This window comes from Durio zibethinus, chromosome 5, assembly GCF_047325235.1.
Source record: "Durio zibethinus cultivar Kanyao isolate XHJ-2024 chromosome 5, ASM4732523v1, whole genome shotgun sequence".
Lineage (NCBI taxonomy): Eukaryota > Viridiplantae > Streptophyta > Magnoliopsida > Malvales > Malvaceae > Durio > Durio zibethinus.
This window is the reverse complement of record NC_143166.1, coordinates 33,911,336-34,128,172: the sequence shown is the minus strand read 5'-3', so window position 1 is coordinate 34,128,172 and position 216,837 is coordinate 33,911,336. Positions and strand designations below refer to the sequence as shown.

General features: G+C 33.1%; 32 protein-coding genes, 1 non-coding gene and 10 pseudogenes across 79 annotated transcripts; 23 read left to right on the top strand and 20 right to left on the bottom strand.

Moving 5' to 3' along the window:
• Positions 1-489: 489 nt before the first annotated feature.
• On the bottom strand, positions 490-3,879 carry LOC111282914 (squalene monooxygenase SE1-like). Its single transcript, XM_022871204.2, has 8 exons — positions 3,524-3,879; positions 3,242-3,353; positions 2,983-3,157; positions 2,381-2,549; positions 1,979-2,197; positions 1,559-1,837; positions 960-1,241; positions 490-864 (listed from the first exon to the last, which is right to left on the bottom strand). Exons 1-8 carry the CDS (start codon positions 3,764-3,766, stop codon positions 751-753), a joined length of 1,593 nt encoding a protein of 530 aa, XP_022726939.2. The 5' UTR covers positions 3,767-3,879; the 3' UTR covers positions 490-750.
• Positions 3,880-17,169: 13,290 nt separating this feature from the next.
• Positions 17,170-21,013, top strand: LOC111281966 (uncharacterized; annotated as a pseudogene). The gene is made up of 10 exons (XR_016342419.1): positions 17,170-17,513; positions 17,671-17,735; positions 17,823-17,884; positions 17,977-18,990; positions 19,085-19,163; positions 19,260-19,382; positions 19,467-19,588; positions 19,671-19,766; positions 19,895-20,106; positions 20,204-21,013. The product of XR_016342419.1 is annotated as an uncharacterized LOC111281966 (transcript).
• Positions 21,014-21,054: 41 nt separating this feature from the next.
• On the bottom strand, positions 21,055-25,722 carry LOC111281970 (proline iminopeptidase-like). The gene is made up of 11 exons (XM_022869818.2): positions 25,466-25,722; positions 25,142-25,344; positions 24,953-25,051; positions 24,763-24,873; positions 24,598-24,660; positions 24,373-24,466; positions 23,918-24,015; positions 22,702-22,803; positions 22,475-22,588; positions 21,990-22,064; positions 21,055-21,496 (listed from the first exon to the last, which is right to left on the bottom strand). The coding sequence occupies exons 2-11, from the start codon at positions 25,274-25,276 to the stop codon at positions 21,392-21,394; spliced, it is 996 nt and encodes a 331-aa protein (XP_022725553.2). The 5' UTR covers positions 25,277-25,344; positions 25,466-25,722; the 3' UTR covers positions 21,055-21,391.
• A 665-nt stretch (positions 25,723-26,387) lies between these two features.
• Positions 26,388-30,114, bottom strand: LOC111281964 (receptor-like protein kinase 7). Its single transcript, XM_022869814.2, has 2 exons — positions 27,310-30,114; positions 26,388-27,143 (listed from the first exon to the last, which is right to left on the bottom strand). Exons 1-2 carry the CDS (start codon positions 29,921-29,923, stop codon positions 26,749-26,751), a joined length of 3,009 nt encoding a protein of 1,002 aa, XP_022725549.2. The 5' UTR covers positions 29,924-30,114; the 3' UTR covers positions 26,388-26,748.
• A 2,084-nt stretch (positions 30,115-32,198) lies between these two features.
• LOC111281967 (serine--tRNA ligase, cytoplasmic-like) lies at positions 32,199-35,807 on the top strand. Its single transcript, XM_022869816.2, has 9 exons — positions 32,199-32,434; positions 32,533-32,603; positions 32,681-32,842; positions 33,361-33,466; positions 33,761-33,954; positions 34,252-34,355; positions 34,440-34,623; positions 35,017-35,196; positions 35,452-35,807. The coding sequence occupies exons 1-9, from the start codon at positions 32,302-32,304 to the stop codon at positions 35,659-35,661; spliced, it is 1,344 nt and encodes a 447-aa protein (XP_022725551.2). The 5' UTR covers positions 32,199-32,301; the 3' UTR covers positions 35,662-35,807.
• An 873-nt stretch (positions 35,808-36,680) lies between these two features.
• Positions 36,681-39,466, top strand: LOC111281719 (malate dehydrogenase, glyoxysomal-like; annotated as a pseudogene). Its single transcript, XR_016342418.1, has 9 exons — positions 36,681-37,061; positions 37,157-37,372; positions 37,529-37,843; positions 38,050-38,137; positions 38,196-38,308; positions 38,769-38,804; positions 38,876-38,980; positions 39,072-39,166; positions 39,268-39,466. The product of XR_016342418.1 is annotated as a malate dehydrogenase, glyoxysomal-like (transcript).
• Positions 39,467-39,591: 125 nt separating this feature from the next.
• LOC111281968 (protein TUNICAMYCIN INDUCED 1-like) lies at positions 39,592-41,574 on the bottom strand (annotated as a pseudogene). The gene is made up of 3 exons (XR_016342416.1): positions 41,322-41,574; positions 40,905-41,255; positions 39,592-40,594 (listed from the first exon to the last, which is right to left on the bottom strand). The product of XR_016342416.1 is annotated as a protein TUNICAMYCIN INDUCED 1-like (transcript).
• A 77-nt stretch (positions 41,575-41,651) lies between these two features.
• Positions 41,652-42,837, top strand: LOC111281971 (L-galactose dehydrogenase-like). Its single transcript, XM_089761340.1, has 3 exons — positions 41,652-41,765; positions 41,870-42,214; positions 42,330-42,837. Exons 1-2 carry the CDS (start codon positions 41,657-41,659, stop codon positions 42,205-42,207), a joined length of 447 nt encoding a protein of 148 aa, XP_089617466.1. The 5' UTR covers positions 41,652-41,656; the 3' UTR covers positions 42,208-42,214; positions 42,330-42,837.
• Positions 42,838-42,974: 137 nt separating this feature from the next.
• Positions 42,975-45,441, bottom strand: LOC111282857 (eugenol synthase 1-like; annotated as a pseudogene). The gene is made up of 6 exons (XR_016342417.1): positions 45,304-45,441; positions 44,278-44,534; positions 44,013-44,147; positions 43,682-43,910; positions 43,384-43,453; positions 42,975-43,279 (listed from the first exon to the last, which is right to left on the bottom strand). The product of XR_016342417.1 is annotated as a eugenol synthase 1-like (transcript).
• On the bottom strand, positions 45,318-54,028 carry LOC111282856 (putative sphingolipid transporter spinster homolog 2). Of its 6 annotated transcripts, none has more exons than XM_089761336.1 (18): positions 53,890-54,028; positions 53,606-53,730; positions 51,976-52,107; positions 51,379-51,480; positions 50,762-50,866; positions 50,579-50,654; positions 49,703-49,777; positions 49,401-49,503; positions 49,258-49,323; positions 48,654-48,723; positions 48,428-48,499; positions 48,146-48,243; positions 47,755-47,831; positions 47,457-47,570; positions 47,173-47,292; positions 46,502-46,630; positions 45,745-45,823; positions 45,318-45,617 (listed from the first exon to the last, which is right to left on the bottom strand). In XM_089761336.1, exons 2-18 carry the CDS (start codon positions 53,635-53,637, stop codon positions 45,481-45,483), a joined length of 1,587 nt encoding a protein of 528 aa, XP_089617462.1. In that variant the 5' UTR covers positions 53,638-53,730; positions 53,890-54,028; the 3' UTR covers positions 45,318-45,480. The 6 variants fall into 6 exon arrangements, with proteins under 6 accessions (XP_089617462.1, XP_089617460.1, XP_089617461.1 ...); XM_089761334.1 differs by lacking the exon at positions 53,890-54,028 and adding an exon at positions 52,861-53,360 and having other exon boundaries at positions 53,606-53,708; XM_089761335.1 differs by lacking the exon at positions 53,890-54,028 and adding an exon at positions 52,861-53,360 and having other exon boundaries at positions 48,654-48,717; positions 53,606-53,707.
• LOC111282855 (K(+) efflux antiporter 3, chloroplastic-like) lies at positions 53,773-63,118 on the bottom strand. 9 transcript variants are annotated; one of them, XM_022871116.2, is made up of 19 exons: positions 62,938-63,118; positions 61,788-62,177; positions 61,377-61,478; positions 60,860-60,940; positions 59,915-60,016; positions 59,288-59,365; positions 58,794-58,862; positions 58,567-58,617; positions 57,752-57,865; positions 57,549-57,650; positions 57,327-57,461; positions 56,777-56,958; positions 56,550-56,682; positions 56,234-56,305; positions 56,049-56,150; positions 55,572-55,733; positions 55,221-55,310; positions 54,962-55,126; positions 53,773-54,429 (listed from the first exon to the last, which is right to left on the bottom strand). In XM_022871116.2, the coding sequence occupies exons 1-19, from the start codon at positions 62,971-62,973 to the stop codon at positions 54,067-54,069; spliced, it is 2,529 nt and encodes an 842-aa protein (XP_022726851.2). In that variant the 5' UTR covers positions 62,974-63,118; the 3' UTR covers positions 53,773-54,066. The 9 variants fall into 9 exon arrangements, with proteins under 9 accessions (XP_022726851.2, XP_022726853.2, XP_022726852.2 ...); XM_022871118.2 differs by lacking the exon at positions 55,572-55,733; XM_022871117.2 differs by lacking the exon at positions 59,915-60,016.
• A 928-nt stretch (positions 63,119-64,046) lies between these two features.
• LOC111282910 (BURP domain-containing protein BNM2A-like) lies at positions 64,047-65,891 on the bottom strand. The gene is made up of 2 exons (XM_089761525.1): positions 65,087-65,891; positions 64,047-64,964 (listed from the first exon to the last, which is right to left on the bottom strand). The coding sequence occupies exons 1-2, from the start codon at positions 65,141-65,143 to the stop codon at positions 64,173-64,175; spliced, it is 849 nt and encodes a 282-aa protein (XP_089617651.1). The 5' UTR covers positions 65,144-65,891; the 3' UTR covers positions 64,047-64,172.
• A 2,792-nt stretch (positions 65,892-68,683) lies between these two features.
• On the top strand, positions 68,684-69,489 carry LOC149518946 (uncharacterized; annotated as a pseudogene). Its single transcript, XR_016342497.1, has 2 exons — positions 68,684-68,898; positions 69,074-69,489. The product of XR_016342497.1 is annotated as an uncharacterized LOC149518946 (transcript).
• A 3,547-nt stretch (positions 69,490-73,036) lies between these two features.
• LOC111281952 (phosphatidylinositol 4-phosphate 5-kinase 7-like) lies at positions 73,037-80,761 on the top strand. 7 transcript variants are annotated; one of them, XR_016342415.1, is made up of 11 exons: positions 73,037-73,438; positions 73,933-74,079; positions 74,162-75,238; positions 75,473-75,640; positions 75,830-75,995; positions 76,690-76,800; positions 76,874-77,061; positions 78,100-78,254; positions 78,988-79,184; positions 79,729-80,011; positions 80,418-80,761. XR_016342415.1 is itself a non-coding variant. In XM_022869792.2 (11 exons), the coding sequence occupies exons 2-10, from the start codon at positions 73,985-73,987 to the stop codon at positions 80,000-80,002; spliced, it is 2,424 nt and encodes an 807-aa protein (XP_022725527.1). In that variant the 5' UTR covers positions 73,040-73,438; positions 73,933-73,984; the 3' UTR covers positions 80,003-80,011; positions 80,446-80,761. The 7 variants fall into 7 exon arrangements, 6 of the variants coding, with proteins under 6 accessions (XP_022725527.1, XP_022725525.1, XP_089617454.1 ...); XM_022869792.2 differs by having other exon boundaries at positions 73,040-73,438; positions 78,995-79,184; positions 80,446-80,761; XM_022869790.2 differs by having other exon boundaries at positions 73,040-73,438; positions 78,995-79,184.
• Positions 80,762-87,910: 7,149 nt separating this feature from the next.
• Positions 87,911-92,013, bottom strand: LOC111281888 (uncharacterized). 7 transcript variants are annotated; one of them, XM_022869672.2, is made up of 5 exons: positions 91,754-92,013; positions 90,475-91,513; positions 90,136-90,354; positions 88,748-88,967; positions 87,911-88,306 (listed from the first exon to the last, which is right to left on the bottom strand). In XM_022869672.2, the coding sequence occupies exons 2-5, from the start codon at positions 90,477-90,479 to the stop codon at positions 88,040-88,042; spliced, it is 711 nt and encodes a 236-aa protein (XP_022725407.2). In that variant the 5' UTR covers positions 90,480-91,513; positions 91,754-92,013; the 3' UTR covers positions 87,911-88,039. The 7 variants fall into 7 exon arrangements, with proteins under 7 accessions (XP_022725407.2, XP_022725405.2, XP_022725406.2 ...); XM_022869670.2 differs by having other exon boundaries at positions 91,296-91,513; XM_022869671.2 differs by having other exon boundaries at positions 91,296-91,513; positions 91,837-92,013.
• Positions 92,014-92,194: 181 nt separating this feature from the next.
• On the top strand, positions 92,195-94,463 carry LOC111282219 (transmembrane emp24 domain-containing protein p24delta3-like). The gene is made up of 4 exons (XM_022870228.2): positions 92,195-92,463; positions 93,179-93,391; positions 93,947-94,023; positions 94,122-94,463. Exons 1-4 carry the CDS (start codon positions 92,236-92,238, stop codon positions 94,264-94,266), a joined length of 663 nt encoding a protein of 220 aa, XP_022725963.2. The 5' UTR covers positions 92,195-92,235; the 3' UTR covers positions 94,267-94,463.
• A 1,079-nt stretch (positions 94,464-95,542) lies between these two features.
• Positions 95,543-98,721, top strand: LOC111282218 (uncharacterized; annotated as a pseudogene). The gene is made up of 4 exons (XR_016342413.1): positions 95,543-95,941; positions 96,937-97,046; positions 97,134-97,505; positions 98,049-98,721. The product of XR_016342413.1 is annotated as an uncharacterized LOC111282218 (transcript).
• A 1,351-nt stretch (positions 98,722-100,072) lies between these two features.
• Positions 100,073-102,197, bottom strand: LOC111281718 (RHOMBOID-like protein 10, chloroplastic; annotated as a pseudogene). The gene is made up of 5 exons (XR_016342414.1): positions 101,624-102,197; positions 101,175-101,513; positions 100,918-101,016; positions 100,637-100,678; positions 100,073-100,357 (listed from the first exon to the last, which is right to left on the bottom strand). The product of XR_016342414.1 is annotated as an RHOMBOID-like protein 10, chloroplastic (transcript).
• Positions 102,198-102,346: 149 nt separating this feature from the next.
• LOC111283159 (E3 ubiquitin-protein ligase RING1-like) lies at positions 102,347-104,272 on the bottom strand. Its single transcript, XM_089761323.1, has 2 exons — positions 103,074-104,272; positions 102,347-102,941 (listed from the first exon to the last, which is right to left on the bottom strand). The coding sequence occupies exons 1-2, from the start codon at positions 104,251-104,253 to the stop codon at positions 102,907-102,909; spliced, it is 1,215 nt and encodes a 404-aa protein (XP_089617449.1). The 5' UTR covers positions 104,254-104,272; the 3' UTR covers positions 102,347-102,906.
• A 4,782-nt stretch (positions 104,273-109,054) lies between these two features.
• LOC111283063 (uncharacterized) lies at positions 109,055-110,386 on the top strand. The gene has a single exon (XM_022871452.2). It carries the CDS (start codon positions 109,336-109,338, stop codon positions 110,182-110,184), a length of 849 nt encoding a protein of 282 aa, XP_022727187.2. The 5' UTR covers positions 109,055-109,335; the 3' UTR covers positions 110,185-110,386.
• Positions 110,387-112,918: 2,532 nt separating this feature from the next.
• LOC111282757 (pathogenesis-related thaumatin-like protein 3.5) lies at positions 112,919-114,527 on the top strand. The gene is made up of 3 exons (XM_022870993.2): positions 112,919-113,045; positions 113,410-114,076; positions 114,185-114,527. The coding sequence occupies exons 1-3, from the start codon at positions 112,985-112,987 to the stop codon at positions 114,321-114,323; spliced, it is 867 nt and encodes a 288-aa protein (XP_022726728.2). The 5' UTR covers positions 112,919-112,984; the 3' UTR covers positions 114,324-114,527.
• A 987-nt stretch (positions 114,528-115,514) lies between these two features.
• Positions 115,515-118,006, top strand: LOC111282759 (putative plastid-lipid-associated protein 4, chloroplastic). Of its 2 annotated transcripts, none has more exons than XM_022870995.2 (6): positions 115,515-115,971; positions 116,079-116,192; positions 116,362-116,460; positions 116,937-117,011; positions 117,445-117,512; positions 117,618-118,006. In XM_022870995.2, the coding sequence occupies exons 1-6, from the start codon at positions 115,648-115,650 to the stop codon at positions 117,679-117,681; spliced, it is 744 nt and encodes a 247-aa protein (XP_022726730.2). In that variant the 5' UTR covers positions 115,515-115,647; the 3' UTR covers positions 117,682-118,006. The 2 variants fall into 2 exon arrangements, with proteins under 2 accessions (XP_022726730.2, XP_022726729.2); XM_022870994.2 differs by having other exon boundaries at positions 115,561-115,971; positions 117,644-118,006.
• Positions 118,007-118,458: 452 nt separating this feature from the next.
• LOC111282760 (uncharacterized) lies at positions 118,459-122,600 on the top strand. The gene is made up of 7 exons (XM_022870996.2): positions 118,459-119,100; positions 120,070-120,213; positions 120,576-120,648; positions 120,992-121,097; positions 121,175-121,271; positions 122,007-122,102; positions 122,184-122,600. The coding sequence occupies exons 1-7, from the start codon at positions 118,474-118,476 to the stop codon at positions 122,337-122,339; spliced, it is 1,299 nt and encodes a 432-aa protein (XP_022726731.2). The 5' UTR covers positions 118,459-118,473; the 3' UTR covers positions 122,340-122,600.
• A 775-nt stretch (positions 122,601-123,375) lies between these two features.
• LOC111282325 (uncharacterized) lies at positions 123,376-126,857 on the top strand. Its single transcript, XM_022870361.2, has 5 exons — positions 123,376-123,735; positions 124,479-125,415; positions 125,551-125,646; positions 125,837-125,973; positions 126,269-126,857. The coding sequence occupies exons 1-5, from the start codon at positions 123,485-123,487 to the stop codon at positions 126,435-126,437; spliced, it is 1,590 nt and encodes a 529-aa protein (XP_022726096.1). The 5' UTR covers positions 123,376-123,484; the 3' UTR covers positions 126,438-126,857.
• An 832-nt stretch (positions 126,858-127,689) lies between these two features.
• On the top strand, positions 127,690-131,518 carry LOC111282578 (partner of Y14 and mago-like). Its single transcript, XM_022870719.2, has 4 exons — positions 127,690-128,113; positions 128,637-128,753; positions 129,585-129,830; positions 131,054-131,518. Exons 1-4 carry the CDS (start codon positions 127,922-127,924, stop codon positions 131,195-131,197), a joined length of 699 nt encoding a protein of 232 aa, XP_022726454.2. The 5' UTR covers positions 127,690-127,921; the 3' UTR covers positions 131,198-131,518.
• Positions 131,519-131,942: 424 nt separating this feature from the next.
• LOC111282579 (uncharacterized) lies at positions 131,943-133,841 on the bottom strand. Its single transcript, XM_022870720.2, has 8 exons — positions 133,723-133,841; positions 133,449-133,614; positions 133,270-133,360; positions 133,117-133,175; positions 132,955-133,015; positions 132,751-132,841; positions 132,581-132,657; positions 131,943-132,385 (listed from the first exon to the last, which is right to left on the bottom strand). The coding sequence occupies exons 1-8, from the start codon at positions 133,748-133,750 to the stop codon at positions 132,269-132,271; spliced, it is 690 nt and encodes a 229-aa protein (XP_022726455.1). The 5' UTR covers positions 133,751-133,841; the 3' UTR covers positions 131,943-132,268.
• A 1,170-nt stretch (positions 133,842-135,011) lies between these two features.
• On the top strand, positions 135,012-138,510 carry LOC111281946 (uncharacterized). Of its 9 annotated transcripts, none has more exons than XM_022869770.2 (3): positions 135,012-135,169; positions 135,583-135,647; positions 137,105-138,510. In XM_022869770.2, exon 3 carries the CDS (start codon positions 137,112-137,114, stop codon positions 138,174-138,176), a length of 1,065 nt encoding a protein of 354 aa, XP_022725505.1. In that variant the 5' UTR covers positions 135,012-135,169; positions 135,583-135,647; positions 137,105-137,111; the 3' UTR covers positions 138,177-138,510. The 9 variants fall into 9 exon arrangements, with proteins under 9 accessions (XP_022725505.1, XP_022725506.1, XP_022725512.1 ...); XM_022869771.2 differs by having other exon boundaries at positions 137,099-138,510; XM_022869777.2 differs by having other exon boundaries at positions 135,012-135,446; positions 137,099-138,510.
• Positions 138,511-139,268: 758 nt separating this feature from the next.
• LOC111282018 (uncharacterized) lies at positions 139,269-144,646 on the top strand. The gene is made up of 5 exons (XM_022869893.2): positions 139,269-140,389; positions 140,801-141,567; positions 141,655-141,747; positions 143,276-144,046; positions 144,168-144,646. Exons 1-5 carry the CDS (start codon positions 140,284-140,286, stop codon positions 144,315-144,317), a joined length of 1,887 nt encoding a protein of 628 aa, XP_022725628.2. The 5' UTR covers positions 139,269-140,283; the 3' UTR covers positions 144,318-144,646.
• A 3,416-nt stretch (positions 144,647-148,062) lies between these two features.
• LOC111281716 (putative WRKY transcription factor 9) lies at positions 148,063-150,107 on the top strand. Its single transcript, XM_022869363.2, has 5 exons — positions 148,063-148,342; positions 148,530-148,667; positions 148,770-149,129; positions 149,226-149,339; positions 149,442-150,107. Exons 1-5 carry the CDS (start codon positions 148,106-148,108, stop codon positions 150,093-150,095), a joined length of 1,503 nt encoding a protein of 500 aa, XP_022725098.2. The 5' UTR covers positions 148,063-148,105; the 3' UTR covers positions 150,096-150,107.
• A 1,052-nt stretch (positions 150,108-151,159) lies between these two features.
• LOC111281715 (uncharacterized) lies at positions 151,160-154,748 on the top strand. The gene is made up of 10 exons (XM_089761321.1): positions 151,160-151,276; positions 151,386-151,496; positions 151,603-151,668; positions 151,780-151,941; positions 152,040-152,153; positions 152,675-152,746; positions 153,001-153,084; positions 153,193-153,293; positions 153,635-153,719; positions 154,270-154,748. The coding sequence occupies exons 5-10, from the start codon at positions 152,124-152,126 to the stop codon at positions 154,654-154,656; spliced, it is 759 nt and encodes a 252-aa protein (XP_089617447.1). The 5' UTR covers positions 151,160-151,276; positions 151,386-151,496; positions 151,603-151,668; positions 151,780-151,941; positions 152,040-152,123; the 3' UTR covers positions 154,657-154,748.
• LOC149518945 (small nucleolar RNA snoR135) lies at positions 153,906-154,055 on the top strand. Its single transcript, XR_016342532.1, has one exon. It is a non-coding gene; the product is annotated as a small nucleolar RNA snoR135 (small nucleolar RNA).
• Positions 154,749-156,371: 1,623 nt separating the features above from the next.
• Positions 156,372-158,937, top strand: LOC111282189 (uncharacterized). The gene is made up of 2 exons (XM_022870180.2): positions 156,372-157,256; positions 158,390-158,937. The coding sequence occupies exons 1-2, from the start codon at positions 156,594-156,596 to the stop codon at positions 158,474-158,476; spliced, it is 750 nt and encodes a 249-aa protein (XP_022725915.2). The 5' UTR covers positions 156,372-156,593; the 3' UTR covers positions 158,477-158,937.
• Positions 158,938-160,138: 1,201 nt separating this feature from the next.
• On the top strand, positions 160,139-163,069 carry LOC111282245 (uncharacterized). The gene is made up of 8 exons (XM_022870253.2): positions 160,139-160,228; positions 160,345-160,471; positions 160,614-160,694; positions 160,910-160,998; positions 161,097-161,171; positions 161,302-161,366; positions 162,030-162,230; positions 162,714-163,069. The coding sequence occupies exons 2-8, from the start codon at positions 160,349-160,351 to the stop codon at positions 162,791-162,793; spliced, it is 714 nt and encodes a 237-aa protein (XP_022725988.2). The 5' UTR covers positions 160,139-160,228; positions 160,345-160,348; the 3' UTR covers positions 162,794-163,069.
• Positions 163,070-163,224: 155 nt separating this feature from the next.
• Positions 163,225-174,082, bottom strand: LOC111281714 (putative helicase MAGATAMA 3; annotated as a pseudogene). Its single transcript, XR_016342008.1, has 22 exons — positions 173,990-174,082; positions 173,601-173,771; positions 170,585-170,677; positions 170,341-170,490; positions 170,133-170,197; positions 169,711-169,846; positions 169,491-169,635; positions 169,263-169,406; positions 168,641-168,751; positions 168,284-168,473; positions 168,077-168,154; positions 167,384-167,485; positions 167,215-167,307; positions 166,806-166,859; positions 165,969-166,027; positions 165,800-165,884; positions 165,039-165,404; positions 164,439-164,561; positions 164,275-164,361; positions 163,939-164,169; positions 163,611-163,694; positions 163,225-163,492 (listed from the first exon to the last, which is right to left on the bottom strand). The product of XR_016342008.1 is annotated as a putative helicase MAGATAMA 3 (transcript).
• On the top strand, positions 174,007-176,643 carry LOC111281886 (G-box-binding factor 4-like). 2 transcript variants are annotated; one of them, XM_022869667.2, is made up of 5 exons: positions 174,007-174,931; positions 175,109-175,180; positions 175,618-175,647; positions 176,175-176,251; positions 176,394-176,643. In XM_022869667.2, the coding sequence occupies exons 1-5, from the start codon at positions 174,251-174,253 to the stop codon at positions 176,434-176,436; spliced, it is 903 nt and encodes a 300-aa protein (XP_022725402.1). In that variant the 5' UTR covers positions 174,007-174,250; the 3' UTR covers positions 176,437-176,643. The 2 variants fall into 2 exon arrangements, with proteins under 2 accessions (XP_022725402.1, XP_022725403.1); XM_022869668.2 differs by having other exon boundaries at positions 174,011-174,931; positions 176,175-176,643.
• A 443-nt stretch (positions 176,644-177,086) lies between these two features.
• On the bottom strand, positions 177,087-179,188 carry LOC111281887 (tubby-like F-box protein 14). 3 transcript variants are annotated; one of them, XR_016342412.1, is made up of 3 exons: positions 178,791-179,188; positions 178,190-178,322; positions 177,087-177,871 (listed from the first exon to the last, which is right to left on the bottom strand). XR_016342412.1 is itself a non-coding variant. In XM_089761319.1 (3 exons), exons 1-3 carry the CDS (start codon positions 178,691-178,693, stop codon positions 177,637-177,639), a joined length of 537 nt encoding a protein of 178 aa, XP_089617445.1. In that variant the 5' UTR covers positions 178,694-179,134; the 3' UTR covers positions 177,489-177,636. The 3 variants fall into 3 exon arrangements, 2 of the variants coding, with proteins under 2 accessions (XP_089617446.1, XP_089617445.1); XM_089761319.1 differs by having other exon boundaries at positions 177,489-177,871; positions 178,525-179,134; XM_089761320.1 differs by lacking the exon at positions 178,791-179,188 and having other exon boundaries at positions 178,190-178,345.
• A 1,508-nt stretch (positions 179,189-180,696) lies between these two features.
• Positions 180,697-183,282, bottom strand: LOC111281885 (WAT1-related protein At1g68170-like). Its single transcript, XM_022869665.2, has 7 exons — positions 182,863-183,282; positions 182,458-182,517; positions 182,276-182,392; positions 181,939-182,185; positions 181,700-181,858; positions 181,461-181,612; positions 180,697-181,344 (listed from the first exon to the last, which is right to left on the bottom strand). The coding sequence occupies exons 1-7, from the start codon at positions 183,033-183,035 to the stop codon at positions 181,119-181,121; spliced, it is 1,134 nt and encodes a 377-aa protein (XP_022725400.1). The 5' UTR covers positions 183,036-183,282; the 3' UTR covers positions 180,697-181,118.
• Positions 183,283-184,930: 1,648 nt separating this feature from the next.
• On the bottom strand, positions 184,931-185,757 carry LOC111282923 (uncharacterized). Its single transcript, XM_022871222.2, has 2 exons — positions 185,296-185,757; positions 184,931-185,199 (listed from the first exon to the last, which is right to left on the bottom strand). Exons 1-2 carry the CDS (start codon positions 185,494-185,496, stop codon positions 185,035-185,037), a joined length of 366 nt encoding a protein of 121 aa, XP_022726957.2. The 5' UTR covers positions 185,497-185,757; the 3' UTR covers positions 184,931-185,034.
• Positions 185,758-207,682: 21,925 nt separating this feature from the next.
• LOC149518944 (uncharacterized) lies at positions 207,683-208,508 on the bottom strand. Its single transcript, XM_089761315.1, has 2 exons — positions 208,095-208,508; positions 207,683-207,994 (listed from the first exon to the last, which is right to left on the bottom strand). The coding sequence occupies exons 1-2, from the start codon at positions 208,290-208,292 to the stop codon at positions 207,848-207,850; spliced, it is 345 nt and encodes a 114-aa protein (XP_089617441.1). The 5' UTR covers positions 208,293-208,508; the 3' UTR covers positions 207,683-207,847.
• A 711-nt stretch (positions 208,509-209,219) lies between these two features.
• Positions 209,220-211,091, top strand: LOC111281713 (2-(3-amino-3-carboxypropyl)histidine synthase subunit 1 pseudogene; annotated as a pseudogene).
• Positions 210,038-212,543, bottom strand: LOC111282215 (actin-100-like; annotated as a pseudogene). Its single transcript, XR_016342411.1, has 3 exons — positions 212,353-212,543; positions 211,539-212,147; positions 210,038-211,433 (listed from the first exon to the last, which is right to left on the bottom strand). The product of XR_016342411.1 is annotated as an actin-100-like (transcript).
• A 332-nt stretch (positions 212,544-212,875) lies between these two features.
• LOC149518943 (WAT1-related protein At1g25270-like) lies at positions 212,876-213,839 on the bottom strand. The gene is made up of 3 exons (XM_089760422.1): positions 213,709-213,839; positions 213,289-213,343; positions 212,876-213,016 (listed from the first exon to the last, which is right to left on the bottom strand). The coding sequence occupies exons 1-3, from the start codon at positions 213,837-213,839 to the stop codon at positions 212,876-212,878; spliced, it is 327 nt and encodes a 108-aa protein (XP_089616548.1).
• A 1,928-nt stretch (positions 213,840-215,767) lies between these two features.
• Positions 215,768-216,533, bottom strand: LOC149518942 (uncharacterized). Its single transcript, XM_089761524.1, has 2 exons — positions 216,213-216,533; positions 215,768-216,114 (listed from the first exon to the last, which is right to left on the bottom strand). The coding sequence occupies exons 1-2, from the start codon at positions 216,408-216,410 to the stop codon at positions 215,980-215,982; spliced, it is 333 nt and encodes a 110-aa protein (XP_089617650.1). The 5' UTR covers positions 216,411-216,533; the 3' UTR covers positions 215,768-215,979.
• Positions 216,534-216,837: the final 304 nt, after the last annotated feature.

Here is a 216,837-nt window from a genome sequence, read left to right as displayed (position 1 = left end):
GTGATTAAATTTAAAATGTGGATATAAATTATTTAAGTTTGAATTTTTATAGTTTATTTTGTAAATTTAAAAAATTTTTAAAAAATAAAAGAAATTTATAAACCTTCTCGTGGGTTGTAAAGTTGGAATAGCCTCTCTTACCAAAAAAACAAAAAAATTGTGGCAATTAAAAAGACAGACGAATGTCCTTCATTACTACCCCTATCTTATCAATTTTTCTTCTTTTGTCTTTTTTCTAGTCTAGTTTGTCTAAGCCAAGCCATGACTCCTATTGGGCATCTAAAGAGAGGGCTACTAATTTGGACCCAATTGTTGATGGTCTTGCTTTTCACGTCACTGTCCCAAAATGGTTAAGTATTTCTGTTTACTTTGTCATTAGGCAAAGTCTAGCCCAAAACCTTTATTCGGCTTAAGTTTTTGTCAGAGCTCAGGAATCTTTGCCCAAAAGTCCAAACATACCCCAAAGCCAACCCATTCTAGGGAAATGTCTGACGACAAATTCAAGATCATTCTTGTAAACTTAAAGCCCATTTTTCGATCCTGTGTGGGGGCAACTTGCATGTTACATACATATATATATGTCTGATATGTCAAGTCGACATTTATTTCAGTTTGTACAAATTTACTATTATAGGACAGGACAGGGAAAAGAAGAGCTAATATTATTTAGCAGCAATTTTCTTCCATTGCTAGCCTGTGAACTTCCCGGCAGGTATCCCTTTCTCACCACAAAACATTTTTCCTGTATCCTTATTCTTTATTCTGGACAGGAGAAGCTCTGTAATACGCTGGCATAGTTAGGGGAAAAAACATTGGCCTTACCCCTTCGGACTTTATAAGGGGGAAAAGGATGCCTGATGCAACCTGAAAAACAAAGAAAAGGTGACAGTCTAGCAAGGATCAATGGTTGGTTGGGCAAAAAGATATACTAACAATCAGTGTTTCATGGAGACACAAACCCAAATGAATCTAGCCCCGGTCCACATGCGTTTGGGTGAAGGAAATGGAAGCAACAAGCGGCCAACACCATATATTGATATGGCAAGGAAGTGAAGCAGTAAGCTTAATGGACGGGAATTCAGACCAGAGAGTAGAGCCATCAGTCCATTTGAAAATCTGCCTCCAAGGCTTAAATAGCCTAAGCATGCTTGGCGCATTCCATCAATTTCCGGATCAGACGAGGAATTGCTAATCACCCTGTGCATAACGTGAGCCAATATATTTATCGTGGATGCCATTGGCTGTAGCAAAACGGAAGATTTCATCAAGTTAGGAGGAAAATTTCTACAGTTTTTTATGCAAGAAAACCAAGTAATTTGCATACACCAATTCTCAATTTTGCATATTTTTACAGTTTTACTTATTGGATATATAATATTTCCAATCAACAATGGCAAAAATATGTAATCCAATGATAATAATAGTAATAAACAAGGAAAAATGCTGGTGTAAGCTTGTGGGTGCTTTCCCAGCATCTTGCAAGCATTGTATCAGAAACTTTTCTGGTTTCTTTGGATTTAGAACTAAAACTTAATGTTTAAAGCTGTTTTCAGCTTACCTTCCTGAGGATAAAAAAGGTCTCAAGATACTTGCAAAGGGCAGATGAATCAGATAGATCATGCAGGGGTCTTAGAAGATCCCTTAGCACAACAACATCAGACAGGGCAACAGTCATTCCCCCACCAGTAAAAGAATGCCGCATATTGAATGCATCACCCATCAAAAGTGCACCAGGAGTTGGGTGTGGAGCTGCAGCCATGACTCTATTCGGCATGGTTCTTATGTTATTCCCCTTATCTATTGCAGAGATAAAGGCAGCGTACAATTCCTGAGGAATCTGAAATATTGCCTAATGTACTTAGTCCCCAAAATCAATCAAGTTCATTCATGAATGGCTTACAACAGGTTAGCAAAAGCCATATGAGAAATCCTTAGTTTTTGACCTAAAAAAGAAACAGTTTTCAATGTATATATATACCTGCGGAGCCACCACAGTTTTCAAATAATGGGCCATTTCACCATTGCAAACGGAAGGTAGTTTTTGGCTTGGTACATCTACCAGGCAACGAACTTCAGTGCTACTAATACTATAAAACAGTACAACTGAAGGATTCACCACTATATAATGACCATAATTTGCATATGGAAGATCACAGTTCTCCATTATAAAACCAACACTATGAGAGGGGATATCAACCTGCAATAATTTTTTGTAACTAATTAAAAGCTCATCTTTAAATTAATTAAGCAATGTTACAATCAGAACCAGAGAATACGTTAGCATATAACCTGACAAATTTTGTAGAAGTTTGATCAAGAAATATATTAGTACATTGTTTGATATCATTTGACAAGATTTGGTGAGCATATTATTTTTCACCTTAGGGTTGAAAAGAGAGCGTCGCAAATTTGAGAAACAACCATCGCATACAATTGTGAGAGGAGCAAATGCTGTGAGCTGTTGACCACTCTTAGTTTTGTAGTGTACTCCTTTGATAGTGCCATTTTCTTCGAGCAGAGATGTTACTGTCCCCTGTTCTAGGCTAACGCTGCACGATTATTAAAACGGATAGGAACTGAATATTATTGTACATGAAATTTTGGAAAATGAATTAGGTTCCATCACTTATTGCATCTTAAATTTGAAGTTGCTTTGCAAGTTTTTGGCTACTGAAATGCTAATTAATGTTTACCTTAAAGCAATCATAATTATCTTTTTTCTAAACATACCATTACTTGCTCAGCTCAACGTGTTAATGCTTCATTTGGATGATCAATGAAAAAAAAATTTAGATTCAATTTTAAAATGATACGATGGTAATCGATCATTCAAATAAAACATAACAAGTAAAAGAAAAAATGCAAAATGGTCAAAGCAGCAGGTAAGAATGTGAAGAAAGGAAAGGAAGGGAAACAGTCAAAGTCATTTTAATCCTCTACTATGGTATTTGATAATTTGAAGAAATAGAGAAAGAAGTATACTTGGGAAGAGATGCAGCTTTGTTCCGCATCTTTTGTACAAAACGTCCATTATGAAAGCTTCTTCCACTCACATCTGAGTCAAAAATTTTCAAAGGATAAGGCAACTTTACATACTTTCCATCCTTGTACATGACAAAACCAAATAGCCGCTGAGCATCAATCTTATCCGCACAATCTGCAATGATAAAGATCAACGGTAACAATTGTAGCCAAGGGAAAAGCATCTTTTTTTTTCCATTACTTTGTTGCTTATACATACCTTGAAGACCCAACTCAATCAACTTGAGGTAGCCACCTGGAATTAAAGCTTCACCAACAATTCTGTTGGGCTCGTTTAAGTCTCTTTCAACCACCTGCACTCGACGTCCGTCCTGCAATGCAAACCAAAATATTTTAGTCGATACTCAAGATTCAAGCTTTTAGGTCAAATCGCTTTCTTTATTATTTATACATGATTAAGAAATTAAGCTTATATATATATATATATATATAAAGAAGCATGATGAAGAAATTAAAGAGAAAACAATGCAAAGATACGGACTTTTCCAAGAGTATAAGCAAGAGCAGAACCAGCAACTCCAGCACCAACTATGATAACGTCTGTAGTACTCCCATTCCCAACAACCTTGGCATTTCCTGTTTTGTTTGTACATTTTGGAAAGTGCATAGATAAAGAAGTTCTTGCCTTGTTGAATCCTTTTACTAGAGTGAAAATATAATTGTACAAGAAAAGCAACACAAGTAGAAAGGCAATCAGTCCTCCAACTATGCACTGGCAAGCCATTGAGTAAACAACAATTTGCAAAATATGAAGAGGAATGTAGAGGAAAGCAATTAAATCGATATTTACACCTTTGTTCACAGGGTAGAAGTTCTGTTTGATGTTTTTTCGAAGTTAATTCGTATAAAAAATTTTATTTGTATCCAATTAAATCTTTATTTGGATGAAAAATTAACATCATTAATTTTTTTTATTAATTACGATAAAATTTTATATAATATCAATAAAATAAATAAAAATTTATTACCTGATGCAATTAAATATGCAAAAATTAAATAAAATAAAGTTTTATTCACTTTTTTAATTTTCTTTATCCCTCTTTAGGATCTTTTTAAGAATTCAATTTATTATAATTTAAAAATTGATTAATTAAAATTTATTAGTGACTAGATTTTGTTCATTTAAAGATTTAATTGAATCAAAATAAAAAATAAAAAATTTAATTGATTATAATAAAATATTAAAAATTTAAATGATTATTAAATTGTTGTTAAAAAGTATTTGCATCTTTTAATTTTTTTTCAAAGGATTGCACCTTTACTTTAAGAATTGGTGTCCACAAATTCTTAAAATATTATGAACAATAAATATATGTATACGGGTAATAATTATGTGACATGAAAAATAAAAAATAAAATTTTCATTATTTTAAACTACATTTTGATGAAATCATAACTTTCAATTCTAAATAAGATATTGTAAACACATTACTAAAAAAAAAAAAAAATGAATGATACACAAGGGCAAAAGAAACGTCGGTGCAATTAAACAAAATCTAAGAAGAAACACATGTTAATATCGCATGTTTTACATTTTCTTCTATGGTCGTACAAAGGACCAATCAGTGATGCATATAATTAAATTGTCTTCAAAGCGTGGACAACTCACATCGAAAGTGACAACTCACATCGAAAGTGACAAATTTTTTTTTTTTGGGAAAAGAAAGAAAGGAAAATGATAAAAAGAAAAGAAACGAAACATAGAAGGGAAGAAGGAAAAGAGAATAGAGTTGATGTCGATTGTTTTGTGATAGTAGGGTGATAATTAAATTTGGTGATTTGTGTATTTATATTATGTAAGATATTAAAATTTATGTATTTATGTTGTATTTTATAAAAAAATTAAGTGTTATAATTTAAATTCACACAAAAATAAAAAATATAATTTTTTTAATTTGTTAAATATATATATAATTATTATTATAATTTTAAATCATATTATTTTTGTGTTTTATTTTTGTATATTGTTATTATATTATGTTTTAAGTTATTCGATCTAGATGTGACGACAAAGAGAGCAACAAAGAAAGTTAAAAAGAGAAAAATGATTAGAAGAAATTGTAAATGATAATTTTCTTGAAAATTAGTGGGTGAATAAAAAAGTAAAAATTTTATCAAAAAACCTGATAGAAAATAAAAGATAGACATAAAAAGATATATAACATAAAAAAAATCAAAATCATTTTTTAAAAATATGATTTATTATGAATGTTTGTGTAGATACTTTATTTCATCTCGAATTATCCTCGAATCACAAGTTAGTTTAAATTTGGTTTTGGACTTAACCTTTTTGGAGTTGACTTTATCATTTGAGTATTAGACTTATATTATATTTTGGATTCAATGCAAATCCATTTGTTTTATTGTTTTACTTATTTATTTTTACTCTTATCATTATTCTAAAAATAAATAAAAATGAATAAAAATGGATAAATTAAGTGATAACTTTTTGTGTTTGAAATTTAGAGTATTGGATTAAAATTTTGAAATTCTAGTGTTTTTGAACTCAAAATTCAGATTATAAGAGATAAGATGTTCAGTGTTTTTTAAATTAAAATCCTATCTTCATCATGTTAATTAAATGGTTGTTCAGAATACTAAAGGAAAAAAAGGAGAATGGAAAAATACAAAGAAAAATACAAAACAAAACCCAGAGAAATTATAGTAAAAAAATATAGAGAAAATCCCAACAATTACTAGTAACTCCATCACCATTTTTGTTCTTTTTTTCACCATATCGCCACCGTTATCACAAGCATCACACTAGTCCTTAATCTATCTCAGCACCATTAAATAGTTCATCTTTAGCCATAACCACTAAGCCATCCATCGTGCATAGTTGTCATTTTTAGTCACAACCTTTAACAATTATAATCCACAACCCACATTCTTCAACAATCAAACAGAAAAAAAATCTAGTAGAAAACACAGGGAAAAAGAAAGCCACTAACAAAAAATCTATCACCACTAAACTACCTAATCCTACGAATCACTAAACTGTCTAATTCTACCACCACTGAAGTTATTGTGATCGGTAGCCCAATCACTCGCTACCAAAAATCAATCACCTAAGACCCAAAACTCAAAATACCCAAAACTTAATAGACAATCGACTATCAATCTAAGATTAGTCATAATAAGCAGCAAAGAAGGCAGTAGTGGTCATGACTCATGTCAGTGGAACGACGATAATCAAAAAGTAAGATTTTAGGTGCAGGATTCTATTATGACTCACATTGGCATAACGATTATAATCAAAGAGTAGGGTTGTAAGTGCAGGATTCTTGACTGAAATTTTAAGGTTGAAGAAAAAAAAATCAAAAAACAAAAAGAAAGGTGGTAGTGGTGACCTACGACGGTGACAGTATAGGTGATGTGTCAAAATATAGAAAAATTCATCGATCTTTTTAAAGCTTGAGTCTCTTAGTTAATTTTGTAGAAAGAAAGACATAAAAAGGAAATTGTGGAAGAAAATAAATAAGAAAACCTTGAAGGGTTAATGTTTTCTCAAACGTAGCATTTTGGATTATCAAAAAAAGATGGAGTCGCTAGTTGTTCCAATTTTATGCCAAATTGAGCCAAATTTCTAATTAAACCGAGTCGATCCATTCTTTTATTTTTTTTCTATTATTTTGCTCATTTATTTAATATCTATATATTTTTGAATGAATTTTCTTCAAAAATAAAGATAATTTCAAAAATAAAGAAAAGACAAATTATTAAAAACAAAAAATAACTTCAATAATAAAAAAAGTTTTAAGAAAAAGTTGAAAATATCAATTTTTTTTAGAAAATAATTTTTTAAAAAAATGTATTTAACAAGAAATATTTTTAAGAAAAAGTTGAAAGTATTAATTTTTCTTAAATAAAAAAAATAAAAATAAGGTTTTAAGGAAAAGTTATGAGTATCAATTTTTCTTAAATAAAAATCCTCCCAATTTTAAAAAATGTATTTAGGAAAAAAGTTGAAAATATCAATTTTTCCTCAAATAAAGGCATTAATTTAAAAAAATAAAATAAGGAAAGAAATCTTAGAAAAAAGTTAAACTATTAATTTTTTCTTAAATTTTTTTTAAATGTTAAATAATCCAACGATGGAGTGTCTACAAGAGAAACAATAGTTTTCTTGTATACTCTTGAAGCGAGAGAATTTTCTTAATTTTTTGTCAAAAATATTGGATTAAATTAAGAATAATTTTTAATAATTAATTATCTGGTAAGATTTTTAAAGCTTAATGGATAATATGAAATCAAATTGGTACTATCATTCGATAGGCGTTGTGAGGGTGCTATAACCTTCTTCACACGTAACCATATTTTCGAATCTAGTTCTGATTTCGTAGACATTGAATCTACCTTTTAAAGATACCTAAGTTAAACTTAAAATTTTTCTTTAAAATGGAACAGATTCAGTTAGATGACCAATTACACATAAATAAAAAAGATTAGTTATGACTTTTTAAATCAATGCTAGTGATAGGTCTACGGATCTAAAAGTTATGATAGTTTGACGACTCCATTTGGGATACGTTGAGAGTCAGACCAGCAAATAAATTTATGTTATCCAAAAGCCTAATAAAATTAATTTTTTTTAGATTTTTATTTATTTATTTTGCTTATTATATCATTTATATGCATGTGTATAACATAAACTCTATACCTGAGCTCCGTCTCTTTAGAAAAGAGTAAAGTACCTATGTTTTTGTGAGGTTTTAATGCCTCCACAGTGATTAACAAAATACTCATGCTCAAATTAAACCCTTTCTACTTGTAGCTTATCGGGCGAAGATCGAGATACCTCACAAGTCTGTGATGAATAAGGATGTGAGAAACAATTTTGGTACCTTTAGATTATCAACCTTAAACGACATATAGTGATCATAAAGAACCTAACCTGTAGCTAGAGCCTTACCTTTCTCTTTGTAGAAAAAATCCAACTGTTAACTTACATTTTTGCAATGATTGATTTTCCTTGTGTGAAAATTAATTGTTTGTACATATAATGTTACATGAACTATCATTTTGAAGTGTATAATAAAATGTATGTTAGTTAAATTTTTTCTTTCATATTTTTTTTTAGCAAGATAGCATTAGGCTATATATATATTTTTGCATTCATTTTACATGTGTGGACTTGAAATCTTGGTGGTTCTATATTAAGATGATTTTTATTATCCTTCCTTCATGGCATGAGCATGTAGTAATGCAAGTATCTTAATTGGTGATGATCAAAGTTTCAAGGATAGCTCGATCATCAAAAACTCTCATTCAATCTACCCGTTATTCATACAATACTCGATCACAAACAAGGTAAATGAAACAAGAATAAAATAGTCGTATAGATAAGATTGAAAAAGCTCAAGAAGAGTTAAAAAGTAAGTTGGCAAAAATGATGGAGATGTTAAAGAGGTTAGACAAAGTCAAGGTAATAGAAGAAACCACCAATTTAAATGAGAAACAAGATATTGTGGATCTTCTACACCTTTCTGGGTTTGACCCAAATCAAGGCCAATCCTCTAAAGATGCACAAGCCCTACAAATGTCATTTTTTGGGATATATGTTTACACATATCTTGAAGTGCCATTTCATAACTACACTAACCCTATAGTTGAGGCAAAAGCATACGATCCATTTAAAGTTTTTTTATTTTAATGACCTTAAAGAGAATGAAAGGTTGAAGATAAACACTTTTAAGGTGATGGAGGATTCGAGCACACAATAAATGAACCTTTTAGAAGAAAGAGTGTGAGCTATCGAAATAATGGATTATTTTGGCTCTATAAATGTAGCTGAACTCTATTTAGTCCTGGATGTGATCATTCCTCCAAAATTTAAAGTCATTGAGCTTGAAAAATATGATGAAACAAGATGCTTGATAACTCATGTTACCATGTGTTATCATAAAATGGTTGTCCATGATCAAAATGAAAAGCTATTGATGTATATATTCCAAGATAGCCTTATTGGTTCAGTTGTGAGGTGGTACGTCAAGTTAAACAGAGCTCACATATATTCTTTGGATAGGTTGGTAAATGTGTTCATTACTTGATGCTGACACATTATAGACTTAGCTACAAATCATCTATATTTACAAAGTATGAAAAAAAAAATTTTTGAAAGCTTTAAGGAATATGCACAAAAAGTGAAGAGATATAGCTACTCAAGTTCAACCACCTCTTACTAAAAAAGAAATAACTATTTTATTTGCAAATACTTTGAAATCTCCATATATGAAAAAATGATTAAGAATGCCATTAAGAGTTTTATCGATATGGTGATTTTTAAAAAAATGATAGAAAACACTGTTAAAAGTGGCAAGCTTGAAGAATGAGAGACCTCTAGTACAAAGAATGGTAGGATGTCTAAAAGAAAAGAAAGTAAAACTCAAGTTGTGAGTTTTGAAGGATAATAGTTTAAAAGTTATGCCCCATATCTATAGCTAGTATATCCTACCTATTATCTAACCATTAATCATGCATAGTCTCTTACCATCATGTTTCACAACTAGCTTACCGACCAATTGTTTAAATACCCATATATGGGTTTAGTCATATCACTACACTAGTTTTAAGGTTTAACAACCAAACAAATGATTTAAAGAGACCTTGGAACAACTAAAAAAGAGCCTACATTGATCCTATCCCCATGACTTATACTGAGTTATTCTCAAAACTGATCAAGAATGACTTAATATCTTCAGTTATTCTAAAATCATGAAAGCTAACCTATCTCAAATAGTATGATGCTAATGCTATATGTGATTACTATAATAGAAATGTAGGTTATTCTATAAAAACTTGCCATACTTTCAAGTACAAAGTGCAAAGTTTAATTTGAAAAGGCTTGGTAAACTTTGACAAATTAGAAAAATCAAATGTCAATAAAATCCCTTCACCTGATCACACGAAGGCATAATTTTGAGAAGGATAAGAATGTTTAAGTTGGTTGAAAGTTGCTTGTCATTTTAGGATTTCTTTTACAATAATGCTAGATTTTTTATGTAATAAAATTTCATTTTTATCATTTTAATAAAAGACAAGTTGATGCATTTCATTACAATTTCTCTATCATCCAAACCATTATTCTATGCTTTGTTATTTTCTATATCCTTTTATTCCTATTCTCAAATGTCAAATGATGAATGTTTAGACAGTGATAAACAATAATTATGGGATTGAATTTTAAAAATTCATTCATATTGATCTGTGGAGACTATTTAAGCAAAATAAGTAATCTGTGAATAGATATCATTCATTGAAAAATGAACATGCCTTAGAAACATCTATCAGTCTATCTTTATTCAAAACATGGTCTTCAAACAAAGCATTCATATTTAAGATAAAAAAAAATGATCATCTTTCTTTTACCATTCATAAAAATAAAATCTTCCATTGCTACCCCTTTTAGGCCTGTTATAATTTTTTTTAAGAACTCCAACCAATGATCACTCTTTACATTAAGGGCAAATTTTGAGAAGAAACCTACTTGAAAAGAAAAAAAAGCAATAAATCATAAAAGGTCTTAAAGATGGAAAATGACAAAAAAAAAAGAACCCTTTATCCAAAAAAAAAATGAATCCCACAAATGACCTTAGGCAAAATAATAAAAATACTTCTATAAGGAATATGATAAAATGAAAAGAAAAAAAAATGTGAAAATGATGTGGAATGGGGCAAAGTGCCAAGTTGTTTATATGATGAGAAATGATTCTTTAGTTTAAACCCTTTAAACATATGTTTTGAGCCTATTTTATCATTTTTTTTGTGACCCCTCACTATAGCTTACATTACAACCTTTAAAAGTTTATTTTGATCGAATATAAATGCACGAATTGAATGATCATATATTAAGTTAAGGCATACTTGTAACGGAGCGATGGAATCATGATCTATTCTCGTGTTTTAGAGGTTAGTGTGTGGGAGATATCAATAATGAATGAAGTGAAAAAAATGAAAAATAAAAAAAGTGAGAAAATGTGAAAAAAAATAAAAAAATAAAAAATAAAAAGAATACTTAAATTGAAAACCCAAAAAGGTAATTTGGGTAGAAAAATATTTGAATTGAAAGCGAGAAAAATAGTTAAATATATGAAAGATCAATGTCATATGAAGATCCTCCAAAACTGAGGCAAAATTTAATGAGCTTAAAATAATTTTGAAAGTTAATGGAATGAGTTTTTGAAAAAGAATCCTGGATTAATATTAAAAATTACTGAATATTCATTGTTTCGACATTGTTATACTATTCAAATCTTTATCCTAGTTATATTATTTGAATTTGTTCCTTTACCTATTTGTTTTTGTATCAGGCTTATTTTTGTATTGATTATCTTTTTTCTCAAATCACCTTGTTCTCTTTCACTTTTTCATCCCTAGAGTAAATCGAAAAAATATATGATTGTATTGTATTGTCATGAATTGAAATAATAATAAATGAATGACAATATCTATGAAAGATTCATGCATTCATTTGATAAGAAATTTAGGATAATAAGGGTAAAAAAAAATGAAAAAGATGAAAAGAGCCTAAGAAAATGATTTGAAAAGGCAAATGTGGTATCTAAGTGATGAATATGGTGATGGATCAACCAATATAATATATAAGTTGTGACCAAATATCGAAAATAACATGGATCAGTTGATGAAATTAGTGAATTGATTTTGAAATTATTAGTGCTGAGAAATTAAAAAGGAAATGTGAGCTGGTAGAATTTTAAGAATCTTATTACCACAATCAATTAGAATTTCATGGTATTGATTCTAATAACATCTTCATTACATTGTTGTTTGAATAATACATGTACATAATTCTATTAATGTTTGAATCTTTGTTTTGATGATTGAATTTGCATCATGGTTTGGATATGCATTTGCATCATGCAATGAACATTTGAATCATAGTTTAGAGTATGGCATCTACATTATTGTGAGAATTTGAGTTGTTACATTTGCATCATTGAAAAAACATTTGCATCATTATCATACAAAATTTTGACTTTGGTAGGAGAATTTTGAACTTTTGAATCCTCGAATGAAGAAAAATTTTTCATGATGAGATTTTTTTTTACATGGAAAACATTCCAAATTTTAAAGTTGTGAAGCCTTTTGAAGAAGCATTTTCAATATTAAGGATGATTTGTAAGACCTCAAAGCATAATTTCTAAGAATTTTCAAACGAGAATCTTTGAATTTTAAATGAGAATTAAAAATTTTTTTTCTATGAGTCCTCAAAGTTTTTGAATTAGAATCTTTAAAATTTTGGATGAAACCCTAAACTTTTTTAAGGAGAACCTTTGAAATATTGAATGTAAAACACTAAAGTTTTTTGAATGAGAATCTTTAAAATTTTGGTTGTGAATCCCTAGACGTTTTTCAAATGCAAATCTTTGAATTTTGTGAATCTTCAATTCTTGTGAATCAAAAAATTTTACAAATATAAGTTTTTACGAATATTTAATTCTTGCAAAATTTTAAGTTTTTGCAAATTTTAATTCTAGTGAATTTTCAAAATCTTGCATATTTTAAATTTTTGTGAATCTAAAAAATTTTGAAAATCTAAAGTCTTACGAACCTGAAATTTTTATGAATCTAAAAGGATAAAAATCTGAAAATTTTGAGAATCTGAAAATCATGCGAACCTTTGAAATATTGCAAACCTTCTATTATTGCGAATCTGAGTTTTTGCGAATGTTTAAGTTTCACAAAACTTAAATTCTTGCGAATCTGAAAATTCTTGCAAAGTTGAAAATTTTATAAATTTGAAATTTTTGTGAATCTTTAATTCTTGTGAATCTTCAATTATTACAAATCTGTGTTCTTGCGAATATGAAATTTTTGTGAATCTTTGAATTGTGAACATTTGAATTTTAAATTTGTGATTTTTTAAACTCAAATTGTGAATCTTTGAGTTTCAACTTGTATTGTGAATTTTCGATTATAAAATTTTTGAACGCTTCAAATCATGAACCTTTAAAGTTTCAAAATTTCATAATTGTTGGAAGTCAGAGTTGGACATTTTTTATGTCTATATTTTTACATAATTTTTGTTTCATAGAAAATATGTAAAAAAGGGTAGTTATAGACACCTTATTTCATATCAAATTATTATTGAATCTTGAGTTAGTTTAAATTGAACTTTGGACTTTACCTTTTTGGATTTGGCTTTATCATTTGAGTATTAGATTCAAATTATATTTTGGACTCAATGCAAGTCCATTTGGTTTATTGTTTTACTTGTTTATTTTTACTTTTATCATTATTCTGAAAATAAATAAAAAAGAATAAAAAGGGATAAATCAAGTGATAACGTTATTTGTTTGAAATTTGGAGTATTGGATTAAATTTTTGAAATCTAATGTTTTTGAACTCAAAATTCAGAGTATAGGAGATAACATGTTTAATTTTTTTATTTTTTTTGAATTGAAATCCTATCTTCATCATATTATTTAAACGGTTGTTTAGAATACCGAAAGGAAAAAAAATGAAAAAATACATAGAAAATACAAAAAAAAAACCTAAAGAAATTATAGTAAAAAAATACAAAGAAAATCTCAACAATTACTAGTAGCTCTATCACCATTTTCATTCTTTTTCCACCATACTGCCATCATTATCACAAGCATCACATGAGTTTTTAATCTATCACAGCACCGCTAAATAGTTCATCTTTAGCCACAGCAACTAAGCTTTCCACCATGCATGGTTCTCATTCCCAGTCACAACCTTTAATAGTCACAATCTACAACCCACATTCTCTAACAATCAAACAGAAAAAAAATTACAAAAAAGAATCTAGCAAAAAACATAAGGAAAAAGAAAGCCACTGGCTAAAAATCCATCATTACCAAACTATCTAATCCTACGACCTACCAAACTACCTAATCTTACAACCACTGAAGTTGTCATGATCGATAGCCTAATCACCCACTACCAAAAATAATTAGCTAAGACCCAAAACTCGGAATATTCGAAACTTAATAGACAACCCACCATCAACCTAAGATCAGTCATAATAAGTAGCAAAAAAGGTAATGGTGGTCGTAACTCTTATGATGGAGCGATGGTGATAAAAAAGTAGGGTTTCAGATGCAAGATTTTGTTGTGACTCATATTGGCAGAACGACGACAATGAAAGAGTAAGATTTCAAGTGCAAATTCTTGACTGAAATTTTGAGGTTAAAAAAAAAAAAGCAAAAAATAAAAAAGAGGATGGTAGTGGCAACCTACGACGGTGACAATATCGGTGATGTGCCAAAATCTCGAAAAATCTATCAATCTTTTTAAAGCTTGAGTCTTTTGGTTAATTTGTCGAAAGAAAGAGATAAAAAGTAAATTGTCGAAGAAAATAAATAAAAAAAGCTTTAAGGGTTAATGTTTTCCCAAACGCAACATTTTGGATTACCAGAAAAAGATAAAGTCACCAGTTGTTCTAATCTTGCCCCAAGTTGAGCCGAATTTTTAATTAAATTGAGTCGATCCATTCTTTTGGGTATTTTTTTCTTTCTATTATTTTGCTCATTTATTTAATATCTATATATTTTTGAATGAATTTTCTTTAAGAATAAACATAATTTCAAAAATAAAGAAAAGTTAAATTATTAAAAACAAAAAATAACTTCAATAATAAAAAAACAATGGTTTTAAGAAAAAGTTGAAAAGTATCAATTTTTCTTAGAAAATAAATTTTTTTCTTTTTTCAAAAAATGTATTTAGTAAGAAACGTTTTTAAGGAAAAGTTAAAAGTATTAATTTTTCTTAGAAAATAATTTTTTTTTTCAAAAATGTATTTACCAAGAAATATTTTTAAGAAAAAGTTGAAAGTATCAATTTTTTTTGGAAAATAATTTTTTTTCAAAAAATATTTTTAACAAGATGCGTTTTTAAAGAAAAGTTAAAAATATCAATTTTCTTAAATAAAAAAATAGGGTTTTAAAGAAAAGTTGTAAGTATTAATTTTTTTTAAAATAAAAATCCTCTTAATTTTAAAAATTGTATTTGAAGAAAAAGTTGAAAGTATAAATTTTTCCTTAAATAAAGGCATTAAATTTTTTTTTTAAAAAAAGGAAAGAAATCTTAAGAAAAAATTAAAGTATTAATTTTTTTGTAAAATTTTTTTAAATATTAAATAATCTGACGATGGAGTCTTTAAAAAAAAAACAATATTTTTCTTATATACTCTTGAGGTGAGAGAATTTTTTTATTTTTTTACCAAAAATATTGGAGTAAATTAAGAATAATTTTCAATAATTAATGATCTGGTAAGATTTTTAAGGCGTAATGAATAACATAAATTAAACTGGTACCATCATTTGATGGACGTTATAGGTGTACTATAACTTTTTTCAAATTTAACCATACTTCTGGATCTAATTCTAGTTTGTAGATATTGAATCTATTTTTTAAAGATACTTAAGTCAAACTTATGATTTTTTTAAAAAATGAAACAGATTCAATTAGATACCCAATCGTACCTAAATAAAAAAATTGGTGATGACTCTATAAGTTAATGTCTAGCGATAGATCCACGAATCTAAACATTATGAAAGTCCAAACAACTATATAAATCCAACAAATATTTTTCTTGAAAAAATTATTTCTTATTTTTATTTATTTTGGATTGGGATCATGTCGTTAATAATTTTTTATTTATAATAAAATATTTAATAGAATATCTAAATTTTAAAAATCTATAATATATAATTTGAACTATAAATCATTAATTAATATAGTATTTAAAAATTTTTTTTATTAATCACATGTTATCATCTAGAACTAACCACCTTAGAGGAAGACCATATTAATTAACAAATTTATAATTTAGATATTACATTAAAACTTTTTAAAATTTAAATATTATATTGAATAATTTACTATAATTCAAGGACTAAGATGATATTAATTCTTTTTGATTAGTTGATGATTTTTTAACAGGAAAAGGAATTCCAAATAGATCACATTTAATGCTATACACATCCTAAATTCAAAATTTATTTTTCTATTTTTACTAAATATATCCTACTCTTCACTTCTATTTTTCATTCTTATCCTTTTTTTTTTCTTTTTTTTCTTCACTTTCTAAACTTGAGTTTCTTAAAAATGAATATCTGAAAAGTTTTGAGTTTTCTTAAAAATGGATATTCGAGAAAATATAAGGCTTCTCAGATCTCTATATCCGATAAGCTTAAAGTTCTTGGTTTTTTTGACAAGACCAATCAGTCAATAGGGATCTCTAATCTTTCGACAACTAAGCATTATTCATTCAATAATGTTTATAACATTTTTGTAATTCTGATAGATGTGCATCTGAGAAGAATTGCAAATGTGAAAAGGCATTTGTGTAAATTGGCTGCTGCACCATATGTAATGGAGGTGACTACCTCATTGCATATGGTGTAATAGCCACTTGCACCGCTTTTCACAATTAGTGATTTTTTTCAAATGCATATTTGTTAAAATTGATAAAATGTTTCAAATGTTATTCATCAGATAGTATCTGATCGAAAAATTAAAGGTTTCTACTATCATATTTACACATCCCATACGTTAGAGTTTGAACACCCTACGCTAACAATGTCAACAACAAATTAACAAATTCAACAATATCCAATCTTTCGACCACCAATCCTTATTGTCGAATTTGCTAATTTATTGACATTATTTTTCAATGATCTAAAGATTAAAGATCTCGATTATCTTGTTATCAAGAGTTTATAATTAAATATATATTTTAAAAAAGTTTATGTATTTTTGGAATCAAATTTTTGAGAGTTATATTGTGTTCTTAGAATTTTTGAAAAAGTAACATAAGTTTCGAAAATAGATTTTTGAGATGTGTGTTTTATTCTTAATAATTTATTTTTGAGAATGATATTATTTTTTTTAAAATGAATTTTTAAAAATATAATATAATACTTAAAAATATATTTTTAAGAAATACGAATTGATTTTTGGGTGCATAAACTATTAAGTGTATTTTGGTTATTTGTTAAAAGTTAAAATTGACATTTGGTATATAGATATTTTTAAAAGAAAATTTTGAGGGTGTGTAAAAAAATTTTGAAGATGTATTTAGAAGGAAACTGTTGCTGTCTCAATTTTTCAGTACAAATTTACCAACAAACCCTTCTGATACAAACTGTATTACCATCAATATCATGTCTCTAACGGCTACTTATAGAACCTCCAACAAATTTAAAACAATCGGCTCAGGGTACGGCTTCCAAGAACATCTACTGCTCTCACCCTTTGACTCTCTACCGGCTAGTTTCCTTCACCAGGCCCCTCTCCTTCCTCTCCCAGATCTACGACGACGACGACAAAAATGGACGAAATTCAGATCAACGGCGCCGGAGAAGAAGTAATCGGCGATGACTTCTACGAGAAGATTGAGGCTCCTAAGTTCGTGGAACTCACCGCACCCGATCGCTGCCGCACTGAGAGTGATGACCGTTACTGGTTCTGCCTCCGTGTCGGTGAGTTTCCTTGTTCTTCTTTTGACTTGTTTTACTTCAGTTTAATGTTTAACTGAATTAAGCTTCAAATTTGTGTTTTGGTTTTTGTTAATTTTGGTAAATCAAACAAATGTTCATTGAGTTATGTCCCAATGTTTTGGTTTTTCTTGTTCCTCAGGATGTGATCAAAACCATGATGAAGAAATGGACTCTGAAGCCATTTATAAAAATTTTGTTCTTCGGGTTAGTTTCAGAATTTTCCCTTTTTTTCCTTCCATTTTCTCATAATCTTATAAGTGATTGATCAACTGAAACACTTGAATCTTTCAGGTTATGGCAGCTAGGAGTCCAAGTGTTCGACTTCGACAAGCTCTTTCCAGAAAAGATTCAAGGTATGTATATGAAAATGTTCTTGTTTCTTTTCTTATTTTAGCAGGACAGATTGCATTGACATTACATTTTTGTTTGTAATTGTTTATATTAGTTCAAATTTGCAATGCCCAAGAACCGTTCCTGCTAAATCTTCAAAATCTAGAGTGTCAAGATTGGCTATGATTTCATCCATTTCTCAGAAGATGGGTGAAGTCAAAGTGAAAGTTAGATGTGTTCCTAAGCAGAGTGCAACTACCCCAAATGTGAAGGCAGCAAAGCAACCATCTATTAAGGCCTTGACTACTCCAAGGAACAAAAAGGGCCTCTCAAATCCAGGTGCTTTTCGAAGTGTTAGGAACCCGAAACCGACTACAATTGAGGTACCAAAGAATAGAGTAGTGGCAAAGGCTCTGGTATTTCACTCTCCAAAGAAGGCAGTGATGTTGAAGAAGTCTGTAGAATTGAGTAGTTCGTTAAGAAAGATATGTGCAGGGATGAAGAAGCGTGAGATCACTGAGAAGAATACATTGGGGTGTAATAAACCTTTAGATGCTTCAAGGAAACAGTTAAGAGGGAGAGAGGTTAAAAGCCGGGTATATGATTCATTGCATTCTCATAATCAGAAGAAGCCGGAAGCTAAATCTTTAACATGTTTGAAGAAAAAGAAGGGAAAAGACTTGCAGTTGTCCAAGGGCTCTATGTGTCATAAACCGAATGAAAAGGACTCAACTGATATGGAGATTGAGGCAAAATCAAAGGATGGATCTTTGGAAGTTTGCTCTACATCAGGTATTTCTAAGAATCCTTCAGAGAGCTCAGAGCAAGCAATAGACGAGAAAGTCAGATTTTCAACTGATGCCTCAAGGAATAACGTGGCCTCCATTTCCAACTCTGAAGGGATTAATTCTGGAGACGATGATGATGTTCCCAAATCCCAAAATGGTGGGCACAATGAAATTAATGAAAGGATCAGCCATGAAGAGAACATTTCTGAGGATAAGGAAATCCCCGAAGCCACGGAGAGTGACGACAAAGAAAATGCTTTGGCATCTCACATTAAAGCAAGTGAAAGCAAAGTCATGGAAATTGACGAGGAGGAAAATGCATCAGCTTCTGATGAAAACAGGTATGTAATAGATGACATGTTTTTTTATACTTTTGTTTATTATTGACAAAATTATTCTCATTTGCCATTGAATTTGCATGACAATTAATTGCAGAAAATTGAATTGTACCACGGTCAAGGTGGTGAAAAATGATGTTCTTGGGAAGCATGAGGCTTCTAAAGGCATTAAAAAGGTATCTTATTCATAGGAATCGTATTCTTTGTTTAATATCTGTGTCTTGATCGTTTGCCACCATGTCATTTTCTGACATCTGTTCATGATGATGCAGGTTACTAAAGTAATGAGTAACACATTGAAAGAAAACCCCACATCTACAATCAATGGTACTCAAGGGATGAAGTACAGAAAACCTAAGCTCACATATCCCAAGCCCTTTCGGCTTAGAACTGATGTATGCAAATTGTTTATTGAGTAGATAATATTATTAAAGGTAGAAAATTTTTCCATGTTATCTGATTATCTACTGGCTGTTTAGGAAAGAGGCATTTTAAAGGAAGAAACTTGGAGAAGAAGCATCTTCAAGCACCATTGAAAGAAACAACAACTTTTCCAGGATTCCAAGATGGAAACTCAAGAAGAAAAAGTCAGAATGTACAAGTAAGTGCTTTGAGGTTAGGCCTGTTATATACCATGGAATAAATAAAGCCCTGGACTAATGGTTTTCTTTCCCTGATTACAGAGAAAAGAAAAGTGCCTTGGACAAACTGAAACGGTTTGTTGTACACATGAAGGCAGTGACAATGAATCAGATACAAGAAAACTGAAGGATCTACCGGTAAGTTAACATGCTAAGAACTGGGGAAAGAAAAAAGGAAGGAAAGAGAAAGTCCTGTTTGCTTTCCATTGCCGTTATAGAAATATAGGGATTTTGTTGAAATGATCCTATGATACCATACTTTGTAGAAAACTATCAAATCCTGTCGCTCGAGGATTTCAAGAGGAACTATGGAAAGAAAGCTTTCTACCGCTCCACAGAAACGTGCTGTTCCTATGCATCAGAAAACCAAATTTCCATCACTGCTGGAAAAAGGCCAAGACAAGGCAGCTCAAAAATCCGAGGGCACATTGGAGAAGACAAAATTATCATCCATCAAGCAACTAGCAACACCAGGAGGGTAAGTAATTAGAAAATATCCTTTCATTTATCAATGAAACTTTGTATATGTTCTGTAAAGGATGGAAATTTGTGTAACAAATACCCAATTCTTGCAGGGTGGCATCAAGTGGGACGAAATTGGTTTCTCTCATGAAACCTGGTCAACTTGGTGTAATGAAGGAAATGTCACCTACAATGTCCAGATCGAAACAACCATCATATCCTAACGAGAGTGAAACTTCCTTAGCGACGAAAGCTTCTGCTTCTAATGCTTCAAGGAAGAAGGCATACAACCATTCCAAAGGAGCCACACTTTCATAGCATTCATGTGCCAAAAAGCTAGCACAAGGAGTTACTATAGTGCACGTGTATCATAGTCACCTTGGTCACAAGCCAACCACTTTGTTTTTGTCGAATTAGATTTGCTTACTGGCATTTTTTAGCAGGTGTGTTTTCATCTATATTATTATGATCTTAAGGGAATTTTAAGTTCCTTTTAAGTATTTGTTTGTAAGCTGTAAAATTTGTGATACAAGAATGATCTGTATTAATTCATTTACAAGATATAAATATTTGTTACTGTTCCTTGTTCTGTCGACTAGTTTTCTTAATCTCAAGTTTCAAATGTCTTTTCTAGGCAGTCAAAAGTTTCATATAATGTAATCGCCTGTTTAGGAGCTAATATCAGAAGGAAACAAATGGAGATTTGAAGGAGCTTCTTGACTACATTACTCATCATTTGAAATCAGATAGTCCAACATCTTACCGAACATCCCTCATCATAGTACTAGATCTGAAATTCAAAAAAAAAAAAAAATGGCAGTGCATGACAGTTGTAGTTGCTTCCTTTAGTTCAATTCGTTCTGTAAAAATAATTTCTCAAAATTTCTACTCACTCTAGCCACAGAAAAAACCTGACCCGAGTGCATTATGGAAGGATCCTATATAGAAGTGAATCCTGACAGTATCAACATGAAAATTGCAAATCCATTTCATCAAATTTCTGTATACCAATTTCCATCTTCAAGAGTATACATCCATCTGATTTATTGCTCTCTTGTGTCATACATTTCTTTTTTAAAAGCAAAAATAGTTAATATATAAAACAAAGTTTAAGGAAACAGCCAACACAAATGAAAGACCTCAACAGATGAAGCACATATACTGAAAGTTTTACTATTAAATAGTATTCTGTTCAACGCTCTTCAAATGACTCTCAAACTACTTCTCTTTATGAGGCATTTCGACATGTATGCCTTTGCAACTTAGGAATGTAAGTCCGGCACTCATGCTGGCTCTAGTTTTCAAGGTTCATTCTTCTTGGCGAGGTTTTTCAGCTTCTCATTTGCAGCCACAAGTTCAGCAGAAATTCCTGGTTCGTTAGCTGAATGCCCAGCATTTGAAACAACCTGACCAGAACAATAAAATGATTTGTCCATTACGCATAACAATGGAGAATAGAGATACCCTAATTAAGAGATTAAGTTATTTAGGAGTAATCTTTATAATTTTCCAGCCTATTTTAGATTATTTAGGTTATTTAATATTAATTAGTATTTTACTTCTTTTCTACATAATAGGATTTTAGGGTTATAACTGGTACTTTATGTTTTATTAGGGTTTAGGTTTAGTTATAAATACCTAAGTTGCATTAGTTTCTAGAAGCTTTGATGAATGATATTATTGATATTTTCTGGATATTTGAGTTTGGATTACTTGTCCTACATCAAATAGTCTCCAAAGTTGGGTGATTGCATGCAAAATGCAGACTGAACAAGAAACACTAAAAACAACAAATATATGAGATTATAGCCTGTTGCAAGCAGGAATCCAGTGCAAGCTTTGATTCCTTCTGGCAAACATGTAAAATCACATCTTCAAGAGCAATACTGTAGTTCTTACCTTAAAATCTGCCTCTGGAAATGCTTTATGGAGATCCCAAGCTGACATCATGGGGCAGCAAACATCATATCTTCCCTGTTCAAGTGGTTCGAGGGTATCATAATAGGATCATAAAGCTTTCAAAACAATTCCTCAAGCTACACATTCACAAATTTTTAGAATGCAATAAAAGAAATTTCGGTCTTATTCACGTCAAATATGTCACATAGCAGCAAAAATTTAAGGGTAAAATAGCAGCATGGGACCCCTTTTGGTATTATCAGGAAGCAGTTAGGGTTCTTAATTTTCTGCCACAATGTTACTACTTAAAGAATTTTTGCTTACGTGTACAATACAACAAAGTGAGATGCAATTGTCACTTCCAAGTAAACTATTTCAGCACACAGAATCGAAATTGATCTGTTGGTAACAATGCTGAGTTAAAGTGTCTTACTAACAAGCATAAACGTTGTCTGCAATGTTTGGATGGTAAAGGTTATACATACCTGTACAATTGTAGTGTTAATATGCCTTATTTTGTCAACATTGTCCAACAAGAACGAATCTGAAGGAAAGAACCCTTTATTCACAAAGTAATGGTTCTCAATCCTTGCAAAAGCCTAACAGAACGATGAAGAGAAAAATGCATCAAATTTGCAGCAAAACCTTACCATCTTGTTTACAGTATTGCATAATTTTCAGCTCTATGTCAAATCTTGGGAATTCAACTTACCAGTGAAAAATTATCATCATCCCCTTTCTTGATGTTTTCTTCATTTGGTAGAAGATAAGCAGTCATCATTTCCCATTTGGTCCATGCCCTAGCAGCTGCATACTGAGAGGTTAACCAGAGAGTTAACAAAAAACATTTAACCATTGTTGACATAACAAACACTGCAAGCTCACAAGTATTAAGTAATCTCTACTAAGAATCCAACCTTGCTTAGAGAATTATATAATTTCCAACATGAAGTAGCAAATTTCTTTGAATGATGCTTTCCAGCATTAATCTTCCTCAAAATAATGTGAACAGTAAAATCACAGAGACAAAAAGAAAAGGAGCAAAGATCCTTTTGTCTTAAGTTATCTATCTTGTTTTTTGTCATCATCAATGACAAAGATCCTTATATTTACTGGCGGGGATAAAGCTCATATATATCTTCTTCAAAATCTATGCAAGTTTAAATATATAAAGATCCAATTGGTTCTCAACTGAAGAACCAAAATTCTAAAAGTTCATATATTTTCTCTATATATTGCGAATGGAGTTCTACAAAAACTCTCATTTTCCCTTCTCTTTTATTTGGACAAGTTTTCTAAATCTAACCTAAGACAAGACCTCTAGCCATAACAGCAACTGCTGGATCAATAAGGTAAACCTATACAAGGATTAGACCTCTTGCCACAATAGGACTTTATGGAACTGTAAGGGGTATGTATAATTACAAATATGGAATAGATATTAAGGACAGTGTACCTTGAAAGAAAATTTTGAGTAAGATGTAAGAACAAATATCAAGATTGTCATACAGTGCGTGAATGAATCAATCTAAGAATATCATGACATATTTGACTCCAACAAAATAAGTTAAAATGCTGCATTAGCCTAAACATTTAAAGAAGGAACATCATCAAACTACCTAAAAATTACAAGCAAAACAAAGTTGAGAATCTTGATAGAAAAAAAGAATACAGAAAATAGATATAGTTTCCACACAAGACACAGTCACCAATTATATATAGATTTGACTTGACCAACCAAGTGCAAGACATGTCTCATTCAATTAGCAGGACCTGCTGTCTCTTTTATAATATTGGGCATGATTTCTGATATTCACTCTTGACATTTTAAAGCAAGCAGCATCAGAAAAAAGATTATAACTGGTTCAATAATTAAGAAGGGTACAGGAAGGAAAGCAATGTATCCAAAACCAGATGACTTCTCTTACTTGTGTTTCCAAATCATCAGAATTCAGTCTCTTGTGGTAAGCAGTAACAAAACTCTCCCTCTCATTTTCTGGAATAAGATCCCTAAACAGCTCCCAAGCTGCATATTTAGAAGAAATGCATAACCATACAGTGATTATCTTTGCATGTTTTAATCAGCATTCCTAAGGAAAAATTTAAAACAAAATAGTCTCAAGACAATGCACAAATCATTGAGTAGCTCCTAAGCAGTTTGAATTTTTTTGGTTTTTCTAAACAGTTTGAATTACTTCTTTGTACATTGGTTTACTTTCACTGCCTCCGTATCTAACTTGAAATTCATAAAAATGTTGCAAATCAAACTTCTTTCCATGTATCTTGAAATTAAAAGATCATGGAAAAAATAACAACTTATCTTACAACACTAGAAAAACTGTCCTTTGCAATTAGACTAGCAAAGAATGCACATGGAACATACCATCAGGGTAAATAGCAGCAGCACCACCTTCATAAAACCAATCAATCTCTTTCTTCCGTAAAAGGAATATCCCTCTTACGACCAAGCCAGTAACCTTACAATAAAGGAGAGAGACACTATCAATTTAATCTAAAGGATAGGAATTAAAAGAACTGCTGGTTACAAGATTGCATTTATCAAGAGTTCTAACCAACAAAATAACAACCAATTAAGCAGGTTATGCACCTTGTCAGGATGTGATTCACTATAAGCAACAGCAAGGGTACTTCCCCATGAGCCACCAAAGACCTGAATAATCAGCAAATAGGAAAAAAACAATGTAGTTAACGCACCAAGAACTCCTAACCCAAAGGTGACATTGATTAAGCAATGAAAACCACGTATCAATACCTGCCATTCTGGAATTTCCAAGTGTTCTCTTAACTTTTCAATGTCATCAATTAGATCCCATGTAGTGTTCTCTTCCAAGCAAGCATGGGGAGTACTCTTTCCTGCACCACGCTACAACAGGACATATACTTATCAGAGGTTAAAAAAAAAAGCACTGTTAAGAATTTAACATAAAGGCACAAAAACTCACCTGATCAAATAAAATGATCCTATAAAATTGAGGATCAAAGAATCTTCGATTACTTGGCGATGTTCCTCCTCCAGGTCCCCCATGAAGAAACACAACTGGCTATAAAATATGAACAGAATTGATAATGAAACCAAGGAAAAAGTGTCGCACATCATTCCTAATTGATGGATAAAGGCAATGGATACTCACATAGCCATTTGGGTTTCCCGATTGCTCCCAGTAGATTGTATGAACATCAGAAACCTTGAGAAAGCCTGTGCTATATGGCTCTATATCTGGATAAAGATTCCTGTTAAGTTCTTGAATTTCCTTCCCTGACTCCATTATATCACTTAACTGAGTCTCAGTCTTATAACCAACCCTTTGCACCCACAAAGTTAACTTCCTTTTCCCTGCAGAGTGTCAAAGCAAACAAATTTCAGCCAATCCATATCTACAAATAAATAAAAAATAGAACTTGAAAATCTTCAGTAAAGATTTAAAAAAAAAAAAAAAAAGGCATGATGGAAGCACCTGAGAAAGTGAAATTGTTGGAAACTGAAGGGAGGGACCGAGGAAAGTGGGGAAGGGAAGAAGGAATTGTAGGAAGTGAAGAGTGTGTCTGATTTTGAGGCAAATTTATAACCTAACCTCAGTCTTACTTTATGGAAGTTGTCACATGAGTTCGATGCTTAGCCTAACCGATAAGGATTGCATTGGGGCATCGAATTAGAATCCTAGCTTTCACCCAAAAAAAAAAAAAAGAATTAGATTCCTAGCCAAATAAAATTAACCTACTTGGAATTGTCTTTTCCTGATTTATATATTTGGTTTACTTTAAAATTATCGTGTTGAGATTGTGATGATCCAATAATAAAAAGACAAGCCAAGGACTTGAGCTGGTCCGATAGTTTGATTTATCTGTAGTTTTTTCCTTTAATGTAGCAAAGATGGATTACATTTAAAGGTAAAAGGGAAATTTTGAATTGCTCAAGTTGTGTGCTATCCCTTGTGAATGTACAAGGAACCCTTCAACACTCCAACTGACATTTTGATTCAAAGAACATGAGAGGTATGTTCATTATTCATGACTGAGTTTCGGAGTTTCAAGCCAGTCTAAGGCAACATGTGACCAACTTCACGAGCTTTGGTCCCCCTCCATTACTTACTCTTTTGATGTCCAATGCTTTTGGACCAAACCTTAATATATTTATCTGTGCCCTTTCTTATTGGCAATTTTGTTGGCCTGTCATACAAACATTCAATGTTCAAAGTTCAGTCACCAGAAAATATAACTTCCAACATTCTTGCATTGAATTAAGTTTGAGAGAAATATCAACTTATATGGTAAAAGGCTAACATTTCTCATCTGATATTCTTTAGGAATCGATTGCCCTCATTTGTGTTAATGATCAACCAGGCTTCATTTTTACACCAGCTGGAATAGTTTTAAAAATAGAAAATTAGGAGATTCTTAGGCATTAGGCCTGGGGAATCCAGACTAAAATTATCACTAATAGCATTTAGTCCCAGAGGATAGCAATTGTTTTTTACATCTGCCGCTGAACAGAAAGAAAACTGGTGCAACTATAATACAAAGGAAGAAACGACACCTGCATAATTATATTTATCATCTGCTATTGCTAGCTAGAGATCTGCTGCAGCTACAGTTGAAAGTTACTTTGCTCTCTTTTATGAGCTAAGAAAAAAAAATCTTCCTGGTTCTTAGTGCTTGCTTAGTGTTTCAAATTCCTTCCTTTTATTAAACTCCATGGAAGATCAGTCTTTGATCATTACTGGATGATGAAGTCAATGGCTTAGATTAACTTGCCTCTGTTCTTCCATTCCCCAGTTGGGCTACTTTCACCTTTTTTATGAACAATAATATCAGTAAGCGTACAAGGTTCAGCCTCCTCCAGCATTTGAACCACCGTTCTCATATTAGGTCTGAGAGCTGGAATCTTTGCTGTGCATTGAACTGCAATTCGCAACACCTTGATGGCATCTTGCTTTAATGCCTCTGAGATGTTCAAGTCCACCACCTCAACCAAATTTTCTTTGTTCTTCACGTTACTATAGATCCAGAACACTATGTCCTTGTTCTCTCCAAATTCTGGCTCTACTGGCCTTTTTCCTGTGATCAACTCCATCAAGACAACTCCGAAGCTGTAAACATCACTCTTCTCATTTATCTTGCAGGTGTATGCGTACTCTGCCACCAAAATAAAAATAAAAACAATCAAATTTTTGCTGCAATTCAAACTAGATCATAAAACTCTCCAATGCAACTTATGCTTATTGTAGTGTTGGGTAGTAGGCACTTGAATTAACCAACATAAATCAATAACACTGAAGAAACAAAAGAATAAGAAACTTACCAGGAGCCATGTAGCCATGAGTTCCAGCTATAGCATGAGTCCAATCCCCTCCGCCACCATTCTGCATAATCTTTGCAAGTCCAAAATCAGCAATCCTTGGCTTCCACTCTTCATCTAACAAAATATTGCTTGACTTCACATCGCGGTGTATAACAGGTCTCTCACATCCATGATGCAAATGCTCTAAGCCTCTGGCAGCCCCTAATGCAATGGTATATCTCACCTCCCAATTCATCTCCATCTTGTGACATGAGTGCAGCCTGTCCCACAAGCTCCCATTAGGTAGGTACTCATAAACCAGCAGATTGCAATCCTCACTTGTGATGCTACAGTAAAGCTTCACTACATTCACATGCCTAATGGCACTCAATGCAGCCACCTCAGCGTCATATTCTAGTGACCGGAAGTTCCTTTTTGTTAACATAGCTGCACTGCTCTGGTAGCTCTTACAGTTGCCAGAATCTGAGGTCCAAATATGCTTCACAGCCAGTTCTTTGCCATCTTCCAATTCAACTTTATAGACATTTCCAGATCGCCCTCTACCTATCAAATTCTCTGATTTGATGGCATCGATGATATCCTTTTCAGTGAAACTTAGCATGTGATATGATTTCATGTCCCACGAATCCCGCTTCAATGAATGGTCAAGATTACTCTGTCTTACCCTCACAAACAGGTAACATCCTAGTGATAAAAGCAGGGCTAATGTTCCAGCTAGGAAGCAGGATAAAAATGTTCGAAGATGACTAGATGTACCAGGATTTGATGAACATGGCTGAAAGTCCTCAAGATTTGAGCTACATAGGTCCGGATTCCCCTTAAAACTATCTTTGAATACCTGAATAGATAAATATTTGGGTATGGGACCAACCAACCGGTTGTTGGACAAGTCTAGAAGGCTTAATCTTAAAGATGACAAAGTTGCTGGAATTTCACCGGAGAGTTTGTTTTCAGATAAATTCAAGGAGTTCAGGCTACGTAAATATCCAATACTATCAGGGATTTCCCCAGAAAGTGAGTTACCAGCAAGGTTTACATCATTCAGAGAAACACAAAAGCCTAATGAATCCGGTATAGTACCTGAAAACATATTACCATCCAAATAAAGGCTGCCTAGGCTTTTTAATTCTCCAATGGTTGCCGGAATTTGGCCAGAAAATTTATTTGAAGTAAGCTGAATTGAGACTAAAGAAGAAGCTTGAGAGATTGAAGTGGGCAGTTCACCTGAAAATTGATTATTGGCCAAGAATAGTTGTGCAAGAGACTTAGCATTACCAATATCACCTGTCACTGGTCCTTCAAATTGATTCTTGCTAAGATCAATTATGGAGAGGTTTGGCAAACTCCAGATACCAGCAGGGACAGTACCAGAGAGCAAATTGTTATTTACTCGTAAACGAACCAGGGACTTGCAGTTTCCGTAGCTTTCTGGGAGAGTGCCAGTGAAGTTGTTCTGTAGCAGAAGAAGTTTAACCATTTTGCCATTCTTGCACATGTTTGGTGGTATTGGACCTGTCAAAAAATTCTCCGAAACATCTATGAAAACGAGATCTGACCACGAGCCAATTTTGGGGGGAAGCTGACCGGTAAGCTTGTTCCTGTAAAGTGATAATTCTTCAAGGTTCTTGAATTCACCAAACTCCTCAGGAATCTCACCTGAGAAATGGTTTTCAAGAAGCTGCAAAGAAACAAGATTTTTCAAGGATCGCAACTCTGATAGGTCCCCTTCAAGCGTATTCATTGACGCATCAAAGTTCACAAGACTTGTCAGATTTCCAAATCCAACAGGAAATTTTCCTGACAATGAATTATTGTAAAGCTCGAGCTGCCAAAGTTGGTTGAGTTTGACTATTCCTGCTGGGATTGGACCTGACAATCTGTTATCAGAGAGTTCAAGATTTTGTAGCTGAGTGAGGTTCTGAATTCCCTCAGGAATCTGTCCTGTGATGCTGCAATTTGTGAGATAAAGCCAATACAACTTCTCAAGGTTTGGGACCTCCAGAGGAAATGGACTTGAAGCAAAGGGATTGTCACCAAGGCTTAAGAAATTCAATTTTGTGAGATTTTCCAGTGATTTCCATGGAAAAAGTCCGGAAAATCCGCTACCGTTCAAATTCAAGAACTTCAATCCACTTAAAGAAGACAAGTCTGGCACTTCTCCAGAAAAAGCATTCTGTCCCAAATCCAGGTACTGCAGGCGTGAACATTTCTTCAGGTCATCAGTAATCTTGCCATGCAAAGAATTGTTTCCAAGATCAATCTTCTCCAATGATTGTAGCTCGCAGATGGAATCAAAAGGAAGATAACCAACCAACTGCTGTTGAGGAAGATTGATTTCCGTGACGAATCCATTCGAATTGCAAACAACTCCGCTGAAGTTACATGCGGATTTTCCCTGTGTCCATGAACTGAAAATATTAGTATTTGACCCTTCTAGAGCGGACTTGAAGTTTAGCAATATCTGCAGCTCGTCAGACTCTGCACAAGAAATCAGGATGAATAAAAGAAAAAGGAGAAACATTGGAGGAGGCCATCGCCGGACAGACATGGCAGCAGTGAAGGCTAATTGAGGCTGCAGGTTGAGTTTTTGAGTAAGAGAGGTGTGGAAATGCATTAGACTATTGCATATAACACGAGGGCAGCTTTAGGGGTTCGAAAATTTGAGCTCAGTTCACATGTAGAACACGCAAAATTGTTATATCTACTGCCAGTGTTCCTTTTTGTTTTCAACGTTTTGCGAGATTTTCACCAGTTTTGGTAGGAGAAAACTGGGTTTAATCTCAGGATTAAAAATAATAATCATCATATTCAGTTCTTGGTCAACGTTTCATGCATGCTCAACGAATATTTTAAGGGGACCGCCAGATCGGGGCCATGATCCACTGTCTTGCGTGTAGTGGCCAGTCCATTTCCATCTACAGTTGATCTTTTTACACCTGTATCTTTGTTTTCTTTCAGGGCCTCAGCGAAAGGGTATTAACAAATGGCAAACGAGGAGAATTTGTAATGATCTGACAAAATGATGGTCGGCAAATGTGAACCTGATCTGATTGCATCAGAGTTGCAAACCATTTATTGTAACGACAAAGATTGACTTATCACAGTAATGCTCAGAATCTCATTGAAAGTATATTAGTATTTTTGTCAAGTACTGCCGTGCAGGTTCAAAATTGACATACTTTCTTCTCTCATTATGGTGATTTTTTTTTCTCCTTTGTCTACATCATTTCCAGTCAAAAAGATAGGGCTTTGTACACTAGCTATATTTTGAGAATCAAAAGTCTCAGATTCTTAAGCTTAAAGTCATGGAAATGTTATGTCATGTAAGGAGAGTGGAAATCCAATGGCCGCCGCATTTGACTGAGGTCTCTATGGCCTCCATGTGGAGGAAAGCCGGTGACAAAACGCGCACAATTCCTCCCTTTGATTAAGACATTTTCCAAATTTATATCTTCGGACGTAAGGTAAAAAAAAAAAAAAACTAGATCTTTGTACATAAGGTAAAAAAACAAAATTTATATTGGGTAGATTGTAGATGTATAAATTTTATATGATATTAATAAATTAAATACTGATAATTTATTAATAAATAAATATTGATTTTTAAAATAAATATATAAAATTTATTTTGTTTAAAAAAATTTATTCATTAATAATATATTATTATTTGATTTATTTCATTAATAAAAAATATCATTTAATTCATTAATAATATATAAAATATATACGATAATTTATTAAATATAAATAAAAAAATAATTTGACATGGTAATTTTTGTTTTTTTTATCAAATTAAATTAAATTTAAGTATTAAATATATATTAAATTCAAATTAAATTTTGAATAAAAATAAAAAATTATTCAAATTAAATTATATATTTTTATTAATTTTTATATATTTTAAAAATTTTATTAAAATAATATATAAAAATTTAAATTTAAAAATCAATAAATTAAACCAAACTTATAAAATTCTATACATTAGATCAATTTTAAAAAATTTATTCAAATTTAAATCAAATTTTAAAAATTTATATATTATTTTAAAAATTAAATTAAATATAATTCGGACAAAAAGTTCCCAAAGACCGAAAAAAATAATAATCTGACCCAAGAAAAATATACAGGTAAGTTCTTGGACTAGTTTGTTGAAGCAACGTATTGCTAACTGGTTTTGTCGAGTTCTTGAGTCCATTGCTGACTCACACTCTCGATTTTTTTCTCTTTTTGTATGGATGATTAAATCATTGTCCCATCTAATAACCCCAACCTAGAATGGGAGAAACTCAAATCCTACGTGTTTTTTCATGATTTTTTTTATTAAAAAAATTTTTAATAGATAAATTATTTATTTTTTTATATCATAATAAAATATTTTATATTCTATAATTTAAAATAAAATAATTATTCAAATTGACCCTACAAAAAATGGTGAGTTGAATTCAAATTCAAAATTTTTATGTAAAAAAAAAGATTATTACAAATTATATCAATCACTTATTAATTTTCATAAATATTTTACTTAAGTAATATGATTGAATTTTTAATATATCAAAAAATAAAAATATTATAATATTTTTTATTTATTTTATTAATTATTTTAATTGTATCCTAATAAGTTAAAAAAACATTTTTTTTACTTTGAAGAATGAAATTTAAAAAGTACTATCTATAACATATAAAATTATTTTCTTTAAATTAAATTTAAATTTAAATTTAAAGCAACAGAGAGGCCCAATGGTTAAGGCCCGTACTGATATCTGGGACGAAGCCCAATTATGAGGCTTCCTTTTTGAATATTTGACCCAAGAATCTCAAACCGGCAAAGCCCATTAGCTGTGGGCCCAAAAGAACTGTATATCCGGGGTAGGAATAACGCAACCTGGAAAACAAGCAGTCCCGGAATCTAGGGTTTTCGGGTTTTTTTTAAGGTTGTCCGGTGAGAGTAGCTTGTAACTTGACTTGTTCGCTGGGAGATGATAAGAGGAAAACATGTTGGACATCAACTTGTTCAGGGAAGAAAAGGGTCACGACCCTGAGAAAATTCGTGAATCCCAAAGGCGTCGTTTCGCCAACATTGAAGATGTCGACGTCATCATCGACCTTGACAAAGTCTATCGTCAACGTAGTTACCCACAACACCTCCTTTGATTTTTCACGTTTCGATTTGCTTCTTCTTTTCCTTTATTCTTTTTTTTTTCTAATAATAAATTTCTGGTACAGTGTTATATGAACTTGAAAACCTGCGAAAAGAGTTCAACAAGATTAACAAACAAGTCGCTCAACTTAAAATTGTGAGTCTCTCTCTCTGTTTTGCTTTTCTATTAGTGCTGGCATTTTTTTGAAACTACATTTTTTTGGTGTGGAAAAGGCTAAGCAAGATGCATCAGAGACGATTGCAAAGACAGAGGAGGTTAAACAGGGAATAGCCGAGAAAGAAACTGAGGTTAAGGATGCTTGGGCTGTTCTGATATCTAAATTGGAGAAAATTGGGAACCTTGTGCATGATACGGTTCCCATCAGTGACGATGAGGTGAGCTACCCTGCAAATTGTATTCATTTCCTTGGTTTTTAGTTTATTTTATTTTTTATTGTGAATGCCTTAGAGTCCCTCATTCCGCTGGGTGGAATTCGACAATGGGTTTGAGTCAATGTTTGGAAAACTTCCTTTTTTCGATCTTTCAGGTTAGGAACTATGGTCCTAGTTGAACCGGTGAGACCAAATTCATACCGGTGTTATACAACATAGAATTTTTGAGCTTAGATACCATATGATTGGGTATCATATGATCAACAGTGGTTTGAATATATATACAGCGAATTTTTTTTTTACACTTTTTACTATAAGATAATGTCTATAAATCTCATGATAGGTACCCAAAGATTCATAGTGAACTTCGTTTTTTTTTTTTATTTATTATTGTGAATGCTTTAGAGTCAGTTAAGAGAGGAGCTTCAGTGCGGTGGAGAACCGTTCTCCCTGCACTGGACCCCCTCAAACTGAGCAAAGTCTTAATTAGAGTAATGACTTAGCTGACCAAAATGATGCAGGCAAATAATGAAGTGAGTAGAACATGGGGTGAGAAGCGATTGGAGCCTAAGCTAAAAAACCATGTTGAGCTTGTTGAGCTTCTTGGGATTGCAGATACAAAAAAGGGTAATTACATTTTTCAGGGTTAACACTCTATGTCATATGTAAAGTGGATACATTGCTTATTGGTTTTTAAGATGTGTAAATTCTCTACTTAAGCTAATGTGGATCCATTTTTGATAAACAGTAGGAAAATCTTTAGGAGTTAAGAAAACAAGACATGAGTTTATAGAACCCTTGGCTGTACTTCTCATGATGGATTTTTATGTTGTTTTATGAATGAATTGAGCTAGCAAATTGGCTTGGTTTTTTTTCACTGTTAAATCATTTTAACTGATTTTCCCCCATCTTGTACTATAGGTGCTGATGTAGCAGGAGGTAGAGGTTTCTACCTAAAAGGAGATGGGGTGCGTCTGAACCAAGCTTTGATCAATTTTGGGCTTGATTTTTTGGAGAAAAGGGGTTATACAGCATTGCAAACACCTTTTTTCATGAGAAAAGATGTTATGGCCAAGTGTGCCCAATTGGCTCAATTTGATGAGGAACTTTACAAGGTAACATTTGGAAATTGCTTTGGAGATCTCTTCTTTCAATATTCTGAGACGGTCTTGATATCTTTACAAGTTCAAATTTTGAACTATTTTACAAAATGTGATGATTTAATTCTTGATTTGGCTTTACTTCCTAGCAAGGAAGTATTCCTCTTATATATTAGGAAAAGGAAACAAAAGAAAATGGTTGTTGTTCTTTATGGTTAGGAATGTTTCTTTCATTAGGTAACATATTCCTTTCACCAATATATATATATTGTATGGTAGGAAAGCATGACTGTTATAGTTGATGTTGAATAGGTGACTGGCGAGGGTGATGACAAATATCTTATTGCAACAGCTGAACAGCCACTCTGTGCTTACCACTTGGATGATTCGATCCATCCTTCAGAGCTACCTCTAAGGTACTAATCATGAAAAAGAAACAATGACTATTTCTTCTAAAGAATTTATTTGTTGCTTTTTGTTTATGAAACTATTTTTTCCAGATATGCTGGATATTCATCTTGCTTCCGCAAAGAAGCTGGTTCACATGGCCGTGATACTCTTGGAATTTTCCGGGTTCATCAATTTGAGAAAGTGGAGCAGTTCTGCATCACCAGCCCAAATGGCAATGATTCTTGGGACATGCATGAGGAAATGATTAAAAACTCTGAGGATTTTTATCAGATGGTATAACTTTTTATGAATTTACTGAACATGAATAATTTCCTGTTTTTTCTCAAAATTTCATTTGTACCTATTATTAGAACTCTTTGGATGTTTTTATCTGGACCAATGAACCCAGTCAGGCTAGCTTCATATCTATTTCACATGTCAGATGGGGAGTTATCAGTTGATAATCTTTCCATTTTCCTTGTGAAAGAAAAATACTTTTTGATAAAAAAAGGTGGAGTCTTTTCCTTTGAACTTAAATAGTAAAAGTTGGCTATGCATACTAAGTCTTTCTCTTTTTATAAAGTATAGAAAATATAGTACTATTTTATGGTTAAAATTTATTTATTTTCTTTTAAGTTTTGAGGCTGAAGAACCTTTACATGGATTTGTGTAAATCCTGTTTTGCAGCTAAAGCTTCCTTACCAAGTTGTGGTGATTGTTTCTGGTGCTCTTAATGATGCTGCTGCCAAGAAGTATGACTTAGAAGCGTGGTTTCCAGCATCTCAGACTTACAGAGAGTTGGTATCCTGCTCAAATTGTACAGATTATCAATCAAGGAGATTAGAAATTAGATATGGGCAGAAAAAGGTGGGTTCTGTTGGCTTGTCTTTTTATATATGAGGAAAATTTTAGACCACAATACCAGCAGAGGAGTGAAATTTTGTAGCAGATATAAATGGATTCATACTCTTTTTTTTTTTCCCTTTAATAAGAGTACAAATCAGTTTAGCATTAATTTGAACTGCTTTTATAGCTTATTCTATATCTTCTAAAGTCTTGAGTTTACTGGTTAAAACTTTAGTTCATACTTTGTGATTATTCTCCTTTGTTATTCACTTGCAGAACAATGAGCAGACAAAACAGTATGTTCACCTGTTGAACTCCACTCTCACAGCAACAGAAAGGACCATGTGCTGCATCCTTGAGAATTACCAGAAGGAAGATGGTGTTGAAATACCAGAAGTTTTACAGCCGTACATGGGTGGGAAGGCCTTCCTGCCATTCAAGGCCAAACCTGCTGCTGAAGCTAAAGGGAAGAAATCAAAGGCCTAGTTTTATACGTCTTACTAAACCTTTACTTTAGTTACCATTTAAGGAACAAGTGTTCAGTTTGGCCGAAAACTAATTTCGTTACTCTGAAATTGTTGTCTACAGCTTTGTATCACGATACCAATATACCATTCAATTGTTTTGTAGTATTTTGCAAAAGAAAATCCAGCCCTGGTACTGTGATGCATGCTACATGACGTGGTACTGTGATGCATGTTACATGACGTTTGAAGCCGTTGAAAATTTTACAAATTTCTCAATCTGTAACCAATTGCCATAAATTTGGTTAGTTACAATGTCCCATTTCGAACAAGGAGGATGCCCTTTGAGGATTTGCATCACCATTTTTAGTTTGCCCTCACTTGAATGTTTTCTCTCTGATGTACAATAAAGGACGAATTTAGTTGCTGATAAATTTCTGAGTTTAAACATCATTATTATTTGTCCACAATCCATGCTTTTTCTTCCTTCTCTTTCCCTTGTATGGGAAAGTGTGATTAGACTATGAGCAGCTGGTGATGAAATATAATATATGATGATATCACTGTAACAAGTAATAACGTTCAAATTAAAAGTGAAATTGATTGAATTTAAGTTAAGGTCGAACTTGAATTTGATTTAAAATTTAAATTTGATCAAATTTTATTTTTTTAATTTAAATTTAAATAAAAATTGAATTATTTAAATTCGTTAGATTAAATTCGATTAACATATAAAATTAAATTAAATTTTTATATTCAATAAAAATTTGATTATTTATGTTCAAATTCGAATTCGAGATATTTTATTAATTAATATAATAAAAATATATTTAAATATAAAAATTTGATTAAATTTACGAGCTACTCGAATTTGATATAAAAATGTTCGAATTCGATTTAATCGATGAATTGAACTATTCAAATTCGAATTCGACTCGATAATAATCGAATTAAATTTAAATTTAATTTAAATTAAACTCAAATAACTTATGAATACTAATATATCATTTACGTATTTAATTCAAACGTTATAAATTTTTTTTTTTTAGAGACATCTCAAAGTTTTTTATCACCCGGAAAATAAACCGAACCAAATGTACTGCGGTTGTGAAGCAGGAGTTTTTAGGCCCACATTTCTTTTGCGAGCGGAGGTAGGATAAGAACTTGAAAAACTAGTTTCCACAAGCAAAATTTCCAAGAAAATATATCAGCATTTATGTCCACGTCACCTTTATCTCTTCCCTTGGTTTTTTTGTTTAAATCCGTTGATGCTTTGCACGAAGAACCGTAATATTAGCCCGCCGCCCTACCTACCTTTTAACCGGCACTATCTCTCAGAAGAGAAAGGAAATGGAGTTTAGTTCGGAGGCTAACCAGCGCATTGCCAGGATCTGAGCCCACCTTCAGCCTCCAAATCCCCAGGTTCTCTTCTATGTTGTCTCCTTACAGGTACAATTTTCAATGAGTAACGTAGCTGTTCTTGTTGTTTAATGTATTGTGTGGATTGCATATGACAGATGGTGGAAAGTTCTGTTTTAAGGCGAGCTGATTGTAGAGCAAAAGGAGGGGCTCCAGGATTCAAAGTTGCTATCTTAGGTGCAGCTGGAGGAATTGGCCAGCCTCTTGCCATGTTAATGAAAATGAATCCACTTGTCTCGGTTCTTCATCTTTATGATGTTGTGAACTCCCCTGGTGTCACAGCTGATCTAAGTCACATGGACACTGGTGCAGTGGTAATATTTCTTCTCCTGTTGTTCAACACCAGTTTTCTAGGATATGATAGGCTATATTTTCTTTGAATGATGAGGGAATTATTATGTTGATTCAGAAACATTTAGGTATGTAAAAATTGATAATCATTAAAGTTAAAACTGCTTTTTGGGTTCTAGGTACGTGGTTTCCTGGGGCAGCGGCAGCTTGAGAATGCTTTAACAGGTATGAACGTCGTGATCATACCTGCTGGTGTTCCAAGGAAACCTGGAATGACAAGGGATGATCTTTTTAAAATCAATGCTGGAATTGTCAGGACACTTTGTGAAGGAGTTGCAAAGTGCTGCCCAAATGCAATAGTTAATCTAATCTGCAACCCAGCCAATTCTACAGTTCCAATTGCAGCAGAGGTTTTTAAGAAGGCTGGTACTTATGATCCAAAGCAACTTTTGGGAGTTACAACTCTTAATGTTGTGAGAGCAAACACTTTTGTGGTATGTACGACCATATAATTTAATGATTATGGGAGAATCAATGTTTTTATTCACCGTTTTATTTGCATTCCTCATTTTCTTCTCCAGCTCAAACCATATTATGTTATTACTGGCTCATAGAGCACCAAGAAATCACATAGCAACATTGCTGCATTTCTAGTTTCCACTTCTTACAGAACCATTTTTTTTTTTATGTTTTCGTATAGGCGGAAGTCCCGGGACTTAATCCTAGAGAAGTTAATGTCCCAGTTGTTGGAGGTCATGCAGGAGTGACAATTTTGCCTCTCGTCACAGGTTTTTCAAGAATACCTATAAATTTCACTTGTTTTCAATTCTGATAATCTATCATCAGTTGAATTTACTTGATGTCAATCTTTGCAGGTTAAACCTCCATGCAACATCACCCCTGAAGAAACTGAATACCTTACAAATCGTATTCAAAATGGTGGGACAGAAGTTGTTGAGGTATAAATATATAGTAGAAGTTAGAACATCCTTAAATTAGACATTTCCTAATCCTGTCTCCCATCCCATGTCCCCCTCTCCCCCTCTTTTCCTTTATAGTTTCTGAGGAAGAGAAAAAAATGTCATCAAGTTCAAACTTCAGTCTAACTCCTTGCTGTCATACCTGAATACTTCACTCATCTAGTATTTAGATTTTCGTGGGCCTATCTATATTTTTAAGTTGTCTCAGTATCACAACCCAGCCATTGATATAAGAAAGATGGCATGGAACCCTATTTTGGAAGCTATAGTTAAACTGGATTAAGTCATGAAGAAACTTGCTTTAATTTTTTTTACTTTTCCCATGGGTGAATGAATTAATGAAGACACATATTGATTTTACCGCTTTTATTTTTAAGTATGTTTCGTAATCCGAATTGACAGATTCAAAAATTAAAGTTTCTTCTTTTGACTTATGCAGGCAAAAGCTGGAGCTGGATCTGCTACACTATCAATGGTTGGCCATTCTATCCTCACATCAATGTGTACCATAATTTTAAGGGATAAATTCAAGCAACTAAAGGGAAGTCTTTACTTGTACTGGCATATGCAGCAGTCAAGTTCGCAGATGCATGCCTACGACGCTTGAGAGGAGATTCAGGAATCGTGGAAGTTGCCTTTGTAGCCTCCCAGGTACCCTCTTTAAACGTTTATTTCATGCCAAAACATCATCTTGGTTTTGCATTTTCACTTTCTTTGTAATCAAGAATACTCTCAATCACAGGTTACAGAACTCCCTTTCTTTGCAACCAGGGTATGACTTGGTCGTACTGGAGCTGAGGAAATCTATCAACCGAAGCCTCTAATCGAGTATGAGAGCTATATATTGAATTATATTTTATGTTAGATATATAATCACTTTTACTATTCTTAGTACAGATAGCAGATTGCTTAACTAATTCCTGTTTGATGTTTAACAAGGTTGGTTTGGAGAAAGCAAAGAAAGAGTTAGAAGGAAGCATTCACAAGGGTATTGCCTTTATCAAGAAATGAATGGGTGATAAGCGGGTCTTTATGATATAAGCTGCTTAAATCTGTTACAGCCTTATAGGGCTTTGTATATGTTTTGGTACTTGGATGAATCTGTTAGTAATATTTAACAACACGACTGCTCCATCAATTGAGATCGGCTAAACAATGATATATTCATTTTCTGGTTAATCTAGAAGTCAAATGAGAAGCTAGCATATGATATCATCCTTTAGACTACTTGTACCACAAATTATCCCAGAAACCATCCAAAATTTTGAACTACTTGAGAGAATTATATATTCAATGAGCCGATGGGTAGTGACAAAGCCACAAATTTATATTTACAGCTCTTCTTACTCATCAGATATTCCAAGAAAAAACAAGGACAATTGATAAACCTCAACTTTACAGTTTCTTTAACTAGACAAAATCTTAATCCATTTCCCTCTTCAACAATTTACAAGGTGAAGGGATTGGAAGGAGGGTGAACAACAGGAGATGTTGACATGGTTATGTTTACCGTCAGCACATTTGGTGCCATTGTATCCTCCACAACAACAGGGTTAACCTGCACCACTCTCTCTGGTATAACTTTATCGCCATCAACCTTAGCCAGTACCTCAAAATGCATTCTTATTGTCTCAGGCTTTGTCTTCCACTCAGGAAAACCCTCGAAATCAAACCCATCTCCTTCTTTCAACTTCTTTTCAATCCCGAAACCAATCTTCACAAATGTCTGGGCTGACACATCAGCCTTCAGTAACTTAAAGTAACCTTTCCTGTTTGCCTTTGGACCCAGCACAGATGATAGCAGTGTCTCAAAACCAAGCAAATTGGCATTCGAACCATTGATGGAAGCAAGAGGCCACATCGGGCAAAATGATTTGGGGTTAGAACTGTAGCAGCTTCTTCCCGTAGATCAATAGTGGAAAGGGCATCCATGGCTGTAGTTTTAGAAATGGAGGATAGTTCCACAAGGCCAGGTGCAAGTCGCTTAAGCTTCAACTTGTTATTTGAAGATGCCGACGATGGAACAGTAAGGGAAGTTGGGCCAACAATGCGGAGGGAGAGGATTGGAGCATCTTGACTGCGAGAAGCATGACGAAGATGCTCAGCCAGGGCCATAAGGCCAGATGCAAATCCATTATGAGTTCGGTTGAGAGGTAATGGAAGATCAATTGGGTGGCGCAGGCTAACTGATCTCGCACCCTTAACAGTTACCACAGCACCATCTGCTAAAATTACCTTTTTCAAGACACCAGCATCCACATTGTGCTGCAGAATTGAACCAACAGCAAGATTAATGAATAGACTTCAAAAAATTACAGAAAAGACGTCACATCTAAACGAGAAACAACCCAAAAAGGAGAACATCTAAATTCCCAAGGCAAAAGCCAAAAAAACTACACTTTTTTAACTATTTGATTGATTTTTACACCTTAGAAAATCCTAAAAAGTTCTTTCTTTTTCCAAAATTTCAACTTATTTATGAAGACTAGGATTGTAAATTACTAAATTCCCATGATCAAAACCTCAAAGAACCAACCTTTTGTTATAAAAATAAAGGGAAAAAAATAAGACTCACCGGCAAGGAGATGCGCATATCCTTGGCGTCTTGAATCCAGAGCTCCATGGGTCCAGCCAGCTGAAAAGGGGCCAAAACGGGTAACCCATTATCCGATGCACTGTTCTGCTCCACCAACCCATTTTGGTCTCCGGGTCTAGCTGGCTCTTTCACCCTAAAAATGGGCAAATCAACGTACTCCCATCGATTTACATCCTCCAAAAGCTTAAAAGAAATCGCCTTGTTATCGATTTCAACGTCGAATTCATATGCCACTGAATGGCCTACAAGGGCATCCCTCAGATCGAACCCTGAAATTTTAAAATCATCGGCTTGGAATCCCAATCCCTTCACAATTGCCTCTTTCAAATCCTAAAAGAAACCCATCAAATGAAAATCTAAATAAAAAAATCGCAAAAAAGAAAAAGACAAGCTTACGGAGATGGCTTTAGGATAGGGGGTGAAAACCAAGGCGTTAGAAGAGGATAGAATCGTAAATAAAAGGAAAATCAATGGCACGGTAAAAGATGAAGATTTGGCAACCATCGTCGCCATCCGTCCACCGACGACGACACCGTAGAGAGAATCGAATTGCGGGGCAAACTTAAAAGATTCTGATTTCTCTTTTTGGATAAATTCAGTATTATATATCTTAAACAAAATTATTTAAGTGGGGTTAATTATAGGAGGTTTCTGGATGAGTGGTGGAGGATCTAGGGAAGGTGACGTGGCGTTAAAGAAACAATCAGAAGAGAGGAAGTAATCCGAAACACATGCGGCATTTGTTTCTATATAGCGTCTTCGGTCCCGTCTCCAAAACGACGCCGTTGCCTCCGTCCACAAAGCCTTCCGCCTCGGCATCAACTTCTTCGACACCTACCCGTAATTCTTAATATCTTAACTTTAACAAATTGGGTTTTTAAAAGTTCCTTTTTTAAAAATTTTTTATGATTTTTTTTTTTTATAAATTTGAAGTTATTATGCAGGGACATTGTCAGAGAAGATGCTTGGTAAGGGATACCGTGAAGGTTTTGATTTCAGTGCTGTGGATGAGACAATTCCAGCTCTTCAGGAACTGACGGAAGCAGTGAAGATTCGTTTCATTGGTATTACAGGATTGCCATTGGAAACTTTTACTTATGGGCTTGATAGGGTTCCACCAGGGACAATTGATGTGATTTTGTCATATTGCTATTATAGCATTAATGATTCATCATTGGAGGATTTATTGCCTTACTTGAAGAACGAAGGTCAGTGCATCTCCACTTGCTATGGGGCTTCTTATTCAGCTTGGTCCACCGGAGGGGCATCCAGCATCACCTGAACTCAAGGTGAGACTTTTAGGCCTCAGATAAGATAGAGCGTTTGTACTCCTGCAAAATGCAAAGCCATTTATGCAACCTGGTTGGTCTTGTTAAGACTCCATCTTAGGCTCTTTGCTCTTAGACCCAGATCTTCCTCGGATCAGAAGACTGCACAGTGCAACCCACTTCAGTGCAGAGACCTTCACCTCCAAGGGTGGTGATGGTGGAGGAGGAAGAGCTGGTGAAGTTGTTTTACCCTGATGGGAATGGATCAACATTGCTCTGTAGGCGCCATAATCAGAGATGAACGCTAATAAATTGGGAACCAAATGGGTATTTGATAAATCGATAGTCAGCTCAGCTGTTTTGTTCATATACATGGAGAGCGGCAAGACGTTAGCTTAGGAGGAAGGTAAACAATCTGCAGGGCTTCAGTCGGTTTTGTCGGAATTTGAACATATATCACATGGGTTGCTCTACTTTTGACTGTATCCAATCATGACCAATGAGCGTAAGTCAAGCTTATGGCAATAGGTAATTCGATTTATTATTGGTTCCCATGGACGCCATTGTTTTTATGATACTGTTCTTTCCAACCTAGACGTAATAATCAAAATTTCAGTTTTCCATCAGCTCATTTTCCTTTGCAGCTGCTCACTTTTTCTTGCCTCCTTTTCTGGATAAATGAAATCTCAATTATGCCAAAAAAAAAAAAAAAACAAAGGGTACTTTTAATTCGCGTAGCCATTGGAATCATAACCATGCATGGGAAAATGTTACAAAGGAGTAGTAAAAGACGCTTCATTCAACTGTGATGGAGATTGGGAATTATTATCACTAGAACATATATATATATATATATATATGTTTGAGAAGTAGCTGGCGAGCTGAAAATGATATAAAGTCTCATTCAAAGTGCAGCAAGAGCAGGCTTGGGTGGATCAACCAGAAAAATGTCGAGAAGTTGATCAATGGTGGTGTACTTATGATCCGGATATAGACTGGAAGCTTCAAGGTCATTCTCCCCAAGCTTATAGTTGAGAAGACCACCCTTTGCAAATATGCTGTGAAGGATCGACGCTCGTACATTATCTGGAAATGGTAAGGATGCATTTATAAAAAAATTTTTGATTAATGACAGGCATCAAATATCAATGAAGTAAGCCAAGCAAGGAAGCAAAAGCTTTTAAACTTACTCTCTGACAGTTTCACAAGTTCTTCCTCTGATACATGAGTCTTCCTGAAACTCCTCCCTGTTTTCGTCTCCTACAAAGAAATCAACTCAATCTGGGACAAAATATTTTTTAGCATTCGATAAATTACGACTCGGTTGCATGTTCTTGGGTCATTTGCCACTTTGATTGTGTATTCTGCAATATCTTCTTCATAATTGAACGGTATTGAACGTGACAACAAAAATCAATTTAAAACTCATGTACATGGACTGTAATAATTTAAAGCAATCAAAGATTCAAATGAATGTTAATTATGTACCCTTGGCTTCACCGGATCCATAGACAATTATATCATCATGTTCTTCATGTGGACGAAACAAGTAATTCAGAAAGTACGCAGCAAAACAATTTGCAGATGCGTTAAGTGTAAGGGATCCCAGCTACTTCCACTGTCCTTCCAATATTTCGCTTTGTGTCTAAACAAGCTTCAAAGGTGGCAGAAAATTCATTCTGTCCTCTTCAACCCCGAAATCCGATGGAAGGAACCTCTATATACATAGCAAATGCATAAAACTAACCGCATCAGTTTCTTCATTCTTTTATGAACGGGAACACAAATATTTTATTAAAACGACAATGTTTTCACTTGCCTTTATGTTACCAGCAACTTTAATGGCTTCAATTATATGAATCTGATCAGGAACCTGGGGGAATGGTAGCAATGAGATGACCACATCTACTTGACGAAGTATTGCCACAATCTTATCATGTTCGTCCAACTCTCCCTGTTTCGTACATCAACATTAGCTATTACTAATTTGTATCAAGGAGGATTTATCTACTTACACGCTTACGGGTACGCACACATACATATATATAATAGTTTGATTGTGATCATATACGATTAATTAATACCTGGACGATGGTAGTGCCGATACAGTCAAACTCTTTGAGCAAGTTTATATTGTCTGGATTGGATTGTGGAGTGATAGGGCGGGCGTAAACGAAAGTTTTATGTCCTAACTTGAAGCTTGCCTTGACCATATATTTTCCTATGTAACTGGTTCCTCCAAATATGAGGATTTTACTTGCTTCAGCACCAGCACTGGCTTCCATATCCATTCCTACCTCTTCTCTTGCCTGTATCGCACCCTCTTGCTTGGTGATACATGCTGTGCACAACCATTGCTATATTTATAGTGTTTTCAATAAGACTCGTAGAAAATGTAGGTTTTTTTAAAATGGAAGATAAAAAAAAGAAAAATCTCATTCAAGCCTTGGGGGCAGTGGGTGATTCTGTACTGTGTGGCCCATAATTTAGGTCACGAGTGGCACTGGCAGGCAAAGCGAAAGCAGGCAGTTAGGCAGGCTGAAGTCCAAAGATTTGTCACTCCGACCTCTTTCATCGTACTATCGTTGGAGGGCTGTCTTGTTGTTTTAGACACGAGGGGAAATTTGGATATTGGGATGCCAAACCCAAAGTCAACATTAAGTTAACCTCTTTCCTCTGTTACGTACCGACTGGACCCAAAGCTGAAGAACCATGTGAAAAAAATGCAACAATCTTGTTCTGTTTCCAAGCGTCCCACACCAACAGGAAGGCCAGGCCTAGACTCTTTGATTGCAGCATCCCACTCAAATTAGTCTCTATTCGACTTGTCCTTGGATTGATCTTATTGACCCACTATCGTAATTTTTGTGGTGTTAAAAACTTGTAGAAACAAGAAAACTTATCGTTTATCTATTCGTTCTAACCGTGGGCTTCGACCTAATGGTTCGAACCAAGCCCAAGGGCAAAGGGTTTGGCTAACCTAACATGACTCCATGAGCAACATTCAATGCCATCAGGTTCAGCCCACCTAAGGGCTTCCTGCCTTGATCCAAATACAAACTGCCACCAAAAAAAGAAAAGGAAAGAGAAAGGATTGACCATAAACCAACCTGGCAATGAAGAATGATGCACAATATAATCGTTTAAAACTTGTGATTTCAAGGAATAAAAGTATAATTATAGCATTTATAAAATGCTAAACTCTTTTGTTAACCTGCAAAAATATCAAACCATTCAACTCTATCTACATAAGATATAGTAAAGAACTATAAATGAGAAGTGGGGACTCAGGGTTGATCAGGAGAAGAGTTTCTTGTTTCTGCAACTTTGGGTTCAAGCAAGGGTGTCGTATTTGATATGTCAACTTCAGTGACTTCTCCTTCTTTACCTTCATTGAATCTATCCACACTATGCAGAAATATTCCTGCCATTGCCATATGGTACTTATTCAGCCATGCAATTGTTTGTTTCTGTAAGAAGAATTAAAAAAAAAAAAAAAAGAGAAAAAAACACAGCACACACAACACATGAGAAATGGGAAGTGACGATACCTATAAACCATATCCCAGCTGTTGGAAACAGAATTGATGTTAGAATAAGAGCAGTTTCTCTCCAATTATTTATACGGTCCTGCAAAATCTCCCTCAAGTTAAGTCTTCAATATCAAAAGCTAAACAAGTATGTAAAATCATAGTAGCAGCAAAGAACTGGGGTCTACACAAATTCCAGAATTTATAGAAAAGAAAAAGACAGTAGCAAATAATGTGTTATCTGTTATTTGTTGTAGAAAAAGAGAAACCAAATAATTTTGTTAAGATAAAAAGCACCTGGTCATTAATTAAACATGCAAGACCTTTCAATTGCAGGTCTTAACTTTTTCACTTTTTAAACAATTTTAAAATGGGCTTCTATGATGCATCATGAATGTGAAGTAGCTATAAACCATAGAAGTCATTTTTCAGTTAATTCTTTTCTTGTAGTCTTTGGATGGTAGACAGGAGGATCTATTTGGAAATTCCTAAGGCAAGAAAAAGTTTTAGTATTTGCCTTTTTCAACCTTGTCCTTGTTTTTTGAAAAAAAATATTTATAAATTTGACGATGTATTTAACCTCATCCAATGCTTCGAAAGTTTGGTTTAAATTTTCATAATTAGTTTATTACTGCCTAAACTTCCTAGCTCTTCCATTGACCAACCAAACGTTTTTGAGTGCCAAGAAAGTTGTACAGGAAGAAACACAAAAGTGCTTATCTGACAGTATTCTGTGGTATAAATTAATTGCAGATGCAGAATTTGTTGACAGACAAACCTGAAGGAACCCCACAAGTGGTGAAGAAGGCGCATCACCAAATATGTGAATTGAAATAGTAGAGATAGCCATAGATAATGGCCTCAAACTTGGCTTAACACAATGGAGGAATATGTAATTTGCAGGACCCTGAAAAGGAAAAGCTTAGGAACTTCATATTGTGGAAGTAGTCCTTAGTTCTGGCTCCCTAACATGCCATTTTATGGTAATAACATAAGTGGCAAAACTGTTTAATTTCTCTGTAAACAAGATTTTTTCAGTTACTTTGCAAGTGGGATACACCAGAAAGTCCATATATCTTCCATAATCATTAACTTTATGTGAGTAAAAATCTCAGTTAACTAGTACCAAGCACAAAAACTAAAACTAGATAAAATGAAGACAAGAAAAAAAACGTAGTACACCGTCAACTGTATGATCTGGCCTCTGTCACCCTAGGTGGCTCACATAGGGAGCGCCGGGTATAACCTCAGTTAAGCAGTTTCTATCTCTCAAATCAAGACCTCAACTTGGTAGACAGAAATTGAATCTACCGGGAGCACCAACTAAACTATTGGCTGGATAACTGTCTACCTACTAATGCATTGAATTTCAGTTCATCCAAATGAGAAAGTAATACTGCAATAGCTAATAATTAGTGAGGGTTCTATTTTGCTACAGAAAGGAGATACCTGAGTCGCCAAGATCAGTAATTCACCAATTGAGAAAAGCGCTAGGAAAGCATACATGCTCTTAAAACAGAAGGCAGTGAAACAAAAAATTGCCCCAACAAATGTTGTTACTGAGAGAAGCTGCAAAAAGAGTCCAAGGAATTTGGTGATGCAGAGCAAGTGTGTTAGCGGCATCAGGGCAAAAGCATATAATGTATTACTATACATGCTTGAAGCAATTGATATATAAACGTATCAAGAAAATTCATCTTAGAGCATTTCCTTTAAAATGAAAGAGCACCTACCTTGAAAGCATTGGAGACTGTGGAAGTCATGCAATCCAGAACGTAGCCTCCTGCTAGAGTGCCCAATATTCCAGAGATGATAGTCATTCCTCCAGATATCATGTCTGCATCACTCTGCAAGAAGACCCTAACTTGCATAAAATATTACTAGGTTATTTTATTCATTTATTTTTTTTATGCTGCTTCATCTCTTTAGCAATTTCTTTGTCCAAAAGGACACAAATCTTAAACAATAAAGTATATTTTAGACATTAATTTTTAAGTAGACACTACGGTCATATTGACTCTTAAAGCTTACCGTATTATAAATATTGTAAACAGCCTTCGGCCACCAATAAGAGTAAGCACCCAAAACAAAGTTATATGCACAATAACCTGAAAATGGCTCCTTTCAAGTCAGCTTAAAAATGAGTATTGTCAAAACATGATACAACACACAATTTACACGTCCCAAAATAAAGTTCATCAAGGAATAAGTAATTTAACTAGTAAAATTTAACTAGTAAGACACCTCATTGAAAAGTAATTTAACTAGTAAGACACCGCATTGAACTTGAGAAAACAGCAATTTCATAAAAAATTATGAGAACAACAAATTTAACATAGAAATTCTCCATAATTGTTTTTCAGAGATACATTAGCATAACAGAAACTGATCTGTATCTGTGAAGCAGGGTAAAAGAACATACCTAAAAGATTGACAACATAGACCTTATCAACCAAAAGTACTTCTATGTCTTCAATAAATCTTGAAAACTGGCTTAAATTAATTGATGCACATTGCATTCTGGCCAGAAAAAATTTCAAACAAGATGTGAAAATTATTCAGATACATTTTCAAATGGAAAACTCTGCGATAGACTTCATATATGAATAAGATGTGCTGATAATCATAGTATTAGCAGGGGAAAGAACAGAAGAAAAGAATGCTATGCATGCAGAAAAAGATATAATGAAGCAGATATATTAACCCAAGGAAGCTCGAGCTGTTTATAGTTTGCGTAAAGTTCTGTTCTCGCTGTGGATCCTGAATGTGTACTAGCCTATAAAGAGTTTGAAATACAGCATAAAGTTATGTTTGTCCAGTTTCTGATGTGTAATAAGAAGTTTCTACAATACAACAAGTAGCATAAAGGCCTCTAAAGTTAAGCAGTTGTATAGAACATATATTATGAACTTCAAGAAAATGTCTCTCACTTGGAAAACACATGGCTGGATTCTTCCTCCATGGATCTTGCACTAACTTTAACATTTAAGGCCTCTGTATCTTCATCAAGCATCAAAACCGTTACGTACATACAACAACTAAGAGAACTTACACAGAAGAAACTAAGTCGGGGGGCAGATAATGCAATGAGGTTTCATGTAATAATTAACTTCTGAAAATAGAAGCAGAGGATAACTCATCCAACTATATTGCACCAAAGATGAATTATTTGGGCAACAATTTAACTTTGAACCTAATTCATGTTAGATTGATTACAGTGCACACAAGTTAGGGTAAGCAAAATATTAATGCCTCAATCAAATTTATAAACTTCAATAAAAATCCTATTTCCTTCGAGAGGGGGAGGTGGGTACAAGGGGAAACATTAATTCTCAAGGATATCTTTGACAAAGCATTAAATTTTAATAAGTGGATAGTTCAAGACCAGCTAAAGTAATTGGAATATAAAATCAAAGTATTCTAAAGTAATTTATCTGTGAGAAATCATGATATGTTCTTCCCTGGTCAATAAAGCAACAGAGTTTCAAGTAAGGAAATGCAAATTGTGCAGTGGATATGTCAACTATGCAGCACCTTCAACTTCTGGTACAGCTGTGTCTATGGAGATCAATGCTTTTTTAGACTCAGCAGGAGCAAAACCTGTATCAAGGAATCATCAGAAAGTAACTGGAAAAGTCTAGAGGACCAATCCATGTTGCTAGGTCTGCAATATGCACCTTTCAACTGCGAAGGCTTCATAATAAAACCCAGAATAGCAAATGGAAGCATCACAATGGCTTCCACCCAGAATGCAAAACGCCAATTTAAATGGGTGCCGGCCTGTTAGGAAGGAAAATTACTTTAGCTAGTTATCTCAGATTAATGTATGGGCAGAGCATAGAGCATCATAAAATATGGACAGTACCAAAACTTGGCATACTTGAAATAAGGATGGTTCTTTTATTCCTAAACTAGGAAGGAATTAAGAAGATAATTTTAACAAATACATATAAAAGAGCTAGGAAAAAAAAAAACTTACCAGTCCACCATAAACACATCCAAGTGCATATCCGACTGGCATACACATGTAAAATATTGCTAGCCATGCTGCTTTCTGACACAAAGGCAGGAAAAGAATACGATTCAAGGGGATGACATAAACAAAAAGGTTTCTGGTTGAAGGTGATATAAACACAATGGGCATGTTGCATGTAACTCCCAAACTCAATAGTCAATAGCAAGATGACTGTGATCTATACGTATGACAAAATAATAAGATTGAACCCTGAAACTAACTTTTTATAATGGGTCATACCAAAACAATGAACTTAATTTCATGTTTTGACATTAAAAGCTTGAAGCCTAAACATCCTTCTTTTACGTTTTTCAATCATACCAATTTGTGGAGAAGGCCCAAATTCCTTAACTTTTGGGATAAAATAAGTATCCCTTTGGCCACATTTAGATCTTCATTCAAATAAAGCAGACTATCTTAATACACATCAACTTTGGGATACATTAAATAAAGGAAATTCTTCTATAGATCAGTTATCAACATTGCAAGTGCAGTAGCCCAAACTTTAAAGAAATTGGTTTGAAACAAATGAAAATAGTGAACAACCCCAATGAGGTAATGAACTTAATATGAAAATTCTAAGAGCTTTAATACATAAGCATCAGCTGAAAGTATCGAGAATTTTGTGACAATGAGATGAAAATAAAAAGACAACATATGCACACATACATATAATTGAAATGGAACATATCTCAAAACCAGTTTATAGGGCACGTGTGTCCCCCACTTGCCTCTATATTTTATACCAGAAACCTTTTGGCTTTTGTATTAGTACATCAGGCACCAAAGTTCAGACAAGCTTAATATCCCTACAGTTATCAGAGATTAAGGAAAAACAACCTGACCAACAGGTGCATTGTCATCAATGAAAGGAGCTGCAAGACTGATAAATGAAGCTTCACCAACACCAACTAGCCTAGAAAGAATAATATTAGAACAGTGATATTATTACTTATTATCTTAGTGCTAAAATAATCAAAGATTAAAATATAAATGAAGAAAGAAAGGAAATAAGTAACTCACATGCGACAGATTGTGATGGACCAGAAATTGAATGAAAAACCACAACCAATCATAGCCAAAGTACATACTGACGATCCAACTCCAATAAGTCTAAAAGGATTAACACTGCAAAACTTTTATAAATACATAAGGACTCACATAAAAGACAAACTTACATCTGAAGCTTTTCTTAATTATAATCTTAAGTAGCTTATATGGAAAATTGTGGCTCATTGAACACAAACGCAATATTCATCTTGATCATACGAGATCAGGCTACAAGAATATGAGCACAAAACAATTAAACATACCCCAGAAGCAACATTTATCTGACACATGCATGTGCACATGCATGCACAATTAGTTCTGTTGAGTAATTGGGAAACAAAGTAATTAATTCCAGCTTTTACCCAGAAATATTTAAGTAATTCTCATAGGGCACAAACACATATACATATTGAAAAGACATTATATCAAGAATGAGGCTTCTATTCGACATAAAAGCTATACATGAAAAGTATAGCCCAACCAAATGGTTGAAACTTAAATATAGATGATACTTTCAAGTAAATGTTTGGCCCATACTTCGACAATTAACATATATATTTTTATTTAATGAATTGACTGAAAGTTCTTACCTCTCTGCTAATGATGCAAATATGGGAGAAGTCACAAGAAGTCCAACCAAAAATGCAGATGACATAACTCCATCTTCGAAATTGGTCAAGTTAAATTCACCTCTATACAGAACAATGAACTCAAAATAAGCCCCAGAGTTTAGAGGTCCAGAAAAAGTAACTATCAAGTTATTTATGGCTCAATCAAGCAGTTAGAAGTTCAAGGATGTTTAGGTTCTAAAAAAAGTTAATTATGTCAAAGGTGGTGCGTCAAACAATGGATAATAAGCTATCAAACATATATGAGTTGGGTATTGTAGGTCTTTTCCATCAATAAATATCTACATTGAACCAACATAAATTCAGTCTTGCAGTATAATGTTCAAAAAAAGATAAGAAACAAAGCCAAATACTATAAATTCCTCAATTTTCCTTTGTCAGAAACTAATCTCTCGAAAGACACCCATGTCTCCCAACTTAGGGAGATATGAAACAAATTGATGAGATACAAACAGGTAGTTACAACCGTTGTCCTGTCCATCAATGGAATCTAATAAGGAACAATATCCACCATCAAATGCCTCAGCAGCAAGAAAAAAAATGAGGGTCTCCTCTTACTGTATTCCACTACCAGAAGTGCAAGTACCACTCAATGTGTAAGTTCCAAGACTCCCATTGACACCATTGCTTGCTATTACTCCTCGATCCACATAAGTTAACAAGTTGATAACACAAAAGATAACCAACAACCTGCAAAAATGAACCATAATGTCCAAAGCACCACTATAATTTTCATGCATCACTTGCAAAATCTGCAAATTCTTAGGTGTTACTGCCAATCAATCCTAACTTTTGCCTAAATAAATTTAATCTACAACCCAAAACAACGTTACATAACTATTAAAGAAGCTCAATATCACTCAACTTGGGTGCTCAACCTTACCAACATGACATATTACAATTTCACTAGTCTTTGGACAAGCAAAAAAGAGCATTCCTTCCTTCCCCACTCGTAACAAAAATTGTATATTTGCATGAAGTTATCTCCTAAACATGTGAAAACATTAAACATATGTCTTAAAAGTGAACACCTTAACCATTAAAAGAAAAAAAGCCATAAATTGCAGAACGTGGTTACTCAGGTAGGGGATTTGAGCTAAAATCTGGACCTTCAAACAAATCCCAGAAAACCCAATTGACAAAAAGAAAATGGAAAAAAAAAAATCGCAATTTCTTTCCCCAAGAAAAAATTATAAGAAAAGAAATTCATCTAAGTGTTGGGGAGATAAACCAAATTTTAAGCCCACGAGAGCACACCAAAAAGTAGCCATACATGTTGGATTTTTGGATTTTCATGTATAAATATATAACCTTTACATCCTATTTTTATCCCATATTTTAGGTGAAGCTCTTCCAACAACTACAAGTTTCATTTACCAAATTAATCTTCGACATTCAAAAAGCTTATGAATACAAGGGTGTTCTTTTTTAAAAAGAAGATACCATTTGGGTGTGAACCAGGAAGGCTCTGGAACTGGTAATAAGACTGATTTCCTCGCCATATCTCTGGTTCTGCAGAAGAAGCTTTTGGTTCCCCGTGTTGTTGTTGTTGTTGTTGACGTTGTTGTTTCATTAACTTATTATATCCACGTACTCCGCTATTGATGTTTTGGTTTCAAGTGAACGGATTTCTGAGTTCTAACTTGGCTTTTGCATGGTAGTTAATAACAAAACGAAGGACCACGCTGTTTTTTTGGGATAAGAATCTTGCGACTATTGGTTACTTCGCTTTCAGTTGGCTTTTCTTCAACGTTAGATTGATAGTCAAGTGGTCAGTGAGGACGACCGACAGGCCTCTCTAAACTGTTTGGGCCTTTATAAAACAAAAGAGAATGACCCCTGGATCAGTTCGTTAAGGCATTTCGCGAGTTTAAGCCTCACCGGAGTAATTTCTGTTTCTTCAACACAGTCTACATCTTACTCGTTATGGTATGTTATGGTGTCTGGCACGATGTTATAACGTGTCAGATTGGCTCAATACGAGTTATAGCTTGATAAAAAAGATACAACGAAATGCAAATGGAAAATTTGTTAAACTAATAATTAAAATTCATAATTACTTTTTTATTTTACAATTTATAATTCTCTTTTGTTTTCATCTTTCTTATCAAGCAAAGCCTAAAAATTGGATACAGTGCGGTCTAACGAAATGGGCCACTATTGGACTGGAAAACAAATGGTTAATTACCATTTTGAATACTGATGAGAGCTAACGATCATAGTGACTAATTGCTTGCCTGCAGTCACTTCATTGCCTTAAAAACTAGCTTTTAGTAAATCATGGTACCAAGATGGATTGAAAAATAGCTCTTCCTGTCCTCCAAAATGAAGATCAGCATGAAGAATGCAAAAGAATAAAAAGAATCATTACGGCTTTGCATTATATTCAATAAAATGTATACGGTGATGTGGTTTTGACAAACAGAAACCTAGTATGAAACATTTAGCAACCAAAAGGATTAGGAAGATAACCTCAAATGAAGCTTGATCGTTTCTGGCCTAAGATCAGCAATAGTTTCAACAAAAGTACCTTGTTACTCAGCAATAATGTTTATGAGCATCTGACACCTTCAAATATGGAAGATCTGGCCAATGCTTTGATGGAGAAGAAACTGTAGACGAGAAAGAAACTTCAAAGCTTTGATGCTTCTAATGTTCCTCAGTAGTGGTTAATGTATTTCTCTCTTCCTCACCATCTGTTGGTTTCATTGGAAAGCCATTATCTGTATCTAGTTCACAATATAATACACCTCGGGACTCTGGATTCTCAGACTGATGATGTATACTGTCGCGCTTTCCTTGATCTACTTCCTGTTGAGGATGGGAGACTAGAGTTCTATCTGACAGGTTTTTTCTTGATGATTCATCTTTAGATGTGGTTGACAATTTGTTTGTCTGATCTATACCCCCTTGAATCCTGGAGACTTGAGCTCCATCTGTTTGGCTTTCCCTTGGTAAATTGTCTTCAGATGAGGTCGATGATATTGATGCTTCAGCCTTGGCCATTCTTGCCTAATCAAGCAAAGGTGTTAAGGTAAAATCAATTACTAAGCATGGTAATTCATGGTGTTCAAGTATAGAACAGTTGCTAAATAATGCATAAAGAAAATGTAGGTTTGCAACCTAGGAGTATTGGCATCAAAAGTATAAGAAAAATACCAAAAACAAAGTGAATTTTTTAAGACAAAATATATAGATTCATAAAAGTAGCACTTTGCCCATCTTTGTATTTTTTTTCCATCATTTAATGTTAAAATTCTAAAAAAATGGTCAACCAAAAGTTGGGACTTGGAAGGCAAATGGAAGCTATACAATTTTCTTTCACAGTTTTACAGTATGTACTGCAAGCTCTCAAGTGCTAACCAAGTGAAGTCTTATACTATTTGACCTGCCACATTCTCCCTGAAAGGTCATTTAACAATCAGGTTATCCAAAAAATCCAGGACTCTTAAGAGGTTTAACTTGCAGAAGCTTACATATCATACCATACCATGAAAGTTTGAATCACATTGGTAGATTCCATATAATATATACATCCACATACCTGCAGTGGCTTCATAATGTCAAATTCCTGATCGTCAGTTTTGCTGAGTTCTTCTTCTTGAGCTTGCAACTCCATGGAATCTCGAAAAAGCTGACGGAGAAATGTCACGTCATCAGACATGACACCAAATCCTTTCAAAAGCTTGGATCCAAGTTGTAAACTTGTCTGCATGAATAAATAGGATATCCATAGTCAGGGAGTTGAAGCATGATTGTTGAACCTTGTAATAACAAAATGCAATGTAAAAATTTGTCAATACCTCCGTATTCTCCAAGATAGCATCTGTTGCTCCGGCTTTCTTTAAATCTAAGAGATGTTTGAGGTCTTGAGCCCTTGCATAGATTGGGACCTTCTCAATCGCATGTTTTAGCAGAAAATTAGCAGTCCAGCCAGGAAAAAAAGTTTATCTTTTTTGAAACAAGAAAACTAGAAAAATAGAGAAAAAACAAAAAAAAGAAAAACTAATAGCAACTAATAGTTTTCTAGTCCCCTTAATAGCAATTTTCTTATGCTAACTCTATCACTTTATCATCAAAACTTGATTTTGTGTCTTATTTACATACAACAAATTAAAGCCACCCGGACTAGGAGAGAAAGAGAGAGGCATTACTGCAGGGAACGCAAGCCGAAGCCTTTGAGCAGCTTCAATTGTCCTCTTCTTTCCTCTGTACATAATCATGACAGCTTTAGGAGAAGAGATACCAGCAGATTGCAGAACAGCTGGACGTGACCCATCCCCATAGAGAATTGGGAAACCAAGTTTTCTAGATGCCTGCAAATGCAGTAACAAATATTTCCAATACTATCACTTGCAATTTCCTAGAAATATTATAACTTTAAAACACTAAAAGACTATTTTACAGCAAGAAACTTATTCTGATAACTTAAGATCCATTTTACGATACTTCATTTTAGTTAAGTCTTGAAAGGCCACAGTCCAACTTCTGAACCATAAACTGCAAATGAAATGAGTGTTACCTTGAACGGCCAAGACATGCACATATGTAATTGGAATCAAAGTAAGATCTTAAACATTCATCAAAATTATATATGCACACAAATATCTTATACAAAATAGATTGGATACCTTCACCACAGAAGGATTGAGGTCAAAAGCAACATAATGCAATCCCATAATGTCACCATCTCCTCCAGAAGCGAGTGGGGTTGACAAAAAATTAGCAAGTACCTGCAAGTAAAAGCATTAGAAGACTAGAATACAGTTGCAGCCAAGCCATAATTATTGATGTTAGCATATCATAATTGATGTACCTGGCCCATTTGCCCAAAGCCAATGATAACAACAGGTTCGCTTGCATCAAAGTTCACTGTCTCAGCATCTTTCTGTGAAAAACTCTTCTTTAATTTCACACAGATAAAATCATTTTCAAAAGCAAGATGTTGAATACAAAATTGTCCTGCTACCAGAACTAGCTAGTCACATAAAAATAATAAACTAAAATACTAAAAAGAAGAAAATATTGGGTAATGAAAACTTAATCCAACCACATTATTGCAGCTCAATGTGGTTGCTTTCAAACATTTACCATATCGAGACCAAAAAGAAATACTACTAGTATTAACATACATCTGTTTCAAATTTGTCATCAATGAAATTGGTGGCCCTTCTTCCAACTTCATTAAGCAGTGGGGTTAATGCCATTGACAGTACCACAACAATAATAAGCAGCTTATTAAGCTCAAGCGGTAGCACTCCTAGCCTGCTCGAGGATGGAAGAAAACATTATAAGCATAAAGTAAACAAGAATGCTTACTTAGAGACTAGTTACACCATTGATTTAAGCCATGACTAACCTGTTAGCTAGAGAAAAAACTACAAAGGCAAACTCGCCTCCTTGCGATAGAAGAAATCCTACTCTTACACTTTCCTGCAAGGTTAGTCCCACACGAGGACCTATTGCTGTAATGATCAATGTCTTGATGACAATCAAACCAGCCAAGAGTGCAAGCACATTTGGCCACTCTCGGTAAAGAAGCTGCAAAAGAAACCAATATAACTTGCATTATATCAAATACTGGGAAGCATTGTTACTGGTTGCATTACTTATGATGATGGCTACATTTTACACACTTCTAGAGAACATAGATTCATGTCATCAAACCTTTCTAGAGAACATAGATGCTTAATTCCTTTTTCAGCCAATTCAGGACCGAAATTTCAATAGTGCTTATTACACGCACAAAAAAAGTAAAACCTTAGGATAAAGGATACAAACACAGAAATATCACAAAATTGACACAATTTTCAGTTTTTTAAGCAACAGGTATTTTACTTGCTAATATTCAAATGCACAAAGACCAATCATACAAGAAAACAGAGGGTAATCAAGGACAATTACTATACCTGCATGTCAATCGAAGTTCCAGTAGTCACAAAAAATAAACCAAGAAGTAAGCCTCTAAATGGCCGTATATCAGCTTCAATCTGTGTCCGGAAATTTGTTTCTGCCAATAATGCTCCAGCCAGAAATGCTCCAAGCTAGACAATGAAATTAAACTTAGTTATTACATGGCCTGAAATTTATCAATCTTAAATGTTATCTGCTATTGAGAATACATATCAAACCGTATCACTGAAGCCCAACTGTTGGGTAAGAAGGGAAGTCCCTGCAACTGTTAGCAAGCAGAGAGCAACAAAGGCCTCTGAGCTCCTTGTTTCAGCAACAACCTGAAAGTTTAAGAAACCTAAGTTAGCGACAGCAAATCAAATGTATTGGAGTCTTTTTTTTTTCCTTTTTTTTCTATCTTTAATAATAAAACTCAACACACCTCAAAAACTCGCCTAAGAATGTATTTTCCTCCAAGAGAAAGCAGACCAAGCCCACCTAGTGCCTTCAAACTCTCTTGAGCTAGCATTGGCCAAATACTTTCCTCTATTGGATTCTGCAAAATTTAAAAAAGAGATTAAAAATGGTTGAAGAATGACAGTACAACCCAGATATATCTGATAAGCACATACAGTATATCATAATCCATATGAGACAAGAAAAATAAGTGTGAAAAGGGAGAGGACCGACCATTACGAAAGTGGCAAGGTTTCTCCTATTGAAACATTATTCTAAAAGTGAGATGACTGGACTCCTTCCTCATCTAAGTATGTCATAATATTTGTATAAGAGGTCTTCATAATCTTAATTTCTTAAGTAAATGAACAAGAGATGAGAAGTAGGTACTCAACTAAATGCTTGTAATCTAAAAATGATGCCACTCAGATAAATTAAACAAACAAATAGAAGTTGGGAACACATGGAAGTAGCAATTACACAACATGGTAAAAGATGCGCACAGCGATTGAATATTATTCTCAGAACATACAATTTTGATAGGGTAGCAAAAAAAACACATTAATATACTTTAATATTGAAAAAAAGAAGAAGAAACAAGCAGCAGCTGTTAGGAAAAGGGAAGGATACAAAGAATATTATAGGTTGCTCTCCATTCAGAGAGACAAATGAAGAGTTCATACCTCACTAACTGAAGACGAGAAGAAAAAAGATTAAGACAAAATGGATTTCTTGTATTTAAAATGCATATTCTAAAATTAATCCACAAAGCAGGGAGAGAAGAGAGAGACTCCTCTATACCTGGCTCTCGAGCACTGGAAGTATGACTAAGAGAGGGACAACGGCTATGTCCTGCAAATATCAAGCATTAGGGCCCAAAAAGGTTATTGATATCATAGTTGTGATGTCTACTTCACAATGAACCTAGAAAAATCCACAAATGGAAGTAATAGCAAATCTAGTAACTCCCTTGGTATGTCAAATTAACTAGAATAAAAAAGACAAGCAAGTCGAGTTTAAATAAGAACCTGTAAAAGAAGTATCCCCAGAGTTGCAGAGCCAAATCTTGTTGGCAGCTCACCCTTCTCTGCAAGAAGCTATATCTTATACTTGTAAGCTTTACAATGCTATACCAGGAAGGTACATCTCATATTTCAAAGAACAGGAAACACTTGGCATGTAAAAGCACCATAAAGCAAAGAACTTTACCTCTTTTGTTTTGTAATAGGTATGAATTTGTTATGCAAAAAACTTGTTACAAAGAAAAAGTAGCAAATCCAGATTTCCATTATAAAGAGGAGAAAGGGAAGAAAAAGAATACAAATAAGAGATACAAATGAGAGAGTCCTCTTTTTCAAAACAAATATTCACTTGAAAAGCCAAAATCTTGAAACTACCAAATCTACAAGTAGAGAGCACATCGCGAGTTTAGCCTGACTGCCAGGATGTGTACCTACCTACTCAATGTGACAACGGCAGCAAAATGAAACAACCATTCTGAGGATATCTATCATTAGAATACCTGTAGAACAAAAGCTGAAGAAGATAGTGATAATGCAGCACCAATCACTATGGCTTCATCAATGCTTCTGATATTAACCTACAATTGTACCAAAAAGAAGAATCATGATAAAAAGGTTTAAACAAAAATGTTGATAATTCAGTCAGATGGCTTTCAATAGGTAAAATGTTGTTAGAAACATCCAAATTACAGACAATTACTAATTCTGAATTATTTAATGAAATCAAGCTATCAATTTCTCAACCAAAAAAAAAATAGAGAAGAAAAAAAAGGAAGGGCTATCAAACATCAAATTCCTAATTCCTAATGAAACTGAAACCAGAATCCAAGCCTATCTCTTCATCATTTGTTCACCAAATTCTTAACTCATAATTTAGTGTTGAATCTTCTAAATATTAAAGTGAGAAATCATCCCAAATGTACTCAAATTTGAGTCAAATTCATGGATACGGAATAAAACATATATGCAGGTTGATTGCAATAAGTAGCACTAGAGGTTTGCACTATGACAAACACATTGAAACACCAACCCAAATAAGTAGCAGGAACGATTAAAGCATTAAAGAAAGAAATGCAGGGTGAACAAATACAAGAATGTTTGAAGATGTTTGGATAAAGTGTTCTCACCAGGTCAGGCCTAGAGTGAAATAGGAACTCTAGAATTCTGGTTCCAATAGCCCCATTAGGTGGAAGTTCAAATGCCGAGAAAGCAAGGGTGGACAAGAAAACCTTAAAAATAGCAAGAGGAAAAAGACAATATCAATCACCTAGCATTCAAAGGGGGAAAAATTCTTCCATAACCAACTCATATAACAAATATAAGCTATACAGATGAAATTATAAGTGAAGAGACAATAAAAAGGGAAGCTAAACAAGTTAAAGATGCCAAAGTCAACGGATCCTTTGACTTTCTTGACAATGGTTTATGAACTTCCTGACCTTGTCTTACACTATGTTTATCATGGCATAGTGGAATAGAAAGAGTACAACGTTCTTCGCTATAAGTTTAGAGTAACTGAATTATTAAATCACCAAGCCAGTCAAAATGGGCTCAGAACTGAGCACATCTTACTGATAAACCCTAAAATATAGTCAAACTAAATGAGTAGTGATGGAATAGTAACTCGAAGGAACTTGTTAGAAGCATCTACAAATAATGGGAAAATGAAAATAGAAATAGAGACTCTACCACATAAAGCAGATGGCTCCTCTAAGTGTTATTGCCTAAGAGGTAAAACCTCACCCATATTAGTTCGGTGATGTACTTCACTTTTTCCATTTTCACTTGAAAGTAGACAATAGAATTTCCCACTCATGATCCTAGCTAACCACCATAGCGAGGAAATAGTGAAATCTAGTCAAATGTAGACATAGTATTAAACTCAAAGAAAATTTCCCAGAGCAATCCAGCAATTCTATATCATGCATGTTTCAACAACTTAACACATTTCAGTCTAGTTTTCAATATAATATTACCCAGTAGTTTTACAAATATACGAGTGATAAGACATACAAAAATTTCAACCCCAACACACAACCGGATTAAAATAACAAATCCCATTAACATCATACCTGAGTCAATCCCATGCCAAAGGCAAATTTTGCAAGAGCTTTTAGGCGTGCAAGTGAAAGTTCTAAACCCATTTCAAACAGCTGAAAAGGAACAGATATTAGCCCAAATGACTATGCATAATTTTTAAAAGGTATTCTACATGAAATTTGCAGCATAAAATATAACCAAATGTTGCCTTCTCAAACTATCCTTCTTTATTTAAAGAGTTAAAAATAACTAACTAACAGAAAACATCTATAGAAAATGCCAAGAAGATTGCTATAAATCTAAGAAATATGACCAGATATCTCATACTATTTATCTAAGTGCACATGAGCAGGATAGTTAAAAGGAAAGCTGTAAGCAACAGCTGATCGAAAGATGCATGATTAGCAACCAATACATTTAAGTCAAATGACAGACTAGCTGTCTTTGCTAATCCTTAATGTCAATAATTACCTTCTTTCTTATAACACTGATGGGATCTAAACAGGAAAAAAAAAAGTGGCATCTTACCTAATTGAGAAATTAGCTTACCAGAAAAAGTATCCCCCATTCAGACAGGATTTTGACATCTGTAAGATTTCTAATCAATGCAAATTGATTCAGTACAACCCCAGCAAAGAAGAAGCCAAGTATCTGGAAGCAATTAGCATTATTTTTTTGTTACTATTAGGGATGGAAGACTATCAATCAATAAGAATAGCATCCATAGTTTCTTCCACATTGTATAAATATTTCAAGATTCCTCAAGTAACTAACAAAAATCTGCTTTTCAAGTATGCCTGCCCTGGTTTGTAGAGATAATACTTACAAGCCTATGTACAGATCTTCATATGTATAGATGAGTGATAACCTCTAATTAAAATGCAGTGCCAGTAAATGAAAACGCAATGAAAAAAAAAAGTAATTTATGAGAATTATGCTACTTGAATTGTTTATCCTTACAGGGCTTGCTCTAATGATCTTGAATACAGGAACAACCATGACAGTCACAGCCAAGAATGTCAAAGTATCCAATCCTAAGTCATTGATGACATCAACAGCACTAGCAACATCAACTGCTGCATAAATCCGTGACGTTCCCCAGTGAACCAGTCTCTTGTTGGACAAATGGACTCCTCTCTTATTAGATGGTGGTGAATGTAGAAAAGGTGTGCCACCAAATGTGTTCTTTAAAACAAGAGTACAATTATTCATTCTGACTTTTACTAATAGTGGTCGAGAATAGAAGAGCATGTTATTGACATATGGCAAATTGGAAGAATGCCCAGAAAACCATGATATAGCTTGACCGTAAGCACCACCCAAGCTCTTTTTTTTAACAAAATCACAACCCTGCAAGATAACAAACAAATCGACTAGATAGCGATTAAACCATTTAATAACGTAAACCTTTAAACAAACTCAATGTTCATCATTCGTGGGATCAAACGTTTTAGGAATTTTTAGCCAATTCAGTCCTCAACAATGGTTGGTGGGATGAACCACATGAACAATCAAATACTTCAGACAGTTTATCCCAAAAGAAAAAATTTTAGAAAAATGAAAGTTATATGCCAATCAAATCCTCAATAATATCAGGACAAACCATAACCATGATACAATACTCACTAATTAGAAGCCACTATACTCAAATATTTTCAATTAGAGTGTATCTAGAATAAGTTCTCACAAATTTGGTGGTGGAAACTGGAAAGTGATGTTGTTTCCCAACAACTAAAACCACTTTGGGGAAAAGAATTAGAACAGACCAATTTAATATTTCCTTGAAATATCAATGGAATATGGGGAAGCCAAGTCAAATTAAAAGGGTTTTTAACTATCATAATCTGTAAAATATCCAGAACTTGCTTCTCTTTTCCATTATTGTGGCCTCTGAAATTCAACAAAGATATTTGCCAAAAGGTTCAAAGTAAGAGCACAACATACATGTAAAACACAAAGACAGTTCAAACCCTTTCTTCCTTTGTTAGTAAAGAAAGAAACCCAAGGATGTAAAATCTGGAAAAAAAATTTAAAAAAGAACAACCATTGCTTTGCACTTTTGTAGTCCAAGAAAACACAAAGAAAATGTCAACGTTTAAAGATTGCATACCTTGGAACTATGGCAACGAGATATTGACTCCAACATAGTGTTGAAAGGCTTAAAGACTCAAGACCAAGAAACCAACTGAAACAGATAAGTTAAAAGGCATTTTCCTGGTACTTTGATGAACCCTAAATCTTTAAAGGAAAAGGAGATATAATCTTGGGTTTTTTTTTTTTTTTGCTTTCCCTCTACTACGTTTCTTGTGGGTATTTTAAGGGCTAAAGCAGAGGAGGGGAAGCGACCACGACATTATAGAGCCTGTAAGACTTCTTGGAAAGAATTGAGACACATCCAGGCAAGGCAAGAAGTTATGTGGCTTGAGGATTAAGGTCGGTTTAAGACAAACACAGGGCAAGGCAACGGTAAGTACACGTGGCAGTTGCTGATAATATCGGAATATAACTGCATGATTATCGGGGAAAAAAAACGCGACGTAGGTATGGCCTAGATTTTGTGAAACTGAAAAAGATATGGTTAGATTTTTATTATTTAAAAAAAAAAAAAACAAATGTAAATATTTCACAATGAAAGATTTTGATAATGTGACTGTGTCTGACAATAACTAAAACAGAAAAGATATTTTCAATTAAACTGGGAGTTTTTTACAATTTACAAGTACTTTTGCAATCTTAAACTTACAATCTAAGTGTCTTATAAAAACCCAACATTCTCTTCAACCAGGAAACCAGAAATTTTCACTTCACCTTCAGTTCAGTGCGTTGGACATTTTCGGCCTAATCACACTTGATATCCATCATCAGATTGGGCTTGATTATCCAGGCCTAGGTTTGGTCTCACTTAGTCACTTTTTGTTTTTATGATTCAATTTGTCTCATTTTGAATCTTCATCTAGTAGAGGGCAGAGGCTGATTCGCGGCCCCTCGGGCCTTTTTTCTTTTATGGCTGTAAAGCAAATGAGGTTATATTTGCTTGTCTAATGCCTTCATGTTTTGATGATTGAATGAAGTTATTGGCAATAGACCTCAGGATTGAGTTAGTTCATTCATGTTTCTAGTATGCCACATGTTGTAATAACTCTAGACAGAACCTTTGATTTATATTCTTAAAGCAATTTAGTGAAATACTGTAACAATGAATGTAAAGAAAGAAACATAGAATCACACTAAACATAAAGCCAAATCATAACAAGTATCAAACAACATTCATATCAGATGACTCTACATGATGGTCCATTTGACTTTTGCTGCATACAAGCAATATTCATAACTAGGCAAGTACATTCAAGCAGGCAAAGGCACCCACACTAGGTTATCTGGAGGGAAGAAATGGCACACTGGGGAGGATCCGGGCTTGATTTTTAGCAAACGAAAAGATACATGATCAGGGTCCCATTGAGAGGTATCCATGTGGCAAGCAGCTGAAGCTTGCACTCTGTCTCCGTTCTCAGCACCTAGAGAAACCTGAAATAGCCTGGTTTCAGTACTCTTCTGGCTATGGCAGTAGAATACTGCATAAGGATATGGCAAAGTATGACATGCAATAATTCTACGAGTAGGGATCTGTTTAGGCACGCCCAAAATGGTATAGTTTTGTAGAAAGACAGTTGGCTTTTTGAGAAAGGTAGTGGTTAAAACTCTAAGGTGGGCATCCAAGCCAAAGACAGAACAAGCAAAGTCAAGCATTGATTCCAGGGAAGTGGCACAAAACCTTATCTCACCTTTAGGGGGTTCAAGTTCACATTGCCTAAGCGTATATTCCATGGCTTTGGCTTGGCGAGAGTCTTTAGAGAATGAGAAGAACTCAATAAGTTGTGTGAGTTGTGTTGATGAGAAAGGAATAGAATTGGCTTCCTCTCTAGAGAGTAGATGAGGAAAGGCCGAAAGGTCTTTACTGGGAAGGTAGATGACCATTGTTTTGCCAACCTTAAAGTCATCAATCTTGAAGAAAATATTTTGTGAAGGGTCCATGTGGCCATCCATGGTACCTGAAGGTTGCTGCAAATAATTTGTGCTCACACCTTCTCCCATATGTTGTCTGTTAGTTATCTCCCGAGCATTACTCGCTTGTGCACACTGTAATTAAAATTGATAAAAGAAAATGTTTCAAAGCTGAAACTAAAAGAGAAGTGAGAATTTGCAGTAGAAAAGAATTCTAACGAGTATAATTAATCAAGCAAGCTTATGTTGATTCTTACCATCAAAGCAAGAAAAACTGAAAGGGAAATGCACCAAGAAGCAAAATCAGAACCCATGTCTCTGCTATGGAACTCTATTTTTTTTTTTTTTTTCTTTTGCTTCTGAATTAAAGAAACAGACAGTACTCAACTAAATTAATTGAAGACTTTGGCTACGAAGATAGTATTTTAATGCAATGAATTATATATTGTGAAATAATGTAGTAGTAACCAATATAAAATGTCCCATAGTAGCATCCTAGAAATCAAGTTTGAGAAATTAATAAACTGTTAGGCAACTGGTTTGGCTGATAGACTAGAGCCCGTTTCAATGGACAGGTGAGGCGTTATTGTCGGTTTTGGTCAAATTGTTATGTCATCCGGCTTTTTTTGGCGTAATTGGCTCTATGCTGGACCTATCACAGAGCAGAGAAAGGTCAAAGGCGCCGGAGTTGTGACTCTAAGATATACTCCGACATTCAAGTCAGCTATGTATTCATGGTGCAGAGGATAAGAGCAATAACACCCTGGTCACATGCTTATTAAATTATAATAAACTCAATCATGTTCCTTGACTCATTTCATCTTGGCAAGAATCACAATTAATAGTAAATAAACAAGACAAAGAATATAGCATAGATTTTCCAGAAGAAGGGTGGATTGTGAACTGAAAAAGGAAAAAGAGAGAAACAATGACGTTTGTAGTGGTAGTGGGATAGAAATTCTGCAGAAGAGTTGACTATGACCCTTAGTTGACTCTCAGATACTCAATGAATATATGCATGTTTCAAAGAGATTGCAGTATCATATAGCACTGAAATCTTGTTGATTTCTTCATTGCAATCAGTTGCCAAGGAGGCATATGTAGCTATCATGAAATATCCAACTAGCAGACCAGAAGGATAAATTTTTCTTTGATCTTTAACAATACAATAATTCTCCACGAGCATCACAATTTCATAAGTTTCTACCCTCTTTGCATTTGTCCTATTCCGTCCCACATAAGAAAATTGCTGCCGTTTTGTTTTATACAGCTGCAAATTCCAATTGTTTATGATGAACTAATTACTTATTCTATATTCTTTGTCTTGCCTTTATTGGTTTTTTCTTTCTCATGACTCTTAACGGAAGAATATAGCAAACTTCGAGAAATCGTTTCACTAATTGTCAACAAAGTTGAAACATATCTATTCAGACAGAGATTACATAATTACAAAATGCTTCCTACCTCCACCAGGTACCTAAACCTTGCAACTATTCGTTGAACCTTAGCACATAGTTTTGAACATTGCATAATATATCATCATGAATATAACGTGGTGAATGGACCTTTTCTTTCTTTGCCTACTGTTGATCAATGTGAATGATTGACCTTTTAAGGAACAAATTTTTTTATAAAGGAAGATGTAACCTGAGAATATAAAAAGGATTGCGAGTATTAAAGACTGAAGTCCTAAATCTGCTGAATGTATGACTGCATGAACCAATTAAGCTAACCTCCGGGTTAATTCTTTAGTTAATTCTTTCCTTGATAGTGAAGTAATGGAAAAAAGAAAATTGTTGCTTTAACTGTTAAGAACTAACTTGCTGTATCTCCTTCCATGAAGATGATCAAGGGTATCAGGTTCAAAGTTTAGGCACTAAATAAAAATGGGTTATTTTCCATCAATTAATCAAAATAGAAAGAAAGAAAGAAAGAAAGAAAATATGAAATTGATATGCTACAACTAAGCTTACATGTTTGATATGAAAATGAAGTTGACTATGGCATATCAGGCCAAAGGACTGATCATGTGCTCTGCCAAACACAGCATAAGAGCCCATATTAAAAATGTAAGATTAGACCAAAACTACATGAGAAAAAGAAAGATTCTATGCATGAACCAAATAGAAACAAAAAAGTACAACTAGACAATTTCTTTGATAAGCACAAAACAGACAATTGTATTAAGTTGACTTTAGGCCTGGAAAGAGCCAACCTATAGTTGTTGTGGGGGTCTCCAAGTCTATCTAACCTCTTTCATTTTTGTCCATTTTCAATCTTTTCCTCACAGTCTCAGCCACTTCTCACTGCACTCAACTTTATTGTTTAGTCTTTGTTGTTAGTCAGCTGATAATCAACAATAGTATCATGCAAAAGTATATGAATATATATATTTATGTATATAGGCCCGTATTCAAGATTAAAATGATAAAAAAAATCACTAATAAAGGTATGCATATCTTTGAATTTCAACACTGTCGTATTATCTCTTACCAAACTAATGAATATATATAACGTAAGGGTAGGCTGTGTTTGACATATTGATTGGTATTAATGAATAAAAGTTGTTTTTTCTTAATTTTATGAGGAATTAATTTTGCAATCAAACATTTCTTTTATAATGAAAGGTCAACTTCCAACAGAAAATTTTTTAGGTTTGAACTTTTTCATGGTATGTAAGCATAACTCAGTATTGCATCAACCCAAAATGATTTCTTCTCACTCTCCCCAAACCTTGTTTTTAAACTTTTTTTTTTTTTGAAGGTTATTGCACTGGAACCTGTAGATCATTAACTGGCATTATTGTGTTAAATTAATCTTCAATTCTTCATGTTTTTGCTCTTTTTCCTTGTTTAATCTTTTTCAGCTAAGTATCTTCCTTTGAGAATCAACTCAAGACTAAATGGTGCTGACTTTGTTCTACAGATTGATCAATATATGCTGTGCTGTTCTCTTGTCTTTCTCACAACAAACAACAGATAATGATGAAGATGACTTAAGCTGTAGCTAGATAATGTGTGCGTGATAAGGACCTTACACCAACTGTTCATCGGAAACCAAACCTGAGCATTGGCCATAAGATGTTGAAGGAATGATAAATTTCTTTAAGTCATAGCCATTTATTAAGTCAACGAAACACTAAAAGATATTTGCGCTCCTTAATAACTTCCCTAAATTAGTGTTTGGTACATCACCACTCTAAATGTAGCACCAGAAAGAAAGTGATTGAAGCATGATAGGATAATGTTCCACTGAGAAAACCATTTCTAATTAAATTCTATCCTGCCATAAAGTGAGCAAGCTTGTTTGTTGTTATGGCATATATTCAGTACTTGCAAGTAGTACAGACTACAGATTACACAATTGGTGACAAATGAGACACTAATTCTAATATTAGTTTTTTTCTGCCTTCTGATAATGGTGGGGGAGATTTACTAAAAAAAATTAGTAGGATTGAGGAAAAGAGAGTTTTGAATCTCATCAGTCTGTCTGTGTTTCATATCTCCAAAAAGTTATAGTACATAAAGGCTAAGCATTCTATAAACAAATCTCCATGATAATATTGTTTAAAAAAATTTTCAACTATGCTGCCATTAAAACGTGTGGGAATATTGCCTACCACCAAAAGTGACTGAAAGTGGAAAACATTTGATTATCTCCTCCTAATGAGGTCAAAGCTGATTCAATCTCATGGTTTTTTGTCATCCCAAGCACCAGTGCTGAAGTCATGAAAATGTTGCCAAATTGGACTCTGAAACTTGAGGCTACATAGTATCTAAAGACCCTTATCAAAGAAGGAACACGGACACTACAGATGATAGCAAATAATATTATATTATGCAGAACTTAATTTAAGTCAAGCACACTATTTTTTTATTTGTTTATTCAATAAAACAGCGAAGTCAAATATAATAATCACTTTCTTGTCCTTTGCAAATGGCCTATAAATGGTTGATCAGTCTTGAGCAGCCTAGAATAGACAAAATAGCAATACCTAACTGTGTTTCAACAGGCTACCAAAGACATGAAGACTTTCTTTGCCTTCTTCATTTTCTGCTTTCTTCTACTGGTAAGCATTATTTCACATGTAATCTTAGAGCATCAAATCTAGTGAAAACCAGTTTCTGTATGGTTATATTCAATCAAAGTTTCAAGAAAAATCAATAATTCATCAGTTAAACTCAATCTTAATCAATTTTCATTTAATTATATGCTTATACACATTGCTTTTTTTTCTTGGATAGTTTGCCAACCTCAGCCATGCAAGAAAAGAACCAGGGGACTATTGGAAAAGTGTAATGAAGGATCAACCCATGCCAGAAGCAATCAAAGGCCTTGTACATCAAGATCCAGCTTCAGCTTTGGATTCTGAGAAGAAAATGAAGCACTTTGTCAAGGATTTCGACAGCAGCCATAGCTTTATAATATACCACAGCAATCCATAGTACAAAGAAGAGGATAAGCCTTATGTTAAGCACTTGAAGGATCAGAAACAACATAAATCTTATAAGAAAAACTAGACAGCAAGCTTGAATTAATGGAGGTTTTCATATTTGTATGATGTATGCAGCTAGTACTGTTATTGGTTGTGATTAGTATTTACAAAGTCAGAATCAGCTCTGCTGTTGGGATTAAACTTTATTAGTTAATCATTTTTCAATCTTGGTCTTGAGCTCTTTTGATTGTTAAAGAGAATTTGCATAAAGGGAAGCTGCAGCAACCAAGGCTACATGGTGAGATTAATTCTTATGAGATTAAAAATGATGAAATTAAAATTATTTATTATAACGATGAAATTAAAATTAATGATAAAAATATATGTTTGGATACATACACAGCGATAACGATGAAATGAATTTTAACGACAAAAAATAAACATCAAAGACATTAGTTTAAATTTTATATATAATAAAATTTTAAATTATTTAACTTATAAAAATTCATAAATAATAAAAAAAATTTTAAAATATTTTTATGATAAATAATAATTTTGTTAATAAAATAAACAATAAAAAATAAAAAAGTAACAATAATATATTAAATAGTATTTTTATTATATTAAATTAGAATTATTTTATAAATTTTTTTAAAAAATTAAAATAAAAAAGAAAGAGAATAAAACAAATTAAAAGGATAAAAAGGTAAAAAAAAAAAAAAAAATCAATTGTGCGTTTCTTTGCTGGACCTAAAACTTTCAGTAAAAAAAAATTAATTTTCGTGTATCAGATTATACACCCAAACAGATGTTCGGTGCATTAAGCACGGTTTTTCAAAGCAAACGCAATCCCTTAAGGGGTATGTTTGAATCCAAATGCAGCCTAAGTAAAACTTGCTGCTTAATTCTATATAAAGCTAATTCAAGCAAATTAATCCAGTTTTTGTTAAACAAATGCAATTGCTTGGGACATTCATATGAATACTTGAACATAATTAGGTGAAGATTTTTTCACATTTCATCCTCCCAACTATAGGCTTTAGCTCATTTTTTTTTTAAATAATTACTCCTTTTTCTAATAGTAATATATTTTTTGGGATAATAATCAAATAAGTTCTTAGACTTTACTCAAAAATGAATTTTTATTTTATCATAATTAAAATCTTGACAATATAAAATATTTAATTTTTTGTTAAAATTTTTTTGATTGGATGATTTAATTTGTAAAAAAGTATTTACTTAAATTTATTTGAAAAAGTTAAATGATAAATATTTAAGGAAATTATATTTTAAAAATTTTATCAATTAGATGTCATTCATTCATTTTTAATGGATATAATTACAATAAAAAAGTTTATAACCTTAATTTCATTAAATAAAAGATGAAAAACTTATTTGCATTTTTAGTAAAATCTAAGGGTTTATTCGGATATTAAACCTTTTTTTTTATTACTTCATATTTTTGCTTCCAATCCAAATATTGACTTACCAATATCATAATTCTTTTTTTTTTTTTTTGTTATATCATTAAAGCAAAACCCTAATATAAGTAAAAAGAAAGAGATTAAGTTTAGTTCGAAATCAGACTTTTAATGTTTCTTTAAACATTTTTAATTATTAAACTAAAGGTTTATAGATAAAATGATATCATATTCAAAAATTAAAAAAAAATTAATTGATAAATTACATTTTTAAACCACCCTTTCAAAAAAAAATAAAAATTATTCATATTCGAAGATAAAATCAAAGTCTGAGAATAGAAACCCGCGCTAATAAATTATAATAAAATAAAATAAAATAAATCCTTCTTAAAGACTGGATCAAGACGTTAGAAACCTGCGTCCATAATTAGTTATGAAATTTTGGGCTAAATAGGCCTTCCATTATACAATAATAAAATCCAATAAAATTGGGCCACATCTGAAGCTACTTAAAATATAAATCTAATAATTTAAAATATGTTTTGATGATATAAAAAATATCATATTTAAAATTTTAATAATTATTATTTATGAATTTAATAAAATAAAAAAATATATTTTATATTTTTTTATTGAAATAAATTTAATATATTTTTTTTATATAAAATATAATATAAATACATGAATTTTAATATTTATAAACTAGTGAGAAATTGGGGGGATTAAAACATTGAATTTCCAAATAATCCCCAAAAGTATTCACAATTAGAAGAAGAAAGAGAGAAGCAAAACCAGATAGTGATAATGGAGATTCAGGAAACACTTTCTACAGCTGGAGGTCGTCGGAGTTAGGCTAAAGGGAGATAAACGGCATCGATGGCTCTTTATTATTTAAAGTGAGAATATCATAAATAATTTTTAAATTATTTTAAAATTTTTAATGTAATATTTGAATTTTAAAAATTTTTGATATGATATTTAAATTATAAATTTATAATTAATATAATATTTATTCTTAATGTGATTGATTTTAAATAATGATACATAATAGATAAATAATTTTTTAAATATTATATTAATTAATATATTAATATTCAAATATTACATTATATATTTTATTATAATTTAAAAATCATTCGATCTATCAACATTTCTTTAAAAACTTTATGAAAAAAATCCAAATTATTCAAAAAAAATATGATTACGAAAAAAAAAAAAAGAAAGCACATGCACCACATGATTGGAATATACGAAATAACTATAAAACGAAAAAAATTATGATCTTAAATAGTACCTAGGCAGGCTAGATGTATGTTGTTGACTCCATAGTTTGATATGAATAACTTGTAGAATATATTCACAAATTCAGCAAATAAAGCAACTTTCTTTTATATATAAATATTTGAGTGAGTAAAATGAAGAAATTATTCGCATGCTTTTAGAATGTGCTTCCCAATACATAAATTATATTACATCTTATTCTAACCTCCCATCCTAACGTTATTGATTTAATGCATAAATCATTAAAAAAAATGATGTAATTTTGAGTAAAATTAATTGTTTTAAGTTTTTTTTATTCATCACATTTTTAATTGTTTTTCTTAATTCATTGTTTCATTAGATTGGCGAGATGGGGATTTCAATTTGGTCATATACATTTGGATTTAAATATAAATACTTAGCTTTGTTTAAAAAAAAAATGAAAGGGTTTAAATTCACTTCTTTGCTCAAATAGTGATATCAGATTAAAAAAATCAAATTAAAATGAATTTTTATTTGTTTCAGTTTTGATTCGATTTTATAAAATATATATTTAAAATTAATTTTTTATTAAATTTATATTTAATTTTGATTAAAAATAAATTTATAAGATTTTATCATATCTTCGAATATATTTAATATTTTTATATCTAAGTGATAAAAAATTTATTAAAGAATTTTAAAAAATAATTTTATATAAATTTATTAGTATCAACATATATAAATTTATTTGATAGATAAAAAAATAATGTATCGGATGAACTTAAAAACCTCGTTAAAAAAATAGCAATCTGAGCTGTTATTTGTGCAAAGAAGAAAAAACAACCACTGCCTCTTTCTCCGCAGTTTATGCCTTCCGTGGCGAACTCACTTTAAAGGGTGTCCGAAAAGATCATCTACAACTCAGGTACACCCTTTTTCACTTCCCTTACAAAACAATCACCGACACATATCACATGGGACCCACTTGATCATCTGGGTTCAAATTAGAAGACAAACTTAGACTTCAGTTAAGAATAAACCAAGGGAACCCAATAAGTTGTCCTAAACGACACGTGGCTAATTAAGTTCCCTTTGTCCGCGTAACTTATCAGTTTACAACACAGAAGAACAAAAAAAAGAAAACAAAAAAGCTTTGAAAAGAACTCTGATGATTCCCACACTCTGAATTTATAAGCATTTGTAAATGAAAAAGAGATGCCCATAATTTAAAAAATAAATAAATAAATAAAGAGAATAAAGTTTGGAATAGAGAGAGAGAGAGAGAGGTGAAATGTCAATTCAAGAAGAGTTTTTAGGGCATAGTCGGCTGCTGGAAAATTTTGACGAGAATCATTCAAGTTCTTTTTTTTTTTTTTTCCCTTTATTTTTTATGGTGTATAAATTATAGGGTTATTGTTATTCTTATTTTCATTTTTTTTTGTTGGAGTTAGAATCAAACTGAACTGTTCAGTTCAGAAGGAGAAGGAGCTGAGTTTAATAATCTATCCTAGGTGAGTTTATTATTATTATTAATATTATTATTCTTTGCTTAAATTAAATTTCAGTTATGTAATAGCAAAATTTGAGTTTCAGTAATGAATTTCTTAGGCTGTGGCAAAAGAGAAATAGTGGAAGAAGAGGCAATGATCATAGGTTTTATTTGAAATAGAACAGTATTGATTGAATACTCAGTCGTGATAAAAATTTGAGTGTGAATCTTTTTTTTTTTGGCTTATTTTTATTTCAATTCGTGATTATTAATTCGGGAGTTTCTGCCTAAACTTTATGATTTTGATAACTGGTTGGTTATGTTCTTAACTGCTATTTGAAAATAGAGCATGGAAGATGAGTGATAGAAGCTGCAAACAAGTAAAAGTTTCCTATTTTTGTGTTATCATGGAGAAAGTGGGCGAAAAAGAAAAGTTACTGCTTTACTTGCCATTGCTTATCATTATGGAATAAGACTGTTACGACTTTAACTGAGGTAAATGAGCTGCATTTTCAGATTCAAAATTTAAAAGTAAGGTGCCAAGAGAATTTCCTATCCGAGTGCTTGAATGACTCGCTTAAAGACTCTATTCGATGAGGATTCTGAAACCAAAGCTGAACAGCTGGGTCCTGTATCAGGCATCAATGTAGAGAATGTTGAAAGGTATATTATATACTCCTAAGCACCACCTCTCATGTATCGGATTATGTTTTTTTATGGTTACAGTAAATTTCTGTTCTTGCAGGCTTACTGAGAAGGCCTTCTCGAATGGAGATTTCTATGTTGGTGGTTTTAAGGAAATTCTTCCCAACGGCAAGGGAAAGTATACATGGTCAGATGGAACAGTATACGAGGGTGATTGGGAAGCAGGGAAAATGACAGGCAAAGGACTGTTACTTTGGCCGTCAGGAGCAAAATATTATGGTGATATCTCAGGGGGTTATCTTCATGGTTCTGGCACGTTTACAGCATCTGATGGATCCATTTACGAAGGGCAATGGAGGATGAATATACAGCATGGATTTGGAAGAAAGAAGTATTCCAATTCAGATGTTTATGAAGGCGATTGGAAGGAAGGAGTACATGAAGGTAATGGTAGATATTTTTGGAATAATGGAAACAAATATGCTGGGAATTGGAAATATGGGAAAATGCATGGTAGAGGTGTTATGGAATGGGTAAATGGTGATCAATACGATGGCTGTTGGTTTAATGGCTTCAGACATGGCTATGGAATTTATCAGTACGCAGATGGGGGATATTATTCTGGAACATGGACCAGGGGCCTTAAGGATGGAAAAGGAATATTCTATCCTGCTGTAAGCAAGTGTCCTTTAAAGAAGAGTTGTATCTATGTGGGATATGATAATGGTCATAAAAGTGTGTTATCTCAATGTTCGTCGTTAAATTTGGAGGAATGCATGGACAAGAAACCAAGTGTTAAACGTAGCCTCTCTGAGATAATATCAGTAAATGGAGTTTTAAGAAGTTCACGTCGAATGTCGCACAAGACCGCTGAAAATTCTAGACTTTCTGATTCTAGTACAGAATTCATAATACGCAATAATTCCTCAGGCACATTCTCCCTTGATTCTGATGCTGGTCAAAGCGAGATGCAAGAAAACACCGCTGTAGTTTACGAGAGGGAATACATGCAAGGAGTTATGATTAAAGAGAGAATAAGAGATTACACTGAATTATCACTGCAAGCTGAAGGGCAAACAAAATGTCATGCCAAAGAAACAAAAAAGAGTACATGTATTGGCATTATCAAAAGCAAAAACAGCTATCATTTGATGCTTGATTTGCAACTTGGTATAAGGTAAACTGATTGAGATTAAATTTTCTTCCTTTTCTGACGTAGTCCTAACTCATCAACTCAGCTTAATGGGATATTAATCTACTTTTACCTATATTGGGGCTTGCCTTCACCAAATTTCTTTCTGCATGTCTTTTACTTAATCTTTTGTGAGAGTTATTTTTCTTATATATATATATATATATATTATCTTTGGCTTTATTACATGTTATAAAATGCTTGATTTGAAGTTCACAGGTATACTGTCGGCAAGATAACACCAGTGCCTAAGCGAGAGGTTCGAACGGCTGATTTTGGAGATCGAGCTAGAATTACTATGTTCTTCCCTAAAAGGGGTTCACAGTTTACCCCTTCACACAAATCTATTGATTTCTACTGGATGGATTATTGTCCTATGGTTTTCAGGTATTAAAATCTTATGCACATAGTTCTAGTTAGACTTTGAACAAGGATTGTCACCATGGCTTTGATGATTGAATCTTATTGTTGGAGATATGTCTTAGGAGCAATCTGAATTGTCTAGATTCTAGTCATCTGCAAAAAGAATGGAATTATGATCTTATAATTTTTGCATATTTGTTGTGCTCTGTTAAGGAATCTGAGGGAGATGTTCAAGCTAGATGCAGCAGAGTACATGATGTCCATTTGTGGTGATGATGGTCTGACACAGATTTCTTCTCCAGGGAAAAGTGGCAGTATCTTCTATCTATCTCTTGACGATAAGTTTGTGATTAAGACATTGAAAAGATCTGAACTGAAGGTTTGAACCTATATAGCTTTTCATGCATATTATCTACTCATTGTTATATTTATGTTTTCAATTTTCAAGCATGTTTTATCCAATTATCTATCAATTAAAACAGTGATGGCGAAGGAAACTTTAGCAGTTTTCTGATTTCAAACAGGATCTACCATTTTTTATGACTAAAGCTTAAAAATTAAAACCATTATCCTTTTCACTTTTATTCTTTTGTATTTGGATTATGTAATTTGTGTTTGCTCATGATTATAATCATGAGATGACTGCATTAAAGAGTTTACTACTCTTAGGTTGGACACTGTCTCAGTCATAAACTTAGTTCCAATATAATTTCCTGAGCTTGGACTAGGACATTATTTTTTCCCTAAACTTGCAAAACTCAACTCAGTTCTGATATTTAAGAAAACTGTAAGAAGGTTTTTTTTTTGGGGCAAAACTAATGAACTTTTAATGCACTCTTTCAATACACACAAACAGCTGCACTTGGTCATATTTGCTCAGTACCCATATTTCATTGTGTAATTTGCTTCAGATTTAGTTCATTCGTGAATTTATTAATTTAACCTTGCTTTTTGAAATATTAATGTGTATATATCGGAAGATTTCAAGACAACTTTTCTCACTGTATTTCTATGCCCTTAGACAATGATGTATGTCCTTTATGTTACATAAGTAATTTTCTTCTTTTGTGTAGGTTTTACTTAAGATGCTGCCCAAATACTACAATCATGTAAAAGAGCATGAAAATACTCTCATAACAAAATTTTTTGGGCTCCACCGGATAACTTTACCAGGCCGAAGAAAGGTATCTGTTAATCCATTTGGCTTAGCTTATATGCAACAATGTGCCTGGCTTATGATTAGTGTTCTGCTTCTAGGTGCGCTTTGTGGTTATGGGGAATATGTTTTGCACAGAACTTCAAATTCATCGTCGTTATGATCTAAAGGGATCAACACATGGAAGATGCACAGATAAGAATAAAATTAAAGAAAATACTACGTTGAAGGATTGTGATCTGTCATATGAATTTCATATGGACAAATCATTGCGGAAATTCCTTTTTCAGTAAGTTCCTCATCTTCATCATCAATAACATCACTTCTGCATCTGTACTATAATTTTTCTCATAATTGGAAAAAAAACAAACAAGCTTTAAGAGAAGGATGTTATGGGCCTGCCATTGCCCAATCTAGTAAACTCGTATGCTAATTTGTCCCTAATTGCAAGGCTGAAAGCTAACAGTAGGTGGCTGCGGTTCGGCATGTATTTTCACATGCAGTGCTTCGTGCATGTATCAGTGTTATCTATATTTGAAAATAAATTCAAATCAATGTTTAACTTTTGGGCTGGATTTATTTCCTTCTCTGTTGGTTATATAAAAGTTAAAACATAAAGCTAGCTGTTGGAATCTGTCTTATTTAGTATAGCTTGTGGCATCTAAATCATCGTGCTTGTACACTCATCTTGTCCTGTGAAGTGAAGTGGTGGACAAAAATGGTCCTAGTTGCGATCAGAAACCTGCAGTTGGCCTCTCCATAGTTAAATGAATCACTTTTTGACACTTTATTTTTGCACATTTGATGAGTATAAGCTTCCACATGGCATTATTCCTTAAAACCCATGGGTGAAGTGCCTTGTTCCAATTTGAGGATGCAGCTGGAGTTAGCAGTCAAACCTTCTGACTGCATGTGGTTACTCAAGGTCACCATTTCACATAGCCCTGATAACTTATTAATGGTGGAACTCATGTTTTAGATTAAATGGAAACGGAAGTATAATTTTCTTTCTCATGTTTTATATGCAAGAACTTTGTTGTGGCTGTCCTCTTATCCTCAATGTTCTGCCTTACTTTTGGAATCTATTGATGTTTAGATTATAGGAGAAGTTGATTGTTTTGCTGTAAACTTTTTCCCCCCTTTCTTCCTCTGATCTGAGGTATTAAGCACTTGAATTGGTGCTTTTTAGCATGTTTTACTTACCAAAAACCAAAAACCAAAAACCTATTATCTGTACCTGAAAGCATATGGATGTCATAACTATAATTCTGTGTCTGTTTTATTACTAACAATCAGTGTTTTTTTTTTTTTTTTGTTTGTATTACAGCCAAATTGCCATGGACTGCGAATTCTTGAAATCTCAACAGATAATTGATTACAGCCTTCTACTGGGTTTACATTTTAGAGCTCCTGAGCAACTAAACGGCCTCCTAGAATCTCCCATCATGATGCCCAATATTGAGAGCTCACCTGCTGGCCAAGGTAGGTGTCTCTTTCTGGTTTGACCATTTTATGTTATTAATCTGTTTGTATGTAATTTATATGATGCTTGGTTTATGTGATGGATTGCAAACGGTGGGAAGAAAGTACTTTCACCATAAGAGTAAAATAACTTGGGAGTGGGAATAGAATGAAATGTCGCAGTCTGGTCATGAGACAGAGTAGTCCTGGTCCTTTTTCCTAGATTTGGCCCCTAAGCACTTGAACTAAGCCCAGGTGTACCCTAGAGGAAAATCTACACAATATTTGAGTTCCACTCTCTCAGATGCTTTTGATTATTATTGGCAATTGATGTGGTTCTGATTAAGCCATCTGTTAGTGCACTAACACGTTGGTGTGGATGACTTTGAAAATGAGATACTATAATGGTCACATTATTTGTATTTATTTTGAGCTTCTTTGTCATGACCAAACCGTAGCACAAGGATATGCAGTTGCATGTGATATACAAACTGAGGATTGGTATAGTTGTTGAAGAGTGACCTGGAGCTAATCCAAGAGAGAGAAAGAAGACATGATGATACAAGAATGTGATCTCCCTTTTGGACTCTTGGAATAACCTTTTTTTTTTTTAACTTGCAACTGAGTTGTGAGGTCATGTTTAGTTGGCGTGAATGTCCGATAAAACATTTTACTTGAACTTTCATCTTTCTTTTCTGTGGCTACTTTCTGATCATGGTTTCCTTTGTTTTTATATTATAAATTTATTGAATAGTATGCAGCTTATGTCCTGCTTTCACTAGGTCTGACCACAGAAGGAGAAGTGTTATTTCCTTCAAAAGGCTTGCTGCTGCTGGCCCATGAACCCAGCTCTGTTAACACTGAACCAGGTCCTCACATCAGAGGAAGAGCGTTAAGAGCTTTCTCTCTGGGTGATAAGGAAGTTGATGTTTTGGTGCCCGGTACTGGCAGGTAGTTGCTTTCATTCTCATTCTTTCTGCACATAGGGTTGAAATTTTGTTTCCAATGTTATACAAAACTAATTGGCCTAATGCTTGTTCAATGGCCTGATATTTTTATAAGCTTGCATGTTGCTGGACTGAGTTGTGTTGGTATCACTGATAGAACATATTATCTTAAGGACTAAGAATTTTGGTTAATTGCTACAAATGAAATGGACCTTCAACCATTAAGAAAGCTGTATAGCCTTATTGTATGGTTTGTCTAGAAGGGTTTCGTATTTGTTTTTTAAACAGAAGATCTGGAAATGTCGAAATCTGTTTCATCTTCCATTTTGTTCTCAATTCAAGTCTTCTTCTCTATGAGTCAATAGCTCAGTTAATATCTGCTGATATGCTTTGCCGTGTTCTCAACCATGCCATCACACCCGATCTCATAGTTTGTTGCTTGCAATTCCCACCATTATTCTTTGCTACACTTACATCAAATATTTCTGAATTTGGAGATTTTTCATTGCAAAGCTATTGTTGAGTCATTTTATTCACTTTTTACTCAGGTTACGGGTGCAATTAGGAGTAAACATGCCAGCACAGGCTAAACCCAAGCTTTCCCGGGCTGAGGCTGATTCAGCTGATTTTGAACATCTTGAGGTGGTTCTCTTTATGGGAATAATTGATATTTTACAGGAATACAATGCAAAGAAAAAGGCCGAGCATGCATGCAAATCAGTGAAATTTGACCCCTTGTCAATATCAGTCATTGAACCCGAGCTGTATGCTAAACGTTTCACCAATTTCTTGCAACAAACGGTTTTCCCCGATCAACCATGAATGAAAACGGTAAACTTTTACCATTTCTTCATATTTTCATTTTGATCCCTTCTTTTGTACTTTTTGTCTCACTTTGACACAATTCTTTTTACAGTCACTTATTGTAAAGTGACCACACTATCTGTACCTGTTGTACTGGTTGGATAGTGATATTGACAAATCTAATAGGTGCAATAAAGTTTTTTTCTGATATACCTGTGGTTAATGTTGTCTTGTATAGTTCAAGTGCATCTATAAAAGTTAATCTGAAATTTATTTAATTATTGTCTCTGATGCTTTGGTAACTTTCCATTATATGCAACCTACCTTGATTGGCATTCCTGAATCCTGATTGCATGCACTGTGCTTGACTATGTTACATCTTGAAAAATATCCAGCATCTCGTAACAGGGGCAGGATTCTAAAACTTTTGCAGCAACCATTAATCTTCTAAGGCATGACAGGCTCCTAGGCGGTTGGCAAGAGCTCAAGCTCACTCTTCATGTATCCCTGCAGCTCGCCCACCTCCTAGCAAGGGTGAGAGAATCATCTGAGCCAAGTTTCTGAAATGCTTCTTGCCATTGCAGGTGGCACTGATATTTTGAGAGTACTGAGCAATGCCACTGACTGCAGATAACTTATTTTTTCCTATATCCAAATTAGGGGTTAATATGAATTTATATACTTGTAAGTTATTCAAACTCCGCTTGGGAATACGAGTAATACGTGCAAATTCGAAACTACTGATACATAATAAACATGTATTGAAGTTCTATTTAACACTTTAATTAAAATAAATATGACACTTATTTAACCAAAAAAAAAAAAAAAAGAGATAGGAAAAAAGAAAAGAAACTTGAAGGACTGTCTCTTTCTCTCTCCCACCTGGATTTCATCTGTTAACCAGAAGCAGTGTCAGAATCAAACAAGCTGGTAGCCTGTACGGAATTCTAGCACTTACTAGCATTTGACAATACCCTGATTTATATTTGATCAAACATTGATTCCTGATCAATAAATTTAATAGCAATTGTAATAAATGTTTTCCATTGCTGATCAGTGATCAAGATTGCTTGTTGCGTGAAATAAGAAACAAAATTTCTGAGAATTCACTTGTCACTCGCTAACATAGGAGCTAGTGCATTAACAGGACAAATGCTTACATGCCTTGATTCTCACATAAAAAAAATTCTGACCCCTTTTTACCTGTGTTCTTTACTGCAAAATAATACTAACATTGACTTTTTCTGTTTATGGATTTATCAAGAACAAATGTCAAATATCGATATGTCTTCGACCCAAATATATTTGAACTTTTCACAAGTTTTTTATTCGTTTTGGATAATGTCCCCTTTAATCCCCATGATTTAATAAAATTTTTAAAGTGATATGCATATTAAAAATTTAATATGATAGTTGACTTTCTGTTCCGTCAATTAACATATGCCTCCATCACGAGTTAATTCTGTTTACAAAATTAGCCGATGTATCAAAAGACCAATCAACATGTGAAATAAATTTTCATATCATCCTTTAATTCAATATATATTATTGTGTAATAACAAGGGCAACAAGGATGTTGTGAGGAAAGAACCGTTTAACTTCATAAAAGGTGTGCCTATTGCAATTATGTACCAAAAGTATATCATGTAATGTAATCCTTTGGGAACTCTTGCTTCTCAAAAATTTTTTTCATACTAAAATTATCAGGATTTGAACCTCATCATTAGAATTAAAAGTGTAATACTTTATCAATAATTACACGACAGATAACTTTTTTTTTCTATCAAAAGTTAATTTCCCAAGGGAGATAACTGGTTGAAGTTTATCGTCTTTGATAATGTGAGCGTGATCCAAGTTCATAAAAAGAAGAATTTTGTGTGATTCACAAGTTTCCTTTCTATTTCCATGATCTCTTTCCTGTAACTTGAGAACAAGTAAAACCCCTCTCTAGACCTGTTTCTATCTTTCCACATCTTTGCACTGATCTCGTGCCTTGATCAACACTAGCTTTGTGTAATTGAGCCAGATTATCTATATATATATATATATATATATGTATGCATGCATGCATGCATATATGTATGTATGTATACTTACATGCATTATGATCTGTTGACTCAAACAAAGCTTTATACAATGAATCACTGACCCAATGTTTCTTGACTGCTTCATGGAAAAATGGGCATGATGATCTGTCGACTCAAACTTTTGGAAATTGCCATGTAGCATCTTGAATTTAAAATTGTTCTCTAATCTCCTCTCTTCTTTTAAACATGATGAATGCCAATAGGAGTAATGTTGTTCCATCTCATTTCCCAACTATTCAACCCTCAAGCCAGAATACATACATATGCATATACATATATACATACATATATATATATACATGTGTGTGTTTCTATCTTACAAGCAAAATATATAATGACTTGAGTATGCATTCCTATACTAAAGAATTAAATTCATCAGTTTCATTTCCTGCTTAGATATTGTGATCAATCTGCAAGGTATTAGTCGCCTACACATTATATGAGATTAGAAGTGTTATAATCTCTCCACATTTTTTCATATTTTTCATTGTGTAACACTTAGTTTATATCGACTGATGACCGCTCTAATATTATTTGTGAAGATTCACACCCAACGTGCGAGATATTGTCTATTTTAACTCAAATATTTCATAATTTTGTTTCACAAAAGACATCTCGTAAGTTTGAGTTTAGATCTCTACATATATATCATTCATTATCCACATATTCTTTTAATGTGAGATTGAGAGTATGACAAATATACTTTCAGTTACATTCTATAAAGGAAAAAGAGGCCAAAAAAAAATATTGAAGGTTTATTAATTAGAATATCAGATAAAAAAAAAAAGAAAAATATATATTTTATGATCTAATGTATATAAAACCTAGACCCAATATCACATACATTTTATTTCACTTTCATGAGTTCAATGCAATTTCACCAGATTTCAGCCTTCAGCCTTGATAAAAAGAAAGCAAATTGAAGATATAAACACATATCTGGTCATGGTTATAAACATGTATATTATATATGTATGTAACAAAAATAGTTTACATACACAAACATGCATGCATACATACATGTGAGGTTAAGTTTTGGACAAATGTGTGTGCTACGGGCAATTTGTGGGTAGATGATGTTCAAAATTTCTATAATTAAGCGTTAAAACCATGGATTTGTGTGTGGGAGAGAGAATCCATCAGAAAAATGAAAAACAGACATGGTCAACGCAAAAAGAGGCAGCAAAAATAAATCAATGGCATCTTCTGATCTTTGTTTTGTTGGCATTTTCGACAGATGGGTCAAAAGGATTCCATGCAAAAACTCAGAGCTCAGAGAAGAAGAGAAGCTCAAAACTCAAGAGAGAGAAAAGTATTCACTACCAAATTTACCAAAAACATTGCCTGAAACTGAACATCATCTCATGACTTGGACAGAAACAGATCAGAGGAAGTGTTTGGTTGACGGGAATGAAGCCTGGTCCGAGATCATATAGGGCTATGTATCCAGAAACCTTCCTGAAAAGTAAATCCAAGAAAAATTCATGGAAATATAAAGATCAACCTAGATGACCTCGAGCCAAACAACATTCCCATCAACTGTTTCCCCTTTCATTTTCTCTTCATTGGATGTAACTTTTCAACCTCTCAAAAGCATACGAGGTAGAGCTGTAAAATGACAATGTTTGAGGGGAATGAAGCCTGGTACGATCCCTTCACTTTGATCACTTCAAAGTTCAAAGCCCCTGCATCGAGCCAGCCAGCATTCCTCTCAAAGACAAACCATTTCCATTAATTTTCTTGCTTAAAAAAAACCCAAAAGACTTCTTCAATATTCAACAACCCCAGATAGAAAATTTGAGAGAAAATGAGGAAAACATGAAAGAAAAAAAAAAAGCCAAAAAAACAGAAGCCTATTTTTCACCTTGGAAAAACCCTAGCCTACTTGGATTTATAGAGAGAAAGATTAACATCTGATCTCCTTTGATGATGACATCTCTCAAACACTTAAAAATAAGCACACAATTTTCATATTGCGCGTATCTCCACGCTCTCCTCAAGGTGTGACATTGTGACAAGAGCAGTTGAAAACATAAAACATTTAATTAGGATCTTGATGTTGTCTCGAAAAAAAACAAACAAAAATAATTTACTTTTATGTTCTCTGTCACAGGCTGTTTGGAGCATTAAGATTCTTAAAATATAGCACTGCTCCTTCCAATGTAAAATTATCACATGATTAGTTTCCACTTAAATCAATCTTCTTTACAAAAAAAAAGCTCAAATTTGTAACCATGGCCAGCTTGATTTTTCATGATTTTATATTACAACTTTTATTATATATTTATTTTAAAAGAAGGAGAGATTCGAATCTTGCATTTAGAAAAAAAAAAAATCATAAATCAATGAGTTAATCGCTCCATATCTTTCACCATAGTAATTGATATATTTTCATGATATTACTTATTATAAGAAAATTCTTTCATATATTATATAGTTGTTGAAGATTGTTGGGCAAATGGACAAAGTGATTATTCAATCGTTAAAAAGAGAAAATTTTACTGGAAAACTAAAATTTAATGGTGTGTCAAATGGAAAAACATTCCCCACAAAGCAAATGGAAAACCAATCACAAAAACTCTAAACCCTAGTGTGGTATATATGAAAGAAACAGAAGAATAGTCAGACTATCATATATATTTTTTATATTATTCTTTTCACTATAAATTTGTAAAAATTTTTAGAATTATATTAATGTCCAACATATTAATGTTGGAATTATATTGCAAGCTAGGGTTTCAATTAAAGCAGTAACCCTGTAAGTATATTTCTGTTCAACATATTAATGTTCCCCCACAATTTTTTTCTTGTATAGGAAAGTCGTTTTGGGAATAAAAAATGAGTATAAGTATTATGTTTAAATTCGATACCAATTTATCTATATTTTTTTAAATATCATCTTAACCATAGTTCTAAACATTGATTAACATTTCACACCTTACATTGTATTGGTATTAATTAGGAATGTAAATGACACATCAATACTTATAAGTTATTCAAATTTTATTAAGATAAAATTCAAATTCGACTCGATCATTGTCGAATTAAGTTTAAGCTCGAGCTATTCAATTTATCAAATGAGTAGAATTTGAGCTTTTTAATGTCTAACTCAAATAATTTGTTAATTTAATCGAATTTTTATATTTTAACATATATTTTTATTATTTTAATTAAAAATTAATATTTTACTTATATATATATATATTTAAATTCAAATATAAATAATTAACTTCAAATTGAACATGCAAATTAAGTTTTTTTTATTTAATAATTAAATTTAATCGAACGAATTTAAATAATTTAATTTTTATTTTAAATTAAATTTAAATTTAAAATTAAATCTAACTCAAACTAAATTTTAAATGAAAATTTAAATTTTTTATTACATTAATTTGATTCGATTGATTACATCTATGATATTAACCATGCAAATTTGTTTTGAAAGAGCAGTCCAATGCAATTGATTTCCGTTGCTTCATCATTACCTTATTATTGGACTTTCAAAAAAGAAAAGTACTTTCTATTAGTCCCATGAGATGGTGTTTTTCTATTCATTTCTCCCTGGCTGTGGCTGGCTCCTCAAAGTTGACACTGAGAGACGTGAGCAATGGAAGAGAGAAAGAAACAGCCCGAGTAACGAGGAACCGAATTTAATCGCCGACGTCGACGCTTCAAAAGAGCTTTGTCAATTGTGTGGGAAAGTGGGAAGAGATGGACCGTTGGGATGCGCCCACGTCGTAGAACAACTCTTTCGTATTAACTGCACCCCACGTACAGTCAATTTTTTTAATTATTTTTTTCTTTGTGTGTGGGCCACCACCATGGACGAGACAAGACCACGTTAAGCTTATATTTGGGACACGTGGTGTCCCAACATTCGCTGTCTCCTCATCGCGGGCCCTACCGCCTTTGCTGGAGCAATTATGCGTTAATGATGACAGATGTGAGAGAAAAATAAGATGTGTCAGTCAGATTTGACAGTGTCACCAGCTGGTCAGACGAGTGCCCTATGCTACATTGTATGCGTTTGAATCACTGAGTTGACTCAACCTGTCATGGAATGCTACAGAGCTAGAATTCTATATGCAGATTTCCCGCCTATTTCTATCTGGATGATTTCAGTACTCGTCCTTCATTTCCCATCTCAATGTCTGTCCATTTACAGTTGGGTTTCTGTCTCTTTTGTTTATTCCAATCTATCTCTATATTTTTTTTTTCTGAAATGAATTTATAATAGAAGAAATATGGTGTCGGAAATAAAATTTTTAAACATTCAAATCAATAAAATAAAGAAAAAAATATATAATGGAGAGAGTAAATGAGGCAGAGTGAAAAGTTCAGAATTGAGATATTTCGTTGTCTCAATTTTATTTTTATAGTTAATCGATGCTAACATGATCAATTAATTTATTTAATATTATAGTTAAGTATTAGATTAATTGAAGTGATAATCACCTTAACGGTTAACGATCGATATTGATTTGATGATTAAAATATTGATCGAATGATTAGAATATAATAATTTTAAATTTTTTATTTCATTTGTCTCTTGATTAAATATTTTAAAATAAGTGAATTTTAACATTTAATTTAAATAATTAGTTTTTTATTAAAAAAAAAACTTTATGCAATGGAATATCAATATTTTATGTATTTTAAAATGTTCAAACCCTAAGTTAAACACAAGCAGAAAGCAAAGAAATGAAACTACTCATTCCGATTCAAACAGTAAAAATGATAGATTCTTCCAGTTCCCGAGTCACTCTCACTCCATAGTAATATCCAATTCTGATTCACTGTTCAACTCAGAAGACATGCCAATAAAAAGGTAGTTTGGACCTTTAACAGGTCTTTTGTATTTAAAAATAAGGCCTCAACTTTGAAAATTTCTTCTAGAAAATGCAATCTGGGCTTTGTGGTAATTTTGCCTAAATTGAATCGAGCTTAAGCTCAATTAGGCCACATGCTCAAGCACTTCTAGAAATATTGCTTATTTACATTTTCCATAGGGTAAGTTTGGCTTTTCCAAGTAATGCCACAAAGAGGGGATTGGAAGAGAGGAAGGAAGGTGGAGAGAGAGAGAAAAAAAAAAGATTTTAAAAATATATTTTTTATTTTTATTTCTTGAATAATTAAAATTTATTTTTAATTTTTTAAAAATTATTACTTGTGATAACCGTGTCCATTCATGTAAACAATTTGAGACCATTTTTATGCAAGACGTAACAGTTATTATGACATGTGTCATCATTGGATTGGTCATCATTTTTAACTAAAGGTGCGGATCATTGCACTATAATACAAGCATCACTATATAAATTTTAAAAATTTAGATATCACATTAAACTTTTTTTATAATAACGATCTTATTCCTTTCAAAAATTATATAGATATTATGTCATTAAATATTAAAAAAATTAGCCAAGCTATCCAATTAACGGGCCATGTGACCCTCAATTGAGAGATTTGTGATTAGGATTTAATTCTTTTATATTTGTAATTATCAAATTTTAATTTTAATTATTAAAATTAAAATTTTAATATTTTATAAATAAATTAAATAACTCTTGACAATTAAAACTCAATTTTTATAATACTTCTAATATTGCAAGTATTATTATTATTATTATCATCATGGACTCATCCTCTGCAAAGCAAGCATGGTTGATCTGTGTGACATATACATGGGCTCGAGGGGCCACTGGACCCAAGCTTCGATGGGTTTGGACTCATTAAGTTAAAACAGTCAAGAGCTTCACTCTTGTCGAGCGGTGTAACATTTGCAGACTGCGACCCAATCCCCAGCCATGCTACAGCCTACAAGTTACAAACCCGAGAGTGGCAGCAAAGGCGAGCAAGCGGGATAGATTTCAACTTCAAAACTGGACAGACAAATACAGGATCCTCAAATTACAAAAGGAAGTTCCGCACAAATAATGTAACAACTTAGAACAACTTTTCCAGCCAGTCATTTTGAGCCGAACGCAAAGGACAGCTTTGGTCGCAATTTGTTCTTTCCCAATAATTTCATCTGATTTAAACGTTCTTCCTCCTCCTGCTGCTTCTTCCTCTTCATGGCCTCTTCCTTTTGTCTTTGAAGCTCCTCTAGTTCCCGATAACGTTCCTCCTCTCTCCGCTGCTGTTCTAGTGCTTCCCTTCTCTGAGCTTCTTCCACCCGCTTTCGGTTCTCTTCAAGCATCTTTTCCAACTCTTCTTTCTCTTTTCGAGCTTTCTCCTGTATGATAAAATCAGTCAAGGTTGATTATAAAATGGCAGGAAACAAGCAGAATGCTGGCTAAATCATCTTGTCACAACTATAAGCTAGAGAGAGAGAGGTTCAACACATCATCAAATATATTAAAAATTATGAGGAAAATTATATATCGATAAAGACCCACAGTTTCTGCTACAACCAGAATTCTATGGGACAACTGATGGTTTCTTGATCAGACAACTTCAGTAAAACATGATAATTCCGTTAGGTACAGAGGAAAAGTTGGAAGACCAGGTTATTCTTTAGACTAGAGCTTCATCCCATCTGGCACAGTTTTTGCAGTTCACACCATAATGTATCAAATATTAAATATGGACATGCATTCCGCATTGCAGAAGAAAGGATAATTGAAACAAACACCAACGGACAAGTATTCACATGACTTTTGTCTTAGATATTTACCTCCTTTTGCCTAGCCTCAAGAAGAGCAGCTTCCTTCTCTTTTTCAAGTTGAGCTGCAACTTCATCATTAAGTCTTCTCCGTCCCTCCTCTAACCGCTTCTGAATTTCCTGCTTGATTTCTTCAGAGTTCAATCTCTCTTCAACTTCTTTCTGAATTGCTTCTTCCACTCTCTTAGCAGTCTCTTCTTCTATCAGTTTCAGTTCTGCTTCTTGTTGACGCCTGGAAAAGAAAAGAAATGTCAAGCAGGAAAATGACACTGATGCATTTGGGGAAATATGCTATAACCTTCAATTACAGATGTCTTTCCAAACTAGACAACAGTACATAAAAGCAGTTGACAGGTCATGTTCCTTGTTCCTTTTTCTTTCTTTGTCCCACCATCTTTCTCAATGCACTATGTAGCTATAATAAATGGGCAAACTAACCTTCATGACGACAAAGGCACTAAAATATGCTATGCTTTTAAGGCATACCTCTAACCGAACCTGATCCAAACAAGGAGTTTCAAAACTGGTGAACAGAAGATAAATGTGCATCCAATCAGATCATCAAATATAATAAGTTGAATGAATTATAGCAGTATCTTCCTTCAGAAAATCCTGTGGAGAAGAATGTCAAGTAACTTGTCGCAATTTTATAACTAATCACTGCAATACTTCAAACCTTGCACCAAAATACATATTTTGACAAGAAGAGTTTATTTCTTTTTATAGACATCATCATATTTTCATGGATGGTGAATAATAATGGTTCAACTCAAAACATTGTCAGAATGGCTCTCACCATAAACAACAAAACTAACAGAGTTAAGAAGCTTGGTCGCTGCAGACATTTATCTTTTTGTGTTCTACAATGGTAAGATCATAAATAATCTCTCTCCCTCACTCTGGTTTTTTTCTTTGTATACTTCAGTGGATGCAAAATTGCATGTGCTGTTCAAAAGAGCCCATTAACTCAGCTTGGTAAAATGCAACAAAATAAAGAAGGGAGGTAAGGAAATGGGGATTTGTGTGCATGCTACTGAATGCTCTTTGCTCTTCAAGACTAAAATTAAAGCCTGGAAAAAAGTTTTGATTTTCGCAAGACCTGACAACCCAAATGGGATCCTGGCTTTCATGTCTCCCATATGATTTGTGGTTATATCATCCCAATAAACCAAATATCATATTGTTATGACAAAAACTATCCAATAATATATCAGCTTCCACTAAATCGAAACCGTCATTACTCCAAAGCTCAATGTGATTGTGACCCAAATATCAATAGAATCAATAAACTTGGAAAATGTAACAAAAATTAAGAAGTAGACTGGATACAATTCAAGAAGATCTAAAACAAGAGTGAAAAATTAAAATAGCCTGAATAAAGATGACAATATTTGATATACCTTTTCCTCTCCCCTTCTTCTTTTTTCAATTTCTCACTAGCATTTTTGCGCTCTATTGACCCAAGACTTGGGCTAGATGATTTATGAATAGGAGACAATGAAATACTCCTACTTCTTTGCCTCTTATAACGATTTGGAGTTGGAGAACGACTTTTACGACGTCTTGCAGATGGAGAACGACTTTTGCGACGGCATGGACTAATAGAACGACTCTTCCTTCTGTACAGCAACACACATTATTGAGCAACAGCTACAGTCTTTGGCATCATTAGCTACAGAAACTAAGAATGATGACAACTCACCATCTAGCAGAATAAATATAAAAGCATATACAGTTACCTCATACATTGTTAAGATAAACATTGAGCTCCATCATTTATGACACGAAGAAGATAATGCACATTCAAGCAACGAAAGGAACCCATCGGCACCCATCACCTGCTCACTTCCCATCTCAAGTGATGGGAAGAAACTGTATCTTTAAGGTTCTAATGAAGAGCATGCTTCCTATCACTCTCATAGAATTCTCTATATTTCGCTCCAAAATGAATTTAGCATATTTCCATTTTTCCAAGCAAAAGGAAAGTTCCTCACATGTCAGATGCCCACTGAGATGCCGATAATTTCATAGAAGATGTCGAGCAATACACCATCAAACTTTATTGGAATAATTCAGCAACACTTTCTTTATCAGAAAGTGCTCAAGGAAGTCAGGCAGTGATGCCATCTGAATAGAAAACTATCACACCCATACCAAACATAGACAACCAAAAGGTTTAACTGCAATGTAAAAGTGAAACTGAAAGCAATGGTCTACAAAATGCCAACACCACACCCTCAGCTGCAGCAGCACCTTCAATTCGGCACATTCAACTAATCTAATTCCCAATCCTTACCAGATTCTTGGCTAGGATCCGGTTCTAAAGAGGGAATCATAATTGTAAACGGAAAGCAAACTACAGTGTTTCCAGTAAAGTCAAAGGAGCAGCAAATGATATACAAATAAGTATAGGCTGCATACAAAACTTGAAGAATTTGTATTTCCATTCCGCAAGACAAATTCCAGAGTTTCCAACCTTTCTGACAATATTCCTTAGTCCTTATAGTATCTTGTATGTTAACAAAATTAACATAAATAGCATGAATATAAACGGGATCACCTGCTATAAGAATAAGATGAATAAGGTGACCGGCTTCTGTCCCTTCGGCTCTTCCTTCCATACCTATACCCTACAGGAGATGGCGAATGTCTACGCCTATAGGAAGGCGAGCGAGATCGTGATATTGACAAGTCTCGAGGCATCTGCTATCAGTCAATCACCTCAACGTTATGAAATATCCGATTTCGCAAATCAGAATGAATAATCAAACGTTTCTCCTGCAAAATTAAAATATTTATTGCTAAGTCAATACATTAAATTATAAGGAATTAAAAATAAAAACTTGGATTAATCCCTAACCAAATTGACCTGAAAATTCAATATTGCTGAGTTGAAAAATAAAAATATTAGCTTAATAAATGAGATTTTGTTTCGAGATTCCTTTTCTAGTTAAACAAACAAAAGGAAAGCAGATAAATTTAATCCAATAGAAGAAACCCTAGAGCAGGCGCACTCACGAACGAATATCAAAGATCTGAAGAATTAGCGCTTCACATGAAATTGACATTCAATAGAAAAAGAAAAACCCTAAAACATATACCAAATCAGAACCGAACCCTAAATCGGAGAAATTAGAGAAAAATCGTGACACGCAAAGTCAAAAAGAGAGAGAATTTGACGATTAATACTATTATATTAATTAGGGAAATTAAGGGAATAAAAATTTCATACCAGAAATTTGGTTGAATTTGATTGCATCAACAAAATATATTTCTTCGCCTCTGGTTTACGAGAAAATAACTAATTATATTTTCTTTTTAGTTTTTTTTTTTAATTTATATTTTATTTTAAAAGAGAAATTCTATTAGGACACGTCAAGATGTTGACGTGGGAAGATCTTAGTGGAGGAATGCCAAAGTGATAAATATTGACAATGAAAATTTCACATTTATAAACTTATGGATATGATGAAACAAGACAGAAAGTTTTGTAGAGAGATATGGCGGGGAATGCTGACGTGCGCAGGACGGTGATGTTCCCATCCTTCTTGTTCGTGACATTACTATGGGCTTTGAGTAATGCTCCGGTGGGTGACGCCATATGGTTGAATCTTCCCTCCACGGGCACCAAGTGCGTCTCCGAGGAGATCCAGAACAACGTCGTCGTTTTGGCTGACTATGTTGTCGTTCCCGAGGATCACGGCCACATCCCTGCCATTTCCGTCAAGGTTCAATTCCGCTTTTGCCCTTGTCTTCTTTCAAATTTCCCCTTTAGATCTGTTAGTGCGTGATCATTTGTAAATTTGAATGAAATAAGGGTGCAAGGTTTGACTTTTATGTTCATGTTTTGGAATCAGATAGATTTGTCATTGTTGTGATTTAAATAGCTTGTTTTCAGTGTAGATGTAGAATTATTTTGTTTAAGGGGAAATAATTGACTTTTTTTTAGATAAAATTCGAGGATAAATAGGTTGCTTGGTTCTTAGGACAAGGTATGTCGTATTCAATAATTTAAGAATGTGTCATACCAGATAACCTAAGAACAATGGTTGCAGGTCATTCCAATCTTCCAAATGATCCCAACAAGAGATCATTGGCTGGATTCAAACTGCATCGCGCAATTCTTATCAATTGAGCCAACCTTTGGTTGGTATAATTGACCATTTTAGCTGTAGTATTTTTAGGTATAAGCTGAAGCATTAGCAAATTATGGAAAAAAAGAGACGTAGTTATAGATTAAAATTTCAAAGAAAAAAAATGGAGTTGGGACCCAATGGAGTTTATTTGGAACTGTTGAATTGATCTCTCTAAGTTAATATATTTGTAAAATAACCATAAGATATTGGAAGAATGGAAATTTAAGGATGAAAATGCAAAGGTAATGAAACCGACATTGAAATTATCCCTATATTTTCTTCTAACTTCTAACTCAGTTTTGTATAGGTGACATCCCCTTATGGAAACAATCTTCATCACATGGAGAATGTGACGCATGGTCAATTTGCATTCACAACTCAGGAGGCTGGCAATTACCTAGCATGTTTCTGGTCGGAGAGCCATACTCAAGGAGGTGGAGAAGCTAGTGTCAACATTGACTGGAAAACTGGTATTGCAGCTAAAGATTGGGAGTCAGTGGCCAGAAAAGAAAAAATTGAGGTAAGCATATTTTAATTTCCATGTTTTGCCTTTAATCATGTCTGGGTTTAGAGAGGAAACCATGGATGGTCCAGCTCCCAGTGCAGACCAAATTTTGGTTACAAATGGTTTTTGAGATAATCATACTTAAGGATTTTTATTTGTGCTAGTATCAAGTTCACAAGAGAACTCTTCTGTTGCTGAGATTCCTTTTTCTCTTAAGCCAAAAGTTACACCAATTAACTTTTGCTCACAAAGAATTAATATAGTAAATTTTCATTTTATCTTTTGCTTTGTGGAATTTGCGAGGTGAGACTGAGAAAATTATTTTATGCACATCCAAAGCTTGGAACTTTATATTGCTGTGTTGAACTTTTTGAATGACCTTTGGATTCCATTGATAAGCTTTGTTGGTTTGACAATTTCACTTAAGAAATTGGTTTGAGAAAGTAAATGAATTGGACTTCCTGATGAGTATAGTATATTTACATTGCAATCAAATTTCTCTCATATTCCTGTTCCTCTATGCTTCCTTTTTTTATGCATTTGTTTTTCATCATGCTTATGTACATATAGGGCGTTGAGCTTGAGCTGAGGAAACTTGAAGGAGCAGTGGAAGCCATTCATGAGAATTTACTCTATTTGAAAAGCAGGTAATTGTTAATATTTCTGTTAGGGCTCGTTCAGAGTTTGACCCTTTCTTTAAAGTAACCTAACATCCTCTGTTTATCCCATCCTCATTGGATAACAGAGAAGCAGAAATGAGGACAGTGAGTGAGACCACAAACGGCAGAGTCGCGTGGTTTAGCATGATGTCTTTGGGTATTTGCATCGCTGTTTCAGGTCTGCAAGTGTGGTACTTGAAGCGATTCTTCCAAAAGAAGAAGCTCATCTAAAGCCTAAACATTGATTGGTAGATGGGGAAATTCAAAAACCTGTTTTCTTTTCTCTTTGTTTTTCTTTTCATGTATGTTGCTGAAGGAAAATTTTGATACCATTAAAAGAGCATTAGTAACATTTACTATCATGAAAGAGAAATGGCTTAGTTTCCATCCTTAACAGACATGACTAATGCATATACTACATTTTGACACCCAACCTCTTCTTTCTAAATTGGTTTCATCTGATTTGCCTACCAATGGCATGTCTTTGGTTTCATTAAATTATGAAGCAAAGGGTAGGTCATCAAACCAACCAGTCTTGAGAGAATAACTTGATGCTTTTGGTTGGATGCTCTCTAAATTTTTTTAATGGCAGTGGCCATAGCTTGAGAATCAATATGGATTTACACATTGCTTAATAATTTGGTTACAATATGTCAAACCAAATTGAAAGTCCTCTCTCTTGTTATTGGATGCTCCAAAAGAACATGGTGACAAGAAAGAAATGACAACGAAAAATCTCATACCAATTTGAAAACATTAGATTATAAAAAGGGTAACAAAATTAAAAAAAAAAATAAAGGTTTGGGGGGGGCGGGGGTGGAAATTGAGATGACAGTGTTGGTAACTGATGTCCGATCAAAGCAGACATCACATCCTCAATCCATAGCATAATCTATTCAGTATAATTCTAATACTAATTATTACAATGGAGATCCTTGACTGATCATTGGTCCACCTGCATAGACCATGTTCGTCAACTTGCTCCCTTGAGTGAAATCCAATTTACATTTTTTAAAAAAAGGGAAATAAAATAGTGGTGCATGAATATGATTATTCCAAAAAAAAAGAAAAGTTAAAGAAATGTACTCTACTAAGCAAGTGAAACACTTTATTTTCTTATCTTTCTTTTCGTGTTTTGTAATCTTCAGTTTTTGGTAGAACTTGAAAGAAATGCAAACAGTGTGAATTTTTATGAAAACATAATGTATAATATAATGATCAAATAATAATAATAATAAAATATTTTATAAATAGAAATATTAAATTAACTTTTTTGTCTTTTTTTAATTATTTTTTTCGTAATGGGAGAGTTAGTGTAATTTATAGCAAAACGAACAGATTAACTGTAAAATATGAAATAAAAAGAAATAAGAAAAGGAGAGTGTTAGAGAGAAAGAGAAAGGGTGTTGCCAAAATTTAGTAGTTAATGCAGAGAAAGGGTGTTGCCAAAATTTGCCCACCTTTAACACTTGTCTCTCAATCCACACTCTTCTTTCACTACCCTTTGCAAAGTTCTTCTTTGTTGTTGTTGGTGGCGGTGTTAGAGTAAGTGAGTTTCCAAGAGAGAAAAAGAGAAAAGAAAAAAAGGACCCAAGGGATGTAAAGAGAGAAAGAGAGTGTTTTTTTTTTGGTGTTATTCCAGATGCTCTTTCAATGGGGAAAAATGAAGACCAAAATCTACAGCAAAGAGAGCAGAGTCTTGAATCAGGGAACAATCAACGGCATCCGGGATTCTTGTGTGGGAGATGTTGGATGGTTTTGTCAAGGCTTTCAAATGAGTTCAGTTTCAGATGTGTTTTTGTTTTGTTTCTCGGTTTGTCGGTTTTGTTGCCTGGCATCTTCTGGATCCTTCCTTTTCACTTTATAAAGTCTGGGTTTGATGCTAAGCAAGCTATTAAGCTCAGTGGTATTTTTTTTTTTTTAATTTCTCACATTCTTTGTAGTGACTATCTTGTTGGCATTTCTTTTGTTTGGTTAGAGTTTTCTGATGTCTCCAGCAAATGCGTGTGTTGATTTCCCTGATTGATGTTTCACTCACCTTGTAATTGTGTTGCAACTAGGATTCTTGCTGTCTCCTGTTGTAAATTGCTGCTCATATTTCATTTACACCTTGGTACATATAAATGACTTTTATAGATTCCAAATTTGTATTTTAAAGCTGGAATTTTGGTGTTCCAAAATGTGGTTTTTGCCTTACTGTTCTTTCGTAGGTTTTTTTTATGTTTCAGGTGGGTGGATGGGAGTTACTTTGCCTTGTTGTTGCTGTTTTATTAGTTTCTACTAATGTTTTGGGGAAATGGGCATGCATTTGTTTCACCTTCTTCTAAAATTTCTGTGAAGGCTGGTTCTTTTTTGATTTCCAAATGGACTATGTTTTCTATTTTATTGCATTTTATTTTATGATTAAAGTGTGGCTCCAATTAAAATTGCATCATAGGGAGTGCTTGTTTTGCTATATTTAGAGTATTTCTCCTTTAGCAATAGGGGCAAGCAATTAATTGTTTGTTTCAATGCTTCCTCCTCGTTTTCTTTTAAATAAAAATGTCAAATTTATGAGACAAGGGCTATGTTTTATTGTTTTTCATAACTTAAATTGATGGTCTGTTGATCACATAGAAACTGGTGATCTTTTGCAAGATCATGATTATATAAGTATTCAATTCTCTATTGAACTCAATGATCTTCCTCGACATGTTTCTTAGTTCTTGAACTGAGCTATCAAACTAAGATAATGGATTCAGTTCCTTAATTAGAAATCCTGTTTTGATCTAAATGCATATTGAAATAAAACCTTTCATTGGTTGTATTTCCATCTCACTATATGACCTTTTGAGTTCAATGATGTAGTTCCATAAGCAATTTCCCTTGTTTGTTTCTTTTATATTCATGTATTCATTGCAGCCCCAGTTCATGCATACTTTACACTTCAGAAACCAGTTTCAGAGCTTGTTCAGCATATTAAAAAGCTAGAGTCTGATATCTATGGAGAAATAGGTGTTCCGGACACTAAGGTTTTACACCAACTTCTGCTACAATAGCACATATATTTACTGCCATATCATGTGAAAAGTTATCTTAAAGCTACTCATTTTCAACAGGTGGCTATCTTATCCATGCACCAGTCAGGTGTGTCTAACTCTACTGATGTGGTGTTTGGTGTTCTTTCCGATCCCATAAAAAGTCCAATAAATCCAGTATCCCTAAGCTTGCTGAGATCATCTTTGATTCAGCTGTTCCTCCAACAATCCAATCTGACTTTGACAACTTCAACTTTTGGGCGGCCTTCTAAGTTTGAGATTTTGAAGTTTCCCGGTGGAATCACTATAAACCCAGTACAATCTGCTTCCATCTGGCAAATAACACAGATTCAATTTAATTTTACTCTTTATAATTCAATATCTGAAATAGAGGACAAATTAATGGAGTTAAAGGATCAGCTAAAATATGGACTGCGTCTGAGGTCTTTCGAGGTATGACATCAGTTTCAAGCAATGCTCACTTGTTTCACTTTCACTAATGGTTGGTTTTTGGATGGAACTATGGTAGCCTCTTGCTACCATTCTCATGACTTCAGATCTGATTAAATAGTGTTTGGAAGTTGAAATGGGATAAATTCTTGCTACCAAATTATTCAAAATAGTTGAATTATGAATATTAATTACTTGATTCTGATAAAGGATGAATAAACATACCACCGCATCTTAAGTGTTCTGTGCTAACTAACTGTTTTGGCATTCCCAGCTATTGAAGAGGCTGAGGCTCTTGATTAGCTCCTTATGATTTATTTACAGATCATAGATGCAAGATCATGTATTAGTAACTGCATCATAACCCTAGTTTAGGAAATTAAAACCTTGAAGTTTCTTCATTGCAATGGAACAGAAATTAGTGGTAAGGGGAAGAGCAAAGACGAGCTTATTTCCCTTTTGTTTTTGAACCCTTTGATGCCCTAATGTTTGAGTTCTATTTTTTGGTATTACTTGTTTATAATTATTTGTATTTGTTCATTGCAGAATTTGTTTGTGCAATTAACAAACAAAAATGGCTCCACAATATCTGCGCCAATCATAGTTCAGGCTTCAGTGATGTCAGATGATTTTGGTAGCCTTCTGCCTCAGAGATTAAAGCTGTTGGCTCAAACCATCACAGACTCTCCTGCAAAGAATCTTGGTCTTAATAATTCAGTCTTTGGTAAAGTTAAAAGCGTTAGCTTATCATCTTACCTGAAGGATACACTTCATGCTACCCCTCCCACTCCTTCACCAGCTCCATCTCCAGGGCCATCGATTTCTCCGCGTACGACTTTTTTGCCGACTCACTCTCCAGTGTCATCACCCAAGAATCATCATCTTCCACCTCGTCCTAAGTGGAAAGCTTTTTCTCTATCCGGTCGTAGTCCTCTGCATTCACCAGGTCCTGGAATTGGTCCCTACCCTTCTTTTCCTCCTTCAAGATCTCCTGCACCTTATAATGCAGTGACTCACCCCCCTCCACCATGTCCATACTCTCGTCCTGCGCTTCCGCCAAGCACTTCACCAAGATCTCATTCTAACCTAATTTCTAACCACCCACCTCTAATGAGTCCCCAATCACAGTTGTCCCCAGATCTACCACCTTTACCTTCAGTGTCTTACAGATCTCATCCAGGCCAGGGTATAGACAGTATGAAAGGCCCAGTTTCTGCAACACTTGCTCAGTCTCCATCTGCACAATCTCCATCATGTAAGCACATAATGCTAAGTGAATTATCCGATTCTGCTTATCTTTTTGTTTTCCATTTTATATAGCGGTATATCTTACTTCTGAAAAAAAATGCTCTCCCACCTATGTGTTCAAGTGCCTGTATGGAGTTTTTAAACATATGTTAAGATTCATCAACTTCCCATCTATCTAAATTTTGTTGTGGTGGTTTAGACGATTGAAATGCCAGTTGGACATACATTTGTTTTTAGTTTTCTTTGTGTTATTTAAATTATAGCTAATTGTAATGATTTTTTTTTTCTGATTGTTGTGCGCATTTGCAGCTATAGCAGTTGCTGTTCTCCCGAAGGAATTCTGGTTAATGGGATTTTTAGGATTCTTGATCTTTCATCTCTTTTAATGATCAATGACTTATGATAGATGATGTTCATTTCCCAATTTTGATATGGTAAGGATGGTTGAAGCACCTGTGAAAATTTTCCAAGTTTTTCCTTTTCCTTCAAGCAAGCAATGTATAAATGAGATGGAAGATGAACTGCTGGTCAAAGCCAGAAAGTTGGCAGGCCACTCATCTCATGATGTCATGACCATAAACGCATGACCAAAAGAAGCAGGCATCACCTCGCATGTTTCATGAAGAACAATCTGTATATTGACTCAAGTGTAAAGAATATGCTGGTTCTTTTTTGAGCAACTATAATGTCATGTGGAAATGTAAAAACAAATGGTTTATAGAACTGAATGAAATATAAGAAAGAGTATATATTTTTTGTGGATTCAGCATGTTGAATAGCTTCCTGTATCGAATGGAATGGTATCAACCCCCCCCCCCCCCCTTTGTTTTGCGAATCAATTTCATTTATTTTTGCTTGCCTAATGCTCAGAAGCTGCATATCATCGAATCATGATTGCTTAATCTGCGAATAGTGTTGGCTTGTTAGAGCTTAAAGGCGTTGAACTCTGGCCTTCAATGGTGGATTGAACAGGAAGCACTAGCATCATGGTGATCATCTGGTTATATTCGGTTCTCCATTAAACAAACTATACTTGGACCATCTAGAAATGATCATGCCAACTCAGCATGCACTCTCAAGGGTGGGCTAGGAACAAAAACCTGCTTTTAGACCAGTTGGAACGCAAATCTTTCCTTAAATGAACACATCAGCTGAAGTCCTTGCAAAAAAGGAGAAAATATGATGGCCTGCCACTTTCGTGGTACAATACAACCCATTGCCTGATTTGAATGTAATGTGGAAAGATTTAGCAGTAATTGATACTACATGCTGAGACTAGCAGAAATCCCTTTCTTTTTGTGATATTGGCATGAACCTAAGAATCAAGTTGGGAGGATAAATTTACAGAAAGAATTATGGAAACAACTGCACATCATCTACAATTAACTTAAACCAGAGCCTTCCCAATTAATCAGTGAAATTTATGAGAACACACCGTCAATTTCAATACTTCAACTGGTCTATCAAGGTTATTGTTTTCTGTCAGTAAGGTAAAAGAGCGGTGCTTGGTCTGAGAATATCCTTTGGCCATCACTGGCCATAGATTCATACTTCCAGGCAGGTCCAAGAAGCCAGGACATTGCTGCTCCACCAACCAAGCCTCCCAGCTGAAATTGTAAATTACCACAGGAAATAAAATATGAGAAACCAAAAGCAAAAAAAAGGGCAACTAGCAATTAAGACAAAGGAATGTTAGTAGGTTTCTCTGTTCAATTATATTTTGAACAATCCCAAAAATAAAAATGATTGTATTAATGATGCAGCACCATTTTGAAGAGAAAAGCAGAAGCAGATGTTTATGATGCACAACCCCTACTCAAAAGAATTTAAACAGGGTGCATGCCAACAAACACACTTGTGTAAGAAGGAACGATAGTTACACTTACATGTCCCCAGTTATCGATGCCTTTCAACAGCAGCTCAATAACCTGCATGATCAACATTCATTACCAATGGGCTGAGAACAGTGGGGTGTAAGTGTGATATGTGATGTGTGATGTGTGATAAAAAGTTGGCTGGAGCACACTCGACGCTACATTTTTTTTCAAGGTAATCACTGTAATAGATCAGTATGAGTAGTTGGTATGTATGAGACAGATTTTTCAATAGGTAGTTATATGGTTCCTTGGGTTCTCAAACATTGAGTTGCAGAAGCTTTGAATCATACCATGTTTAAGAAAATAACTTGTGCAAGATGACGTTGATCTTCTTTAGCATCTCTGATCATGCCTCTATGCCTCATGACAAACACAGCAACAGAACCAACCTAGACAAACAAAAGAATTTCAAATGAGATAGGGAAGGCGATAACAGTAAACAAATAGTTTGAAAAGACTTGAGTTCTGCCATGGCAGACCACCATTAGTTGGAATAGGTTCTCATGAACAGCTATCTTGTTTTGTGAACAAGTTCAAAATGACTTACTAATCCAAAGATTGCTCCTGATGCACCAACTGCAGGTGCTTTGCAAAACCAGTAACTTGCAGCCACACCTAGTTTTCTTCAAGCGGTTGAATCAAAACTGTACTAGCAGGTAAGCAGAGACCAATTATATTCTCCATAGTAGGCCCAACAGAATTCAAAGAATAACAATTGACGTGAAAACAACAAATTCTCTTAATTCAAATAGAGAAATAAACTTTCCTTATTGAGAAATTTGGAACCATCTGATTCAAACCAAACCATGAGGTGCCTTATATTTGCATGCAAAAGAGAAGATGCGGCCAGCCTCCAAATCTGTCCTTTGTCAATAACACTATTAACCTACATACATAACATATAAATCAAATATCAACCCACAGTTCTCAAAGATCCCATGATACCGAAACAGATATGACTCCAAACTTTTCATCCCGAATCGACCACGATCTCACCTTAGCTCCCCAAAGAAACAGCTTCCTTTGTGTAGCCAGTTGTGCAACATATAAGGATGTTGGTCCATTTCCTTCTGTTAAATGAATTTCTCCTGGAAGTTTCCCTTTTGGCAAATCTACTATCCTCATTTCCAAACTTCTTTCGTCTTCCCCATTGAAGGAACATATGTAAGATTAACATGAAGATGTGAAAGCATCATTTGTAAATTGAAAAATGTCAGTTCCCATGAAGTTGGAAAGTTGTTTCAGACCATGCATCCTTCTATCTATGAACATTACATTTATGGGAGAGTTTCTGTTAGGGGTACCTTGAAGGAGGAGCGGAGGAGAAACCCCAGGCGGAGCTGATGGCGGAGAAGGTGGCTAAGTCGGGAGAAGCAGCTGTGGTGATGACGTGGAGGGGTGTGGATCCAACTCTTGATGATGATGATGGTAGTGGGCCGCATAAGTCCCACTGGAAGTGGATTGGCTGAGGCACAGCTGATCCCATCAATCCACTCCAAGTCCCAGACCAGACCAGTGTCTTGTCGAAACTGAACTGCTCTGAAGGAAATCCAGTACTTTGAAATGACATGGCGCTGTCTAAAGGAACTTTCTTTTTTCTTTTTCTTTTTCTTATTATTTTTTAAAAGCACTTTTTTTTTTTACTTGTTTTCATTCAGTTTTTTTCTTTAACCAGAAACAAAGAAAAAAAAATTGAAATAGAAAAAAACAAAGAAAATATTCTGTACAATCAGTTAATTTGATTTTTTTTTTTTTTGTTCTTTTAATAAGAGGTTAACCAGGTGACTATACAATGATAAACCAGGAGAGGGAATTCCATCAAAATTTACATGAATCTTCTTTCCTGCAAGAACTAGATAAAGAGAATAAGCATCTATACATTCATTTCTATGACTAAACCATCGACCTGAACATTTTGAGCTCAAAGCATATATATGTTGCTGATAAGAAACTGCAGATACGTAAAAACCCAATTAAGAAAATTTGCTACCAAACCAATAACAAAATCTTGAAACAATTTTACTTGCAATAAAATTTTATGATTTTTTTGATGAAGTGAATTGGTGCATTTTTGTAGAACAGAAGATAAAAGGAAAGTAGAATATACCTGTTAAGTGTTAAGATTCCAACATCTTGTCATCATCAATGTTTTGTCTTGAAATTTAGTGTAATGTAGGGTCAGACATATATATACATACCTGCTTTCGAAAGGATTGAAAATATTATCAAAATTTGCACAAACCGCTTTCTGATGCAGAGGTGTGATATATAGACAGAAGCTATAGAATCGACCAAAACGGCCACCAGGAGCTAGCTGTGGGGGAAAACATAGCTGCTGTGTTACACAATTGCTAGATAAATATGCTTTAATTACTTGGAAATGTTAGTAATATAAAGTTATAAATCATGAACAAGCAGAAGATTAAGCCCTGGCAGTAGATTATACCCTCGCGAGAGTAATTAGTTCCATTGATCCTTCTATCAAGAAAATCAAGATATCTGCCGGTCCAATGAGAGAATGCACGAAAAGGCCTTGAAGAGAGGAACTGAGTCCGCAACCAAGTGACGCCATTTGCCAGATCTTCAACACCAAAACCAATGTCCCCAACATTGATCTCACCAATTTCATAGTCATCAGCAGCGTTAGAATCACCATTAATCTCATAACGACAAACAGGACAGGTGTTGTTAATGCTCAACCAAGGCACGATGCAATCAGAGTGATACAAATGCTTGCATGGTAACTCTCTTGCTTCTCCACCAACCACGAACTCATCCTTGCAAACAGGGCAATGCGTGCTGTTGACTAGATGATCTTCCGCGATTTTCACCATTGGCAATGCTTCAATGGCTGAAGCAGCTGCTGGAGGAGGCCCTGGCCTGTCATTCTCTGTTAAGTCTTCAGTGAAACCCTCCATGTCGTTGCCTGTATTATTCTGTCGAGGAGGAACAATATTTTCTTGTGGTGCAATAATAGGACCAGGCTGCCGGTGAAGTGGTTCAACAAAATTGAGAGTGATCCAAGGTCCATTTTCAGGCCCTGATTCCCAACGAGTTCTTCTACCAAAATTAGTGTTTTGCCGCCTAGTTGGGGGGTCAAGAGCAGCAGCCAAGGTATCCAATAAACGGGTAGCATTTTGGTAGGGTTCAAGGCCAGAGAGATCAGCTCTAAGCCTAGGCCGTGAGAAATCCAGCTCGTGACTAAGTTCACGAAAACAATGGGGACAATAAGTTTGAAACAGGTTTGAATTGGAAAACCTTATGGTGCGTTGGCAATGGAAACACCAGATGTAATGGTAGGTTCTCATCCTTCGGATTCCATTGACTGTAACGCCCGGACGATGGCTTTGAGACATGTTTTTGCTATGCAAATGGGGATTGATTTTGCTTTTAAGAAACGTATTTGAGATTTGAGGAAGAAGAAATAACAAGCTCCTTATATAAAATGTAATGTTGTGTGAACAAACAGAGAGAAAAGGATACCTTTTGGATATACAACAAGGGATTCCTTTTCTCTTTAACAGGTGCTGTTTTCCTGGAATTTTTTGTTGTAATTTTCCGAATTGTCTTTCTTCTAGGAAAAGCAAAGGATGATTGAGAATTGATGTTAACCGAGGATTGTTCATAATATGTTACATTCTCCAATAAATTTGTCATTTATCAAATTATTTACTTTTAATTGATAATTATCAATTCACTTCCAATATAATTTGGTGGCCAGAAAGTGGCTGCACTTTTGTTCATGCGGCCCAAGAAAATGAGCCCACAACTCAACGACACGACCCAAACTCACCGAGCTGCTTGTTCTACTTAATAAAAACTCACCCGGGCTAATTATTTTTACTTGCCAATAGGATTGGGTTTTGGTTAAAAGAATCGGAATGGGTTGTCTTATATTCGACTTTCTCTCCATAAAAAAATTCTCGTAAAATGAAAAAAAAAATAAAACCATAAACTTTCTCTCCATCCAAACACAAAAAAAAAAAAAAATAAACTCATATAATATTCCAAACCTCTCTGCTTCCCAAAACCTACCGCCCCTGCTCATCTTTTACTCGGTAAGCTTTAAAAAGAATCTGACATTGAGATGTTTGTTTTCTTCTTTAATCGACGGTGGAGATTCATTCCTTCTTCGTTGATCTTGAGCGTACACTTGGATTTACACACTGAATCTCGTATGTACTTTCAAGGTCTCAGTCTTGATTCTATTTAGTCTTTTGCTCGCACCAACTGGATCATGTCTCTTCACATGATCCACTTGGGCTTTGACTCATGCACTGGTAATGACATTCTTCCCCACTCGTTCTAACCATGCTCTCGTTGCTAGGAAAATGTTGATCCTTCATCGCATGCACACGTAGGATAAATGTTTTACTCTCATCTCGATAGTTCTTGGCACACCCTCGTTGCCATCCTTTGCTTTTGTTTCGATGCCGACACCTTTTCTGTTTCATAATCTTAAAAACGTAAATTTTATTAAAAATATAACAAACATAATATTTTTAATATAAAAAACATGGTTTCTATTTAAAATATATTAAAAATTTATTTTTATAATATTTTATAAAAAATTACTACTTTTTTAAATAAATAAAACTGTATATATAATCTAAAAATACAACTAAGTGAGGATAAATGAAAAAAAATTCCACTTCTGAAATTAAAAAAAAAAACTCAAGAAGAGAAAAATTTTTTATTCTCCTTATTTTTTTTATTTTTAATACTATTAAAAAATTTTAAAAATCTCAAAAATCACATTTCGTGAATTAAACTAAAAAATAAAATCAAAATTTTATTTTTTCTAAACTAAATACCATCTAAAAATAATTGTTGGTATCAATTGAGCTAACTCTAAATTTGAAAGGAAGAAAAAATGAAATGAAATTTCATTTATTTTGTGAAAAATGATTTATAAAAAATAATTTTTACATTTTTAAGTGTTTATTTGATAAAAAAGTATCTATTTAACGAAAAATGATTTATTGATTAACGAAAAATAAGGTTATTTTTTAAAATTGTTTTACGAATTTGAAAATAATAAAATATTTTTTGAAAAAAACTGTTTATAAGTTGAATTATTTATCAATGCTTTTGAGTATAATTTTTTTTATTAATAAATAATATACTATTAATATAATATATTACTAAATATTATTAATAAACAATATTATATTAATTAATAATATTATAATATATTATAAATAATAAAAATAATAAATAGTTTTATTTTAAGTATTTTTATATTAATATTATAATATTAATATTAAATTTTACTATTAAAATATAATTATTTTTAATATTAAGAATTTTAATAATAAATAATTTCAATATACTTTAATAATAAATAATTTTTAATATTTTAATAATTATATTAATATTATTTAAAAAAGATTTTTCATAAAACAACCAAATAATAAAAAATATTTTTATTAACTCATCAACATAACAAACAAAAAATTTTTCAACTAAAAGAATATAAATCTTTTTTAAAAATTATTTTTCAAAAATCATTTTTCCCGAAACAATCGCCTATAAGATATAGCCATTGGAGTAGTACTACCTGGCTAATGGGCTGATTAATGAAGAACACAATCCTTGCTTAGGCACTTCCGAATCCATTGTAAGCCTGATTGAGAATTACCACAAGTCCTAGTTATGGACTTGAGGCTTTCGGCCCAAGTGACCTGAATTTCTGATTTTCGTCCTCGATTGAGAAGGAAGTGAGGGGTTAAAAAAAAAAGAAAAGTTGGGACCTCATTTTTAAAAAATCATTAATGAATATTTTTAAAGTTCTTATTAAAATTAATATTTTTATTCAATATATTAAAATTCATCAAATAGTTTATCATAAGAGAAAAAAGGTTTAATTTTATAAAGTTAAAATACTAAAAGAGCTCGTAAAATTTTATTATTGTATTTATATAAGATCGAATATTTTTATTATATTCAAATAAATTTTTATTTTTAATTTGTATTTAAATATGTTCTTATTTTAGATAAAAATTTCATTTATGTTAAGAATTTATTTAGTTATAAATTAAAGGATAATAGGCTTATTTGAATATAAATTAAAATTTGAAAATTTATTTGGATGAAAAAAAGGTTAAAATTTTATTTAAGTGTAATAAAAATATATGCATTTATTTAAATAAAATGATATAGTTCAAAAATTGTTTATTATTTTAATAAAAAATGTATTGAAATTAGTGATGGATCATGATATATAGATTTGAGATGATCAATTAATAATATATTATATATTTTTATTAGACTTATTTATATATATACACATATAATAGGCAAACAATAAATTAATAAAAAGTAACCAATTTATAAAATTATAACATTAAAATATTAATATGATAATATTAAACTTTTAAGGAAAACAAGAGGTTTAAATTAATGATAAAGTTACTAATTATACTATCTTTTAACGAATTATTAATATTTTTATTTTTTTAGAAATTTAAAATTAAAATAAAAGAATATAAATAAATCAATAATTAAAGAATATATTTTCATCAAAACAATAAAAATATAATTTAAAAAAAACAAAATTAAAACTTTGAATTGCAATAATACATAAAATTAAATTTTAAAATCACAAAGAAATAAATTAATAAATTTAAATTTATTAATATTAATCTATACGTGCTACAGATTTTTAAGAACTTTGGGGTACGATAAGGAACCGCCATCGATTGGGAGCGAAGAGGCAATAAAGAGGGCAAATAGGATTGAAAAGGAGGGTGTCCTACACCCATAAAATCATATTTAAAGGAAGACCGTGGAGCTACTAACTGTTTCTCAGGCCTCAACAAATGTCACGACAGAATGTCGCATTTCCCGCCTGAACCTCCACGTGCTGTCGGTTGCTGTAGCTCGAACGCCTTCCTACTTCGTATATTGACTTTCAGTTCCTCGTATTTTGATTTTGTTGATATTTTACCGTTTATAAAATATATTGTTTTAAATTTTTTTTTTTAATGTTTCTCATAAAAAAATATTTTTAATACACTTATGGTGAAATTATTTTAATTCTCCCACTTTTTTATTTTTTATTATATTCAAATATAAATATTGCTCAAATAATTTTAATAGTAAAAATTTTAAAATTTATTGCCAGTTTGTGTGATCATTTTTAATTATTTAATATATTTTGTACTCATAACCTACTTAATCCTAATTGTCTCCAGCTTTGTCGCTTGTAAAACTTTTGATATTGGATACTCCTTTCATCCAAAAGTAATTATCCTTTATTGATTTTTTTTGGTCAAAATAATTATATTTTGATTTTTTTAAAAAAATATAATATTAAATTAAAATTAAAAAAAAATGTTTTCAGAATTTTGAAATTCAAAGTTTACAAATCTTATTTTTAAAATTTTTTTATTTTATTATTTTATTAAAAATAATGATCAAATTTGAGTTAATTTGACAAAAAAATTAATAAGGGATAATAATTTTGGGACGGAAAGAGTATTAATTAAGGTTTACATGGAAAATTAGCAAGTGCCACTTGTGAATTCTCCTCCATATGTATGTTATTTTTTGAACCTGGTTTTTTTTTTTTTCTCAAAAAGAATTCCATTGATTTGTTTGATGCTGATTTGAGGGTTGTTTTTGGTTTGGGTACATCATGAATGATGATAATGAGAGTAGAGCAAACGAAACGGCAAAAATTAATTTCTTCTTTTTTTTTTTTTTCATAGAATGTATTTATGGACTGCTTTTTTTTTTTTCATTATTCCAAAAGTTATTATTTTTTTTGTAGTGTATTTACAAAAAAAAAAAAAAGCTTATTATTTTTGTTTTTCTTCTTGGAATTTTATGCCATTTAGCACAATCTTTTGTTTAGTCATATGCATGGGCCGGGCCTATATGACAATATATAAGATACTCTCATTTTAAAAGAAAAATCCAATTTTTTATGAAGAAAAATTCGTTTATTCCACTGGTATAATTGAAGTGTGTTAAGTAAATGAAAGTATAAAGACACTTAATTTCATAAGAAAAGTGAAATCATAAATTTTGTGATCATTAAATTTTGTGAATCTATGTTTTGAAAGATATTTTTTAATTTTATATCTAAATGCACTCTCTATTAATATGATATAAACATAATTAATTTCGTTTTTTTTAAGTAAGATTTCAAGATGAATTCACACCGTTTAGTAAGATTTTATTGGTGGGGTTCTTGATTATTTTTATATAAAATAAATTTATAAGTGTATGTACGTTAAAAATTAAATTTTAAATTTATTAAATATCTACATTTATATAAATAAATTCAGTTCCGACATTTCTTTCCTTTTAGATGGGATGAAACAAACAATTGATAGCAATCAATTCGATGTGGAAGATATCTAACAAACAGATGAGATATTGATGTCTCTAACTTGGACAGATAGATAGGGAAGGTGATAAAATCATGAATAAGAGTGCTCAATTTATAAAGGGAAACAGATAAATTATCGTTGGGGGAGGTGAATTCATTAGTGAGGACCATAAATGAAAAATAAACACAAAAAGTACTGGAATGCACAGGGGACTTGATTGATCAAAGATCCAGCCTGCTATGATTTGAAAAACCAGAAAAAAAAAAGTTTTCAGTAACTTTGCAGCGCTGCTTTAAAAACCAATGCCGTGGTCTCTGGTCTCAGACCATTTCTATCCCAACCCCAAAATATTCCCTTGGAGAGAAAGAGATGGAACTACCCTTTTTCCCTACCCTTTTCTCAGCTGTTAAAAGCTTTGTGGTGAAACAAGCTTTTTTCCCAACCCTGGAGGATTGGCTAGTGAATCACCCGAAAATCCGGGAGTTTTCATGGCACAATGGCCAAACACCAGGCTCCTCCCAGCGCTTCCTTACCCTCACTGTCTTATCCTATATCGCCTTCACGTTTGTTCTCTCCCAAGTATCTCGCCCTTCGCTTACACGTCCAGTCCTGAAATCTATCTCAGCCGTCCACAATATCTTCCTGCTTACTCTCTCTTTCATCATGGCGCTTGGTTGCCTTGTTTCAGTCTTCTCCCAGGTGCCTAACTTCAACACCCTCGTCTGCTTCCCTAGGCGCACATCACCATCTGGACCTCTCTTTTTCTGGGCCTATCTATTTTACCTGTCGAAGATTGTTGAATTCATGGACACCCTTTTGATCATCCTCAGTAACTCCATGAAAAGGCTATCGTTTCTTCACGTATACCATCACTCAATGGTCGTGATCATGTGTTACATGTGCATAGACAGTGTTCAATCTTCCTTCCCTATGGTGCTGTTTACCAACTGCGTAGTGCATGTTGTAATGTACACCTACTACTTGATGTGCACCCTCGGGATGCGCCCGAAATGGAAGAAAATGGTGACAGATTTCCAAATTTTGCAGTTCTGGGCAAGCTTCTTGATCATGGCTATGCTTGTCTTCTACCACTTCACTGGTTCAGGCTGCTCTGGGATTTTGAGTTGGTGCTTCAATTCAGCCTTCATCATATCTCTTTTGTTCTTGTTCTCTGACTTCCATGCTAAAAGCTACTCCCCCAAGGTTAAGGGTAACTAATTCATAATTAGATGCCCATTTCTTTTCCATTTTTCTACTTAAAATTTAAGCACATTGCCAAAGTGCACTATTGTCATAAATTTCTTTTAATTAAACTTAGTTTCAATTCAAGAGTTTGATTATTAATTATTACTAATTAAACTTTGGAAATGTTGGATTATATGCTTTAAGTAATGATTAAACAATGCCTGTTCATGTTCATTATCACATGCAATTTGGGCTTTAGCCATACTACGGAATTGCCACAGGCTCCCAAGTGATTAAACATTGAAGTTTCATCTTCATTAATGAAAGGTAAACGAAAAATATTCCAAAATGAAAATCGAATATTTGTGAAGATAAAAGTCGTTTTCGTGTCCTACTCTAGTGACGAAAGACGGTGCTGTCGCTTTCTCCATTAAATATGGTAATTGAGCAGCAGCTGAGTAAATAAGTTTGTCACGAAACACGTTTGCTCAAGAGAAAAATTTGTCCTTTTAGATCGTTGTAATATTTAATAATTTTTTTTTGGTCATTTTGAATGATTTTAAATCCGAAGGATTACTCAATATTTAGTACTAGTAATTCTGAAATATTTATACTAATATATTTTTAAATTTAAGATGAAAAAAATAAATATTAAAATTTTAAATTTAAATTTATTGAATGTCATTTAAATGATTATATATATTAATTAATTAAATTTAAATTTAAAATTTTCGTTTTATAATTTAATTTAATTTTATCTCTAAATTTAAAAGTAACGAATGACACATTATAACAATATTCTATTGAGTTTTTTTAGCAAATAATTATAGATCTTTTAGGACAAGTTACCCTACAAAAAGGATAAGTTGGATAAATTTAAAAAAAAAATTAAAGATATATGTATTTGCTTAGATTAATGGATTAAATTCGAGACTTTATTATACTATGTTATTGGTACGGTTGATTAATTAGAAATTTAAAATAATAATAATTTAAATATAAAAATTAATTCAATTAATTTATTATATCACAATTTTAAAAAATAACATCTAACATATTTGAATTCAAATTTTAATATTTATAAATTTTTTTCTATTAGTAAATTTTGATTATTTTTATAAAAAATATAAAGTCCTGATGTTAAAATTCTCTAGCAACCCTATGGCTAAGCAATTAACCATAAGAATTAAATCAAGCAGGCAGGGCGGCAGGCAGCAGGTTGCTTCTTTAATAATGGTCATTGCCCCCCCCCCCCCCCCCCCCCCCAATTTTTACTTGGTGCAGCAACATATTTTATAGCTCTAAATTAATTAAAAACTTTCTATGATTGGTTGATTATAATATTACAGGAAAAATATTATACGTGAAATGCTGCCTAAATGATTTTTTTTTGGGTTCATCCCTGTTATTTTTACCTGCTTCAATTAAATTTTACCTGCCAACGCCAAGCAGCAAGCATTAATGCCAATTAATTAGTTTGACTTCCCACTTCCCACTTCCCATTACTAACTATTTCATTTGCTTTTATTTGTCTTTATCCGAGCCCTGTTGAGTATTAGCGCCTTTTTCTTTCCCAGTTTTGTGTCTTCATATTTTGTTTTTTTAAACGATTATTATTTTTAAAATATTATTATATTAAATTAAAATTAAAAAAATATTTTAAAATTTTAAACTCAAAATTTATGAGTTTTATGTTTTAATTAAAAATAATAATCAAAATTAAATTCATTTGATTTACAAATTTAATAAAAGATAAAACATAAGAATTTTATGGTTAAAATGCAAATTTTCATAGGTTTGTACAAGAAGAGAAACTATTGCTTTTTACTGGCATGGCAATGACACACTGAAAAACATTCTTCTATACATATATATTTATACTTAGATGCTTTGACATTTTAGTAAAACATCACATTCATTCGATTCAGTCTTTTTCCATTTGGGTGCATATATGGATTCAATTCGATCTTGGAATAATGTCTCATTCACTCACTCAAAATCAGTTTCTGCTTTCTGCTTTTTCCTTCTATGGAGAAATGGAGTCCACACTAGCTAGATTCACTAATAGTAAAACCAGTAGTAATGGGATATTCTTGCTTGGTTCACTTATGGATGAAGGATTGAAATCTCAAATGGGAAAAAAAAAAAAAAAACCATGTATGGGCTCAACCAACTTATGGAAGAATGTACATAATTACTGTCAAACTCAAACATGGGCTGCGCCCAGTGCCCATGTCGTAGTATTCAGGCTTTAAACACCGATACCATGTAACATATTCCAAGTCACCGCGGCAATTTTGGACCAATATCTTACAGGAAATTGATTCAAATCTTGCTTCTCAATCTCTGGGGCTGTCATCTAAGTAAGTTTTGTGCTAAGCCTAGAGAATCATACAGATCATGAATCAAAGAAGTTGCAATCTCATGTGATCATTAGCAATCCAGGCTGGAGTTAGGCTTATGGAATAGCTTCATTAAAAAATTGGATTAGTATGATTTGTTGATAGAGTACTGGAATTTTAGTTTTCGTTATTAGAGTTCAAAGCTGGATTGTTTTAAAAAAAATGAAAGAATATATCCAAGAATATTGAAAGATAAAAAGTGCCAATAAAATAAAAATTTAGTACAACGTAATCTGATAGAGGCAAGGTATAAATCACTTGGTTAGGGAACTAAGCAAGGAAGTCTTTTTGGGCTGTCACAGCTTGTAGATTCACCAACTCCAACACGTATTCTCCCACTTCACTTTATCTACCAAGTTGTGCTCATTTTAAAGCAAGGCACATCAGCCTTCCATGGCTGTCTCCAAGTGCCCCTGGTAGATTGGTGCAGGATGGCATTGGCTCACAATTCTAGTTTCTTACTTTTTTGCATTTTCGTTATCCTTTCATCAGGTAAATTTTCTCTTCATGCCTTTGTGCCAATCAATTGAAGAAGAATAATTTAATTACTTAAACATCTAAGTAATTAAATTTCTACAGTTGGTTCAATCCTCTCCAAAATTATGGGTTTTTTTTTATCACTCTTTTTTTCTGAGGATATGGCTGAAATTCTATTTTTCCTTACTTTTTTGGTTTGACAAAAATCTCACAATGAATTAGTGCCGATATTCATGAGCCGTGACATTTATTAAGTTTAAAATTTAAAATTTTTTATTTTTAAATTATGATTTTTTTTGGTAAAAAAACTACGTACTAAACATTTATAGTAGTAATATGAACTCACCTCTCTTATTTACTTACATTTATATTTGGGTAGGTGCAAAAAAGTGTGCAGATGCAAAAAATTTTACCCTTGTGAATCAGTGCCAAGAGACAGTATGGCCTGCAATAATCACAGTCGAAAGCAACTTCCATGGTGAAGGCTTTGCATTAAATTCAGGTCAAACTTTCTTCTATAATGCCCCGGATGTATGGAGTGGCCGAATATGGGGTAGGACAGGTTGCAATTTTGATAAAAATGGCAATGGCACATGTCAAACAGGCGGCTGTGGCACTTCCCTAAATTGTACCAGCGCCGGTAGCCTGCCTGTTTCCATAGCCGAATTCACCCTTGGTGAAACCGATTACTATGATGTTAGCCTTGTAGATGGGTTTAACTTGCCTATTCTGATTAAGCCTGGTGGTGGAAAAGGAAATTGTAGCACTGCTGGCTGTGATGGAGACTTGAGGCAACATTGCTCATCAGATCTTGCTGTTAAGAACAACGGCAAGGTTGTTGGTTGCAGGAGTGCTTGTGATGCCTTTAACAACGATGAATATTGTTGTCGCGGGGCGTATAAAGATCCTGGTACCTGTTTGCCTACAAATTATTCCAAGAATTTCAAACAAGTATGCCCTGCAGCATCTAGCTATGCGTACGACAATCTTGTTAGTATCATAACTTGCTCTGCATCAGATTACATGGTGGCATTTTGTACAACAAGGTAAAGCTATAGATAACTTTCAAAAATGCATATATAAATCTATAGGTTTGCAATAAGGGTATTTGCCATGGTTTGTTGAGCTCACTGATGGATTGGTGCTGATTGCAGGAACAATACAGCTTGCACCTATAATAATCAGAAGTTTGTTTGCAGTATAACATCAGGGGGCTTCAAGGTATTCCCTCAAAGCTGGAGGAGTTTGATGCTGGCATTACCATTGGCTTCCATTTTACAAATTTTGTTTTAGCAAACTCTGGACAGTTGTCTTAATTTGTATCACTTTGAAATTTAAATGGATGTTATGCTTGTTTTTCTTCTTTTTCATCCGGATCTTTTTGACAGCTGGATACCTGGAAGATGAACAAAAAATGCCAACAATTATGTATCCTCCTCCAGGCAGTCCATGCTAATATTTTAATTAAATTCATTGCTAGATTTTCATGGTACATAATAGGCGCATCAATGATTTTAATATTTGAAAAAAAAAGTGTAAAAAAAATGAGTGAATTCCAGTTTTAAATATGATGTAATTCACCCATCCCTTCAAAATTCAAATAATATGCTAGAACAGAAGACTCCAGGCCCATCAACTATTCCACCTGAGTTTACAAAATAGATTTGGAAGTAGTGCAAATAAGATCCCATTTTTCATTAAGTAAATCAGATTTCAGAGGCTCCTTTATGGGACTAACTGCTTCAAGAACGAGAGCTAACTATTAGAAACATGGAGAGAAGGCTTAAAATTCAAGAACAAAATTAAAGGCAGTAAGAAAATGGAAAAACCAACTTGTTCAACCCTCTGCTGGTCCTAAGGGGTTGCATCAGCTCCTCGTTCAAGTGGTGCAATGGCCTCAAGAAGCTCTTCCTTGAGCACCTTAGCATCCTTGCCTTTGTTTAAGAAAGAAACATCGACCCTCCATTTTTCATCAGACCCACTTCCTCAACCCTCTGCTGGTCCTCAGGGTTGACATCAGCTCCTCGTTCAAGTGGTGCAATGGCCTCAAGAAGCTCTACGTTGAGCACCTTAGCATCCTTGCCTTTATTTAAGAAAGAAACATCGACCCTCCATTTTTCATCAGAAGCTGATGTTATTGACAGGTTGTAGCTGTTGCTTTTGACAGGTTTGGTTGACAAGTGAAAACTGTAAGTGAAGAGAAAGAAGCTTGGGAGATGCAGCAGAGTTTGAAGAGGACTGAGAGGTGGCAAAAATTGTATGGAAGTTTGGACATAAGTCCATGGCTGTCTACTCTACGGAAGCCTCAGATTTCTGAGTACTGAAACCACATTTTTCTTGACAGCTGCATTAGTCCATTTTATGGGTTGGGGTCTTCTTAGGCTGTTTTTTTCTTTGGGCTTCAATTGACTTTGATTTTCAGGGTCAATTGCTTTTCCGTCTTTGGTTTTTTAGGCTTGGGGCTTGGGCTAGTTGATATTTTGCTGGGTTGTCCCTTCAGTACTCTTCCCTTGAATGAGAATGAGCCACCTAAACTTTAACATTATCCACTCCCAACTAAATAAACTTCTTTTTGTACTTTCCAAAAATAGCTTTGAACTTTTGCAGAAAATCAGGAATGTTTCTCACTTCTTCTCCTGCTTTCAGTACTGCCATTACGTTGTTAAAGGCTCATCTGCAATCTTCAAATGAACCCATCACTTCCTCTTCTTCTCTATCATACAAATCACTTGTCTTGTCATCGAAACCCAACATTTATAGCAACCTTTTTTCAGTAGAAAATGCTGTGTCTTTCAAATGGAGGACTAGAGTTTCATTCTTTTCTGGTTTTTTGACCAAAGACAAAGACGTTAACAGCCTCAAGAATGAGCTTTTTGATGCTATAGCACCTCTTGATCGCGGCGCTGAGGCTACCCCTGAGGATCAAGAGCGTGTGGATCAGGTTTGTCAGCCTTGGTTCGGCCTACCTTCATCATGGATAACTCTTTTTTTAAATGCAAGTTAAGTAATTTTCTTGCTTTCATTAATGAGATTTCTGTTTTCAACCAGATAGCGCTCAAACTCGAGGCAGTAAATGAGATAAAGGAGCCTCTAAAGTCCAACTTGCTTAATGGAAAATGGGAGCTTTTATACACAACATCTCAGTCAATTTTGCAAACAAAGGTCTTATGTTGATCCTTAATTGGCCAATTTTCTCCAGTTTTAAAAATCCATTCATAAGCATTATATTAGTATTATTGTTGTGGTTTGCTCCCATTCTACAATTGTGCTTCTTCTTTTACTTATTCTTTGATATGTTAATAGTTAATTCTCTAGCTTAGTTCTGTGACAGAGGCCAAAGTTCTTAAGGCCCAATGGAAAAATCTACCAGGCAATCAATCTGGATTCACTTAGGGCTCAAAATATTGAAACCTGGCCATTCTTTAATCAGGTAGTTGCTATTTCCAACTTTTTTAACTGTTTTGTTTGCATGAAGTTTGCAGTTACTTTTATCAGTTGTAACTTGTATCTGTCATTTTAATTCAACTGATCATACTAATGGTTTGGTTGCTTTAACCTTAACAAATCCTAACTAAGAACTGAAAGGCAAAAAAGTTGAGAAATTCCTTATAAATGAGAGGCTCGTTTTAGCAATTTGAGAATAAACAATAGATTAATACTGTCTAATCATGTGAATGTAATTAGAGTGAAACCGTCCTCCCTATCCTCTAACCAGCTAAGTTATAGCACCCTATCTTCTTTTTATTAACTGCTATATGTTGCGTTACAAAACCGAATAGACTTTGTTGAATGGCAGAATCACTATCTGATTTTGAAGAGTGTCAATTTTTAAACGCATTTCAGAATCAAAATGCTGTTTGATGCTTAAGTATCAAGTTTGATTTTGGTGTGTCAATCTCTTTGCAGGCCACTGGTAATTTAGTTCCTATGAATGCAAGAAGGGTGGCTGTTAAATTCGACTATTTCAGAATTGCTGGTCTGGTATGTATCATATTGCTGTTCTTGAACTTTTCGGAGTTTCTATGGTGTGATATTCGCGCACTTACCTCAGATAGGCCTGAAACAATGATACGTGAACATGATTTCCTCTTCATTTCATATTCTTATATTAATCTATCTAGAATAACAAATGTGTGCTTCTTGAATCTTGATTGGTATTAAGAAATTTTACTGATGGTTGTGAGAGGCTAAGGATTAGTAGTCAAGCATTTATCATTAAATGGAACTAAAATTTTCCTATTAGAACCTTCCATGGTGCTATAGATTGCTGAGTATTCACTAGCTACCTACCACTGAGGTAGCAAGGGATTGAAATGTTGAATTGTTGCCTTGCTCTCACGAGAATTGGATTTTAAATGTCATACTTGTAATTTTGTTGTGGCAACTCAATGCCATCATATCTGGTGCTCTGCAGATACCGATTAAGTCACCTGGAAGTGGCCGTGGTCGGTTGGAGATCACATACTTGGATGAGGAGTTACGGTAAGTACTTTACAAAAAATGTTAATTATGCTTAATGTTATACAATGCCTCTCATTTTTCTCAAATGTCAAATTCATTTGAAACTGTTCCTAACTGCTGCTGCAGCTGCATTATGTTTTTCTTTTCTGCAGAATATCAAGAGGTAACAGAGGGAACTTGTTCATTTTGAAAATGGTCGATCCATCCTATCGCGTCCCTCTCTAGCTGTTACAAATATCGATGGCTAAGACATGTGGATGTATGTCGAGTTTTGGAAAGGTTTCCATTCCAAAATTTCAAAACCAGTATGAGCTTCTCGAGTGAAATTTGCTCATCCCGCTGTAACATTGGTACAAAGGATCAGTCCGCGACACAGGAAACCCTGCTGTGCGGCATCCTGGGTAAAAATCATAGTGCCCGATACTCAAGTCAATAATGCAAGTGTAATTCCAGTACTATTGTAAAGTGTAAACCATCACTTTCACTGAATTATATATATATAGGTATTTATCATACATGCGCATAATTCATGTCCTCATGTTAGGTGAGAAGAGTCGTATGACATTGGCAAGAACTGCATCATGCAAAATTTTTGTAACTCAACCATAAATCAATGGCTGTTCACGTTCAGTCCCAAGGCTTGGAGTGCAATACGCAAGATTTTCAGCAGCTTACTTTGCGGATGGGGAACATCAACAGTCATCAAATTCTCCCTTTAAATACCCGATCTCTTGCATTAGCCATTGAAATTAATCAATTTTTTTCTCAAAGTTGAGACAAATGTTTTTTTTTTTTTTTTTTTAGTTCAACCTTGTAAACATCGTATGACCTCTTGGAATGTTTGTCATTTGTGTCGGTTCACAAAAGCCCAACGATTGAAAAACACGAGAAAAAACGATCCAATGGCTCTCTTTTTACGGAAAACGAAAGCCCAAAAAACAAAATAAATATTAATTAAACAAAAAGAAGGAAAGCTTTAAAAATGAGATTCAACAAGCAGCCAAACTGGGCCTTTTGTTCTTTCAATTCTTCTGCTTTAATGGCTCCTTCCATTTCTTCTCTTTTCTTTTCCCACACCTTCCCTTCTTCTTCTCCTTCGGCTTCTGACCCTCGTCTTACCCGTGGTTGCACCATTTCTCCACGCCCCCATGCTTTTGCTTTCTTCCCAAACTCCTCTAAAAACAACAACCTCACAACTCCTCCATCACAAGATAAAAATGAAAAACTTTCTTCTTCAGAAAAGAAGTCTTTTGCCGTCGCAACAGGGGAGCTGTTCTTGGGAATTGCATCAAGATTAATAAAAAATAGTTATAATAATAGCTTTCATGACAACTCAGGGTCAACAATCCCAGTGTTTGACAGACCCAGAAAGAGAATTAATGAGAGTGGACTTGGAAATAGTGAGCAGAATGATAAGGAGAGAATTGGGTTAGTGATGGAAGATGAGATAGAGCCAGAGGTGATATGGGAACAAAGAATTAAGGATATTGAAGCTGAGAAAGAACGAAGAGTCGTTACCAGCCCCGGGTTTAGCTTCTCTGCCGCTGGCCTTTTGTTTCCTTATCATCTTGGGGTTGCCCAGTTTCTTATTGAAAAGGGTTACATAAAGGTTTCATCTTTTTTTTAAAAAAAATTTCATTTTACAAAATTTTCACATTGAATTCTGTTAATTTTGCTTGTTGAAGGTTTTTTTTTTTTTTTTTTTTTTTTTTCACATTGTTATTTTTTACAAAATTTTCTAGTTTGATTGTTCATTGGTTGAGTTTGAATTCTGTTAATTTTGCTTGTTGAAGGGTTTTTTTTTTTTTTTTCACATTGTTATTGTTTACAAAATTTTTTAGTTTGATTGTTCATTGGTTGAGTTTGAATTCTGCTAATTTTGCATGTTGAAGGTTATTTTTTCCTCACATTGTTATTTTTTCTAATGCAATGTTCATTGATGGGGAAATTCATTTATAAATTTCTTTCTTTTGAGACAAATTTAGATTGAAAAATCTTGGAGTCCTTGTGGTTTAATCTTTTCTTGGAAGTACAAATAGAAAACGGAATCTAATTGAATCACCATTCTATGTATTATCATTGATTCTTTTCTTAACTCAATCAATTTACATATTCCAGTTTAGATACTGAGCTATATCTGGCTTACTACTCCAGAGATCATGAATATCCTTGTTCATTGTAGAATATATCTGTTCCGACTTCCAAAAGGGAAACTGAGATGAAAAGATGCAAGCAATTTGGAATGACAGTAAATTTGCATTTGACATGATATTTAACCTTCTAGTTTTCAGCAGAGGTTATGGAGATAATCAAGGTCTTTTGGTTGGTTTTCTTGTGGCTTGGTTGTGGTATCATGTCACTGATACAGCTTGAGAGTAAAAGGTTCAGATACCTGTTCTTGTTAAGTATATCTTTCACTTTAGAAAGTGCTTTGGCAGTGTCAGTTTTAAGTAAGTACTGTATGAGTTATTGAGAACACTGGCAAACTCGTTATATGACTCTGTGGAGTGGTATTTCATCATGAACCATGCTGGAGATGTTTTCCATACCTGATGTTTCCTTTTCCCTTCTTATGCAGGAAACCACACCATTGGCTGGTTCATCTGCTGGTGCCATAGTATGTGCAGTGATTGCTTCTGGAGCTAGCATGCAGGAGGCCCTAAAAGCTACTAAAGTCCTAGCTGACAATTGCCGGCTTAAAGGGACTGCATTTCGTCTTGGGGTATGCCTAGGCACAATGATTGTATATGTGGCTTAATGTACTTATTGCTCTGTTAGTCTGTTTTGTAAAATTTAGTTTCTTTATGTTCTTAACTGTGTATTGACTGATGGTCACCTAGTTGCCAATAAGTTTGTATTAGCAGTCTTATTGCTCAACATTAATGGTTGCAGAGACTAATAATTACATTCAATTATCAGTGCTTTTAAAGAACCTTGATTTTATCTGCTTTGGTATTTTAGTAGCTTGATTACTTATCATGAACTCATATTTTTGTACTACAGGAATATTGTCTTCATGTTTATTTATCAGCTTCTGATTAAGTTTAAGTTTTATTTTAACTTATCCTTTTTTAAAATCAACAGGCTGTTCTCCGTGATATTCTTGACGAGTTTCTGCCACATGATGTTCATACTAGGTCAAATGGGAGGGTTCGTGGTGAGTGTTTACCTTTTACTGGATATGCACAATGAGCTGGTTAAATGAGTGCTAACCACGGGGAGAAAGTACAGATCGTAGGCAATATATTATTCACTATTATTAGTATTTTTGCAGTGGGCCAGGGAGGTGGTTCAAAAAAGTAAAGTAAAAACCCCCTCCATTCCAAAATCATAGTCTCTTTTCGAAGTTTTCATAAATTTATGAGTTGTCATTATAAAAGTTAAAGTTGAATGACATGTGTTTCCCCTTTTAGCATATGACCTTTCTATACTGATTTTAACTTGCTAATCTCCATCATTTTGAACAACAACATTTCTTCTAACCGCAACTATTATGACAGTTGCTGTAACTCAGATTCTTTGGAGGCCTAGGGGTTTACTGGTGGACCAATTTGACTCCAAAGAAGATCTCATCAATGCAGTCATTACATCTTCCTTCATTCCGGGGTATGTGATTAATGCACAGTTCTGCATTGAAACGCTTGCTATGAAGTTACCTGAACTGACACAATACAACTTTGCAGCTATCTTGCTCCTCGCCCGGCAACAATGTTTCGGAATCGTCTATGCATTGATGGGGGTTTGACATTATTTATGCCCCCAACATCTGCTTCTAAAACGGTATTTTTTTGAGATCATTAAAATTTGAATCTGGCTCTGAAAATTCAGGGAAATTCCTTGTCCTTAGACATTTTATTAATAGAATTTTGCAATTGGATATTGGTCTGAATTCTGAAACAAGGATTATTAATCATAAATGATTTTGAATTGAGTTCCTTGGGTTTTAAGTGGCATTTTGATATTCTGACTGCTATCACTACAACAGTAACATTTGTATTTTCAAAAGTTACTGAAATCTTTTGTATCTATAGGATAGGATTCAGTCCAATCTGTTTTGAGATCCATGTTTGACATTCCATATGAATATTGTTAAGACTTGAGAATAGCCTTGTATACATAATCCACCATAGTTTTTATCACTGGTCAAGTTTTGCAGGAACAAGATTGGCCTACTTTTATATATAGAGTGTTGTTATGCTTGCTTATCTACTTATTTTTCAGAATTGAAGTCTTTTGTCTTTGAGAAAAATAAAAAGGTGGTAGGATCCTGTTTGAATGGGCCGAATATCAAGCGATGAGCGTCACAATGAGATGACTATGGGTGGACGCTATCAACTATTCAAGTTAATAATTATATAGCTTGGAAAATTAGTCAATGATATATATTTAACTGCCTTTTGTAATTAAGGGCTGCTGTTGAATCCGTATAGCTACTGTACATGGCTTGAAACATGCTATAATGAATACACGAGCTTACTTCTGATGTTGATGTGATGGCTCATGTTGTATTTGCAGGTCCGCGTCTGTGCTTTTCCAGCCAGTCGCTTGGGATTGCAAGGAATTGGGATTAGTCCAGACTGCAATCCTGAGAATAGGGCTACCGGAAGAGAGGTAATCTCGTAGCTCTGCAAGTGTTGAATGATATTTTTTCATCTATATAAGCCACTGACCTTTTGTTGCCAACCACTCCAGCTTTTCAACTGGGCACTAGAGCCAGCAGATGACTACATTCTTGATAGACTATTTGAGCTTGGATATCTAGATGCAGCTGTGTGGGCAGAGCAGAACCCGATTGAGAACATTGTTGCAGATGAAAGTCCTCTTGTTGAGAATGGTTCTGCAAAGTAAATTCTTACAGGGTTATTTGTACGTAATATAGGACATTAGGGTAACTCTCACTCCTCCAAGAGGATCGATACTCGATAGGGCTTGGCTAAAATATAGTTATAGTAGCCAATAGTATACAAATTTATATGGAATGTTAACGTCAAACTATCCTAAGATATCATAGGCGCAACAAGTGACAAAGAAAGAAACTAAAAAGTGGAATTTAGGATCTGGATATAAAATTTACTGTCGGTAAATATCAAAATCCATTCTTCCTTGCCATCCAAGGTTCTTTAGTTCCATTTTTTTTTTTTTACATGAAATTCCTTTTGCATAGACATTTCATTATACTTAATTTTAATTAATAATTGTACTCCCATTTTTTCAGTTTGTTTCTTTCTTTAGAGTTTCTGCCTCTATCTCTCTCTCTCTCTCTTTTTTTTTTTTTTTTTTTTCTTTCCTATAGACATTTCATATGCTTGTAGGGGTACAAAGCCTTATTTTGCCTTCAGGTGCACAATAAAAAATATAGAGGGAATAAACAATCTCACGTCTTTTCTTAAAGGAAAAATTGTGAAAATTGTGAGGGTAAATTTTATACTTAGCGATTCATAGTAAAATATTAAAATTTATATATTTATATTTTATTTTTATATAAAAATTATATATTTTAATTTATATCAATATAAAAATATAAAATATATATTTTATTTTATTAAATTTATATATAATTATTTTTAAAATTTTAAATTATATTATATTTATATTTCATGTATTTTAAATTATTATATTTTCAAAATTTTACGATACCTACGTACAGTCCAGTAAAAATTATGTAAAAAAACGCAATAATTACTCAATAAAAAGTAAATTTAATAAAGGCATTAAAAATGTCGTAGTGTTAAAACAACTTTAAAATCGAAAGAAGCATATAATGGTACATGATTTAAAGTACACTGGCAAAAAATAAATGTTTTTTTTTTTTTAAAGAAAGAGGATGGCAAAACGCTAAGCAGACGTGCTTCTTAGGCGCGTAACAATACTCACCTCTCACCGACAGTAACGTTGCGCTTACTTCTTTGCTTAAACCATTGTTTCTTCGATCTCACTCATTCAGTCTCCTCTCCTACCATCATATTCGCTGATCTACTCTTCTCTTTCTGGTCATGGCTAAGACCAACCTCCAATTCCTTGCCATGGATTCTGCATTTCAGATAGCAATGAAAAACAACATCGGCGTTTTAATCTTTCTTCTCTTATCAATCGCATTTACAACGAGCAACGCTTCAATCCACATCTACCAGAATCAACTCTTCAACGAAGTCGGCAATGCTTACCTTCTTCCCGGCGGCAGTGAAGGCCTCGCCACCTCTCCCTCCTCAGACAAATCCGCTGCCGATGGCCGCTCTTTTATTCGGTAATATTGAAACATTTTCCTTATAGTAAAATGTGAACCTTTTGTTTCTTTTAAATTCAATTTTTGAAAGTTTTAAAGCAAGAATGTGGCGTTGTTTTATCGTTTTTGGATCAGATCTGTTAGAAAGTCATTAATACTTATCATGTTTTCAGATTTATTACTTAAGCCTGGCAATCTACAACATAACACAGTGATACAATACGAACAGGATACCAAATAATGATACGAAGGTGACACTTGTCACCATTTTAAAATTTTAATAATAAATATAGTTTAATAAAACCAAAAAAACACATTTAATGTTTTATTGTCAACTAGAATCGTCACATGTAATTTTGGTGTAAAACACAACACGAATATATGACTTTTAGTATTTTACATTATATGAATACACGAATTGTTAGATTTACTTGAGCCTTGCATGCTTAGTTGTACGTATGAGGATCAATGGAAAAGGCATTATTGTTCTTTTTTGATTATTTTTTTTGGAAAATTAAGAAGTGTACTATTCTATTTTTTATTGTTTTTTAATTGCATATGAAGTGAAAATCTTTATTTGAGCAAATTCAAGTTTCCAGTGCCATTATCATTTGTTGAAATATATAATTGATGCTGCTTTTCAGAATTTTATGTAGCCATAGATGTGAACAATTATGTGTATCCATAAGTAAAATTAGTATTTTGGTGCTGAAATAAGTTTTGCATTTTCAAAATTTGATGCCTTAAATGTAATTTTTATATAGATTTGAGAATATCACATTCTGGAGGACCCAGGCTGCTGCAGATGAACATTCTGACATGGAACATAGTACCGGGTTGATACAAGCGGTGATTTTTGAGGCTGCTGATAGAAATAATATTGGTGGTTCAGCTTATGGTGGACAGAGATCAATATGTTGCACCCCTGATCTGGCTAAGTTGGAAGGTTGCAAGCAAGGTGAAGTCATTAGGATACCATCTGCAACAGATAGTAGTTGGCCAATTGTTTTAAACATACAGTTTGGTGGGAACTATTTATCGACAAATATGGACAATGCAGAAGTTCCCATCACGAAAACTGGGATGTATAATTTGTTTTTTGTAGCATGTGATCCAAAACTCAAGGGAACAGCAATGAGTGGGAAGACAGCGTGGAAGAATCCTGATGGCTATTTACCTGGAAGAATGGCTCCATTGATGAATTTCTATGTGTACATGGCAATTGCCTATTTGTTGCTTAGTGCCGTTTGGTTCTCCCAGTACATGAAATTTTGGAAAGATATCCTGCTACTTCAGCACTGCATCACTGTTGTCATTGGACTGGGTTTGCTTGAAATGATATTGTGGTATCTTGACCATGCAAATTTTAACAATACAGGAATGAGGCCCATTGTAATTACTACTTTGGTTGTGACAGTTGGAGCTATAAAAAAAACACTTTCTCGACTTCTCATACTTTCTATTTCAATGGGTTATGGTGTTGTACGCCCAACTTTAGGAGGCCTTACCTCAAAGGTGCTTCTTCTTGGAACAACTTATTTTTTGGCATCTGAATTACCAGACATTACCGAGTATGTAGGGACCATCAATGACATATCAGGAAGAGCAAGACTCTTCCTAGTCCTTCCCGATGCATTCCTGGATGCATTTTTGATATTGTGGATCTTTAAATCTCTTTCAAAGACACTGGAGCAGCTACAGGTATTTCCAAATGTTTTTTTTCATATGCTTTAATGGTTAATGACCTTAAGTTTTTTCATTGTAATAACTATGCTTAGTCTTTATCATGATTTCATTTAACAATTTTTCTTTCTTATGACTGACATTATCATCCAGGCCAAGAGAATATCTGTAAAGTTGGACCTCTATAGGAAATTCTCAAATGCATTAGCTGTGGCAGTGATTGCTTCAGTTGCATGGTTAAATTATGAGGTATGACTTGTCAAGACTTTGATTTCTTTCCTGGTTGGTATTTTCATGTTATATTTCGTGGATAAAGGACAAATATTTGTGAAGTATTGCAAGAAAGACAATTATTAATTGAACTTAAAACTGTTATGTAGCCCTTGGTAAGATAAAAATGTTTCAATTTATGATGGATCTGATTTGTTTGGTGCTACAGGTATACTTCAAAGCAACAGATCCATTCAATGAGAGGTGGCAGAGTGCTTGGATTATCACAGCTTTCTGGGACATTGTTTCATTTGCACTACTCTGTGTTATTTGCTACCTTTGGGCTCCATCTCAGAGCTCCCAACGGTGCGTTTTATTGTTGTAGAAGTTTTAGTGAGTCGATTGAATGACCTTAACCTTTTTCCTTTCTTTTCAAATTAAAAATGCTTAAATGGTATGTCACCTGAGATTTTGGCCTGCTGGAGAGAACTCATTTGACACAAGGAAGGACACCTTGAGGCCATGTTTTGCTTTGAGGACTTAACTTTATAGTTAGTATCTGCAACCAAATAGACAGGAAATTTCCCCTGTAGATAGGTTATCATGACAAAATATTTTCAGGGTGATGATTCTTTATACTAACATACTCAATACTCCACAGGTATGCATACTCGGAAGATGTGGGGGAGGAATTTGATGATGAAGAAGCTCAATCTTTAACTAGGGGGCAGTCCAATGGGGATGTCAGTTTAGTCAAGCAGGAGAGGAAGAATGGAAATGCCGACGACTCTGATCAGGAAGATGACTCAGAAGAGGATAAGAGGGAGTAAAATCTCTTGGTGGAACATGGTTTCAATCAAACTTCTCGACCAGAGCCCATGGGAAGATGAGCATATTGTCCTTGGAGTCACAATTTTCCAAATTCACATTCAAAGGGAACCGATCAGCTGTGGGTAGGGAGCTGATAGATTTCTTTGCCTTTTGCCCATATTATGCAGTATTCTTTAATTGTACATGAGAAAAGGGGCCACGACTAGCGAAGAGAATAAAACAGGTATTGAAAATGGCATTGTTCCTGATGCATGAGATTAGGTGTTGTAATCATGATGTTTCTTCTTTGTAGTAATATTAGGTGTGCGATGTGAAATTTCGCTTACTTGATAGTGTGATGGGGCGGTTTCCATCTCATTTTTTTGGGTTTTTGATTAGGAGAACATGATTTATCCAACAAGGTTTCTCATGTTTCCACTAGTCGATATGGTCTGATTACTTATATATATATATATATATATATATATATATATATATAATATTCAGAATAAAGGAATATTTGGATTTTGTTCAGCACATTTATTTTTCGGATTGATTTAAGTAAACTTATTTATATTAAATTTAACGAATTTATGAAAAATTATTTTTTTACAATCTTCCGTCGAATCCGACTAATAACAAAGAGAGAAGCACATGCTCTTCGTCATTTTTGAGCAAACCATCCCCTAATTGTTTTTTTTTTTTTTTGTGAGACAGAGTGCATCATTTATAGAAATTGCAATTAGCTGTTAACATAATAAACTGAATTCCAACACCCAAAGAATTTAGTTAAATTATATAAATTAATTCATGAGGACAACAATATTAAAAGGAGATTTAGGGGAAAGAACTTTAAAATTTGCATGGTTTAAAAATACATTGATTTAAACCCATAATTCAACTTTCTATTGGTTTTAACCCTAATGATAAAAATTTTTAAAAAAAAAAATTAATGATAAAAAATTAGAACTTCAATAACTTTTTTTTGTTTCTAATAAACTTCAAAGTGCTTGATTAATATAATAAAAAAAAGTAAAACATGTAACAATTTCTTAATCCTACAATTAAATTAAAAAATTCCTATAAAAATAAACTCATATCATAAAATTATAAATTTATCTCAAATTGTATATTTATTTGATGTCAAGTTTTTTTTTTTTTTTTATATGTATCCATATGTAAATATACAGATATTTTTAGCACAAAAAAATCAAATTTTCTTTTGTTTTCAATTTATATATCCATATTTAAATTACAAGAAGGAAAGTTGAAGGGACTGAAGTCGAAATATATTAACTGTATGGGTGCAAAATGCAATTACAAATATGTGAATTCAATTACCCAAAAAGAAAAGCAACATTTTTTTTTTTTTTTAATTTTGAAATTCTTATACCCATTTTGGCTGATCGAATAGTAAAAATTTTTTGATTGATTTCACGAACTGAAGCAGTAGTACTGCTAAATCACAGTCCCAAGGATCAAAGATTTCAAAAAATACAAATCAATGGCTACCAATGATGGAGCGGGTGAAGAGCAATTGGAGAAGATGGCGGAATTGAGCAAAACCCTAAAAGAAGGAGAAAGAATTCTAGCACCCACCCGAAGACCCGATGGCACCCTACGTAAACCCATTCGGATTCGGGCTGGGTATGTTCCTCAAGAGGAAGTCGCCATTTACCAGTCCAGAGGTGCCCTGGTATGTCACATGCCCATGATTGTAATTTATTCATTTCTGTGGTTGTAATTTTCATCTTTTGGCTTGTTTTAGTGATAAGAATGTTGAGAACAGGATAGGGATGTCATCAAGTTCGTATTTTTTTGATGTGTATGCCATGCATGTGTTTATGTATGGGGATAGATGGATGGATGGATGATGTATGTTTCAGTGTTTATATTTGGTGCTTTTAGACGTGGGAATTTTTTGCTATAGCTTTATGGTTGAGTTTTGGAGCTAAAAATTTCATGTTAAGTAACTTAATTGTTAATAGTGTTTTGTTGAATGAGTAGAAAGTTGCCTACATACATTAGTATTTTGACTGTACCATCCCATTCAGCTAAAGTTCAGTAGAGAGTAGAGACTTTGTCCTTTGGGGTTATTGGATTCAAAGTTCTGTTTCATGGCAATATCTCCTGAAAAATGTTATTTTTTTTTTCCAAAGGAAAAAGATAAAGAAGAACTAGAAGAGTGGCATTGATCTTTGTTTTAATCTGTGGTACAGTGGAAAAAGGAGATGGCGTCCCAAGTAGTACCTCCAGGTTATGATCCACCTGCAGATGCAAAACCCAAGACTAAGTCAGCAAAGAGAAATGAAAGAAAGAAGGAGAAACGGCTACAGGTATAAAGCTTCTTGTTGTGATCTTGCATGAATTTCCACTTATTGGTTTCTGCAATTTTGGCTTATTTCATTTTAATGCTTGCTTCATTAAACTATCTCATAAGAGAAATGATTTCATTTCTTTTCCTTTCCATGAAACTTCAGTTGGCAAGTATTTGGATGTACATGTTAGCCTTATGGTTTTATCACAAAATTTTCTGTCTTCTTTGTTACTTTCTCCTATGCTTGAGCAATGGCCCATTTCAAGCCTCCGAGCAGATGGTCATTTTCTTGTCTTGCTTGGTTCTTGCACCATAGCAAAGGGACAATATAATATAGTTTGTTTTGTCTTCAGTCAATGCCTTTTCTCTTCAGTAAATGATCAAAAAGTCCATGGAAACATCTTTAGTGGTTATGAAAAGCAAGCTGTAGTAAATGTGTTTTCTGTGGTTCTATGATGGCAATGGCATATATGGTCTGCCAACAGCTTTTCAGCTTTTGAGGTTTCTTGCAAACAATGGACTCTTTACTTCTTTGTCTCTATTTCACCTTTTCTCTTTGTTACTTTAAAAAAAAGGCATGAAAAACTTGTTATTTATACTGTGTTGCAGATTTTCACTTGCATTGTTGCTACGTAGCTATGCTAAAACATTGTTGCTGCCAGCTATGAAATTATAGAAAAGCATACCTACTGCATTTGGCAGTTAATAGAATAAACTGATTGGCTTTGGATATGAGCTTAATGTCTTTATGAATGTAGTGAGATACAAATATCTAGCCTTGCCATTGTTCTAGACATTAGGTAACAAGGTTCTGTATATTAACGCTTAGCATTTGATTTACTTATGGCAGGCTGCTCTTGAAAAGGGTAAGAACTTGGAAGCAATGGCGGATGATGAGATTAAAAAAGAGGATGTACCTGAGGAAGATTTAGATGATGGATCAGAATCTGTTAAATCATTGACATCTCAGATGACTGATCTTGCTGTTTCTCAAAATCCTGTTCCAACCTCTCCTCCCTCAAACTCAGTGGAGGCCTCAAATGCTGGGGCACCAGTTCAAGATCTCGATAAAAAAATTCGGGCAATTAAAAAGAAGGTGCGGTTCATTACACTTTTGTATTAACATGTAAAAAACAGTGTTTATAATTTGTCCAGCATTTTATTACAGCTTTAAAAACTCTTGAAGAAAGAAAAATCTGCTTTGTCATCTCTATATTAAAGGCTTTATCTAAAATTAAACTCATCCTTTATGCTCGAGAGGCAGAAGACTTGTCACTATCAAATGTGATCATTATGTAATCATCTGTGATGGGAGGAGAGCAAATTGAAAATTGCTTTTTAAAGTTTAAAATAAATAAAGAGAACTGAAAAAGGGAAAAGATAGATTATATTTCCACTTATTCAAATTAATAAAATGTTTCTGTTTACTAAATTGACCTCATATGCATTTCCATTTGCATGTGCATCTTTGTGCATTTGGTTGGTATAACCATATGCTCTCAACACCTTTACCTCTGCATATAGTGCAGACTGCTGAGTTTGAAAAAGTTCTAAAAATAAATGTAAAAATATGCTCCCCGAACTCATCCACACTGTTAAGAAAATTGTATGCTACTTTATCATTGTCAAATGCATGCTTAATATTCTTCCTGTTGTGCATAGCTTATGCCCCTTTTTTGGTCTGTGAGTGTAATGAAAGTCACTGCTGACAATTGACTTCTGGGTGCACATCACTCTCACTTTGTTCTCTTGCTTTGGGTCCCTATATTCCAATTAATCTTTTGACTCCTGCTCTTTCTTTCTTTCCTCTTTGAGTCAGTTGCTTTCCCAGAAGCGGCTTTAAATAAGATTCTGGTTTTGTGTATGGATGGGTGTTTGCATGCATGTCCTAAGAGAGTTTGTGCGCAGCAAATATATACAATGATTAGTTTGATATATACTTCCAACTTTTCTTGCACATACATTAGTTTGATTTCTTAAAAAGACATCAAGGTTATGACTGAATATTCAAGTGCAACAATTTTCATTGTTATAATGCATTGTTTATACAAGTTTCAACTTCAAGTTATTGCTAAACATGTTTGAGGACTTTCAGTGGCTTCAGCATGGATTTTCTTATTTATTTCAGTGCTGGCACACGACTAGTTAATTGTTTACATTGGTGTCCTTCCTATTACTTGGACGGTGGCATGTTGCTTTATGCTTTTTCAGAGAAAACTTGTTTAAAATCTGACATGCTTTCAGTACCTAAAGCATCAAGCATGTATAAGTTTCAGTGTTATGTTTTTTATTTACCTGCCGATTGTTTTTCACATGTAGATTCGGCTAGCAGAAACCCAACAGCAGAAAACTCCACAGCAAGAGATGAAGCCAGAACAGTTGGAAAAGTTGGCAAAAGTGGAAGGTTGGCGTGAGGAGCTAAAGCTTTTGGAGGATAAAAACACTGAATTGGCAGCATCGTGAGTTTGGGCTGCCGTGTCTGTGAAAAATTGTGTAATTCATTTACCGTTTGATGGGATGCAAAAACTGCATTATGGAATAGAGGTCAATCTATCGAGATTTTGTTCTAAAAGTGGCACGTGAATTTGCATTGATGCATATGACCATGCAGTTTAATTAGTACTCTTGTTCCCCCGCCTTTGCGCATGGATTATTTGATACTGATACGATTGCCAATTTAGCTTTAGTAGGTTTACTAGCATAATTTTCCTAGCATTCCATTATACCTCCAATGGTGGAAAATATTCATCTGAAATTTTGGTTAGCTGTGATTCAAACACCAAATGACATTTATTAATGACCCTTTTCACCATTTCCCTGTGCAATGATAATAGTTTTTAGATACCAAGTCCAGGAAACAGATAGAGAGTTATGGGAGTGATTACTGTGAGGGATCTTTTCTCCACATTTCTGAATACTCTGCAAAATCAGGGGCTCTTTCATGGTTGTAAAAGCAACATGGCAGCAGGCCGAGAGTGATATTCCACAATCTCACCTTCACGACCTCTGTTAGTGAGCAGCAAGTAATGTTACTCATAATCTGATTTGCACATCATCTGCAATGGGCAAGAGGGAAAGGTGAAAAGATAATGCAGCCTACATGTTGCTTCTGCTGCCGAATTCTTTAGCATAAACCACCTATTGGACAAGACAATATTTTCCATCCTAACCAATGCATATATATTGTAGCATAATAATTCCCAGTGCATGCAATTTTAAATATCCTGCAACTCAGATGTAGATTTAATACTACAACAGAAGATTTTACAGAGAAAAGCACTTGATGCAATTATATGAAAAGAAAAAAAAAAGATCAAAATCTATCGCAAAAGATTGCAGGATAAAACCAGTCAATGAATAACACGGACTTAACTAGCCAGACTTCTAGACAAAACTGAGAAACCACCTATAGGGCTACACAGCTGCTGCTGCTGCATTACTTTGTTATAGCACATATTGTCCTCCATAACAACCAAGGTGGATATCAAAGACCTCTAATTCGAATGACCCTTTTTATCGATCTGAAATCATAATCTACACAGATTCAACATCTGATTCATCTAGTGCTTCTCTATAAAGTTCGAAGTCCTCAGGGCTCCATCTGCAGATCAAGTGTAGTCGGAAAGTAGCCATTTTGATCCCCAGCAAGCGCTGCAAATAAATAAAATGTCATCAATATTTTGAGTTCCAATAGACAGATACCAGGAGGCCATAAACATATTACAGACATGATGCATCAAGTGATTGCAACTAACAATAATGACTGACACTATTATTATTTAGCCAATATTCCCTTACTGACATCATATAATAACTAGGAAAATGCAGTATAAAACACGAACACACCAGTATCCGAGCTGACTCAGGTGACAAAGGCTTTCCCTCCTCGCAGACAACAAAGTCTGAAACAAGTTCTACAACACCTGTACACCATAAATAAAGTTAATATGTAAATTCAAATTTTAGTATATGCTATAAATATGTAGTGCAGAAAACAGAAGAAACGAATAATTGACCTTTGTTCAACCGAACAGGCATGCCTTGCTTGCGCAAAAAGGGCTCCATCTCATGCGTGAGCTGATCCAAAGGACCTTCTAAAAGTTCCACCTGGAAATGATAGATCGCACATGCACATCCAAACATTAATAATCAAGGATCATAAGCTTTGCAGCAAGATAAAAAGATATAATGTAGAATCATAGTAGCTTGTTTTTCTCAACCTTTTCAGTTGCAATGCTTCCTGTCCTTGCAAAGTCGGTTTCTTCAAATTTATTAAACAAGCTGCAAAACAATAAACCAAAAACATAAACAGGCAAATCTAAACTTGAATCGTAACAATCTAAACAGTTGTAATGCAAATCTAAGATATCAGACATAAATACCTCTCCACTTCTTCTCTTGCCATGTTGGTAAGAAACAGTCCAGTATCCCCACGCAGAAGCTATGATGCAATTCAATAACAAAGAAAAAATAGCATAAACCATAAACACCAACAAAGAAACAACTTATTCACTGCATACAGGACAATGCAATACCTTGGAAACTTTGTAAAGACCTGGTTTAATCTCATCAGAAGCAGAACGACCTAGAGCAACTTGCATCACTTTATTTGAACCAAGGAAGAATCTGAAGCAAAAACCCAAACAAAATCAATGAAAACAAAAGCAGAAAAGTAAATGGACACCTCAAATTTAAGTTTTTTTTTTTGTTTCACCTGCTGGTGGGTTTGAGCTGCTCTCTGAACTCCTTGAATTTAAGATTCCTCATGTTTTCAAAAGAGAAAACATAGATAGAATTGTAATTCTCCGTAGCTTCCCTTATAGCATTCACTATTGATTCTTTATGTTCCCTTCCCTTCTTCTTTGTCTTCGATAATGAAACTGCAGATATCATCAAATTCAATCCTTCTGATAACTTTATAACCCCACAAAAAATTAAACTTCTTATGATGAAATATTAATACAAAAATAAAAGAAATGAAGGCAAACCTATTTTGTTACGCTTGGACTTTGGCATCTTCGATAATTAAGGTTGTCTGGACAAGATAGGTGACAGCTTTGTTCTGTCTTCTGCAACTCAAACGGACCCTTTCTATGTTTCTCTTCCTGGTCTGATTTTTTTAGGGTTTTGAGCTTATATGCGGCGCGGCGATCTTCGTCTTCCGGGTCTGGTGGAGGAGTTCGGGTTATATGGTTATTGGTCTTTTCAGCTCAGCCCAAAACATTGTTTTCCCTTGGGTTTTTCATTGATGTCCAAACTTTGATCTCTTCCAGACCAAACCCATTCCAACATTTCCATGGTGAAAACAAAAAGTATTCCTGGATCAAGCAGCCCGTCGAGGGTCACAAGCCTGCCCAATAATTAGGCGAGGGCAGGCAGGCGTTGTTGTCTCTTTTCAATATAAACATACCGGATTTAATTTGAAAATTTTAAAATATTATAAAATATTATAAATTATTAAAATTTGATATAAATGCGAATCAATTTTTATATTATTTAATTTGAATCAAATTAAATTTTATTATTTTGATTTATAGATTTTGAAAATTTATTTTTTTATTTTTATATATTATTTAAAATAAAATTTTAAAATATTTAAATAACTTTTAATACAAAATTATTATTTTTATTTTATAAAAATTTAAAATATATGTAAAATTTAATAAAAATTTATAATTTAATTAGGTTCAATTTTTTTTATTTTATCTTTGATTTAAAATTTAATTAAAACTTTATACATATATTTAATATTTAAATTTTATTCAAATCAAATCAAATTAAATATTATAATTTTGAATTTTTTTTATTTTTTTCCTCTTACATTTATTTTCAATTTTCTGTGATTGGCTGTGAAGTTAGGCAACGTGGTAATTGGAAGTAGAGGCAACCAAGACGGACAGCGCAGCATAAAGCCGCCCTTTACTTAACCGTCATAGGCACGTGAGCCGTTCAACCTTTTTATGACACAGCGTGAATCGCCATCGGAGCTGGCGTCATCTAAACGCGACTCTTTGAGCCCGTAAAATCGGTCCGTCTTTTAACAACCGCTCTTAAATGCACGTGACATCCTCTTCTATTATCCCACAATTTCCCGGAGCGTGCCTTTATATCACCTGAAAGGGCGTCTCCTTGGTTTCCAAGCACTTCTTATTTTAAATAGGAGCGTGATTCCACTTCCTTTTTCACGACGCGTGAAATTTCCATTTATCGACCATTCCAGTCCCCCAAGAAAACACCCATTAAGCGGATTTATTTCTACGCAACTCTTGCTCTTCGCGCCTATCACTCCCTGTCTTTTCAATACCTCGATTTCGTCGCCAATTCTCCCAATTTCGTCGCCAAACAAAACCCTCGATTTCTATCGTTCTCCCCCCAGTTTTATCCTTTTCTCCTTCATCTCAAATACTTGCTCTTCGTTTCCCCAATATTTCCCTGGTACGTCTGTCGTGTCGTGTTAACTTTTCTTTTCCCCGTCGAAGTTCCGTGAACTTTTGATTTTCTTCACAAGAGAAGAAAATAATATCGGAAATTTCATTTTTTTATTACTTCTAAGCTTGGAAGAGGCTTTTTCTTTTTCAATTTTTTTATAATGGAATTATTTTAGTCTTAAATACTTCCAAATCCCTGCTTGTTTCCCCTTTTATTTTAAAAATTAAATATTGAATTCGATAATTGTAGATCTTAGATGGATGAAGCCTAGAGTCCCATGTGGGTAAAGTCGTAGGTTCATGTTCTTTGATTATTTAATTAGTGTATTATTACGTGAATCTATTGCTAAAGCACGTCGTTTTGATTCTTTAAATCTATTATATAAATAAATCTGTTAACTTTGGATGTTTTGTTATCAGATGAGACTTGGTATCTCTGACTGACCCGTTCTATCGATCTAGATTTCCACAAATTTTTCAGACAGGTGAGGTTTTTTCAAGTTCATCCTTTTAAATTATGAATTGTCCCGTCATATCTGGGTTACCCATTGGTTGGTATTGTTCTTTTGAGATGTTCAATCTCAAGGATGATCTATTTCACTTGTATAATGGAATATGGATGATGAAACATGAATATGAATTGTACCAAAGGTTATCTTCTTGATGATGTTTTTGAGTGTGGTTATATGTTGGCTATGGTAGATGAACTAATTCACTTGTATAATGAAACATGGACGTGGATTTTATCAAGGATAATAGTACATGACTGGATTTTTGATGTGTTTATGGTTCATGAAGCTAAAATTTTTGTATTATTATATTGTTTTTTTTATGTATGTTAACTTGAATTTTCATGTCATTGGTGGATTGCTGACTAGCAATTTCGTTTTGATGGTATGGTGAGGACAGAGAGGTTTTGCTTGCTGGTGTTATGGTTTGGAAATGGGGATTTACTCCCCTTCCTGCCCCCTTCTGGATTTCCATTCTTAAATGCTAGAAATTGTATGTCTGTTTTATTGTGTCTCAATGAAGAGAAGTTCACAAACATTTCAATATTAGAAATGGGCATATCGTGTAATAGAGAAAAGGATAAGGCCATAATATAGCCAAAGATTTTGATAGATTTGGTCATAATCTGCTTTTAAACGGTATTGTGAGATTAGAAGGGGAGTTATTGTTTTATCTTCTGTGAGTCATTTAGAATAAAGTTCTTAGTAGTAACAGCTGTTTAATATTTTAGGTCTTCTGTTAATTATTACTTTCTGTGATCAATTTAGCGGCCTAAACAGTTAGTTGCAAGTAAGGCAGCTTTTTGATTTTGAACAAGATTGCTTACCAGCTTTGATGTTTCTTTAGATAGACTGTTTTATTGAGTTTGGACATGTGGAAGCCTTCTTTTATGCTTATTCCCCGTTTAGTTTTGGTAGAGATGGTGTGTTTGAGGGGAACAGAGCAAAGAAGAGAGAGAAGAAGAAAGAAATGTGCATCTCTATGTGTGAGAGACCACCTGCGTCTTCCTCAATAGTTGGAGTATCTCATTGTTCTTTAAAGAATTGCATGTATTTGTTTCAGATCTTGGACGGTTAGACTAGTTTTTAACAGTTGAGATTTGAAATTAGAACATTGCTGCTAGTCAATTTATAAGAGATGGGCCTTACCAGGAATATCTATGATCTCTTCAGAACTCCTTGGATATCCTTCTTAGATAAAATCTAGGATGCAAAAATAAAATTACTGAAGTATAGATAAACGGGGTTACTTTCTTTAGTCATGAAAACTATGGTTTAGATATTATTGTTTATAGGCCTAAAGTTACCATTAGCTTTAGAAATTTGAGAATAACACTGAGACTTGATCTGTTTTTACCATTGTATGTTGGACTTGAGATGTTTTTCTACCGTCTTAAGATTTTCTGATTTTGCAAAATTTTTTCAAGGTGTAGTTAGCAAATGGCGAAAGGTAGCAGAGGACGACGTAGAATTGCTTTCCGGCAATTTAGGCCAACCCCATACTCATTGACCTCTTGTCATCAAGGTATCTCTGGGGATTTGTACCCCACAAAATGTTCCAAAGCTTTGGATAAGAAAGATTGGGAAGATGTAACATGTTCTGTTTGCATGGAGTGCCCTCACAATGCTGTTCTTCTTCTCTGTTCATCTCATGACAAGGGCTGCCGTCCCTACATGTGTGGAACTAGCTTCCGATACTCGAACTGCCTTGACCAGTACAAGAAGTTCTACTCTAAAGTAGTCTCATCCAATCAAGAACCCTTGCATGGTTCCATTGATAATCCAGTTTTGGCGCCAGGCTCCAGTTGGCCTGTTGAGAAGTGTGATGCTACAGAACTTTCATGTCCACTTTGCAGGGGTCAGGTGAAAGGATGGACTGTAGTGGAACCTGCAAGGGAATATTTAAATGCTAAAAAGAGAAGCTGCATGCAGGATGACTGTACCTTTGTTGGGACTTTTAAAGAGCTAAGGAAACACATGAGAGCAGATCATCCATGTGCTCAGCCACGTGAAGTGGATCCTACTCTTGAACAGAAATGGAGAAGGCTTGAACGGGATCGGGAGCGGGAGGATGTGATAAGCACAATAAGGTCGACAATGCCAGGGGCAATGGTTTTTGGTGATTATGTAATCGAAGGAAATCATCATGGTTTTGAGACAGATGAAGAGGATGGTCTCAATGCAGATACTACAGAAAGGAATGGAGGTTTTGAAGTAGGCTTAGATGGTAATTTTGTGAACTTCTTTCTTCTGCTGCATGCATTTGGGCCATCAGGGACTGGTAGACGACCAAGGCAGCCTATGCATTCAGCAGATGAGAATGCTGTTGGTGTTCAGCACCCCTCTCCTGTTAGTTTATCTGATCAAGATGATGACAACTTTAGTAATGATGATGATAACGACGGTGGTAATATTGCTTTGGTTAGCCACCTGCGCCGGCATGGCAGAATTCTTTTGGGACGTTCAGGCAGAAGACGAAGGCGAAGGGAAGCCATTGGAGGTTAAATATAAGATCTAAGTGTTACCTACAAAGGAGGGAAAACGGGAAGGTTACATATCTCCACAGTGTTAGGCAAAAATTAGTTTAAACACATAAAAGATTCAGACTTATGAATTTGCACTGATTTACTTCTCATTCATTTTAGGGGTCATATCATGAGGTCGGATGGGAAAGTGATTTGGTGGAAAAGATGGTTGTTTTCCTTTGTTGTTGTGTAATTATTTGGATGTTTCCATAATTCCTTTTCCTTTCCTTCTGTTATTTGAATTCTTCCCCTCTGTAAACATGTATGTTCTTCAGTTAATTTCTGTTAAAATGAAAAGAAGAAATTGGTCTGTTCCTTGTCGTATTTGTTACCTATTTGGCACCAAATTTAAAATTTGGAGAAATAAGATTAAATTAATGGCAAATTTTTTAAATTAGAAAATCATTTTTCTAAACCAAATTATTTTTTATTCCATTTCCCCCTTCGTTTGGAAATATTGAGTTTTCACTTTCTCGGGTACGAGAAAGTTCTAGGTTGATAATTTGTATGTAAAATATTTATAATTCGTGTATTATAAATATATTTTACATGAAAATTATACGTTATATTAATATAAAAATGTAAATTTATCTAATTCATATAATTTTTATTAAAATTTTAAATTGTGATAATGTCACTTTTTTTTTTAATTATTTTGTGTTGTATTATGGTATAGTATTTTATATTATTAGATAGGGTTTTAGAAAATCTTTTCATTTTTCATTTTCTTTTCCACCAAACAAAATTAAAATTTAATTGAAAATATTTCTTTCTTTTCTTTCCCGATACCAATCTTCCCAAGGAAGTTTCGCGGCCGATGGCCCTTTAGAATACACCAAATCCGCGCATTATAATGATTTTGAAGTCAACCCGGCCCGACCCGACATAAAATTCAAATGCCGTGATGGTGTCAACGTTATTTTTTTTTTTCTGTTTTTCATTTTCTTCTCCTGTTTCAGCGAATCAGCAAACTGGAAATTAAAAAAAAAAAAGAAAGAACACAAATATTGCACTTCTTATATTATTCTTTGTTTGTCTTGTATAAAAGAAAAACTTGCTTCCCTTCTTCTGCACGGCGCATTTCTAAAGCATTTTCCTCTCTCTCTCTCACTCTCGTTCTCTCCAGAAGTTCACACCGAAAGACTAAGTCGTTTCAGAAATTTCCTTAACGCCAAAAAAACAGAAAGACAGCCGTTTATTTGTCTACTAGTTTCTTCCTTCTGGTTTCTGATAGTTTTTGATTCACTGCGCCGCACACTACGTGAGATTTGAGGACGCCGAAGCGTCAGGAGTCGTGCGATTGAGGTTTTCTTGGTGATTTTGACGGTTAACGATTGAAAATTCTTATCATAATCTGAGAATTTGTTTCGTTTTACTCTGTTACAGTACTGTTGATAGTAGAAAAAGAGGAACCTAGGTTTTTGAGAAGGTTTGTTGAAGGGATGATATAAGAAAATTTAGATTTCGGTTTTTCTGGTTATTTACCATAATTGGTCTGGGATCTTCTTTGATAGTTGTCCCGTTTTGTTCTTTCTTGCTGAAGGGGTAGAACTATCATTTCAGATATGAGGGTCTTGGTCTTCCTAGTTTGTTCTTGAATTTTGAACAACCCTATAAGCAGCCCTTTTATTGAAATGTAAAGAAAAACAAACAGCAATACCACAAGTCCTTTTAATTGCAAAAGGCGCTTATTTACGTAATTGGCTTTTTTTAGATGAATTTTTGGAAGCTCTTCAGGTAGATTTTATTAGTCAGCGATACCATAATTCAAGTTTCTTTGAATTGATTGATTAATTGGTTGATTTTTGACTGAAGTTTGGTGACAAGTATATATTGTATAAAAGGAACAGAAAGCAAAACCCTAACTACAGTGTACAGAACAGTTTTTGAAGAATTTTGGAATTGGGAAATTTTGGATTATAGGAGGGAGCTACTTTGAGGTTTCATGTTAAGTAAGCTATTTGATAAGTGATAATGAATTTAAGGAACAGAACAAATTTTGGGAATATTGAGAAGTCTATAACTGGAAAAAGAAAAACAAAGTTGGGAGATTCTGTCTTTCTTTATGATCATGTTTAGCGAGAGTTATGGAAAGAAGTGAGCCTTCATTGATACCAGGATGGTTGAAGAGTGGTGGAAGTATTGCGGGAAGTGGCAATTCAAATCACCTTTTGACTTCATCTTCACACTCAGGTAATTCAGTTTATATCTTCGTGTGGGTTATTTCTGTCTTGCATTTCGTCCTTGTCAATCTGTGTCGGTTGGTATCTTCTGGAGGGATTTAATAATAGCATTTGAAGGATGCATATAGTGCAAAAAGTGTTACATTATATTACTCATTTTCCAAAATGCATATAGTATCTTCATTTTACTGGGTAAAAGAGAACAATATCATAGAACTTTGTAAGACTTTTTTTTTTTTTTCTAATTTATTGTTAGAGGTATGTCTCTAGATCTAATTTTTCAATCTATTTGCCTGCAACTAATTTTCCTAGTTTCTGATAGCTGTTTTGACAGTTTACAAATTTTGAAATTTATCACTCATTAAGCGAATTGAATGTAAGTGCCTATATTCTAATCTTTTTTTTTTAATTTTTGTTTTAGACAATCATTCTGCATCAAGGCACGGAAATAAGTTGTCTGTTGGCAGTGATCATGATATAAGTCGGACACCCGTTTTAGATAGGACCACTTCTGCTTATTTTAGAAGGAGTTCTAGTAGCAACAGTTCTACCCACTCACGGTCTTATAGCAATTTTGCCAAAGGCCACCGAGAGAGGGATTGGAAAAAAGATATTAATGGTTACCATGATAGGGAGAAGGCTGTTCTCAGTGACCATAGGAACCGAAACTGTTCCAATTCTCTGGATAGCTTGCTGCCAAGCATGTTTGAGAAGGATATCTTACGGCATTCACAGTCTATGATAACTGGCAAGTGCAGTGACACATGGCCTAGGAAAGCGACAAATGATTCAAGTGCCAACAACAAAAGCAATCACAGCAATGGTAATGGTTTGCTTAGCGAACTTAGCCCTGATATTGGTAATCAGTCTGCATTTGAACGTGATTTTCCTGTGCTTGGTGCTGAGGAAAGACAAGTTGGGTCAGAAATAGGAAGGGTTTCATCTCCTGGCTTGGGTACTGCTGTGCAGAGCTTGCCAGTGGGTACCTCAGCTGTTACTGGCAGTGATGGCTGGACATCAGCTCTAGCAGACATGCCGTTGGGTTTTGGAAGCAGTGGCACTGGTGTTGCAGTTGCTTCACAAAATGTTTCTGCAGGCTCAGCTTCTATCACACCAACTACAATGATAGGCCTTAATATGGCTGAAACATTGGCCCAGGGGCCTTCTCGTGCTCGTACACCTCCCTTGGTAACGTAAAAAATTCTTCCTTTCTTAAACTGTATTTGTTAGAAACTATGTAAATGCTGATATTATCCATTGTGTTTCTTGATGTAGTTAAATGTTGGAACTCAAAGGCTAGAGGAGCTGGCTATCAAACAGTCAAGACAACTAATTCCCCTGGTGACAACATCAACACCTAAAACTCTGGTGAGCTGTTGTTCGGCTTCTCTATGAATATGTTTTTCTTGTTAAGATACTATTTTCATTTTGGGGGTATATGCTGTTCTTATACTTTATATTTTGGGGAATATTGTTTGTTTTGTTGAAGTTTTCATTTAGATCCACATGGTATGTTTACATTTTTAGGTTAGTAGGCCATATAATTGCAGGCTAAGTGTTATATACTGGTTAATGATTGTTCAGCTATGAAGTCCTAAGGTTAGCAAAATGTATCTTTGTTGTTTTTTAGGTTAGCAAGTTTTTTGGTACTTCAGTTTCAGAGCTTAAATTTTGAATTGAGCATGTTATATGATTCTCCATTCTTCTTTTTTTTTTTTTTTTTTGTGTGTGTTTGTGTGTGTGTAGGCATTAACAGGTAAAAAGTATATGATGTTTAGAAGACATGCAATGCTAATACTAGTTCCCTTCGCCATTGAGTCTTGCCTTTACTTGAAATCTATAATCAATATATGTTTTACCCTGCCCATATATGCCTATATATGTATATAAAGACTTATGTCTGATACAGTAACTTAAATACATACACATGAACATGCATCTATCGGCTCTACGTGTTTTGATTTTGTTGAGTGTCTGTGCCCATACCATCTATTAACAAATCATGATTTAGCAAGTATATCTGGTGAATGGAATGTTTGTATCTTTCTGTCTCTGTCTCGTCTTGTCTTATCTGAAGTCTTAAGAATTTGGGAAGCAAAGGTTACAATTCTTGTTACTTAACACATTGAGCATTGTTCTGGCGTTTTAGTTCAGGTTGTATAGAATTTCTTAAGTATGATTTTTTTTATGAAATTCTTAAATGTGATCTTAGGTGCAAATCTCACTAAGAGAGATTCCCTACTGGCATTACATATCTCTTTTCATTACTAGATCATTTGAGAATGTTTTGTTTTGCTTTGAAGTGTCAGCACTGTCAAGTTTCTAACGCAACTAGGAGAAATGTGTGCTCTGGAAGTACTTTCTTGTTTATCTATGCATAAAAGTGTTACTGCAAAAGTTTTAAAAGTAATTGACCTAAATAACCCTATCAATATTTTATTAAATTAAAAAATTATCACTTCAGTGGTTATCACTTCTTGTTGTGGCATGCTTGTGGCAGCAGAGGTGGCATGGCTTCAAGCATTATATTGTAAATTTATTTATTACTGATTAGAGATTGGGTGGCTAGAAAGGGGATGAGGAAAAAAAAAGAAGAAATTTGGTTGATACTGTTTGTTTATCCCTTTTGTTTCCCTACAACTCTATGATATTAAGGTTAGCTTACCTTTTTGCCATCATAGTTAGAATCACTGGTGACTGGGCTTATCATGTAATTCCTAAGTTGATCGAAATTGATGGCTAATGGATAGAGATCTTATTCTAGTTTCCTTTACAAAACTAGATTATGAAATCAAACCTGATTTCATGCACTGCTCAAAATTTTTGCATATTGGATTTGTACTTTGATCAGATTTTTAAGGTCACTTTTTCTTTTGCTTCTTGTTTTTGCCTATAGGTGGTCAGTCCTTCAGAGAAATCAAAACCTAAAGCTGGGCTGCAGCTGCAACCCTCACTCTCTCTTAATTACACGCGTGGTGGAACATCAAGATCTGACAGTCTAAAAGTTTCTACTGAGAGCAGGCTTCAGATACTCAAACCATCACGAGAATCGACTGGGTTCTCTTTAACCACAAAGGATAATTTGAGTCCTACTAATGGAAGCAGCAAATTAGTGAATAGCCCACTAAGTGTTACTTCATCAGCTGCTGCATCAGCTCCCTTTATGAGCTCAGGCAACAGCCCCAGGTTTGCCACTGCTGATCGTAATCAGACTCTTTTCCAGATGACCACTGAGAAGAGACCAACAGCTCAAGCCCAGAGTAGGAATGATTTCTTCAAACTTCTAAAGAAGAAATCTACAACAAAATTCGCTTCCTCTATCCCTGATTCCGGCCCTGCTGTGTCAGCATCTGTCTCAGACAAGTCTGATGAACTTGGCACAGAAGATTCCGGCACTTCTGTTACTCCGAAGGATGGGGGAGTTCCACCATCAGAAATCTCAATTGCTGACTTGCCAACCGACAATAGGAGTGAAATAACCCACAATGGAGATGCTTATGCTGGGTCTCAGCATTGTTCCAGCAACAGAGACAGGCATTCAAGCCCTGATGTGTTTCTTTATCCTGATGAGAAAGAGGCTGCATTTTTACGTTCCCTTGGTTGGGAAGAGAATGCTGGAGATGATGAAGGTCTTACAGAGGAGGAGATTAGTACCTTTTTCGAGGAGGTAACTACTTCTCCATAGTCTATCTTTTTTATGCAATTAGCTTCTGCTATTCCTTGCTTAATCATTGTGAAATATCTTGTAGTGCATCTACTAAAAGGTTGTTACACGTTTTATTGTGCAGTACATGAAACTGAAACCATCTGCAGAACTATCACAACGAATGCAGTCAATTGGTCTATTATACTCTCATAATGGGACTCATGGTGGTGCCTCATCTGGATTGAGCTTAATGGATTCCAATGGAGAAGCATTGACTCGTCAAAAATTTTAATTCACTCGGGAAAGTTTGAATGGATTGCTGATGTGGCTACTCTTTTTCCCCCTTTTGTTTCCTGTTTTTTAACATAGGATTTTCTGAGATATAGAGAAGAGGGTAGGATTTTCTGGTTTTCTTTATCATCTCTGGGTTTTTAACTTGTGGCTGAGGGGCAAAACTCAACAATTAGCTTATGGTTAAAGAGGAAAGAAAAAATAATTCTGTATGCTTGTTGGGAATCCTTTCTTTTTCTTGGTTTTGACTTAAGATGCCATGTCCATATTTAAGGGAATAAAACCGTTGTTCTTTCACAGAAAGGCAATCAGAGGATAGAAATTGTTTCAGTTGGGTATGATCATCAGTCATTTGTTCAATGTTTTGTTGCTTTGGTAATTTTGTCAAGTAAAAGAGTTTTCATAGCCAGCATGATGCACAGAAGTTGAACTTCGAGGATAATAATAATATTGTTATTATTGAAAAAAACAGTGTCTGGTCAACTTATAATGTGGAATTTTTTTGTTCGTCATTTATCACCACTTTCAAGAACTGATCGGTTCTCGATTACCTAAATTTGTAAAATAAATACATTAATTTGACATTAATATCATGAAATATATCTCTATCTATCTATAGAAGATGGACCAAATTGCTTAGCTATCGTTCTTTATCAAATGCAAATTTTATAAGAATAAAAAATGGTTAACACAAGGCAAAACCAGTAGTTTGGTTAACATTTCACTTTTATATGAAGAAGAAAATTCCTGAAGATCCAATCCAATTAAAGTCATTACCTTTGCAATTGGATGGTTGGCATACATATATATCCGCCAACCTAATAAGTCAAAGTTTCAAATAAATACACTGATTTTATTTTAAATACATATATATATATGATATATTGTTAGTTAAATTTTTTAATTTCATAAATACCTGTCTTATTTTTTTAATTAATTTGTTTTTTTTAAAATATATTTTTAAAATATGTATTATCTTATTAATTTCACTTATAAAATTAAAAAATTTCAATATTAATATATTTTGAACAAAATTACATGAAATTTTTTGATAAAATTTGTGAAATTCCTAAGATTTTTGAAAAAAATTATTTAATAAAAATTTTTAATAAAAAATTCTAATCAATAGATTAAAAAATTTTAATATAAAGATTAGTGATATGTAAACATATTATTTATAATTCAAATTTGATAGATACTTATTCAATAATAAAAATTTTATCAATATTTTTATTAAAAATATTTATATAAAAACATATATAAAAATTTATTAAAATTTAAAATTTTACAAGATCTTTTTAATGTATTAATTTTTAATGTATTAATTTAATTATTTTTAATAAAAAAATTCCACGAATTTCTAAAAAATTCGTCGTATAATTGATAATTTATTATTTTGAGTAAATTAAAAATTAAAATCACATCAAATCAAATCAGGGAGAAATTAAAAAAATAATTAAATTTAAAAAATATTTCCAAAGGCTGCAAACACAAGTCTTCCATCGACACTGGTCCCATGCATTCATCTCGACTCCACGAAATAGCAACATCTGCATTTTTTTTTTTTTAAAAAGTCATATCCTCCTCCCAAAGTTTATCATCATCATTCATCAACCATAGTAAACGCCAAATACGCGGAATTACTAAATTCTATTCAAATTACAAAAGCCTTGACCTTGATCAGTTGGATAAATTAGTTTCAGTGGGAATCTTCTGAAGCCTCATGCGTGGTATATTATAAAATTAAAAATTAAAAAAAAAGTTTTGCATGATAAATTAATTAAATTCAATATCCAATTATGGTTAATTTTAGGTCAATGGCTGAGACGAATTATATATATTTGGGGAGAGAATCCATCCTATTATAAATTATATTATTTGTATATTTCATGTATTATAGTTTAACGTGTCATATGTTATAATATTTCTTTCCTTTTCATGCATCATCCATCAGTTATACCTATACGATCAAGTTTACTTGTGAAATACGAGATTCCAATTTAATAATAAAATGGTATTTGAAAAGCTAGAAAACATCTTCCTAAATTGTCACCTTCTTTATATTAAAAAAATAATTTTATAAAAAATTTATTTGAGTTTTGAAAAAAATAAAATAATACAGCCTTCAATAAAAATAAATATATATATATATGATAGTCTTTGGTTCAGCTTAGCTATTAATTATTCCCATTAAACTATGTGAGAAAGTTTAATTAAGAAAGGGAGAAAGAAAAAAGAATATTAAAATACAGATTAATATATTGTATTTTTTGAGTTGGGAGAATATGCATGGATTTTTAAAATAAAATTGGCTGCGAAGCATGGATCAAGGAAAGGTATATCTGATCCCTAGGAGAAGGCTCTCTCTATTGATGTGGGATTTCGTAAGGGCTCACATTCCATTGGGGGGAGAAGATGATGTCAGTACCCATTCTTTTGTGCATTAAATTATTATAATTATATTCTTTCTTATTCAATAAGAAATACAAGTTGCAGCAGATTGATTATTTCTTCTACTGCACATTTTGGGTGCCCCTAATTTTACTTTTCAAAGTGAAACTTTGCTTCATTAATTATCCCAGAAAAAATTGCTGTTTTATATAATATGGAAATTAAAAAAAAAATAGAAGGGCATTAATTTGTTGTAAAATAGTGTCATATATATTTACACATTTTTTTTACAAAAAAAATTATAATTTGAGTATAAAATTCATATTACAAGTTTAGAAATTTAAATTTTAAAACTTTTCAATGTCACATTTTAAAAATAATTTTATAAATTAATTGAATTAATTCTTTGATATATATTTACATTTAATTTCATTGAAAACTTTTCTTAAAAAATGTGAGAAGAAAGTTATTGAAATCATGGTTTGATGTAGTAATGGGATTTCAAAAATTGTTGCATGAACATTTAGTAGTTGAGAATGGTCTGATTAACTATAATTATGTAAAGAAGTTGGGCATATTGTTTAATTAAATTAGGCTAAGTACTTCCAAAAGCTACATTTCTATTGATATCATAAGGTTGAAATTAAAGTGGTGATTTTTTTTTTTTGGAAGATCAAAGCCCTAATCTAAAACATGTGTCATTTTTTTAGTTATTAAGAGCAATAAAAAAGCAACAAAATCCATTATTATATCTATAGAAAGATCAGTGACTAAGTGGGGCAGCTTGTCTTTCTATAAAGATGAAAAGGGTCCAAAACAATGAAACATATGGGGTGGTCAATTTGTGTATTGTATTATATAAAATATTTGATAATTCATGTAATCGTGTCATATTTTATATAAAATTTATGTTTTATAATTTATATAGATATAAAAATATGAAATATATATTTTTTATTTTGTTAAATTTATTTATGATTTTTATTAAAATTTTAAATTATATTCTTTTTATATTTTTTATTTATATTATTTTTATATCGTTTTTAAAATTATTAAGTTTAATCATAATGCCAAGTCTATAATTTTATTTTTTATATTAAAAATTATCGAAATTTAAATTTTGGTCTTTAAATCAAATGAAATTGTCAATTTTTTTTCCTTATCATTTATTGTTGATAAGTCTGAAATAATTAAACATGGCATTTGATTATTTATAGTGTTTAATTAAATGAGGTTAATTAAGGAACCAATTAAAGTCAAAGCTTGGATGCGTCCCAGTGTATCTAAAATATGTACAGGAGACGAGGGAATTGACTTTGGTGTCTCAAAAGCAGCATTTTACAGAGAGAGAAAAAAGAGCAGACTGCAAAATTAATCAATCTTCAAAAAATAATAATAATGGGAAGAGATCGAGAAAGGGTAATGGAGATTGATCTGTCCCTGAAAATAAATGCTATAGAAGAAGAGAAAGAGGATATGGATGAAGCAAAGGATTGTAAGATGCAATCAGAGGGTGATAATCAAGAAGAGAAAGCTACAGATTTGCAAGAGGAGACAGCAATGGATGCCACAGGGGAAGTAGAAGATGGTGCACCATTGGAATTGTCCTTGCAAGGAAACGGCAAGACAGAAGACGTACTACTAACTCATTTTCTCTCTTTTTGTACGATTTTTATTTTTACATATGTGTGTGCGCGTGTACGCGCATACCTTAAAAAACACTTAGAAAATATTGTATATGTGAAACTTATGCATGTTAGTGTAACCTTTGCCTGCTTATTATGATAATTTAGCTAATAAAGTCTTGATTTTATGTTGCTAGTTGTCTGTCCTACAAATGGAGATGAATCGCATGAAAGAAGAGAATCAAGTGTTAAGGAAAGTGGTGGAGAAAACCCTGAAGGATTACTATGATCTTCAAATGAAGTTTGCTGTTCTTCAGCAAAACAACAAAAAGAAGGTAGTAATAAATATTAATTCTTTTTCATTTTATTTAAATTTAGTTCCATTTTCAATTTTCACCCACTATTAATCTTGACTTTGTGAATTTGTTTGATTTTAGGACCATCAAATCTTTCTCTCCCTCAATGGAAATGACAACTCAAGTCAAAAACAGCAGGCAATTCAAAGAAACTTAAATGACAATAGTCAGAAACATGGGTCGTCGCCATTACAAGATGATAATGATGAAGAGAATGAACTAGGGTTGTCATTAAGCCTAGAAATCGGTTCCATTCAACGAGAAATTAGAGAAGAAGATCATAAGGAAGAGCACAAAGAAGAAAGTCAAGAAACCCCAAATGTTGTATCAGTGCAAAACAAGCTTCAGCAAAGACACTTATCTGCAATCACTAGCCATGCTGTTTCCCCACTCAACAGGAAAACTAGGGTTTCTGTTAGAGCAAGATGTCAAACAGCAACGGTAAGTTGAATTAGCAAAATCAGTCTTCAACTTTCAATTTGCTCAACGCTTGGAAATCAGTTCCAAGTTAAATATTGGTTGCTTCCATGGCTGCAGATGGATGATGGGTGCCAATGGAGGAAATATGGTCAGAAAATTGCTAAAGGAAATCCTTGCCCACGAGCCTACTATCGTTGTACAGCAGCTCCAGGATGTCCAGTCAGGAAACAAGTACAATCTCGTAGGCCGTAGCCAATAATTAATTTTTCTTTCAATTTATACAGCTTATTTAATACTATTTATAGGATTTAAATTTGATCTCTTGTGATTTAGGTTCAAAGATGCCACGACGACATGTCGATTCTGATTACAACTTATGAAGGAACTCACAATCATCCACTCCCCGTCGGTGCAACAGCCATGGCTTCAACAGCCTCAGCAGCAGCAGCTTCCTTTATGTTACTTGATTCAAGCAACCCTCTCTCAAATGGTATCCCAAACTTCAGTCAAGCTAACCAAAACCCTCATCTGATCATAAACTCATCAGCTTCTCATCACCATCCATCAAACATTAGGAACATAAACCTTAGCGACCCTTCAAAAGGAATCGTTCTTGACCTCACAAACAACAATCATTTCGACCATCAACTGCCAACAGCTAGCTCTTCTTCCCACTATTCATCATCATCAGCCCATCTCCAAGTTTTTCCCTGGATGCCAAGCAGATTAAACTATCACAATGCTGCATTTGGCACCAGCTCCAGGACAAACGATCAGAGAGAATGGAAATCCGAAGAGAAGTCATTAGGTGAAAATATAACAGCCATTGCTTCAGATCCTAATAAATTTAGGGTTGCAGTTGCCGCTGCTATTACATCTCTAATAAAAAAAGAAACCCAAAAAACTCATCCTTTTCCCATTGGCTCTTCGTTGGTTGTTAGGCAGGGTGAGAGTGGGAGCCCACTCAGCATTCACCATAGAAGTTAGTAAAGATCACTATTTGAGCAATAATTTGTTTACACTTTGAAGACAGATCAAAGGTTATATACAAAGGTTATGTACTTTTATTTATCTTGTCTGGATTTTGGTTCTTCACTTCGCTAATAATTAAGACTCAACATCAATACTGGCTTGATCTAATGTTAGAATATTAAAATTTTAATTTTAATAATCAGAATTTAAATTTTGATAATTTTAAAAATAAAAAAATAGGACTTCTATTGAAATATTTTCATTCTTTTTTTTTTTTTTACTGTAATTCATGTAATTTAAATATATGATCAATAAATATAATTATTCTGAAATTATATATGAACATCAACAATAATGATTTTTTTTTTGAAACAACAATAATAATTATTGATCTAAACCTCTTTGAAATCGATTATTCAAAAAAAATTCCCTTTAAAATTAATCATATAAAATTTTACTTGTTTCATATGTAAGTGACATTTATATCAAGTATGAACTATATATGCAGTGATTATAATTACGAAGAAAACTAATTATATGCAAGAAAAATAATTTTCCCTTTACTTTGAGCTTAATATAAAGATTAAAAAAAAAAGAAATATTATTGATAATTTTCAAAACATCAATTAATAATGTGTAGTCTATCAATAATTAATCATTAACTCATTGATTTTAAACATCAAAATATGTTCTAAATATTTCTATTTACGTTAAAATTTGAAGCATAGTTGAATTAAAGGCATGTATAGACACTGAAATATATGGCTATTAGTCTATTACTGAGAAAGAGATACACATGAAGCTATACAATTGATCATGGTGACAAAGAAACTTGATTGAACCCATAATTTAAGATATTATGTATTAATTATAATTTTTTTCTTTAAATATTATCTTATCACTTAACAATTAACAACTTAATATTTATCTTTTATATGTGTATAAAAAAAATTTATCATTTTTTTCCAAAAAAAACAAAATAATGGGCTGTGATTTGGATGGGTTGGGATTTTATGGGCTTTAATTGGGCTTTGTCTTTTTTTTTTTCTTACAAAACCTCTCTTCCGAACAGAAGCCCCAACAGTCGAAGTGTCGAACTTTGCCATTAATGTACGCTAATGGGAAGTACCGCCGTTGAGAAGACAGCAGAGGAGCTCCACCGAGAGATCGATGAGCTCCATCGCCAACAACGGTAGGTTTCTCTTTCCTTCTCTTTCTTTATTTCTTTTGCATACGACTCTACGTATACGATTACGTATACTGTAAGATTCAGTTTTCTTTTTTTTTTTTTTTTGTTTTATACAGATTATGGAGAGGCTGAGGGATCCTCGAGGGCTCCGAAGGGGAGGATTTTGAGGCATTCGTCATCGTAACTTCGCCTCCAATGGTGCTTGTCATCGAAGCTTTCTTCGACCGGTATGCCATTATTTCTATGTAAATTAATTATCTTTTATTTTGCTTAGCTATGTTTCGGGTTTAGGGTTTAGGGTTTTTTCAATGGGTTAATTTTTGTTGGTTATAGGCGGATAGGACTGATGTAGAAGACCAACCTCCGGCTAAGAGGCGATTGTCGTCAGCTGTTGTCAAGGTAAACCTTTTCTTGCTGGATTTTCATTAATAGTAACTACTGAGTAAGAGTGGGACTGAGTTAATTAGCTTCTGAAACTTTCAATTGTGACTTTCTTGATTGGGAGTGAAGGTGGAAGATGGAGAGATTATTGATGATGCTGAAGTGGCAAAGGACGTTAGCGACACGGCTGTGGAGGGATCTGCTGCAGTTAATGAGAGTGACGGAAAACTATTGACTCTGCGGCAAACTGGGTGGTCTAGAAGGGACGGAAATCAAAGACCGGTGAAGAAGGTTCCTTTGCACTCTAATTTTGAATTTTATTTAGCTTTGGCATTTTTCAGGTCTATGGATTCTGAAACTTTTCATTGGGTTTTTTTTTTTTTTGTTAGGATGCTGAAGCTCCTATTGCTGATCATGTTCCAAGGATTTTACCGAAGGAGGAGGATCCAAACTTGATTAATAGAAATAAAAGAATGTTGGGGCGACTTTTAGGGACTTTAGAGGTATTTACTAACTAGTTGGCACATTAGATGCCTGATATGACAGGTTGATCTTTTATTTTTAATTCTTTTAAGAAAACTGTTTGATGCGCTTAGAAACCCCCACCAGTCCCGCTAAAATAATGTTAGATAAGCATTGAAATTCCTACTCAAGATTGAGATCAAACTGCCCAAACTTGTTAAGTAACGCAAGTGTTGTTTGTCTTACTCTAGAAATGGCTTTTCCAGACACTGTAAGTTGCAAAGTTTCTCAATAGTTGGGATGTAGTGCTCCTTTACATAGATTTTGATTTCAATTGTAGCCTCCATGTCCTGTTTTGAGATGGTTTTGTATAAATGGATTCTTCACAGAACTTGGAAAATTGATCATTTTAAAAAGCCCCAAGCATTAATTATTTGGGTGTTCAAGTTCTAAAGTCCCCTTATTTTCCCCTGAAAGGGGCATTCCTTGTATTTAATGCTAGTGTTAACTTTTGTTATCTGTAACCTTCTGTATATTTGTAATAATATCATTTTGTTTGCAGAAATTCAGGAAAGAAGGTATGCAACTGTCAGGGACAGAGGCATATATTCGGAGGTCAAACTCATTGCAAAGAGTATGTGTTATTTCATACCGTATGTCTAGTTTCAGCTTTAAATCAAGTAACTTGTATTGTTGGTTTCTTATATGAGCTTGCAGTTCTTGGGGAGTTTGACACAGATCATTAATTGGCTGGAAAGAACATTGGCTGATTTTGTTTTCATGAAACTCCAAATTTTCTGTCTACAATATAAGCTAATAATACTGATTGTTTGGGATTTACTATAATAAAGTTTTTGCTGGTCACTAAATATTTGGATCTCTTCATAGGCTGAGCCAAGAGCACGTGAAGAAAGTGAAAAACTGAGGCAACAGGAACATGAACAAATTGCAGAAAAGAGGAGGAGAGATCTGGTTTGTCATTGATTGTATGTTGCTGTTAGTTAACATTGAAATATGTTTAATATAGAAGGAAGCAAATGGTTCTTATTGTCTTTGTTGTGTTTCCCCTCTGTATTTCAGACTCTTAGGGCTCGTGTGGCTGCCAAGGCAGAAGAAAAGAAGCTGGAGTTGTTGTTTCTTCAATGGAGTGAGCACTACAAAAAGCTTAGCAATTTTATAAGGTATATCTGTTATCAGTTTTTGTATGCTATAGTGTTAGAAACTTCTGGGCATAAAATCTTTGCAGTTTCATCATCCTCTTTGACATTGAAGGGCTCTAGTATGAACACCTTTCTCTTTTACCAATCTGTTGCAGGTTATTTTAAACTTTGGTCCAAAAGTGCCCATATTCACAATTTTATTGAGACAAAGATAAGTTTCTGTTCATTTTCATAAAAGTGTTGAAGCATCTGAAGACCCGATTTTTCCTTCTTTATGTGATTTAGGTCTACTTCAACAATTCTTTTTCTTTTTTTTTTTTTTAATTTTCTACTCATTTGATTGCATTTGGAATGCTTTTCAGGACTAAAACAGAGCCTCCAATATATTATTTGCCAATTAAACCATTGGATGAAGATGCAACAATATTCGAGCAGCAAAAAGAACAAGTAAGTTCTCATCTACCTTTCTTGAGTCTCATTGATAAAAGTGGAAATATTTTATTAGAAAAACCAACTTTGTTCCCTAGCTTCTTCTGAGAAGCTACAGTATGTGAAAAAGTTGACATCTTTTTCTTTGGCTTTTCAACTGTCTTGTAGAAGCCATATTACTTTTCAAATTTTTGGTCTTTTAGAGTGGCAGGGATAGTGTGTATCGGCGCTGTGCTACAATAAATGCACTCTGTTTCCAAAAGAGTTCCCTGCAAAACCAATTGTACGAGGAAGATGGGCAGTTGTTTTTCATCCTTGTCATTGGAAATGTCAGCAATCATCTTCCAGACATCACTTCGCCCCGTTTGTGTTTCCTCTTCAAGGAAGAAACATTTATGGACCAAGTTCTCTTTGAAATAGTTGAATTGGAATTTGAAATTAGCATTCAACAAGTTGTAGAAGTTGGGGGGCAAGTAGAAGACTTTTAATTGAAAAAGGGATTGTCTAATAGGAATTTTCTACTAATATGCTAATATTCATGATATATATAAGTTCATTTGCTTAACAGGAGTTTTTAGAATGGAAGACAGCTAGGAGAGAGGAGCGGTCTGAATATCAGAAACAGATTGGAGAAGTGTATGTTGCCAATGTTGAAAGGGAGTTGGAGAGATGGCAAAATGTAAGGAAAGCTAGGAAAGCAAACAGTGACATGAACCTGCAAGAAACAATGGACAAAGAATTGGATAGCCATAATCTTGAGCATGGTCCAAAGAAGAGAAAGATACCTGGTGGAAACAATGAGGATGAAGATGATGTGGAAGATATCAACGTTGTGGAGGATGATATGATGGATGATGTGCTAGATGTTGATGATAATGGTAGGAGGGGAGATGAGGCAGCCAAACACGAGCCCAACAGCACCAGTCCACCCCCTGGTAATGTTGATCAGCAATGAATGTAACGAATTTCATAGGCCAAATCTTGGTTATCACCATTCTATATTTGGAAAATGTCTAATAAGAATCGAAGTTAGAGGTTTATAACGAATTTCTTAGGCTCAACTCGGATAGAGTTTTATTTGTTTATTTATTTATTTGTGAAGGTTAAATGTGGTTCAATTGTGCAGAAGCACCCATATAAGATTTCAGAGTGATGGGAATGGCGAATGGTCCTGACCAAAAAAATTGTCAAACATCAATCTGAGGCTGCCTTTTGAAAGTGCCGCTGCTGGGCTGGCTGCCATGAATCCTTGCATGCATACATGAACATGAACTGTGCATGCCATGTTCTCCACTTCTTGTTTCCTTTTTCACCCTTTTCTTAATAGTAATTTTGAATTTAAAGGAAAAGAAAAAGGCATTTATAATTATATATATATGTATATATATGAATTGAGCCTTGCTTTCCAATCTGTTTTCTTAAGCAAAAGCAAAATTCAATAATATATTGATGGGAAATTACTCCGAGGATATCTATTCTGAACTAGTTGTTTCCATCATGTATAACATTTAAGAAAATCCATAATTTTTAGTATTTGTTTTTGGGGTACATCGGTGGGTCCAGTGGCCCAGTTTTGTATGTCCAATCTCAATTCTTTTCACTTGTAAAACCAATTAGAGATTAGTAGTAATTTAATTATAAATGACTTAAACTCTTTTATCTTACTATGTATGTAATTGGAAAGGATTTTATGTGTTTAAATTTTTTAAATTCATAATTTTTAAATATTAATTTTAATGATATATCAATTAGTTTAAGGGATAGTTGATTTGATATGATTTTCTTTTAATTGTAAACAATATGCTATTATTAATTTTATTTAGCTTCTTAAGTTTCATTTAATATTTTTATTAAATTAATAAATTTATAAAAATTATCTTCCTATAGTCTTTTAAATGTCTCCAACTTAAACATTCAAAAGTGGAATAAATTTTTTTTGTTAAAAAATTCTGTTTTAACTGTTTAACAGTCTCTTGCATCAATGTCTGTTGATATATACTATTAGTATTTACTAATTTTAACTTAGTTTGAAAATTTAACGGATATCAAAATTAGCCAAAGATATTTATAAAGATATTTTATCCACGTTGTTTAATCCGATTTGTGCTGTTATTTTCCCATTCATAACAGCAGACGTAGCTTTTGACATTCAAGCTTACTCCATAAGAAACACATGTGTTACTATAAAATTATATAATTAGTAATTGACAGTGGTAATTATTTTTGCTTACTTAGCTTAAAAATACGTCAAGAATCAAATAGTGAAAACAAAAATAAAGTATAAGCCCCTCTTTTCTTCAAAAAAATGAAATTGCGCGAACGGTAAAATGCATTTGCTTGCTTAGCTACCCAAGTGATATTTTTTTTAAATTTAAAATATAATATAATATTTTAATATAAACATAATATAAAAAATAAATATGAAAGTGATATAATTTAAAATTATAATAATAATTATATATAAATTTAATAAAATTAAAATTAAAATTATATATTTTTTATGTTTATATAAATTATGATAGATAGTTTTTATATAGAATATAATATAAATATATAAATTTTAATAATTTACGTAACATAGAAACACCAATTGCCGACAACAGATGGTCAGTAAAAATACCAAAAAGTCCACCTTCACCGTGAATAAAATACCCAAAAACATTGAAACTTGACCCATCGTAGAAGAAAAGTCATAAAAAAAAAAAAGCGAAACCAAAAAGGCCATCTTCTCCAACGTCCTCTCTCCATCTCTCTCCTTCAAAAGCAAGAAGTGAAACGCTGTAGCAAAAAAAAACTCAGAAAAGCATACACAGAGAGAGAGAGAGAGAGAGAGAGAGAGAGAGAGGGGGGAGGGAGGGAGACTTTTTCTTTGAAAATTAGAAAGAAAAGCGAATGCCACTAACAAACATGAACCCAAATCATCAACCCCATGCCAGAGAAATGCTTCCAACAGCCAACGGCGACCACCACCATGGGCAACGCCACCATGCCTATTATCCTCGCTCTTCCTCTTCCTCGGCCTCTTTCAAAGGCTGTTGTTGCTGCCTCTTCCTTCTGTTTTCCTTCTTAGCCCTTCTCGTACTTGCTGTTGTCCTCATAATTATCCTCGCCGTTAAACCCAAGAAACCCCAGTTCGATCTCCAACAAGTAGGGGTCCAATACATGGGTATCTCCACTTCCAATCCTTCCTCCTCTGACGGCACCGCCACCGCCGTTACAACCACCCCTACAACCGCTTCTTTGTCTTTAACCATCCACATGCTTTTCACAGCGGTGAATCCCAATAAGGTAGGGATCAAGTACGGCGAGTCTAGTTTCACCGTCATGTACCGTGGGATTCCTTTGGGGAAAGCTTCGGTTCCTGGGTTTTACCAAAACGCTCACAGCACCAGAAACGTGGAGGCAACCATCGCCGTTGATCGAGCTAACTTGATGCAAGCTGATGCAGCTGATTTAATCAGAGATGCTTCGCTTAATGACCGCGTTGAGCTTAGAGTTTTGGGTGATGTTGCTGCTAAGATCCGTGTCTTGGACTTCGATTCTCCTGGCGTTCAGGTCACGCCATTCTCTTCTTCCCTTTCTATTTACAGCATTGTCAAATGTTGCTCATTATAGGGACTCTGTTTTCTTTGACAGCGGCGTAGGAGGTGGTGTACGGTCGGTCGGTGATGTCTTGTTTTAGCCACACCACCCCTACACGCCGTACCACTCTACTTTTTTCGTTTGTTTTTACTAACTTTCATCACTGTTTTTGTTTTTGTTATCCATGCTAACTTGCACCGATGAGGTTCTATCATCTCCTAGTAGTAGGAAAGGGGATGTTCTTTTGTAGCATTTTTGGCTCCAATAACTCTCATTTCATTTCTCAAGTTTTTGGACATTAATGTCATTTTGTGTTTGTGCCTATTGTTCTACAGGGAATGAACTTAGTTTTTGATTTAAAGCATTTGTTATTTTAAGTTTTATGAGTAAATAAAAAACACATATGGTAATTGCTTGCTTTTAACTCGCTTTTCCCAGACGCACCAATGGCGGTATAGCCATCGGCGCCTTTCCTGTTTCTACACTAACAAAGTCTATGAAAGTTTTCATCTTTCACCGTGAATAATTCGATGCCGTTGTTTAACTTTTACCATCTCAATCCAATAATTTCTGAGGGATTTGTTTGTTTATCAATATGGATTAGAGAAAGAGAGAGCAGTGGGTAGTTAGTAGGTACGTGTTGAACTATTGTAGCAATGGTGGTGTTAGTATGGTAACGGCATGTGACTTTTGGTCACTGGTGGGCTACCACTTGGACCCACTTCGGCTTTGCAATGTAGGATCCACCACCCATGAATTGATACAAAAATTTTAACGTCAATCAATCCTCTTTCAAATTCATTTTTGCCCCATTAGTTCTTAGCTTTAGATTATGAAGACATTTTATTAGCTTCTTATTGCCATCTCATATACAGGGACACATATGTTCATTCGCCTTAATCTTCGTTATCATTATTGTCACGTGATCCCTACATGCTTTAAAAACTTAATGATTGCCCTTTTCTGTGATGGGGACCATAACATATCATGTTCATAAGAAATTTTGACATTCACTCCTACAATACATTATCTTATGATTTTTCTTTTGTTTTAATTCTTTATCTTGGAATTAACAAGTAATATGGGGTTGGGGTTGTCATTGGCAGGTGTCTGTGGATTGTGCCATAGTGATAAGCCCAAGGAAGCAATCTCTTACTTACAAGCAGTGTGGATTTGATGGATTGAGTGTTTAAAATAAAACCTCCCTCCTAACTCATATTGTCATATTGGTGGTGAAGATATTTCATTCTCTTTCATTTCTCTTTTCTCTGTCCACAAATGGGTTGAGAAAGAATTGAAAAAAAAAAGGGAAAGAGAAGCAAAAGAGAAGGCTAGAATTCAGGGGATGAAAGCTGTAGGCAAAGCCAAGATGACGAGATGGGAAATCATCCCAAGATTTTGCTGATTTTTGTATTGGTTTCTTCAGTTGGAAGGAAACATTTTTTTTTTGTTTCTTAACTGCCATTTTAAAGTTGCATGTGCACTTATGTATGCTACTGTTTCTCATCCAACTGGCAACTGTCTTTCTCTTTCTCTTACTCTTTAGTGTGCGGTGGTGCCTCTGCCTGTCTGCCAACATTTGGTCAGCACATCCCTTGTTGTAAACGTTTCACGATTGACAGAAATAGATCTCACTTGAATGTGTTCTTCTGCCTTTCAAATGTCTATTTATCATTTCAACTCTGAAAGGCTTGAAAGTTACGCTGAGTTGTTGATGCCCATTTCTTTTATTAACATAACATCAAAAGGAAAGATCCACTAATGAATGACTTAACCTTTTGTTTCATTGCTTCCAAAAAAAAAAAAAAAATTGTAAAAGGAATGTTGTTTCTCTGGTTACTGTCTCAGCTAAGCTAGGTAGATTGAGTTTTGCCTTTAAATTTGAAGTTTAATTTTGTTATTTGAACTAAAAATAAAACGTGAGTTTAATTTTACCAACAACAGTGTGATTTATTGCTGCGATTTAGTAATAAAGTATTATATTTTTAAGATCGAGCTTTAAATATTTAAATTCATATATATATTCATATTATATAAAAAAATTATTTAAACATGCCACAAAATTAATAACTCAAGCAAGTTTTATAGGAAAGAAGAACATAAAAGATTGAAAACATTCAAGAATTGAAATTAATATATTGTTGAGTAGATTGAATTCATCGAATTGGATTCAGTTTTATTTTTTTCATATAATGAATAAAATAAAAATCTTTTAAAATTTGATTTGAATTCAAATCAATTTTTTGTACGATTTGATTTAACTCAAATTGAATTGAATTAAATTAGATTTTATCAGTTCAGTTTGATTCATTAATTTTTAAATTTTATTTTTTATATATTATTTTAATATATTTAAATAATTTTAAATAAAAATAATTATTTTTATTTTATAAAAATTTAAAAAATATACAAAATTAATAAAATTATATAATTTATTCAATTTGATTTTTTTATTTTTTACTTTTCAATTAAAAAATTCAATTTAAATTTAATATATATTTAATATTTAAATTTAATTTGAATAAAATAAAAAATTGATCTAAATTAAATATTATAATTTCTAATCAATTATAGATTTTTTTTCACTTATTTAATTGAACCAATTAGCAAAATGATGAATATAATTTTTTATTATTTTAATGATTGTAGACGAATAAAAAATTAACACGTGGAAAAGTAACTTTTATTTAATGTAACATGAATCTGACTGGTATAATTGAGTGTGACTAGAACAAGCGGTTGAGATTGCAGATTGCAATAGAATTCGAACTAGTTTACGTGTCAAATTTTGATTGGATAATGGGACAAACCCTAACCCCCTCCCCCCCCCCCCCCCGGCCCGGGCCGATAAATTGCTTCTCAAATACACACGGCCACTTTAGCCTTCTCTTCGCAAAAAACTACTCTCAAACTCCAACCCCTTCGCAGCCCCTCTGTTTCGCCAGGTAACTTCTTTCTTTCTCTAACCCTAGATCTCGATTTCACTTTTGATTTCATTTCCGAACCTTGGTTCTGTTTGGTTACTGAGATTTGAAACACGTGTTTTTCTTTTGGCGGATAGAAAAATGGATCGGTACCAGAAGGTGGAGAAGCCAAAGGCTGAGACACCGATAAACGAGAATGAACTGAGGATTACAGCTCAAGGAAGAATGAGGAATTACATTTCTTACGCCATGACTCTGCTTCAGGTTTTTCCTTTTCCTGTTGGATATTGGCATTGTATAAATAAATTCTAAGGCGTTGGTTTAGTTTGTTGTGGAAGAAGCGAGTGGTGTATTTGTGGTTATAGAATGTTCTGTTGAAAAGCTTTGGTTTCGTGTTGTTTTGTAGGAGAAAGGTGCCAATGAGATTGTGCTTAAAGCCACTGGCAGAGCTATCAACAAGACTGTCATGATTGCTGAATTAATTAAGGTGGTTTGTTTGATTCGTTTTCGTTTAATGTTTCACTGTATTCTTAATATGTAGCAAGATGTCGTTTTTGTTATACATTTCCCTTACATGTATCAACTTTGGAGTTACAAGATAAGTGAAGATAAAATTTTTTTCACGTGTGATTTTTCTTATCTTCATAATGCTCCCTTCCCCTTTTTTTTGATTTTGTACTAAAATGTATTAACTTCGTCCAGAGGAGGATTGTTGGTCTTCATCAGAACACATCAACTGGATCGATAGACATTACTGACACATGGGAACCACTAGAAGAAGGACTTCTTCCGTAAGAACCTAGATTTCCTATTCTTTATGGTAGTCTAAACATTCATTTTCTTGCTTGAATTAATATTGTTGCCTCTAATGTTTGGTTTGCTTGTGCAGCCTAGAAACCACTCGCCATGTTTCAATAATCGCGATTACTTTGTCTAAAAAAGAGCTGGATTCATCTTCAATAGGGTAACTGGCCACTACTTATTTGTATTAAAAGTTCACAATGTTGAATATAATATTGTCCACTGAAACCTGTTATTTACTAATGATTGTCTTTACATACTGCTTTGTTGGTCTGCCACATGTTTGATGTCAGATATCAACCTCCAATCCCAGCTGATCAAGTGAAGCCGTCAACTGAGTTTGAGGACAATGAAGGAGGTGAGGCAATAATGTATAATTGATGATCATGCATTTCTGATATTTATTGTCCCATCTCATGCAAATTAGAGACCTCCCCTGACATCCAAAGCTAAGGAGTCAAGGAAAATATGGAGGTATAGACAATAATCATGGCTTGTTTTGAACTAAAGTAAAATAAGTGTCACATAAAAATAAATTCATTCAGAATTTCCGCTTTATTATTTTGCTTTCTCCATATGCTCTGAATATAAACTTCAGAACATGGGTGTGCTTAGTTTGGTGATGAGTTAAAGGACACTTGAATTTGTGTCCTTTAACTTTGTGTCCTTTAACTTAGTCAGAATGATTTCTAATCTTTGGGCAAGGTTAAGATTCAATTATATGCATTCGGTAACAAATGGTGAAGGGGACAGAAGAGGCAACAAGCTTGAAAGCAAGGTTGTTTGCTGGTTACAAATAGTTGCTACGTTTTGTAGCCTCGTAATCCACTTTCCATATCTGAATAGCTGTAGCAGCATTTAAGTTTTTTCTTGGAATGAGATGGTAATGATCCTTGGTGTGATGATTGATGGGAAAAATCTGTTATCCAGATTCTTGCTGTGTATCAAATCGTGTTTTTTTTAAATGAATTTATTGGAGCACTTATGAACCAACAATTACATAAGATTTTTACTTGTGCAGGCAATATCAATGGTGGCACGTTGGAGCAAAGGAATGGAGGATGGGATGGTGGACGAGGTTCTGGAGGCAGGGGTTGGGGTCGTGGGAGGGGATGGGGTTTCCGAGGGCGTGGAAGAGGGTATGGTGGTGGAAATATGCAGCGGGACTCAGGATATTACAATGGTAATGGTCCATCAGGACCGTTGCCTGGCCAGGGTCGTGGTAAGTCTTTGCGTCCAATGCTTGCTTCTGATTTTGCTTTTCTGGTGTACTGAGTACTGCGTTTAGTGACTTGAGGTATCCCAATGCCAATCCATTCATTTTGTTTTTCTAAGCAAATTTAAGACAATCCATTTTCTTACTTGAGTTGCTTTGGCAATTTTTCCTCTATAAATTTCATTAATCATTGCTGATGTTGTCATAATGGGGTTACTGCTGATAGACTTTTCTTTTGGTGGACGAGTTATTTTACAAAACCATATATAATTTCTTTTGTAATAGTTCAAGTTGCGAGTATATTTTGACTATTCATTTAAAATAAAATATATATACATCTCCATGAAAGGACTAGAATAGAACATTGTTGAAACATCCCAAAAATTATAAGGGCCCGAACTTCTCTTTCCCTCACATCTCAATACATGCATAAACTTGTTTTCGAGTATGATGATTCCATTCACCGTTTTGGCTAATCTCTGATTGCAGGTCGTGGACGTGGGAGGGGAAGAGGACGTGGTCGTGGTCAAGGTTTCAAATCTGATGGTCCATTACCGCAATCTGCTTGACCATCTGCAGGACTACGGCTTTAGATTGAAACAAACCAGTGGATGGCCCGCTATATTCTTTTGTCAGTTAGTACAAATGTCCTTTAGACATTATTTAATTGGAAAATTGAGTTGTAGGGTACATTATATATTGGTTTTCTAGGCCGCAATTTTTGTAGGAAAGTCGTAGGATATTTTATCCCGCTCTGCCATGTTGTACAATTTTTAGGATATTATTTTTTTTTGGTTTTTATTGAAGATTATTTTCTCCAAATAATAGAGCAGTACATTCGTTCATGCAGCCTTACCAGTTATTCACAAGGACGTTCTGCTTGGTATTTGGGAACGAAGATATTCTCAACGCAAATCTGGAAAGCCCTGGAAACGACACTTTTCCGACTTGTCAGAACGATAGCGGTCGAATCCTAGTTTCTTCATAACACAAGGGAACGTGGAAAATTGGACCTTATCAAGACAATTAAAATGAGTTTCTCAAACTAACATGCCAAGAGTAATATTATATAACAATTATTGGAGAATTTTTTCCAGTTCTCTGGTTTGATCGGTTGTCACCTTTTAAACCCAAAGATTCACGTGTTACTAACGATTCCCGTCTGTCCCGCATATGTTACCACCCGGTCACCATGATTATCAAACTGGCAATTGGATTTGAAGAGTAGCGACGGAATTAACGGTATTGAATCACCAGTTCTGTCTAACCTGCAGGGATACAAAGGCCAAGTAGCGTAAATGAAAACGGAAAAAATGTTTCATATAAAATGCAAGTCAAGATGATTGGAAAAAAAATCACATAAAGCCAGACAAAACCAGTGAGTACCTTTGCTAGTCACAGTCGTTCGTAGCAAGTTCAATTTCAAGCACATTCCTCTACCCGAGCGAATTCATCATCTAGTCATCAACTCTTTAGTTGAGATATTTGTAAAGCAAGAAACTGTTGTCAGGTAATCTAGTGAAACAGCAAGAAAAAAATACAAGGTATTGAGAATAAAGCTATGGGAAATATGATCAAGAATAACATTCCTCCCCTAAGAAACTGGAGAATCAAATTAGCCTATAGGACATAAATGATAATGGATTCTGATTTGATTTCTAGATGTAAAAGGAAAGCCAATTAATACGGTGTCAACAAAGCATTCAAAGCTTACCCTTCCTAAAAATTCAGCTTAGACATCATCAAATCCCACTTCATACATGTCTCCACCTTTGTAGTCATTGTCTTCCACAGGCCCTTGATCGGCATCTCCGGCCGTATTGTAGAATGCATTATTTTCATTATCAGGGGCATCGACATCATTCTGCATTTCTTCATCCTTGTCATTAACCTTCATAGACTCCAGATACTCATCACTGAAGAGTGAAGCATAGGGCTTGGCTACCTGTATGAGGAATTTTCTTAGCTTGTGTTTTAGTTAAGATGGTGACAGACTTTTGGAGGCTGAAAAGGATTGATTAGGATAGTAAGTCATTAAAAACAATACCACCTTAAAGAAACATCCTCGCTTCTCAGCACTTGCTACTAGGTTGCTCCAATGCTCATCATTCTTCAATGTTGATGCTGAACCTACTACCTATAGAAATAACTAAATAGGTTAAATACATGATTAGCCAAACTTCAAATTCGACTAGTCTTAGTATATTATAGTACCAGTACAGAAGACTTTGCTTGGGTGATTCCGACATTCATTCACCGAAAATCAGGCACCAAGCCAATACCTCTATCTTTGCTTGCCCTAACACAAGTAAATATTACAACATCCTTTTCCCATCCCTGAAAGGAAAGGCAGAAATTGCATTAATTTTAGATCTATTATGCAGGATATTAACCAAAGCAACAATCACATAAAGTGATATATATACTTTAATCAATTTCAGAATCTTCTTGCATGATACGGCCAGCCAGGCAAAATTGTAAACTAATAACTTATTAATTAACTTATTTATTGATTTTCAAAGCTTTTAAGAAGTATCAACATTTTATAATTACAGCTATTAGATATATGCAGGCTAATGAAATAATTCAAGATATGAATGTAAGTAATCAAGTTTTCTCTTAGGGACTTTCACCTTGCTACGTGTCAATTGAATTTACAGAAGCAAATGAAGATAATCAACCAAATATCAGGAATGTAGCTTTTACAAATTATGGCCCCACAAGTTGCTGTAAAATTATCAAAAATTCACTTGGCAGTGCCTAATTAAAAACCAAATTTAATTCTACTTCACACATAAGGGAGAAAGAGATTACCTGGAAACCATCAATGGTACCTATATCCGCAACCTTTGACTCCACCACAAAAGTTTCCAGAAATCGCTCTTGCAAAAGTTTGACTTGACGTCTATAAGGGCTTATAATTGCCAATTGAGAGCTTGACTTAAGATGTGGATACATAGTTATCAATTTATGATACATGGCAAGAACAAACTCAATGTCATCAGTATTTACCCAGGACCCACTTCGTGAGGGTTGTGACTCTTTCCCTTCATGTATACCAAACAAGCAAAATGGTCCAAAGCAGTGGTATTTGTGCCAGTCACGAGTAGTTTGATCTTGAACATCTGATCCATTTTCTAGTTCCTCATCATGGAACTCCTTTGAAGGAAAGCTTCTTATCTATTCAACAAATAGATTAGATCAGCTCAAAGAACTATGAAATTAAATTACCACCTGATTGTGTAACACTCTTAATCTGAAACAGACAACCACATGATGCAAAAGAATCACTATTAATAAGAACAGGGACCATTTGAAATCACTAACAAACTTGAAGAATAAAGAGTGCATCATCTCAAGCTGCTAAACAATTGATCCAGTCCAGCACAGAGTATCGAATTATCTATAATCTGCTTAACTAGGCCCCATTACACCAAATACAGTACCACATATTTGTTGAAATCTTTAATATATCAAGATTTTGGTTGTTAAAAGAAATATTACAGCTAAATAAATAATTAGTTAACAATATAATTTATTTATTTTGGATAATCAATAGATATTTATTATCTTACCTCCAGATGCATTCGATACTGGATCTTAAGCATCTTTACAGGATAACCAGCCCTATGAAATCTCTTGAACAAACTCGTGCCATAGCTTCAAGATTAAAACATGTATGAGAGAAAGAGAGAGGGTACAAGATAAATTAAGTCACCTTTAGCACAAGATTAAGTGTTTTACCCAAATTTCTCAGCAATGGGTGAAATTACAGTAGCTGGTAATTGAACTGGATCAACCATCTAAGAAAAAAAAAGTTAATTTAATAATGCCCAAAAAAGTACAATGGTAATTTAAATATCAAACAGTTGGTACATGTGCCCTGAAGCTTTTCTAGACTATGAAGAATGAAGATCTTTACCAAAGAATTTAACACCAAGATGAGATTTACAAGTTTCAGTTGTCAATTTCCTTTATTTGGGTATATATGGACTTTGCATATTCCCATGGGTGCAAGCTAGAAATGTAACTTCCAAGTTCGGAATTCATGTGGACTCTGTCATTCAGAAATTATGGGCTTTTCTCCATCAACATAAAATTTTTCATTGATAACAGATCACAACCATGGCCACTATTATGACCAGCAGCACCATTTATTTCATTATTACACGTGCCAAAAAGTTTCCCAGCACCATCTTTAAAGGCATCTTATTGCTATCATCATCAGCACTACTATTTTAATGATTTTATAATGACCATTTCCGCACTGTAACACTCAACTCAACTACTTACCAATTCATTGACATACCCATTTTTTCTACAGCTATAAATTTGCAATATGTTCATGTAAAAATGATGATAACTTACAAGTTTCAGGTAATAATCACTAAATAATTACACCCTCCCACTTCAAAATTGTAAGAAAATATAAGTTCTCCATCTCAAGTAACTGTTAGATAGAGAAAATGTTTCAAGAATTTACAGGAATCTGTGAGAAATACAACAATCATTATTAAAAAATTTTAAAACAGGAGAGTAGAGGGTAAAAAGACACATGGGGTAAAAGCGATAGAATTCTACCAGAAATACTTGTTTACATCCACTGGACAAAGGAACAAGAGTTGCAGGTTCCACCTGCTCAAGACATATAACTAGATAAGGAAGGCAGCACAAGATGGGGATAATAAGGGAGATTTGCATCATCTAAATCACTAGCAAATGCATTCCTAGGGATACAAAATTGGCAAGTTACTGCCTAGCAAAATGTTTTAAAAAAGGTTCCTCCAATGCCTTTGAAAAACAGATAAACAATGGCCAATGTCGGTTAGAAATAATCTCGAGAACTAAATAGTAGTTCTGCTCTTCCCAAAACTTGAAAAACTAACATACAACAGATTAAGGACGAACTGAAGCAGCCTATTCAAGATCACACTCACATAAAGACAAACATTCATGATCAACAAGAATAAAAGAGATTATAAACCCTTACAGCTTGGGCAGCTTCATCTATTATAACAACATCAAAACCAGAATTCAGTTTAGTAAGCACTGCTGAATCACTGAAGCTGAGAGTGAAGAAGACCTGCCAATAGTACAAAGATGCAGTTAATTTAACCAAATGTTGGACTTCACCAACAAGACAAGTTAGATTTACGTACAATGACAGCCTCATCCAAAACGACATCACGAAAACTGTCAATATCCCTCCCCGTGGACCGTTGTTTCTGCTTATCACCAGCCAAGTGATGCTTTTGATTAACCTGTGAAGGAAATTTCTCTTATCATTATTGAATGGTCATCAAGATACCTTTCAGGAATACTTCTTCCTTTGGCAACTAGAATAATTTATAGAATTTTCTATGCTTTGATGGGTTGGATAGTGCTTGCCTTGTGATTATAAAAGTTCCACTCAAAAGAACATCAATCTAACACTAATGCAGAATGATCATGCTCATCATACCAATAATAAATCAAGTTCCGAAGTTTAAATTAAATACATACAAGGTAATCCATGGAGACTGCCTCTACAGAATGATGTGGTTTAAGACCAATGCGCACAATAAATGAGAAAGCCTAGACATTGATACTTACCTCTTATTTTCTTTCATCAAATGCACCAATTCTATGCATGGATGTATCACTTATAATCAAATCCATCCCATATCACTTATTCAATTTAGTACTTATGAGTAACTGTATTACTTTAAAATGAACAGATTATTATACCAGATTTACAAAATAATAACAAATTAAATGGTTTAAGAAGGAGAAAGAAAGAGTTCTTTTTAGATAAATTAAAAGAAAAAGCCAATAAATAAATAGAAGAAACCAAGTGAGATGCTAGTTTGAACCTGTATCAGGACAAAGGCTTTTATGAGACAGACCAGCCTGCAACAGAGAGAATGAAATGCTACTTGGTTATGAGTAGGCTAATAATAAGGTAGAACCCAAACGAATAGTAACTTATGCTAAAATTGCACAGACTAATCAGAAAATAAAGGAGAGAGGGATGGTTATCATATAAACAACTAGAATTAATAAATTAATCAGAGACTCACATCTATAGCTTCCAGTTGAGATTTATTAAGATACTCTTTCAAATAATCATGAAGGGATCCAGAAATTTTCCAGGCTTGGTCTTCGAAACCAGAGTCTCTTTCAGCAGCTTTCAGTATTAAATCCTTGAAAGGGAGAGAACCAACTGAACAGAGCTATATATTCACGTGCAATAGTTGACAAACTACAAATCTGCAAGACATATTGCATTAACTAAATGCCTTAGCAGATATTGGATTCACTTGCACCTCAATATATCAACATATATGACGTATTTGCTGCATAAAAGAATGTGGGCTGAAGTAAAACTTTTGCATGGTCAACGCAGGAAAGACAAAGATACCTTATTACAATATTACCATTATACTGAACAAGCGTTTCTCCACTGCACTAGCAGAAGTGATCAGAGCTTGCACACATACCAATGCAAATGCATATGTTGTTGGGAGTTTCTTACTACCCTCTTTAAACTGCAAGAAGCCAAAGCCTAATCAAGAATCCAACATATTTCATCCCTCTCAACCTTTTTCCCTTGTTACAGCAAATAAAAAACCCCTTCAGTCACCAAATAACCCGAAAAGATCATGAATAAGAAAACAAATACATGGCTAAGATAATCAACTGTATTTTCTACCCTTATCGGACAAAATTACTTGAATTAATATAAGTCAACAATATATTAAAGAAACAATAGAATTGTGTAAATAAATGAGGTGCCTAAATAATTATAGTATAATAGTAGAACCATAACACAGTCAATTATTTTAGATACTTTCTGGTTGTTGATTTCAACAAATCTAACTATTTTGGAAGAAAAAAAAATGAATGTTTTATTTTTTAATGAATAATTATAAAACAATTGGCGTTAGATAGTCGTTAATTTGTTCATTTTTAATCACTTATGATCTCATTTTCCATCATTAGCTTTAGCTTTATAGAAAGCAAATAGCAAAAACAAAGATCAAAGGAAGCGTTAATTACCTCCTCTTTTGAAAGCAGCTAACAGATCATTCTGTTATTTTGATTCTTACTCATCTGCTTCATAAGTAACAGCAGGTACGTGAAATCCATCGGCCTCATTGCATTCTATAACCAGCCTCAGCTTCCAATCCGTCACTGCGATGCCTAATGACGAAACACGAGAGAGAACGAGAGAGAGAGAGATTGTTTTGGAAAAATTTTCTTACGAACCAAACAGATAAACCCTACCATCTTCTTCATCTTTTCTCTGAACAATTTAAGCTTTGACTTCCTCGAATAAAAGCCGCTCGAAAGTAGGCAAGTAATCATCAACGTCTTTGTATGTATCCTTCACTTCTTTTAAAGCCAACGTCACCGCATCTTTCCTGTTTTTCTAATTCCAATTTCCAAACAGCAAAACATTAAAAAAAAAAGCCATTGACATTTTGAAAAGCAGAGGGAGACATACATTGGAGAATTTGAGGAGGCGAAAATAATCACAACCAAGAATTATTTTACAGAAACGAACAATGGAGGCTTCTTCTTGAAGCTTATCTTTGTCCACAGCGATGGCATTTTCTCGAGTTTTTTCCAACAGGATGATACTTTAAAATTTTTATTCCTTAACAGGGATAGTTTTAATCTTATTTCCTTGAAAAAGTACTAAAATGACATGTCAATGCCACATCAGTTATATCAAATTTTTAAATTAAAAAATAAAATTTTTAGGAATTAAAACAGTGATCCTTCCCCAATTTCCTCTGCCCTTTCCTTCTCTGTTCTTCAAACATCTTCCCCTGTATAGACATTTTCTTTTTCAACTTAGGTTTTTTGAATTCTATAAAAAGAGCTCCACAATCAAGATTTTCCTCATCTCTATTGCTTTCTTACTTGGTTGGGAATTCTACAAAATAACCATTGATATCCTGCCCTTCGGTAGTAGAACAAACCCCTTCCTTGTTCATATTCAACGAAGTAGCAGCTCATTATATGCATTTTTAAAGGAAAAACATATAAGAAATTGGAGAAATAAATCAGGAAAATGATCTTCAATAAGCTCTAGACATTCCTCAACTCAATATCTAGCCTCCCTACTCACTTGTGCAAATTTCGTTAACTCGTGAACAGCCTCATTGCCTCTTTTCTTATACGTAAGCAAACCAAAGCAAGAAATCCCCTTAGCCTTGGCTTCACCTCCTGATTCAAATTGCCTATGATGGATAGGTCTGTTTCCCTTTGTTGTGTCTGTCTAATGACTCCTAAAGCATCACCCTCCAAAATGATTTGGTTAAGCCCATTTCAGCTGCAAATTCTGTAGCTTTTGCTGCAGCCATTCCTTCGACCAGTGCAGGATCCACAAAGCCCGTCACTGGCATCGACAGCGTACCAAGAACAGCCCCAGTTGATTCTTTTCTTTGATTCAAGGAGTTGAGAAACTTTACAGATAAACATTGTTGGAGAGTCGTTTATAAAGAGGATTTGATGAGCGCTCTCTTCTTTTCAATTATGAATTTTGCCAGAAATTTTTTTTACAGGTATGGAAAGCTTACCTTATCTTTTGCCTTTCATTTATATAAAAAATTACATAAAAATGACGTGGCTTAGACTACCTCTTTTAAGGAAATAAATTTAAAACTATTTTTATTAAGGAATAAAATTTTAAATTATACCACGGGAAAAACTCGCATTTTCTCTGCCGTTTGGCTTCAAACTTTTTGTAGAGTACGAATATGTAGTTGATTAAATTTAAATTGATATAATATTAAAATTAAATTTAAATTTAATTTAAATTTTAAGATTTAAAATTTAATTCGAATCTGATCAAATTTTATTTTTTTAATTCGAGTTTGATTCGAAAAAAAAAATAAATTTTTTGAATTCGTTCAATTAAATTGAATTAATATATAAAAATAAATTTGATTCTTATTTTCAATAAAAATTTGAGTATTTGTGCTTAAATTTAAAATATTTTATTAATTAAAATAATAAAAATATATTTAAATATAAAAATTTGATTAGACTCACGAATTATTTGAATTAAATATAAAAATACTCAAATTCGAATCGATCGATGAGTTGAATTATTAAATTTTAAATTCTATTCGATAATAATTAAAATAATTTTAAATTTTATTTAAATCAAATATGAATAATTTATAAATATTAATATATTATTGATACCTCTAATAATAAAACGAAATGTTCACTAGACCTTCGGTGCACTGTACCATCAGACAAATTCAATCTTAAATTTCAATCCATTCAACATAAATTTTGTTATAAAATTTTTTTAATAAGAATTACAAATTTTTTTAATTAAAGTTATAATAATTATTATTATTATTTTTAATTTCATGAACCATTCAAATAAAACTCAAGGCGGCTAGACGATCACAACATCGGATCTTGACCCAAGTGTTTTGAAAAGTTGGGTCGGTGGCCAATGGGCTTTTAAATTTTAAGCAAATCTTGGTGAGTTCGTTAGGTCAAACTCTTGGTTGACTCCGTTAGGCATAATTGTAAATTCCCTTTTTAAAGGGTGAAAACCTGTTATATATAAAGAAAAAGATGGGTAATATGAAGGGGAAGTTCCAGACCAACTCGCACCTAAGCTTTTACGATGATGTAAAATTAATATAAATAAAATTGAAATGTGTAAATTTCACATTTTCTATTGGCAATTGAAATGTGTAAATTCTAAAACAATTTCAATCTTAGTATCATTTTTAATAAAATATAAATAAATTGAAAATAAAAAATAAAATCAATAACGAAACTTAAATTAATATAATAAAAATATTTATGACAATATTTTTATTTTGTTTATAAAATTCATAATTTTAATTTATAATGTACAATTTTTAGTTAATTATATATTTAATATCTGAATTTAAAAAAAAATATAATGACACTTTTAAATTTTCAAATTATATATCATTCTAATTAAATTTTTAATATTGTTAATCATATCAATTTATTTATGTAACATTTGATTAATATTATCAAATTATATATTTATGACATATATTATCAATACCCTTTTTAATAAAATTAAAAATACATTTCTTATGTCGATCAATTATTGCTTTTCACATGATATTCATATGAAATTTTTATAAAATATTTAATATTTTATTTAATAAATTACATATATATAATAAATGTATATTAATTAATTACTTACGAGTTAAAATAATAGTATTAGAGTTCAAATTAATGTGGCACATTTTCAATTTGTTTTTAATTTATTGAGTTTTTTTCTATTTTTCTATATTATAAAAAAATAAGAAAAATGAAATAAAAAAATAAATTTAATAAGTCATATATTAATGTAATATAAAATAATGATAATTTATATATTTTTATTGTATTTATATTAATATAAAAATATAAAATATATATTTTAATTTTATTTATAATTTTTATTAAAAATTTAAATTATGTTACTTTTTTATTTCTCATTATATTTTATTTTAGACCGTGAAATCTAAGCAAAAGCGACGATAAAGAAGAAAAAGTTCACGAGATTAAAGTAGAAGCAAAATTCTACACGTAAAGTGACTGTCAGAATTGAAACTCATAAAGGACAAAGAAAAAAAGCAACATCCATTCTTTGACTTCTGGAGCAAATCTGAAATTACATTTTACTTCGACCATCCCCACACTTTCCTTTATCGTGGCCAATAATTAATTAAATCATAAGATATATATATTTTTTTGTCTTCAAGCGTGAAATAAATAAAGTTTTATTGACAATTAAAGTAGATTTCTTCTAGATTAAGTATTTAAGTTTAATATTTGGTAGCTTTTGTCCAATTCGTCAAACGAGTGCCAAATTGCATGAAATTAAAAGTTTGTAGATTATTATATCCGGCTTAAATTAAAAATTATTAATTTTAAGGTTGCTTAAATTGAAATATAGTAAGCCATTTCTATCGGTGAATAAAAAACAAAAATTTTAATCCAAGGCTCAATTTTTTATTTGAATACTTCTAATTTTTAAAAATATTTGTATTTTCCTCACCAATCTTAAAATATATTAATATTAATTATTTAGATCATCTACATATTAATAAATATTTTTATTTTTATTCATATTAATTATATATATATATATACTATCAATATTTAATAAATATAAATATATTGAATCTAAGCTTATAAAGCTGTGGTTCTATATATTAATTATTATCAGTGAAAAAGGATAAATTTGATAATTTAAAAGATAATAGGATAAAAAAATAATATAAAATATAAATTTAATAAAAAATAAACATAAAACAAATATATGATTCACCATATCTATGAAAAAGTGATAAAAATGGAAGGGGAAAAAACAAAAAAGGGAAAAACTGAAACCGTATCTTTGAAGTAACGAGAGAAACGTTGAACCTGAAGACATTGACTAACCTTCGTGGGTGGTTCGATTCGATTGTCACTAGGCGAACCCGTATCGTCTCGGGACGGCAGAGTCAAACGATAAAAACGGCAACCAACCTTTTTGCCATTTCTGGCACACACTCTCCCTTCCTAGAGCGCATGTTACTTTCCACTTTTGCGCTTTATAGACTGCCCATAATTTTGATGAGTAAACTTCGGAGTTGAGTTAAAGATAAAAATAAAATAAATGAATAAACAGTAAAGATTTTAAAAATAATTTGTGTTTATGCATAAAATATTAATAAAATGAATTTCATGTGATGTAAGAAATAGTAAGCCGATCCTTCAAATAACATAACTAACCCTACGTTTAATAATTGTGCGACTATGACTGCGAGTAGACGTTGTTCATCTCGCAGGTTCCTCTTGACTTCCGTCTCTGCATTCTCTCTCCTTTGCATTTAAAATGTCGGTCACCCTCTCTTCTTCTCTTTCAGCTTAGCTTTTCGCTTCTCAAATAAATTTGCTCTCAGTTTGAAATTCTTCTCATCTTTATTCATCCAATCAACTAAAAATTAAGAAAAAAAAAAAAGGTGAGCGGAGAAAAAACCCTGAAATTTTGGGATGTAATGGCGTCGTCTAAGGTGATAACGACCACGTCACAGACGAATCACGATCTGCCACAGCAACCATCTCTATGCTCTTCGCTCTCCACCCTCCTCGCCGATCTTCAAAACCAACAAAATAGTCAAAACCAATCTCAGAACGGCCTTGGTTCCATGAGCATGGACGATCTTTTGAAAAACATATACTCATCCCCGCCACCGCCACCAACTACTTCCGACGCACACCCGCAGTTCACCGGCTCGTCGATATCACGCGAAGGTAGTTTCTCGCTTCCGAAGGATGTGGCGATCAAGTCCGTCGACGAGGTTTGGAAGGAGATCGTGGCCGGCGGCAGCGATCAGAGACAGGGAGGTCTACAGGAAGAGATGACTTTAGAGGATTTCTTGACAAAAGCCGGGGCGGTTAGAGAAGAGGATGTTAGGGAAGTTGTTAATCAGGTGGGAGTGGGTGCAGGGGTTTATGTTGTGGACCCGGCCGTTATCAACGGCTGTGGAAGCCAGTTTTCGGCGTTTGGAAACAACGGCGGCGTTGATCATCAGAGGTTGGTGGCGCCAACAGGTGGAGGCGCGAGAGGAAAACGACGCGCCGTTGAGGAACCGCCTTTGGATAAAGCAACGCAGCAGAAACAGAGGAGAATGATCAAGAACAGAGAATCTGCTGCTAGGTCTAGAGAACGCAAACAGGTCAGGCTTCTGTATGGTTGCCGAGAAAATAGAGAGAAATATTAACTGTTTTTATCTCATTCAAATCTTATTTGCTTTTCATCCAATTTTAAAAACCCATTTTCTACAATTACACTGTGAGTCTTATTTATGATATTTTTGAACTTTTTTTTTCTATGTATTGCTTTCTATATGTAGGCATATACAGTTGAATTGGAATCACTGGTGACACGATTGGAAGAAGAAAATGCTCGGTTGCTGAGAGAAGAGGTACATAGGCAGCTATATTATATGATTTTATATTATGTTGAAGAATTTCATTTTCTGCAAAGTTCAATGAATTATTGGTGTTCTAAATGTTTGATTAAAATTAAAATTTTGTTGAATTGAAGAAGCCGCTTTTGATGGAGCTACTTTTTTTTTAAAGTTCTAGCTAGCCTTTCAACCCTATGCTACTAATTAGTTGTTGAAACCAGAGTAAAGACATGGAAGGAATTCTAAAATAGATTAGTTGAAAATGGTGTGGAGATATCGAAACGATGTATTAACATTATTGCTTGAGCTGCTGAAATAACAGAGATTCTTCCTCCTGTTTTTTATGTAGTAGTAACTGGATGCTGTTCATGTTAAGGAATATGTATGGAACATGAATTATCATTACACGTTATATGAATGTTTTTGTATTGATTTTTCAACTTACTTTGCAGGCTGAGCTGAAGAAGGAGAGGTTTAAGCAGGTATTTTTCTCTTTATTTTAGCACCTTTTAATTCTATTATGTGCTTCAAAAATTCTGAGATATCTTCAGGTATGTTGGGGGATATAAGTGTTGCTCAACCCAGTTTATGTTTTTTATTTGTGGGTAGATGAACAATTCAGGAAACATTAAATAAACGGTATCTAAGGTTCATAGGCTGTTAATTCATGTGATCAAATGTGGTAGTAGATAAATTACAGTCACTGTTTTAGAAGATGGAAAATGTTAAAGAACATCCACACCTTTAAGCAGTTGTTGTCCCTTTAAGTTAATTTCTTTATTGCGTTCATCGTAATGAAGCTTGGTTAATGGAATTTTATATGATGAAAGCTTCATCACCATTAACGTTTATACATACTATGATAACAAAATTTATTGTAATAGTAACTAATCCAACAGTGTGCTAATGGATGAAATCCAACAATAATTGTGCTTTTTGCTTGAAAAAAATGACGATGTTAGTAGCAATTCTGACGCCCACGCCCTCTTGCGGTTTGTTTCAATTACAGCTGATGGAGAACCTGATCCCTGTTGAGGAGAAGCACAGACCGCCTCGTGTTCTTAGGCGAGTTCATTCTATGCAATGGTAAATGTGGCAGCTCCTTTTTTTCTTTTTTTTTTTATGGATGACATGATCAAATAAAAAGCTTAGGTTCAGTGCCCTTCCATTATTGAAGCTATAGAGAAAAACAGAAAGAACTAATTTAAGTAGGTTATCTTTTGAGAAGGAAAACCAAAGATGAAATGGTAAAATGGAAATTTCAAGCTTGATTTACCTATCTGAGGATTATAAAGCATAGGAAGTCGAATGAAGTTGAGGCCTGGAAGGATCTCGTTACAGTTGAAGATGGATGTTTGGTGTATTGTAATTAAAAAAGAACCTCATTTGTGTAAAGTTGCGTTTTCCTTTGAATCGTGTCGGAAGGGAAGATGTAGGCCTGAGAACTAATCTATACAAATTCTGCATTTTTTTTGCTATATATAATAGCTTCATGATAAAAGCTGAACGTGGTGTCATTAAGTACTGCCCGGGCTAAAAATGTAAAAATCGATGGATGACAGAAGACCAAACAAACCCATACTTGCAGCAATGTTCTGACAGTATCAACGCTGACACCTTTCACTTCCAACATCTTATCAGTCATACTGTCATTTCAGATACGCATCACCAATAGCACATCTGCCACCTCTTCTACCATTGGAGTTTGCCACTTTATTTGTGTATAGTAAATCAATAATGTCAAGGAGAGACACAGGCAACTGATTCAACATTCATGAATTAACGAGAAGTGAAAAGGTTTAGGTTTTACTATAATGCAAGCCGTCATTCAGGTTTACAACATCACAACAGTCTCAATTTTCCATCCCACGAAAGAATGATTGCTCTAAAAGAAGAGGTGGCAAAAGAAAAGACAATGAAATTGCAAAAGGAGGAAGTTAAAAGATTGTCATTAATCTTATGTGTTTTACTGGCCACGATTTTTATTTTATCATTCTCTTCACACGCCAAATTTCGTGTCAAAGCTGCTCAGGCAGATTGCAAAAGCCTGAAACGCAGATAGGGGGAACCGGTAATCCATAGTGAACAAATCTTTGCCGATCTTGCCAAACTGTAGGATTATCTTATCAATATCGGGTCGGGGGGCAGGCTGAGATGGGGTGGGTGCACCAGCAGCTGCTTGTGTGGCAGCAATCAACTGAAAGTTCTTAACAGAAGCAACAGTTACCCGCCCACGGAAATTCAGGGACCAACACTGTAATTGCTCATGCCATCGAGGAGGCTTGTTTTTGAGGATCAAGGGTTTCATTTTCCTATCCTCATCATCTCCATGAGAAGTACCAATTTCCGAAAACCGGGAGCTGCTGAACTCAACGGAATGATCAAGAGACTTTGAAAAGGAAATGCTCCTGAATGAGTCCTCCAAAGGGTGACGAAGAAGCTCCGGATGGCCAGGGACAGAACCACCTGCATCAAGAGCTGAGACAGGGATAGAATGCATGATGCAAAGCATCCTTCGTGGCCCTCGGGTCCCAAGAACATAGTTCATAGGTAATGTGAGCTATATCGTAGCTGCCAGTAGGGACTTTAGGGGAAACTTTCTTAGAGTAAAATTTTCGACTTGTTCGGCCCGGTGGAGGAACATGAGCAGAGGTATAGGCAGACTGGGTATCATATATTATGAATTTTGTGCCGAGGAAGTTTGACCTGGAACAGAAACAAGAAATAGTTTCAAAGTTATATTCCATAAACATGAAAACTTTTCCAATTTATCAAGAAGTAAAGAATCTTTCCAAAAGTTAGCGTCTGAAATCAAACAAAGAATTTGGGCAAGGGACTTATGAAAGAAATCATTAATCATACTTTTCTAGAACTAAACCGACAAGAAATCATTAAAAGAAGTGATTCTACTTCAACACTGGGAGGACTAGAAAGCTGATGCCTGATTCAGATTGCTAAGACTATTGATCAGGACAGAAGGGCAGGATTTGCATTAAGATGTCACGATCCAATTAACATTCATACCTCAACTTTCCAATGTAACCGCTGCTTGATCTTGAAATGTTGTCAGCATTCACAGAAATGATATACTCCGTAGAAGTAGTCCTGCGTGTCCTTTTTGCAGAAAGAAGGAATTTTCCATTTTCAACTAGCAAGGCTGTAAAAGAGAGAATATAAGACAAGAACTAGTGGTAAGTTTAGCATGAACAAGGATGAGAATTCGAAAACCTATAGAAGGCAATTAAACATCTGCAGTGTGACCGACAAAGAATGGCAGTCTTACCCTAACTGTAGAGGAAGGAATTTGATTGTTATCCTAAATAGGAAATTGAATAATGAATATCTGAGAATCACATTACCAGGGCTAAGACACAGAAAGAGATGATATGTTAATTTCGATTTATCCCTTTTCATGAAACACTGGATGGTTCCATCGCGTGGCCCAGGTTGAAAAGTAAAATTCAGACAGTTCAGTCTTGAGTTCTCAATATAGTGAGAACCCATTATGCGTTTCAGCATAATCTCCATATAAATGCAAAAATACAAGAATTACAGTAAAGCGATTTCCAAGATCAACTCAAATCAGAAGAAGACTAATCCATGTTAAATGAACCAATGATCCTACCTGCTTCAAAGACACTCGGAAAGTAAGCTTCCCACAGAATTCAGGACTCTTAACAATTTCTTTGCAGATGACTCTCCATGATCGCCAAACTGATGCACAGGCAACAACATTCTTTCGAGCAGGCCACATGCTCTCAGTCTCTTCCGACTTCTTGATAACATCAATAAGCAGCTCTGGAGGGAGATTAGCGCAACGGCTGTTCTGAATTACGAGAGGCTCATCACGCAAGTCATCTAAAGAGCCATGAGATTTTCCTGTGTGATGCCCCGTCAATATAACATCAAAACGCCGCCTAGACAAGCTCCCAAAACTATCCCGCACATCACGAACTATGCTACGGAACGACATTTTTCAAGCAGAGAGCAAGGCCAGCTCAATTATAATATCTGTTCTGAAGATTTCTGATGAAAAAACTGCACCAATTATGTGTTTGTGGCTGCCGGTAGAAGAAAGATCTCAGTTTCCACCACAATCTACTAGGGCAAGCTTCAGATGGAGCCCCAGCACTCTGAAGAGCTAAAACTATAACCATATAACAGGTAACAACCCATTTTAACTAAACCAAATAATGCAAAGAAGCCGCTTAGTTTTTTCAACTTGGTTTATCCACCATATATGTGACAGAAATTGCATAGATTTATAAGCCTTTTAAGAAGAAAAAATATATCTTCTGTTCTAAAAAAACAAAAGTCTGTAAAGACTCCTGCTTGGAAGACTTCCAGAGACAATCTTTACAGGAGAGTTTTTCTAGTTTCCTTCCTCACCTTCTCTCTCTCACCATTAGCACGAGATGAAAATTTGGAAGGAAACTTGGAACCTCGAATAAGCTACAAATTCCCATTTAAATCAAGCAATCAGATAATTTAAGCATTGTTGCTAAAGTCAAAGTATATATTTGAAGAAGGAAGATAACAACTTCGATATTTTCTCATCAAATTTCCCACCTAAACGAAAATTTTCTCCATAAATGGCCATGATTCAGCTAAAATTATAGAATAATTTACCATACATTAAGCACAATAAAAAATAATTTACCTTGTAAAAATCAAGGCCTTAAATCTCAAGGCTTAATCTGATCAAACTACCATAGCTTTAGCTTCAGAACCCACCAAAGATCTGCAGCAAAAAAAAAAGAATAAAATTTGTAAACAACCCAGATTATATGCAAATCTTAACCCTCTCTAAACAAAAAATAAAACAAAAGGTCATTTGAACTGGGTTCGTATTGTAACTTGTAAGATTTAAGACAGTAAAAAAAAACAACGATATTTATGAAATCTTAAAAAGGTAAGATGAGATCCGTTTTTATGTACCTGAAACATGCAGCGAATCTAAAAACAAGATCAAAAACAAAAAACCCAGACAGCTTTTTTTACATAACTGAACAGAAACGACAACAAAAAAAAGTGTTGGGGATTGGATCACAGTCAGAAGTGTTTCAAGTAAAACAGTTTTCTCTTTCTTTCTCTTTTTCTGAAGCCGTCTTCCCTGAGCCTTCTCTCTCTTTAATCACGGCAAACCCACATTAAATTTTTGGTTTCTGATTTTTTATTTTAGTTTCTAAGGGGTTGATGCGAATTTTTTTAATAAAATATAATATTATTTTGGTGCATGAGCTCCAGAGCTAAATGAGTGAGTAGCAGGCTCCAACCAACGACAAAATGCCCTGTTTGACTTTTTTCTTTTCTTTTTCTCAGAAACTAAACAAACTAAAATTAACTCTGAATTTAACGTCTATCTTCTGATTTTGGTTTTTTTCCATTGTCCTTTAAGAAAACTTTGATTTGGGCTTAGCCCATGTTTGTTTATTCCGGGAAAATTTGATTGGACAAGATTAAAATTGCAACTTTGTGAATGTGTTCTCAAGTCCTCCTTCAATCTATTTAGATCAGTTATGACAAAGAAATTTCATTAATGAACAATAAAACTTGCAAAAGCACTATCATGATTAAAGTAACATCTAATTTTTTTTTTAATTTTAAAATTTGATAATAAAACAAAGAAAAAGAACAATCAGAGCCACAACAGAGACTAGACAACAAAATACACAGAAGGGATTATAAGCGGTCGGGAAAAATCAAACCTTTGTTATTTAAAGTAGTGTAAGTGACCAAAGATATGGCAATTTTCTTCATGTTACAGAACATAATAAAGTTGACAGAATCCAACGTTGACAAATTTTTATAATGAATCAATAATTGGAAAAACCCAATTCTTAGATGAATATTGAATGAATCAACACAAAAATTTAAGGGTTATTGTGCTTCTCTGTCACTTTTTGTCTTTCATCTTCTATCTTTAATTACTTTCCTGTTCATTAGGTGAAACCTAGGAGCTTGCTACATTATTTTGATGATTGTTATTAGAAGTGGTGTTGTCATTTGTAGAGTTGACGATGATTTCGATGGGTTCGTCTTGCTGGGAGCTTGTTGTTGATGGTGGCACTGGCAATGGCACTTCTCTGCCTGATGCTGCTGATTGATCCTCCATCTCCTTCCCCTTACCCCAAAGCACAACATACAACCCCAGCACTATTAACACTGCTCCCAATATGCTGTAAATTTAAGAACAACCCTTATTTTCTCTGCTAGAAATTAAGATCTGCAACTCTAATTCCATGAATTTTATTAATCATTGAAATAAGTTCAATTCTCGACCGATAATATATACCTTCCCAAGTGCAGCTTTTCTCCTAAAAACAATGACTCTGCCAAAGCGACTAAAATAAACATTAGAGGGTTAAAAATTGATCCGTAGAGAGGGCCTTTGATGCGAACGCACCAGTTTATCATGGTAATTGTCAATCCAGACACTACAATTCCCTGTAACAGAAAAAAAAAAAAAAGAAATTGCAGAATCCACATATAATATGAAATATTTCACTGTCGATGTAAAAAAGAGTAACGCACCGCGTAAACAACAGTGAGAAGCCTGATATTCCACCCTAGTTTCCACTGGTTCCAATCTTTCTCAGTGCAAAGTGCATAAACAATGGATTGTATTGCTCCCATTATACACATCAAAGCTGTACTTGAGTAAGGACATGGGTACTTTTTACTCATCTTGGCCTTCATGATAAAGAAACTTTTTCTAAAGATCAACTGTGGCAATAACAATATAATATAATACTAGTTAATAATGTATATACCTGAATGATCAACCACACAGCGTAACTGATGCAGAAGGCAACAGCCAGCAAGGTTCCCAACAGAGTATTGGAAGAGCTTGGATGTGATGAAGGTGCCCCATGGTGATTTAAAAGGTTAATATGTGTTCTCCAAATGTTAACTTGTACTCCTTTGTAAAATGTGAACAGCATTGCACCGCCTATTCCCGTTAACGTTCCAAAGACTTTTGCCTTCCCTGCCATAGTTCCAAAAGATAGCTTTTCCATTCTATTATAAAAAAAAAAAAAAATTTGATTATGCCATTTGATAGCATATCAATTAATAATCGAAAATCAGGGGCAAGGAAAAGATGCAAACCCAAGAGAAACGGCCAATATGAAGGTTGTGACTGGAATGAGATTACTCATGGCAGCAACAAATGTTGCAGATGTTAGAGCCAGGCTTTCTATATACAAATTCTGAGATAGTGATCCTCTGCAGGAAATGACATAAGGAGTGGTTCAAACTTAATTTACTTCAAATATTGAGTGCAAACTTACCCAAATAACCCACAAAGAAAAGCTTGGTAGAGTATGGTCCAAGTCAGTTTTGGCCTATTCCTGTATTAAAGAAAATTCAAAACAAAATTGGGGTTTTGTTATGAAATACTATTTAGATTATAATTAAAATACATTGTTAATGTGTTTATAGAAAATCAAATGTTATTCAAATCAAATCACCTGTAATCTCTTTTCATATTGTCATATTGCAACTTAAAAAAAAAAGCATTTGTTCCAATATTCTTTTCCAAATCTCATAGGCTGTCTTTTTCTTTTTCTTTTTAATTAATTAATTAAACTACAAGTCTGCAACCCTTTGAATGATGTTTCTTACTTGTAGAATAAATTTGTGCTTTTATGCATGTTTCTTGAAACATAATTAGAAAGGCAAAAGAAAAGGCAAACCTTTCAACAAGGAGAGCAAGAGGAAGCATGAGAGGAACTGCAAATAAGAATCTGTAAGCAGTGATAATCCTCAAGCTCATTCCATCATTTGCTGCCAATTTATACAACACATTCATTCCAGCAAACGATATTTGAACCACCACCATCACCATTGCTGCTGGCATCATCCCCATTTTTTTTTTTCTTTTAGAAGCTTCTACCCTGTCGTTTTCTACTGCTTCTGTTCCTTGGCTGACTGCGCACGGCAATTGTCAATACCCCAGGTTATTAAAACAGAAGAAAAAAGTAAGCGATTGAGTTGTGTTACCATAATCATAAGTTGTAACGCATTGGAGAGCTTCATGTGACGTATTCAAGTACGTAGAACTTAATCAACACGTGCTCAGTTTCCAATATTTTAATTAAAATTAGTGGTTTATGAATTCACGCCAAGCTTGGTTCGTTTTTAGTAGTCATTTTTAAAGGTGTTATGCGGGTGTAATTGATATGTTTGTGTTATAAGTTATATGAATTTAATTTAGATAAAATTTGAATTTATTTTTGTTATTGTTGAGTTTAATTTGAATTTGAGCTATTTGATTTGTTAAGCAAGGTGAATTTGAGTATTTCAATATTCGATTTAAATAATTTGAAAGCATAATAGTATTTTTGTATTTTAATATATATTTTTATTTTTTAATTAAAAATTATTATTATATATATTTAAATTCGAGTTCGAATATAAATAATTAAATTTGAAATAGTATGAGAGTCTAACTTATTTTTTATTCGATAAACAAGTTTAATTAAGTAAATTCAAATAATTCGATTTTTATTTTGAATTAAGTTTGAATTTAAAAATTAAAACTTAATTGAGTTTGAGTTGAATTTTAAGTAATAAATTTCAAATTCAACTTGAGCTTTTTATTTTATCGACTCAACTCGATTTAATTATATTTTTACAATATCATCCAACAAATATTAAATTTAAATACCAATACTTATAATCTATCATGCTCATATTGAATCATAAACATGCTAAATATCATCTCCTAAAAATTACTTAAATATTGCACCTTTTCTTTTTGATTAATTTTGGGAAGATTTTAATTAATTACACTTAATGATTAGAATATTGAGTTAATTAATAAAATTTGAATGTCACCAAGAAGATAGAGAAGATAAATTGAATGCATTTATTATCATAGTTTTTATGTATTACTTGAAAATTATATAATATGATTAGAGATATAAATGAATAGAATGTTTGACAAATAATTTGTGAGTATATTCAGTTTCTATTTATTTATGTTTATTTATTAAATTTAACAAATAATCAAGAATAATATTTTAAGATTCATTAATTAAATGAACATATTACGAACGTAATAAAATTTATTAATATTTTATTTATTTGTGAAATTAATAAAATATTCAACAAACTACTCTTGAATATTTTTGATTTATTTTGATTTATTAAATTTAACAAATAATTTCAAATAACATATCATAATTCAATAATTAAACGAACAAATAATAAATATAACCATACTCGTTAGTATTCAATTCATTTACAGCTCATCATGATCCAATATGAGTTTTCGTATAAACAGGTGTAAGTACTATAAGAGTTTTTCTTAGCTTTTCCTATTAATAACTAATGAAAGGAGTTGTCAATCCCAGTCATTGCTTTCATTTTCTATTAAACTCTAACTTGATTCATTGAAACAAGTAATGCTAAACTTCTGTAAGCAAATTTGTTCATATACGTTTATGGTCGGCTATTGTTTTAAGATATTCTAAATTAAGATGTTATAGTGATTTTGTTTTAAAGATATTTTACTGATCACAAATAATTTTGTTAGACTCCGTTTATTTTGTAAAAATTAATTTTCAAGAAATATTTTAAAAAAATATTTGTAAATATTAAAATTTAAATATACAATTTTGGCATAATCATGGAAGAAAAATGAGATTCATATATATATATATATATATTAAATTTTTGCATATTAAAAATTCAAAAATCATTAATTTTATCTAAAAAACTCTAAGTCTTTGTCTCTTTTTGAAAAAGAAAAGGCTGTAATTAGAAATAAACTCACAATTAAACTTCATTTCCCAATAGAATAAATTAACAACATAAAGCTTTTTCGTCCTTGATGTTATGAATGCTCACTATATTACATGTTGTTACTGAGTTTCCTTTGCTTCTGTCTTCTTTTCCTTCTGTTCCTCGGTCACCTTTGGCACAGGTGGTGCCTCACTTTTTGGTTCTTCTTTCTTTGGCTCTACTGCAGCGTCTACTTGGGGCTGCTGGGTCTCATTCGGTTCCTTCTTTCCCTCAGTTTTTTCAGGCTGCAGTTCATGCATTACAAGAATAGATAAATTAGGCAATTAGTGCAACTGCGAAATTGTTGAGTAACTAAAGAAAGGTAGAATTGATAATTTTACTTCAACAAGCAAAGAACCAAGAGATTGTTGTTCAGTTTCATCAACTTCATCAGCCTTGTTTTCCTCTCTTTCAACCTTGATCACTTCCTCATCAGTGGTGTGCTGCATAGCCTGAACAGATTCCTCCTTGGCCGGTTCAGGAGGTGGCGCAGCCGAGGCCTCACCACTCATTTCCTTTGGCACGCTAGCACAAGCACCCATGTTGGTTTGATCAATCTCTAAAGTTAATTCCAAAAAGGAGGGTACCTTTCTCTCTTTCTCTTTATATTAACCTTAGAGAAAGGTTTGAAGAAGAAAACAAACAAAAAAGGAAATGAAGCTTATTGTGATGAGAATCATTTGCCTTATGGCGGGGCTTTAAATAGGGTTTGGTTTGTTTTGCCCTTATGTTTTTCAATGGTGCAGAAAGATTCAAGGGAGGCCGTTGCTGGCAATCTATATAATTCAACTTGTTTTTGTTCCTTAAATCTTAAAATAAAACTGAAATAGTTTGGTTTTTACTACCTTTTTTACTTAATTTAGCCTTCTTATTAAAGTTATCAAACAATAGTTTAAATTACATTCTTTAATTTTAAACACGTTACAAAAATGACATGATTTAAAATTAAAAAGAATGCATATGAATTTGAAAAAAATTATGTTTCATATTTAGTATACAAATATGAATTATGACATGATAATTTTTTTTTATTTTACATATATTTAGTATGAAACATATATGAAATAAATACACAAATTAACAAGTTTAATTTAAATTGTTACTAGTTTATGAAGAAGAACAATTTTAAGCAGATTTTGAAAAGAAATTTAAAATGATTTCTATTCACTCTTTAAGTTAGAGCAATTGGCTGTGTTCTATATCATCATATTTTCAATGAAAATAAACTAAATTTAACTATAATAAATATGAAATAAGATCATCATTTATAATTCATGAACACAGAGCAGCTTTGATAAGATTTCTTCATTTTATTTTATTTTTACTTTCAAAAACATGAATATTTGCAACAAATTTTTAATAGTCTAAACAACAATGAATTTTATTTAAAAAACTTTTAAAATCTCCATAAAAGAGAAAAGAAAAAAAAACAAATAAGCGAGTACATGTATCATATTCATATAATTGGAATATTGCTATGTAATAGTTTGTGTTAAAATTATGATTTTTTTATTTTAATTTTTTGGTTGGAATATTTATATTGACTTGATAATATAAAATACAATATAATGATATAATATGAATACAATATGAAAAAAAGATACGAAAGTGATGATTTAAAATTTTTGCAATAACTATATATGGGTTTAACAAAATAAAAAAAATTATATTTTTATGTCGACATAAATTGTGACATGCAATTGTCATATAAAATATAATATAAATACATGAATTTCAATATTTTACACTATACGAATATACAAATTGCTAGGTTTTAATTTATACTTTGCATATTAGACGATATTATGGGTTAGAACCGACCTGGATTAAATCAAGTCCATTATTAGGCTTTACCTTTAACGCTTAAGCTCCATTGAGCTTGAAAGTGGGTTAGATGATGCTTGCCAATGCTAGCCCACTCCATGATCTCATTCCTCAATGAAACCCTAACACTATGTTTGGATTGAGGGGAGAGGAATGAAAGGAAAAGAAAATAAATGAAAGTAATGAAAACAGAAAAATCATTTTTTTGTTTAGATAAACTTTTAATTTAAAAGAAAGGAAAGAAGTGAAAACCCAATAATTTTTAGTTTTTCTTATAATCATTATTTTTTTTAATATCTCAATTTGGGGGAAAAGCTATGAAAAAGAAAGTTGAAAAAAAATTTATATTCGTTTTTTTATTATGACATTAAATTTCATTATGTAACTGACATTTCTTACAAAAATATTTTTTTTATGATTATTTTATATAATATCACAGTTTATAAATATTTTATGATTTTTCAAGTCTTAACAACAAAACAAACCAAATTATTGTTAGAATAAATTAAAAGACTGAATTTAAATTGTAGCATCAACAGTTGATAAGTGCTATAAGAATCATTTTAAGCAAAAGTTGGTGTTATAAGTATTATAAAAAACCTTAAATCCCTAATAGTGAAACTTGCAGTTAGTATAAGTGTGCATGTCTCTTACATTGTTATTTAATTTCTGTTATAAGCTTTTACTTTATTATAAAATTTTTGTTATAAGCTTTTATTTTGTTATAACCAAAGGTCTTTCTTTAAAATTTAATTTTGTTTATAATAGGTCTTTTATGTGCACATTTTAACTCAAAAGTTTAGCATGTTTTTCCTGTATTATTTTGTTCTTAGAATTAGAGTTCATATGATTGGCTTGATTATGTTATTTGGTAATATTTTTGGCAAGATAATTTATAAAGTGAACTTAAGGTTATGATTATACTTATACTTAAGTTCGACTATTTTTCTAGTGATTTTGTGGCTGTTTTTGTGGCTACCTTTATCATAATTTTACTCTTGAACTGCTAATTATATTGGACTTGGCTAAAATTTTAGGATAAGTTTTGAAAGTTAGGTTTTTGGTGTATATTTTTAGAATCTTTTTGGTCAGGTAATGAGGTGGAAGTTTAATTCCAACCTTTTGACACAATAACTTAATTACTAAACCAAATTTAGGTTATAAGTGTTTTCAATCCTAAATTTTAACCCTATTTATAATCCTAGTTGCCAAAAATTTTTGGTTTTTTTTAAAATTTTTTTATGAAATAACATTTATTTTTTATGTTGATTAATTAGCTTTATTTATACTATAAATTAAGGCAACAGTGATAGTTGATCACTTATGCTAGCACTAGTGAAGGCCTAAGTGATGGGTAAGAATAAAAAAGCTATATAAACAATTAAACAATTATAACCAACCACATATCAAAATATCCCTAAACAATAAAAAACCCTAACTACAAATTAGAGCAATTAAGAACAACAACAGAAAACCCTAATTATAATTTTGATCAGTTAAGAACAACAATAAAAGCAACAACAGAAAATCTTAACTATAAATTTGAGCAATTAAGAACAACAAAAAACTATAAATCAAAATGTGCCTAATAATGAAGGATTGTATAAAACCCTAAACCAAAATATACATAACTTTGAAGAATAATAACAAACCTTAACCATAAAATGGCTAACTATGAAGAACAATAGAACCCAAAATATGCATACATATTATTCACCATATTATTCACCTTACATAAATTTAACAAAAATACAACATCTAACCTTCCAAATTTTCAGAGCCCAAAGATTGAATCCTAAACATAATCAATTCTTGAAACATAATTGATTGAATTGAATGTTAGTTAGCCTAAAATAGAGTTTAGAAAAATGCTTAACTCACAAAAATTAACAAACAAAATTGAATAAGAGATTAAACTAAACTTGTCTGGATGATTAGGGTTAAGGACAATTTGCTTTAGGTTTTGAAATTTTTGGCTTTTTTGATTTGGGTTAAATGTAGGTTTTTTTTCCTAAAAAATGTTTCATTTCTTTTTTTTAAGAATACTAATAAAAAAAATCTAAATTAGCATAAATTCGTCTAATCAGTAGACTCTTATTCTTTTTACATGTTATAACAACACATGACATGCACTTCCTATTTTTTGTTGAATAAATCTTACATTATTATAAGTTGATAACGTTTCATCCTTATTTGTACGAATTAAAATGTTTGGTCTTAAATTGAGCAACCACCTTAACGTTTGATCTTGATTTGAGCATTTAGTCGATTGTTAGGCACTGTTTATGGATTTCATTTATGGCATAATCTTAAAATTTTTGAAAGAGCAAAAAGATTATTCTATAGTTGAAAAAAAAAAGAAAATTTTTTATATAATCGTCGTCAAAGTTTGCAATATGAAGTTTCAAAGTTGAAAGAAAATGTTGGTGAAGCTAATGTTATTGTAGAGAATATGTAGTTAAGGGGAAAAGTTAGTTTTTTTAGGTTGAAATTGAAAGAAAGCAATAAAATTACTGATGGTGGACATGGTAGAGATGGTAACTGAAAAATAATTTGGCTTATCTCATTTTTTTTTATACTTGTGTTTTGTGTAATCTTTTTCACTACAAAAAAAATTTTAGAAGCTTAACTTGTTTGCTTGATAGTGGGTTAGGATTGTTATAGGGGTCTATAAATATTTGTTAAAACTCTTATTATGTTAATGGCAATTGAATCAATATTATTAGCTGTGAATTCTGTTACTTTATGTTATTAGCTATGAAAATATGGTTTAGTGCAATATATTTAACTTGCAATATGCAACTAGAAAGTAATATGAAACAATCTGATAATAACATCAATCTTATAACAAAGCAATATGATGAATGTCAATAGGAAATGTTTTTCACAACATTCAGTACAAAAAAATTCATTCAACAGAAGGTAGAATAGAAAGTGTTCTTACAACATTAACAAGAAAAAAAAGTTAACTTCAACAGCTAGTAGCAATAGTTAATAGAACAGAACATCAACTTTTTAGATTTTTTGTTTCCTCTTATTTTTTTTAAAAGCAAGAACTTGATTTTTTTTAAGTACCAATTATATCTTTAGTAGCCTTCCTCTTGCCTCTAATTGTCCCAACTGTTATTATTTTTGACTTCTCAATCCAAACTGTTAAATAACATTTATCAAGTTATAATGGGTAATGTTTGAGGAAATAATATAAAAAATACATATGTTGGTAAAGAATCACTCACATTTAAGATTTGTGTCCCTATTTCTAAGTTTGTATATAATCCATAACTTTACATGCCTTTTATCTTGCTTTTGGTGACAACTCTAATAGTGTGCTTGTCATTGTGACTTCCAATGTTATTTACTAAAATTGCTCTCTTCCTAGTGGTTGTTATAGAAAAGTTAAACTTTGATAAGGAACTTATTTTTTCACCAGTCATCCTATAAAGTCTCCTATCCTTATTTGTAAAACATCTTCCAATAGAACTTGTTGGTCTTTTAGACTTTAGTTTTGTATTTTCAATAGCAATAGAAGTAACAACATTGATTGGATTTGAAACTTTTGTTGAAACTATAATGGAAAGTGGATCTAAAATTGGATTTGAAGTTGGAGTTGAAATTGGAATGGAAACTAGATTTAAAACTGAATTTGTTGAAGTTGGATTTGAAACGAGATTTAAGGTTTATGTAGATGTAGTTGCAAATGCAAAATGATTAATATTAGCTAAAACAAATGCAGATGTGTAACCAAATCTAGATGTAGAAGCAGAAGCTGATGCAAAAGCACAATAAGCAGTAGCTAAAGTAGTAACATGGTTGCTTGGATCGTGTATAGCTTCAATATGATCTACAGTACTTGATGCACCTTAGTCCATGTTCTGGTCTCTAGATCTAAGCACATGATAATCTTGCTATCATGGAAAGAACAATATAGTTGAGTTGATGGCTTAGGCCATTTTAACAAGAGAGGATCCATAATAGTACAATGCTTATAATAACAAATAAAAATAAAATAGAATGAAATTACCTGACTGCCTATCACGAGATAGCCTCTTTTGTTGTGGCCTGGTTAATGGTATAGTTTACATGTTATTATCATGTCCTTGTTGGATAGATTTATTGAATTGTTGAGTTTCTTTTTCTTGGACTCATCATGATCTTTTCTTCTACTAGTTTTGGGCCTGCTTGGCATTTTCCTAAACTCTAGGGGTAGAACATTATCTTTTATCCTTGATTTGGCCTAATCTTTTCTCCCAAGCATAGGTTGTAAAGGATTATTATAAGATTGTAGATACACCTTCTTATGATACCAACTAGACATAAAATCTTTAATATTTCTACCTAGATTTCTAATTACATATATGGCATATGCACATGGGATACAAAAAAGTTGGTACATTCTACAACTACATGTTTTCTCATTAAGTTGGATAGTAAACCTATCTACACCCACATCTATTTCATATCCACTATCTCTATTAAATGTAATTACACATTGTGATGTTCTAACTACATCCTTTTTTATCACTTTTATAATGTTAGGACCAATCACACATCTTTACTTAGAGCATTATTTCTTTTTCTTCTCAATTCTTGCCATCAGAGACCTTTTTATGTCTTCAAATAAATAAATAATTGATTTCTTTCTTACATCTAGCAAAGTCCCATTGAATGCTTCAAATAAGTTGTTGTCAACCAACTTACATCTAGAGCTTGTGTTGAAGAAAGCTCTACATCATTGCTGAGGTGGGGTTTTTATTATGTTTATAATTGCAATCATATTTTTTTCCTGCAATTTTCTCATGTTTTTTTCAAATTGTATGGTAGTTGAAGGCTTAGCAATTATCTAGAAAGCCTTTTTTATCCCCTCATCCCTATGTCCTATTTTAACCCAATTAATATATACATGCCTAGTAAAGAATCTATGTTCAATATCTGGAAATAATTTTACAATTGCACTATCAGAGCCCTACACCATTTAATTAGTTAAAGTATTCAATGTATAATTTAATTTGATTTTAACAATTCAGTACATATGAAAAGAATTAATAATTAGTTAAAGCATTTAGTACATAATTTAATTTAAATTAGTATATAAATATTTACCTTTTGTTGATTTATCATGATTGCCTATCTTATTCCATTTTTCAAAGACACCAGGTTTGATTTCAACCAGTCAAGAAACCATTTTCATGAAGCTGTGCATTCCATTTTCACCAATGCTTAAGCCACTAGAAACATTTGATTGTTTCCATTTCTACCAATAGTACATAACAACTCGCATTTTATCAAACTTTTAAGCCAACAACCATCTAGTCCTAAAAAAAAAAAAAAAAACTACAACCACTTACTAAACCTTTTTTAAGTGCCCCAAAACATATGTAATACCTTTTAAATATAGGTGGAGAACTTGGCAATGACCTATGAACTTGCATCTTCACTATGCTGCCTTTATTAGTTTCTTTGATCACATCAGTATAATCCTATAAAAGTCTAAACTATCATTATAATTGGCAAAACTTTAGTTCGAATTCTTTCCTTTCATTCCAAACTACATTAGCTACATATTGATTTTTTACCCTTTCATTCCCTATTACCTCAGTTAAATCTTTCATTTCAGGTTCTGTTAACAGCTTATAAGCTAAAATAGCTTTATCTATACCATGTGCTATATACGCATCAACTACACCTAGATCTACTATATACCTAATCATATCAAGAGTACTTCTATCATCATTTACTACCATTAAGCCATTAACTAGTGTTTTTTTAGGTTTTAAATATAATATCTCACTAATATTCATATACCCAGTCTCATTGTAAATGTCTAATAACTCAAAGTAAGATGTTTTAGCAAGATCAATTGTCAATTCCTCTACTATCTCATTTACATACATTAGATTATGATCATTACCAACAAAAGCCCATCATAGTGAAATTGTATAATGCAATAATCAAAACTCATACTATAAAGCCAAGAAAATTAAATTCTATCACAATAAACCCAAATTCTAGTAACAGCAGTTGATAAGTGCTATAAAAATCATTTCTAGCAAAATTTTGTGTTATGAGTGTCATAAGTAACCCTAAATCCCTAACAATGAAAATTACAGTTAGTTTAAGTGTGCATGTCTCTTACATTATTATTTAATTTCTATTATAAGCTTTTACTTTGTTTTAAAATTTTTGTTATAAGCTTTTACTTTGTTATAACCAAGGGTTTTTCTTGGAATGCAATTTTCTTTTACAATAGATATTTTATGTGCATATCCTGGCTTAAAAGTTTAGCATGTTTTCCTGTGTTATTTCATTCTTAGAATTAGAATTCACATGATTGACTTAATGTTATTATTTTGTAATGTTTTTGGCAAGATAATTTATAAAGGGGACTTGAAGTAGTGATCATGTTTATACTTAGCTTGGTTATTTTTTTTGGTGATTTTATGATTGGTTATGCAGCTATCCTTATCATTATTCTGTTCTTGAATTGCTATAGTTGACAATTATGTTGGACTTGACTAAAATTTTAGGAAATATCTTGGAAGTTAGGTTTTGGGTGCATATTTTTGGAATCTTTTTGGTTAGGTAGTGCAGTGGAGATTTAATTCGAACCTTTAACACAATAGCTTAATTACTAAATAAAATTTGGGTTATAAGTATTTCTATCCTAAATTTAACCTTATTTATAATCCTAGCTACCACAAATTGTTAGTTTTTTTTTATGAAATAACATTTATTTTTTATGATGATTAATTGGCTTCACTTATGCTATAAATTAAAGCAATAGTGATAGGTGATCACTTATGTTAGCACTAGTGAAGGCCTAAGTGATGGGCAAGAATTAAAATGCTATATAAACAATTAAACAATTATGATCAGTCGCATATCAGAATATGCCTAAACAGTAGAAAACCCTAATTATAAATTTGACAATTAAGAACAATAGCAGAAAACCTTAACTATAAATTTGAGCAATTAAGAATAACAACATAAAACCCTTACTATAAATTTGAGCAATTAAGAACAATAACAAAAAACCTTAAATAGAAATTTGAGCATTTAAAAACAACAACAGAAAGCCTTAACTATAAATTTGAGCAATTAAGAGCAATAATAGAAAACCATAAATCAAAATATGCCTAAGAATGAAGAATTATAGAAAACCTTAAATCAGAATATGCCTAACTTTGAATAACAACAAAAAACCTTAAACCATAAAATGGCAACTATGAAGAACAACAGAACCCAAAATAACTAACTTTCCAAATTTTTGGAGCCTAAAAAATTGAACCTTAAACAAAATCAATTTTTGAAGCGTAATCGATTGAACCGAATGCTAGTTACCTTAAAATAGGCTATTGAAAAACGTTTACCTCACAAAAATTAAAAAATAAAATTGAATATGTGATTGAAATAACTTGTCTGGGTGATTAAGGTTAAGGACAATCTGCTTTGGGTTTAATAATTTTTGGCTTTTTCTAATTTGTGTTAAACACAAGTTAGGGGTATAAATGATACATTAGTACTCGTAAGCTATTTGGGTTGAGCTAAAAAAAACTCGAATTCGGCTCAGTTGTTTTCAAGTTGAGCTCGAGCTCGAGTAATTTTACTTATTGATCAAGCTAAGTTTGAGCATTTTTATACCTAGTTTGAGTAGCTCGCAAGCCTAATTGAGTTTTTATAAATATATTTTAATTATTTTAATTGATAAAATATCTCAAACTTGAGTTCGAGCTTGAATACAAATAATAGAGCTTTTATTAAATATAAGAACTAAGCTTATTTTTACATGTTAATCAAGCTTATTAGAGCAAGTTTGAGTAGTTAGATTTTTATCTCGAGTTAAGCTTGAGCTAAAAAAATAAAACTTAATCGAGTTTAAACCAAGTTTCGAGCCTCGAATTTGAAATCGAGCTCGAGTTGGCTCGAACTCAATCAATTACACCCTTAACGCAAGTTTTTTTTCCTAAAAAATGTTTCATTTCAATTTTTTTCCAAAATAGTAATAAAAAAAATCCAAAATCAACATGAATTTGTCTAATCAGTTGATTTCTATTCTTTTTACGTGTTATAATGGAACATAATATGTACATCCTATTTTTTGTTGAAATAAACCTTACATTGTTACGAGTCGATAACATTTGATCATTCTTTATATGAATTAAAATGTTTGATCATAAATTGAGCAACCATCCAAATGTTTAATCCTGATTTAAGTATTTAGCCAACCTTAAACCATAACCAAACAAGGACCTGAAAGCTCGAATGCAGGACATCAAGAAAGAGTTGAAAACAAAAGTAGTGGCATTCGAGGATAAGCTTAAATTTCTTATGACTTTGCCTTTTACTAAAGAGATCGATAAAATCGTGCCTCCTAAAAGGTTCAAAATGCCGACTTTAAAAACCTATGATGGTACTTCTAACCCCTTTGATCATTTAAAACTTTATAGGGCTAACATGATGATGTAAGTTGCAGATAAGGCTTTGATGTGTAAAGGCCTTGCTACACTCTAAAAGGCACTACTTGATCCTAGTACAATACCTTTGAACCAAGGTTAATTACAACTTTCAAAGAGTTCAGCCATTTTTTTTCTATCTCAATTTGTAAGTAGCCAAAGAACAAAGAAGGCAACTTTAAGTTTGATGTCAATCCACCAAGGTCATAATGAATCTTTGAAGAGCTATGTCACACCTGTTAATGCAGAAACTCTATAAGTTAAAGAATTGTAGCAAATGACTGCTATAACCACCCTGACAAGTGGACTCAATGATAGAAAGTACTACCTAAAGTTGACTTTGTCACTGAACTACCTAAAACTTTGGTCGACGTCTTGCTTGTAGCATAAAATATATATATATATATAAATATCAAAGTTATAATAAGAAACAACTAAGGCAAGAGAGGCTCATTTTTTCTCCTTGGCGATTGAAGTGAGAGAGGCTCATCTCCCCTCCTCAATCATAAGAAAGGTAAAGATTTCTACAATCTTCCCCTAAGAGAGAGATGACATAAGACTAAAAGCCCCAATGCAAAAAAGAACTATATCACACTGAATACCTCTTGAGAGAGGATTTTAATGCAAATTAAAAGAAATCTTGACCTAAAATAGTCAAAGCTATTGAGATAAAATACAAAAAAGAATTTGACCAAAAAATGTGCCTTTCATAGGAACATATGCCATAATATTGAAGATTGCTTCGACCTAAAAAATAAGATTAAAGATCTAATAAGGGAAGGTGAGTTGAAGAGGTTTATATAGCAGCAAAGATAAGGTTAACCCAAAACAGACTACAAATAAGACTGAAGAGAACCCACTCAAGGCGAAAAAAAAATCTCAAAAAATAAAAAAAATCTAAGAAGATGAGCCAAGATAAGAAGAAGGCTGAACTGATAACAACAAGATGATAATTAGAGTTATTAATGTGATCACTAAAGGTAGCTCAACCTCGACTAAAAAAAAGTTCAATTTGGGCATGATCATGATCGTAGGCATTTTAACAAAGAAAAAAAAGATTGAAAAGATGAACCAATCTCATTTAGCTTGAAAGACTTAGAAGGAACTAGCATCCACATAATGATGCCCTAATGATCATAGCTATAGTATATAATTATGTAGTTAAGAGAATCTTGTTCGATAGTGGGAGCTCAATCGATATCATGTATAATGGCACCATGGAAAAAATGAAAATTAATGAAAACCAGCTGTAACCGATCATTACAACATTAGTAGAATTTAGGAATGAACATGTACCAATGAAAGGAACAATCAAGCTATCAATTTTTTTGGGGACAAAACTGAAGTCTATCACCTCAGTCATAGAATTTATGACTATGGACATCTCATCTGCCTATAATATGATATTAGGTTGACTTAGCCAATCTATTATATAGCTCATAGACTCAACTCTCCATCTAAAAGTAAAATTCCCAACACCTAATAGGGTTAGAAAGGTTGGGGGGATCAGTCCATAGCGCGATAGTGTTATGTTATAATAATAAAATGGAAGATTAGGAAACAAACTAGTAGTTTGACTGAAACTAAGAGCATTGAAGAAGGGCAAACAACAAAAACAAAGAAGAAATAAGAAACTATGACAAAAAACATATAATGTAAGACTAGCCTGATGAAAACACACTCTTAAGCTATTTCAAGCTCTTTAGCTCTAAAAAAAAGACATCTTTTGTTCTATTTTTTTAAAATTTTAAAGTAACTCTATAAAGAACTGAGCTCTTAAGTTGGCATAAATAATTACATGTTATTTGGACTGAGCTTTTACATCGACCAAAATATAGCTTGAAATAAAAAATATGTACCAATTCAACCATTCATTTTAGCAAGATACCAATAACGTACTAATCATAAAGCCATGATTTGTTTTCATAGAAAATGATCCCGACCTAATCAAACAAAAAGAGATAATTAATCAAAGACCAAACTCAGACAAAAGCCAACCTAAATCGATTGAGGATCTTAAAGCAATAACATTATAGGTTCACGTCATTAAAAAACATATGTAGATCGAAACTGCACTTTAGTACAAGCATCAATTAATTCAACTTTTGAGAAATAATGCTAACCTATTCGTTTGGAGATCATCTCATATGTCTAGAATTGATACTGAGGTGATGGTCTATAGGCTGCACACTAATCTCGAAGTAAAATTGGTTTGACAAAAGAAAAAAACTTTGCCTCAAAAAGATAAATGGCTATGGAATAAGAGGTCAACAGATTACTGCAAGCAAGCTTTATCATGAAGGTCAATTACTTAGAATGGATAGTCAATGTGTTCAGGGGCAAAAACCATAGCTAAAAATGAAAGATACATGTTGACTTCACCGACCTAAACAAAACATGTCCAAAAGATAACTTTCTCCTTTTTAGCATAGATTGACTAGTGGATAATAATGTTGAACATGATTTTTTTAGCTTTATGGATGCTTACTTTGATTACAGTTAAATCAAGAGTAAATGACAATGAAAAAAGATGATTTTTATTACTAAAAAAGACCTCTACTATTATAAGGTAATGCCCCTTAAATTAAAAAACGTAGGGAAAACCTACCAAAGGTTGGTCAACAAAGTATTTAAAAACTAAATCAGCTACAACACTAAAGTATATGTAGACGACATGATAGTTAAAAGTAAAAGCTTGATCAAGCACTTAAAAGACCTCAAAAAGACTTTAAACACCTTAAGAAAGTATAATATGGGGCTTAACATGAGCAAATGTGCTTTTGAGGTCACGTCAGGTAAGTTTTTTGATTGCATGATTAATAAGAGAAGGATAGAGGTGGACCTAGAAGAGGTTCAAGCAATCATAAACATGAAAGCATCGACCTCAATAAAAGAAGTATAAAAACTAACAGAAAGAATAGCCACCCTAAACTAATTCATGTCCAAGTCAGCAGAGCGGTGTTTGCCATTCTTAAAAATTTTTAAAAACATTTTTGACTTCAGGTAGACCTCTCAAAGCCAAAAGGCTTTTGAAAAATTCAAAGAGTTCTTATCCTCTTCATCTATCCTGTTTAAGCTAAAATCTAATAAAATTTTATACTTATATATGACCACTACGGACCAGGCCATTAGTTCAGTCTTAGTCTAAAAAAAAGAGGGTAAGCAAATATCATTCTATTTTGTAAGTAAAGTATTGATAGGGTTAGAAATTAACTACAACAGTATAGAAAAATTAGCTTATGCAGTTGTCACTTTGACCAAAAAATTCAGGCCATATTTTCAAGCCTATATGATCCACGTATTGATCGATCAACCACTAAGACAGGTCATACAAAAGCTAGAAATGATAGGAAGGTTAATCAAATAGGCAGTAAAGCTCAATGAGTTTGACCTATACATACTACCTAAGTTGGCCTTAAAATCTCAAGTCCTAACAGACTTTATTGTAGAGCTCACTTTAGTCCACATTGAAAAATAATTTGAGAAAAAGAAAGAAACGTTGAACCAAGAAATTTGAAAATTTTTTGTTGATGGATTAACCACGAACCACAATGGAAAAGTTGATCTCATTTTAATTTGCTTGGAAAGATTACAATAATCATATGCCTTGAGATTTACGTTTAAGGTATCTAATAATGAGGTGGAGTATGAGGCATTGATAGTTGATTTAAGATTGGCAACTAAGCTAAATGGTCAATATATAATCGTGTATAGTGACTCTCAATTAGTAGATGACCAAATCAATAGAAAGTTTGAAGCTCAAGAAAAAAGAATTTAAACATACCTAGATATAGCATTAACCTTGGTTTTTGGTTTTACTAAGGCCAAGATAAAAAGGATACTGAAGTTTAAAAATTTAGGCAAATTCTTTATCTAAGCTGGCTTCAAGAATAATGAAAAAAAACTTTAATCAAGGCTTGATAGAAGATCCGACATACAAAAGTATCGAGAAAGATTTCGTAGGGCATATCACAAAAGAAAAACTTGGATAACGCTAATGAAAACATATCTGACCATAGGAACGCTACCTGAAGATAGGATCCAAGCTAAGCATTTTCATCGATATACGATGATCAAGAAAAAATTATACAAAAGATCTTTTAGCCTATCTTATCTAAGATGTATTGATAAAAAAAAGGTAAACTATGTCTTGTGAGAAATCCATGAAAAAATATATAAAAGTCACCTCGAACCTTGATCATTAGCCTACAAAGTGCTTAGGCAAGATTATTATTGGCCCACCATCAGAAGAGACACAATTGAATTGGTCAAGAGATGTTAAAAATGTCAGATGTTTACTCATATGCAACATTTTCCCTCGATTGAGCTTACCCTTATCATAAGCCTATGGATGATTCATGAAATGAGGAATGGATGTCCTTGGACCATTCATTTTAGCCACAAGTTAGAGGAAATTTTTCTTAGTAATAGTAAACTACTTCATGAAATGGCTCGAAACTGAGGCCTTGACCATTATGAAAAAGGCTTAAGTTTAGAAATTGTATAGAAGAATATAGTTTGTAGATTCGGCCTACCTTAATCTATAATAACAGATAATGAAAAATAATTCAAAAATTCAAGGTTGAAAGAATAGTGTTCAAACTTTCACATCGACCTGAGATTAACGTCGATCACCCACCCTCAGTCCAATGGATAGGTCGAAGCAACAAACAAGATAATATTAAAAGCCCTGAAGAAGAGATTGAATGCAACAAAAGGGAAGTGGGTTGATGAACTACTAAGGGTGTTATGGGCTTTGAAGAAGACCACTAAAGTACTAACAGTGAAACCTCGTTTCACTTGGCATTTGGAACAAAGGCTCATGTATTTGTTGAGATTAGTCTTTTGAGCTTAAGGGTCAGAAGAAAAAAATAAGAAAGTACTTAGGGTCGACCTAGACTTCGTCAAAAAGCAAAGAGACATAGCTTTAACACGGATAACATCTTATTAACAAAAGGTGTCTAGTTATTATAATAAAAAAAGGTCTGACATAAACACACCAAAAAAGGTGACTTGGTGCTTAAAAAAGTTAAAACCTCAAGAGTAGATGATCGAGGTGACAAATTAACCTCAACCTGATAAGGACCATATGTCATTAAAGAAATCATCCATGATATGACTTACAAGCTACATGATATGAATGTTAACACCATCCCAAGGATGTGAAATGTGAATAACTTAAAAGTCTATTACCAATAACTTGGACTAAACTAAGCTCACACCTGTATTTTGTACTTGAATATAAAAATCAAATTACATTCACCTATTAATACTTACATTCACATTGAGCTCATACCTTAATTGATCTAATAAAATCTGACCTGAAACTTAGATGGATTCTCAAGTTAATTTAATTCAAGATATTCTTAAGTGACTAGGTAAACCCTCAGGCCACTTAATTGGGCTTAATCAAATTAAATTTAGCCAAATCAAACACCAAGCTTAAACTTGTGTGAATAAAAAAAAAACTATAATAATAAAACTAAACTAAAACTTGAACAAAATGAACATAACATATATTTGATTCCTTAGAAACATGATTGGAATAAAAAAAATGGTTAGCAAATCATTCCTATTTGAGGTCACCATAAAAACCAACTTCATATATTGTATTTTTGAAACAAAAAATTTACAAAAGTTAAAAAAAAAAGAACAACTATATGTCTGTAACATCAACAACAATAGCAGTAGTAATAGCAGCCTCATCAGTAAGAGTAGCAGCAACAACTTTAACCTCTTCAGCCTTGTCCATTTTGTGCTAGGCCTCTAGAGCTGCCTTGAGTTTGGCATTGATGGCCTCATCATCATCCTCTTTTTATTCTTTTTTTTTAGGCTAACTTAGAAAGGGCCTCGATTTAATATTGTTTATATCAATATTAGAGAGATTGAGATTGAGATAAATAAATTTGAATTGTACCTTATCTTTGGCCAAATCAAAGGCACCTAAGCACATTGACTTTGAAGAATTCCACTTAGAGCTAGAGGAATTTACAGAAAGCTTTAAAGTTTTTAATAGCTTTCTTTTTAAGATCTTATTTTACTATCTCTTTAACCTTCAACTTAGACCTTAACCTTGCTATCTCGACCTGAGCATTATTAAATTTAAGCTCAGTATGCTCCCTTATAGAATTAGTCGAGGCTTTCTTAACCAAGACGACCTTTAGCTTCATTGTCAACTCATCATTCCTATTTTTTTGCTTAGCCTTTTTCTTATGGGATACATTGAGACTAGACTTTACATTGCCCAAAGCGTCTGAGCTCTTTTTGTGCTCCCTAGCTAAGACAACCACATCTTTTTTAGCTTTAAATAGGTGGGCTATAGTAAGGTAGGTAAGGTGAAAGGCTAGGTTAGTGTTGTCTGAGGGCTAAAGTGGGAGTTTCTATTGGACTGCATAGGATGAGCTTAAAATTAAGTAAAATGAAAAACAATAAAAAAAGCCAAGCTAAAGTTAAGTAGTACTTACTAAGGGAAAGGATTGCAACTTTATAGAACCTCTTTACTACGTTAAGGTTCTCAGTAGGGTCATCAGTGAGAGTATACTCTAACCTTGTGCAAATCCTCTCCAAGCTAGGCCTTAACACCTTTGCTTGGGGATTCTTCAATGTGGAAAAAGAGACCTTGACTTTTAAGTTTTTGGCAAAGAGAAGTGCTACAAAGAGCTCCCAATGAGCTGTGGACTTCATCTTTCGAACTACATGGGAGTGCTGGGTCAAGGGGTTGATGACTTTGTTCCCTCTATAAGATGGGGCCTCGAGTTGAATTTTTTTGCTTTAAGCCCTTTTGGGCTTGGGGGCATATTAGAACAAAGAGAAGTTGAAGTCTTCATTAATGGATATTTTTGTAAAATCAAACTAACAATTAGATAAAAATCAAGTTAAAATAAAATCTCACATGGTTACCTTACACCTACCCCAATACTTTATCTCATTGATTATTTCAAGAGAGGTCAACTTGTGGGCATCAATGATGAGCTCCTCTTATGGTTTACTATATTATTTTATTTTAGTATAATAGATATAGGATAGAGACAACTACTAGTGCATCTACAAAAACATTGAACCCATTTATTATCTCTCATGCCTCAACCTCGACAGTAGCATTGACCTCGTTCTCACTATTGTTATTTATTTTTTATTTTTTAAAACAAAAGAAGAACAGCTCTTAATTTTTTATAGAGCTCGGGCAATCGATGAATAATTTTTTATTAGGCCAAGCTATTACATAATAGCACCTTTTATCACTAGGTTGCTTTTTAATAAAAAAATTTTTTAAATAAAAGAAAAGTAAAAAAAATGCTTAGATGTTGACAAAGATAATAAAACCTACTATATATTGTATAGAGTGGGGAGTGAGCTGAGTGATAGTTCAATTAAAAGAATTAAAAATTGAAACAAACAAAAAATGAAGTGAAATTTTTAGATCGACCATAAATGAATCCTAATATACATAGAGTCGATATGGCTACAGTTTATTAGTGACTTGATCTGAAGAGTTCGACATTAATATGCTATACCTTTATGTAAAAAAAAGTAAGGTCGTCGTCAGAGTATAGACGTGATAAGCTAAACACATGTTAGGAAAGTATTCAAGATTAGCCTTGCCTTTTAGTTTTCTTATCACGTCTTTGGAGATCATACCGATGCCACAAAGAGTATATATAGGAACCTCGGTTAACTTATCCTGCTCCATAAAATTTCTCTCCTTACTATCACTTTCTTCAGTTAAGGTAGGCCTTTTCTCTTTTTTTTTTTTAAAACCCTTCTCATTGCCAAAATCTTTACCATTGAAAGACTCTGACTCATAAATAAGAGTAAGATTTTGAGGTTAAACCGTTACTAAAAACAATATGACCTGAGAGGAAGAAAGATATGGTGGATACCTTTGAGGAGAATAAGTAATCTTAGTAAGAACTGACCAAATGGGAATAGAAGTAACAATGAGAGCATTTATAGGTGAAAAAGCAGAAGTAGAAAAAAATTAATGAGATTAAAAATTAAAAGAGGGAATAGTTAAAGATGAAAAAATGTTAGCTATAAAAGATGGATTGACTTAAGAGATAGGAAAAAGAAATGAATTTTGAAGGTCAAAATCTATCTAAGAAAATAATTTTTTTGTGCTTATAATCCATTCTTCTCTTGCTCGAGCATTGTTCTTATTTCACTATTGTGTTTTTTTAGACATCGGGTTGAACCAGAAGGTTATCTTTTGATAATCACGACCTCTAATGAGTGGTAAAATCAAGTTCTTGTCATTCTGTTCGAGCTGACCCCTTTAGGTTCTACCTTGAAACTCCTGACCTCTCTAGAGCTAAAACTAGAAAATATAATTGAAAGTATGTAAAAAAAAAAATGGATAAAACAAACGATAAGAAAAACAATCCTAACACCAAAAAGCTTATGAGATTAAAAATTTTAGATCAGATAGAGAGCAAAGAAAGCATAAAGATGAAAGATGAAAGCCCCAACAGCCTTTTATATAATCACACTTCAGATTAGATGAACGGTATAAACTATACCATATGTCAAACTGAAGATGGAAAGATATTTTTTTATCTTTTCTTTTTAAATTTTCTTGCTCAAACTACTTTTTTCCTCATTTAATACCGTTAGACCGGTCAAAATGAATGAACCCTAGGTCAAATCGACCAGACTAAATAACTTTCCATGAAAGATGGGATGTTTGGTTCATTGTCAGAGTTCAAAAGAGAGACTTGAATCCAAATTGTTAAAATAAAACACAAGTCCTATGTTAACTAGAAGAACTCCAACACTAATCTCAGATCATCTTGAATAATTAATACCTTGACGACCTTCAAGTTAGTTATGCATTTAATCTTCAATAGCCTTTTATATAATCGCACCTTAGATCAAATGAACGGTATAAACTATACCATATGTCAAAGTGAAGATGGAAAGACATTTTTTTATCTTTTCTTTTTAAATTTTCTTGCTCAAACTATTTTTTTCCTCATTTAATATAATTAGACCGGCCAAAGCGAATGAACCCCAAGTTAAATCGACCAGACTAAATAACTTTTTAAGAAAGATCAGATGCTCGATTCATCGTTAGAGTTAAAAAAAAAGACTCGAATCCAAATTGTTGAAATAAAACATAAGTCCCATGTTAACTAGAAGAACTCCAACACTAATCTTGGATCATCCGGAATAATTAACACCTCGACGACCTTCAAGTTAGTTATGCACTTAACCTAAGAGATACACGTAAGATCAAACCCTTATAAGGTCAGACCATGACTTAAAGCTAATTGTCTCCCAATGCCAACCTCCTCTATGATGTGGGTTACGAAGAATCAAATTTCACGTTATTTTTTTTTACCTATTTACCCTACACGGAGTGTGTCAATTGCATACCCAGTAGTCTAATACTCAAACAGCTTGATGGAAAGACAAAATGCTGAGAGCATTTAGTGGTCAAAAGGGTATAGTGGTCTTTCTCAATGTTAAAAGCTTTCAGTAAACAATTAGGGGTAATTCCAACATTTGTGTTGACCTGACATGTCAGGTCAGTCTAACATACTCAATACCACATCAGCTTGGCCAAGTCCTTATTGTCCCCTAATGGTCCTCTATTGCTTATCTATAAATATAAATGTCCAGGCATTATTAAGGCAAGTCCAATATATTCCTAATTTTTTTTACTACTCTCATTCCAATCTCACTCATTCTAATAATGCATCAGAGTACAAATGTAGGGAACACTCTCTGTCTTTATCTCTCACCGTCATTCTCTTCTATCTTTCCAAGAATACAATGATATCAGAGCTCGACATAAACAATAAATATTGGGATTTTTTTTATGAAATACTATTTAGATTATAATTAAAATACATTGTTAATGTGTTTATAAAAAAATCAAACGTGATTCAAATCAAATCATTTATAATCTCTTTTCATATTCTCGTACTCCAACCAAAACCAAAAAAGCATTTTTTTCAATATTCTTTTTCAAATCTCATAGGCTATCTTTTTTTTTTCTTTTTTTTTAATTAATGAATTAAACTACAAGTTTGCAACCCTTTTAATCAAGTTTGTTCCTTGTAGAATAAATTTTTATGCCTTTATGCATGTTTCTTAAAACATAATTAGAAAGGCAAAAGAAAAAGAAAACCTTTCAACAAGGAGAGTAAGAGAAAACATAAGAGGAACTACAAATAAGAATCTATAAATAGTGATAATCCTCATGCTCATTCCATTATTTGTTGCCAATTTGTACAACATATTCATTCCAGCAAACATCATTTAAACCACCACCATCAACATTGCTGATGGCTTCATCCCTATTTTTTTTTTAAAAGCTTATGCCTTATCATTTTCTACTGCTTTTGTTCCTTTACTAACGGAGCATTGCAATTGCCAAAACCCTAGGTTATTAAAACAAAAGAAGATAATAAGCGATAGAGATTGTGTTACCATAATCATAAGTTGTAACGTATTGGGGAGCTTCATATGATGTATTCAAGTACATAGAACCTGATCAACACGTGCTTGGTTTCTAATATTTTAATTAAAATTTGTGGTTTATGAATTCACACCTAGCTTTGTTCGATTTATGTAGTTATTTTTAAACATTTTATATGGGTGTAATTGATATATTTGTGTTATAAGTTCTTTGAAGTTAATTCGAATAAAATTTGAATTTTTTTTATTATTGTTGAGTTAAGTTTAAGTTCGAAAACAAGGTAAATTTGAACATTTTAATGCCCAACTTAAATAGTGCGTGAGTTAATATTATTTTTGTATTTTAATATATTTTTTGAAGTTAATTTAGATAAAATTTGAATTTATTTCTATTATTGTTGAGTTAAGTTCGAGTTTGAAAACAAGGTAAATTTGAGCATTTTAATACCTGACTTGAACAGTGTGCAAGCTAATATTATTTTTTTATTTTAATATATTTTTGAAGTTAATTTGGATAAAATTTGAATTTATTTCAATTATTGTTGAGTTAAGTTCGAGTTCGAAAACAAGGTAAATTTGAGCATTTTAATGCTCAACTTGAATAGTGTGCAAGCTAATATTATTTTTGTATTTTAATATATTTTTTATTATTTTAATTATGAAATTACTATTATATATATAAATTCAAACCCTAATTTGAATATAAATAATTGAGTTTGAAATCAAGTATAGGAAATGAACTCATTTTTTATTCGATAAACGAGCCTAATCGAATTATTGAATAAGATCAAATAATTTGATTTTTTTATTTTAAATTGAGTTCGAGTTAAATTTCAAACAATAAATTTCAAGTTTAATTTGAGCATTTTACTATATCGACTCGACTTAATTACCTATCTAAAATATCATCTAACAAATATTAGATTCAAATATCAATACTTATAATCTTTCATACTCATATTGAATTATAAACATATTAAATATCACCTCTTAGAAATTACTTAAATATTGTGCCTTTTCTTTTTGGTTAATGTTAGGAAGATTTTAATTAATTGCACATAATGATTGAAATATTGAGTTAATTAATAAAATTTGAATGTCACCAAGAAAATAGAGAAGAAAAATTGAATGCATATGTTGTCATTGTTTTTATATATTACTTGGAAATTATATATCATGATTAGTGGTGTAAATGAACAAAATGTTTGATGAATAGTTCATGAACATATTCAGTTTTTATTCATTTATTAAATTTAACAAATAATTATGAACAATATTTTAAAATTCGTTAATTAAATAAACATATCACGAATATAATAAAATTTGTTTATATTTGATTTGTTTGTGAAAATTAATAAAGCATTTGATAAACCATTCGTGAATATTTTCGATTAATATTTATTATGTTCATTTATAAAACATAAACAATTATAAATAACATTTTATGATTCGTTAATTAAACAAACAGATAATAAACATAATCATATTTGTAATGTTCAATTCTTTTACACATGATCCAATCTAAGTTTTCATATAAACCGTGCCTAGGTACTATATAAAAGTTTCTCTTAGCTTTTCCTATTAATATATAACTAATGAAAGGAGTTGCCGATCCCAGTCATTCCATTTTTATTATCTATTAAACTTTAACTTGATGCATTGAAACAAGTAATGCTAAACTTGTATAAGCAAATTTGTTCATATAAATTTATGATCGGTTATTGTTTTAAGATATTCTAAATTAAGATGTTATAGTGATTTTGTTTTAAAGATTTTTTTATTGATCACAAATAATTTTTTTAAACTCTGTTTATTTTGTAAAAATTAATTTTCAAAAAATATTTAGAAGAAATATTAAAATTTAAATCTAAAATTTTTGTATGAATTATCGGAGTAAAATTGAGATTCATATATATATATATATATTAAATTTTTGCATATTTAAAATTCAAAAATCATTAATTTTATCTTAAAAAACGCCAAGTCTTTGTCTTTTTTTGAAAAAGAAAATGTTGTAATTAGAAATAAACTCACAATTATACTTCATTTCCCACTAGAATAAATTAACAACATAAAGCTTTTTAGTCCTTGATGTTATGAATGCTCACTATATTACATGTTTTTACTGAGTTTCCTTTGCTTCTGTCTTCTTTTCCTTCTGTTCCTCGGTCACCTTTGGGACAGCTGGTCCCTCAGTTTTTTATTCTTCTTTCTTTGGCTCTACCTTGGCTTCTTCCTTCTTTGCTTCTAGTTCTTCATTTGATTCTTCTTTCTTTGGCTCTGCTGGAGCTTGTACTTGGGGCTGCTGGGTCTCATTTGGTTCCTTCTTTCCTTCAGTCTTTTCATGCTGCAGTCCAAGCATTTACAAGAACAGATAAATTAGGCAATCAGTGCAACTACGAAAATGTGGGGTAACCTAAAAGAAAAGGTAGAATTGATAATATTACTTCAACAAGCAAAGAACCAAGAGATTGTTGTTTGGTTTCATCAACTTCATCAGCCTTGTTTTCCTCTTTCTCAACCTTGATCACTTCCTCAGTGGTGTGCCGCTCAGCCTGAACAGATTCCTCCTTGGCAGGTTCAGGAGGTGGCGCAGCCGAGGCCTCACCCCTCATTTCCTTTGGCACACTAGCGCAAGCACCCATGTTGGTTTGATCAATCTCTAAAATTAATTCCAAAAAGAAGAAGAGAACCTTAATTTCTCTCTCTCTTTATATTAACCTTAGAGAAAGGTTTGCAGAAGAAAACAAAAACAAAAAGGGAAATGAAGCTTTTTGTGATGAGAATCATTTGCCTTACAGCGGGGCTTTAAATAGGGTTTGGTTTGTTTTGCCCATATGCTTTTCAATGGTGCAGAAAGATTCAAGGGAGGCAGTGGCTAGCAATCTATATAATTTAACTTGTTTTTGTTCCTTAAATCTTTAAATAGAACTGAAATAGCTTGGCTTTTAGGATCCTTTTTTCACTTAATTTAGCCTATCTTATTATATTTATCAAACCATAATTTAAATGACATTAATTAATTTTAGACACGTATAAAAATGATATGATTTTAAATTTAAAAAGAAATGCATATGAATTTTTAAAAAATTTATTTCATATTTGTCGTATAAATATAAATTATAATATGATAATTTTTACGTCTTACATATATTTGACATAAAACAAATATGATATAAATATATCAATTGATAAGTCTAGTTTAAATTGTTACAGCTTTATGGAAAAAAAAACCTATTTTAAGCAGTTTTTGAAAAGAAATTTAAAATTATTTTTATTCATTTTTTAAGTTAAAGCAATTGCTTTTGTTCTATATCATCATATTTTCAATGAAAATAAACTAAATTTAACCATAATTAATATGAAATAAGATCACCATTTATAATTCATGAACACAAAGCAGCTTTGATAAGATTTTTTTATTTCATTTTATATTTACTTTTAGAAACAAGAATATTTGCAACAAATTTTAGTAGTCTAAACAATAATGAATTATATTTTTAAAAATTTTTAAATCTCTCTAAGAGAAAAAAGAAACTTAAAAAAAAAAATAATAGCAAAGAAGCAAGTGCATGTATCATTCATATAATTGGAATATTGCTACGTAATATTTTGTTTTAAAATTGTGATTTTTTTATTTTATTTTTTTTGTTAGAATATTTATATTGACCTGATAATATAAAATACGATATAATGATACAATACGAATATGATATAAAAAAAACACGAAAGTAACAATTTAAAATTTTTGTAATACCTATATATGAGTTTAACAAAACAAAAAAATGTATTTCATATTTCTTTTTAATATAAATTGTGACATATTTTTTTTATATAAACCATAATATTAATATATAAATTTTAATATTTTATATGATGGGAATATATGAATTATTATGTTTACATTTATATTTTGCATATTGAATAGATTACGGGTCAGTCCCGACTGGATTAAATCAAGCCCATATGAATTGTGGCCCACTATTAGGCTTTACCTTTGAGGCTTAAGCTCCATTGAGCTTGAAAGCGGGTCGGGCAGTGCTTGCCATTGTCAGCCCACTCCACAATCTCATTCATCGACGAAACCCTAAAACTCTGAAAACCACCGCTGAGCTCTGTATTAGCTAATCGTTCGACGCCTCCTCAATGCGGCAATTTCTCTTCTTCCTTCCAACTACAATTTCGAAATCCATAAATGCGACTGGCGGGTCCGTTCCACGGGCACTAAGCCCGTCGCCCTACAATTTCCCGAAGGTCTCCTATTGTATTCCCTTGTCATCTCCGATATTCTCACTTCCTGCTCTGACGTCACTTACTGCTTTGTCCTCGGCGATGTCACCTATGGCGCATACTGCGTCGACGACCTCTCTGCTACCGCTCTTGGTGTCGATTTGTTAATCCACTACGGCCACAGCTGCTTAGTCCCAATCGACTCCACTAAATTCCCTTGCTTTTACGTCTTCGTCGAGATTAAAATCAATGTCGACGGTCCCGTCAACACAATCGAGCGCAACCTAACTTCTTCCAAGTAATGCGTTATCCTTGCCGGGACGATTCAGTTTTCCTCGGCGATTAGATCAGCGAAGCCAGAGCTAGAAAAACGAGGGTTTAGGGTTTTAATCACTCAGACAAAACCGCTATCAGCTGTTGAAGCTTTAGGTTGCACCGCTCCCAAAATTGGTTCCTTTACAAACGAATCCGTGGCGGTTTTTGTGGCAGACGGAAGGTTTCATTTAGAAGCGTTTATGATTGTGAGCCCAGGGATCAAGGCTTTTCGATACGACCCTTATTTAGGGAAGTTGTTTCTGGAGGAATATGATTATAAGGGGATGAGGGAAACGCAAAGGAGAGCTATAAAGAAGGCAAAAAGAGCTAAGAATTGGGGTTTGTGTTGGGGACATTGGGGAGGCAAGGCAATTCTAGGGTTTTAGAGAGGTTAGAAGGGAAAATGAAAGTGAAGGGATTTGATTATATGGTTATTTTGATGTCTGAAATTAGTCCTACACGGATTGCTTTGTTTGAAGATGCAGTGGATGCTTGGGTTCAGATTGCTTGTCCTAGGCTTTCCATTGATTGAGGTGATGCGTTTGTAAAACCTTTGCTGACTACATTTGAGACACAGATTGCACTTGGGGAGATACCCAGGTGGTGGGAGAGAGAGGGTTGTGGTTCTTGTGGAAATGGTTGAGTTGCAGGGGATGAGAGGATTTTCATAGCGACTATCCCATGGATTATTGTGCACAGGATGGTGGGGAATGCAATTCCTCTTATGTGAAGAAGCTGGCTGGTCCTGTGAGGAGAAATATTGCTCCTGCCTCCACTAATGGTGCTGTGCTTTAGCAGGGGCAATTCAAACTCCATTCATGTGAGAACTGTTATCTATTTCATAGGAGGTTTGAACATGAGTTGCTAGTTGAATACCTCGTTTTCTTTTCATTTGTCAATTGCAAATTTGTTGATCATAGAACGTGCTATAGACAGGTAGCTTGAAGACCACTTGGGTTTGAAAGGGTCGCTGAAATTTGTTGTTGTTTCTGTTTCTTTAAGTTGTCTACAGAAAGAGAACCACAATCAAGCGTGATGGGCTTTTTTGAAAATGGTTATATATAGCTTTTGATTTGCATATATGCAAACCAGTTTAATAAACCAAAGGTTCAGAAGTCAAAGAAACTGAACTCATAGACACATGACTGAATAATGTAGACTTCAGATCATCCAATTCGAAGGCAGTTCCCGTGAAGGATAGCAGGATCAGATTCATCATACTCACCCTTGGAAACCCACATCTGCGACATTGTAAAATAAAAAAATGAGTAATGAAAGCCAATTACATCCAGTACACCTCACAAGAGCTATACTTGGAAAATTGGAAGTTCAAGCACAAAGGTTACCTGCTGGAAGGTGCTAAGAGATCCTAAATTGGATCCTCCAATCCATTCACTGTATTTTCTCTCAGAAGGTGCAACCACCTTGATCTTATGTTGCTAGGGGCAAGAGCACTGATTTCTTTGCTCATCCCCTCAGCAATACCAGGGAACATGGTTGATCCACCACTAAAAACAATGTTTCCGTACAGATCCTGATATCAACATCACACTTCATGATGGAGTTGTAAGTAGTTTCATGGATTCCAGCAGCTTCCATTCCGATCAGAGATGGCTGGAAGAGTACTTCATGGCAACGGAACCTCTCTGCTCCAATTGTGATCACTTGCCCATCAGGCAATTCATAACCCTTTTCAATAGCAGATCTACTCTTGGCAGTCTCCAGTTCTTGCTCATAATCAAGAGCGACATAAGCAAGTTTATCTTTCATGTCACCAACAATTTCTCGCTCGGCACTCGTTGTGAAAGAGTACCCTCTCTCGGTTAAGATCTTCATCGAGGAATCTGTAAGATCACGACCAGCAAGGTCCAATCGGAGAATAGCATGGAGGAGGGCATAGCCTTCATAAATTGGCACTGTGTGGCTCACACCATCACCAGAATCCAGGACAATACCTATCCAAATATATGAGAATAGAGTTAATAAGAGATGAAAGGAAAACAAACAAAACAAAATCTTCATGCCAATTTCTAGTTTGCAATATTAAATAACAAAATGGCATCAATGAACAATGCCAAGTGACTGTACAGCTAAACTTATTTCATAGTCAGTGACCCCATAATACAGCCAAAACCAGTTATCTAAGCTATAAATAGATACCTGTTGTACGACTACTGGCGTAAAGTAAAAGAACTGCCTAACTAGCAACATACATAGCAGGCACATAGAATGTTTCAAGCATATCTTCTCCCTATTAGCCCTAGGGTTGAGTGGTGCTTCCGTAAGAAGTACTGTATGTTCTTCGGAGGCAACACGAAGCTCATTGTAAAAATAAATAAAGTACAATAAGATATGGTATATAGTTTGTTGAATTTTCTAAATACAGACGGTGTAACTGAAGCAGGAGGCAACAGCCAGCAAGGTTCCCAACAGAGTATGGGAAAAGCCTGGATGTGAAGAAGGTGCCCCATGGTGATTTAAAAGGTTAATATGTGTTCTCCAAATGTTAACTTGTCCTCCCTTGTAAAATGTGAACAGCATTGCACCACCTATTCCCATTAACGTTCCAAAGACTTTTGCCTTCCCTGACATTGTTCCAAAAGATAGCTTTTCCATTCTATGATAAAAAAAATAAAAAAAAGTGATCAAGGCATTTGATAGCATATCAATTTATAATCGAAAATCAGGGGCGAGGAAAAGATGCAAACCCAACAGAAACGGCCAATATGAAGGTTGTGACTGGAATGAGATTAGTCATGGCAGCAACAATGTTGCAGATGTTAAAGCCAGGCTTTCTATATACAAATTCTGAGATAGTGATCCCCTGCAGGAAAGGACATAAGGTGTGGCTCAAACTTACTTAATTTACTTAAAATACAATACCTGTTAATTTGAGTGATAAGAAATTTGATTCTTTTTAAGTAAGGTTTTGATTTTAAATCTTGTGAATAGAAAAAACAAATTGAGAAGAGCTTACTTTTTTTATGAGATCTGACCCGATTCAATTTCGGATTAATTGAAACTTAAAGTGGTTACAGAACACTGAAAAATTCTAAAAAAAAAAAAAAAACCTTAAAATCTTGACCGCAAACTTACCCAAATAACCCACAAAGAAAAAGCTTGGAAGAGTATGGTCCAAGTCAGATTTGGCCTATCATTAATGAAAGAAAATTCAAAAAAACTATAGATCAACGATTAATATATATATATATATATATTGGGTTGTTTTTTTTTTATGAAATACTATTTAGATTACAATGAAATACATTGTTAATGTATTTATAAAAAATTAAACGTGATTCAAATCAACACATTTGTAATTTCTTTTCATATTGTGTTGCTGCAATTTTTTTTTTTAAATTACATGGGCTGTCTTTTTATTTTTTATTTTTAATTAATGAATTAAACAACAAGTCTGCAACCCTTTCAATCATGTTTCTTCCTTGTAGAATAAATTTTTGAGCCTTCATGCATGTTTCTTGAAACATAATTAGAAAGGCAAAAGAAAAGGCAAACCTTTCAACAAGGAGAGCAAGAGGAAGCATAAGAAGAACTGCAAATAAGAATCTGTAAGCAGTGATAATCCTCAAGCTCATTCCATCATGTGCTGCCAATATATACAACACATTCATTCCAGCAAACGTCATTTGAACCATCACCATCACCATCACCTTCATCACCATTTTATTTATTTATTTTTTTAAGAAGCTTCTGCCCTGTCGTTTTCTACTGCTTCTGCTCCTTTGCTGACGGAGCACTGCAGTTGCCAAAACCCTAGGTTATTAAAACAAAAGAAAATAGTAAGCGATAGAGACTGTGTTACCACAATCATAAGTTGTAACGTATTGGGGAGCTTCATATGACGTATTCAAGTACGTAGAACCTAATCAACATGTGCTCAGTTTCTAATATTTTGATTAAAATTAGTGGTTATGAATTCACGTCTTGCTTAGTTCGTTTTACGTAGTTAATTTTAAAGGTGCTATACGGGTGTAATTGATATATTTATATTATAAATGATTTGAATTTGATTAGGATAAATTTTGAATTTGTTTAGATTATTATTGAGTTAAGTTTGTATTTGAGTTATTTGACTTATCAAGTAAGATGAATTTAAAATTAATTTGAGTAATTCGTAAGCTTAACATAAATTTTATATTTTAATACATATTTTTATTATTTAATTAAGAAATTATTATTATTATTATTATTATATTCAAATCTAAGTTCGAATATAAATAATCGAGTGTGAAATCATGTATATGAGTCGAGCTCATTTTTTATTCGATAAATGAGCCTATTGGAGTAAGTTTAAATAACTTAGTTTTTATCTTAAGCTGAGTTAGAATTTGAAAATTAAAACTCAATTGAATTCGAGTTGAATTTCGAGCAATAAATTTTAGCTTTAGCTTGAATTTTTTATTATATCGACTCAACTCGACTTAATTATATCTTTAAATTATCATCCAACAAATATTAGATTTAAATACCAATATCTATAATCTCTTAGGCTCATATTGAATTATAAACATGTTAACTATCACCTCTTAAAAATTACTTAAATATTGGGCTTTTTTTTATTAATTTTACGGAGATTTTAATTAATTGCAGTTAATGATCATAATATTGAGTTAATTAATAAAATTTGAATGTCACCAAGAAAATAGAGAAGATAAATTGAATGCATATATTGTCATAGTTTTTATATATTTCTTGAAAATTATATATCATGATTAGAGGTGTAAATGAATAAAACATTTGACGAGTAGTTCGTGAACATATTCAGTTTTCATTCATTTATATTCACTTATTAAATTTAATAAATAATTATGAATAATATTTTAAGATTTGTTAATTAAATAAACATATCACGTTCATATTTAGTTTGTTTGTGAAAATTAATAAAGCATTTAATGAATCATTCGTAAACATTTTCAATTAATGTTTGTTTATTAAATATAATAAATAATTATAAATAATATTTTATAATTTGTTAATTAAATGAACAGATAATAAACATAATCATATTTGTTAATGTTCAATTCTTTTACACATCTTATTACGATCCAATCTAAGTTTTAGTATAAACTGGTGTAGGTATTATATAAAAGTTTTTCTTAGGTTTTCCTATAAATATATATATATATATATATATATATATTAATATATATAACAAATGAAAGGAGTTGTCGATCCCTGTTATTGCTTTCATTTTCTATTAAACTTTAACTTGGTGCATTGAAACAAGTAATCCTAAACTTGTAAAAGCAAATTGTTCATATAAATTTACGATCGGCTGTTGTTCTAAGATATTTTAAATTAAGATGTTATAGCGATTTTGTTTTAAAAATGTTTTATTGATCACAAATAATTTTTTTAAATTCCATTTATTTCGTGAAATTTAATTTTCAAAAAATATTTAAAAGAAATATTTATAAATATTAAAATTTAAATTTAAAATTTTTGCATGACTCATCGAGTAAAATTGAGATTCATATATATTAAATTTTTGTATATTTAAAATTAAAAAATAATTAATTTTATCTAAAAAACTCTAAGTCTTTGTCTCTTTTTGAAAAAGAAAATGTTGTAATTAGAAATAAACTCACAATTAGACTTCATTTCCCAATAGAATAAATTAACAACATAACGCTTTTTCGTCCTTGATGTTATGAATGCTCACTATATTACATATTGTTACTGAGTTTCCTTTGCTTCTGTCTTCTTTTCCTTCTGTTCCTGGCTCACCTTTGGGACAGCTGGTGCCTCAGTTTTTGGTTCTTCTTTCTATGGCTCTACCTTGGCTTCTTCCTTCTTAGTTTCTGGTTCTTCATTTGATTCTTCTGTCTTTGGCTCTGCTGGAGCTTCTACTTGGGGCTGCTGGGCCTCGTTTTGCTCCTTCTTGCCCTCAGTTTTATCAGGCTGCAGTCCATGCATTACAAGAATAGATAAATTAGACAATTAGTGCAACTACGAAAATGTAGAGTAACGTAAAGAAAAGGTAGTATTGATAATATTACTTCAACAAGCAAAGAACCAAGAGATTGTTGTTTGGTTTCATCAACTTCATCAGCCTTGTTTTCCTCTTTCTCAACCTTGATCACTTCCTCAGTGGTGTGCTGCTCAGCCTGAACAGATTCCTCCTTGGCGGGTTCAGGAGGTGGCGCAGCCGACGCCTCACCCCTCATTTCCTTTGGCACACTAGCGCAAGCACCCATGTTGGTTTGATCAATCTCTAAAATTAATTCCAAAAAGAAGGAGAGAACCTTAATTTCTCTCTTTCTCTTTATATTAACCTTAGAGAAAGGTTTGAAGAAGAAAACAAATAAAAAAAAATGGAAATGAAGCCTTTTGTGATGAGAATCATTTGCCTTATAGCGGGGCTTTAAATAGGGTTTGGTTTGTTTTTCCCATATGTTTGTCAATGGTGCAGAAAGATTCAAGGGAGGCGGTTGCTAGCAGTCTATATAATTTAACTTGTTTTGTTTCCTTAAATCTTAAAATGGAACTGGTTTTTAGGATCTTTATCACTTAATTTAGCCTATGTTATTATATTTAACAAACCATAGTTTAAATTACATTAGTTAATTTTAGACTTGTACAAAAACGATATGATTTTAATTTAGAATGAAATGTATATGAGCT

Excerpts from the sequence above, each read along its gene's own strand:
- LOC149518944 (XM_089761315.1), bottom strand. The coding sequence starts at position 208,292 with ATGGGTGCTTGCGCTAGTGTGCCAAAGGAAATGAGGGGTGAGGCCTCG. Across the intron at positions 207,995-208,094 it reads TTGGTTCTTTGCTTGTTGAA|CATGAAAAGACTGAAGGAAA; the intron begins GTAATATTATCA and ends CTTGGACTGCAG.
- LOC111282910 (XM_089761525.1), bottom strand. The coding sequence starts at position 65,143 with ATGGGTTCTGATTTTGCTTCTTGGTGCATTTCCCTTTCAGTTTTTCTT. Across the intron at positions 64,965-65,086 it reads CAGTTTTTCTTGCTTTGATG|TGTGCACAAGCGAGTAATGC; the intron begins GTAAGAATCAAC and ends TTTTAATTACAG.
- LOC111281716 (XM_022869363.2), top strand. The coding sequence starts at position 148,106 with ATGGGAAGAGATCGAGAAAGGGTAATGGAGATTGATCTGTCCCTGAAA. Across the intron at positions 148,668-148,769 it reads AGCAAAACAACAAAAAGAAG|GACCATCAAATCTTTCTCTC; the intron begins GTAGTAATAAAT and ends GTTTGATTTTAG. Across the intron at positions 149,130-149,225 it reads CAAGATGTCAAACAGCAACG|ATGGATGATGGGTGCCAATG; the intron begins GTAAGTTGAATT and ends CCATGGCTGCAG.
- LOC111282855 (XM_022871116.2), bottom strand. The coding sequence starts at position 62,973 with ATGTTGGAGTCAATATCTCGTTGCCATAGTTCCAAG. Across the intron at positions 60,941-61,376 it reads AATGGGGGATACTTTTTCTG|CTGTTTGAAATGGGTTTAGA; the intron begins GTAAGCTAATTT and ends GTTCCTTTTCAG. Across the intron at positions 58,863-59,287 it reads CTTCAGCTTTTGTTCTACAG|CTTCTTGCAGAGAAGGGTGA; the intron begins GTATTCTAATGA and ends TATAAGATATAG.
- LOC111281888 (XM_022869670.2), bottom strand. The coding sequence starts at position 91,438 with ATGCCTCGAGACTTGTCAATATCACGATCTCGCTCGCCTTCCTATAGG. Across the intron at positions 88,968-90,135 it reads GAAGAAGGGGAGAGGAAAAG|GCGTCAACAAGAAGCAGAAC; the intron begins GTATATCAAATA and ends TTTCTTTTCCAG. Across the intron at positions 88,307-88,747 it reads TTGAGGCTAGGCAAAAGGAG|GAGAAAGCTCGAAAAGAGAA; the intron begins GTAAATATCTAA and ends TTTATCATACAG.
- LOC111281967 (XM_022869816.2), top strand. The coding sequence starts at position 32,302 with ATGTTGGACATCAACTTGTTCAGGGAAGAAAAGGGTCACGACCCTGAG. Across the intron at positions 33,467-33,760 it reads GATTGCAGATACAAAAAAGG|GTGCTGATGTAGCAGGAGGT; the intron begins GTAATTACATTT and ends CTTGTACTATAG. Across the intron at positions 33,955-34,251 it reads TTGATGAGGAACTTTACAAG|GTGACTGGCGAGGGTGATGA; the intron begins GTAACATTTGGA and ends GATGTTGAATAG.
- LOC111281885 (XM_022869665.2), bottom strand. The coding sequence starts at position 183,035 with ATGGGGATGATGCCAGCAGCAATGGTGATGGTGGTGGTTCAAATATCG. Across the intron at positions 182,518-182,862 it reads CTTGCTCTCCTTGTTGAAAG|GAATAGGCCAAAACTGACTT; the intron begins GTTTGCCTTTTC and ends TCTTTAATACAG. Across the intron at positions 182,186-182,275 it reads ATATTGGCCGTTTCTCTTGG|AATGGAAAAGCTATCTTTTG; the intron begins GTTTGCATCTTT and ends TTTTTATAATAG.
- LOC111282219 (XM_022870228.2), top strand. The coding sequence starts at position 92,236 with ATGGCGGGGAATGCTGACGTGCGCAGGACGGTGATGTTCCCATCCTTC. Across the intron at positions 93,392-93,946 it reads CCAGAAAAGAAAAAATTGAG|GGCGTTGAGCTTGAGCTGAG; the intron begins GTAAGCATATTT and ends ATGTACATATAG. Across the intron at positions 94,024-94,121 it reads TTACTCTATTTGAAAAGCAG|AGAAGCAGAAATGAGGACAG; the intron begins GTAATTGTTAAT and ends ATTGGATAACAG.
- LOC111282579 (XM_022870720.2), bottom strand. The coding sequence starts at position 133,750 with ATGCCAAAGTCCAAGCGTAACAAAATAG. Across the intron at positions 133,176-133,269 it reads GTCTTTACAAAGTTTCCAAG|CTTCTGCGTGGGGATACTGG; the intron begins GTATTGCATTGT and ends ATTGCATCATAG. Across the intron at positions 132,842-132,954 it reads GAAGCATTGCAACTGAAAAG|GTGGAACTTTTAGAAGGTCC; the intron begins GTTGAGAAAAAC and ends TATCATTTCCAG.
- LOC111282760 (XM_022870996.2), top strand. The coding sequence starts at position 118,474 with ATGAGATTCAACAAGCAGCCAAACTGGGCCTTTTGTTCTTTCAATTCT. Across the intron at positions 120,214-120,575 it reads GGACTGCATTTCGTCTTGGG|GCTGTTCTCCGTGATATTCT; the intron begins GTATGCCTAGGC and ends TAAAATCAACAG. Across the intron at positions 121,098-121,174 it reads ACATCTTCCTTCATTCCGGG|CTATCTTGCTCCTCGCCCGG; the intron begins GTATGTGATTAA and ends ACAACTTTGCAG.
- LOC111281971 (XM_089761340.1), top strand. The coding sequence starts at position 41,657 with ATGCGGCATTTGTTTCTATATAGCGTCTTCGGTCCCGTCTCCAAAACG. Across the intron at positions 41,766-41,869 it reads AACTTCTTCGACACCTACCC|GGACATTGTCAGAGAAGATG; the intron begins GTAATTCTTAAT and ends GTTATTATGCAG.
- LOC149518943 (XM_089760422.1), bottom strand. The coding sequence starts at position 213,839 with ATGACGTTTGCTGGAATGAATGTGTTGTATATATTGGCAGCACATGAT. Across the intron at positions 213,344-213,708 it reads CTTGCTCTCCTTGTTGAAAG|GCCAAATCTGACTTGGACCA; the intron begins GTTTGCCTTTTC and ends CATTAATGATAG. Across the intron at positions 213,017-213,288 it reads TTTCTTTGTGGGTTATTTGG|GGGATCACTATCTCAGAATT; the intron begins GTAAGTTTGCGG and ends CCTTTCCTGCAG.
- LOC111281970 (XM_022869818.2), bottom strand. The coding sequence starts at position 25,276 with ATGGAGTCAGGGAAGGAAATTCAAGAACTTAACAGGAATCTTTATCCA. Across the intron at positions 24,467-24,597 it reads GTGAATCACATCCTGACAAG|GTTACTGGCTTGGTCGTAAG; the intron begins GTGCATAACCTG and ends CTTTATTGTAAG. Across the intron at positions 22,589-22,701 it reads ATGATGATAATTTTTCACTG|GCTTTTGCAAGGATTGAGAA; the intron begins GTAAGTTGAATT and ends TCGTTCTGTTAG.
- LOC111283063 (XM_022871452.2), top strand. The coding sequence starts at position 109,336 with ATGGAACTACCCTTTTTCCCTACCCTTTTCTCAGCTGTTAAAAGCTTT.
- LOC111282856 (XM_089761334.1), bottom strand. The coding sequence starts at position 52,919 with ATGGCGAGGAAATCAGTCTTATTACCAGTTCCAGAGCCTTCCTGGTTC. Across the intron at positions 48,500-48,653 it reads TCCAGCCATGTGTTTTCCAA|GCTAGTACACATTCAGGATC; the intron begins GTGAGAGACATT and ends AACTCTTTATAG. Across the intron at positions 47,293-47,456 it reads CAGTCTCCAATGCTTTCAAG|CTTCTCTCAGTAACAACATT; the intron begins GTAGGTGCTCTT and ends CTCTTTTTGCAG.
- LOC111283159 (XM_089761323.1), bottom strand. The coding sequence starts at position 104,253 with ATGAACAATCCTCGGTTAACATCAATTCTCAATCATCCTTTGCTTTTC. Across the intron at positions 102,942-103,073 it reads AACTAATTACTCTCGCGAGG|CTAGCTCCTGGTGGCCGTTT; the intron begins GTATAATCTACT and ends TTTCCCCCACAG.
- LOC111282018 (XM_022869893.2), top strand. The coding sequence starts at position 140,284 with ATGGAAAGAAGTGAGCCTTCATTGATACCAGGATGGTTGAAGAGTGGT. Across the intron at positions 141,568-141,654 it reads GTGCTCGTACACCTCCCTTG|TTAAATGTTGGAACTCAAAG; the intron begins GTAACGTAAAAA and ends TTCTTGATGTAG. Across the intron at positions 144,047-144,167 it reads TTAGTACCTTTTTCGAGGAG|TACATGAAACTGAAACCATC; the intron begins GTAACTACTTCT and ends TTTATTGTGCAG.
- LOC111282757 (XM_022870993.2), top strand. The coding sequence starts at position 112,985 with ATGGCATTGGCTCACAATTCTAGTTTCTTACTTTTTTGCATTTTCGTT. Across the intron at positions 113,046-113,409 it reads TTTCGTTATCCTTTCATCAG|GTGCAAAAAAGTGTGCAGAT; the intron begins GTAAATTTTCTC and ends ATATTTGGGTAG. Across the intron at positions 114,077-114,184 it reads GTGGCATTTTGTACAACAAG|GAACAATACAGCTTGCACCT; the intron begins GTAAAGCTATAG and ends TGCTGATTGCAG.
- LOC111281887 (XM_089761320.1), bottom strand. The coding sequence starts at position 177,713 with ATGAACTATGTTCTTGGGACCCGAGGGCCACGAAGGATGCTTTGCATC.
- LOC111282923 (XM_022871222.2), bottom strand. The coding sequence starts at position 185,496 with ATGGGTGCTTGTGCTAGCGTGCCAAAGGAAATGAGTGGTGAGGCCTCG. Across the intron at positions 185,200-185,295 it reads TTGGTTCTTTGCTTGTTGAA|CCTGAAAAAACTGAGGGAAA; the intron begins GTAAAATTATCA and ends CATGAACTGCAG.
- LOC111282578 (XM_022870719.2), top strand. The coding sequence starts at position 127,922 with ATGGCTACCAATGATGGAGCGGGTGAAGAGCAATTGGAGAAGATGGCG. Across the intron at positions 128,114-128,636 it reads ACCAGTCCAGAGGTGCCCTG|TGGAAAAAGGAGATGGCGTC; the intron begins GTATGTCACATG and ends TCTGTGGTACAG. Across the intron at positions 128,754-129,584 it reads AGAAGGAGAAACGGCTACAG|GCTGCTCTTGAAAAGGGTAA; the intron begins GTATAAAGCTTC and ends TACTTATGGCAG.
- LOC111282325 (XM_022870361.2), top strand. The coding sequence starts at position 123,485 with ATGGCTAAGACCAACCTCCAATTCCTTGCCATGGATTCTGCATTTCAG. Across the intron at positions 123,736-124,478 it reads GATGGCCGCTCTTTTATTCG|ATTTGAGAATATCACATTCT; the intron begins GTAATATTGAAA and ends ATTTTTATATAG. Across the intron at positions 125,974-126,268 it reads CCATCTCAGAGCTCCCAACG|GTATGCATACTCGGAAGATG; the intron begins GTGCGTTTTATT and ends AATACTCCACAG.
- LOC111281964 (XM_022869814.2), bottom strand. The coding sequence starts at position 29,923 with ATGCATTTCCACACCTCTCTTACTCAAAAACTCAACCTGCAGCCTCAA. Across the intron at positions 27,144-27,309 it reads TCATGGCTACATGGCTCCTG|AGTACGCATACACCTGCAAG; the intron begins GTAAGTTTCTTA and ends TTTTGGTGGCAG.
- LOC149518942 (XM_089761524.1), bottom strand. The coding sequence starts at position 216,410 with ATGGGTGCTTGCGCTAGTGTGCCAAAGGAAATGAGGGGTGAGGCGTCG. Across the intron at positions 216,115-216,212 it reads TTGGTTCTTTGCTTGTTGAA|CCTGATAAAACTGAGGGCAA; the intron begins GTAATATTATCA and ends CATGGACTGCAG.
- LOC111281952 (XM_022869792.2), top strand. The coding sequence starts at position 73,985 with ATGACTCGCTTAAAGACTCTATTCGATGAGGATTCTGAAACCAAAGCT. Across the intron at positions 74,080-74,161 it reads AATGTAGAGAATGTTGAAAG|GCTTACTGAGAAGGCCTTCT; the intron begins GTATATTATATA and ends CTGTTCTTGCAG. Across the intron at positions 78,255-78,994 it reads GAGCTCACCTGCTGGCCAAG|CTTATGTCCTGCTTTCACTA; the intron begins GTAGGTGTCTCT and ends AATAGTATGCAG.
- LOC111282245 (XM_022870253.2), top strand. The coding sequence starts at position 160,349 with ATGGATCGGTACCAGAAGGTGGAGAAGCCAAAGGCTGAGACACCGATA. Across the intron at positions 160,472-160,613 it reads ACGCCATGACTCTGCTTCAG|GAGAAAGGTGCCAATGAGAT; the intron begins GTTTTTCCTTTT and ends GTTGTTTTGTAG. Across the intron at positions 162,231-162,713 it reads GTTGCCTGGCCAGGGTCGTG|GTCGTGGACGTGGGAGGGGA; the intron begins GTAAGTCTTTGC and ends CTCTGATTGCAG.
- LOC111282914 (XM_022871204.2), bottom strand. The coding sequence starts at position 3,766 with ATGGCTTGCCAGTGCATAGTTGGAGGACTGATTGCCTTTCTACTTGTG. Across the intron at positions 3,354-3,523 it reads TTGCTTATACTCTTGGAAAA|GACGGACGTCGAGTGCAGGT; the intron begins GTCCGTATCTTT and ends TTTGCATTGCAG. Across the intron at positions 865-959 it reads CCGGGGCTAGATTCATTTGG|GTTGCATCAGGCATCCTTTT; the intron begins GTTTGTGTCTCC and ends TTTGTTTTTCAG.
- LOC111282189 (XM_022870180.2), top strand. The coding sequence starts at position 156,594 with ATGCCACTAACAAACATGAACCCAAATCATCAACCCCATGCCAGAGAA. Across the intron at positions 157,257-158,389 it reads TCGATTCTCCTGGCGTTCAG|GTGTCTGTGGATTGTGCCAT; the intron begins GTCACGCCATTC and ends TGTCATTGGCAG.
- LOC111281886 (XM_022869667.2), top strand. The coding sequence starts at position 174,251 with ATGGCGTCGTCTAAGGTGATAACGACCACGTCACAGACGAATCACGAT. Across the intron at positions 175,648-176,174 it reads AGAAGGAGAGGTTTAAGCAG|CTGATGGAGAACCTGATCCC; the intron begins GTATTTTTCTCT and ends TTTCAATTACAG. Across the intron at positions 176,252-176,393 it reads CGAGTTCATTCTATGCAATG|GAAAACCAAAGATGAAATGG; the intron begins GTAAATGTGGCA and ends TCTTTTGAGAAG.
- LOC111281715 (XM_089761321.1), top strand. The coding sequence starts at position 152,124 with ATGTTGGGGCGACTTTTAGGGACTTTAGAG. Across the intron at positions 152,154-152,674 it reads GACTTTTAGGGACTTTAGAG|AAATTCAGGAAAGAAGGTAT; the intron begins GTATTTACTAAC and ends TTTTGTTTGCAG. Across the intron at positions 153,085-153,192 it reads AAAAGAGGAGGAGAGATCTG|ACTCTTAGGGCTCGTGTGGC; the intron begins GTTTGTCATTGA and ends TCTGTATTTCAG.
- LOC111282759 (XM_022870994.2), top strand. The coding sequence starts at position 115,648 with ATGTTTCTCACTTCTTCTCCTGCTTTCAGTACTGCCATTACGTTGTTA. Across the intron at positions 116,461-116,936 it reads CCTGGCCATTCTTTAATCAG|GCCACTGGTAATTTAGTTCC; the intron begins GTAGTTGCTATT and ends ATCTCTTTGCAG. Across the intron at positions 117,012-117,444 it reads ATTTCAGAATTGCTGGTCTG|ATACCGATTAAGTCACCTGG; the intron begins GTATGTATCATA and ends GGTGCTCTGCAG.
- LOC111281946 (XM_022869770.2), top strand. The coding sequence starts at position 137,112 with ATGGCGAAAGGTAGCAGAGGACGACGTAGAATTGCTTTCCGGCAATTT.